The following is a 288,358-nucleotide window of genomic DNA, read 5'->3' on the forward strand; positions in this document are numbered from 1 at the left end:
TACATTGAATCTAAGCAATGATTTTACACAGGACAGGTGTATATAACTCCAACCTCGATTTTTGTTTGCGAATCCAAAAGCCAATAAGCAAGGAGGATCAATGTGATATGTCTATAACCGACTTCATGTTTTTTCATCCAGGTGCTGCTGATAGACAAGGTAGGTCAACTATACAATGTAAATGAATGTTTTACATTCAATCAATGGACATTGTATTCTTAAGCTGGCCATACTCATTCTATGTATGTTGGCTGAACTCGTCGATTTCAACGGGAGCGTCCCGACTCTCCCCCGATGGTAGATGTTGGGAGAGAGAAGGGTCGAGAATGTTGAATTTCAACATGCCCAATCCTTTTCTTAGTTAGTAGATAAGTCGTGGCCAGAGGAGTCTGCCAGCGGCATTTTACCTTCTCCCTATTGAAAATCACATGCATGAGGCAGTCTGGAGGAATAGCTATCAGCCTAACGACTGTTCGGCTGACCATATCCATATTGTATATGGCTTTAGTTCTCCTGGCTGTAGACGAAAGATCAGCATCTTATCCAGACTTGTCCTTTCTTGGTCTGAAATCTACTATTATAGACCTTATTTTATACTATACTCTGAAGACCAAAGGTGTGATTTTAGTTGCCAGGCATTTCTATTGCAGAAGCTCAGAAAGAGAGGGTTGAGATTGTAATTGTATCTGTTGTCATATACAGCCGGATCCCTGCAGTCTCATCTTACAAGAGAAGCCTTTTGGTAATTGTAGTTTCAATATCATAATAGCCTGTATGTGCAGCAACACATGCTGGTATCATAAGAAACTTCTTTCGTCCAAAAAACCACTACAAATCCAGATATGATCTTTTGAAATTGATACGATAATTACAATGCATATTGGAAATATGGTCAGTGGATGCATTTTGATGATCTTCTAATTTACTGCTGAATTGTTTTTTATCTTGTTTAATAAGAACAGGCATATGCCCAGAGAAACTGGACTATGGACCTTCCACTCACTCTTGGCCTAAGCAGTCAGATGATTTCCTAAAGGCCCTTTTACTCTGGGCGATTATCGGGCAGACAAATCGCTCGTTCTCGATAATTGCCCGGTGTAAACAGGGCAGCAATCAGCAGATGAACGAGCAAAAGCTCGATCATCTGCTGATCATATCATTTAAAAAATGTGAAATATTATCGTTGTTGGCAGCACACAGCACATCTCCCTGTGTAAACAGGGAGACGCGCTGCCAACATGATAATAACGTATGGGCACAAGTGATCAGAGTAACAACTGCTCGTCCCCATACATAGCTCCGTGTGACAGGAGCAAACGAGTGCCGATCAACGATGTCTCGTTGATTTGTGCTCGCTGCACCGGCCGAATATCGTCAGGTGTAAAAGGCCCTTCAGGCTCCAGGCCTTAATATAATTGAACCAGAAACTTGTAGCTGCTCTGCTTCTCCAGTTTTGGCAACCACGTAAGTTGATGAGTAGTAGAGTAGGCTAGCTCTGTCCTTTGAACACTATGAAAGGGTTGTAGTTAAGGGTCACTATCGCCAAGAAAGCATGCTCCCAAAACAATCTCCTTTTCAATAGATATCTTTAGAAAATACAATCTCAAACCCATTTCTCGAGCTTATATCTACTACTGTACTAATGTAGTGCTCTTGCTCAGTACTAATGGTCAACAAAGTATGGACTAAGTACCAGCTATCCTGCCTTGCTCTGTTTATATCGTCAGTGTCATGTTATGTTTAACGACAGCCCTAAGATTGTGCTGTAGTAGTGCCAGCAGTGGGCGGTATGGACCCTCCTTGTCACCAAGGTATTTGAATTGGGGCTACTCCGTGAGCGGAGGTTTAAGGGAACCCCCAGTACTTACCCTTTAACCCCTGTACAGAAATGTGGACTTTGCTACGTGGTATCCCCAGGTCGCTACCCCCGGAGTAGTCTACATTGGTGACGGCTGATGTTGGAGGAGGCAGAGTGGTAAACGGAGCTATAGGTTTGGGCAGGCGGCACAGGTTCAGCATGGTAAACGTAGGAATAAGTCAGAGCAGACAACAGACACGGATTTTCAGAAACAGGCAGAAGGCATTCGGCAAATACAAAATCAGGGGCATTAGGAAAACTAGGAACACTAGAGACCAAATTGCTCTGGCAATGACCACCAGATCAGAAGGAGCTTTTATGGCAGGTCAAGTAGTCCATGAGGCGAGATGAGTTTCTCGCCTCAGGCGACGGCCTGCTGCCTCTCTGAGGGGGCTGCGGTGCCACTGAAACCAGCCGCCACAACCCCCTCCTGCACTAGAATTGTATCTGTGTCTATAGGATGCAGATACAATTACATGCATAAGCGCCGAATGGCAGGGCACGGTACATTTTGGTAATTGAATGGCAAGGCACCCTGCCATTCAGCACTTTTTAATGACGGAAACGGCGAGATGATGTCATCGCTCTGTTTGGGTAATTAAATGGCAAGGCATCCTGCCATTCAGCAGATTTTAATGATGAAAACGGCGCGATGTTGTCATTGCGCCGCTTGCGTCGTAGTTCAGCCCCAGCAGACCTGCCCAGAAGAGAGCAGGTCTGCATTGCAAGAGGCCAGGGCTGGAGAAAGGATCAGGTAAATATGCAAAGTTTTTTTCTTCTCTTAAAAGTGTGAGTGGCATTATCTACAGGGCAGGCTCTATCCATAGGGGGGCTATATGTGGGCACAATCTACATGGGGGCTATATGTGGGGCATTATCTACAGGGGGGCTATATGTGGGGCGCTATTTACAGGGACTATATGCGGGGCACTATCTACAGGGGGCTATATATGGGCCACTAACCAAGTAACCACAGGGGGGCTATATGTAGGGCACTAACTACAGGGGCCTATATGTGGGGCACTATCTACATGGGCTATATGTAGGGCACATATCTACAGGGGAGTTATATGTGGGGCACTATCTACAGTGGGGGCCATATGTGGGGCACTATCTACATGGGCTGTATGTGGGGCAGTAACTACAGGGGGATGTGTGTTGGGCACTATCTACAGTGGGGGCTATATGTGGGGCACTATCTACAGGGGGCTGTATGTGGGGCACTATCTACAGAGGCTACCATCCACAGGGGGATCTATGGGGGCCACTATCTACAAGGGGCTGTATATGGAACACTATCTACAGGGGCTACTATCTACAGGGGATATATGGGGCTACTATCTACAGGGGAATCTATGTTGGGCACTATCTACAGGGGCTCTATGGGGCACTATCTACAGGGGCCCCTATGGGAATCTTTTTTATCTTTGTTTATAGGTGAAGAAATGTTTGAAAAGTGAGAAGCTGAAGAAATCTGAGCGGCAAACTGCAGAAATGGGCTGTGGCCAGGAGAAGTCATCATAGATGTCTGGACCGGATGGAGAAGACTAGAGAAAAAGTACAATTAGAATCTGAGAATGCGTCACCTGTGAGTCACTTAATGTGAATGTTTATCCTGCCTCTAATCATTACTGTAGTCACTGTATGATCTGCAGCGAGTTGATGGGTGGTATGATTTTACGTTTTTTTGTGAAACAGCAACTTCCAGCATATACTTACTATTGTTCGGGCTATACTGGGAGCTTTAGTTTTATGCCGTATAAACCTATACGGCAGGGGTTCCACTAAATTGAGCTGTATTTGTGCTGGGGCTGTATTTATGTACTGAGCTTTGTTCTGGTGCTGTATTTATGTGCTGAGCTTGGTTTTGGTGCTGTATATATGTATGAGCTTTGTTCTGGTGCTGTATATGTCAGAGCTTGATTCTGAAGCTATAATTATATAGGATATATTTCTAATAACAAAATTGCATGGCAGATGGAATTGTTTTCAATTTATTGTATAATTAATGGGAACCTGTCAGGTCGTTTTAACCCCTTGAACCGCCACCATGCAGTTATACATGACCTGACAATATTCTTAAACATTCCCATGTATGTTTTTTTCAGATGTAGCAAAATCTATTAAAATAAACTTTTAAAACGGTGCACACTATATGCTAATTACTCATTAACCACTTAAATGACCGGCGTCTAGTCTTTTTACGTTGGCCGTTTGGGGTAGTTTTCTGATGTGCCGCCTTTTCACTTTGGCACTTCAGAAGAAGTTTTCCTGCATTGGGTGGGGTGTTCCTGAAGCCCAGGCTATTGCTAACAGCCTCGGGCTTCAGGACATTGATTGGAGACCACTAGCAGTGATCTCTGATCATGTTTAACCCCTCAGATGCAGCGGTCAATAGCGACCACCACATCTGAGTGGTTTTTAGAGGGAGAGTGCTCCCTCTCTCACCTGACCGGTACCCCGCGGGGTGCCGATGGTTTCAATGGCTGCCTAACAAAGATTAGGTCTGCCTTTAGTAAATGCCTGTTTCACACTGAAGGGCATAATACACTGCAATACAAAAGTATTGCAGTGTATTATAAAAGTGAACAAAAGATTGCATAGTGAAGTCCCCTAGTGGGACTAAAATTAAGTTTAATAAAGTTTGTAATAAATAAATAAAAGTCCCAAGTAAAACAAAAAATTAAAAACCCACCTTTTCCCCTTACAAAATACTTTATAATGAAAATAAGTAAAAAGATACAGATCACAGAAAAAGCGATCAAAAAGTCGCATGCACTCCAAAATGGTACCAATAAAAACTACAAGTCGTCCCGCAAAAAAAGCCTTCACACAGCTATGTCAGCAGAAAAATAAAAAAGTTATGGCTCTTAAAACATGGCAACACAAAAACAAGTAATTTTGAAAAAAGTTTTTTTACTGTGTAAAAGTAGTAAAACATAAAAAAACTAGATAGATCTGGTATCGCCGCAATCGTAATGACCTGCTGAATAAAGTTATTATGTTATTTATAACACACGGTAAAGGGCGTAAACTTAAGACACAAAAAAGAGTGGCAAAATTTCAGGTTTTTTTCCTAATACCTCACCAAAAAAGTTAATAAAAGTTAATAAATAAATTATAAAGTACCCCAAAATGGTGCTATTAAAAAATACAACTTGTCCCGCAAAAAACAAGTCCCTATAAAACTCTTTGAATGCGATGATGGAAAAGCTTTTCATTAAGTTTTTAAAATACCTACGGTTTTAAGGGGTTAAAGGGTCATGAGGCGGTGCCGCTATCCTGAAGAGTCACATAGTCCAAACCCACCTTTCCATGCTTGATTGACATCCCCCTGGCTGTTATCCATCACTATCAGACAGACTCCTCCAACTTTATTAGATGCGCCATTGCCTTGAACTACTTGGGCCCGCACCGTGCAGTGAGGTGTACTCTGCCCGGCTTCATCGCTGCACCACGCAGCTGGTAGTGATGTAGAACAGCCAAGGGGATGTCAATCAAAATCTGGGGGGGCGCCATTTCAATTTTCGCCTCAGGCAGCAGAAAAGCTAGAATCAGGCCTGGGTGGTAATTTCAAAATTGGCGTGCGCTGACCCTTTCAAGGACCAGTGTCACGAAAAAAAAATATTTCACATCAGTTTCATTTTAGTGCTTTATTAAAAACTTTTATATTTATTTGTGTGTTTGTGTTTTACTTTTTTTTATTTTTTAACTTCTTCTTCCCTATGGGGGCTGCCATTTTTTTTTCCATTTCTGTATGTGTCGATTAACGACACATACAGACATGGAATACGGCAGCTACAGTCCCATAGTGAATGCGAACGGGGCCCGTTCCATCCACTATGGTGTACGCCGTCTGTGTGGGAACGGCGCATGCGCCGCTCCCACACAGTCCAAGTTGAACTGTGCGCCGTCCGGCGCCATTTTCCTGTAGACCGGAAGTCGCGGCCGGACAGTAAGATTACTACTTCCGGTCGCGGCTTCCGGACTTGTGCACTTGGAGCGGCGGCAGCAGACGGAGCGGACGGACCGGAGGGAGCGGCGGCGACTGGAGCAGGTAAGTTATTTATGTGTATGTACGTGTTTTACTGTGTGTTTACTACTGTATGTTAACCTACTACACTGTGTGTTAGCTCAAAAAATGGCGACACACAGTGTAGGAGGTTTTACCGTTCAATCCCCTCGTTTCTCCCGGCACTAGCCAGGTTAAAGGAGGGGGGGGGGGGATTCTGAGAGCTCACTAGAGCGAGTGAGTTTTCCCAAATTTTGCAGCATAAAGCAATGTGGTTGCTTTACCACATGCAATGCTGCAATTTTGGGAATTGCTCCATCTAGTGACCAGCACTGGGAAATATTATAAATTAGAATCTAATTTATAATATTTCCTGACTCGTGAAAAAAAAATAAAAAATTAGAACAATGTTTAATCACCTATACACTAATTGTTTAACTAAAAAAATAAATACATTTTTTTCTAGCAACACATTACCTTTAAGAAGAGCAGGATCAGTGATTGGACCCAGTGGAGCACGTATGTGGCTAGAGTGGCCTCCGGACACTGTACAGAGAGGGGAGAGAGGAACCTATTATAATTTGTCATACACAACACAGCAGCCAATTGCTGGCCAAAGTAAGTGGCGTCAGTATGTATATCAGTATATCACTGCTGCGGTTAGCTGTTTACTGGCACAGACACATGTTTTGTACGACTTGTCATCGCACTGATGATATACACAAGATGTGATGGGGAACATGGAAAAGGTGGTGTGGAATTTGAATGGTAATTATATTAGTTGTTATATTACTATCTGTTGTATTTACCAGTTTGGAGCCTGTTGGGAATAACTTTTGGAAATTCCATTGTTTTGTTTCAAATTAATTTTTTTAACCTTCCACCACTGAAAGTTTTTTTAATCGGCATCCAGGATGTTGAATTTGAAGAAATCAGAAAGAGTGAGATGTGATCCGACTGCCTCATTACTTTTACCTCAAGTGCTGGGTATCTTGGAACCTCCAAGCCCTGCTATTTTATCCAAAATTAGTGATGGGGATCTCTATCCATGTTGACAACTCTTATCCCTGCCATAGCACTAAATGGAAAAGCTATTTTTCTGTGAATTCTAAGACTTCGATGGGGTCTGATAACTACCTAATAAGTAAGGGGACAGGAAAACTGTGAAGTGTCGTACAGGTTGAATTTTAACATGTCCGATCGTTTGCTTCCTTTAGAGAAAAGTGTCCCCATAGGTTTCTGGTGGCCACTTATTTCCCCCCTCTTACTAAAACAACGCACACTTCAGTCTGAGAGGAATGTGAATGTTTATGGGGCAGTCAGAGAAGATAGCTGTCGAAAAAAATAATAATTTGAGCGACAGCTAACAAATGTCTATGTCCAGCTTTACATCCCCACACACTGGACACCAAAGGAGAGCAAGTAGAGTTAGGCTGGGTTCACACAACCTATTTTCAGACGCAATGGAGGCGTTTTATGCCTCGAATTACGGCTGAAAAAACGGCTCCAATACGTCGGCAAACATCTGCCCATTACTTTAAATGGGTTTGCCGATGTACTGTGCCGACGACCTGTCATTTTATTATTGTCATTATTAAAAATACAGCCTCGTCAAAAGAAGTGCAGGACACTTCTTGGGACGTTTTTGGAGACGTTTTCTCATAGACAAAAACGGCCGAAAAAACGCAGCGAAAAACGCGATTTGCTCAAAAAACGTCTGAAAATCAGATGCTGTTTTCCCTTGAAAACAGCTCCGTATTTTCAGACGTTTTTGGCTCAGCGTGTGAACATACCCTCATGGTGGCCATACACTAATGATCTTGATCGCCTAAAAAAACATTTGCATCCATCAATCGTCCATTTTTTATGCACTGAATGATTATGTTCAACACTGACCAACCCCCGAAATCTGTCTGGCGCTCATTCTGACGTATTGAATTTTTTTAGTAGATTCTCGTGAACAGTCAATACTGTACAGAAATCTTTGTTTCGAATGGCCAATGATATGTAAAGAGCATGAACCAACAAATTATGCTGTTAAGAGTTTAGATAAATTACTCACCGGAAGTGTATCTTCGCGCACTTCCTGAATATACAAATGCACTTGTTGCGCTTGTGCAGTTTATGTTCTGCCATGCAAAAACAAATTTTATTTGTACATTGCACTTTTATAAAACATGTTTTTGTTAAAAATTACTATTACTAGTGCTACTACTACTATTGAAAACGAAAACAGAAGGAACACAATTGACCTAATATTTAGCTATTTTGATTTGAGCTCTGTTAACATTACTGTCCAGCTCCCTTACAAACAGAAGCCATGACGCCAGTGTAAGCAGAACCGCATTTTGTTAACATACTATCATGGTTCTCACCGGTTTGTTTGTGGTTCCTCTATGTCGTCTGGGAGATGGTGCTTGTAACCCAGGGCAACGCTTGCCACAGCAGGTTTAGAGGCAGTCGGATGTATAGGCCAGAAGTCAGGACAGGCAGCAGAAGTCGAAACGGGTATCGATAGCAATAGGTCAAGGCAGGCGGCAGGCAAGGATAGTCAAGTTGAGGCAGAGGTCAAAACGGGAAATCCAGACAAAGGCAGAAGGCAAGGAAACAGGGAACCAGGGTACAGGGAAACTCACGGGGAACTTGGTTGAACAAGCAAGGATTCAGAGGGAGGAGGATCCTTAAAGGGAATGTGTTGCCAGCAAAACATGTATTTTTTTTTTTAGTTAAACATTTAGTGTGTAGGTGATTAAACATTGTTCAAATTTTTTTTATTTTTTTCACGAGTCAGGAAATATTATAAATTAGATTCTAATTTATAATATTTCCCAGCACTGGTCACTAGATGGAGCTATTCCCAAAATTGCAGCATTGCATGTGGTTGCTTGTGGTAAAGCAACCACATTGCTTTTTGCTGCAAAATTTGGAAAAAAGCACTCGCTCTAGTGAGCCCTGAGAATCCCCCCCTCCTTTATCCTGGCTAGTGCCGGGATAAACGAGGGGATTGAACGGTCTAACCTCCTACACTGTGTGTCGCCATTTTTTGAGCTAACACACAGTGTAGTAGGTTTACATACAGTAGTAAACACAGTAAAACACGAACATACATAGAAATCTCTTACCTGCTCCTGCCGCCGCGGCTCCCTCCGGCCTGTCCGCTCCGTCTGCTGCCGCTGGTCCAAGTGCACAAGTCCGGAAGCCGCGACCGGAAGTAGTAATCTTACTGTCCGGCCGCGACTTCCGGTCCACAGGAAAATGGCGCCGGACGGCGCGCATTTCAAATTGGACTGTGTGGGAGCGGTGCATGCGCCGTTCCCACACAGACGGCGTACACAGAAGTGGATGGGACGGGACCCGTTCGCAGTCCCTATGGGACTGGAGCTGCCGTATTCCATGTCTGTATGTGTCGTTAATCGACACATACAGAAATGGAAAAAAAAATGGCAGCCCCCATAGGGAAGAAAAAGTGTAAAAATAAGAAAAAGTAACACACAAACGCACAAATTAATCCAAACGTTTTTAATAAAGCACTAACATCTTTAACATATTAAAAAAAAATTTGTGATGACACTGTTCCTTTAAATAGGAAGTCTTGGAATTTTGGCACGCGCTGGCCCTTTAAGAAGGGAAGAGTCAGCGCGCGCGCCCTCTAGTGGCTGCAGCCGCACATTATGGATGACGACCGCGGAGGGAGGTAAGAGATGCACTTATTTGACGCCACCCAGAGCCAGCAGAGCGTCCGGATCGGGTAAGTAGAGTTCGGGACGAGCATGAGGGAATGGAGAGTGCAGGAACCGAAGCAGAGACTGTGGAAGAGGCCGGGAACGGCGCGGCAGCCGTTACACATACAATTTGTCTTCAAAAAGCACTGCATTGTAATATAAAATAAATGACAGTTTGTGCAAAGTGCATTCAGTGTACTGAAAGCAAATAAAAATGTGTATTTGCTTTTTTTCTATATAACAGGAAATAAATGATTATTAAGATTTGCTAAGTAAATGTCTGCGCTTAGTTTAGAAATAAACTAGAGATGGAATGGAGAAGGGCAATAGTAATTTGATGCCAAGGGGTGGAGATAAAAAACAGAGGAGCGTGAAAGGCCTTGATGTAGAAAGGCCTTGCAGATAATTGAACAGTTTACTGGTGAACAAGAGAAAGAGAAGGAAGATATTATGAAAGTTGACTTGTTCAGATAATTATTTGCAGTGTAAAATAATTTAATCAGCCCCTTTGTCAGCGTGACCCTTCTCAGTCAGCAGTGGTAATGCTGCTGATTTACCAGACGTCACAGATTTGACAGTGTCTGGAATACAAAGGGCTTTCTAAATTGGTAATAACTCTCTGTGTCCCAGTGGTGAGAAACAAGAGGCCGAATCAATAGTGGTTTTTTTCACATTATAGAAATGTTTTAACCTTCTTCATTATCCTAATCAAATGGTAAGCAGAAATAAGACAAAATAACCATAAAGTAATGAAAAGTTTGGAACGATCGAAATCTCAGCTGTTCTTTGTTAGGCAGTTTCATTTATCGACATTTCAGACAATTGAACTGTAGAATCAAAATCTGGACATACATGCTGCAAAATTGTTATATGATCAGTACTGATTATATATATATATATATATATATATATATATATATATATATATATATATATATATATGCTCAAAATCATTACCTGGAAATTTCAGGTGGAGAATGATGGAAAAGAATATAGCATGCATCAGGTCATCTATCTACTGTATGGGATGTGTACATTTATGGACATTTATGATCAGATTAAGGTGCCTTTACCTGCTTCAATAATGCGAAGTTTTGCCCAATTTTGATAACCGCTTACAGTTGTCTAAAACAAGTAACAAGTGGGCAACCACTTCGGATAGTCGAAATCACGATCGCAGATCTTCTGATATGCTTAAAATTCTAACTGTAAGATCCGCACGTTGCGGTTTGTAAATGCAATCGATCAATGGTATGGCAATTATATCAGGCATCAAGAATTTGGTGCCATGCCTTTGTACCATGTGCCTATGATTACAATTTCATCCAAAGTTTGGGGAATCAGCACATGTAAACACATGTCGTTCGATTTGTTTTTAAAGACCAGCAGTGAATAGTTGTGCAAATTGTCAACATTATTAAATTGTGTAAAGGCACTGTAAGGGTATGTGCACACACACTAATTACGTCCGTAATTGACGGACGTATTTCGGCCGCAAGTACCGGACCGAACAAAGTGCAGGGAGCCGGGCTCCTAGCATCATAGTTATGTACGATGCTAGGAGTCCCTGCCTCGCTGCAGGACAACTGTCCCGTACTGAAAACATGATTACAGTACGGGACAATTGTCCTGCAGCGAGGCAGGGACTCCTAGCATCGTACATAAGTATGATGCTAGGAGCCCGGCTCCCTGCACTGTGTTCGGTCCGGTACTTGCGGCCGAAATACGTCCGTCAAATACGGACGTAATTAGTGTGTGTGCACATACCCTAAGAAAGATTAAAGAAAGTGAAATGTTATAAACATAATTCGACTGGATCCGCCAATTGTCCCATTGGGCGAAGCAATAATCCAAAAGGTTGAATTCGTACTAAGAACCTCATGTCAATTTCTATATATAGATCACAGTAAGATGTCCGGACTATGGAGCGAATTTATCCACTTTTGTACGCTCTTGGCACTTTTCTAAAGGTAGGTGGAGTTTTGCGGAAGGGGCGGACCACCCTGTCCCCGACACATTTACTATAATTTATACCAGAAACTGGCATAAATTATAGCGGAGATCTGCACTACCTCCTGGCTGTCATCAATTTCACTCAGTGGCGCACAGAAAGCTGAAGATGCAACAGGTGGTGTGCGCCTCTATAATTTTGTTGCTACCTACTCCAGCTTGTTTCCTAATAATATATTTCTCTCAATGTCTATTTTTTCTTCTTCTCTTTTTAAAGAGTATCCAACTGAAATAACATGCATGTTCTGCCGAACCAGATATGCATGTTTATGCATCAATTGACGCTGAAGGCTGTCATCCATACAATGATTTGGCCAATAGCTATCATGTCTGTGGCCAGCTAACACAACCCCTGAAGTATTGCTGATCCTCGGACAGAGGCAAGGGGGAGTACCAGTAACAAATTGCCCATCTTCCAAGCACTGATCTCAATGATTGAAGGATGTTGAACCCTGCCCTATCTCCTCCTTCAGAGGGCACCATGGCAATAGCATGGCCGTCTTCTATGGAAAGTACACCACTCCCTTTATGAGCACAATGGCATAACCTACCTCTATGGAACATATATGACAATGGCATAGATCTATAGTTCATTTTCCTGCTTTGACTATAATGTATAAACTGAATTTGCTGCAGGTTGGTTCATTTGAGATATATGTAAAGCCCATACATAATTTAATGAAGTTGGGCTTTCTACTTTAGATATTCTGCACTTGCTATTGGTGAGATACTTCATGTATGGGCAAGCATATAGGAAAAGGTGCATATTATTTTAGTACTGTCATCATTAGTATATAGGTAAGGGTTCTTTCTATTTTGGTACTACAATTTCATTATTCCCTGGCTTCCTTGTATTCTGCATCTTGAGCATGCATAGATTTCTCACCATTGTTTTCTGCCAGGGCGAGAGTCGACTGAACGGGAAGAGTGTAAAGGAAGCTAGTACATCAGTACAAATAATGATTCTGCATTTCTATTTCTTTAGTAACTGTATTTCTGTAATTGACGTGAAATGAATTCAGTATGGGAGTTCGGAAATACACTTTGGAGTATGCCAGTCATTTTGAGTTGCATTTTACTTATCCTTTTTTTTTTTTTTATGAAGTTCTGATTTAAGATCTCTTTTGGTTTAAATTTTGATCACAGTTATATCCTAATGATGATACAGCGCCATAATATGGTGTTATTCTCCTGTTGAAGCAATGCCTCTGGGGGAGAATAACTCTGTAATATAGCATTCCATGGAGCATGACACAATTTTGTTTCTGTTGAATTCATACAGAATCTGACAGAAAGAGAATCTCTGTTGATTAAATTAGATTTTATTCTTATATGAGATGTCAGAGGCACACAGAAGCGGCTGTCAGCCGAGTGGTCAGACCAGCTCACTGACGGATTCTGCTGACGTCAGCATTCTGCAGCTTCTATGTACAGAGTAGACATAGAAGCGGCAGCACTGAACAGGAGCAAACATTTTTTATTCAAGTATATAACAAAAGTTAATAGTATCCCAAAATACATACATTTAATGAAAATAAAAAAAGGCACCAAGATTTCCATAGCCTTCAAAGACTATGTACACCTTTGAAATAATGTTATTTATATATATATTTATATATATATATATATATATATATATATATATATATATATATATATACAGTATATATCACACAAAAATTGGCGACAGCACACTGCGAACACTAAATATAAATAGATATGCATTACTGGTAAATCTACTTACAATAGAGAGGTTCTTAGCGCACATTTTGATCAAATTGTGTGAGTCCACCTGCCACGACAAGACGACCTCTGAGGTGGGAACCTACGCTGCACATACTGCCAGAACTAGGACTAAGTCTACATATATCTGGGGATGGTAGGAACCAACATTAAACTAATTAAAATCACCCAGGGCAGAATGGGAGGAGTGCAAGAACAAAAAATTGAAGCAGTCACTAACCCCACATATATAAATTTCACCACACTTTTTTGCATTTTAGATTTACACCATTTACTGTGTGGTATAAATAACATAATAACTTTATTCAGCGGGTCATTAAGATTGTGGTCGATACCCAAATTTTTATAGATTTTGTATGTTTTACTACTTTTACACAGTAAAAAACCCAAGTTTTAAGAACCATAATTGTGTTATTTTTACGCCGATGCAGTTGTATGAGGGCTTGTTTTTTGCGGAACGAATTCTAGTACCATTTTGGAGTACATGTGTAGTTTTGATCACTTTTTATCACGTTTTATTGAAGGCAGGATGAACAGAAAACAGCAATTCTGGCATTGTTTATTATTTTATTTTTTACAGCGTTCACCGTGAGGGTTAAATACTCTAATAGCTTTATAGGTGGGGTCGTTACGGATGCGGCGATACCAAATATGTGTAATGTTTTAATTTTTTTTTTTTTCATATTAGAGTATTTTTTAAAGGGAAAAAGTGGGTTCTTCATTTTTTTTTATTTGGGATTTTTATTTATATATTATTAACTTAACTTTATTAAACTTTTTGATAACTTTATTTTTAGTCCCACTAGGGGACTTCACTATGCGATCTTCTGATCGCTTATATAATGCACTGCAATACTTCTGTATTGCAGCGTATTATTGCATGTCAGTGTAAAACTGACAGGCACCTGCTAGGTCATGCCTCAGGCATGGCCTAGCAGGCATCCAATACAGGCAGACATGGGGGCCTTTGCTAGGCCCCCGGCTGCCATAGAAGCCATCGGCAACCTGCGATTGCAATTGCAGGGTGCCAATGAGGTGAGAGAGGGATTCCCCCTTCCTCCAAAACCACTTGGATGTGGCGCTCACTATTGAGCTCCTTAGAGCAGGTGCCCGGCTGTCTTTAGACCACTGACACCCGCTTTAGCCAGCACAAGACACCCGTGCCGGGCTTATGACACAGCGCCATGAAAAGGCGGCGCTCTGGCATAAGTACCCTTAACGGCCACCATGAAAAGGCATATTGGCGGTCGTTAAGGGGTTAAATCCATGCCAGTATTTGTTTACTTGGTTGCAGCAATAACGTGTCCTTACCCGACACATGACCATGGAAGCCAATCAAAGCTCTGTCGTTATGGATGGCCCTTGACTAATACGGTGGTCACATATCGAGTATGACATGTTATTTCTGATGCCAAATAAAGACTGTCAGGGGTGCACAAAACCGTCGTGCCGGAGCAGCGAGGGTTTAGAAAGCGGAGTATGTATCTTCTTTTTATTGTTAGCCGTATGCAGCTAATTTTGAGGGTTTTCCATAAGGTTGGAAAACCCCTTTAAATAAATATATTATTGTCATATCATTAATAAAGTCAGAAAATGCATGGAATATATGCAAAAAATAAGAACTGCTAAGAAAATCTAGAAAACATGTTATTGTCTAGTCCTAGAATTCTCAAACTTCTTCTACTGGGTCCTCTCCAGGCAGAACATGGTGATGTCTGGGCCTCGCCACCTGTGGTTGAAATCTATGCCAAATTAAAAATATTGCTCAGTTTTCCTTTCATTGGATTCCTGGACCCAGAATAACATTAAAATAAGCAGAAAATTACTCAAATATGTTGGTAAACCAGGGACTGATGCAGCCAGAAAAAGGACTGTGCAGAATATAAGCCCTTCTGTCAAAACTACCAAATCAACAACTAGGGGGCGCCTCACTGCTGAATGCTGCTAAATTTGTAGATTATGAATATAAACATTGCATACTTGGCTAACAAATTAATATAGGCGGAAAAGAAAGAAAACAATAATTTGAAAATCATCATCTGCCTAATAGAGTGAGATATAGATTAGCTATATAATATATTTATAAAATATACAAAAAGTTTGTACTCTCACGTATTGAACATACAACTTCTTGTTGTTATCACATAACCATGTGCACTTCAATACCAATAATAATAATAATGTATCATTTATAGATTGTGAGCTCTCTTGTAGGGGGCGCTCTCTTTCTCCCTAAGGAATCTACTTTACTCTTCATTTGTCTGATGCATTGTGAATTGTATACTGCAATAATAATTAGGACTTTCCTATTTCATAAATGTATTAATATTGACATTATATATAGCAAACAATAATTCTCAGTTCATTAAACCTACCTGCATGTTAGATTTGAATTACAAGAAGTTTACTAAAATCATACTTTTTAGATTGACACATTACTTTGCGACTATGTAGATTGTATGTATCTATGTATCTATCCATGTATCTATCTATCTATCTATCTATCTATCTATCTATCTATCTATCTATCTATCTATCTATCTATCTATCTATCTATCTATCTATCTATCTACACACATATATATATATATATATTACATTGAACAGATTTATTTTTTTTCGTTAGCACAGTTGAGGTATTGTGTTTTGCTCACAATTAGGTGTGACTGACAGGCTGAGGTTGTTTACTTGGCTGGTAGAGTAGTAGGACCGGCTGTTCCCTGCTAGATCTGGTTCCTACCGCCCCTCTAGTCAAATCGACAAAAGATTAGATAGAGAACAATGAGCCTAGGATGTGATGCTTTATCATTTCTGCCCTAGTAAAAGACTTTAACAAATGTACCATACTGATAGATTGGCACATCAAAAATATAGAAACTTATTTCCACTATATTTTTTTGTTCTAACATTTATTATAACTTTATATATATTTTTTTATTTCTGCAGAATGTGTCTTTTTTTTGTAAATTCATGTAATATTTCACAGTATATTGCATCATGAAGTCTGATCTACAAATACAATAATCAGTGATCTATGTAATAAAAGGTGTGCTTTAGGTATTAACCTTTGTCCTTTCAAAAGCCTTCTGAAAACATAGAGGAATTTGCTAATTTCAATGCATACAATCTAATCTAGTGAAATACAAACAGAGGAGAATTAACATCATTTCTTAACTTTTAGTTCATATAGTTGGAAATGTAAAAAAAAAAAACCCTGATAATATTTTAATAATTGTAGCAAACAAGTCAAAAGTCATTTTTACTGTTTATGTAATAATATAAAACAAACAAAAATCGAACAATCTTCAGAACATCATTTCTACATTTCATATAGGATTACATTTGGTTATATAAAACTATGGAACATTTCAATATCTACAATATGTCTCCTTGATTATAAACTAAACTATATGATAGCGGTTGGTCATTTTATCGCATTGAGAATACGATTCCTATGCTGAACCTGAGCAGTATTGCAAATATCAACAAGTTTAATCAGATATACAGTGGGGGGAAGGGAAGGGTGTAGGGACTAATGCCAGACAGGCTGGGAAGTAATGAACTCCATTCCAAAATGTATCATGCCTCTAGGGCTAGAGTGGTCAATTGTCCATAGGATTAACCAAACTGCTGACGGATCCTGTCAAGCTGCAGAATATATATATATATATATATATATATATATATATATATATACATATATACATATATATATATATATATATATATATATATATATATATATACTGCTGTGTTTATCAGAAACAGCTCCGCAATGACTGAATTGGAGAAAGAAATCCCTAAGGTCATAAATATTTCATATAGGCTGAGGAACAAACCTAGTTCACTAGGTTTATTATAAATCGTATCACTCCAAATTACATACAAATGTTATAGGTTATGTGGACTACGAGGACTGATATAACCAGTGATGTGACCTATTGTCAAACTCTGCAACCATTTCAACAGTTGAGACAACAAAGTTAATGGGCTCGATCACTTGTGACCACTTGTGTGACTTGCAGGGGGACCTGAGGCATTATTTGGTTGTAGCACGTAAAAATATTTAAATGAGCAAACAGATAAATCAGTAAAACTCTCCATAGACGTGACTATGTTGTTGACTATAATGATTCTATATTTGTTGCGTCTACAGGGACATTATATGAAACTTGAATTGTTTTAAAACCTTTTGGATATTTTTTCAAAATTTGTTGTAATAATTATTTCTGTATTTGCATTTGCCAATTTTTCATTATGTGGCGCATAAAACATACCAATTACAGAATGTATGAAAATAGGTATCAATATTTGAATAATCGAATTAATTCTAGATATTGATTCATTTACTTAATTGGTTTATGTACTTCTAAAATGCAAGTAACTAGATATGTTAGAAAAAATTATGAAATGGCTTTTATTTTCTTTTAGATATGATACTCCTGGATAATGTCTCTACAATGGAAAAAGACTTGATGCATTTGTACCAGCGCACATTACATGATCCTAAGAACAAATAAAGTGAAAACACGTGCTCGGTGGTATCTGCTGTTTGAATTAGGAGAATTATCTCTGGAATTCTGAAGTTTGAGTGAAGGGTGCTCTCTGGCTGCCGAGCTCTGTAAGTATATACCATTTTTTAGTTTTTAGTTGGCGGGCTCAGGAAAGTGTCCAGGGTCTGACTTACCCACCAGTGGACCAGAGAATCCTCTGGCAGACTAAACTCCTGGGGCAGCACAGAGGCTCAGTGGTTATAATTGTTTCCTTGCAGCACTGGGGGTTCCTTGGCTCGAACCCAACGGGAACCAAAAACATACTAAAAGGTTTATTGGCTCCTAGGAAAGATGCAGCATATGTTAGTGATATATGACCAACAGAAAATAAAACATAAAAATAGGGCAAAAATACATCAGAAAAAGGGCCTACGGGTTATACAGAAAGATTTGAGTACACTTGCTTAGCTGTTTCTGTAGTATGAAGAAAAATACATTTGAATGAACCCATTGTAATAAACAAGATATTATGTTTTACGGCTCTAACAGACTACATTAACCCCTTCCCGAATTTGTCGTAAGTATATGTCATGGAAAGCTGGTGCTTCCCGCAATTTGTCGTTTAATTACGACAAATGGATGGCAAGTGCTCAGAAGCTGAGCCCGTGCCATCAGCCGCGGGTGTCAGCTGCATGTTACAGCTGATACCCTGCTGTAATGGCAGGGACCGAAGTTAGCTCCGATCCCCCCCCAGTAACATCTTAAATGCAGCGGTCAAAAGTTTGTAGCCAATCGTCACCCCTGCGACGCGATAGCAGGGGTGCCGATGGCTAAAATGGCAATTGTAGGCCAAACACTCTCCTCCCGGTCTGCCGAGTATGGAAGCCTCCTAGGTAGGTGACAAGAAAATAGAGCAGGCTCAGAAGCTGAGTCTGCGTCATCAGCGGAGGGTGTCGCGATCGCGGGGGTGCCGATGGCTGCTATGGCTTGGTTGGGGGGCTTTTTCTAACAGGCCATAGCCTTTTTCTAACAATGGCCTCCTGGTCTGCTGATTAGGCTCTGCTTGGAGGCAGAGCCTAATTGGCTTGCTGTCAATGAACGACTAACAGTTCTAATGCATTGTACTACACACATGCAACATATTAGAACAGCAATCAAACAGCTGGAGCTTCAAGTCCCCTAGTGGGACTCCAAAAAAATGTTATTTTAAAAAAAAAAAAGAAAAAAAAAGAAAAAATTGTTTTAAAAAAAATAATTATTCTAAGTTTCAAGTAATAAAATAAAACAATCGCCTTTTCCCATATCAAGTCCTTATTATTAAAAAAAATAAATAAGCCATACATAATTGGTATTGCCGCGTCCATAACGGCCTGAACTAGAAAAATATTATGTTATTTACCATCGCGTGGTGAACGCCGTAAAAACCAAATAGATTGAAATTTATGATTCTCAGCAGATGGCGACAGAAAAAAACCCATTCTTTTTACAAAAGTAATTTTATTGTGCAAAGAGATGTAAAACGGAATCTTACTGACACACAGAATAAAGTTAAAATTTTATTTATAGCGCATGGTAAACGCTGTATAAGAAAAAACAAAAAAAACTATGCCAGAATTGCTGTATTTTGGTCACCTTGCCTCCCAAAATATAGAATAAAAAGTGATCAGAAAATCACACGTACCCCAAAATGGTACCAATAATAACTACAGCTCATCCCTCAAAAAAACAGCCCTCATACAATTATGTCTATGAAAAAATAAAATTAGTTAATGCTCCTATAAGTCAGAAAAAAAAATATATGCAGTTGTACAGGCCCGAGGAGAACATTTCTTCTGGCGATTTATCAAGGCCCTAATATTAGGGGACCAGGAAGGGGAGGGCTCAAACATATCTGCTAGAAGCGAGGGTGCCCGTAATTATACAAGGACAACACTTTCTCAAACAAATTCTACCAAACTGCAAAGGTGCGGCGTGTGTATACTTCTGAGCCCTACTCTGTGCCAAAACAGCAGTTTACTTCCACATATATGGCATCGCCATACCTGGGAGAAACCTTTTTAACAAGATCTGTGGGGTGAAAATGCTCACTACACCCCTTAATAAATGCCTTGAGGGGTGTAGTTTGCAAAATGGGGTCACTTCTCAGGGCTTTCTTGTATTATTTCACATTAGAGCCCTGCAAATTTGAACCAATACTTTGTAAATCGCCAAATTCGGCCTCAATTACGCATGGTACTCTTTCACTCCTGAGCCCTGTTGAATGTCCAGGCGAAAGATTAGGGCCACATGTAGGGTGTTTCTAAAACCAGGAAACACAGCATAATAATTAGAGAGCTGTTATCTTATGGTGGTACAAACTGGGCACAACATATTGGACACTGAAGTGGCATATCTATGGAAAAATTGGCAGTTTCACTCTGAAACTTCAAGTGCATGCTAATTTCTGCAAAACACATGCAGGGTTGACATGCACACTACACCCCTAGGTGAATACCTTGAGGGTGTAGTTTCCAAAATGAGGTCACTTCTGAGGGTTTACACTGTTTTGGTCCCACATGGGCTTTGCAAATGCGACATGGTGCCCAGAAACCAATCCAGCAAAATCTGCACTCCAAAAGCCAAATGGTGCCCATTCCCTTCTGAGCCCTACTGTGTGCCTTCCTTTTATTTGTTGAGAAAATGAAAAATTTTGAGCTAAAGCTATATCTTATTGGTAAAAATTTTAATTTTAATTTTCACTGCCCAATTTTAATAAAATCTATGAAACACCGGTGGGGTCAAAATGCTCACTACACCCCTAGATTAACTCCTCAGGGGTGTAGTTTCCTAAATGGAATCACTTTAGGGAGTTTCCACTGTACCCTTAGGAGCTTTGCAAAAGCAACATGGTGCCGACCTTTCCGAGCCCTACCATGTGTCCAAATAGCAGTTTATGACCACACATGGGGTATGTAATGGCAGGAAGGAGGTGAAGGGAACAAGTGAGCCCTAATCTACCCACCGCCCTGTCCCTGCCTACTTGCAACGACCCGCCCTAGGCGACGGGGTACAACTTGGCGGCGGTCCCTACGCTGTCTAAGTGCAAGGGAGTACAAACAGGGAACACGCAAGGGAAGGGGCAGTAGGCCACGGAACGCCGCGAGGAAACAAAGCGGTGAATGAGCCAGTCAGGATCAGGATGTAGTGGAGTATACCAACGAGAGCACGGAGCAGGAAGCAAGCCAGGGGCAAAGCGAAGCAGGATAAGCAGAACTGAAGCTAGGCAGAAGCACGGCAGAAGCAGGCTGGAGCAAGGCAGCAGTGGGGCCAGGAATCCAAGAAGAATAACAAGCACTGAGGAAGAGAACACGGCAGGTATAAATGGACAGGGGGCGGAGCTAACTCCGACTGACCAGGCCGCGATAGGCTCTCCCACTCCTGAGCCTGCCACCCTGGTTGGTGGGAGCCGGTGTCAGTCTAAGAGGTCTGGCCTCAGGTGTCGACTGATTAATCCCGGGAGTATACACAGACGTAGTACCTGGCAGATCCTTTACAGGGTATTTCCCTACTCTGGAGAACTTGCTTTACAAATGTTGGGGGGCTTTTTCTACTTTATTCCTTGTGGAAATTGTTTTTTGTTTTATTTTGTTAGCTAAAACTACATCTTATTGGGGAAAAAAAATAACATTTTTAATTTTCACATCCAAATTCTAATAAAATCTATGAAAGACCTGTGGGGTAAAAATGCTCACTACACCCCTAGATGAATTACTTGTGGTGTGTAGATTCCATAATGAGGTCTATTGTGGGGTGTTTCCTTTGTTTTGGCATGACAAGACCTTTTCAAATCTAACATGGTGCCTAAAATATAATCTAATAAAAAGGAGGCCCCAAAATCCACTAGGTGCTTCATTGATTCTGGGGCCTGTGTTTCAGTCCATTAGCACACTAGGGCCACATGTTGGATATTTCTAAAAATGGCAGAATCTGGGAAATAAATATTGAGTTGTGTTTCTCTGGTAAATCCTTAAAAAAATAATTCATTTGTAAATTTCACCTCCACATTGCTTTAATTCCTGTGAAACGCCTAAAGGGTTAAGAAACGTTCTAAATGCTGTTTTGAATACTTTGAAGGTGCAGTTTTTAAGATGGGGTGATTTATGTGGGTTTCTAATATATAGACCCCTCAAAGCCACTTCAGAACTGTACTGGTCCCTAAAAAAAATGGGCTTTTGAAATTTTCTTGAAAATGTGAGAAATTTCTGCTAAACTTATAAGCCTTGTTAAGTCCTATAAAAATAAAAAGATGTTCAAAAAACAATGCCAACATAAAGTTTACGTATGGGAAATGTTAATTAATTACTATTTTGTGTGGTATAACTATCTGTCTTACAAGCAGATACATTTAAATTTAGAAAAATGCTCATATTTGCAAATTTTCTCTACATTTTGGTGTTTTTCACAAATTTATGGACCAAATTTTACCTCTGACATAAGGTACTATATGTCACTAAAAAACAGTCTCAGAATTAGGGGGGATTCACACGAACGTGTATTGGGTCCGTGCGGGCCACGTGGTTTTCACGCGCCACGCACAGACCAATACAAGTCTATGGGGCAGTACAGACAGTCCGTGCTTTTTGCGCAGCGTTTGTCTGCTGCGCAAAAAGCGCGACATGCTCAATATCTCCGCGTATTTCGCGCATCACGCACCCATTGAAGTCAATGGGTGCGTGAAAACCACGCAGGTCGCACGGAAGCACTTCCGTGCGAACCGACTGTTTCGCGCACCAGCTGTCAAAAGGATGAATGTAAACAGAAAAGCACCACGTGCTTTTCTGTTTCCAAACATCCAAACGGAGTGTCTTTGAGATGAGCGAACCCGGACAACCGAACCGAACTTCACCGGGTTCGGCCGAACTCGTTTTGGCCGAACCCGGCAAAAAAATTTCGGGTACGCGACGTCAGGAGATAGTCACTGTCCAGGGTGCTGAAAGAGTTAAACTGTTTCAGCACCCTGGACAGTGACTTCCGATCCCAATATACATGAACGTGTAAAAAAAAATAGAAGTTCTGACTTACCGATAACTCCCGGCTTCTTCCTCCAGTCTGACCTCCCGGGATGACAATTCAGTCCAAGTGACAGCTCCAGCCAATCACAGGCCAAGCACAGGCTGCAGCGGTCACATGGACTGCCGCGTCATCCAGGGAGGTGGGGCCCGATGTCAAGAGAGGCGCGTCACCAAGGACGCGTCACCAAGGCAACGGCCGGGAGGGAAGTTCTCGGTAAGTACGAACTTTTTCTTTTTTTTTAACAGGTTTCTCGATATTGTGATCGGCATTCACTGTCGAGGGTGCTGAAAGAGTTAACTGCCGATCAGTTAACTCTTTCAGCACCCTGGACAGTGACTGACGTCGACTAGACTCATCTCTATGATGGCGGCTGCGCGAAAATCACGCAGCCGCGCATCATACACGGATGACACACGCAGCTGTCAAGTGGTTTTTGCGCGCGCAAAATGCTGCGTTTTTTTGCGCGCGCAAAAACGCAACGTTCGTCTGAATCAGCCCTTACTCGGATAGGTAAAAGCATTCCAAAGTTATTACCACATAAAGTGACACAGATTTGAAAAGTGAGGCTTTGTCAGAAAGCTGCAAAGCGGCTGCCGCGGGAAGCAGTTAAAGGCTATGTAAACCTTTGAAATAATATTTTTTTTTTAAATGTCTATCGGTATGTTTGGTGCAACTTTCTAATTTTATTGAAACGTCTTTTAACTTTTTGAGGTACAGCTGCTTTGTATTCTCTATACAGAGCGGCTGTGTATAGCGCTGAAACCTGTATGTGTCAGGTCAGCGGGACTGACGAGTTCAGTGTCAGCGAGTCCTGCGGGACTGTGACACACAGGATCGAGCTGTTACTGATCATATGTGAGTTCATAACTTAGATGTTATCGATAACAGGTGGATCCTGCTCGTCTTGCTGACACTGAACCCGTCAGTCCCGCTGACCTGACGGATTCAGGTCTCAGCGCTAGATACACCTGCTCTATATACAGGATACAAAGCAGCTGTATTTCAAAAATTAAAAATATTTTTTGATAAAAACCATTTAGAAAGTTGCACCAAACACACTAATAGACATTTTTGTTTTAAAAAAAATAAAAAATAAAAGTTAAGTTGCAAAAAGCTGATAACCAATAGGATGTTGTCGGTTACGGTATATCATTGCCCTTTGAGCTGTATTTTTTAATAAGTGTCATATTGAGGACATGTTATCAGCACTCATTTATTGGTTTATTTGTGTTACAGGTCCAGGGCCATACAGTTCATTTCTAATATTTATGATCTTTTTCAAATTTAGTATGTGTGTAGAAGCTATTCTGATGGTACACTTAAGTCGTGCAACCTTGATCATAATCTTTGTTTTATACATGCTTTCAGACCCTCATTGACAGACTAAGATAATGAGTGGTAATCACTTGTGCCTTCACCAGTCTAGATGTCCAGATCCCATTCTATCCAGGAAAATAGTTTATGTTTCACCATCATTATATTCTTGAATTGGCTGTACTGTAGACTGGCCATACAGTCTGAGATGTCTTACAACATCTATGGTCAGGGTCTTATTAGAATAAAGGCCGTTTAACACTGGCCGATAATCGGCCGGTGCAGCGAGCGCCGATCAACAACACACCGTTGATCGGCGCTCGTTTGCTCCTGTCACACGGAGCTATGAATGGGGATGAGCAGTCGTTACTCCGATCGCTCGTCCCCATACATTATTATCATGTTGGCAGCGTGTCTATCTGTTTACACAGGAAGATGTGCTGTCGACAGTGATAATATTGAACTTTTTTAAAACGATACGACCAGCAGATGAAGGAGCGTTTGCTCGTTCATCTGCTGATCGCTGCCCTGTTTACACAGGGCAATTATCGGCAACGAGCGTTATATGAACGCTCGTCTGCCCGATAATCGCCCAGTGTAAAACCCCCTTTAGGAGAACACTTTGATCACCAGAGGTACTTGATATTTATTAACAAATTATTGTATTTCAGCATCAGTAAATTTCTTGGAAGTTGAACCCCATGATCAATTAGTGATGGGAAAAAGAGCCCTTTAAGTAATTCAGCAGTTAATGCACAAAAGGGGAAATTATAAGGAATTTGGCATATACCCTAATGTAAGACTGTCACGATCTGTGGGTATGTGGGCCCAATGGGCCGTACCGCCGTAGCTGGATGGCAGCTGGCCAACAGGATACCAAGTCAATGTCTATAGTTCGAATAAGGGTACCTGTGGTAATACAGACAGTAGCGATGGTAGGCATGGATGGGACCTTGGCAGCAGGCAGACACCAGGTGTAGTGTAACACATAAGATGTAGTATACGGCACAACACGACTCCAACTCTCTATGGCACAGGAACAAGGTAGCACGGGATACAGGTAGCAGGTACGGGAACACTGGGAACTGGAAAACACTAAGGGAGCATTTGCAAAAACTAACACGGGTAAACACAACAACGCTCAGGCAATGAAGGAAGAGGCAGGGGCCCTTCTTATAGTGCAGGGCAATTATGGGCTAATTAGGCATATAATTCAGGTTCACACGCTGGCCCTTTAAGGCCGTGCACGAGCGCGCGCGCACCCTACTGGACACAGCAGAGTGAAGCGGAAGTGATCCATTGCTTTGGCCGTCAAGGGGTGAGTAATCCCGACGGTCCGCGGCCATGGGTGTCACAAAAAACATTCCTCTCCTTTGACTTCCCTTTAAGGAGTCTAGGGGCCTTGAAGTGTATAAAGATGTTATTGTATAATTAGCATTATGCAACTGTAAATATTGTTTGAGGTCATATGTCAGTAATAATTATAATAGTCAAAACTCCGGTTCCTAATCTTCAATGTAAAATGTTGCAAAACTTGCTCCAATATAAACACTTCTCATCTTCTTATCAAACCAACTGGCAAACACAGTTTCTAGTAAAACAATTTATGGAAGATTTGTGAAATTATACACATAGATCACTGAAGGAAATAACATCTGCCCCTTACTCCAAGCAGTACGTCCCTCTGGACAGTAAAGTGAGCACTAAAACCCATCTTCAACATGTCTACATGGCCACAGGACGGGGCCTCTGCAATAAGCAGGGCGAAGAGTCTATAGGTTCGTACACATATATAGAATATGTTCATCTTCAGTTATTTATGTTAAAAATGAGTGTGACAAAACGGCTTGATAGTGAATCGGGAGGCGCTGGATACCATAGAGTAAATGTTTTCATATTGTAAACAGAAAAAAAGGAAAATAGCTCAACGGTGTAGTGGTTACTGGAAAGTATGTTTTAGTGTTAGGCTGGGTTCACACGACCTATTTTCAGACGTAAACGAGGCGTTTTACGCCTCGATTTACGTCTGAAAATACGGCTCCAATACGTCGGCAAACATCTGCCCATTCATTTGAATGGGTTTGCTGACGTACTGTGCCGACGACCTGTCATTTACGCGTCGCTGTCAAACGACGACGCGTAAAAAAGATGGCTTGTCAAAAGAAGTGCAGGACACTTCTTGAGACGTAATTTGAGCCGTTTTTCATTGATTCCAATGAAGAACAGCTCCAAATTACGGCCGTAATTGACGCCTCGCAAAACGCGAGTACATTCAATTACGTCTGAAATTACGGAGCTGTTGTCTCCTGAAAACAGCTCCGTAATTTCAGACGTAAATACCGTTATCGTGTGCACATACCCTTAGGGTATGTTCACACGACCTATTTTCGGCCGTAAAACGCCCAAAATATCGGAAGCAATTTTTAGACAATTTTTCTCTTAACTTCAAACCACATAAGTGACATAGTGCCATGATATTACTGCCCTATACAGCCCATATAATGCTATCATATAGCTCTTGAATAAATGCAGTATCCAAACAATACTTTCGTAAAGGGCCCACATAATACTGCTATATAATTCCCACATAATAATACAATTCAATTCCCAAATAACACCACCATACACCTCTAACTGGGGTGTCCATCTTCAGAAAAAGGGGCACTGGGCAATTACCTAGTTTGTCACCACTTAAAATTGGCCCTATATGCATCCAGAACTGCTGACGTATAGCACAGATACAGCCTAATAAGTACAGAGCCATGTATTCCAACATACAAACAACTGTTTGTGGCTTAGTAGCCTTCATCAGTGCAGGATGTGGAAAATATAAACCTTGTCCTGAGGAAAGAAACTACGGTGTCTAACTGATGGGCCACCATTGAAAGACTGTATTACTAATTCTTACACCAGTACTCATTGTGCACAGCAACTCAGGGGTCTCAGAAGAGTAAGGATGGAGGTTCTTTGCTGACAGTCATAGAAGAGAGGAACTGGGCAAAGAAAGTGGATGCTTAATATTTGTTGTTTCAACCTAATGTTATTTAATAGAGATAGATATCTCCTTCATTTTTCCATGTACCTTGTTGGATATAATACCATGGCAATGGCATCTATTCTGTAGTTCTATATAAATATTACTAAACAGAATGAGAACACATAGAGCTCTTAATCCTTAAAGGGGTTGTCCCAAGTTGACTCAAATTTTTTTTTTTAAACATTGTAAGCAGGAAATGAATTTTAAAACATTTGCTGTTAAAAAATTTAAAAAATTCATTTCCTAAGTGCCTTTTTTTTACACTTGATAACTCAGCAAGTGCTGGTTATCTTTTCTAAAAAGGGGCGTGAGCGGCTTGATGTCAATCAAGCCGCTCCGCTCTGCTCTGCAGTGTGCGCGCTCCCGATGTTGCTAGATACTGTAGTTCTAGCAACATCGGGAGAATGTTCGTCTCAAGCGGGCATGGTAAGCCCGATTGAGACGAACTTACCGTGAATGTCATCAACCCTACAATACACTACACTACACTACATTACACTACACTACATTCACCCCGTTTCGGCAAACAACTTCTCTCTCCCCCCCTGTCACTACATGTAATTTGTGTATCCGCCGCACCGGTGCTGCATCAGCACACGGCTAACAACAAAAAATATATAAAAAAAATAAACTCACCTAAGACGTTCTAACGGCGCTCTGAACGGTCCCGTCACTTGCCTTCTTCCTTCTTCTTGGCGCCGCTCGCATTCATAGTAACAATGCGTTGTGGCGCTGATGACGTAATCATATCATCTGCGCCCACCGCTATGTTATTGTGAATGGGAGCAGTAAGAAGAAAAGTGACGGGACCGTTCAGCTCTTCGTGGGAACGTCTTAGGTGAGTTTATTTTTGTATGTATGTTGTCATGTATGTGTATATTTGCATGTATGTATGTATGTATATGTATGTTTTCTTGTATGTATGTTGTCATGTTTGTATGTATGTATGTTTGCTTGTATGTATGTTTGCTTGTATGTATGTTGTCATGTTTGTATGTGTATATGTGCATGTATGTTTGCATGTATGTATGTTTTCATGTATGTATGTTTGCATGTATGTATGTTTTCTTGTATGTATGTATGTATGTATGTATGTATGTTGTCATGTTTGTATGTGTATATGTGCATGTATGTTTGCATGTATGTATGTTTGCATGTATGTATGTTTGCATGTATGTATGTTTGCATGTATGTATGTTTGTATGTATGTATGTTTGCTTGTATGTATGTTTTCATGTATGTATGTTGTCATGTTTGTATGTGTATATGTGCATGTATGTTTGCATGTATTTATGTTTTCATGTATGTATGTTTGCTTGCATGTATGTTTGTATGTATGTTTTCTTGTATGTATGTTGTCATGTTTTCTATGTGTATATGTGCATGTGTGTATATGTGCATGTATGTTTGCATGTATGTATGTATGTTTGCTTGTATGTATGTTTGCTTTCTTGTATGTATGTATGTTTGCTTGTATGTATGTATGTATGTATGTTTGCTTGTATGTATGTTGTCATGTTTGTATGTGTATATGTGCATGTATGTTTGTATATGTATGTATGTTTTCATGTATGTATGTTTGTATGTATGCATGTATGTTTGCATTTATGTATGTTTGCATGTATGTATGTTTGCTTGTATGTATGTTTGCTTGTATGTATGTTTGCTTGTATGTATGTTTTCTTGTATGTATGTATGTTGTCATGTTTGTATGTGTATATGTGCATGTATGTTTGCATGTATGTATGTTTTCATGTATGTATGTTTGCATGTATGTATGTTTGCATGTATGTATGTTTTCATGTATGTATGTTTGCATGTATGTATGCATGTATGTTTGCATGTATGTATGTTGTCATGTTTGTATGTGTATATGTGCATGTATGTTTGCATGTATGTATGTTTGCATGTATGTATGTTTGCTTGTATGTATGTTTTCTTGTATGTATGTTTTCTTGTATGTATGTATGTTGTCATGTTTGTATGTGTATGTTTGCATGTATGTATGTTTGCATGTATGTATGTTTGCATGTATGTATGTTTTCATGTATGTATGTATGCATGTATGTTTGCATGTATGTATGTTGTCATGTTTGTATGTGTATATGTGCATGTATGTTTGCATGTATGTATGTTTGTTTGTATAAATGTCTGTATGGCCATGTATGATACTGTCTGCTGGCGCCCTGTATCTAAGCCAACTTTGCCGCAGGCTTCTATACATGGTATAACAGTCAGTATCACACATGAAAGTGAAACTAAGCCTACGACAAGTTTTATTTTATTTTTTTTCTTATATTTTTGATTTTTTACAGGTTTGGTGTTTGGACTACTTCGGTTTCGAGCACTACTTAGCTGTCGCTTTTTTTTCATCAATAAAATGGTTAATGAGCGTTGTGTTGGGGGTGCTTTATTTCAATAAAATATTTTATCTATGTCTTTGTGTTTTATTTTCAAGTTTTATTACTATCACTTTAGTAATGGCCGCTGTCTGAGTGACAAGGTCCATTACTAAGGGGAGGCTTAGTGTTAGCCGGTACAGAGGCTAACACTAAACACCATTATTACCCCGGTACCCACCACCACCAGGGGTGCCGGGAAGAGCTGGGTACGATCCAGTACCCGACCATCTGTTGTGATGGTCGGGCCCTGGGGCGGCCGCAGGCTGGTACTATGAGGCTGGAAAGGGCCAAAAACAGTGGACCTTCCCACCCTTGTAATGCTAGGCTGCTGCTGCTGTGTTGTATCTGGCTGGTTATAAAAATGGGGGGGACCCCACGTCATTTTTTTAAATTATTTATTTATTATTTTTATTAAAAAGACATGAGGTTCCACCCAATTTATCATAACCAGCCACATACAACACAGTGTTATTAGCCTGGGAATGGACAAAACCAGTGGCCCTTCCCACCCATGTAATGCCAGACTGCTGCGGCCTTGTATATGGCTGGTTATTAAAAATGTGGGGGACCCAACGCCTATTGTTAAATTTGAAAAAAAAAACGACGTGGGGGTCCCCCACATTTTTATAGCCAGCCCGATACAACACAGCAGCAGCCTAGCATTACAAGGGTGGGAAGGTCCACTGTTTTTGGCCCTTCCCAGCCTCATAATACCAGCCTACGGCCGCCCCAGTATCCGACCATCACAACAGATGGTCGGGTACTGGATCGTACCAAGCTCTTCCCAGCACCCCTGGTGGTGGTGGGTACCGGGGTAATAATGGGTGGTTAGTGCTAGCCTCTGCACCGGCTAACACTAAGTACCGCCTTTATAATGGACGCTGTCAATCAGCCAACTGCCATTATCTAGGCACTAATAAAGTTTGAAAAAAAAACACAAAGACAATTTTTTTTTATTGAAATAAGAAATCCCCAACAAAACCCTCGTTAACCATTTTATTAAAATTTTCAAATAACGTAGATCTACGCAGTAGTCCAACGAATCGAAGATGTAGTCCAATTGGTACATCAAAATCTGCAACAACATAAAAAAAAGTTATCAATGTGAACAATACCGATACTTATACTCACCTACACACACACAAACAACCACACACAAACATATACACAAACACATATAAACACACACCCATATATTACATAAACACATACACACAAACATATACACAAACACACACAAACACACACAAACACACACATATACACACAAACACATGTACACAAACACCCATATATACACAAACATACACACACATATACACAAACACACACATATACACAAACACCCATATATACACAAACACACATATATACCAAAACACACAAACATATACACATGCACAAACACACCCATATATACACAAACACACACACATAAACTCCAAAAAACACACATATACACACAAACCTATACACAAACACATGTACCCAAACACACAAATATACATATACCAAAATACACAAACATATACACACAAACATATGCACAAACACACCCATATATACACACACACATATACACACACACACATATACACACACACACATATACACACAAACATACGTACACAAACACACCCAAATATACACAAACACACACACACATACACAAACACACCCATATATACACAAACACGCCCATATATACACAAACACACCCATATATACACAAACACACACGTATACAAAAACACACACAAACATACACACAAACCTATACACATATGCACAAACACACCCATATATACACAAACACACACGTATACACACAAACATATACACACAAACATATGTACACAAACACACCCATATATACACAAACCCACACATACAAAAACACACACACACACACAAACATATACACACAAACATATACACAAACACACCCATACACACACACATATACACAAAAATATACACAAACATATACACATACACACAAATACACCCATATATACACTCACACATAAACACACACACACACAAACACACATATACACAAACACACCCATATATACACAGACACACACACACACACACACACACACACACACACACACAAACATATACACACTTACCTTTAGCGGAGCGCAGACTTCTCCTTGCGACGGGTGCCTTCCACTGCATCTTCTGCGCATGCGCCGAGAAGCGCCGAGATGCGCGTTCACGAGCAAATGACATCCTCTGCTCAGGGCGCAGAGGATGTCATTACGCATGCGCGGCCACCGCTAAAGGTAAATAGCGGTGGCCGGGAACCTAGGCAACGAGCAGGATACAAAGAGGGACCGACCGCAACTTCAATCAACGATATCAAGAAAACGACATCGCTGGACGACGGACAGGTAATTAGAATTCTTCTTATTTTTACATGGGGGAGCTTTATAGCTCCATTTATCAACTTGGGACAACCCCTTTAATGTACACATTCCTTAGTGTTGGGAACTGTTTCTGGAAAAGGGATGCGTTGTGTTTTTTTTTAGAAATCTTTTGTCTATAGAGATCTACATGTTTATCATGTCCATAGAGAAGCTGTTACTTAGGAATATTTGGGGACTTGGTGACCCCGCTTTGTAACTTTACGTGATCTGCTACTTCATGTCTGAGTTGCTGTGGTTCCTAAACGTTCTCACTTTGCAATAATATCATTCACAGGTGATGGTGGGATATTTAGGAGGGAAGAAATTTCAAGAACTGACTTGTTACGGCGGTGACATCTGATTACAAGACCGCGCTGGAAATCAGTGACATCTTTAGAACGACCCATTCTTTCACAAATGTTTGTAAAGGCGACTGCATGGCGACGTGCTGGATTTTATATACCTGTGGCAATGGTACTAATTGAAACACCTGAATTCAATGAGGTCTGTCCCAATACTTAGTCCCTATAGTGTCATTTGCTGGCAAAATGCGCTTTTTGGTGCCAGGACTCGAGACCCAGGTTTAATATATTAAAGGGGTTGTCTTTTGCGGGAAAAAAAAACTTTAACACAGGCAGAGGAATATCAGAGAGGAATCTGTGGCTGATGTGCACTTATATATATTTTTTTAATTAGGGAGAAATGCTCAATAGTGTACCATAGTAGGGGGTTAAATCCTACCCCCTTTATAAAGAGTCAGACTGACACACTGGGTGATGCTCTAGTGGGATCTGAGCTTGGATTAACAATCCATGATCATAAAAGTCCTTATTTTAAGGTTGGTAGTTCAAGACTTTCTTCACGTAAAATCATGCCTCTGGCAAAATCGTTTTGCGTATACAGCTCCTATGCAGACCTGTGTGTCTTCGTGGAAAAAGACTACAAACTAGTCTGATCTTGAAATCATTGCTTTCTTCTTGCTAACCTACAAATCATCAGAAGAGGCAGTGGAGTAACATATTACTGCTGTAGGATTACATCAGGACAGACACTTTCCATGTCTTTCCATCCTACTATAAGCATATGAGGAATATATGGAGGCTGAAGCTATCCCATGTAATAACAGCTGATCGCTGGGGGTTTTAGCTGCCATACCAGTGATGATCAGCTGATTGCCAGGGGTCTGTGGATGGCACTACAACTTTAATACATACAAAAGTATATATGTATTACAAAACACTGCCGGAGGTTAGACACCACTGGTTCTTACAATTTGGGGCTAATAATGAAAATGTCCAAGAGAGAGGGAGCGAGAGATGGAGAGAGAAGAGAGAGTAGAGAAGAGAGAGAAGAGAGAGAGAAAGAGTGAAAGAGAGAGAGAAAGAGAGAGAGAGAGAGAGAGAGAGAGAGAGAGAGAGAAAGCGAAAAAACAAATATAAAACATCAGGAACTGCATAAAAATAAGCCTCTATATAATAAATATTTAGGTTGGATTCACACATGCAGTTTTGATGCAGTTTTTGGTGCAGTTTTAATTCCAGAGTTGGATAAAAAAAAGGTATAAAAAACTGCATGTGTGAATCCAGCCTTAAAGCGACACCCCGCCCAGTGACAAAATTTAAATGTGATGAGGATTTATGGAGTAATATTACCAGGTGCCCTTTAGTTGTGCCCCTGTGTCATGAATCCACCGTTTTAGGGTCTCCTCTGTATTGTCCTAAAATTGCCACAGCGATTCTCACATTGTGCATTGACAGTCTGAGACACTTCCTACGTTTTTGGATTGGCAAGAGCTACTCACTTTGGGCCAACACAGAGGGGATCCTAAAACGGCGGGTCCACAGCAGGGGGGCGCGACTGAAAGGCACCTGGCATTTATACTCCGTATGCCGCACCACATTTACAATTTGTCCCTGAATTGAAGGGTCACTTTAACGACAAACTATTTTTTGAAACATTTTTCTTTGGACTCATTTGCTGTACTTTTTACTGGATGTCAGCAGTTGGTATTTTTCATTGGAGTAATTTATGTCCTCCTACTATGAGAAAATCAACAGCTTTGTTAATACCATGGCACATTTTCCAGTGTGGTGTCAGGCTGATGCGGAGGAATCAGCAGATCACATAGGCATGCTGTTTACAGGAGAATGTATGTAGATCGGCAGAGGGCAGGTCCGTGGGAGTGTCGTGGTGGGCGGTGAGTGATGGACGTGCTTACGTATGAGCTGATCTGTGTCATACAGGAACAGAGAGTTCTCAAGTAGCAGAAAAACACAAATACTATGTTCCAGAGCCGCTGACTGTGTACAAGGAGGATAAAAGATGGACATGCCATGGCAAGGCTTTCTTTTCCATTCACGCCACAGGACAAATCCACAAATAAGGAGAAAGAAGGAAAAACATCACACGCTGTGAAAAGCGGAACAAGGATCTTTTACGGATGGTTCCTCCGCACGCTATGCCTTGTAATAATATAATGTAACATACATAATTACATTTTACATTGATATGCGAGGCTGTTCTTCAATTATCGCGGTCAATTCAGCTCCATGTTGAATTTCATTATGGGCTTATTCAGACGAACGTGATATACGTCTGTGCAACGTGCGTGATTTTCACGCGCCTCGCATGTACCTATTTAGTCTATGGGGCAGTGCAGACTGTCAGTGATTTTTGCGCAGCGCGAGTCCGCTGCGTAAAACTCACGACATGTCCATTCTTTGTGCGTATTTCGCGCATCACGCACCCATTGAAGTCAATGGGTGCGTGAAAATCACGCGCACCACACGGAAGCACTTCCGTGGGACGCGCGTGATTCGTGCAACAGCAGTAAAGCTATGAATGAAAACAGAAAAGCACCACGTGCTTTTCTGTTTACAAACATCCAAACGGAGTGTCATAATGATGGCGGCTGCGCGAAAATCACACAGCCGCGCATCATACGGGGCTGACACACGGAGCTGTTAAGTGCCTTTTGCGCGCGCAAAACGCACATACACTCATGTGAATCCGGCCTCACAGTAATTTCTAATGGTCCTAGAATCGGGCGATGGCATGAACAACAATCGCCTAAAAAGTTCACACTATCATTTGTATTTTTTTGTACAACTGATAAAAAGATTGGACGACTGATACATTAAAAAGAACGTCGCTAGATTTTATGACATTAAACCGACGCCATGATGCTGTACTTCTTGTAAATACCTAGACATGCTGCTGTCAAAATAGTCTGTTTTAGGGTATGCTCACACGCTTACTAAAAACGTCTGAAAATACAGAAAACAGCTCCTGATTTTCAGCCGTTTTTTTAGCAACTCGCGTTTTTCGCAGCGTTTTTTACGGTCGTTTTTGGAGCCGTTTTTCATTTACTCTATAGAAAAACGGCTCCAAAAATGGGCGTAAAATACGGCTCAAGAAGGGACATGCACTTCTTTTTCGCGGCCGTTTTTTTACGCAGCAGTTTTGGAGCAGAATGCCATTTTCCCATTGAAATCAATGGGCAGATATTTGGAGGCGTTCTGCTTCCGATTTTTTAGCCGTTTTTTTGGGACGTTTACAGCCCGAAAAACAGCTGAAACCACTACATGTGCACATACCCTTCGGATTATGTATAAAAAGAAGTTCGAAATCGGCACATGCTTTATGTAAATTTCCTACCTGGAGTCATCTAGGCGGAGCTAGAGGGATGAGGAATCACAGTGTCCTGGCTGTAATCAGGCCCATTCTGCCGTGATTGACGTCCCGCCCGGCAGAGCCAGCGATGACATCACACACCCTGCAAGATGTCAATCATGGCAGAATGGGTGTGATTACAGCCAGGACACTGCGATTCCTCATCCCTCCAGCTCTGTCCAGATGACTCTGGGAATAGTGACATATATCGGGCACCAATCAGTGACTTCTTTTTATACATCAGGCTGGATTCACACGAGCACATTACGTCCGTAATGGACGGACGTATTTCGGCTGGAAGTCCCAGACCGAACACAGTGCAGGGAGCCGGGCTCCTAGCATCATAGTTATGTATGACGCTAGGAGTCCCTGCCTCGCTGCCGGACAACTATCCCGTACTGTAATCATGTTTTCAGTACGGGACAGTAGTTCCACGGAGAGGCAGGGACTCCTAGCGTCGTACATAACTATGATGCTAGGAGCCCGGCTCCCTGCAGTGTGTTCGGTCCGGGACTTCCGGCCGAAATACGTCCGTCCAGTACGGACGTAATGTGCTCGTGTGAATCCAGCCTTATCCTCAAACAGAACATTTTGACAGCAGCATCATGGCGTCAGTTTAATTCCATACAATCTAGTGACAGGTTCTCTTTAAATGCTATGAATTGGCATGAGGTTTTTAAAGCAGGTTGTGTTTACAGGACCCAAAGACGTAGCACGCTTCTTAGGAATCCCCCACCCCAAAAGGTAACAACTCAAATAAAACCTCATACAACACATCATCAAACGGTTGTCCAGGATTAGAAAAACAGTCTGATTTTTTTATTTTCTGAAACAGCGCCACACTTGTCCATTGGCTGTGTCTGGTATTGCAGCCTGTCCCCATTAATATCAATAGGGCTGTCTAATCAAACAAAGTCTTTAATTCTTTTTATAGTTTTTGAGTGGGTGAAGCTAAGGAGTGACTCCTGAATGCTGTCAAGCGCATGCATGGACCCTAGCGAAATCTGCTATAGGGCCCAGCAACGCCTCGTAACACCGCCGCCTGTATGAGGAATATAATCTAGTCTTTCAGAAATGTCTGACTGTATCTTCTAATTTAGTAGACCTTTTATGAATGAGCATTTCCACCCAAAAAAATAAATCACCAGTAAATATAGGTTCTTTATTTCTTAGTAGCATCTGTTTTTGGCAAAGCTATGTGTGACGAATATACTGTCATTGCAGCTTCTAAAAACGCTTGTCACCCAGCTTTTCAAGATTCCTGAATGGCAAAATGTCCTAAATTACAGGGGATTTTTTTTTTTCTAAATTGCAATTCCCTGATATTACATTCTTTGTGGACAGAAAATGAGCCCTGATGTACAATAACCACGTAGTGATTCTATATATCGTAGCCATCTGGCTTTCTGGTTGTAATATGACTAATACCCTGCGTATACACAGTCGCTTACTGATTAACATATGTTACTGGGAGTGATCTGTCAACTTGGTGTGATGGGCTGAATATTCAATGGTACCCCCACCCCCAAACAAGCATTAATCATAAACTAGTACACCCCCTTCTTTACATTTGGCATAGGTGAGGTTCACTCATCATAACATGTTTACAAGTAGAAATGCAGTCGCGATTTCTCACTAGTCTCATTGTAAGTGAGGAATGATGGCGATCCAGTACTTTCAGCTTTCCTGTTATTGTGACCAGAAACGTTGCACTACTAATTCCAGCATGTTAATGTCCTCAGAAACTTTCTAAAAATTGTCTAAAAAGCTCTAGTGAACTTTAAACACAAATAATTAAGGAGAATTGTTTTAAAAGCAAATGTCTAATATGACTAAGTGGTTGTCCGGGATTACAAAAAAGTCTATTTTTCCCCCATAGAAATAGCACCACTCTTGCCATGGGCTGTATCCGGTATTGCAGCTCGTCCACATTGCAGGGAATGGGGCGGAGCTGCAATGCCAGACACAGCCAAATGGCAATAGTGGCGCTGTTTATGGAAAACAGGGTGATGCTTCTTTTATGATCGTAGTCAAGCCTTTTCTATCTGTTTTCCTGCAGCACTGTACTGTCTAAGATGCAATAGTATGAATGCCATTAATAGCCTATAATTTCCCTAAAACTACACATTTATCTAGAAACCATAGAGAAGATATAATATCTTGTAGCCTGAATTTTTTTTTTATAAGAATGCTCGTGCACCGTTGCATTATGGAATTGTTATAAGTCCCTGTTTACACTGAGTTTTATGCAGGCAGAAATAATCTGTCTCAGAACTTCTTCAGGAATGTTGAGGCAGATTTTGCACTGCCTGCACGTATTTTTCCGCGTATTTTTCCAATGTTTATATACGGACCACAAGCAAAAAACGCCATGAAAAATGCTCATAAACGAGCGCCGCAGGTTTTCTCTGACTCCCATTGATTTTATTTTCTTCTACAAGCGGCCAAAAAAAAAAATGCCTCTGCCTCCCAATGAAGTCACTGGGGGGTGATTTTAGCCGTTTTTTGGCACTGATTCCTGATGCGGTTTTAGCGTCAAAATCAGCGCCAAAAAAATCAGTGTGAACTGACCCTAATTGTAAGCCTGTTCTTTATACACTTACTTTTAGTAAAGTTCAGTCTTACAAACTCTTATATCATTGCTGCTTTTTTTTTTTTTTTTCGTAACTCAGATATGAAGCTGAGGATTTGTGAACTAGAAATACATATTGATGTAGAATGAAGGACGTCTTATATTACACAAATAACATCTGTTCCTTCAGGCAGGGGTTAACCCTGTACCGTATGGTGAGCTCCGAGATCCATCACTGCCTCTTGTCTGTACAACATTCTGTATACAATAAAAAAGAGGCTTTCTTCCTGAACTCTAAAGACTTGTATGATCTCCAATTACAGTATATACTTATAATTATTTATCAGGAGTGTATGTGGAAGAGAGGGGGCCCATAGTTAAAGAAAAATAGTTACAAACCGGTTGCTTTTGATTTTTGTCCCGAAGTTATAATATGACCTCTATGGTAGGTGAACTATTGGCATTTGAAGCAGCAGCAGCATACAGCATATAGGGCCCCACAGCAAACCATCAAAATACCCCTCTTTTTGTTGCTGGCCAGGTATGAAGTTTGCCACCCTTTCTTGCAGGAAAGAAGTGCAGGATGACAGTCTGGTCTTTTTTTCTGTTGTGCCTACTAAAGGGGCACTCTTTTGGCGCAAAAAAAAAAAGGGTAAAAGGCGCTACCCCCACTGTGCCCCCGTAAAGGCAGCCACAGTTATCCCATTAGAGTTCTAGTACATAAAATAATAATTCCTACCAATTGTTATCTCACCATATATATGTCCAGCTTTCAGACATCATTATTCTACTTAAAGGGGTTGTCCAGGATTAGAAAAACATGGCTGCTTTCTTCTAGAAAAAGCGTCACACCTGTCCATGGGTTGTGTCTGGTATTGCAGTACAGCTGCATTGCCGTGAATAAGGCTAAGCTGCAATACCACTCACAACCTGTGTACAGGTGTGGCACTGTTTTAGCAGCCATGTTTTTCTAATCCTGTACAACCTCTTTAAAGACAGAGAAAAGTGCCTGATATTCCTTCGGACGTGAAATAAGTGGTTTTATTGGCATTTATGATTCTACATGCCCCACGAAATTAAATGTTGTTGTGTTACAAGTCATACAATTTAAGTATTTTCAACATGTTGTCCTATTCAGGCATCAAAAAAGTTCAGCGGGCTATATTCAGAATACCAGGAAAGTTCAGGACTCCAGGCTGCGAGCCAGTCTACTCGGCAAATGTAATGTTCCTAGAATGATGTGAACAACAACACATGCCTGGGCTCCAGGCACTTCCCTGTGTATTTGTTTTCATGCCTAATACATTAACATCTAGTGCTCAAGCATCCACCCAGAGAGTATTCTCTAAGCCAGATGTACCGTTTATGAACCTTCGCTTGTATGTTAGGGAATTGCATCAGTAATTACCTAAAAAATAGTTGTAATAGGTGGACCCAGGGATATCAGATTCCCCATAAATAGTCTTCCCAGCAGGGCCGCACCGTCCATCGTCCACCGTCGTTGAATGATAGGGCAAGACAGCCTGCCAATCAGCACCTTTCAAAGACGCAACATTGAAAGGCGCTGATTGGTCAGGGAGAATGACTTGCCCTGCCACTCAGCACCGTGTCGTTCAGCCCCAACAGACCTGCATTGCATTAGTGCCTGGATAATGGAAGTTGTCTGCAACTAACCCCCCATTATTACCCTGGTACCCACAGCCACCAAGGGTGGCGGGAAGAGCTGGGTACGATCCAGTACCCGACCATCTGTTGTGATGGTCGGGCACTGGGGCGGCTGCAGGCTGGTATTATGAGGCTGGGAAGGGACAAAAGCGCATTGTATGTATTAACAGTGCGCTTTCCCATTTATGTAAATGTAAAGTGTAATCAAGCGGTTTTTGATGCGGGTTTCGGCACGTAAAATGCGCCAAAAAAAGCGTCAAATACACGCAGCGTGAACCTGTCAACTGAAAAGTCATTCACCACAAGGTCTCCCTCTTGACTTTCATCATTCTTAGCCTTTTACCAGTTTGCCATTGTAAAAGAACTCTCAAAAATGGAGCTGGACAATGCTTAGCAATTTGAAGACACCTTTTCCTGGCTTGTATCCAAAAATATGGAGGGGGTGTGAGTCTCCCTCCCATATTTACATTAGCTGTAAGTCAGGCTGCTTTGTCTAATTCACCTTGCTGTAATTATGGGAAGTGCTCCCTCTGGTGGCCAACATAGGAAAACATGTCAAATTATTATTTAATTTGTAATACTTTCCACTTTGTGGGAAAAAAAATACCTTATTTTTTTTCCCTTACACAAATCAAGTTGTATTTTCGAATGGCACCATTTTGGGGTACATATAACTTAGGCCGGATTCACACGAGCATGTTCAGTCCGTGATATATGGTCCACAGGTCGGCCACATTTCCCGGACTGAGCACACTGCAGGGAGCCGGGCTCCTAGCATCATAGTTCTCTATGACGCAAGGAGTCGCTGCCTCGCTGCGAGAAAACTGTCCCGTACTGAAAACATGTTTTCAGTACAGGACAGTAGTTCCGAGGAGAGGCAGCGACTCCTAGTGACATAGATAACTATGATGCTAGGAGCACGGCTCCCTGCAGTGTGCTCAGTCCGGGAAATGTGGCCGACCTGCGGACCGTATATCACGGAGCAAACACGCTCGTGTGAATCTGGCCTAAGTTATATGTACCCCAAAATGGTGCCATTCAAAAATACAACTTGATTTGTGTAAGGAAAAAAAAAAAACCTGCAACAGAAAGCCAAGTGTTGCGACTTTTATGGCAGAATCGCAGCGATTTCGCGGCAAAAATCGCAACTCAGAAAAAATAAATAAATTCATACTTACCCAGAACTCCCTGCTTCTTCCTCCAGTCTGGCCTCCTGTGATGACGTGGGTTGTAGCGTCATCCGGGGAGGCCGGACTGGATGGCAAAGGAGGGACATGTCACCATGACAGTGGCCTACTTAAGTATGGGTGGTTATTTTTTTTATTTCTACGATGCTTGCTGCAGCGGAGATTCAGGCCCAAAAACCGCACCACAAGTGGTTTTACGGACGGGATGTGCTGCATGGTTTTTACCCAGCGTATCCGACCAGTGGGAACCCGGCCAAAGAATGGGGAACCTAATACATAAAAATGAACAAATTCACAACCATGCATGCTGAGATGTCAGACAATGGTAAATGGTATCAATATGTTACCTAAACATATGCTAACGCTCCTTGTGGCCAGAGGGCCTCCCCCGACATAGTGCATTTGCTGGCATTCATTTGGTCGGTATGTATAGATCTGCCGTTACGTGTTTGCATAGCACAAGTAATATACACATATGTACTTAATATACAGCCATCAAACACAGGAAGTACAAAATGTACAAGGACTATGTTATATTTATATACTGGAGGAAGGGGATCCGGCTTTGGGAGTTAAAGTGTACATTCCTAGAAAAGCGAGAGTGTAATAAGAATGTCCTAAAATAATAGCAGTATTAGCAGCTATTACACACCATGTTCAATCATTATGACCATTATTCAAGCATAAATGTATCAATACAGGGTAGCCTAAAAAAACAAAAAACAGTAACCTGTCATCAGCATATTACCTGTTGAACTCTCCTCACCCCTCAATGGCCGCAGCTGTCCAAAGTTCATCTCCGTTATCCCCTCTCCTAAAGTCCGCCTCTGTCCGTATATATCTGTCTGCAAAATCTTTGCGCCTTTTATGGTAATACATTTTTACTGTGTTATGTAGCTACTTATTCCCACCCACCACCGCCACCTGTACAGCCCTGAAATGGCAAAATCTTTTTAAAATATCGCGCATGCTTGCTTCATCTATGGTAGACTACCCTTCCCTGCTTCGTTCATTCTCGGCCGCAGCCGCCGCCATTCATTGCTCCCACTGTGGAGCTCACACATGGCCACGGCCGCCACCATTCATGGCTGTCGCCCTGGAACTCCGTCCCGGCTTCAGACATTGGTGTCCCAATGCACAAGCGTGGGATTTAATGTGCAGTGGAGGGAGAGGAGCTGTCAATCAAAAAAAAGGAGGCAGAGTTAACTCAGAAGCGTTGGAGGAATGAAAATATGACTCTTTTTGACTGAAGATTTGACTCTTTTTCTGCTCATTAGCATACAGAGCGGGAACAAAAAATTTTTTATTTCATGTTCAAACACTAGGAGGCGCTGTTGCAGAACTGCTTTGGCTCTTAAAGAGGCTCTGTCACCAGATTTTGCAACCCCTATCTCCTATTGCAGCAGATTGGCGCTGCAATGGAGATAAGAGTAACGTTTTTTTTTTTTTTAAAACGAGCATTTTTGGCCAAGTTATGACCATTTTTATATTTATGTAAATGAGGCTTTCTAAAGTACAACTGGGCGTGTTTACAGTAAAAGTACAACTGGGCGTGTATTGTGTTCGTTACATCGGGCGTTTTTACTTCTTTTACTAGCTGGGCGTTGTGTATAGAAGTATCATCCACTTCTCTTCACAACGCCCAGCTTCTGGCAGTGCAGACACACAGCGTGTTCTCGAGAGATCACGCTGTGACGTCACTCACTTCCTGCCCCAGGTCCTGCATCGTGTCGGACGAGCAAGGACAGATCGGCACCAGAGGCTACATTTGATTCTGCAGCAGCATCAGCGTTTGCAGGTAAGTAGCTACATCGACTTACCTGCTAACGCCGATGCTGCTGCAGAATCAAATGTAGCCTCTGGTGCCGATGTGTCCTCGCTGGTCCAACACGATGCAGGACCTGGGGCAGGAAGTGAGTGACGTCACAGCGTGATCTCTCGAGAACACGGCTGTGTCTGCACTGCCAGAAGCTGGGCGTTGTGGAGAGAAGTGGATGATACTTCTCGTCAGAACGCCCAGCTAGTAAAAGAAGTAAAAACGCCCCAATGTAACGAACACAATACACGCCCAGTTGTACTTTTACTGTAAATACGCCCAGTTGTACTTTAGAAAGCCTCATTTACATAAATATAAAAATGGTCATAACTTGGCCAAAACTGCTCGTTTAAAAAAAAACAAAAACGTTACTCTTATCTCCATTGCAGCGCTGATCTGCTGCAATAGGAGATAGGGGTTGCAAAATCTGGTGACAGAGCCTCTTTAAAGAATGATCTCATTGATTTCCTTGCTACTTTACTGTTTTCTCTGCTGCATTGCCCCCCTAGACAGTTAGTCCTTAAAGAGGCTCTGTCACCACATTATAAGTGGCCTATCTTCTACATAATGTGATCCGAGCTGTAATGTAGATTACAGCAGTGTTTTTATATTTAGAAAAACGATCATTTTTGACGAAGTTAGGACCTATTTTAGCTTTATGCTAATGACTTTCTTAATGCCCAACTGGGCGTGTTTTACTTTTTGACCAAGTGGGCGTTGTGGGGAAAAGTGTATGACGCTGACCAATCAGCGTCATACACTTCTCTCCATTCATTTACACAGCACATAGTGATCTTACTAGATCACTATGTGCAGCCACATACACACACATTAACGTTACTGAAGTGTCTTGACAGTGAATAGACATCACCTCCAGCCAGGACGGGATGTCTATTCAGAATCCTCACACTTCGCTAACGTTTGTGTGTGATTACAGTACAGCAAGGGTAATCTCTCTGTAAATGATAGTTTACAGCGTAATCTCGCGAGACTACGCTTCCTGTGCTGTAAATCACACACAAACGTTAGCGAAGTGTCAGGATTCTGAATAGACATCCCGTCCTGGCTGGTAGTGATCTCTATTCACTGTCAAGACACTTGAGTAACGTTAATGTGTGTGTATGTGGCTGCACATAGTGATCTAGTAAGATCACTATGTGCTGTGTAAATGAATGGAGAGAAGTGTATGATGCTGATTGGTCAGCATGATACTCTTCTCTCCACAACGCCCACTTGGTCAAAAAGTAAAACACGCCCAGTTGGGCATTAAGAAAGTCATTAGCATAAAGCTAAAACAGGTCATAACTCTGTCAAAATGATCGTTTTTCTAAATAAAAAACATTATTGTAATCTACATTACAGCTCCGATCACAATATATAGAAGATAGGGCACTTATAATGTGGTGACAGAGCCTCCTTAAGAACTAACTGTCTGGGGGGGGGGGGGGGGCAATGCAGCAGAGAAAACAGTAATGTAGCAAGGAAATCAATGAATCATTCTTTAAGAGCCAAAGCAGTTCTACAACAGCGCCTCCTAGTGTTTGAACATATGCTACTATACTCTCACATAATGTGGGGACAGAGCCTCTTTAAGCAGATGGGTGTATTATGTTAAATTCACATGCAGCAGATTGCTGCAGAAAATTCTGCAACTGAAAAATCTATTCCACACATCTAAATATGGTTGTTTCTGCAGCATGTGCATGGATTTCTGCATGTCCCATTCAGATGTATGGGACAGTCGCAGAAATTTCTGTAACAAATCTGTCATGTGTGAATTCACCTTTACGGCTCAGTATAATCTTCGAGCCATAATAAGGCACCCATAGACCTCTGCTGGACCCTACTGTACGCCTGTATGCCTCTAATTTCATATAGAGACACACACCGTTTTTTTTATGTCATTCTACACAAATCCGATTTAAAAAAAATCATGGGGTGCCCCATCGAATCCTGTATTATGGAGCTGATAACTTAGATAAACAGGTGTCCTATGGATAAATAGGGGTCACTGGACCCCCGGTATTCCAGCAGATGGGGTGCCAGATGTGGGACCTACACCTATCAGTCATTTATGTCATATCCTGTGCATATGCGATCAATATCAATTCTCTTTTCTTCTCTTCTCTTCTTCTTGTGAGTATATAAAAAAAAAATATTTCCTGATATTTCGTGTTAAGTAAACGGGTTTTCCAAAATCCACCCAGATCTAGGAAAACCCGTTTAGTTTGGTTTTTGGTTTTAACTAGAACAGTCTCAGAATAGGGTATCACTGCTCAGTCTTTGTAAGATTCCAGCATATTTTTCACTGTGCCAGAAATAAGTGCCAAACTATGGAGATTTTTTTAATAGTTTTTATTGCTTGATAGTTATTAGGGTTCTATTACCAGCTTTATTGTCTGATGTGAAATGCTAAACTAACTGTCAATTTTAAATACCTATTGTATCTCTATGTACCCCTTGCACATGTATATGTATATATATATTTTTTTTTCACGTTTGACTCATTTATATGATTTGGCTTTAATGATTTCTTCATTTTGCTCACCCTTTATATCACATATATAAATACACATCACATATGTTTCTTTGCCTATGGTTAATACAACATATCATATTAGGTTTAATTATGTTTTTTCCCCCTTCCTTTTCACTGGTTTATTTTATCATACACTAACATGATATATTTATTACTTTTCTATTTATGTGCTCTGTATATATCTATAATTACAACTACATTGTTGCCGCTAAACTGTTACCTTTTCATTGTATTCTTGTAAAAACTCTCTAATTTTTTTCCCTGCGTGACATCATTCAATCAGGCATATCTTTATGCATGCTTACTTATACATCCAGGCATGTTGAGATGTGCGCTTACGCCGAGGGGAGTGGCTCGGCTATCTTGCGGTCCACGTGTCTGTATCTCGGTGGGCGTGGTTTCGCGACGTCAGACGCCGTTGACCCTCGCCCACCTCGATGACGCGGGACCAGAAGTATGCTGTCAGCCATCTATACACCTGGCCTATGACGCCAATACAGGCAAATACATGGCCTGAATAGGACCGCCCTTACTCTGCCTGATTGGGTGAATTGAATGTAAATGGAGGCTCCCACTAGAGAGACGCCATCCTCGGACGGGTCTGACGTCTCTCTCCGTGCTGAGTGAGCCACATGGGTATGTTATCTTTTTACATGTATCCTGCTTATGTTAGTCCACTTATATATTTCGTCACACCACATTGACCACTCCAACAATCGATCAGGTGTATACTTACACTTGTGGTAACTATGCTGCCCTTATACTTAGGGATTAGTCGGATCACTGGATACATGTTTTTTGCATTTTACTTTTACCTTCTTGTTTTATATCTTTAAACCCATGGTCTCTTATATTGCTCACATATGCTCCCTGCACTGAGGGACGTCTTGTTCATGCTTTGTATGACTCATTTTTTTAATCATTTTGTATTTTGAATAAAGGTTTTATTTTTCTAACGAAACTACCGTGTGTTAAGTGCACCCCATATTCTGTAGGTTTTCTTGTATCTCTATGTAGTGTGGACTTTTCCTTATTTACACAGCAAGAAAAAATTTAAAGTAAAAAAACACACAGGTCCTTCATGTCAAAAAAATTAAAATTCTATGTATTTTTCACACAGTAAAAATATAGTCCAATATTTCTAAAATAGCAATTACTCTGTATAAGAAAATAAGGCCCTGTTTTGAAAAACAGCAGGACAGAACAGCAGGACACCGAGGAGAAAAGAAAGAAGAAGTTTATTACCTCTTTTAGACCTGTCGTACGTGACCACATGTGACCGCGGGTCTACTCTGCATGGCAGGGCTGATGGGTCTAAGAGGGCGGTATTTAACTGTTACTTGGGGGCCTTATGTATGCCCCAGTTATAGTGAAAAATTACACAGCCACTGCCAACTCGAACCATATCTATAGTCGACACTACAATCATCTAAAACTGTGAATTTGCTAAATTAAAGAAATATAAAAATTATTTTTACTTGTTGCACATTTTACCCCTAGTAAAACAAAAAAAAAAGAACAGTTTTAATTATAATAAAAAAACAAAAACTTCCATATAATAATAATAATAATAATATTTTTTTATTCAGCAATTGGGAAAGCTCCTGACGTCCCTGTCATTATATGGGCAGTGATGTCAGGAGTCGGCCAGAGTGTCAGAAACGCTCTGGCTGAAGATTCTGGCCCTGGGGAAGCTCCTGATCTCACTGTCCATATATGGCCAGTGATCTCAGGAGTGTTAGGGCACGTTCAGACGTGGCGGAACTGTTGTGGAATTCCGCTGCGGACAGTCCGCAGTGGAAATCCGCAGCAGACAGTTTGTCCATTGGTTTCCATACCTTTTTAGTTATCTTCGTGCAGACGTTGCGGAAAACTCCGCTGCGGACCATAGGCTGCGGTGCAGAATTTTCTGTCCGCAGCATACACTGTCTGTTGCGGACTTGATGCGTACTTATTGCGGAATTTCTCCATTGACTTCAATGGAGTTTCAAAATTATGCAATGAAATTCACAGATGTAATGTGTGTTGCGTTGCGGATTGCTTTCAGGAACAGGATAATTCATCATTCTGGCTGGACCTATGTGTGTCGAGGTCTATACCCAGACTGGGATGGAATGTTTGAAAGAGAGCAGGGTGTGATCTGCACCTGAATCCGCAATGACAAATCCGCAGCATTTTACTTAACATTTTAGCCAAATCCGCAACGGAATCTGCAACGCGGATTATGTGCGGCATTAATGCGGACAGTGTCTGCAGAATTCCGCCACGTCTGAACATCTGCCCATTGCTTTCAATGGAAATTACGGTGTTCTGTTCCCACGAGCCTTAATTTTACGCGTCGCTGTCAAAATACGGCGCGTAAAAACACGCGCACGAAAAAGAAGTACATGTCACTTCTTGGGACGTTTTTGGAGGCGTTTTTCATTGACCATTAAAAAACAGCTCCAAAAACGGCCGTAAAACACGCCGCGAAAAACGCGAGTTGCTTCAAAAACATCTGAAAATCAGGAGCTGTTTTCGCCTGAAAACAGCTCCGTATTTTCAGAAGTTTTTGGTCACTGCGTGTGAACATACCCTTACATTGTCGAAGTCCCCGGCCAGAGAATCGGAAGCAATCTAGCTGGGGACTCCAGACACCACCTGCACGTCAGCCCTATATCCCCCGCGACCGGAAGAACTTTAAAGCAGGGGGCTCCAGCTGGATAGGTCTTGCGGTCGCAGGGGATAGGACCGCAGTGTGGACTAACGATAACTTCCCGAGGCATAAGTTTAATGGAGGCTTCCATCATATAGGTATACAGTGGAATCATCATCCATAGACCCCCATGTAAAAAAAAAAACTATACCAAAACTTTTTTGAGGAATCAAGCTGGATGGAAAAGCGTAGTCTACTATGCTATTCTATTCTCCAATAAAAGCTATACTGACATATTCCAGCCTGACAGAGGCCAAAAGGTCCCTCTTTGGCCACCGGTGGGCTAATGGAAGCCCTATGGACACTTTTAGCACGTACTTTGGGCCAAAATGCGATCTGAAAAAGGCCTAAGGGGTTAATATACCGAAATATGTCATTAATATTGTATTTCTTTTAGTATTTTAACATTTTTCATGTTTTTTTCTATTTTGTATTGATATAACAGTTTTGATTAGCATTTTATGTTACAGAGAGATTCAAATTCTAGCATTTTCCTTAAATATCCTACTAAGGAGGGGTTAAACTCTGGGAAGGGGAACTTTTGTTGAATGAATTGAATGAAGTTCTTAACCCTGAGCTATTGGGAACAGAGTGTTCCAGAGTACTTGAGAATAAAACGAGACAGACAGGGCTTTCTAGTAATTACGACAGAACTGGCTTCTGCTTCTGCTCAAAGCCATTTACAACCACTGGACCAGAGACAAGTACAATGAGAGGTTTTGCTTGCTAACTATTGTCCGAGATAAAATAATGTTCGAACTGAAAAGAAAATAGCTATTGTATGTACTGCTCGTCCTTGCTACATTAATGCACTAATATGCAGAAATTCAAGATAGAGTACACAAGAAACATGTATATATATATCTGCATTAGTAATAGAGGATACAATGTAGAGAAAACAGTCTAACTAGACGTGCAAGTCATAATGTTGAAAATCATAGTGCTGTGTGGTCCATTCAGACATTGCGGTTGCAGTGCGATTAAAACAGCATCCAAAAACCACCTGCGTTTTTACCGGGATTTGGGTATTTTTCACTGCAGTCCCATTTTTTACCATGAACGCATGGCAGAATGCACAAAATAGCAGTGCAACGCATGTAGTTTTTCGATTCAGTTTTAACCCCACCTCAATCGCAACGTCTGAATTTAACCTAAGGCTGTTAGATATCAGCAATTCCCCCTGCACCTGATCCCTCTTTAGGAAAAAACTTGTACAGTTGAAAGCTGAGGTGAAAAGGCTGGAAAAATAGGAGTCCGTAAACGACTTTTTGATTTATTTTCTGTCTCTGAACTATGGTGCAGTGCATATTCTGTAATGAAGAGCCGACAAAAACGAGTCTATTGACTTCTATACCTTTCCATGATTTCTATGTACAGCCTGGGATATGCTGTACACCAGTTTTCTGTTGTAAATACTTAAAAAAGAAGGCATTTGGACTTTTTTCTGTCACGCACCAATGTTTTGGGAAACGTAGGTAGGGCTTTGAGTTTTCACTGTAGGGTTGCAACCTTATTCACCAAAAAATACCGGCAAGGCAAAAAGGAGTGTGGTTTTGGGGCGTGTGTTTCGACACTTAGATCTTGAAATTATTAATTGTTTATAAAGCGAATGTCTGGTCAGCTATTTACATAAAATGACAGGGATAAATAGCAATATTCATCCCTGACATCCTATCTTTAATCTCAATCCCAGTAGTAGTCATGGCGCTAGTGTAAATGCTGCAGTCGGGCAGTCCACAGCCTGCTACAGTTGGTAGGTTCACAGTCTAGTATAAACGGTGCCACTAGTCAGTCCACAGTCTAGAATAAACGCTGCCACCAGCCAGACCACGGTTTGGTGTAAACATTGCTGCTGGTCAGTCCACAGTCTGGTGTATATGTTGCCGCTGGTCAGTCCACAGTCTAGTGTAAACGCTGCCACTGGTCAGTCCACAGTCTAGTGTAAACGCTGCCACTGGTCAGTCCACAGTCTAGTGTAAACGCTGCCATGGGTCAGTCCACAATATAGTGTAAACCCTAATGCCGGTCAGTCCCCAGTCTAGTGTAAATGCTGCTGCTGGTCAGTTCACGGTCTATTATAAACGCTGACACTAGTTAGTCCACAGTCTAGTGTAAACGCTACTGCCGGTTAGTTCACAGTCTGGTATAAACGCTGCCACTAGTCAGTCCACAGTCTAGTATAAATACTGCCACCGGTCAGTCCACAGTCTAGTGCAAATGCTGCAGCCGGCCAGACCACGGTTTAGTGTAAACGTTGCTGCTGGTCAGTTCACAGTCTGGTGTAAATGCTGCCGCTGGTCAATCCATAGTCTAGTGTTCACACATAGCGGTCAAACTGCGTTTTCTTGTCACGAATCGCAGCAAAAGCGTGCTTTTTTTGTCGTGATTTTGCAAAAGTCATGACAAAATGGTGAGGTTTTGCTATAAACCGGGGCAAAAGATGCATTATGACAGTGCTGTGAAAACCCAGCCAGACCAGCCCAACTTTCTGGGTACGGAGCAGCCGAGGGTGAGAAGGAGCTAACTGCTATCTGCAGTCTGCCAGAGAGAAAGCTCAGCACTTGTCAGTATTCTCCACTTTCCCTATTGCACGCTCCTGACTGACTCCACTCTCCCGCCATTGTACAATGAAAGCAGCAATCTTAGGTCCTGCAGCCGGAGGAGGAGAGTCCAGCTCCCGCTCTCCAGTCTCCTACTGCCCTGTGCAGCGTACCGCTGCCCTGAACTTTTTCGTATGCGCCAACGTATTTTATAAAAGTTACTGTTCATGAGTATTGCCGGTAAAAATTAAATACCGGCAACGCATCCTGATAGTAATACCAGCTGAGCCAGTGGTCTACCGGCCAGTTGTGCAACCAATTTATCACGTTTCTCTGACACTTTTCTAATCAGATCTGATTCCGTTTCCGTCTGATTCATCAACAAGGTGTGAGCCCTGTTGATGAATCTGCCGCACTCTTCATTTAGGGGGCACTGCCAATATGCTGTGCCAGAATATATTAAATCTCCACAAATTTTCTGTATGAGGAGCATGTTTTTTGCTTCATGCATGCTTTCCCATAAAGCTTATTGTATGAATAATCCGCATATACAGACCTTTCTATAAACAGATCTTTCTATAGAGATCAATGTACATGGCACATGCATACAGTAAGCTATATAGGTGAATGTATATATAGCAAAACATACATTGCCCATACAGCCACGATACCTGAGAATTTTGTTGAAAGAGGATGTAACTTGCAGAGCTGTAACCATAGAACCAGGGGTGGGATCCACTTGTTAAAATTACAGTCGGTTCAGAGAACTAGGATGAAACCGGAACCTGTCCCCTGCACTCAATTATATCCGCGTGCTTAGGCCGCAGATACAGTTAATTTGCCTAACGCTGCACTGATGAGGCACTGGACACCTCGCCATTGGGCTCTTTAGCAATGATGCAGTCGGCGCGATGACGACATCGCGCCGCTGCGTCATTCCGCAGGATAAGGCCTTGCGTTGCTAAAGAACGGAGCGGAAACGGGGACAGGTAAGCATACTGTATAGTGTTTTGTCTTTTTTTATTTTACAGTGGGCAACATTGGGGCAAAAAACCTACAGGGGGTACTAAATCTACAGGGGGTACTCAATCTACAGGGGACTCTATAGGGGGCCATATCTACAAGGGGCACTATCCACAGGGGGCAGTAAATCTATAGGGGACTCTATAGGGGCCCCTATCTAAAGGGGGCACTAAATCTACAGGGGACTCTTTAGAGGGCACTATCTACTGGAGGCCCTATCTATAGGGGGCCCTAAATCTAAAGGGCTGTAAATCTACAAGGGACTCTATAGGGGGCACTATCTACATGGGCACTACATATACAGGTGACTCTATAGGGGGCCCTATCTACAGAGGGGACTACATCTACAGGGGGCCCTATCTATGAGGGGCCCTATCTACAGGTGGCCCTATCTACAAGCACTATCTAATTGGGCACTATCTAAAGGGGGAGGGGGCGGACTATCTACAGGGAACTCTACAGGGGGCACTATTTACAGCCTGTAAACTACTGGGGGCACTATTTACAGAGGGGACTCTATGGTGGGCACTATCTACAGGGAACTCTAGGGGAGCACTATCTACAGAGGGCTCTATGAGCCGCACTGTCTACAAAGGGCTCTATGAGGGGCACTGTCTACAGGGGGTCCTATGAGGGGCACGATCTACAGGGGGCACAGTGTGTGTGGTGCATTACTTTACAGTGCTTGACACAATTTTATTTATGGGCACAGTGTATGGTACTATTATATTCAGGGTCGTAGAGTGTGGCACCATAACAATTTTATCTTCGTTTACAGTTACGGAAATGTTGGAAAAGTGAGCTTCCAAAGACATCTGAGCGGCAAACTGGACCGGATGGAAAAGAAAAGAGAAAAATAACTACTCCAATCTGAAAAGACGTCACCTGTGAGTCACTAAATGTAAATGTTTATTCTCCCCGTGGCTGATCAGTACTGCAATCTTCAAGAAAAAATAGTAGGACAACAACACACGTCTCCAGGTCTTCAATGTTGTATTCATTGTCAAAACATCCACAAAAAATAGGCAACGTTTCGGCCCATAGTGGCCTATTTTATGTGAATGTTTTGATAATAAATGCAACATTTGATTGAAGACCTGTTGACGTGTGCTGTTGTCATACTATTTTTTCTTGAAGATTGCATTATGCCTGATTGGTTTTGCCTGGCTTGACAGTTTGATACCGCTCCAGATATCGGGATCTGTGCTGCTTTATTACTTTTCTTTTTGATCAGTACTGTAGTCACTGTATAATCTGCAGTGAGATGATTGGTGTATCTTTCATTTTTGTGAAACACCAACTCTCAGCATATCCTTACCATTGTTCAGGCTATACTCGGAGCTGTAGTTTTATGCCGTACAAGCTCATATGGCAGGGCTTAAACTGAATTTGCAAATCATCTCTGCACTGAGCTGTATTTGTGCTTGTGCTGTATATATGTACTGAGCTGTGTTCTGGTGCTGTATATATATATATATATATATATATATATATGTACCGAGCTTGGTTTTGGAGTTATATACACCATAACAACCAAGCTCAATACATATATAAAGCACCAAAGAGAAGCTCAGTACATATATATTATTCCAGAACTAAGATCAGCATATAAATACAGCACCAAAACAAAGCGCAGTACATAAATGCAGCACCAGAACCATGCTCATTACATATATACAGCACCAGAACCAAGCTCAGTACATAAACACAGCACCAGAACAGAACTGGTGCTGTATTTGTGTACTGAGCTTTGTTCTGGTGCTGTATATATGTGCTGAGCTTTGTTCTGGTGTTGTATATATGTACTGAGCTTGGTTCTGGTGCTGTGTTTATGTACTAAGCTTGGTTCTGGTGCTGTATATATGTACTGAGCTTGGACTGAGGCTGTATTTATGTACTGAGCTTAGTTCTGGTGCTGTATTTATGTACTGAGCTTTGTTCTGGTGCTGTATTTATGTATTGAGCTTGGTTCTGGTGCTGTAGTTATGTACTGAGGTTGGTTCTGATGTTGTACATATGTACTGAATGTCACATTGGGTACGTGGACCCACTGGACTGCACCACCTTGACGGTATGGCAGCTGGCCAACAGGACACAGGTCACAGTCTATAGTTCGTATAGTGTACCTGTGGTAGCTCAGACAGTAGCTCGGCTGGGACTAGGCAGCAGGCAGGCTCCCGGCGTGGTGTAGCAAAACAGGCATGGTATACAGAACAGCACGACTTCAGCTCAACACGGTACTTGACCAGGATAGCACGGGATACAGGTGACAGGTAGCAGGAACGGGAAACACTGGGAACTGGGTAACACTAGGAGACCATTTCCATAGACATACTAGGATAATGACAATAACGCTCAGGCATTGCAGAGAGGGGCGCAGCCCTGCTTATAGCCCAGGGTCCTCTGGGAGCAATCAGCTTAATCCCCACCTGTGTGAGCTTTGGCTCCTTAAGTCTGGACTGTGCTCGCGAGCGCATTCTGTTGGTCACTGTGGAACAGGAAGGCCGCATGTGCAGACATCTCTAGAGAGAAGGGCGTCGACTGGATGGAAGGAGTTCATGGTCAGAGACTGAGCTTTGTTCTGGTGCTGTATATATGTGCTGAGCTTTGTTCTGCTGCTGTATTTACGTACTGAGCTTTGTTCTGGTGCAGTATATATGTACTGAGCTTTGTTCTGGTGCTGTATATATGTACTGATCTTGGCTTTGGTGCTGTATATATGTACTGAGCATGCTTTTGGTGCTGTATATATATATGTTCTGGTGTTGTATTTATGTACTGAGCTTGGTTCTGGTGCTGTATTAATTTATGTACTGAGGTTGGTTCTGGTGCTGTATTTATGTACTGAGCTTTGTTCTGGTGCTGTATATATGTACTGAGCTTGGTTCTGGCACTGTATCTGTGCATTACCCGGGATAGTTGTTGCGGCTTACTGCGCACGTCGCACTGTCCTCCACCTTTCTCACAGTTCCCAGTCTAACTAAATGGGCTGAGCACGCTTAGGGTACTAAATCTGCGCATATAAGTCTATACAAAATGGGTGAGTTTAATATGTGGGGGTAGGTAGGTATGTACGCTTATGAAATTACATACACATAGTGTGGAAATCCATTTAAACATTCTGGACAGGGAATTTCAATATTTGGAGTCCACTTTAATATAGGCGGCATTTGGAATACTGCTTTGGAAAATTGTTTTGATTATTAGAATCATTTTCCATGGCGCGACCCCCCCGGCACTTATGTCTTTGTCCACAAAACAGGGAACTTGTTGTTAAACATTTGAATCCCACCCTTGCATAGAACGGGTTTGATAAATCACATATGTCGAGTTCTACATATGGTTAAAGGAAGATAGATTGCAGGTAATATAGTGCTGTATAAATAACTAGGTCATGTGTTATATTATCTATAGGATACTCTGCACAGAATGTACTCTATTTTATAACATGGAATGCTAAACAGTTACTGTCAGGGGTACATTCTTACATCTCAGCTATGTGGACAGGATCCACACATGTTCCTTATGTGCCGTATGTAAACAAACTGTGCCAGATAGTATATTAGGAAGTTAGTGTTTATCAAGTGCTCTGAGGACAATAATAATTTGGGTGAATTCACATATGGCAGATTTATGCCAGAATATTCTGAGACTGAAAATCAGTTCCATTTATCTGAAGTACACAGATTTCTGCAAGCTCTGTTCAGTGAATGAGACAGGAGCAAAAAGTTCTGCAACAAATATGCAGAGTGTGATTTCACTCTTAGAGATGATCAATCCTACAGTATTGCCATTGCAATTAATATAGGAAAAAATCTGGATCTAGTTGGATTATAAAACTGCTATAGCATCATTTTTGGGTGTATATTCATTATTTTATTCTAAATAAAGGGTGTTTAGAAATATTTAGAGAGGTAAAAAGTTTATGTTCCAGAGTGCGTACTATTTATCTGACCCTAGACATGAGATATTAACCTGACAAACCCTTTTCAAAAGAGAACCTTGGTGATCAACTGATTGCCTTGTGTCCAGCTGCTTATACTCCCACCAATTCTCACTGCAGTGGCCACCACAGGGGAAATGTAGTATTACATGGTGGATATTCAAATAGATGGGCGACCATGTAATACATAGTTGGGTAAATTGGATCTAGTCTGCCAGGGCGTGACACCTTCATTGCAGAAGCTCTCTACTATACACTATACAATGTGTCAACCTTAAGATGTTTGATGCAGTTTTTCAGGAATGAAAATACATATATGATTCAGTGAGTGTTTAGTGGGTGTTTACAGGCAGCGCTTTTTCTTAGTAGCAATTTTTTCTATAGCAATACTAAAGAAAACATCCATGATAGAAAGGAACTTAGTGCGTTACATGTAGATATACAAAATATAATAATGTAGTAAACTGAAGCAAATAGAAGCAACACAATAATGTGAAGAAAAAAAACGACACTAGTTTGCAAAAGTAACTAAATAAATAAATAGGGGAACTAGATAATCATGGGGCACGACTGTGATAATTATCTTCGTATGTGAGATAATGAAGCACCCGGATGGAATAGAATCAATATAAATGTCTATTACAAATTTAAAGCAGCATAAGGAACAGTAGAGTAAGGCTATGTTAACATGGCAAAGATTTTCTGTAGGCAAATCCGCCAATAATTTTTGGGCAGATGACACTCGGATTTCTGCCGCGGATTGACCGGCGGATCCGCGCGCAGGTTAGCCCCATTGTAATTTAGTGGAGTTAATCCGTGGCTTTTCAGCATACAATATGTGGCAATAATGGACATTTTAACATCTGCAGCGCATTCATTATTCTGTGTGGATATTTCCCTGAGCGTACAAAATTCACATGCATTGCTGGAATTCAAGCCTTAATCCTGACAGAGTCCTAAATGCGTGAACATGGCCTAAGGTAAGCACGGAACTGATATAAAAGGGAAGTATAGGAGAAAGAGAACAAGAAAAAGAAAATGGGGGTGTTAAAATTTGGGTGAAGCACATTGCACTGGCCAGGGGGGTACCCAGGGCAAGGAGCTGAACTAGGGTTTATACAGAATCAGGCTGGCCTGAAAATAGATTCTTCCTGCCCTGACGACTATTGTCCTTGGATATCAATATTTTATGACCATAATCAAATTTACTAATTTATAATAAAACATTTCCACGTATATATTTAATACAAATAAATATTGCCACTAGAGGGCACATTGCTTGTATGGTATCCAGCATTGCTGCATTAGACTCCATGAAGGCAATGGAGGTAATGTAGCTGCAGGAAAGACTTCTTCAGGCTTTGAAATCTGCTGTCACAACAACATGACATACAAAATGCTTTCCATATCACGCAGTGCACACTCTGCACATAATGTATTCTATTTTACTTATTGGATTTCAAAACAGTTACTTGCAGGGGTCGGGGGCAATGTAGAAAGTATTAGCTTACTTACAGGTCACACACATATTTCCTATGTTTTGGTTGTAAACATACAAATCCCCATCTCACCCTTAAGCCCCCACCTCCACCCTCATCTGCATGGCTAAGGGGCTGCATTTTTACAGATAGTATTTTAAGAAGTCAGTGTTCAGTTGGTGCCATGTGTTGCAAATTGTGACATTTCTGCTGTTTACGACTCTTCTATGCCAGAAAATTGTCTTAGAAAAGTTAATAAATTCCCCCTAAAGTCTAGAGAGAAAAGGCCCCTTTACACCTTGCCAATTATTGGGGTTCACAGAACGCTTGTTCCCAAGAATTGCCCTGTGTAAACCGGGCAACAATCAGCCGATGCAAACGCTCATTCATCGGCTGATTGTATTGTTTCATATGCCCTAAATATTATCGTTGTCGGCAGCACATCTCCCTGCCACCGACATGATAGAAATGTATGGGGACGAGCAATCGTAGTAACGATCGCTCGTCTCCATACTAGCTACTTGTGAAAGGGGCAAACGAGCGCCGATCAACAAGCATCGTTTACATGCTCCACGTCAGGCCGTGTAAAAAGTACCCTATCTCTATGGACAGGGACTGTCTAAGGCTGTGTTCACATCAGCGTTCCTTTCCGCTGAGGCGTTCCGTCGGATTAACCCCTCAACGGAAAGGCAAACTGAAACCTTAGCTTATTGGTTCTATCAAAAACAACGGAACCCTGTCACAACGGTGACAAACGGAAACCATTAGCTAAGTTTCTGTCACCATTGAGTTCAATGGTGTGGGAAACGGAAGCGAAGGTTTCAGTTTGCCTTTCCGTTAAGGGGTTAACGCGACGGAAACCTCCAATGGAAGCCCTCAACGGTAGGGCAAAGCTGATGTGAACAGGCCCTTAGATAATTATAACACTGTGATAATAATAGTCCCTCACAACTTGTTGTTTACTGGTTTATGGGAGGCACAAAATATATATATCTGGTTGGTCAAAGTCCAAGCACTTGGACTCCTACTGATCCCAAAAGCTGGCTGATTTTAGTCCCGGCTGCTGGTGGAGAGCAAACTGAGCCTACATGGTCTCTCTCTGGCTATGTAAACCTTCACATCCATGAGTGGAAGAACCCATAGGAAAGCTGCATGAACAGACCCAATACATACATATACAGATAGCGCCTTGGTCAGAATTCAATAAAAGCCCCAATCACTATGAAGCAGGAATGCTAAAAAAAAAAAAAAAATAGGGGTCTTCAGTAAAGGAAACAGGAAGAAGGAATCGACATCCCCAGCTTAATTTTTGACAAAATTGTCTTCTTTTCAGTTGTATACGTGCGTCTTCTATTGTATAAGTGGTGGTGGAACAGACAACAACAAGCATTACAATCTGAAAGGAATATACTACATAATGAGGGGATGTGTTTTCAGTAATGTTTGTAACAAAAGGCTACAAGTCTGTAACAGGAAATGTGGCTCCTAATCCCATTCAACAGGTGAAAGCTGAGATGACAGTCGGCAGTGTACCTCTAGGCTGGCTGGTAAAATGTTCTCAGAATATTGGTCCTGAAAGTTATTTACATAGAAGTCTCATAGAGATTAACATTTTCAAACGTCTCCAGTATATTGCAACAAAAAAGATCAGTTCCAAATTCTGAAGATAAACTTTGAACCATTTGAAAGATATGTCAGTGCAAACTGACGATCATAAGGCAATACATCAATATTAAATAAGGCATATGAAAAAATCCCTAACAAGAATACAACCAGTCATGGAGAAGATATCATTTTACATGGAGTGTATACTATAGTGTACCATAGTGTACTATACAGCCTGATGTTGGTACCATAATCATGCTATGAAACACTTGGACACAGTCGTCTTTTATAGAAATATATTTATATCATACTTTTGAGATTTTACTTTAGGGCAAAATTTGCAGACTTGTGCCCTGCCCTTTTGAATATGTCACACCCCAAATCTAATGCCCTTCAACACATAACAATGCCAATCACAGTGCCTTCTAACCATTGTCAGCCGCAGTGCCTCCATAATAGTGCCACCCTTAAAGTGCTAGCCACAGTGCTTACTTGGGATGGTCATGACGCGATTGGCGATTCAGTGGTGGTGGTGGTAGACACCACTGTTAGTCCCTGCTGCTTGCATAGTATCTGGTGTATACTTAGGCACACACGAACATTTAAACACAGGGGAGATTTATTAAAACTGTCTTAGTTAGAAAGGATAAAACTAGACCAGACAAACAAAAACCAACACTGTGACGCACGCCATATGATAATTTTGAAGCATTTTGCTAGATATGTTAGACACCTTTCTCTTCCTTATGCACCTCATGGCTGGCATACTTTACACCAATATTTTTCACCTCTGTCTAGGCTTCTGCTCACCTCTTCATAAAAAAAAAAATCAGGTTAGTTTGACAACTTCTGTCCTTAGTAAATTTTTTGTCACACAATCCTGTATATAGTCCCTCAATAGCCACTCAAACATTTTCCCCACGATGGATTTTAAGCTTACTGGTCTATAATTACCTAGGGAAGACATAAAGCCCTTTTTGAAAACAGGCACCACATTTGCCCTGCACCAGTCCCTTGGCACTATACCAGTCACTAGAGAATCTCTGAATATTATAAAGAGGGGGAGAGAAATAACTGAACTAAGTTCTTTAAGAACTCTAGGGTGTAACCCATCTGGTGCCGGGGCCTTGTGCACATTTATTTTATTTAACTTAGCTTGCACCATATCTACATTCCTCCAATTCAGTATATCAACTGATATATTAACAGCACTGGCACCGGCTACATCAGATGCTCTTTCTTCTGTTGTATATACAGAGCTAAAGAACCCATTTAGTAACTCTGCCTTCTCTTGATGCCCTGCGACCAACTCCCCATTACCATTATCTAGGGGTCCTACATGTTCAGACCTTGGCTTTTTTGCATTTATATACTTGAATAATTTTTGGGGATTTGTTTTGCTAGCCTTGGCCACCTGCCTTCCATTTTGTATTTTTGCTGATTTTATTACCTTTTTACAGATTTTATTAAGCTCTTTATAATTTAAAAAGGCTACAGATGTACCCTCTGATTTGTATTTTTCAAATGCCCTTTTTTTTTTGTCATGTATTGCCCTTTTTACAGAAGGTGTAAGCCATGACCCTAATTAATATCCCGGTAATTAAATCCTCCCATTATCACTACTGTACCCGCCTGTGCAGCCCGCTCCATCTGTTTATATAATATAAAGAAAACCCAAACGCTCCATCTGTTTATATAGCTGGAGGGTATCTCCTCAGTTATATTCGGAGGTCTATAGATTTTATCAAATTTTTTCAGTGTTTACCACCCACAACGTTTCAACCTCCTCACAATCTTCACCCACTATTGTTTCTTTCACACTCGCCTTCATATCACTTCTCACATAGACATACACCACCGCCTTCATATCACTTCTCACATACAGACCTACACCACCACCGTTCCTATTTGTCCAGTCTTTCCGAAACAGTGTAAAACCCTGTAGATTTACAGCCCAGCCATGTGAAGAGTCTAGCCATGTTTCAGCAACACCAACAATATCTATATGTTCCTCCAGTACCAAGGACCCCAGCTCCACCATTTTGCTTGCTAGACTTCTGGCATTTGTGAACATACACTTTAACTTGCATTTCAAATTGCCACGTTTGGTATCATAAGCATAACATAAGCAAATGGAAAGCCTTTCATATTAAATAAGACTCTGCTGCATCTGGAAAAGTTTATCTGGCTTATGTTAGGTTGACCAGAACCTGGTAAATGAGTATTCTTATTTCATTGAATATACAACATGCTCAAATTTTTTATGTTGTTGTAGGACATTTTGGTTGTTTTTGTATGTAACCGTTTCTAATTCTTTTTATGTTACTACTTGTTTTGTATGCAATTTTTATTATTATAAATACAATACAGTACTTATACAGTAAGGACACTGTTCCTCAAAGGCAGTATGGCTTCTGAGATGGTGTAAAAATATACATTTGCCATATGTTAAAAACAAGATAAGTTTCTAAACAAATGCAATATATATGAAGATTCTCCTTTAACTCTGGATGTCCGATACATTGTTTTAAGCTTGAACAAGTGGAATAACACAATACGTCATAAGCTCCAATTCTGGGTTTGTACTGCAAGCACCAACATCTGCTATTCTCACATAAATAAGGACGTGGGAGACAACCTGTAGCATGCAATTATACACAGCGGAGGAGGTGGGATGCCATCATCCAGTGAAATGCTACAAGACAAATGCCAATTCTTTTACAGCCATCAACACATCTGACCCTGCATAGCGTATGACAGAAGAGATTATGGCAAGTGCATCAGAAACGGAAAAATCCTACTGACTGTCATGTGTGAGATCCTAGAGATATGGACTTCGCAATCTCATGATCTAATGTGTTATCAAATATATGATGATAAAGAAATTATTCCGGAAGTCAAAACAACCACTACAGGAAAAACAATACTGTCAATTTATTTTATACATTTGACTGCTTCTTTTAGTCGCATCAAGATAGGGCATGTCGCTTCTTTTTCCCGCAAGAATTTTATTCAGCTCGCGGCAATTTTGTCCATTTTTTTGCCACGGTTTCCACGGCAAAAACTCAGTGTGAACATGGCCTTAGCCAAACGAGACACAGTTTTGCCTACAAATCACTGAACTTGCAATTATAAATCAGACAGGGCTCTTTCTCCTACCGTACGCACGATTAGCCATAACATTAAAACCACCTGCCTAATATTGTGTAGGTCAGCCTTGTGCTGCCAAAACAACTCTGACCCACCAAGGCATAGACCCATCAGGACCTCTAAAGGCGTCCTGTGGTATCTGGCCCCAAGAAGTTAGCAGCAACGTCCATAGATAGGACGATTTCCTTCAAGCACATCCTAGATGCTGCATCGGATTGAGGGGAATGCCGAGGCCAGGTTAACACCTTGAATTCGTTGTCATGTACCTCAAACCATTCCTGAAAATGTTTGCAGTGTGACAGGGTGCATTATTCTGCTGAAGCAGGTCACTGCCTTTAGACAAAAACGTTGGAATAAAGGGGGGTACTTCATCTGCAACAGTGTTTAGGTAGGTGGTATGAGTCAAAGTAACATCCACATGAATGTCAGGACCTGAGATTTTTCAGCAGGACATTGCCCAAAGCATCACATTGCCTCCGCTGGCTTTGCTTCTTCCCATAGTGCATCCTGGTACCAACTCTTCCCCAGGTAAGCGACACACATGAACCTGGTCATCCACATGTAAAAGAAACCAGGATTCATCAGACTAGATCACCTCTACCATTGTTTCATGGTCCAGTTCTGATGCTCACATGACTATTGTAGGGGCTTTAGGCAATGGACAAGGGTCAGCATAGGCACTCTGAGCAGTCTGCAGCTACACAGCCCCCAAACCAAGCAATCTGATGTACTGTGTGTTCTGACACCTTTCTATCATAGCCAGCATTAGCTTTTTCAACAATCTGTGCTACAGTAGGTCTTCTGTAAGATTGGAACAGACAGGCTAGCCTTCCCTCCCCACGTGCTCTAATGAGCCTTGGGTGCCCATGACCCTACTGTCGGGTTCATTAGTTGTCCTTCCTTGGACCACTTTTAGTAGGTACTAACCACTACATACTGGGAACACCCCACAAGACCTGCCATATTGGAGATCCTCTGACCAAGTCATCTCGTAATCGAAATTTGGCCATTGTCAAAGTCGCTCAGATCCTTACACTTGCCCATTTTTACAGCTTCCAACACATCAACTTCAATAACTGACTGTTTCTTTTGCTGCCTGACATATCCCACTCCTTGACAGGCGCCATTGTAACAAGATAATCAATGTTATTCACTTATCTGTCAGTGGTTTTAATGTCGTCTGTTCTTGTCTCTGTAATGTATTCACCGGTTTTAAATCATCTTGTACTACAGAAGAGAACAGTGTTACATAAATATGCAATAAAAATTTACAAGATCATGAATGTATCTTGAGAAATACCCCTGAGGAAGCCACATTATGGCGATACGCTTGGGGCTTTCAGTCCCCCTTTCCCCTACTTGGCTACCATGCTTCACACACTTCTTATGCTTCGGTATTTATTATTATTTATCTTCTACTAGCTACGTATGTTGCAGGATTTGGGTGTACTGTGGGGGTACTGTTTGGCCATTTATCAGGGTGGCTAACCCCCCCCCCCCCATCAGAATTTTATTTTAGCATGTGCTTTCTATTTTAAATGCTTTTAAATTTTGTACATGTGGTACATTTGTTGGAATAAAAATAATTTTTGTGTTACTCTTTATGCCTTTATATATTTCTTTGGCATATACATACCGATTTGTCAGTTTGGTTTTGCAGAATGTATCTTGCGGTGAAATAGGTGTTTGTTTATTGGGCGCTCAAGGCTAGATCAAGGCATGCCTCCCTTTTTTCCTGTGGGAGAACTATGGCAAAAAATAATACAATGTCCAAAAACGGCACCATACACTACTATATACTAAAGTGGCATAACAGTGGCATCAATAGAATAGCAGTCAATATATCTATTGAAGTCAGCATGTTCCCCTTACTTTGTATGTCCCACAGACATGGTGAGATGCCTATGCTGTTGTCCCTCTTATAATCTAGCCGTGTGTGCCCTTACAGTCATGTAAAAAAAAGTACCCCATGTAAAGTTTTTCATTTTTAACATGCTGAAATATCATTACTTCATGTTATTACCACACTCACTTCATACAGCACCGCACTCCAGCGCTAAGCCCCCAGCTGTGGGCCGCATCGAGCCTCCATGAGGACCAACCTGCTCTGATAATGTGAAGAAGCAGCAGTTTTAAAAAGACCAGATCCGCCTGGATACCTTTGCCTGTGAATTCAGGTCCATCAATCTAGGCTACACGTAGTTAACCTGTATTTTGGTACCAACTCTAACCTTGACCTTCGTCTTGCTCCTTCGAATTCGTCATCTGATACTTCTAGATCAACCTCCTAGTTTCAACTCCCAGACAGTCTTCTGGTTACGCCTTTATCGCATCCTGACCACTCTCCCAGTGACGACCCCTGTCTTAACTTCAACTTCAACTCTTATTCTGGATCACTTCTAATTTTCCAATAGTGCAGACGCCACTAATTGGTGACTACTTTGGGGACCAGTGACCTAGAAATTTTACAGGGAAAGACTATATTCCTTTGCAGGGTTTCTAGGGTGAAGAACTCCGCACCTTAGCTCAGCCAGCGTCAAACCAATGCGGTTAAAGGATCTACTTCATGGTGAGAACATTACAGATCTTAATTCAAACAGTATTTAAAGTGCTTTAATTATACAAAAAACATGGACAAATTGACTTTACAATAATTTATTAAAGCAAAGCTGTAGGGTGATTTCTGCTGCCATGTCTGAAAGCAGCACATGGTATGGGGATAGAAGCTGATCTCTGGGATATATAGGTTTATGTGATTTGGTGCATTATTTCTAAGTAAAAACCAGAATAAATCCTGACAGGACTCCTCCCGGTATGTTCCTACGCTCAAGTAAAAACAGCTGTAAGATACGGAGCTGTTTTTAAGGGAAAACAGCCTCTGATTTTCAGCCGTTTGTAAAGCGTCAAACGTTATTTTGTGTTGCGTTTCTTGGAGACATTTTTGGAGCTGTTTTTCTATTCACACAATGAAAACCGGCTCCAAAAACGGCTCAAGAAGTGACATGCACTTATTTTTCAAACAACCGCGTAAAAAAACGCCCCGTCTGAACGAAACGCAGTTTTTCCCATTGAAATCAAAGAAAAGATGTTTTGAGGCGTTCAGCTTCCGTTTTTTCAGGCGTTTACACCCCGTAAAATGGCTGAAAACACTGTGTGAACATACCCTCACAATATGTTCACACAGCTTATTTTCAGCCGTTTTACGGGAGGTAAACGGCCAAAAAAATCGGAAGCGTTAAAAAATGCCTGTGAAAAAGAAGTGTATGTCACTTCTTGAGCCGTTTTTGGAGCCGTAAAACATTGCATAGCTGAATCATTTTCCATAGAGGAGTGAGAAGAAAGTTCTCCCACTCAATGTCAGAGACTGGTATACAGTTAGAAAGTCTGTTGGAGGTTTTTTTTCTGCCAAATGGGCCATAACAGGTATTAGCGCCAGGGGTGTATTTACTTTTTTAACAGAAGGAAATTGTATATTTGTGAGGTTTTTTTTAAATAAATATTTGCAAAGTTAATTTTTTTAGTTTTTTTTCGTTCAATTACATGACCTTTATCTTTAAATACTCTTTAAAGAGGCTCTGTCACCAGATTTTCAAACCCCTATCTCGTATTGCAGCAGATCGGCACTGCAATGTAGATTACAGTAACGTGTTTTTTTTCAAAAACGAGCATTTTTGGCCAAGTTATGACCATTTTTATATTTATGCAAATGAGGCTTTCTTAAGTACAACTGGGCGTGTTTAAAGTTATGTAGCAGTGGGCGTGTATTGTGTGTGTACATCTGGGTGTTTTTACTTGTTTTACTAGCTGGGCGTTGTGAATGGAAGTGTATGATGCTGACGAATCAGCATCATCCACTTCTCTTCGTTACCACCCAGCTTCTGGCAGTGCAGACACAGCGTGTTCTCCAGAGATCACGCTGTGACGTCACTTCCTGCCCCAGGTCCTGCATCGTGTCGGACGAGCAAGGACACATCGGCACCAGAGGCTACATCGACTTACCTGCAAACGCCGATGCTGCTGCAGAATCAACTGTAGCCTCTGTCGCCTGGTGCCGATGTGTCCTCGCTCGTCCGACACGATGCAGGACCTGGGGCAGGAAGTGACGTCACAGCGTGATCTCTCGAGAACACGCTGTATGTCTGTGCACTGCCAGAAGCTGGGTGTTAACGAAGAGAAGTGGATGATGCTGATTCGTCAGCATCATACACTTCTATTCACAACGCCCAGCTAGTAAAACAAGTAAAAACACCCAGATGTACACACACAATACACGCCCAGTTGTACATAACTTTAAACACGCCCAGTTGTAATTAAGAAAGGCTCATTTGCATAAATATAAAAATGGTCATAAATTGGCCAAAAATGCTCGTTTTTGAAAAAAAAAAACCCGTTACTGTAATCTACATTGCAGCGCCGATCTGCTGCAATACGAGATAGGGGTTTGAAAATCTGGTGACAGAGCCTCTTTAAATGAATAGCAAATATTAATTTGTCTACATGTTAAAAAATAAACTTTACATACATATGTCCCCCCTTACTTTTCCTCAAAATCTGACATAAACCGAGATATATGGAGCCAGATGTTTTACATGAAAAAAAAAACATATCCGCCCCCCCCACAGGAGGCCAGCCATTGCCCGAAGACTCCGTTGTTAAAAAAAAAAAAATGTACAAGTCACAGCCATGCAATAAGAAAAGGTATGTTATTTTTTTTAATCTTTATTAATCCCAATGTGAAAAAAAAAGTATACATTTAATGTAAACATTTATTTTACTGGATGGTTGTGACTGATGCCATCTATCGACCATAGACTCCAATGTTTAAAAAAAAAAAAAAAAAAAAAAGTGGACCCATCTGTAAAATGTCCTTACTTTTCAACATGACATCAAGGTTCTTGCTTAAACTCTTTAGAAATACCCGTGCAAAATCCAGTTATATCTTCTGGTTGGTAGAAAAAATATAAAACGTGTAGTATTCAACCCTTTCTTGAAGAAAACTTTTCCAAATCATAAATGAATCATAAGGATTCATGCAGAAGTAGAGTTATTTGTGGATTTTGCTGCAGATTTCACCCTTTACATTGTTAGGCTGGATTCACACGACCATGTTACGTCCGTAAAGGACGGAACGTATTTCGGCCGCAAGTCCCGGACCGAACACACTGCAGGGAGCCGGCTCCTAGTGTCATAGTTATGTACGATGCTAGGAGTCCCTGCCTCTCCGTGGAACTACTGTCCTGTACTGAAAACATGATTACAGTACGGACAGTTGTCCTGCAGCGAGGCCGGGACTCCTAGCGTCGTACATAACTATGCTAGGAGCCCGGCTCCCTGCTGTGAACCCAGCCTAAAGAGTGAAATCTGTGGCAAAATTCCAGGACATTTAAACGGTAACTAAACATTCAAACTTCTGATGTGTCATAGTGACATGTCATAAGTTTTGATTGGTGATTGTCCGAGCACTGCAAAGCCGATGTATGGGAGTCTGAGCTCAGACTTTCTATTGAACCCGTACACCGCTACATTGATTTCCGGAAAAAGCCGAACAGAAACGAAGCGGCTCAGCGCTCACATGAGCGCTTCTGCCACTTCATTTTAGTGATTAGTGGGGGTATCGGTGCTTGGACCCCCACCAATCAAAACTTGACATGTCATTATGACACATCAGAAGTTTGTTGAACATTTAGTTACACTTTAAAGGAATGCCGCGCATTATAAAATGTCCCAAAATCTGCAGTGATTATTTTCACCAAGTGTAAGTGGGGTTTGGAAATTTTCTCTGATATTTTTTTCTATTGAGACTTCATTTTAGTTGAATGTTTTCTGTAGAGGAATAAATTAAATATGCTGTATTTTTTTTGTAGTAAGCAAATAATTAGAAATGAGTGTAGCAGATCTATGAAAAAGCCACACATCCCCTTCCTGCGCTGAACCTGCGCTTTAACCACCTCCTACAAGCAGATGCCTCTGTAACCTTTCTCTTCAGTCCTTCTGTTGTGGAATTATTTCCAAAATAAGCAAGCACGAGGCGATCATCTATTTCAGAATATGAGTGTTCCTTAATGACTAAAAATACATCTGGTTTTGTGGCAAGGAAAAAAAATAATTTTCTATATATAAATGTATATGGAAACTCATGAAGCAGCAAGTAAGTGAGAAGGAGAACATGGTGTATGGTGGGTGCACTGCAACTCATGAGACAACGCCATCCTAACTGGCAGGACTCAATGGCTTTTAACTGGTCACTATTCTAAACTTGGCAAGATGTTAAACTACTGCACCCACCCAGTATGTTCTGCCAAACAATGTGCTATATAAATGACTAAGAAGAATCTGCTGAACAACCTTCTCAAGAACATTGAGACTATCTTTTAAAAAAGTGGCCAAGAGGAAATGAACCTTCCTTACCACGGCCATTAATTTCTATCCTGCCAACCATTGCCCTTTCATTGACATTTTCTGCCCAACTAAATGAGTATGCGCACATTATGCCAAACAACCACAAGTCATCAGCTGTGAAGCCCACAATAACAGCCAATGGAAAAAATAAATCCAACTTGATGTTATTTCCATCAGCTGTCTATTGTGAACAATGGTTTGTGCTAAAATTCAGCCAAAAAGTTGACCAACAGTTGTAATTGGTTGTTACAGCCAACTTTTACTTAAGGAACCACGAACCATATTGTGGACTAAAACCAACAAGTACATGGCAGCCTACAAGGAACCGGTTTACAACCACAAAAAAAATGCAGTTATTAAAAAAAAGTAATCTGTAGCTTTTACTTATAACCTCATACTCACATTCCTTTAACCCAGAATCCAATGGTCTGAAATTGACAACCTGACTTTGGAAACTAAAAGTGCTCTATTGCCCGATCACTGATATAACAAATGTATAAGTGTCAAAGGAGAGTCAGTTGTTCAATAAAATTCAAGGCTTATTAGAGGACATAAAGAGATCCAGCAAGTGCCCCTTCTCGTTTTAGGGTAATCTATATTCACACTGCAGGAGTTGTGAGGGAAGTCAGCATAACACTGTCAGAGCCACTGGGGGCAGGCTTGCATCCACACTGCTAGAGACTCCAGGGTTCTTCGTAGTAACTGCTGGCAAGGTAGTTGTTGATGCAATCCTGGCCAAAATATATTAGACTGAAAGTTTCAATGGGTAGGTCAACGGACACCCTTCAGTTAACTTATCCAGATCCATAGGTTATATCGATATATCGGAGAGAAGTAAGGCACAAAGAGACACACTTTGTATACCTAAAATATGCTTATCTGCTTTATTGACCAAATGCAATTACAATAATATCTTTCAAAAAGGGTAGGTTTAAACTTAGCCAATCACAAGCACAATACATATACAATGGGGAGTTGCTCGTGCTGAGCCAATCACAAGCACGAAAAGGCTTTTTACATGTAAGACTACAATTTCCCATAACATGCAACGTCACCACGACGGAGGGGTCATAATGACCCCCACAGCTGCCCTAGCACCAGTCTATTCCTCATAACAAAAAATGGTAAACAAACGGTTTTCAGACGGTATGGGGCTGCAGATTCACTTCTCACAAGAGGAATCATAACATTAGCTAAGGAACATAAACATAATTGTTCAGACAATCCCAGCATGAATTTACTTCTTTTAATGAAACAGATGATTCTTCAAACACAAAAAGGATTCTTTAAGATATTAAATGGATACTCCATGCAAGATGGAGTCACATAACCATAGTTACAAAATGAAATCACAAACACATTTTCCTCACTTTCGCAGTAGTGGAGCTAATGTTTTTGATACACCAACAACAACAACCCTGTAAGCAATCCGTTAACAAATAGATTTTATTTTAGACAAAAGAAAAACAAAAATTATATTTCACAAAAAAAGTATTTATTATTATCCAAATCTGTTAAGATCTTTCTATGTTCATTCACAGCTTAGGTTCAATGGTAATCTGCTGAACGGGTCAGGATAGTCACGTACGGTGGAAGTGTTCAACGTGTATCAATTTGTAGACTTTCTATAGATCTGAAGATCAGATGGCTGAAATATAAGGGTATGTTCACACGCAGTGACCAAAAAAGTCTGAAAATACGGAGCTGTTTTTAGGCGAAACCAGCTCCTAATTTTCAGATGTTTTTTTAACACCTCGTGTTTTTTTTACTGTGGTTTTTGGAGTTGTTTTTCAATGGAGTCAATGAAAAACGCCTCCAAAAACATCCCAAGAAGTGTCCTGCATTTCTTTTGACGAGCCGTCATTTTACGCGCCGTATTTTGACAGCAATGTGTAAAATAAAGGCTCATGGGAACAGAACATCGGAATTCCCATTGAAAGAAATGGGCAGATGTTTGTAGGCGTATTAGGGGCGTTTTTTCAGGCGTAATTCAAGGCGTAAAACGCTCGAATTACGTCTGAAAACACTGCGTGTGAACATACCCTAACGCATTACTTTTTGCCAGAACAACTGGACACTTGATATACGATGTTGAGCCCTTCGAGTACCTTCTCTCGACTGCATCCAAAAAGATACAGTTTATTTCTTATGTATTGTCGAAATGTGGCGTGGTGGCAGGTTGTAGGTTACTTTCCGCTTGACGAAGGTGTGAAGCCCAAGAGCTGCTCAATTGGGGTGTATCTCCACTCATCTGCTTCCAGCTCCTCCACTAATCCAGCCAACTTCTCCATTCGGGACACTTGTTGATCTGAAAAGATTAGACCTAAACAAATGTTACTGCAATTAGAACAGAATCCTCCTCTGTCTCTCAAGGTTGCTCCATTATTTTAGGTCATCACTGGAGAGGATCATGATCAATCACAGCCTTTGACTGGAAGAGTTTTATCTGTGTATACACAGTGACATTTACGAGACGTTCTTAAGCTGGTGACAAACTGTCTGAGCAAGTAAAAAAGTTAGAAGGTTAAAATATGGAACTGGCATTGTCCAAATGCAGTGGGCACGGGTTATATAGCATTCAGGACTGAGGAGCTAGGAACTATACTATCAGAATCAAATATGGCCAACAGAAGGACACCTTAGACGTGTGAATAGATATAATGTATCTACGACGCAGATAAAATTGAATACTATGGCAGAGCAAGGGGCTTGCTCCCTGCTCTGCCATTCGGCTACAGGCCACGTTAGGTCTGCAGTCTATAAAACGCTTTGATATCACCGGATCTCATCGGCCTATGAAAAAAGGATTCCATCTCTGTGCCTTATAGGCTGCAGGACTGAGGAGCTCCGTCCTGCGCAACAGGGCTAGGGGAGTATAATTTTTTAATTATTTGTGTGGGGGGCACCCGGCACTATCTAAAAGGGGGCCATGCGTGTGTGCACCATCCACAGGGGGCCATGCGTGTGTGCACCATCCACAGGGGGCCATGCGTGTGTGCACCATCCACAGGGGGCCATGAGTGTGTGCACCATCCACAGGGGGCCATGAGTGTGTGCACCATCCACAGGGGGCCATGAGTGTGTGCACCATCCACAGGGGGCCATGAGTGTGTGCACCATCCACAGGGGGCCATGAGTGTGTGCACCATCCACAGGGGGCCATGAGTGTGTGCACCATCCACAGGGGGCCATGAGTGTGTGCACCATCCACAGGGGGCCATGAGTGTGTGCACCATCCACAGGGGGCCATGAGTGTGTGCACCATCCACAGGGGGCCATGAGTGTGTGCACCATCCACAGGGGGCCATGAGTGTGTGCACCATCCACAGGGGGCCATGAGTGTGTGCACCATCCACAGGGGGCCATGAGTGTGTGCACCATCCACAGGGGGCCATGAGTGTGTGCACCATCCACAGGGGGCCATGAGTGTGTGCACCATCCACAGGGGGCCATGAGTGTGTGCACCATCCACAGGGGGCCATGAGTGTGTGCACCATCCACAGGGGGCCATGAGTGTGTGCACCATCCACAGGGGGCCATGAGTGTGTGCACCATCCACAGGGGGCCATGAGTGTGTGCACCATCCACAGGGGGCCATGAGTGTGTGCACCATCCACAGGGGGCCATGAGTGTGTGCACCATCCACAGGGGGCCATGAGTGTGTGCACCATCCACAGGGGGCCATGAGTGTGTGCACCATCCACAGGGGGCAATGAGTGTGTGCACCATCCACAGGGGGCAATGAGTGTGTGCACCATCCACAGGGGGCAATGAGTGTGTGCACCATCCACAGGGGGCAATGAGTGTGTGCACCATCCACAGGGGGCAATGAGTGTGTGCACCATCCACAGGGGGCAATGAGTGTGTGCACCATCCACAGGGGGCAATGAGTGTGTGCACCATCCACAGGGGGCAATGTGTGTGCACCATCCACAGGGGGCAATGAGTGTGTGCACCATCCACAGGGGGCAATGAGTGTGTGCACCATCCACAGGGGGCAATGAGTGTGTGCACCATCCACAGGGGGCAATGAGTGTGTGCACCATCCACAGGGGGCAATGAGTGTGTGCACCATCCACAGGGGGCAATGAGTGTGTGCACCATCCACAGGGGGCAATGAGTGTGGTACTATCTACGTTGGTTTTTACAGTACCAGTAGTGATAAGATCATATTGCTTAGCCTTTTTATTAGAACTTGTAATAAAAAGGGCTCGGCTGGTGGATAAGTGCAGACCAGTACTCGTAGCGTAAAAGCCAGAGGGTAGCAGGACGAAAAGTATGCGTTTGGAAACCCCATTTAAAAATCCTGAGTTTGCCCCTGACCGTATACTTACCGACCTTGCTCCTGAGTTGGGTACGTTCACAGCACAGGTCCTGATGCCTTTCAGCGTCACAACGATAAGCGTGCCACGGGTTACGTCATGACGCTGAACGGAATCAGGACCCGCACTGCACCCAGAGCTGACGAGGATCTGGCTCAGGAGCGAGGAGGGCAAGTATAAGAATATTGTTCGCTGAGGCCCTGCATCTAAGCTTACAATGTGGTTGGCTTAGATACAGGACCCAGCAGAGTGTCACACATGTCTGCTGGCAATAAAGAGAAGTTGGGGGGGCCCCCCAAAAAGGCCTTTAACTACACTCCGGTCAATGCCCATACACACAAGTGGAACTATTCAAATCAGTTATGATGTAGATATTAAACGTGGACAGTGGTTTGTGTCCAGAATTATGGCCTGGTTTTTTTTGGCGCAAATATAATTCTTAAAAAGGGATGTGGCTTAGCTGGAAGGGTGTGACTTAAAACGTGCCGACTGGCACCAAAATCTTGCCAAATGTTGGCCAAAATAACTGGCATAAATGAAGCAAACTAAAAAGGTTATCAAGAGGAGAAAAGTGTCTAACATATCTAGCAAGATGCACCAAATTTATCATACAGCGTGCACCTCTTCAGTGCATCTTCTCACTTCTTGATCGAAGTTAACACTGCCCAAATCTTAGACAGCATTAGTAAATCTGCCCCAATGTCCCTGTGACATGGTTGAACTTTACGGAAATCAGAGCAGGAAATGTTATCAGAATCTCTCAATAGTGCAGACTTTGGGCCTGTTTGGCTATGGCTACTTTGGTGGCAAGAAGTCCAGTGTGTTTTGATTCCTTGCGACTGTGGTGTAACACGAAAACTTGTGGTTGCAAAGCGACCACATTCACCCGAGATGCAGGCAGCGCGACACAGCGATCTTTGGCTCTGCAACCTGAGCCGCGGCCAAACTCGGCTTGTAGCTCTAGCCTAACTTCAAGCAGTCATAACTCAGGATATAACCCCCCCTCCCAAGGTGTGGCATAAGCACACGGGTATTTTAAATAAAAAATAGCAAAGCACATTACAAGGGACATTTTTACTAGAAAGACAAAATCAGGATTTGAAGGATAAAACAGTAAATTCACTATGTAAATGTGAATAAAAGAATCGTATAATCACTGATGAAAATTAACTGTATGTAGAGAAAACATGTGGACATGGCGATTTTTGAATTCTTTGTCCTAAAGTACGATGTTACTGGTTCCATTGAATACACAAACAAAATATTTCAGGGTGTACAATAGTTGTAATGGAGAAAACATCTTCTGGTCGTAACAATCTTGGGAGTCGGCTACGCTAATCACTGCTTTAAGAAGATTGTTCCCTGTAATGTCTCTACTTTTCTTAGTCAGGTGGAGACAACTTACATCCTTTTGCCCCAGGTATCAAAGAACAAAGCTTTACAAATGTCTGTTGGGAGACCAGATCTGATCTCCTCCCTTTTAATTGTACCCATCAGGGATAGGTGTTAAAAAAGGCTGCCCTCAAGGAAAGTAAAAGAAATGAAAGGAGCAAAGAACATGCAGCAGTTGATTCCTGGGTCTCCTTTTGTAGTGAATCATATTACTAAAGTGTAACCTCATGGGATCTAGAAGACAGATGATTTACGTGCCCGCCACAAAAAGCATCTATGAATACTGGAATGAGTATTCCAGCCACAAAGCGTGCTAGTGATCGGTGGGGGTCCCTGCGGTTAGTCCAGTGAATAGTTGAGAAATGTTTGGGTCAGGAATACCCCTCTAAAAAGAAAATATTTAGGTTGTGTCATGACACATCATTAAAAGGGTAGTCTAAGTAAAACAACCTATCTAAAAACAAACGCGGTGGTGATCAGTTGATCACCGCGGATACAACATCTGGAACCCCCATCAATCAGCCGCTATCGCCGGGAGAATTTTTCCCCTGCCGCACATTTCCAGCTGAATTGCTGAGCATGTAATACATGTACAGGAAAGAAAGAAAGAAAGAAAGAAAGAAAGAAAGAAAGAAAGAAAGAAAGAAAGAAAGAAAGAAAGAAAGAAAGAAAGAAAGAAAGAAAGAAAGAAAGAAAGAAAGAAAGAAAGAAAGAAAGAAAGAAAGAAAGAAAGAAAGAAAGAAAGAAAGAAAGAAAGAAAGAAAGAAAGAAAGAAAGAAAGAAAGAAAGAAAGAAAGAAAGAAAGAAAGAAAGAAAGAAAGAAAGAAAGAAAGAAAGAAAGAAAGAAAGAAAGAAAGAAAGAAAGAAAGAAAGAAAGAAAGAAAGAAAGAAAGAAAGAAAGAAAGAAAGAAAGAAAGAAAGAAAGAAAGAAAGAAAGAAAGAAAGAAAGAAAGAAAGAATCAGTTTCCTCTTGCTTTTATATAAAGAGATGGAGGGCACAGTGTCCGACCCCTTAGCTATAAGAATAAGCTCCTACTAATAGTTACAAGTTGGCTTGTCTCACTACTGGTTGATTAGCATTGAGGGCACTCTTGGCTTTCTTCCATATACCTCAGGTAGCCTGCTTGTTGTAAAGGATTCCCTACACATTCGATCGGGTAATTATCACATTTTATTGTGTTATTTACCTCTAAGTCTGGATGCGGTTCAGTTCGCGTCTCAGTACGTACTTCCGGCTCTAGTGATATCTGGGTTGCTAGGCAACCGGGGACGCTACTCCAGCGGCTTTAAAATCTAGCGATTTTAGTGCATTTTTTATCAATAACCCATGCTCAATTTAGATAAGTAACAACTATTTACCGTTGTGGTTATGATTGGGACCACTCAGGTAATGTTTCACTAATGTTTCGCCTCATACAAAGTCGGCTAGGTGAGCCGTATTGGGTTTTTCGGCCAATGTTTTTATTGTTCTAGCTTTTATTTATTAACATATGTTTCATGTCTGATGTGGTGTTATCACACCATATTTTTAGCTATCATTATTGTCCTTTTTGTCATGTGCTAATTTTGTATTGTATCTGACCTTTGACCTGCTGTGTTTTTGGCGGTCCTTGTCTGCTTCCCAGTATGTATATAAATGTATGATGTTTCTGCACAGTCTGTACTGGCCTGATGAAGACACCAGTTCGGTGTCGAAACGCGTAGCCCTTCCATTAAATATTACCTTGATGGTCATCTAAGTCATCCAATTTTCTGTCTCATCGTGCAGCGCCGTTGGTCCTATTTTTATATTTTTTTACAAATACTTCCTCTATTAACGCAGAATTCCTTAATATGGTATTTGGAAATAAGATATCTGAACAAGCAACACCTTTAATAGGAAAAAATAACAGATTCTCTTTTCTTGAGACACGGCTACTGAAACGTATACAATGCTCATGAGAGGCTAACCAATCTCTTGGTGATGCGGACTGGAGAAGATTGATTGAGTGACAAGGATTCCCCGTCCTGCCAAGATGTAGTGCTCAATTTAACAGGATGGTGCAGAAGTATCAGGGGGGTGGGTTTGTTGTATGGCAGATGCTATGGGCATCTGCTAGCTTAACCCTTTATATGGATCTTCTTGATGCTCCATTTCATGACATTCTTATTCTATGTTTTATTGTGAGTCAAAGAATTCCTACCTTCCCTCCATCATATAACACTTCATGCGGACTATGGAGCAAAGTAGTTTATTCCAGGTGTCTATACATCACAAGATTTGTTATGGCCTTAAATTGCTGTCAAGCTAAAACCCATAAAAACAGTCATATTTGTGGAACGCAGCCATTGCCTTCTGACACACAGTTAACTAGTATGTGGTTTTTGATATAGCAGAAATGTGTAGGATGAGATACGATTTGCTGGGGCAGGACTTGAACATGATTTGCATTTATTACTTACCGTGTTTGACCTGCTTTAGCGTTGAAGCTACTTGATAACTGAACACAGATTCACAAAGGAATCTCTCCGAGCCATCTACAAACAAGAGGAAAAAAAAAAAAAAGACTAAATAACAATAATCTTTACATGGTGGCAACATATTCCGCAGCACTTTACAATTGGGAAAGTAACGAAAAAGTAAAACGACAACTAACTAAATGAACAACGAATGAGACAAAAAAGGAGAGAGGTCCCTGCCCAGAAGATATTCCATCCTTGTTATTGATCAGTGGGGATCCGACCTCTGGGACCCCCACCGATCCTGAGAATGAAGGGGCCACAGCGATGTATAAGGGACCTGTAGATTTACACAGCCCTTAAATAAAATCACAAACAGAAAGCTTTCTTTACTTATTCAATAGTAATCTTAAATTATTTATTTTTAAAGAGGACCTGTCACCTGTCCTGACATGTCAGTTTTAAAAAAAATAATTGTTTCCCATGAAATAATGATGCTAGATCGTCTTTTCTTATAACACTACCTTGTACCGTTCCTCTGTTAATCCTCCCAGAAACTAATGATTAAACTGACGGCTGGGTGTTACCAGTTGGGGGTGTGTCCCTACACAGACTGACACTGTCCAATCAGTGCTCACAGAGTGAGACTGTAGGGACACACCCCTTTGACAAGGGGAATGGTTACACCCTGCCCTTTATTTATAAACTTCTGAGGAATGACGGAGGAACGGAACAACGTAGAGTTCTAAGAAAAGATGCTCCAGCATCGTTATTTCATGGAGACTACAATTATTTACTAAACAGATATTTTAGGAGAGGTGGCCGCTCTTCTTTATCACTGCTTGAGGATCCGCATACTTATGCCCAATCAGACTGCTACAACAGGAAAATGTAAGAAAGGCATTTCTACGTTTATGCTACCATATGCAAAGACGTTATTCCTGTGCGTCTAATTCTTTTTTTTAAAATTAATGTCAACATGATGGTTTAGAATGGTTGTACTGGTCAAAATGATCTGTGTCAGACAGCCTAGTGTGCAAATTTACATTATAATAAACACAAAACTGTACGTGATGATGGGTGAGGAGACGTATGTAGCCGGCTCAAACGCTTCACCCGGCTGTTTAATACTTTAGATACCACGCTGCGGTCAATAGAGATCGCGGCATCTAAGACGATAGTTGTCATGGCAGCCTGGGGGCCTAATGAAGGCTCTCCGGACTGACATGTCTCTCCTCCTAATTAATAAAAGACCCTTAAAAATATAATACCATTCACAGCAACACAAATATTTAACAATTGCATGATCAAGCCCCTTGGGGGGTGGGGAATAAGAAAAAAATTCAAATAAAATTAATAAAGTCCTTAATACTTCAAAAAATGAAAAACAAAAAAATAAAAATAAAAACAATGGCTATTGCTTAGAGGCAGCTCCTCAAACACAAATGCGTGAGGCAAGTCGTCTGCATATTCTCCACTGTCCGCCGAGTAGGTTTCTAAACCAATGAAGCCATCAAAAGGATTTTGGAAAGATCTGGAAGAAGTAGTTAACGTCCCCCTACATGACCTGATGTGTTATAATAAGGCTATGTTCACACGGGGTATTTTGCCGAGTTTTTTGACGCGGAAACCGCGTCGCAAAACTCGGCAGAAACGGCCCGAGAACGCCTCCCATTGATTTCAATGGGAGGCGTCGGCGTCTTTTTCCCGCGAGCAGTAAAACTGCCTCGCGGGAAAAAGAAGCGACATGCCCTATCTTCGGGCGCTTCCGCCTCCGACCTCCCATTGACTTCAATGGGAGGCAGGAGAAAGCGTGTTTTCTGCCCGCGGCGCTCAATGGCCGCGGGCGAAAAACGGCGCGATCATTGCTATTCACACGGAGTATTTTGGGGGAGGAATATCTGCCTCAAAATTCCGTTTGGAGCTTTGAGGCAGATATTCCTCCCCCAAAATACTCCGTGTGAACATAGCCTAAGAGTGCAAGAAAACCTTCCTCAGACTAAGCTTATGCAGTATGATTATATACCAGTCAGAAGACAAATTCAGCTCTGCTACATCTTGCCAAAATGCCTCTTTTATGAGTTGCACTACTTCTAGAAAAATCTTCATTTAATACTGGATACAAAAAGTCCCAGGTAAATGACTCCACGGCAAAATAATACCAATTCAATAAAAAACATGACAATATGTATTTGTCTAAAATAAGCCATATTCAGCACAGCAGAGCCAGAACTCTGAACAATAAACTGCATATAGTACAAAGAATTCTGTTCTCAGCAACTTGCAAAAATGTCCTGACTTTGAAAAATGTATGCAAAATAAATGAACGGAGGCAGGATTTCTAGCGCTTTGTTCAGAAATTAAGCTGCTCTCTAAAGGGCCTTTTACACCGGCCGATAATCGACCGCTGCAGCGAACGCCGTTCAAAGAGACATTGTTGATTGGCGCTCGTTTGCTCCTGTCACACAGAGCTATGGATGTGGACGAGCGGTCGTTACTCCGATCGCTCGTCCCCATACAGTATCATGTCGGCAGCGTGTCCATCTGTTTACACAGGGAGATGTGCTGCCGACAACGATAATATTTTACTTTTTTATAACGACACAACAAGCAGACGAGCAGTGTTTGCTCGTTCATCTGCTGATCGCTGCCCTGTTTACACAGGGTAATTACCGGCAATGAGCGTTATACGAACGCTTGTCTGCCCGATAATCGCCCTTACATGACGGCGCCTTTTTAACCAATGAAGGGGGAAACTTATCTCAGCAAAACACAATTTAACATTTAGAAAAAGCACAAATTTGCTGAACTACTGATATTCATTACTTATCTTCCAAGTGAGCTGATGATGGTTCCTATGAAGACCTGTAGTGCCACCTAGTGGTAAACTACAGTTTCACGTCCTCTAATGCTGGTTGGGCTATAGTCGCACAACAGATAAAAACGCCCGCGTGACGGTCGTTTCTTTTAACCGACCATTTCTTTTAACGAGCCGTCGCAAGGCCATTTTCAAAATAATCAGATTTTATGAGTGTTTCCACACAGCAGTCTTTTTAACGGCTGGTGCATACGGTTCTATTTTCTGCCGTTTCCACGGCTCGTCGGCCCCCGTAAAATTCAATAAATCAGTTTCACAGCCGTTTTTCACAAAATCATTTGTGTGACGGCCGGCAAAAACTGATCCTAGTGTTTACAGGGGGGACTCAATTGTATCAGTGTCCTTAGGCTGCGGATACAATTAACAGTGCTGGCGAAACAAAGAAACCATTGGTTCCTTTGCCCGGAATTTTGTGCTCTCTTGTGATGCAGGTGGCGCAATAACATGACAATGGCATTATCTATTTGGGCACTTTCTACATGGGCACAGTGTATGGCGCCATCTACATGGGCACAGTGTATGGCGCCATCTACATGGGCACAGTGTATGGCGCCATCTACATGGGCACTGGTGTTTTCAGGTGGTTTTCGGTCGTCTGAATATAGCCTTAAGGTCCTCTTATACAGCCCGACATGGGCCATGTAGACAAGTGCTGATAATGAATGATAATTTTTGGGCTCTATAATTTGAGATTGTATCTTTGTGAAACACTAGCAGGTCTGGATTACCACATGGAAAAAAGGAATGATATGCATGCCCAATAAGCCACCATTAGGCCTTGTTCACACGGTGCAGATTTGCTGTAGCTTTTGCATGTATTTTTAAGCCAAAACCAGGAACAGAACCTAAACAGAAGACACATATATAATGTCCTCTAAAGCCATACGTCTGCCGAGGTGGGAAACAAGGATTAAATATGTTAGATTTCAAGATGCTGAATTTTGTTCTAGGAGATCAGCACCACCAGAGGTGTCTGGCAGCTCCTTACCCCTCTCTCTCTTTGCAATAAACATGCATGCTTGCTCAGACTTCCTTGATGGGGTTGCCATGCTTTACCAAGCGCCTCCGCCCCATTCATTCTAGTCACTGGTAGGGGTTAAAACAATTGGACTCCCAACCAGTCAGACTTTGGTATATGATATCAGTAAACCATTGATGAATGTTGTGGGGAAAACAAACCAAAGATATGAAGAACCAGACACTGATAAAGCAAATTAGGAAAAGTCTTAACCCCCCCCCCCCCCAAAAAAAAGGAACCAGTAATCGTTATTTTGCTAGTGCAGTTTACCTTCTAGCATCTCCCCAGCTGCTTTCGTACAAGTAAAAAGTGCTTTTCTTGGTGGAGCCAACTGTAAAACACTAAAGCGAGATCCTGTAACGGAGCTCCCGCTCACACCACCAGCTGAAGAAGACGACGAGGCAGCCATGGCAAAGTGTCTGAGAGAAAAGCAAACAGTGAGAGTTAAAAATAGTGGCATGCATAAAGTAAAACCTGGCCAATCATAGTTCTATCCTTGAGGGTTTTCCGGTGGGGGTCCAACTGCCGGGACGCCCACCGATCACGAGAACAGATTTACCTTGCCGTTCCTGGGAGCCTCATAGGAATGGAGCAGTATTGCACATGCTCAGCTGCCGCTCCATGAATTCCTATAGGGCCGCCAAAGATAGCGCTCCAAGCTTTAGTAGGAGTACTAGAAGACTCTGTTCACATTGCAATTATGCCTCATATTTGGTGCATATGCCGAGAAGTCCCCCAACGTATGAGCCGAGCATAAAACTCCCAATGTATGCAGCTCTATGCCATACCGCAAGGTATATGTTGTTTCGTGGTGGCCAACTGTATAGGAAAGCTCAGTAAGGTTTGTTTCCCCGTACAGTGAAAAAAGGTATACCAATGTAGATCTGTCCGGCAGATGCCGAAAGGACAGTTTTGGCATCCGTCAGGCTCATAGGGGTCTAAGGACAGGTTTGGCACATGCATCTGAAGCGGTGTGAACATAGCCTAAGATTGTTTAAAGGGGTTCTCCGAGTTTATATAAATAAGGTAGCTAGAAGAAACGAACGTGTGAATACTTCACAATGTATGTCCTGCATTAAAGGGAACCTGTCGCTAGATTTTAGGCCACCATACCACATGGTCATTATGCTGCTGGGAAATAGCGACCTATCAAAACTGTCCGTTTTTAGCATTTTGTCAGAAAAGAACACAACATGCGCTGTATGTAAATGACCAGAGAAGAGTCCAGGTGTACCGGCCTCGGCTTCATCTGAGCACCGGGCATGTGCGGGAGCCGCTGGACTCAGATCAGGACTCCTCTCCGCTAATTTACATTCACCGCACGACGTTTTAGAACTTCTTTTTAGATGCTTAAAAACGGACAGTTTTGATAGGACGCTAAATCCCAGCAGTATAACGATAGGCTTGTGGTGTGATGGTGCTTTGACCCCTTCCCGCTGAAAACATTTTTCAGTTTTTCATTTTTGTCTTTTACTCCCTGCCTTCCAAAAGCCATAACTTTTTTATTTTTCCATTGTCATTGGCTTGTTTTTTGAGGGTCTAGTTGGACTTTTTAATGGCATCATTTTATATATTATATGATGTGCTGGGAAACTGAAAAAAAAAAAAATTTGCAAGGTGGAATAGAAAAAAAAACCAGCGATTTAGATTGTAATGGCACATCATTGAAAAAAAAAAAAACTATTTATTGAATGGGCCATATTCTGAGAGCCGGAACTTTTTTATTTTCCCGTGGAGCAGCGTGAGGGCTTGCTTGTGGCAGAGCGAGCTGTAGTTTTAGTAATAGAACTAATTTTGGGTACATAAAACTTTTTATTCAATTTGTTTGGGGACATAACGGGACTAAAAAAAAAACCAGAAATTCTATCGTTTTTTTTTATGGCATTCAACTTTCAGATTAAATGACATTATACCGTATTAGAATAGTTTTGACTTTTACAGACGCTGCGATACCAATTACATTTATTTTTTTTACATTACATTAGGGCAAAAATGGGGAGGGAATTTTTGAACTTTGAATATTTTTTTTCTGTATATTACAAAAAACTTGAACTCTTTTATTTTCTTGCCTATTTTTGGTCCCCCAGGGGACGTGAACAAGCGATTGAGTCCTGTATAATACAGTGCAATACGTATAAGCATTACAGTCTATTGGATTTTTCACCAGCTCATACATGTTATTTTATAGGGACTACAAGTATTTTCTAAAACATAAAAGTAGAGCTAAAGCGCTGTCTGGGGCCACAATAAACACAGGACAAATATCACTGCATACCCAAGTACGTACGTACATACATACGAAAGCGCCCCCTGATAAATTACCCTCCTTCACCATGAATCATATGACAGAACTTAAGAGGCGAAATACAGCTTTAAATAGTGCTTGCTTTTGTTGCCTAACAGTGCAGCCTGGGACTTGTAGTGCCACAGTTGTTAGTCCCCTCATACACCATTGCCAGGCGCCTACTAATAACCTAAGCGTTCGTTCCGTTTAATAAAGTCCCCGGATCCTCACCTCACAGCCGCGCAGAATGCAGCAGTTGCAGCCCTTGCTTTTTATTTTGACAGTGTGCGCGGCGCTCAATGACGTCATTGCGTTTAGACTCTCACGGCGCCATATTCGATATGGGCAAATGTTGCAAGATTTCATTTGAATTCCATTGCACAGTGCACAGAATAAATACCGGAGTACAAATATATAATGAGAAACAAAATTTGGAAACCAAGTCCCGAAAATTCCTTTTGTCTTTCTTTTAGATTTCTTTCCCGCAAAAGATACGGCTGCGTGGTATTCGTAGCCTTGTTTGACGTCCCTTGTTTCCTTCCGGCCCACGGAGATGACGTACGACTACGTCATTAGTTGGTAAGCTTATGTGGGCAATTTATGCTGCGTTAGTGGGGAGACGTAAATGAAGACTTTGAATGAGAGTGATAGCCAAAGCTGATGTGCGAGCTTATGTATGAGCGAGGCTGCAAATAAAATATTCTGTTTACTGCGTTTGTTGCCATGCATCAGTCATTTCTAAGTGTCTTCCTCCATGTTGCTGTTCAATTCAATACTGTCTATTGTTCCCTGTTATCAGCCATTTTAGGCTAGGAGGAAATGGCTGTAGTAATCCTCAATGAGATCACTGATGGAAAGGTCAAGATAACGTCTGCCCCGTGATCGCTACTTTGTCATGTATTTCCAGATAATAATATTACAGATAATACAAGTATAGATGGCGCAGCGCTGATTTTGATTGGTCTGTACATTTTACCCAATTCAGTCTTTTCACTTCTGCAATGTAACATTAAAACATTATTAAAATGTAGCTATAGTAAGGAGTGCTGGCACTTGTGGGGTCGCTGTGGCTAGTATTTGCGAAAACAGCGGCTGAAACCAGTGGTGGCACAGACTGGCACTTATGGGTATTCTTTGACTGGCATTTATAGGGTGTTGTGGCTGGCCAAATGAGACACTTGCTTTCAGTCATGGCCCCATTGTTACCTCCACACTACATAATATCAGGTTCTCTGTCGGGATACATACAGTAGGATGAAGCGACTGCTCACACTTCCTCACATCCGGATGAATGTCCACCATTAATTTTTCAATGTTTCAAACCCAAGAACAATCTGATGCAGGTAAAGAGAGCGCCGAGGTCTCTCCCGTCAGCGCATTGGGGCTGTTACTGGGCACTTTGTCTGGCACAATTAGGGCACTTAAACGCTATGTACACCTTGGAAAGCGATTTTTATTTTATAAGAAAAATGTGTATCAGTGTGTTTGGTGCAACTTTCTAATTCGTTTTTATTAAACATGATTTTAACTTTTTGAGATACAGCTGCTTTGTATTCTGTATCCGTCAGGTCCGTGGGACTGACGGGTTCAGTGACAGCGGGTCCCACGTGTCTCTGACATGCAGGATCGAGCTGTTATTGATCACATCTAAGTTCATAACTAAGGGTACGGCCACACGGAGCGGCCCTGACACGGTCGCAACGAGGCCATCAACCGCGCTGGCACTATGTAGGTGTGGCTGTCAAATACTTTGTTAAGGGGTATTCTGGTTACACGCGCATACGCACTGCCGGTCCATTCATTCTCTATGGGAGCGCCGGATATAGCTGAGTGCTTTGTATTTGTTTTTTTCCGGCGTTGCCATCGAAAATGAATAGGGGGTAATTTGTTGTAACCAGCAAAATCGTGCGGCCATAAACAGTGTATTCATGGCCGCATGATTTTGCAGTTAGAGGGGCGGTTTACCAGCATTAACGTGCGGCCACTTACTGGCTGACAGCCGCACCGAACATGGTACCGGCTCAGTTGTTAGCCGCGTTGCGACCTCGTCAGGGCCTTAGATGTGATCGATTACGGGTGGATCTCGCATGTCAGAGATGGGCGGGACCCGCTGACACTGAAACCGTCAGTCCCACAGACCTGACGGATTCAGGTCTTAGCGCAAGATACAGCTGCTCTGTATACAGAATACAAAACAGCTACAATACAAAACATATCGTTTAAAAGGGGTGTGGAAACTTCCGCAGCATGTATGTCTGTGTGTTGTAGTGGGCAGGTTGTGCCTACTGTTGATTTTAGATGTTGGAGTGTATGATAATGTTATTTGCAGCTCTTACTATAGGGTTAGTGGTCCTTTATTGTGGTTACAGATGTAAAGGTAATTCCTTAAGTTGGGGATATTTATATCTGACGTGACAGTTCATTGGTTAATTATTTGACTTGCTTAGGAATTTCCATGGACACTATTTGTTATCTCCACAGTCACAATATATCGTACAAATTTTTCTACACAGCTATTTTTAGGACACGTTACAATATTTAAAGGGCACCTTCAATGGTATTGGGGGTACCCTATAATTGTATCTGGTCCTTTCCTCCCTGACAAGTGACAACTACCAATATATGTTATTACAGCTCCTAATCTACCTAGCTTTCTAGATCCTGAACTGCAAATCTTCCTGACTACATAACATTTTGATGTGATTTGGAGAAGTCAGAAGCAGCAATGTTTGGGCCGCAGATGTCTTAGAAATCTGGGTGACAACCTGTAATAGAAGCCATATTGGTTGTCGTATATAGATAATAATAGGCGGAAGGGGATAGCTCATTGAGCAATACTTGTAATTGTTTTCAAGGTGCTCTTTAAAGTGATTGTCTGGAATATAGACACATTGCTCTATGGAAGGTGATATGCTAGAAATATAAAATAATGGACTTTTGGTCTTTGTAAGAAATTCTGGCCACTTCCACCACGGAGCATTCTTTACATTTTGTATTAAAACCATCAGACTACAACGCATCGTCCTATTTACACGGGGTCCTATTTACACGGGATCCTTCTACCCAAATACGATTACTCTCAGCTGACATTCACTACCGCATGGGATGAGGAATTGGGGACTCGACACTCTGCTTAGGAGTGGGGCACATCTTTCTTCCTGGCGCATAAGCTACCGACCTCGTGCTTCGCCCAGGAAAAAAATTATAAGATTCTCACCAGATGGTACCGCTGTCCTTCTTTGCTGCATAGGATATTCCCTAATGTATCTGATGAGTGCTGGAGGTGTGGGGAGGCTCCTGGAACCATGCTGCACATTTGGTGGGATTGTCCCAAGCTTCGTCCCTTTTGGGAAAAACTTTTTGAAAAACTTTTTCATACTGAGGTTCAGACTTCGGCCTCCATTGGCTTACTTTCCATGGTTCCTGGATCACTCCCACACCTCAAAAAGAGTGTCTTTCGGCATTTTTTGACCGCAGCAAGAAAAGTGATTCCTCGTCATTGGAAGTCCAGCATTGTACCTTCATTGAAGGAATGGGTGACGGAGGTGAACGGAATTATGAGGATGGAGGAGTTGATGTCTGCTGATCAGGGTAAAGCTGAGCTCTTTGTCCGCACTTGGGCAGTGTGGTCTGGATTCCGGGGTGGTAATGATCTACCTCTCTGGCTGGATGGCCTCTTTTGAACACCTATATAAGCCTACCTTTTGCGTGCTAGGTCTGTTTGTGTTTCCCCTTGTTGTCTTGTGTCTGTGTTAGTCTGACGTATAATGTGCACTTATATGCGATTAATTTTTATCCAACTGTGGGGACTGGCTTCCCTAAATAATGCACTATCTTTGCTGCACTTATGGTATTGTTATTCTCGTTGCATTCTTATTTCGTTTTTGCTTACTGATTAGGAGGTTACCTCCTACTGTTGTTTCTATGTCTTTGTGTATTTTATGCGATATTGAAGTGGTTATATTGCACTGCTTGTGAATTTTGCAAATTTATGAAACCATGTGTATGCTGTTATGTTTTGTATATTCTCAAAATAAAAATCTTTGATAAAGACTACAACGCATCATCGCTGGACATGATGTCACCTGGTCACCATGGTGATATTGTTTACATTTGCAGTGGACAGGGGCAACATTTTTAGTCAAAAATATTTTGGACAAATTAATAATTTTATATTTACAGCATGATGACATCATACTTTAATATATCAATACTCCCAGCCCTTCCCTCCAATAGCCAGACCCATGCCTGTCATCTTGGCACCTTGATACCATGTTTTAATGGTGCAGAGGAGATTTCATTGAAGCACACACCATTTTTTCACCTTTCTGTCTACTTTTAGAGACGGCACTCATGGAGGTTTTACGCCCCACCCTGGTCAACATTGGAGGTCGAATATACAGGAAGAACACAGTACGGGAGGCGACTTATCAGGCTGAGGAAGCGGAGGATGATTTTTACAAGGGTAATGTATCAGTGATTCAGTCGGTGACATATGGAAACCACCAATATTCCTTTGTTTCTCCTCGTATAGTTCTCATTTATATTTCCCTGCAGAGTCCATCCAATGTTTAGATGAGCCATGTGATGACTTCATGATTGAAGAGACCGAGAAGGGCTTCCGGAGCTCCATAGATCTTCCTAGCCAACTTTTTAAGTGAGTGTCTATTTCTCTTTTTCAGTGACTATTTTATTATTCCAAGTTTACAGTGCAGGTCACGTATCAATAGCGTCATTTGTGAAGTCCAAATTCATAGGACATGTCTTAACGCAGCCAGTTTTGGCCCTATGGACATAGCCCCGTTTTACAAATCTGACGTGTCATTTTACGTGATTTTAACTTTGTAGTGCTTTTACTTAGCCAAGTGATTCTAAGATTGTTTTCTCGTGACACATTGTACTTTATGTTTGTGGTAAAATTTGGTCAATACATTCAGTATTTGTGAAAAACACCAACATTTTGAGAACATTTTGAAAAATTTACTTTTGATTGTATCCTCTTGTAAGACAGATAGTTATACCACACAAAATAGTCACTAGTTAACATTTATCATTTGTCTACTTTATGTTGGCATAATTTTTTAAACGTGCTTTTATTTTTCTAGTACGGTATAAGGCTTATGACTTTCGCAGCAATTTCTCACATTTCAAGAAAATGTCCAATACATCTTTTTTTAGGGACCAAGTCAGTTCTGAAGTGACTTTGAGGGGTCTATATGTCAGAAACCTCATATGAAGCACCGCTTTTTAAAAACTGTACCCCTTAAAGTATTCAAAAAATGAGAACGTTTCTATGCCATAAATATGTGATGGGTGTAGAGATCTCTGGGACCCTTGCCTATTGAGAGAACGGGTGTCCCGTCATTCCCGCTTGCCAATTGTTTTACGCCCATTGAATTCAGTATAGTGGCGACCATGCTTGCGAACAGGCCTTTCGATGACAGCCTATGCGAGTTACAGATAGAGCAGAGGGCTCAATGGGGAAAGCAGCGACACAGAATCAGCAAATGGGGATCTCCGTTTTCCTGAAAGGTGAGAGTCCCAGAGGTCGGAACCCGTACCGATCATGTGTTTATGGCAAATCCTGTGGATAGGGATACTCTTGTAAGAGTGGGATAAAACAGATACAACCATATAGTTCACTACAGCTTGGCTACATCCTACATTGGCTACAGAATCTATAATTGTGTGCTCACACTTTTTTTTGTAATGCTTGTCATAGACTTGTTATTATTGTTTAATTTCCCCTGGATGTGTCAAAAATATCTAATGTCTAGGGTTATCTTAATATACTGAATATATTTAACCACCTGCTTTTCAAACTCCATAATCATTCACTTATGGACTGACCAGTATAAACGTTTACTCTAGTATTACCTGTCTTATTTTATTGCTGCGTGTGTTATAGGTACATAATAGGAAAAAAAGGGGAGACCAAGAGAAATCTGGAGTCAGAGACTCGCACCTCAGTTAGTATTCCAAGACAGGGGATGGAAGGAGAAATAGGTAAGATTCAGTTTTGTTATTGAAAATTAGAGTTATAGAAATAGCTGAGCACACTGGATTGGAGGAATACCCCTTTAAAGAGACTCTGTCACCACATTATAAGTGCCCTATCTCCTACATAAGGAGATCGGCTCTGTAATGTAGGTGACAGTAATGCTTTTTATTAAAAAAAACGATCTTTTTTCACAATGTTAGGAGCGATTTTGGTTTATGCTAATGAGCTTTATTAATGCCCAAGTGGGCGTACTTTTACTTTCGACCAAGTGGGCGTTGTACAGAGGAGTGCATGACACTGACCAATCGGCATCATGCACTCCTCTCCATTCATTTACACTGCACTAGCGATCTAGATATATCACTATGTGCAGCCTCATACACAAGCCCTAACATTACTACAGTGTCCTGATAATGAATACACATGACCATCCAGCCTGGACGTCATGTGTATTCAGAATCCTGACACTTCTGACTCTTTTTTTGTGAGATTCCGGCAAGTGAAACCAAATCTCGTTTAGCTCCGTAATCTCGCGAGATTTGGTTTCACTTGCCGGAATCTCACAGAAAAGAGTCAGAAGTGTCAGGATTCTGAGTACACATGACGTCCAGGCTGGATGGTCATGTGTATTCATTATCAGGACACTGTAGTAATGTTAGGGTTTGTGTATGTAGCTGCACATAGTGATATAACTATATCGCTAGTGCAGTGTAAATGAATGGAGAGGAGTGCATGATGCTGATTGGTCAGCGTCATGCACTCCTCTGTACAACGCGCACTTGGTCGAAAGTAAAAGTACGCCCACTTGGGCATTAAGAAAGCTCATTAGCATAAACCAAAATCGCTCCTAACGTTGTGAAAAAAGATCTTTTTTTTTTTAAATAAAAAGCATTACTGTCACCTACATTACAGCACCCATCTCCTTATATAGGAGATAGGGCACTTATAATGTGGTGACAGAGCCTCTTTAAGTAAGTTCAAACCACAGTGTCCAGATGTTCATAAATTTGATTGAGATATTTGCATACCATGCAGTTTTTGGGGCTTGCTGCAGTCTGTTTCTTGTTAAATGGCAGCATACCCTATCTGTCATGTTTTATGATGATTTTTCCCCTTTTACTTTTGATTGGCCATACTTTTTTTTCCTGCGTCTGTAAAATGAAATGCTAAACATTGACCATTACAACCATATGACATGAATTTTACTCTTTAAATTACAAACAAATCACAAAGAAAAGAACAATATTAATTTAAAATCACTGAAAAAGGCCATACAAGGGCAGATACACACACCACTTCACAGCAGGATACAGACAAACCACAATGTTACATAGAGGGAGGTTGATCAGGTGCAAAACACTAATGCACATCCACTATCACGCCTACTATTCATGAGGGGGTGGCTGCTTAGTATTATCATTGCACACAGATATGTCTTCTATAAGTGTGCCAGTCACACGGTTACATGTAGTTCACCATGCTGACATACAGCCTATTAGTTGCGCCCATACTATTAGATCAGGCGGGCTGCCCAGCACCTTCTAAGTGTACCACACAAAGTACTGACACACTATTCCCCCCAACATTACAGCATCGTGGTTTGTCTGCATCCTGTTGGGAACTTTTGTACCTGCCCTTGTATGAGTAAGTATGGCCCTTTTCAGTGATTTTGTGTTTTTCACTTTAACCAGCAGGTGGCGCACTGGTATAATAATTGACCTTCTTTTATGGCAATCGTACCACACTGCTTTTTCAGCTTGCTGTTTATTGCTGGTGTTATCCTTGATTTGTATATATGTTTTGAATTTTCAGTTTATTTTGATAAACTTACAGAACATAATTTATTATAATATGAAATCGTTAGTAATATTTATAAGAACCACACTTCTAGCTTGTAAAATTGTAGTGTTATTTTTATTTATTTTTTGCTATTTCATCTCTCGTCAAAATTCTATAGAGCATGCATGTGGAGTTGTCTATACGTGCACACAGAAGATAAAGCCTTTATTTTTGGATGTTCGCCATTGTATGTGACCACCTCTTTTTAAAGACTATGTCCATCTTTGCAATGTTTTTATTTATTTATATTATTGCATCTAAACGGAAAAATTAGGCAACTTTGTAAATAGACTTGATTAAAATTTATTTCCAATTGTTTTGTATCTACAGCTTTTACCTGTTTCCATAGTGACAGACTACAAACTCTGTTTACTCTGATTCTGCAGTTATTCACACCTATCTGTCCTCTGCTCCTTACAGCAAACATTGAGTAGGTTAGCGAGAACTAGAGGAAAAATGGAACAGAGTATGACTGCAGGGTTAGACTACAGAATTTGTTAGTAGTCTGTTACCATGGAGACACATGAGTCTGCATAGAAGCTGTAGAAACCAAACAATAGGATATATTTAATCAAGACCTATTGCAAAGTTTCTTCAGTTTTAATTGTAGATGTTTTAAATAAATTAAAAAAAATAATGAAGACACATATTAATGTGTGCAAATTGGAATTAGCAATCACTTGTGGAGGCTTGGTGTTAACACTGGCAAGCTGATATACCCATTATCCTGTTTGTGCTAAATCTGTATGTGGTTGTAGATGATTCAAATTGCATTATTTTACATAAAAAGCAATTAAAATAACTTTCAATGTATGACTAGTAATATTTTATGTGATTGGTTGCATCTCTTGAGCTAGAAGAAATTGTTTAAATTTAGATTAAGCTATAAAATTGTAGGATGCAAGCAAAAAATGTAGCATATTTAATCACAGGGAAAAAAATGATTCAATTAGGAAACAATCTCCCTTTCACCATTGTTTGTAATAAATGATTCAGGGGATTTTATTGTTTCAGCGATTGCCGTTCAGCATGAAACTTTAGACTAGAAATTTTCCACCGACTTGTTTTTAATCCTATTTTATAATAAACAGCATAGCATTGTCCACTTATAATGAACATTCCTTTAAAAACATCAATTCTTTATTTTACAAAGAAATAAAAATCGTCAGCACTAAAATTCTAATTATGTTCCCTGGGCTGCTGTCATACCTCCTCTGCCTAATTAGACATTCATTTGATTTCAATGTATGATTTGCATAATAATTTAAATGAACATATAAATAATAGATAGTTTTTGAAGTTTTGTTTTTTGATTAACCCTTCTGGCGGCCTTGCTTGTAGTGTTGTTATGTAGCGTGTTAGTAGGTTGTCTCTAGTAATGTTCAATGCTGTGTTGTGGAAATGGTAAGTATAGTCATAACCTGAATAGGGACACTACAGGGGAAAAAAAATCAATACACAAAAATACTGGCAAAAAATACCATAATCCCATAATCTCCTCCTCTTACTTGATTTACTATGTGTCTCAGAAGGCTTTATATCATCTCCTCCTCCGTATCCATGCGCCAAAGCTAGTGTATGTGAAGTAATAAAAGTTTAATAAACAAGAGGTGCTTAAGCTTCTTTTCTCTGTCTGAGAGTTAGCTTTCTGCAGCAAAAAGCTTTTCCCTGTGCTCCACAGTGGAGACCAGGTTAGCTAAGAACCTGTTTCTTTAGTTAAAGAGACTCTGTCATCACATTATAAGTGCCGTATCTTCTACATAAGGAGATAAAAAAAACCGATCTATTTTCACCACTTTATTAGCGATTTTAGATTTATGCTAATGAGTGTCTTAATTCTCAAGTGGGCGTGTTTTTACTTTCGACCAAGTGGGCGTTGTACAGAGGAGTGTATGACGCTGACCAATCAGCGTCATGCAGTCCTCTCCATTCATTTAAAGAGGCTCTGTCACCAGATTTTACAACCCCTATCTCCTATTGCAGCAGATCGGCGCTGCAATGTAGATAAGAGTAACGTTTTGTTTTTTAAAAAAACGAGCATTTTTGGCCAAGTTATAACCATTTTTATATTTATGCAAATGAGGCTTTCTAAAGTACAACTGGGCGTGTTTAAAGTTAAAGTACAACTGGGCGTGTATTGTGTATGTACATCTGGGCGTTTTTACTTCTTTTACTAGCTGGGCGTTGTGAATAGAAGTGTATGATGCTGACGAATCAGCATCATCCACTTCTCTTCGTTACCACCCAGCTTCTGGCAGTGCACAGACACACAGCGTGTTCTCGAGAGATCACTCACTTCCTGCCCCAGGTCCTGCATAGTGTCGGACGAGCGAGGACACATCGGCACCAGAGGCTACATTTGATTCTGCAGCACCATCGGCGTTTGCAGGTAAGTCGATGTAGCTACTTACCTGAAAACGCTGATGCTGCTGCAGAATCAACTGTAGCCTCTGGTGCCGATGTGTCCTCGCTCGTCCGACACTATGCAGGACCTGGGGCAGGAAGTGAGTGATCTCTCGAGAACACGCTGTGTGTCTGTGCACTGCCAGAAGCTGGGTGTTAACGAAGAGAAGTGGATGATGCTGATTCGTCAGCATCATACACTTCTATTCACAACGCCCAGCTAGTAAAAGAAGTAAAACGCCCAGATGTACATACACAATACACGCCCAGTTGTTCTTTAACTTTAAACACGCCCATTTGTACTTTAGAAAGCCTCATTTGCATAAATATAAAAATGGTCATAACTTGGCCAAAAATGCTCGTTTTAAAAAAAAACAAAAAACGTTACTCTTATCTACATTGCAGCGCCGATCTGCTGCAATAGGAGATAGGGGTTGCAAAATCTGGTGACAGAGCCTGTTTAAGCAGCGCAAAGGGATCATTTTAGATCGCTATGTGCTGTCTTATACTAATACATTAACGATACTGCAGTGTTTAGACAGTGAATAGATATTCCACGGGATGTCTATTTACAATCCCGGCACTTCGTTACTCTATCTGTGGTAGTTACAGCAGAGGGAGCGTAATCTTGCGAGATCTCGCTGTAAATGACAGGTTACAACGAGATCACGCTTCCTCTGCTGTAACTAACACAGACACATTAACGAAGTGCAGGGATTGTGAATAGACATCCCGTGGAATGTCTAGTCACTGTCTAAACACTTCAGTATCGTTAATGTGTTAGTATAAGACAGCACATAAGGATCTAAAAGGATCCCTATGTGCTGCCTAAATGAATGGAGAGGAGTGCATGTCGCTGATTGGTCAGCGTCATACACTCCTCTGTACAACGCCCAATTGGTCGAAAGTAAAAACACGCCCACTTGGGCATTAAGACACTCATTAGCATAAATCTAAAATCGCTAATAAAGTGGTGAAAATAGATAGTTTTTTTAAAATAAAAAGCACTGCTGTCACCTAAATTATAACGCGCATCTCCTTATGTAGGGCAGTTATAATGTGGTGACAGAGACTCTTTAAGTGACATCCCCTTACCCTTAGCCGGTCTAAAGGTAACGGTGGAGGGGACAAGGGAGGGATGGTCCTGTTTTTTCTGAAATATTGTGACACTCTGCTTCTGTAGCTAGGCAGAAGGGTAGGAGCAGGGTAAAGTCTGGGATCTGTCTGTCACTCAGCTGTCCTGGCTCGTGATCAGCTGAGAACCTATCTATTAGTTCTGTCTACTATTTATTCCTGCTTTTCCCTGGCATCCTTGCCAGTTATTGATTTATCTTCCTGGTTCCTTCTGCTAGTGTGCTCTGTGTTTTGGTTTGTATCCTCAGGTTGGTTTTTGTTTTTTCCTCGACTACCTTTTTTGCATTCTCCCCCTGTGTATGACCTTGGACTGTTGGGTATTCTCCGCTCTGCTGTTTTGACGCTTTTGTTTTTTTGACGCAGCTTTACTCTGTTTATAATGTTGGTTATTGTTTAGTCTCTGACACTACCGCTCGGTTACTGACATTTGCTTGTTTGACATTTGCTAGTTTTACCTGTTCACTCTTTGTGCCAGCAACTGTCTGGTGAAAGCAACATATTCCTTACCTCCAACCGGGATACTCAGGGTCTGCTAGCTAGGTTCCTGATAGTGGATTCGCCCTTATGGCGGTTTATCTGCTTGAAGGAAGGGCCCTAGTACTTTGAGGGTGGTCGCAGGTCTATATAGCCACCTCTTGCTGAGTCGGGCAGCTAGCGCCATGTCTGGCAATGGGTGCGCATTTGGTACTTTCCTCAGTTACGTTACACATAATCATACAAGATTGGAGCTTGTAGAATGTCTTGCAAACGGAAAGATAAACGCTATATATACACTACCGTTCAAAATTTTGGGGTCACCCAGACAATTTTGTGTTTTCCATGAAAACTCACACTTATATTTATCAAATGAGTTGCAAAATGACTAGAAAATATAGTCAAGACATTGACAAGGTTAGAAATAATAATTTTCTCCTTCAAACTTTGCTTTCGTCTTGGAATGCTCCATTTGCAGCAATTACAGCATTGCAGACCTTTGGCATTCTAGCTGTTAATTTGCTCAGGTAATTGGGAGAAATTTCACCCCATGGTTCCAGAAGCCCCTCCCACAAGTTGGATTGGCTTGATGGGCACTTCTTGCGTACCATACGGTCAAGCTGCTCCCACAACAGCTCTATGGGGTTGAGATCTGGTGACTGCGCTGGCCACTCCATTACAGATAGAATACCAGCTGCCTGCTTCTTCCCTAAATAGTTCTTGCAGAATTTGGAGGTGTGCTTTGGGTCATTGTCCTGTTGTAGGATGAAATTGGCTCCAATCAAGCGCTGTCCACAGGGTATGGCATGGCGTTGCAAAATGGAGTGATAGCCTTCCTTATTCAAAATCCCTTTTACCTTGTACAAATCTCCCACTTTACCAGCACCATAGCAACCCCAGACCATCACATTACCTCCACCATGCTTGACAGATGGCATCAGGCACTCTTCCAGCATCTTTTCAGTTGTTCTGCGTCTCACAAATGTTCTTCTGTGTGATCCAAACACCTCAAACTTCGATTCGTCTGTCCATAACACTTTTTTCCAATCTTCCTCTGTCCAATGTCTGTGTGTTTTTGCCCATATTAATCTTTTCCTTTTATTAGCCAGTCTCAGATATGGCTTTTTCTTTGCCACTCTGCCCTGAAGGCCAGCATCCCGGAGTCGCCTCTTCACTGTAGATGTTGACACTAGCGTTTTGCGGGTACTATTTAATGAAGCTGCCAGTTGAGGACCTGTGAGGCGTCTATTTCTCAAACTAGAGACTCTAATGTACTTGTCTTGTTGCTCAGTTGTGCAACGGGGCCTCCCACTTCTCTTTCTACTCTGGTTAGAGGCTGTTTGTGCTGTCCTCTGAATGGAGTAGTACACACCGTTGTAGGAAATCTTCAGTTTCTTGGCAAATTCTCGCATGGAATAGCCTTCATTTCTAAGAACAAGAATAGACTGTCGAGTTTCACATGAAAGCTCTCTTTTTCTAGCCATTTTGAGAGTTTAATCGAACCCACAAATGTAATGCTCCAGATTCTCAACTAGCTCAAAGGAAGATCAGTTTTATAGCTCCTCTAAACGGCAAAACTGTTTACAGCGGTGCTAACATATTTGCACAAGGGTTTTCAAGTGTTTTCTAATCATCCATTAGCCTTCTAACACAGTTAGCAAACACAATGTACCATTAGAACACTGGAGTGATGGTTGCTGGAAATGGGCCTCTATACACCTATGTAGATATTGCATTAAAAACCAGACGTTTGCAGCTAGAATAGTCATTTAGCACATTAACAATGTATAGAGTGTATTTCTGATTAATTTAATGTTATCTTAATATATACATTATGTATATTTATTTTTACATTTTTTATTTTAGTTGTATTGTTCCTTTAATTGGAGGATGGCTTCTACTGAGATACATTATGTGCATCTACTCACACTCCTAAGTATTTGTAAAGCTATCTATGACATCTAGATCTATTTCTATATGTAGACGTATTACTCTTTACTACAACCGTAGTCAGTACATAAAGGGATTGTATTATTTGGATAAACCCTGTCCATGTGCCCTTTTTTGAAATATGAGTCTAATGGAAGCAGGTTCTCCATTTCCCCCATGTGGTATGAGCGCTATATATTGAGATTTTTTGTTCTGGAAATTAGTGGCAGTCCAACATAAAATACTTCACCCTTATGGTCCTCATAATGACTGGATTACCTTTTTAAAGTATTTTACTTAAAGCACTGGAGGGACCATAGATGCAATAGGCTGCATCGGTGACCCTTCTGACTTTCACCATATATTTGTATACTTTTGTCAAGTGCATTACATAAAGCCATTAGATTCTGGAGGAGTAAGAGCTGGCGTGGTCTGTGACAATGTAGTTCAGGGGATTTAGAAGTAAAAAGCCTGGTGTGAGATCATGGGTTTAAATTCTGCCAGCAAAAAAATCTATATGGATTATTGTATGTTCTCCACATGTCCTCTTGGCTTTCCAGCTTTTCTCTAGTCTAGTTTCCACCCACGCTCCAAACTCATGCTTGGGATAATAATTGACTTTTCTATGAAAATGGCACAAGACTGCATGTACCGGTGAATACTTGAGATAGGTGCTACATAAATAACAGGTAGTAAGTAATACATAAAACTGTCACACATTCGATCTGACATTTGTCAATTTCCAGATATGGAATCCTTGTATTTTTCTGTAAAATTCATACGTGAAAATCCACATGCCTCCGCTAATCCGTGTCCTCGACTAATGTACACACACCTGTATAGGTTATATAAAAAGCTTTACTCACGTCTACCTAACAATCTGCTCCTTCCCTTTATTCTCTTACTATCTTCTCCTTTCAAAATGTATCTCCTCACAACTTTAGTTCTCCCATTAAAAATGACTCTTGTTTGCCCTGTACGGGGTGATGGTCCGTGTGTGATTTGGCCATTTGGCATAAATTAAGCAAACTACCGTGTCTTACCCACACAGAGGTGGGACCATCCTGATTGATGATTTGGTATGTGCCAAACAATGGCTTACCGGCACATCTTTGAAATGAACATCATTGTTGTCCTTTGTCTTGTGGTTTCCGAGGGAATAAAGCTAAACGTGTGTTATAGAATAAACTGTAAATACATTTGTACCGGCCTGAAATAATTTTTTAAACCTATATTTTATTTCAGTGATTACAGGACAGAATCGGAATGGAGTTATCTCTGCAAGGACTCGCATTGAATTGTTAGCAGAGACATTTAGGAAGAAGCAGCCATTCACCCACTTCTTGTCCTTTGCTCTCAATCAACCAGAGATCCAGGAGAGGTTCTTGCAGTTTAAAGAAGAGGTCCTGTCAAAATGTTCCAAGGTAGGAGGTCACATAACCTTTACTATTGATTCAAAGCTTAAAGTGAATCTCCACCTTTTAAATTTATGTTGTTTTTAGGTCCGAAATTCTGTTTTTCGCTTTTTGTGACACCGATCTTAAAATCCCCTTCATAGACATAGTTTTAAAAGACAACATGTGCCAGATTAGGACTTTTGGAAGCAACACGGTGTCCTTACGTTTCAGGTTTTATTTCTTGAAACAATATTTTGTTCTTTTGAACAGATGCAAACTTGTGATGATCTCCCATGTACATTGTTCTATCGATATCTTCAGTTACGTCATGTAGTAACCAGGCAGTTTCCCCACCCAAGACAGAGAGTATCTACATACTACATACATATACATCTCAGGGTCCTACTAGTTTAATTTCAGCTCTTTATATGCATCTGTTAAATGCTTCTCGAAACAACTTCATGTTAAAGATGGATGGCAAAGCCTTATTGCTTCTTTAACAGAGGAGTTTTGGAATGATGCCTTAGAATCCCACATGTTCGTGTTAATAGCAGCCAATAATAAAGTTAATCCAACTGTATATCCTTCATCAAACCTATCTGACTCTAGTCTCACTTTATAGAATGGGTAGAATTTGGCATTTGATCTGAGACCGTCCCTATATTCAACAATTTTGAACTCGACTAACCTTACTGACCTTATATCGGAGGTTCTTATTATCTAATCCCGCAAGGCTTGCTTATTGGGAGTAATAGATTAAGAGAGTTAGGCGTTTTTTATGACAGAATTTTCTTGCAGAATATCTTTTTTCCTGGGAAGGAAAGCTATTGCGATGAGATGGATCGGGTAAAGACAACCTTCTGTAACACAATGGAAAATGTTAGTCAACAATGTGATTTCTTATGACCACATTGTTTATAGGAATAGGGGTTGGCCACATAAATTCCGGAAAGACTGGGGAAAATGGTGTAACGTGCCCCTTAGTCAATGATCTAGCTCTGCCCTACCTAATGCGCTATCCAATTACATCAATGTGAGCGTTTAATCTGTTTTTTTCTTTTTATATTCTAAAATTTGTATCTATTTATTGCCGACCCCAATGTTATTGGAAATGTCATAAGTGCTGTGTTTTGATCTCGTCACCTCTATGTACACTCGATTCCTCTGTAATTTTCATATTTGAGTAGTCTTTGTAAAGTACAATTTATCTGGTTGTTTTCTTCAATAAAATGAGTTTACGAGATAACAAGCTGGATGTCTGAACGGGAATAACCTTCAGGACTTACTGCAAACAGTGATATTATTGCGTATAACAGTATGCAGTAAGATCCTGAGCTCCCTCTAGTGGTGGCTGCAGGCAGTGAGCATATTATCTTTTATCCACAGGATAGGTTAGAATTGTATAATCTCTGGGACAAGCCACCAATCACTATAACAAGGCTCCCCAGATCAGTGTTGCCTCTGAGCTGTGCGCTCTGGAAAGGAAAGAGTTAAAACAATATTCACTGGGCCCAATTCTGTAGGGTTTGAAATGTTTATATCTATAATTTCCAGATTATACAGCTTAGAGAGAACAGTGCCCGGGCCCCCTGTTCCTTCTCACCCGCATAATCGCAGTGTGGAGGAGCTTGAATGGAGCAGTGCGTGAACCTGCCCAATTCACACTCTATGGGGATGACGGAAGCAGCCAGTGCACAGGCAATTTGTACAGGTCCCTAATTTTCCTGACCATCGATTAACGATCCCCATCTACCAAAATGTATGCAATTGAAAACTGTTACATACTGCCATCAGTGAGAATATTATATATGAGCACACTGAAAATGTTAAGTGAATTTCTTGGCAGTATATGAAACTGCTGTGTTATTGTATCATTACTGACCTACCATCACATAACATGTTGTGTCATATTTCCAGCACCAGAAATGACTGAATCAGGCCAAAGAGGTTGGAGCACTCCAGAGCCCTTTTGGTCTGGAAATCAGTGGTGATCTGAGATCAAAAACATCACAATTTCCCCTTTAAAGTGTCACATCCCATTTTCATCTTCTTCCGTTACTTACAGTAACCTGATGTCAATGTCATTTATTCATTTTTGCTTTAAAGCGGCATTCTCATGAGAGACTATATATTGTTTATTACCCATATACCCCCTGCTTAATCTAATGTGAAGTGGTATTACATGTCCTTAAGATCTATTGATTCTTAATACAGCTAATATATCCGTCAAGTCTCTGTGACCTTTTCAAAGTGAGATTTATAAATCATTCCAAAAGTTTAAATGCTTTAAAGAAGTTGACTTTTAGCTTTTGTTATAATTCATCATTAGCATTCTGTTCCTTGTGCTTGTAATGTAAAAGTAGATTCTGCCTTCATTTTAGTTCAGCATAACATCTCTGACATTCCAGTACTAATCCGGGCATCAGATACCCCGCCATCAGCGAGCAGCGTCACACTAATGGAATACATGCATTATTACATTATATGTTCTCGGAGCTGGAAGGAAATGTGTTGTACTTGATGCAAAATAATACACTAAGAAGAAACCGATTCAAATGATCTGTATGCAGGATGCCATATGTCTCTGATCCTGATTTGAGGGGGGGGGGGGGGAGGATGGCAGATGGATACATGGGAGAGGGAGCGCGACAGAATCAATTTTGTAAAAAGCATACAGCAGAAAATAAAATCATCTGCATTCATTTACATCAACAGCATATGTCCATAGCTTGTTTATCTTCTTCCGAACATGCGGCCAAAGATCTTTTCGGACCTGGTATATCTATTTGGTTCGCAGGAAAAAGCCAAGTGGATAAATAGTAAATGTGCCTTTGGATACCTGTCATAGCTGTGTTCTGTGTACAACTTGTCAATTCGTTCAGCTCTTCATTGGTTTATACTGTTGGGCTGATTCATGCTGGTACCCATTCGCTATCTCAGTTGGATACATTGACTTTTAGAGGAGCTGGAAAGATTTTATCTCTGCTATAAAAAATTCAGGAGATCTCGAGGACTGTGCTCACTGCTTGATAACTCGACTGCTCAGTCATTGGATTAATTATGCGCTACTCACTATGTATTTGTCTATTGTGCAAATATCTCCTGATTTATAAAGGGGCGCACAACTTAAAGGGGTTGTCTAGTTTAGAAAATCCATTTTCATATATGAGGGAATTCTAAGGGGTCCCCTATTTAAGGATCTTCATCTTTTGGCCAGTGGAGAGCAGCTATAAAAAAGTTACTCTCTCTGGGGAACTTGTCCTGTCCTGCATTACACAGATCACGCATTGATTTGTATAGGCACTGTGTAATGTGTAATGCCAAATTTATCCTTTGATGGCCCTGCAGGGATATTGAACACTAACTGCCAGGTTTCCCCAGGGATTACAGCTGATCGCTGGGGGTCCCAGCAAGGGAACTTTGTGATCGGCTTGTTGTCAAGAGACTCTTCTAACAAGTAGGACTGTCCAAAGTAAAAAAAAACTTTAACAAGGTTTTAAATGGGTCGCTGCACTTTAAACTGAAATGTTCACTTGGTGCCTATGAAGGTTAAATGCATTATTCATTATTATCCTGACATTCAACCATTATTATATTTTTTGGACTATAACTTGCACTGAGAAAACTGCTTGCTTCAAAGCAATGTTTACACAAAGCTAGGTTTTAAACCGCTGACTAATGATCGGTGATTAAAAATTAGTTACGAGTATTTCATGGATATTTCTATCAGGACAATGATGGTACATATGCTGCAAATTTATCATGCAGGTTCAATCGAATGCATTGTAAATTTCGATGAGCGGCATTTACCGATGCCACTAACAATAGATGTGCATTTAGACTGAGCAATAATCGTTATAATCAGTGGGTAATTAATGTATCGTAACAATTATTGTTACATGTAAACCGGCCATTATCCTGTACCATTCCTTGTTTTTGTTGCCACTCTGTCACTTCTACACTCCCAGCTTAGCAATGTTTTTCCTGATTCTTTTATTAAATGAATTGTGTAACAGAATCTTTTGGCTATGGAGAGTATAAAAAAACTTAAAGCAGTTGTTTTAAAGTTTGAAAAACAAAAAAAGAAGTAGCAGCAAAGAGAACCAGTGCTCACCTCTTCAATCCCCTTCCGATTCAGGGGTCCCCCGCCGGTCTTTGTTTAGCAGCCCTTTTAAATAGAAGATATTTTCTATAAAAGTAGCGTGTTTGAAGATGTTGATCTCCTGGTTCTTGAAAATGTTTATATTGTTCCAGTGAAACATTTATAGGTGCAAACAGATAGAGCTATCATATTGAATGATCATGCTCCCAATGGAAAGTTCACCTGATTTGGGTTACTTAGTCTGGGTATGAACAATTTTAATGAAGTGTTTTATATAAATTCATAAAATTATTGTGAATGATTTTGGGTGTACGTCTCCATTAGTTCTTGTAGGACCAATAACGCTTTCATTTTAATGTGATCTCATCTACAGATATGTACATACTATTGTTCCTCTACATTTCGAGTGCTCTGAACTCAATAGAAAATACTATTAAAAATAATGTGTACTTACCCATTTTTAAAACTTTTGCAGTTGCCAATCAGACCATTTCTTTGAGGTCCTTATTTCCTCCCTACTAGCCACTGGCCAGGAGGTGGCATGATGGAAGTGCAAGATTTCCCTATTCACATAACAATGCTAGAAATACTGGTGGTAGTGAAGTAGTATTTTTAAGAGCCGTCTTATTTAAATACATGTTGTCGAACCATTAAAGTGCAGCTAATCGGTCGACAAACTTCTGACATGTCATAGTGACATGTCAGAAGTTTGTATTGGTCCGGGTCCGAGCACGGAGACCCCCACCAATCGCTAGAACGAAGCAGTTCAAGCACTCGTGTGAGTGCTCAGCTGCTTCGTGCCTCTTCGGCTTTTTCCGGCAATAAATGTATCGTGTACGGATTCAATACAAAGTCTATGAGCCCGTACTCCGATACATCGGCTTTCCGGAAAAAGCTGAACAGACACGAAGCAGCTTAGCGCTCACACGAGTGCTTCAGCTGCTTCGTTCTAGTGATTGGTGGGGATCTCAGTGTTCGGACCCCCACCAATCCAAACGTCAGACATGTCACTATGACATGTCACTATGACATGTCAGAACTTTGTCGAACGTTTAGCTAAACTTTAAGGATTGTTTTGACTGTGTTGCTTATTACTTATATCTTTTCGCACTCTCCACCTGACTTCATGACGTTTGTAGTTTTTTTTGCTCAAAGGACAAAGTGAAATATATAACCTTTGCCTCCCATAGATAATGAGACAACTCCCTTCCAGTCATTATGTGTAATGGATACTGCCATTACATTAGAGGTCTGAGAAGTGCATTTTTTTAAAATTTAATTTATTATTAGGAACATAACAAAAAAAGATAAAAAATATATATTTTGTGCACGTAAAACTTTTTGACCAGATGTTGAGGGGACCATATACCTACAATTTGTAGGATTTGACCAATAATGAGTTGTTAGAGAGATAGTTAGTGGTGAGAAAACATCTTGTCTTGCTTAAAAAAGACGTCCAGCGGGAGCACAACGTTTCATCATAGCACTATTGTCCGTCAAATTCTACACTGCTTTTATGCATTTTATACTCACTTCTATGCAATCTGGCCTCGCGGCTGCTTCTGACCAGGATTTTAGATGTCACCCTGCTTTCCTTTTTTACTGTGCTATGGTGATAGCAGATTGATATTCCCATGAAACCTCAACATAGGAGCAACTAGAGCCAGTACCACCTCAGTGTGAATATCCTTCCCTCAATATTCTCCTATATAAACTAATAGATTATAAATATAGAGTCAGGGAGGCTAAACTATGATACTTTTCATTATAATTGTTGCTATGAGCAACTCTCCATACTGGCTCATAGAGGAGGATTCCCATATGGCAGACTCCCTCCTCTGTGTTGTCTGTATACCCTAATAGGGCATATGGATAGGGGGTGTCTTCAGTGGTTGTCCGTTAAGGTAACCCAATGGAAACATTAGTTTTGGTTGTGGATTCTCATTAAAAAAATGTCCTTAATTACTCCTTGTTATTGCTACATTTGTAGCATGCAAACAAAGTCAGGCTTGAATTTCCCATTTAGCAGTTATATTTTTACGTTTGTGTCCACATTTATGAATTCATAATGTGTCCATAGGTATATTTAAAAATAAAGATTTTTGTTAATTATTTGGTACTGCAACATTTTGGTTCTATGAGCCTTTCTTAAAGGGGTCTTCCGATTCCCAAAAAAACACAAACTCGTTTACTATGCCAAAACCATTTATTTAATGCAGTTTTGATAACCTTTTTTGTTCAGAGACAGCGTCGTCATACACTACTTTTTGATGCTGGGGGTGGCAGTAGTTTCAGCATGACCCTGAAAACGTAATTTCCCATCATGTCACATTAAAGATCCAGTCTGCTTTACATACTCAACCCCCAATCTACTTCTCCTTCATGGTCCCCTCGTCATTCCTGCAGCAGTAAACCTGTCACCTTCTCTGCCCCAAATAATGGTAATATTAAACTTCACCATAAATTACAGCGCATTCAGTTTATTTGATGAACATTACCCCCCCCCCCCCCCCCCAATAAATGAAAGTAAGTTCATTAAATCCTCCTCCCAACATCTAGCCAAGTCAAAATAACTCTAGGAGGATGGAGGCATATTATTGTCAAAGTCTACAATCAAGAGATGCCTTCATGAGTTTAAATACATATGGTTTATCTCAAGATGTAAACCACTGGTAAGACTTAAGAACAGAAAGGCCAGATTAGACTTTGTTAGAAAACATCTAAAAGAGCCGCTAAGTCATGGAACACTTTTTTTTAGACAGATGAAGCCAAGATGAAATTGCAGCAGAATCATGGGAAGACAACAGTATGGAGAAGGAAAGAAATGGTTCATGATTCAAGCCTTACCACCTCATCTGTCACACATGGTGGATGCAGGTTTATGGCATTGGCAGATAAGACTGCCAATGGAACTTGTTCACTTGTGTTTATTGATGATGTGATGATCGATGTATCAGAATTAATTCTAAAGTGTATAGCGCTAGACTTTCTTCTCAGATTCAATGAAATGCTACAAAACTGTACAGATAAATAATGACCCAAAACATACCGCGTAAGCAACCTAAGAGCTTCTTAAGGCAAATAAATAAACTATTTTTCAATGGCCAAGTCAGTCACCTGACCTCAAACCGATTGAGCATGCAATATGTTTTGTTCTTTTTATTTTTGTCTTAGCTATTTATTTGTATTTTTAAAAACTTCCTTATTGACGACCATATTGGAGATACATACTACTTTCTTGCATTGTCTGTATAGATAGCACATCAGTATCTGTGTGCTTTTTAGCATGAATGTGAGTTCATTTCAAGGAAATGTCATAGACTATTACAGTCTCCAGGGAATGGAGTAAAGCCCCCCTAGAGACGAGGGGGTGACATGGTAGAGCCTTACCTTTTATGTATAGCATTGCTATCTTGTCTTTTCTAGACCTCTAGCAGTAAGATATATCTCATTAACTCAACCAAGCTCTAATGATAATGAAATGACTCTACGATTAATGTCTAAGTCTATACAGCAAAGCTGATAAGTGAGCTGGAGAAAACAGGAAGTGTCATCCTGTTGTGTCTGCTGTAAAGGCCACTGTGAAAAGTGGAATATTTCAGAAATTCTTTTTATGTGGATAGTCACATAAAAACCTCCACCAAATTGTTAATTTTTTTTTCAAATTCTAATTTCAATAATATATCCTTTTTTGATTATTCATTCCCTTTAAGGGATAAATCCTGTCTGTTGAGCTCTCCTCCCTTCAAGTTCTTATTTTATTGTTAGATAATTCAGATTTGGTATTTTGAGAGCTCATCTAAAGTGCAACCTTTTGTTTTATATTCAGCCTAATTTGAAAAATTCAGATGCTGCTGTGCCTAAACCCAAGACACAGGGTCATCAATGATCCTATAGAGAAGTTATTTTGATTACAGTTTGTTATGGACAACGTAAATGCCCTTGCGTTCCAGTAGCATACCCGTTCATATAATCCTTAAAAACCTGAACACCTGAAACAAGAAGGCAATGATCCTGATTCTCTGTAGAAATACCTTCAGTTGAACTGAGCCTTTTTTGCTATACACAACCAATTCCAATTCCACAAAGGTAATGCTGTGCACATACCATGTCCTTTCCAAATCTAATCATTGTTCTGTGTCCAATTCCATTACAGCTTTCATGAAAAGATTATGTTCCATCCTCATCTTGACACAATAAAAGGCAATGTATTATTTAGGCCCCTAGACTTTGACCAGCCATTACAGCCCTTTAATTCCTGCATTACAATACCTAGTAATAAAACCCATGTGCTGAGAGGCTTTCACTTGTTTGTTCTGTACAGTAGTCCCCTGGCAGCTGTTGTAGGTTTAATATTCTGCAGGCTAATCATTCTCAGCGTTAGGAATGACTATTTGGGATCATGCTGGAAGGTAAGTATAAGCTTGCCATTGTAAAAACGAGGTAATCAGTGATCAGCATCTCCCCACTGATAGATTAGAGAGCAAGCTTGCTGCAATAATGCATTGTTTGCTGTTAACCATACAACGACAGAATGAAGAGCTAAACCCTCATATCAGCATCATTCTAGAATCATTTATTTGGGACACATTAAGGCGACACCTAGCACTTATCGGTGTTTCACAGTGTTACATACAACACAATGACATACAAAGGGCATTTCTTCCCCAGAGACCCTCTTGTCAGATTTTAGCTCCCTGGGGTCATTGCTATTAGAGAGATTTACTAAAGAAGAAATTAGATTTTCTTGTAGAGATAAACATCTGAGAACATAGGATGATCATTTTCATTCATGCTTGTCTGCTGAAATTAGTTTTGACCAAACTGTTTGTTTGAAATCACTTGAAGCCGGGAATCTGGTTGACTTTAGTCATTCAGAAAATTCTTTGTTTCAAACAAATTGTTTACTACTTTATAAAATGTTGTAAAATGTAACTGTTGACCATTGTAAAGTTTGTCACATCTCCAATAATACTATAAAATTGCATGTAGACATGCAGTATATGATTTTAAAGTTTATTGCTGTGTTTTATTAATTTAGAAGCTTTGTAACATTTTTATATTAGCTTGCATTCTCCAGGGAATGGAGTACAGCCCCCCTAAAAACGAAGGGGTGACAGGGTAGAGCCTTTACCTTTTATGTATAGCATTGCTATTCTGTCTTTTCTAGACCTCTAGCAGTAAGATATATCTCAGTAACTCACCCAATCTCTAATGATAATGAAATGACTCTACGATTAATGTCTAAGTATATACAGCAAAGCTGATAAGTCAGCTGGAGAAAACAGGAAGTGTCACCCTGTTATGTCTGCTCCAGAGGCCATTGTGAAAAGTGGGATATTTAAAAAATTCTATTTATGTGGATAAGCACATAAAAACGGCTTCATTGCTAAAAGTGGAATGCATAGTAACATGGTCCAAAAAAGGACATACGTCCATCCAGTTCAGCCTATTATTCTGCAATGTTGATCCAGAGAAAAGCAAAAACACCACTACGCAAAAGCACATTTTTCCTCATTTTAAGTAAAAATTCTTTCCCGACTGCAATATGGCAATCAGAATAAATCCCTGGATCATTGACCCATCTCCAGTAATTTAGTAACTTTAACTTTACAGTTAAGAAAGGCAAGAAAGGCATCCTAGCCCCTTTGAAACTCTTTCAGTAAATTCACCATAACAATCTCCTTTGGCAGAAAGTTCCATAGTCTTTAGTTTTCAAGAGGAGGAGCCCATTGTTGATAGATAAACTTCCTTCATGTGCTATATCACCAATAAACTACTGAAAATACCCAGCATTCTTTGGGGCACTTGTTTTTTTTAGGCAGTGCAGAATCTCTTGTGATCGCTGGATAGCATCTGTGGCAGTGTTCTTTTGACAGTTCTGTAGAGACTTCAGGAGAAAATAGAGGGAAGTACTTTGAGCACCAAGAAATGAAAACTTTTTATAGGTGAAGAACACCATATGTTGTAATGTATCACCTGTCATAGCGACAATATGAAAGCAGAACAAAGGTTCAATGACACAAGACTCCGATATTGCCAAGTACCCATCAGTACTTGGCATAGTACGTTTTCTTTGGGGGAAGTGGGTGCGGGGTTAGTGATATCCTTTAAGTGAGTTTTGCATTCTTGTAACTATACATTTATTGTGAGTCTCATGAATGCTTTGTTTTCTTTTGGGTCTTGTCAGTTAATATCATCCAACTGGCCATTGTCTTCCATTTTTACCTTAAACTCTTTTGAGCATAATAGTCTTCTCATTGAGCCAGTTTGTGCTTGTGTAGAACATCTTATTCCAAACAATAAGGCCTCATGCACACGACCGTGCTCGTAATTACGACTCGTAATTACGAGCACGGCCGGGCACGGGCAGCCGGCCGCTTTTCCGAGCCATGCTGCCATTATAAAGTATAGAAGCATGGCCCGTAAAATAGAAAAATAGAACATGTTCTATTTTTTTAACGGCACGGGCACCTTCCCATGAGAAAACGGGAAGGTACCCGTGGCTAACAGAAGTCTATGAGCCCGTTATTGCGGGTCGTAATTACGACCCGCAATAACGGGTGTTTTTACGGTCGTGTGCATGAGGCCTAAGACTGTAAGTTTCCCATTTCCTGCTATATTGGCCTCCACTTTTCTGGGAAGGCTGTACAATAGATTTGCACTTCGCCACTAAAGCATTTTTGAGGTGAGGCACTTATGTAAGATCATAAGTCCTGGCTCACAGCCTTCATATTTGATCCTAAACAGGGTCATCGAAAATGAAGGATCTATATAAATAACATACTGTATATGAAAAGACCAGTGAAGTTTTTTCACACCAAATTTGGCAAGTTATCATTCTTATGGACCTCGCTCTGCGTATGGGAATATTTTTACATGGGAACAGGAAACCGCCTTCCTCAAACTATTGACATAATACCTGAAGCACAATACTCTTTATAATCAAATTGTAATTTGTAGCATGAATATTCCCTTCACTAAAAGGAGTCTGTTCCAAACTACAAAGTGCCCCAAATCATTATCCCGTCTCTACTAAGCTTTACAGTTGGCTCTGCTCATTTAGAGAGGATGCTTACAAACTTCATTCACATACCGTGGTCTTAACTTTTTCCAATCGAACTCCTACGGTTGACTCCAACTTTGGCTTCAAAATGAAAATATTAATATTTTATTAATTTATTAAATACAGAGTATGTTGCATATTTACACACAGGAATTTTAAAGTTTTTTTCATAAATTGCATTCTATTAAATATATTGCATGTTCTGTCTAAGTCGCCTGATTATTTACATGATGGTGATGAAATTCCTGATGTTACCATTTTACTACAGTAAATTTGTTATTACTAATTATTATACATAAGCCATTTATGAAGTAGTTGAAGCTGGAGTTGGACTGTGGAAAAATAGAGGAGTTGGAAGTTTGGCTAACTGACTCCTCAGCTCTGCTCATAACCCTGAGTGGAATTTGCTTAGACCTGATATGAGGTCTCAATAAATAAAACTATTGGAGCAGAGATTGTGGCATTAGTGGTTTATTATAGTATGAATCCAGTGATTTTCTATTTCTTGAAGAGCAGCTGTCCGTTTCTAAATGTTTGCGAAAGTAATTTTTTATTTGAAACAATAAAGTACATTTAGCATTTAAATTTTTTTTTAAAACCTATTTATGTGTCCTGTTCCGTCACATCTTCCCTTTTTGTTCCTCAGCATTCATGAGAGTTTTTGGAGGCACTTCAGAAGTTTAAAAGGAAAGATGAATCTTTGCTTCATCGGATTGTAGCATAGGGAGATGAATGAGATGGTAATTTCAAAAGTAAAAAGCCTTTTTCTTTAGTACTAAACTGACTAGAAAAATAAAATACAGTGAATGGTATTTTGTTGGAATTTTAATTTTCTTTATGTATGTTTGGTAGGTTACCTACTGTCCTTCCCTTTTTAACAAATAATTTTTAAAGATTTGACTAGATAGAATTAAAATAGGTTAGTAAAAATGGATTTCTCAACACTAGATCTTTGGGAACAGGCTACGCTATAGCTGTCACTTCATTTTTATAATAACGTGACCGGCTTTACAGTTCCCACACAGGTTGTGATTGTTACGACCAACGGGTTGTGTAACCACTTGGCTGCTCCACAGATGAGAGTAGCGGCTGGCAGCGCATAACAGGACACAGGCTGTAACAGGTAGCTGGTTACAGGCTGATAACAGAGAGCTGGATACAAGCTGGAAACGTATAGCTGGATAACAGCTGATAACAGAGCTGGATGCAGGCTGGTACTGGATAGCTGGATACAGGCTGATAACAGAGAACTGGATACAGGCTGGTACTGGATATCTGGATACAGACTGATAACAGATAGCAATGGCAGACTGGAATCAGTATGCAAACAGGACCCTTTGCAGGACACAACTAGGTTGTTCCAATGTTGCTCAGGCAGGGTGTGTCAAGTAAAGCGGACTAATATACCTGGTGATTCACAGGAATTGACTGGGGAAGGAATTGGGTGCGAATGCCTATAAGATGCACAAAGTGAGCTCAACGCCCATCCTATGGGCCGACCCAGAAACACCAGCAGCAAAGGGGAGACATTTCCTCAACCTGTTGCAGGAAAATTTTATGGGCCAGTTTGTGGAAGGCCCGACTAGAGGTGAAGCTCTGCTGGATCTGGTCATTTCTAATAATGCAGATCTTGTTGGGAATGTCAATGTTCGTGAAAACCTTGGTAACAGTGACATTTTACCTATACTGTAAAAAACAAACACAGGCTGGGAGGGCAAAAACATTTAGTTTTAAGAAAGCCAATTTCCCCAGGGTGAGGGCTGCAATTCAGGATATAGACTGGGAAGAACTAATGTCAAATAATGGGACAAATGATAAAGGGGAGATTTTCAAATCTACTATGGGTAATTATAGTGCAAAATTTATTCCTATAGGTAACAAGTATAAACGACTAAAATTAAATCCCACATGGCTTACACCTTCTGTGAAAGGGGCAATACACGACAAAAAAAGGGCATTTAAAAAATACAAATCTGAGGGTACAGCTGTAGCCTTTGTAAAATATAAAGAGCTTAATAAAACCTGTAAAAATATAATAAAATTAGCAAAAATTCAAAATGAAAGGCAGGTGGCCAAGGATAGTAAAACAAATCCCCAAAAATTCTTCAAGTATATAAATGCAAAAAAGCCAAGGTCTGAACATGTAGGACTCCTAAATAGTGGTAATGGGGAGTTGGTCACAGGGGATCAAGAGAAGGCAGAGTTACTAAATGGGTTCTTTAGCCGGTGCCAGTGCTGTTAATATATCAGTTGATATACTGAATTGGATGAATGTAGATATAGTCCAAGTTAAATAAAATAAATGTGCACAAGGCCCCGGGCTTAGTTCAGTTATTTCTGTCCCCCTTTTCATAATATTCAGAGATTCTCTAGTGACTGGTATAATGCCAAGGGACTGGTGCAGGGCAAATGTGGTGCCTATTTTCAAAAAGGGCTCTAGGTCTTCCCCGGGTAATTATAGACCAGTAAGCTTAAAGGCATGGTGTTGCCCGAAAAACATGTTTTTTTTTTTTTAATTAAACATTTAGTGTGTGGGTGATTAAACATTGTTCAAATTTTTTTTATTTTTTTCACGAGTCAGGAAATATTATAAATTATTTCTAATTTATAATACTACCCATTTTTGGTCACTAGATGGAGCTATTTCCCAAAATTGCAGCATTGCAACATTGGGTTAAAAGCTCTCGCTCTAGTGAGCTCTCAGCATCCCCCCCTCCTTTATCCTGGCTAGTGCCGGGATAAACGAGGGGTTTGAACGGTGTAACCTCCTACACTGTGTGTCGCCATTTTTTGAGCTAACACACAGCGTAGTAGGTTTACATACAGTAGTAAACACACACAAACACGAACATACATTGAAATCTCTTACCTGCTCCTGCCGCCGCGGCTCCCTCCGGCCCGTCCGCTCCGTTTGCTGCCGCTGTTCCATGTGCACAAGTCCGGAAGCCGCGACCGGAAGTAGTAATATTACTGTCCGGCCGCGACTTCCGGTCCACAGGAAAATGGCGCCGGACGGCGCCAATTTCGAATAGGACTGTGTGGGAGCGGCGCATGCGCAGTTCCCACACAGACGCCGTACACGGCAGTCAATGGGACGGGAGCCGTTCGCAGTCCCTATGGGACTGTGGCTGCCGTATTCCATGTCTGTGTGTGTCGTTAATCGACACACACAGAAATGGAACAAAAAATGGCAGCCCCCATAGGGAAGAAAAAGTGTAAAAATAAGAAAAAGTAAAACACAAACACACAAATGAATAAAAACGTTTTTATTAAAGCACTAACATCTTTAACATATAAAAAAATTATTTGCCATGACACTGTTCCTTTAACATCCATTATGGGGAAAATGTTTGAGGGGCTATTGAGGGACTATATACATGATCATGTGACAAAAAATAGTATTATAAGTGACAGCCAGCACGGTTTTACTAAGGACAGAAGCTGTCAAACTAACCTGATCTGTTTTTATGAAGAGGTGAGCAGAAGCCTAGACAGAGGGGCCGCTGTGGATATAGTGTTTTTGGACTTTGCAAAGGCATTTGACACTGTCCCTCATAGACGTCTAATGGGTAAATTAAGGACTATAGGTTTAGAAAATATAGTTTGTAATTGGATTGAGAATTGGCTCAAGGTCCGTATCCAGAGAGTTGTGGTAAATAATTCCTACTCTGAATGGTTCCCGGTTATAAGTGGTGTACCCCAGGGTTCAGTGCTGGGACCACTATTATTGAACTTATTTATTAATGATGTAGAGCATGGGATTAATAGCACGATTTCTATTTTTGCAGATGAAACCAAGCTATGTAATATAGTTCAGTCTATGGAAGATGTTCGTGAATTGCAAGCGGATTTAAACAAACTAAGTGTTTGGTTATCCACTTGGCAAATGCAGTTTAATGTAAATAAATGTAAAGTTATGGATCTGGGTACCAACAACCTGCATGCATCATATGTCCTAGGGGGAGCTACACTGGGGGAGTCACTTGTTGAGAAAGATCTGGGTGTACTTGTAAATCATAAACTAAATAACAGCATGCAGTGTCAATCAGCTGCTTCAAAGGCAAGCAAGATATTGTCGTGTATTAAAAGGGGCATGGACTCGTGGGACAGGGATGTAATATTGCCACTTTACAAAGCATTAGTGAGGCCTCATCTAGAATATGCAGTTCAGTTCTGGGCTCCAGTTCATAGAAAGGATGCCCTGGAGTTGGAAAAAATACAAAGAAGAGCAATGAAGCTAATAAGGGGCATGGAGAATCTAAGTTATGAGGAAAGATTAAAATAATTAAACCTATTTAGCCTTGAAAAAAGACGACTAAGAAGGGACATGATCAATTTATCTAAATATATTAATGGCACATACAAAAAATATGGTGAAATCCTGTTCCATGTAAAACCCCCTCAAAAAACAAGGGGGCACTCCCTCCGTCTGGAGAAAAAAAGGTTCAACCTGCAGAGGCGACACGTCTTCTTTACTGTGAGAACGGTGAATTTATGGAATAGTCACCGCAGGAGCTGGTCACAGCAGGGACAGTGGATGGCTTTAAAAAAGGGTTAGATAATTTCCTAGAACAAAAAGGTATTAGCTCCTATGTGTAGAAATTGTTCCCTTCCCTTTCCCGTCCCTTGGTTGAACTTGATGGACATGTGTCTTTTTTCAGCCGTACTAACTATGTAACAGAAGGAAGTGCATGGCAGTGTGGAGATCCAGGAACCGTATAGGAAGTACCAAAAGTAACCTTGCAGCTGTGCCTGCTGGGAGAGGTAGTACGGTGACGAGCGCAGAGTTCTGGCATTGCAGTGATCCAGCCTTTCTAGACACTTCAATGTCTAATTTAGTGTCATAGACTATCTTTATAGCATAAGGGATGGGATTTCAGCTATTAAGTGTATTGCGTGACTCATAATGTAAATAATATATGCAATAGGTGATTAAGCTTAACTTGTGGCAGTAAAAGCGTACCTAACTTTTCAGGTGACTCTTCATAATAAGCTGTCATATGTGTGTACATGAGGAATAACAGTTTTTCTGGCCATTATTTGACTTGTATGTGACATTATTTACCACTCTATCTCTAATTCTCAGTTGTCTCAAGCTAGTGGGCAGAGCCTAACTGTTATCATGTCTTCTATACTCTGCACACGTAGAAGAGGAGAATCCTATCTCCCTTATCTCTATCATATATATAGATACTGCAGCAACATGGAGGACGTTATACAGCAGTAATGAGCAGTGTAGCTGAGAACCCAGCACTGGGGTGAAATTTATATCTTACCATCACGTCTGTGTGTTTCTCTCTGCTCCTATTTCCTCTCCCTTCTCACCATCCATAGACTTAAATGCAGTGTGTGTTGCTGACTCACACTCTCTCTCTCTCTCTCTCTCTGCTCCCTCCTTCCCTCTCCATAGACTTGTATGGGCAGGCAGTGATGAGACACCTCCCCCCCACCTTCTGCAGCCTGTCAATTCTGCTCTGTTACCAGGGTCTGCCAATGCTTGACAACAGGGGGTGGACAGCAGATTTCAGGAAGGGAGACATCAAGTGTCAGTAACCTTCCACAGAATTTGTATGGATAAAACAACAGAATTTTAACAGTAAGTAAATTACAAAGTAGTTTTATATCAGGTATACTATTAGATCAGTATAAGTTGTTTTGAAAAGTAAAGGCCCTTTTACACGGGCCTATTATCGGGCAAACGAGCGTTCACAAGCTCGTTCCCGTTCATTGACCAAACACGGCAATGATCAGCCAATGGACAAGCAAATGCAGAAGAAAATATTGTTGTCGGCTGCACATCTCCCTGTGTAAACAGGAAGATGTGCTGCCGACATGATGGTAATGTATAGAGAAAAGCGTCCTTAGTAACAATAGCTCATCCCCATTCATTACTGCTCACAGCTCCATGTGAAAGGAGAAAACAAGCACTGATCAACGAGCTGCCTCATTGTTACGGCTAAAATTGGCGTAAAAGGACCATTAGTCTCCATTTAAAGATTTTTCTTGTAAACTCAGCATGATATAGGTCATAAGTTGGTCTGGCAAACGGCTCCATGTTTGTCACCTTAAAAAGACATAACTGTATTACTTATTATTATTATTATTGGTCCACATACGTCTATACCATTGTTATACCAGCATACATGTTTAAATATTTTGCTGTGAGCCATATCTGGAAGGGCTTAATCAGAGGACCAAGTGTGGCTGGTCGCCACCAGAGGTATACAGACTCGACCACAGCGGGTGTTGGCGATTGTTTGTGTGTGCTGAAGCCTACGGTATTCATCACGTCAAAACGACAGAACCCTTGCACAACGGAGACAAACTGAAACCATTGGCACCGGATCCATCACCATTGAAATCAATGGTGATGGAAACGGAAACCTTTGGTTTCAGTTTGTGTTATTCAGGGCTCCGTTCCGACGGAAAGCTCAGATGGAACGTCGGAACGGAGCCATGACGCAGATGTGAACGAGGCCTTAGTTCAACATTGAGGCACCGATGAAGACAATTTTTAATTCAAAGAGTGTTTAACTAATGGGATCATTGTTACCATAGTCTGCCATTACTATGCTCACACCTATTTTTAGCAAATCATTTATTTTGTTGATATGCACCCTCAGCCCCTATTGTTGTGCTGAGCTGATATGTAATCATCTAGCACTTCATACATTTGTGCCAGTTTGGCCACATAAAAGGTACAGTGACATGCTCTATTTTGAAGAAAGCCTGGTTGCATATCGCTATTGAGGTTTGTTGCAGTATGCTGAAATTGTCATCAGAGTCTTCCACGGCATTGTACATAATGATCAATGCAAACATTATGTAAGCACAAAGTATTCTGTAAGAAAGACTTTGGCTCTTAGGTATCATTCTGTCTATAGCCCAAAAATAGTATATGTAGTTTGGAAAATAAGGAGATGAAAACATGTTACATTTTCACAATGTTTCCCCTTCTGTGGAAGTTAAAGCAAAGCAATATGTTCAAATTTACTATGTCCGTTATGTATTTGATAACAAAAACAAAAAATATCCTTTTCTATCGACATCCTCCCATCACTGATAGTTGTGATAAATTGCAATTTATTAAGATCTCCTGAGATTTATGAGTATTCCTACAGGTGGGGGAAATTTACATAGTTTGGAATCATTGTTTTTTGTACCATAGACGAAAGGATTAATATTAGTAGTCATAAAACCTATTTGTCAATAACCGTAATCATTACGTCTATGGCCATCTCCCGTCACTGATAGTTGCGATAAATTGCAAATGATTTCGATTTTATGAGATTGCCTCTCCCACTGAATCTCCCTATCGAAAACTGTTTTATTGTAAGAAATATAATTTGCATTGATCCACCCACATGCACTTTTTTTGTAAGCTAGTTTAGATCGTATTGTTTACTACTAACATCTGTAAAAGCTTTGAACTGTAAACGATAAGTATTCCGACTGATCCAGCAGATTTACATAATTTGGAATGATCGTGTTTAGTGCCATAGACTAAAGGATTAATATTAGTGGTCGTAAAAACCTTGGTGTCAATAACTGCAATCATTGCGACTATGGCCAGCTTAATTTGGATCATGTTAAAAAAGGGTAACACAATTCGAAATATGTGTCTTTTTTGACTCTGCTCTCTTTAACATTCATGTAGTTGTACTTCATGTTAAATTGTTGACTAAATAATATGACATATTTAATATTCAGTGTTAACTTTAGCAAATACTCTAGAAAAGAACAATTTAGCCCCTTTCCGCATTATGACGTACATATACGTTATCGGTGGGAGGTAAATTCTGCACAAAAAAGCAGCAGGAGCGTGGCTGTGAGTGATTACCACACTCCCACATTAAGTACCAGGATCGGAGAAAATGCATATTCTGACCATTTAACCCCTAAAGCACTCTTATCTGTTCTGATCACGGTGTAAGTAAAGGTGTGTTCTCCTACTCTGGCTCGTAACTCCCATTAACCTCCATGTGAGTTACGGAAACAGCGTAGCTCAGTGAGCTCGGCTGTTTCCAGAATACATTCCTGCTCTGCACTATTTCTCTGGCTGGGTATAGTAACCAGCAGCTGCCCCACCAAGTGGGATGGGGTCAGGGGACCCCTATTCAAAAAAATAGGTGCGGGTCCCAGAGTAGCCATCTATCAGATATTTATGGAATATCCTGGGGTTTTGCCATAAATGTCTGTCATGAGACACCACCTTAAAAGCCAAAGGCTTTGCCCTTTAAAGGGTTAAAAACAAAGTTAATTACTCGTAATAAACAAATAAGTGCTCTGCTATTTTCATTCAAAGTAATCTTACAAAGTTGAAAGTGATTTTGGTCTTCCAGGTTGATACCATTTTCCCTGAGCATTTAAGTGTGAAATGCTATGCATTCAACGGGTAAATTACCAGCTGCAAAAAATGCAAATAAACAAAGCTTCATGATCTGTGCGAATGTGCTTGTCTGTCAAGGAGATCACCTAGTCCCATGTCCTTGTACATACCGGTGGACAAATGATCTCAGCATAGTTTGCAGATGTTTACAGCCTACAGTGAAATGGAAGGTTCTTACTTTTTAAAACTATTAGGCAGGGGGTTAATGACACTGACAAGTCTGTTGCACTCCGTTATGGGGAAGCAGAAAAGGAAGAGCTTAGTTTGCTGGCGCATGGGGAGGGTACAGTGATTTCTGGGGAGAGCTGCTGGCCATCTCAAGTTCTAGACTCGAATGTCTAGACTGCAAAGTTTCCCTCTCCTATTATGTACCGAACACTGTATTACATCTGACAACGACTGATCTTTCTACTTATGTACCGAACCCTGCTTTACGTCTGACATTAATTGAGAACTGTGTAGTTTTCCCCTCCTATTGGATTCCAGATCTGAGAACCAGCATTGTTACCTAATAATCAGGCCCAAACATGGAGTTCAGCGGGGTAAAATCTGCATTGCCACATCCCGCTTTACAGAGCTCTGAATTGCATAACATTGTTTTCAACCCCAGTGGACAATTTACTGAAGTAAAGAGCCAAGTCACAAAATTGCAAGTACATGTATTGGAGTTGAGGTAATTCTACTGTTGTTTTTGCTGCTCTTCAGATATATTGGATTCCTCTACCTGAAACGTTTGGGGCAGAAAGATGATTGTACTGTAAGTTTCATAACCACTGCCAGATTATTTTCTTTTTATTCATGCCTCTTAGTTCCCTCCGGATAGGTCCAAGGTGGTGTCCATCATTGCCCTGCTAGTTGATGATGCGCAAGCCTGGAAATCCCCCAACCTGGAACAAGATCATGCCTTTCCGGACATGCAATGAATCCAATGTTTGATGACACTAACCACTGTACTACTGCTGAGGGGTCTTACGCAATCTGCACCATGGAAGGCGCTCAGTTGCTTACTTCACGGCAGAATTTTGATGCTGGGCCTCTGATATTTCATAAAAATCTTCCGCACTGAAATGCCATTTTCATGCAGACCTTTCTGAACAGTTTAAAGATGAGCTTGCTAAACCTTGAGGAATATATTCTGTGATGTCAATTCAAATTGACTGACGACTCTGGGAGAAGCAGCAAGAAAAGAAGAGTTACTATAATTCACGTACCCTCTCCAATTCACCAGTCAATCCCCTCAAAATGATCCTGTTCCGGAACGAATGCATGTAGATGTTATCCAGGGACCACTTTCTGCTACAGAGAAGCATCGACACCTTACAGACAACGTCTTTATTGTGAAAATCCTGGACATTTTGTCCTAATAATCCTCAAAGGTCAATGCAGTGACAGAAAGGCAGAACTCTGCACCATGTGTCCCCCCCCCCTCCGTGATTCAGTGATTCATGGAGTTTGGTGACAGACTGTGTAGGATTCAGGGAATCAGAATGAAGATCAAGTGACCCAGTGGTGGCACGGACCGGAGCAGCTGCCCATGACATAAAATATCAAGTAAGCCGATACACAACATTACACTGCACGATGCCACATATTAAAAGAGGGGGGAAGGCCGAAATAAAATACACCGGAGTTCTTTTTTAAGCTCTGGTACAGTTACTCATGAAACTGGAGTTGATAATTGATCCTGATATTCGCAAGACGATGTTTTGGCTTAATCTCCCCAAAAAAATCCAATAATTTGAGGCATTCTATGATTTAGCAGCCCTAATACCTCAGTAGATTGGAAGTTAAGAGCTCTAACTTCAGAATACTGTCAACTAAATTGTCAGCTGTTGAATCCAATTCTCTATCGGATGAGAATTTCTGGAGATTTAATTACTAACGCAAAAAAAACTTCCTGAACGATTAAAATCATTGAAAGATGACCAATTTCCTCCTTACCTTCCTTATGACTAAACTATTAATCTTTTGACTGTTGCTGCCATACCTTTTAGACGCATCTATTAACTTTCTGAGTTGGAATTAAAGGCTCTTGATGAATATGTTAAGGAGAATTTTGCCGAGATTCATGCTTCAGTCGATTTCTCCTGCAAACCAAAGAAAAATGGCAGTTTACGTCCTTACATTGACTAGAAAACTTCATCTAATGATGCCTTTCAAAATATTCTGGATCGATTTGTGGTGGACTATTTTAACAACATATTAATATTCTCTGAGAACCCTGAAGAACATTATAAGCAAATTTGCATCGTTTTGAGCCGTATGAGACAAAATCAACTCTACATTAAACTGGAAAAGTGGGAATTTGTGAAGACCGAGAATCAATTTCTGGGTAGATAGTTTTTCTTGAAGAGTTGTGCATTGACTCCAGTAAGATCCAAGCTTTATAAGACTGTCCTGCTCCCAAGAATGTGAAGGAGGTTCAAAGATTTGTAGGTTTTGCAAACTTCTACCACAAGTTTATTATGAGTTTCATAAGAATTATTTGTGGTCTTTGAGTGCTAAAGCTGCATTTACCCAAGTAAAGACTCTTTTTACATCTGCTCCAATCTAAGTTCATCCTAATTCAGATTTACCATGTGTTGTTGGAGCAGTAATGTCCCAAAAAGTTGGTGATAAGCAGATGCTTCGCCCATGTGTATTTTTCTAATGCCAGATGTCACCCGCCAAAATAAATTATGACATTGGAAATTATTACCAAAAAAGAGCTACAGGAACTTCTCAGTCTGTACAAGTTCTCACTGACCATCAAAATCTTAGTTTATTGGATCAGCTAAGAGATTCTCTGGCAGGCAGGCAGGCATGATGATCTTTATTTTTGCAAGATTCAATTTGATTGTTTTCTTCAGACCTGGATGCTGTAACGGAAAAGCAAATGTCCTGTTCAGGATGTTCTGGGAGACCTCGCAGCATTACAATACTGAGACCACCATTCTACCTGCAAAGAATTTTGCGGGGCAACCTTTTCCAGTGGATTACAGCGCCTCAAAGAAGGTAATGATAGAGATCCGTTCCTTGCCAATCTACCCCGTGACATACATTTAGTTCTCAAATATAGGGTCTGGAATTTTGGTCATTATTTCTATGTTCCTAAGAATGCTCGACTGGAGCTTTTACGTCTAGTCAATGACTAGATCTGCAGGTCGCATGGGAATATATGAGCCGAAGGAACTTTTGTCTTGTTTAATTTTTTAGTAGCCAAGATGCCAGGTTGATGTTCAGAAAATGCTTCTTCTTGTCAAAGTTGTGCTAGATATAATACACCTCGTACCTCACCCCTAGGATTTTTGGAGCTATTTTTCAATGGAGTCAATGAAAAACGCCTCCGAAAACGTCCCAAGAAGTGTCCTGCACTTTTTTTGACGAGCCGTCATTTTACGTGCCGTATTTTGACAGCGACGCGTAAAATAGAGGCTCGTGGGAACAGAACATCGTAACTCCCATTGAAAGCAATGGGCAGATGTTTGTAGGCGTATTAGGGGTGTTTTTTCAGGCGTAATTCTAGTGCGTTTGGGGCGCCAAATAAAAGAGGAAAAGGTCCTCCTGAAAAAACATTTGGGAAGTTAAATAGGTAGGGTTTGGAAAAGTTACATTAATTTTGGCATGATACGTTTAATTACGTTTTTGCGCCCAAAACAAGAAGCAAATGGGATTTTCCATTTGTCGACAGGTTTTGTTATTTATTGTAGAAGGGGGTGTGTAATTCAGTTTAAAAAGTGAGATGAGATTAACTGGAAAATATGGATAACTAAATATCCTATATGGTTTTAGGACGAGTCAAATAGGGAGTTCCGGGCTAGAGTTGCTCTTTCCGCATAAGAAAGTGATATGTTGAGTACTTGTGACTTAGCTTCATTAATTGTAAAATTCAACTTTAGACCAAAATAGTCAAATTGCGATTTTATGTAAGGAAGCGTCTGAGAGGTGTTAGTAATTATCATTAGGATGTTTTCAGCAAATGTCACTATTTTGTGACCTAAACCTCTGCATGAAATGCCTTCAATTTGGGGGGAGTGGCAGATTTTTTTTTGGGGTAGTCTCTATAGTAAGCTCAAAGAGTAAGGGGGATAAGTGACAAGCCTGGTGAGTATTGTTCGTGATAGTGAACATTCAGAAGTATCTGCCATCAATCGCTATTCTAGTAGGGGGTTGTTGGTGCATACTGAGGATGGCATTCACAAATTGTGAGAGTACTTGGAATTTGAGAAGTGCTGCTTTCATATAAAGCCAGGAGTTTCTATCGAAAGCCTTCTGAGCATCCGTACCGAGAAGAACGGCTTTCATCTTGAGTTTCTGGACATATTGGATAAGATTAATTGCTTTCTATGTATTGTCGTTTCCATCCCTATATGGGACAAAACCCACCTGGTCAGGATTGATTAGGGACGTCAGGAAGGGTTGCAGTCTCATGGCCAACAACTTGGCAAAAAGTTTTAAATAGGAAGTTAACAATGAGATTGGCTTGTAGTTGCTGCAAAATGTTGTATCCTTTCCCTCTTTGTGAATAATGGAAATGTTCACCACTAAAGTTTTGGGGGGAAAAGTGGGTATCTTTTAAGAGCAGCATTCAGTAAATAAGAGAGATAAGGGGGGAGTATGGCCTGGGAAGTCTAGTTATAGTGGGGAAGCCTGGGCATTTGGTTTTTGGCATGCTTCTGAGGTCTGTGATTTCTTTATATGTAAAGGGAATACAAAGCTGTCTTGCCTGTTGGTCAAAAAGAGAGAGCAGGGAGATTGAGCTGAAAATCTCATCTGTGAGTTTCTTTTTGAGGTGTGATGCTCTAATATCGTCTGTAAAATTAAGATTGTACAGGTTGTGAAAAAACCTGCAGAATTTCTCTGTGATAGACTCTGTGTCATGTAGAACAGAACCATTGGGATTAGGGATGCACAATGCATCGAAACTTCAATACTGTTTCGATACCGTGCACCCCCAAACAGTTCAATACCGTTATTTCATGTATTTCGATACTAAGCTGTACGGCCGCACAGCTAAGTATGGTAACACATGAATGTATGAGAGCGGGGCTGCAGCTGTGTGATAAATGTGTAATACAGCCATTGCCCCGCTCCGGAGTCCTGACAAGTGCGTGCCGTCAGGATGATGCGATGCGGCCAGCTCTGCACAAATGAGTGGCGGCACTGAAGACCGAACATGGCGGTAATAGCCAGTTGCTTGATAATAGAAAGAAGAGATTCTGGGGATATTTCCTCCGGGATGCCCCAGGAACTAATATTATTTTGGCGACCCCTATTGTCTTGATCCTTCAAATAATTGAAGATGGAATTGAGGTGCTTCGAAAAACTTTGGACATTTTCTGCTCTAGCAATAGTATGTTTACTAATAGAGGCTTGGGTAGTCTACAAAGCCTCTATTTGGGATCCAATTTGTCTGACATCTTGTTTAATGTCCTTAAGGTCCCGGGCTATGGAATCCAGAGCTTTTGTTAAAGCCTGTTGTAAGAAGGAGTGAAGTGAAGGAGTGTAGAATAACGATTTCCTTGATGTTGCTTTAAGAAAGTCAGGTAGCCGATGTTATTTGCTATGACGCTATCTCCATAGAATTTCATGAGCAGCATGTGTTGGGGATGTGGGGACACTGCAGACTTGCAACCACTAACCTGGTATGATGAAAGCTGGGTGACTGTTTGTGTGTCCAGCGTCTTGAAGCTCAGGAGTCAGGTATGGCCTTGATCCCTTCAGGAGTATAAAGCGTCCATGTGCCAGTTGCTGCTTTGTTGCAGAGAGACATCAGCATCATGCGGCCAGGCCACCACCACAATCTCCGGGTGCTGATTGGTACTGTGGGACGAGGCCTTTAGGCTTCAGGTGGGCTGAAATACTTATTTGGCTGGTTTCAGCCTAATATACCATCTGATTTTACTGAAGGTCCCACCCGACTTAGCGTTCCCTCCGACAGTGCTGACCAGGCGAATGAAGGAAGATTCTGGTGGTGCTCCAGCCAATGGCTGCAGATTGAAGCTGCAGCTTCTGGCTACGGAGCAGGATGCGCCTCAAATGATGATGGGAGTTCCCTGCAACTGATAAACTCATTTGTAGTAGCCCTGGTTCTATAAAAACTCAGGATGGGTGCAGCTTTTCGTTGGTAGTTGCAGAGCTCCCAACAAAAGTGTCCTGTTGCCTCAGCGTTCAGGCCACACTCCGTAGTTGGCGGCTCTTCTAAATGTTTATAGCATGTCAGATGATTTTTTTCATCCAGGACAATCCTGGGATTTAGGGACTGAAATTCATGCCTTGCACAGCTTACATTTTATTTATTTATTGCCATGGGGTTTGACTCATCGAAGGCATTACAGGCTATGCTCCTCTCAGATTTAGAGCCGTAGTTTTCTAGAAGGAGAAGATTCTGTTAATTGCCCCTGACCTGTTGTTACCGATAGTAATCATAGCTAAGGAGAGGATACAGATGAGATGGAAAAAAGTATTCCCATCAAGCAGTGCTGAGAAAAATACAATAGAGTGGAGTAGAATGCCTATCTGCTTTGTTTTTCTTCTAAATTTACTGCAATATCGGTTCCGGATTAGATGTGCGCAGGAAATCAACAGGCTGGAAGCCGCTTTCACTTGCAGAGCGGGTCCTTCTGTTGGCTTCTTTTTGGAAACTCATTTCTCTGTCATTTATTGTTATGGAATCAGTAGACTTCTTCAATTTCCATATTAATAGAAGATAAAAGATATCCCAGACCACAGCACAGCTTTCATCTGCTTTGAATATTGTTGATGGTAAAGCCAATCAAAGTAGAAACAAAAAGGAAAGACAGAAGGCTGCTGTACAGTATAACAGTAAATGATTTAATACACTTTGAAGACCGATTTCCTTCCAAATAATGTCTTGAAATGCAGTGTCGGCTTCAGAGATACAGCATCTATTGTAATTGGGGTCACGCATCAGAGACTCCTTATGAGAACATTGCAGCTCACCGCTATTCCAATACCATGGACAGAATTATTTATAATACATGCAGGGTGCTTACCCAGGGATAAATTATTTTCGATTTATATTGATACATTTTCTGGTAATGATTAAGTCACAAACAAGAATAAGAATGGAATATGCCTTATGTTAGATAATTTGTCACATGCCACTGTATGTTGTCTGGTAGGTTTTGCACCTCAAGCTCCACCTAATAGTCATTTGTGATTCTAAATATTAATGCATAGCTCTCAAGTTTCCCTCTTTTAAATGCAAATGCCCTGCTTTTGACCCAAATTAGTCTGTCCTTTTTTGCCACTTTTTGAACTGATAAATAGATTTGCACTAACACATCGGCATGGCAGATAGAATTGCCTTAATAAAAATAATTTTACTTCTGCAAATTTTATGTCTTGTCCAATCTGGCTAAATATTATATATTTTTTTTTAAAGCAATAGATACAATGTTCCCGACACTTCGGTAACGTTTGTGTGGGACTTACAGCACAGCAAGCGTAATCTCGCGAGATCACCCTGTAAATGACAGTACAGCGTGATCTCGATGTGCTGTGCTGTAAGTCCCAAACAAACGTTACCGAAGTGTCGGGATTGTGAATAGACGTCGCGTCGTTTGTTGCTAGAAAACGAATTGCCATATTTTGGATGAGTAAGAAAGTCCCAACTATGAAATGATGGAAATCAGAAACCTCTAAGCTGATATCATATGAGTACTATACCTATAAATATAGAGGGTGTTTGCAGAATTTTCTCGCTATTTGGGAAAAATGGATTGATACAGTTAAACCTTCTGAGATGTATTTTTTGTTTTCTTTAAAACTATAACATAATATTCTTGAATATTTAACATTTTTTGGTTTTTTTCTCTCTGCGGTATGGAGGGAAGAGGGAGGGGGGTATAATATGGAATCTGTGATTTATATGTATTATAATACTTTTCTAAAAAAAAAACAAACACCTGCAATATTGCTGCCAAAAGTGTCTATTTGTTTCCCCACTGTATATTATACCCCACTTTGTATGCTTAATGCATTGATGCAATTTAGATCTTATGAAATTATGTATTCAGAGAATTTTTGGGGTTATGTGTAAATTAAAAGCGATTCAATAGTATAGACATGCATGAAAAGTGGACCTTTCACACAGGGAACCATAAGTGTCCTTCTTTCACCATCCAAAAAGTTGGGCGGTATGTATAATAGATCAATTATTATTGTTACTGAAACGCTAATGTCTGTTTGTATATTGGATCTTTTCTTTTCTGTTAATGATCATAGTTTTCTTTGACCATCGCTTTGTCCTTGGAGACAAGCACAGGCCATTGTACTGCCATTGCTAGTCTTCTTTAGAGCTTATAGAGAATGTCACAGTCTTTCAATTTCAGAAATTGGTGGTTTTCCCCTTTAACAAGTTGAAACTGGAAAAGTATGTTTGGAAATGCCACTTTTTCATTGTGTATCAAGCAACTACTCCAGATGATTCTTGCAAATTCAAACACGTAAATTGCCTATAGAGGCTATTTCTAAATCCCCTTTCATGCTGTATGTATTAAAGAAGTCTCATTACATATTTTTCTAAGTACATTTTAAAGAACTTTCTTCCTGACACTTATATATCGGATCCTGTCTTGTGAGATCAGGAGAGATACACTAAACCTATTGTTGTATCTCCATTTACTGTGTAGTTGCATTAATGCTGTTATTCCCCGACATTAGTCATTTTAAGCAAGCAAAGGTTTAGACTTTGTTTATACCAGCATCGCGGCTTCTGTTCATAATGGCGCTGTGACAGCTATGACGTATCCTTTATCGAAGGATCCCAATGAATCCTTGACTTATATTAGAGTCTGTAAAATTGTTGTCGGGTTGTAGTGTTATTGACTTCAAAAATATCACTGCAGGCTACGCTATTCTTGCTGTCAAAGGTGCTGGAACCCTTAATGGGAAACGAATGATGCACATGAGTGTGAATAAATTTAGCAGTTTGTTTTAGAAGAAACACTTTTAGAAAGCTTTATTCACACTAGTGTCATGGTGTCCCTCTTTAACAGATATGCGCTTAGTGGAATTAAACGTAAAGCATAGATTAAAAATGGGGTTGTATGAGATTAGAAAAACATGGCTGCTTTCTTCCAGAAAAAATGCCACCGCTGCCCATGAGCCATATTTTGTATTGCAGCTCAGCCCCATTCTAGTTGAGGGTGAGTTGCAACACCAGATACAGCTGATGGACAAGAGTAATGCTGTTTCTGTCCACAATCCCAATGTTTTCCGAATGCCAATGGATTTAAAGTTGAGTGACCCTTTACATGTTACTTAGTTTTTAAGCAAAACAGAGGATCAGAGTGACAAATTACACCCAATGACTTTATCATTTTGAGCTCATAAGATCCATAATCTTCATTCATGGATATAGAATACAGGCTAATTTTGTACAGCCACTCTGTAATGGCCATGGTCGCTGACTGAAGACTTGCCAGCATCTCCTCCCTCAGAGATGCCGGCACACACTGCACCACTCTTCTGCTGATGCACCAGGATTTCTTGGTGCGCGCTCTGGCGCTTTAAGAGTGGGGGCAGGCACACGCACCAGGAAATCCTTCCTTAAACTATCCCAGCAGACCGGCAGTCTTATAAGGAACTCTGCCACTCCTTCCTTGCCTGAGCAATTTTGTGTCTTCCCTACATTTGTCTTGCAAATGGTTCCTTAGCTGTATCCCGTATTCTGAATCCTTTTTCCCATATCCAGTATCTGTGTCTAGTTCTAGTGCCTAAGTCGAGTGTCCGAGACGACTACACCATCTGTGTCCCGTGCCAAGAAGAGTGACCGAGACGACTTCATGATCTGTGTCCGTGCCCGTGCCAAACCAAGTGTCCGAGATGACTTCACCATCTGAGTGCGTGTCCTAGCCAAGTCCAGTGTCCGAGACGACTGCACTACTCCAGTCCAGTGTCCTAGCCAAGTCCAGTATCCAAGACGACTGCACTTCTTCAGTTCGGGGTCCTAGCCAAGTCCAGTGTCTGAGACCACTGCATTACTCCAGTCCGGTGTCCTAGCCAAGTCCAGTGTTCAAGTCGACTGCACTACTCCAGTCTGGTGTCCTAGCCAAACTTCATTATACTGCACAGGCCTACTTCCCCCCGACTGTCTGGCATATACCCACTTCTGACCTTCCAGGGTACTTTATCATTACTGACTCTCACAGACACTGTTGATCAGCAGCTGCTCTGTTACGGTGGAGTGGCCTTGGGGTCCACATGCCTGCCAGTTGTTACAGTTTGCTCAGGCCATGGATCCCGCTGGTCAACCCAAGAAAGCGGTCCAGTTGATTCAAGCGGACATGTGTGACCTCCATGAACGACAGGATCCGCTCCTACAGGCCATTAACTCAATTATTACTTGTTTGGATCTTCCTTCAGTGGCTGCTCCCACTACTTTACCCCCTGCTATCCCTCCTGCCAGTTCTGGGCCCACAAATTTCATTGCCCCTACCACCTCGTTACGATGGAGATGCAAAATCCTGTAGAGGCTTCATCAACCAGTTCAAGATACACTTTAAGTTACACGCTCATCTTTTTCCTTCTGATTTGACCAAGGTCGCTTTTATTGTCTCCCTCCTCTCTGGCAAAGTCCTGGCATGGGCGAACCCTATCTGGGAACGTGAGGGGCCGGAATCTTTGGACCTACAATTGTGTCTGAAGACTTTTCGTATGGTATTTGAAGAACCGGGCCGAACGTCTTCTGCAGCTGCCTCTATTCTGACAAGGGGAATTGACGGTTGGTAGAAGACGCCATCCAGTTCCGTACGCTGGCAGCGGAGCTTGCCTGGAATAACGAAGCCTTGGTAGCAACTTTTTGGCTAGGACCTTCTCTTCAAATAAAGGATGAGCTGCTCCGTTACGGTGGAGTGGCCCAGTGGATCCACATACCTGCCAGTTGTTACACACTGTTTTCTTTCAAGTAGGGTTAAGGTAAGATGAATGTGTACAACTAGAGTCTTTGTTTCTGTGGCTTAATAAATTGGTACATACCCTTTTATTAAATCATTGCTCCATTTTAAAACTGCTTTTAACTGGGATATTTTCCCTTAGGCTGGTTTTACATGAGTATTTTTGTGTCATATATTGGATCGCGTCTTGTGAGATCAGAAATGCCACCTAGTTATCCAGCAAATAGAGCCCATTGTGCTGGTTGTCCCGCAAAGTCTTCCACCCATGCATTATCCTGTCAGATTATATTAGGAACAAAATATGAACATGGGGAAGAAATAGTCACCTGTAATACAACTGAATTGGTGGGATTTAAAAGTTTAACAATGTATATATTCAGATAAAGTGGTCATTTGGTTTGTAGTATTGCAGCTTACTTTTTTGTATTTTTAGGTTGACCTTGTTTCGCAGCAGCTTTCAATTGTTCTTCTGTATTTGTGAAAAGTAGTTTTTGGTTTCTATTCTCTGCTACTTTTGTATTTAACTATTATTCAAGCCTTTATTATCTACCACTCTTGTGTTTAAGAAAACATTTGGAAGATGAAGGTTATATACCCAGCATTAGGTAAGCCAGCAGCAGAGCTATCAGGGGCTGTAGCAGCCATTCTTTTGTAAAGATTTATTGTATGCTGTGCATTAATAAATACGCTTTTAGGCTTTTATGTTTGCCACTTATGCCATGTAGCTGAATGTTAACTCCTTTCCATAAATCAGGCTTATTTTGTGAATAATACATCTGTCTTCTCTCCTGAACCATTTGATAATCATACACTGTCATAGCATACTGCCATAGGAAACAGCTATGGTACCCGGCTACAGTACATATGAGTCTTAATTTTCTTACTTAACGCCTTCACGACTACCATACGGCTATATACGTTCCAACGGACGATGCCCCGTGCAGTTTCCATGTGTTTAAATGTTGACAGCCTTGAACGGGTTTAATGAGTGCAGTGGTGATTCAGTGTGAGCAGCGCTGCACTCCCATGTCTGCCGGGGCACTTAAGTGCCCCGGACTACAACCCCCACTTTAGATAGCGCCACACACAACCACCTGTAGATAGCGCAAAACCCCCTGCAAATAGTGCTACCTAAGCTCCCTCTAGGAGCGGAATCCCCGGTGTCAGATCGCTCTGCCAGAGAGCTGACCGGGGATTCCCCTCCTAGAGGGAGCCCCCGACGTCTCTCCATCCCTGCTGTAAATAGTGCCCCCCTGTAGATAGCAACCCCCCACTGTAGATAGCGCCACCTACACTATCACTTGGAGCGGAATTCCCAATGTCAGATCGCTCTGTGCCTGGGATTCCACTTCTAGAGATTGCCCCTGACCTCACTGTTCATTTGGACAGTGACGTCAAATGCTCTCTCTAGGAGCAAAATCCCCGGCATCAGATCGCTCTGTGCTGGGGATTTCTCTACTGGAGTAGGCCCTGGCATCACTATCCATATATGGACAGTGACGTCAGGGGCTACTCCTAGAGTGGAATCCCCGGCCACAATGCTGCTGAAGCTGAGGCAGGGGATTCCGCTTTTAGAATTAGCCCCTAACGTCACTGTCCATATATGGACAGAGACATCAGGGGCTCCCTCTAGGAGCGGAATCCCCGGTCAGATGGATTCCGCTCCTACAGGGAGCTACAGTGGTGCTATTCACAGGAAGGGGGTGCCAATTATAGGGGGCAGTGGCGCGGAAGTGGCGCTATCTGCAGAGGGTGGTGCTATCTACAGAGGGGATGTCAATGGGGTCCGTTGGGCACCAGTGGAGTCAATTAAGTAATGGACCCAGTATTTTATATCCATCTCCGGTGCTGTGACAACCACATTTCTTGTCTCTTAAGTGACGGATCCGTCACATCGTTGAATTCCGTTTTTCTGCTCTTAAGACATAATTTATGGATTGCTGTAATGATCAAGCTTGCAAGTCAGAGTAAATATGCTGTAATATGATGTGTTGTCCGCACATGGGGACAACCACAGTGCATTGTGACTACCACTCCTGCCAAAGACATTGCAGGCTGCATGTAGTCCGAGGCCACAGGTTGTGTATTTGGGATCCAGAGACTTTCCATGAATACTGTATCAGAGGGTTCGTAGGAGCAAATCCTTTCCATTCTGATGGATATTTCCCAGTCTGAGGGAAGTTTTGCTTCTCTGTGCAAATTGATATCAATAAGTAGATGCTTTAAAAATGTCGAAGTTTAGAAAGGCTGTCTTATAGTTTAGTGTCTGTTTATGGGATATTGTATTTCTGCCACTTGTAACTCTGTGATGCTCTTCCCATACGTCCATGTGCAAACACAATGAAGGTCATCCATTATTGGATTCCTATCAGTGAATTGCAGAGGGATTATCATACATGCCTGGCAGCTGGGAAGCCTGGCAGTATTAGTATGTTTGGAGATCATGCTAACGCCATATAGATGATTAGTTCCTGTTCGTCTTTTTTTAATAATTAAAGAATGTAAACAGGTTGAGCCATGAAGTGACATTTCATCTGACTGGACGGCGTAGGTCCATTGTAAATGCTTAGAGAGTAGTTGAATTACTTGAACTTCAGTGATTGTGCCAGTGATATGGATATAAAGAACAGTTGTGTTATATAGTAGAAATATATAGAGTTTGGAAACATTGGGTTTATAAAAGTAAAAAACTATTTGATTCCCCTAGTAACATATACAGATCACGTGTAATGTTGTAAGTATCTGTCATTCTCTGTCAATTTGAAGGTAAAGTGGCATTGTCAGCATTGCCATCTACAAAACAGCGTTTCTTGCTGTGCCTAATGAAGAATACAAATGCTCTACACTGTGTAGTATACAGATATTATACTGAGAACTGCTTGTGCATGAAGCAGGGTTATTGAAAGGAATGGCGCTAAGAATAAATCTAATCCTGCTTTCTGTATGTTATTATGTTTCTTATTTTTATTTTTGTATAGGACCATGGAATTGAAAGCACCATTTTCCAGAACCCCGCAAAGCTCCATCTAACAATTGGGACCTTGGTTTTGCTTAATGAGAATGAAGTGACTCAGGCTTTTCGACTTCTACACAGCTGCAAAGAAGAATTTCTGGAGTAAGTAAATCATTACTAAAGGGGCTGTCTCAGACCCCCGACTAGAGAAAGTAAGCTGAAATGTATTACCTGGCGGGTATTCAGAGGACATGGACTTGGCCGAGCCTGCCAGTTAGAGCTGGTGCTTGTTAGCGGCTCTCTCTTCTGGCTCATAGAGGGTGGTCCCGAGCAGATAACCCCCTTAATACATCAGTAATACAGTGATATGCATCATTATATCTATTAGATCACATTGAAGAATAAAAATACTTCATCATACGGTTTACCATACTTAGATTATTGGTAACTAGGATAAAGTTTGTGACCTGAGAACTATGAATTAGAGTTAAAGAGGCTCTGTCACCAGATTTTGCAGACCCTATATGCTATTGCAGCAGATCGGCGCTGCAATGTAGATTACAGTAACGTTTTTTTATTTTTAAAAAACGAGCATTTTTGGCCAAGTTATGACCATTTTTGTATTTATGCAAATGAGGCTTGCAAAAGTCCAAGTGGGTGTGTTTAAAAGTAAAAGTCCAAGTGGGCGTGTATTATGTGCGTACATCGGGGCGTTTTTACTACTTTTACTAGCTGGGCGTTCTGACGAGAAGTATCATCCACTTCTCTTCAGAACGCCCAGCTTCTGCCAGATCACGCTGTGACGTCACTCACAGGTCCTGCATCGTGTCGGACGAGCGAGGACACATCGGCACCAGAGGCTACAGTTGATTCTGCAGCAGCATCGGCATTTGCAGGTAAGTCGATGTAGCTACTTACCTGCAAACGCTGATGCTGCTGCAGAATCAACTGTAGCCTCTGGTGCCGATGTGTCCTCGCTCGTCTGACACGATGCAGGACCTGTGAGTGACGACACAGCGTGATCTCTCGAGAACACGGCTGTGTCTGCACTGTCAGAAGCTGGGCGTTCTGAAGAGAAGTGGATGATACTTCTCGTCAGAACGCCCAGCTAGTAAAAGTAGTAAAAACGCCCCGATGTACGCACATAATACACGCCCACTTGGACTTTTACTTTTAAACACACCCACTTGGACTTTTGCAAGCCTCATTTGCATAACTACAAAAATGGTCATAACTTGGCCAAAAATGCTCGTTTTTTAAAAATAAAAACGTTACTGTAATCTACATTGCAGCGCCGATCTGCTGCAATAGCAGATAGGGGTTGCAAAATCTGGTGACAGAGCCTCTTTAATGCTAGAAATGTTATATCCAATCATAGAAGTCTAGAATTCTGTAAACACTGCAGTTATGTTACCTCTGGCACAAGCGCTAGCACTACTTGTGATGCTTTATAAATTTAAAATGTATAAAATAGTTTCCCCTAGAAATAAGCATGATTGAGCAACGAGTCCTACTAACATATGTTCGGCTAGGTTCAAGCCACATTTGGGGGTCAAAATTTATCATATATGCTGAGAGATACAATTGCTTACATCTGGGGCAAACTTTTGGCAAGACCTCCTGTCAGATGGAAAGCAGCACCTCGGTTTTACGTTTCAGTGGGGGGGGGGGGGGGGCACAACTTGGTGTCATAATTTTTCGCAGTGACCTGCTAGAGGTGCTGGTCTGTTAAATGTGGCTGTGGCCTTGCGCCATTTTGGCTCACAGCGGCTGTGCCCAGCTTTACCTAGGACACACTAGGTTAATCCATTAGAGTCAAATGGAATTTCATTAAAAAAAAAATGAACATTACACAAATGTTTTTATTGATATTGTAGCTATTTCTATTTAGTGCATGAAAATAGCTATTGAATTGGCTAAACAGTCACTGATGTTTTCTATTTTTAACTATTTCCTTTAAAGCAAAATTGCTGCTGGGAAACCTATGGAAGTGGAAGTATCTGGAATAGAATATATGAATGATGATCCAGCAATGGTAGATGTCCTGTATGCCAAAGTCCAGATGAAGGATAGATCAGAAAGGTTAGTTATGCTGCAGCTATTTGTCCGCCTACTGCACTTCTCCAACTACCCAATGCCTTTACACGTTCTGCACTGACTGAGGATCTTCTCTAATGTCTGTTAGTCTGAGGTCACTACCTGTGAGGGGGGTCTGTGCGTGTGTGTCCTGCAAGATGTGCGTGTGTACGCGTGAGATAGCAGGATCCGGCCTGTAATACAGAACATCAGTACATGTTTAGCAATGCATTGTACATTAAAAAGTTACTCAACCTTTTTTTGATTCCATCAAGTTTTTTTTATTAAGTACAACATACTGTATGATATTTGCGGAACTTCTTCCAAAGATGTTACTGTGAGTTTATGCATTCAGAGCTATAGCAATCTCTTAAAAATTAATACTTGAAATTGTTCCTACTTTCTTGGAGTTCACAAAATAATAGTTTGATTTTATTGTAGACATAACTTTTGAATGTGGGATGGACCTTCACTCCCAAGCTAAGTGACCCAAACTGCATAGAATTTTGGGTAATAAATGGTTACATTCGCCTATCAGATGAAGTGCTGGGCAAGTCCATTGGCATTTACGGATGCCGCAAAATCTTCCTGCTGTCTGACATAGTACAATAATCCAAACATCAATGAAAGGGCAATACACTTTGGCCTGCCACCCCGAAGAGCCACTTTAAGGGCATCATTGCACCCGCTGAAGATCATCACAAACATTATATCTGTTACAGTTTATAAAATAAGACCCATCTGCATTTATATTTATTTTAATAGACATGGACTGTCTTTTATTTATAGACGCAATGAGTATCAATGTATAACTTTAAACTAGAAGTCTAAGCAATATCTAAGAAAAAGGCACCTTTAACATTCGGGAGAGGAAAATCCCCTGTGGAAAAAAGTCATAGGCTTGTAACTCATCATACCTTGTCACTAGGTCCTAGAATCTAATTTACAAATCTTAACTTTAGCCCACTTCCTCCCTGTTTTCATTCTGTTTTTCTTTTCTTGCTTCTCCCACCCCGTTCCCGAGCTATTTTCCCCCGTTCTTTTGGCACATGATATGTAAATTCACTGCAGTCTGCCAACGGGGTGTGAAGTACAGTGAATTTTCTGGGGTGGAGCCATTTTCACAGCCTTTGATGCTATCCAATCAGGGGGGGGGGGGGGGGGGCAGCTAATGACAAATTTGCTTGATGAGAAGTTTTTTCCTAACGTGGTCTGGCGAGATCACGCTAGGCAAGGCTTGTCATAAGTTGCACCACGCTGATTGGACAAGGTACTACGACACTAATGCTTTGTTATAAACACTTAATAAAAATCTAAAATAAATAAATGAAAAGAAAATTGATTGTTCATAACAACTAGATTTCAGCTGTCATTTCTAAGACGTTGAACATATTTATTCATGCCTAATTATGTGTATTTTGCACATTTATTTCTTTTGTACCCTGAGGTAATTTGTGCAAATTTGTCCAGCATGCCAGCTAAATGCAGTATTTCCAACAGATTGTGTGACAGACTAGGTATAGAGGAGCCCTGTCGGCAGGCTAATGTCTGTAGAAAGCCATAAATGTGTGGATGTATTGGTGCTCGGATGAATTAGGCTGCTAATATAATCAGTATTGGATAAAGGAGCATCTATATCTGAGTCTCAGACAGCAGACATTTAATCCGCCCACCTTTCACTCTTCTGTCATTCTTCTAAGAAGTTGGCATGTATCTGGTCCAGACAATCATAGAATTGAGGCTCCGTATGAACTTCCGATAAGGTTATCATGTTCTTGGAAAATGCTTAGTCTTTTCATGGAGAAGGGAAGGTGCTCCCTGGTTTTAAATGTGAAATTCCAATCCTTCTATGTCTAGAATCATTATTCTTAAGTCAATAGACATTGATCATTCTTCACAGTATTAGTTATTCGAAATACTCTTCCAGAGAGCCAGGTTTGCCGGCCTTGATTTTTAAAACTCTTCCCATTTTCACGTTTTTGTTAAAATATAAGGTTGCGTTTATAAGTCACAACAAAAAGGTTAACTGTTCATACACTAATATTAGCCACACAGAGTATATTATAGCTGGTTTTACGCATTTAGCTTAATAACCATGTGTATTTCCAAACTAATAGGCAGCACAACACGTTCCAATTCAGTGAAAAAAGTTTTATTCACCCATACGTCAGTGCAACGTTTCAGCCCACATGGACCTTTCTCAAGCATAATAACCATGTGTATATTTTTTAAAATAATCCACAATTAATCCTAAATTAATCAGTTTATCATCTGACATGCACCTGTTCGTCTCAGTGATGCTGTCGTTCAACCTACTTGGGCATTGTAGTGTTTTTAGGGGTTGGAACAAAAAACCCTGACATGAAATTCATCAGTTTTTTTTAATGGCCATGAAAAACGGATGGCAAACGGATGACAAACTGGCATTAAAAACGGTCATCAAAATTTGAAGATCTGCTGATGCAAAATGGCCATAAAAAACTGACAGTTGATCCGTTTTTATATTCGTGTGAATATAGCCTTGTAGCGGAATAGGGATCGTTCTAAGTTTATGTTTTTATGAGACAATCTGGTCCCGAACAGGGCAACACTCAGCCGATATTTGAGCAAACACTCATTCATCAGCTGATCATATTGTTTCTGCAGCCTAAAATATTATCGTTATCGGCAGCACATCTCCCTGTGATAGAAATGTATGGGCATAAGCGATCGGAGTAATGAGTGCTCGTCCCCACACATTGCTCCTTGTGAAAGAAGTAAACGAGCACCGATCGAGCTGTCTTGTTGATCGGCGCAGGTTAACACAGCAAATTTATCACAACGTTGCATGATAATTCTGGCGCATCTTGCATGACCTGTTAGAAAATTTTCTCTTCCTTAGACCACTTTTGATTTGGTGCCAGAATTCTGTGCTCTTTTTTTGGTGCACAGTGGCACATTTAAGCCACGCCCTTTTCCACAAGCCACATCCCTTTCCTGCTAAGTCACACCCCGTTTTTGGAGCACTTTTAAAATGTATCTAGTGAGGTGTAAACATTAAAATTGGGCCAAACTGTAAAGGATCTGCCAGGCACAGCTTCGGGGTTAACGCCCATAGATAATCAGTCTGCACATGCTTCTATGTCTGTGAGACTGACTCCATCTTCCACCACTCAGGGTGGCAGGCTTAGGAGTGGGAGAACCTATCACAGCCTGGCCAGACGGAGCTAGCTCCCGCCCTCTGTCTGTTTATACCTGCCTTTCCTGTTCCTCCTTTGCTTGTGATTCTTCTCGTTTGGTTTCCTGGCCCTGCTGCAGCTTCTTGTACTATTGTCCTTGCTTCATATTGACCCCGGCTTGCTGACTACTCTCCTGCTCTGCGTTTGGTACCTCGTACATTCCTGGTTTGACTTGGCTTGTTCACTACTCTCCTGCTTTGCGTTTGGCACCTCGTACTCTCCTGGTTTGACTCGGCTTGTTCACTTCTCTTGTTGCTCACGGTGTTGCCGTGGGCAACTGCCCCTTTCTCCCCCTAGCTCTATGTACCCTTGTCTGTTTGTCTGTCGTGCACTTATTGAGCGTAGGGACCGTCGCCCAGTTGTACCCCGTCACCTAGGGCGGGTCGTTGCAAGTAGGCAGGGACTGAGTGGCGGGTAGATTAGGGCTCACTTGTCTGTCTCCCCACCCCCGTCATTACATAATCACAAGCCCATACCTAGTCTACCCTGGTCCCTGACACCACTATGGACCCCCTTGAGACCCTGGCTCAGCAAATGCAGGGTCTCTCCCTACAGGTCCAGGCCCTGGCTCAGAGGGTCAACCAGCCTGATGCTACCATGGTAGTCCCCCTCACCTCACCTCTTGAACCCCACCTCAAGTTGCCCGACCGGTTCTCAGGGGACCGGAAGACTTTTCTCTCCTTTCGGGAGAGTTGTAGGCTCTATTTTCGTTTAAAGCCCCACTCCTCAGGTTCTGAGAGCCAGCGGGTGGGTATAATTATGTCCCGGCTCCAGGAAGGGCCCCAAGAATGGGCCTTCTCCTTGGCTCCTGACGCCCCTGAACTTTCCTCCGTTGATCTTTTCTTTTCTGCTCTCGGACTCATCTATGACGAGACTGACAAGACTGCTTTTGCCGAGAGTCAGCTGGTGACCTTACGTCAGGGTAAGAGACCTGTTGAGGAGTATTGCTCTGACTTTAGGAAGTGGTGCGTAGCTTCTCGGTGGAATGACCTTGCCTTAAGGTGCCAGTTTAGGTTGGGTCTGTCGAACGCCCTGAAAGATCTGCTAGTTAGTTATCTCTCTTCTGACTCCCTAGACCAGGTTATGGCTTTAGCGGTACGACTTGACCGACGTCTCAGGGAACGACGACTTGAACGTCTTGATGTTTTCTCCTCTGACTCCCCCATGATGCCTCCTGAGGTTCCGTTGCTTCGTTCCTCCACGGAAGACTCGGAGGTACCTATGCAACTCGGGGCCTCCGTGTCCCCCCAACAACGTAGAAATTTCCGCAGGAAGAATGGTCTCTGCTTCTACTGTGGGGATGACAAGCATCAAGTGAACAACTGTCCTAAGCGTAAGAATGCAGCCGGAGAACTTCCGCTCCTAAGTGATCATCGGGGAGGTCAATTGGGCGCACAGGTATTTCCCGTAAATATGAAACGTAATAAAATCTTGCTTCCCTTTCAGGTCTCTTTTGGTGGTAGGTCTGCTACCGGCAGTGCCTTCGTGGATTCAGGGTCTTCTGCTAATATCATGTCTGTGGAATTTGCTATGTCTCTAGCTATGCCTTTGATTGATTTGCCTAAACCTGTCCCAGAAGTGGGTATCGACTCCACTCCTCTTGCTAATGGTTATTTTACACAGCATACCCCTGTTTTTGAACTCCTTGTTGGCTCCATGCATTTGGAGCAGTGCTCTGTACTGTTAATGCAGGGATTATCGTCCGATTTGGTTTTAGGCCTTCCCTGGTTGCAGTTGCATAATCCCACGTTTGACTGGAATTCTGGGGACCTTACCAAGTGGGGTAATGAATGCTTGACGTCATGTTTTTCTGTTAATTCTATTTCTCCCCCTGAGGAGGTGAACACGCTACCTGAGTTTGTTCAGGACTTCGCCGATGTTTTCTCTAAGGAGGCCTCCGAAGTGTTACCTCCTCTTAGAGAATATGATTGCGCAATCAATTTGGTACCAGGAGCTAAGCTCCCTAAGGGTAGGATATTTAATCTCTCTTGTCCCGAATGTGAAGCCATGAGAGAGTATATCCAGGAATGCCTGGCCAGGGGTTACATTCGCCCCTTTACTTCTCCGGTAGGTGCTGGCTTCTTCTTCGTAGGGAAGAAGGATGGTGGTCTTAGGCCATGCATTGACTACCGAAGCTTGAATAAGGTCACTGTAAGGAACCAGTATCCCCTTCCTCTGATTCCTGATCTCTTTAATCAGGTTCAGGGGGCCCAATGGTTCTCTAAGTTTGATCTACGGGGGGCGTATAACCTTATCCGCATCAAAGAGGGGGATGAGTGGAAGACTGCGTTTAACACGCCTGAAGGTCATTTCGAATACCTCATCATGCCCTTTGGGTTGTGTAATGCTCCCGCGGTATTCCAGAATTTCATAAATGAGATTTTAAGAGACTACCTGGGGGTATTTCATGTAGTGTACCTTGATGACATACTTGTGTTTTCCAAGGACTGGTCCTCCCACATTGAGCATGTCAGGAAGGTGCTCCAGGTCCTTCGAGAAAACAAACTGTTTGCGAAGACCGAAAAATGTGTGTTTGGGGTGCAGGAGATACAATTTTTGGGCCAAATCCTCACTCCTCATGAATTCCGCATGGACCCTGCCAAGGTCCAGGCTGTGGCAGAATGGGTCCAACCTGCCTCCCTGAAAGCGTTACAGTGCTTCCTGGGGTTTGCTAATTATTACAGGAGGTTTATTGCTAACTTGTCGGTCATCGCTAAGCCTCTTACGGATCTCACTCGCAAGGGTGCTGATCTCCTCCACTGGCCTCCTGAGGCTGTCCAGGCTTTTGAGGTCCTTAAGAAGTGCTTTATCTCGGCCCCGGTGCTGGTTCAGCCCAACCAAATGGAGCCAATTATCGTGGAGGTTGACGCGTCCGAGGTGGGAGTGGGGGCTGTCTTGTCCCAGGGTACCAGGTCCCTCACCCATCTCCGTCCCTGTGCCTACTTCTCCAGGAAGTTTTCACCCACTGAGAGTAACTATGATATTGGCAACCGCGAACTCTTAGCCATTAAATGGGCATTTGAAGAGTGGCGCCACTTCCTGGAGGGGGCTAGGCACCAGGTAACTGTCCTTACCCACCACAAGAATCTGGTTTTCCTAGAATCTGCCCGGAGGCTAAACCCGAGACAAGCTCGTTGGGCGTTATTTTTTACCAGATTCAACTTTGTTTTTACCTATAGGGCTGGGTCTAAAAATTTTAAGGCTGATGCACTGTCACGTAGTTTCATGGCCAGCCCTCCTTCGGAGGAAGATCCTGCTTGTATTTTGCCTCCAGGTATAATCATTTCCGCTATTGATTCTGATTTAGTCTCTGAAATTGCGACTGATCAAGGTTCAGCTCCCGGGAGCCTTCCTGAGAACAAGCTGTTTGTTCCCCTGCAATTCCGGCTAAGGGTACTTAGGGAAAATCATGACTCCGCACTATCTGGCCATCCAGGCATCCTGGGTACCAAGCACCTCATTGCCAGAAACTATTGGTGGCCTGGGTTGCCTAAAGACATCAAGGCCTACGTCGCCGCTTGTGAAGTTTGTGCTAGGTCCTAGACTCCCAGGTCCCGACCAGCGGGCTTACTTTGTTCTTTACCCATTCCCCAGAGACCTTGGACCCATATCTCCATGGATTTTATCACCGATTTGCCTCCATCTCAAGGCAAGTCGGTGGTGTGTGTTGTAGTAGACCGCTTCAGTAAGATGTGCCATTTTGTGCCCCTCAAGAAACTACCCAATGCTAAGATGTTAGCTACCTTGTTTGTCAAACACATCCTGCGTCTCCATGGGGTCCCTGTCAATATTGTTTCTGATAGAGGGGTACAATTTGTTTCATTGTTTTGGAGAGCCTTCTGTAAAAAGTTGGAGGTTGATCTGTCCTTCTCCTCTGCCTTCCATCCTGAAACTAATGGCCAAACTGAGAGGACTAATCAGTCTCTAGAACAATATTTAAGGTGTTTTATCTCTGACTGTCAATATGATTGGGTCTCATTCATTCCCCTCGCCGAATTTTCCCTTAATAACCGGGTCCGTAACTCGTCAGGGGTCTCCCCCTTTTTCTGTAATTTTGGGTTTAATCCACGGTTCTCTTCCGTTTCACCTGGTAGTTCCAACAATCCCGAGGTAGGGGTCGTTCATTGAGAACTGTGCACAGTCTGGGCTCAGGTTCAGAAGAACCTAGAGGCGTCCCAGAGCATACAAAAAACTCAGGCAGATAGAAAACATTCTGCTAACCCCTTGTTTATTGTCGGGGATCTGGTGTGGCTATCGTCTAAAAATTTGCGCCTTAAGGTCCCGTCCAAGAAGTTTGCTCCCCGGTTTATAGGGCCGTACAAGGTCATTGAAGTCCTCAATCCTGTCTCCTTCCGACTGGAGTTGCCCCCATCTTTTCGATTACACAACGTGTTCCATGCCTCCCTCGTTAAACGCTGCTCCCCGTCCTTGGCTCCCTCGAGGAAACCTCCGGTCCCTGTTCTCACCCCTGAGGGGGCAGAATTCGAGATGGCCAAGATTGTGGACGGCAGGATGGTCCAAGGCTCCCTCCAGTACCTGGTGCATTGGAGAGGATACGGGCCTGAGGAGAGGACTTGGGTACCCGCTCGGGATGTTCACGCTGGGATATTCATCAGGAGGTTTCACCTTCGTTTCCCCAGTAAACCAGGTCCACTTAGAAAGGGTCCGGTGGCCCCTCATAAAAGGGGGGGTACTGTAAAGGATCTGCCAGGCACAGCTTCGGGGTTAACGCCCATAGATAATCAGTCTGCACCTGCTTCTATGTCTGTGAGACTGACTCCATCTTCCACCACTCAGGGTGGCAGGCTTAGGAGTGGGAGAACCTATCACAGCATGGCCAGACGGAGCTAGCTCCCGCCCTCTGTCTATTTATACCTGCCTTTCCTGTTCCTCCTTTGCTTGTGATTCTTCTCGTTTGGTTTCCTGGCCCTGCTTCAGCTTCTTGTACTATTGTCCTTGCTTCATATTGACCCCGGCTTGCTGACTACTCTCCTGCTCTGCGTTTGGTACCTCGTACACTCCAGGTTTGACTTGGCTTGTTTACTACTCTCCTGCTCTGCGTTTGGCACCTCGTACTCTCCTGGTTTGACTCGGCTTGTTCACTTCTCTTGTTGCTCACGGTGTTGCCGTGGTCAACTCCCTCTTTCTCCCCCTAGCTCTGTGTACCCTTGTCTGTTTGTCTGTCGTGCACTTATTGAGCGTAGGGACCGTCGCCCAGTTGTACCCCATCGCCTAGGGTCGGGTCGTTGCAAGTAGGCAGGGACTGAGTGGCGGGTAGATTAGGGCTCACTTGTCTGTCTCCCCACCCCCGTCATTACACAAACTGCACTAATTTGCACTTACATTTGACAGATTTTTCGTCACTTTCTCGACCCAGACGCAGTAGTAAATCTGCTATTGTGATTTCTAGCTTCCTATTACATTGTCCTTTTATTGTGTGTGTGTGTGTGTGTGTGTGTGTGTGTGCAATGGGACAACTAGCCCCTCTGGTGACAAGGACTGATGTGAGTGATGACAGTCGATGTGTAGCCCTGAAGAATATACAGTATTAATGCTATATAAAAAATGCATTATTCCAGAACAAGCGATATAATAAAACTGCACATTGTTGAAGATTTTCAACTGTGATAATATAAAAAAATTTTAAATGAAGAACTCTGATTCAAGTACACACTATTTTGCTAACAATGCATTGCTCTATTAAACATGTGAGGAACGGGCAGTTGACTATCTGAAGGGTTTTCATTATGTCCAATTTGGACCATGTTTTTCTGACATTTGTAGCAACAAGTCTGGATTAATTCCATTCTTGCCAGGGCGCCATGACCCAAGCGCAAGCACTTGGACCGTGTAAGCTTCCTTGGAGTTCTGGAGGATTTGTTCATTAACAATTCTCCTTTGGCAGGTACAATATTGACTGGTCTTGTTTACTAGTGATGTTCAGTGATTTAATCCTACAATTTGCTGCTTGGCTGCACAGTCTTTGGTCTTGAGTATGTTTTAGTCTTATAGTAGTATACACGTGATTCTAAACCTATGAAACATTGTAAACCTGTCACTGTGCGCCAAACATAGAGTGACAGATACAGTGTTTTAGTCCTAATTATAAAAAACGGTGGAAATTCCTCGAATGAGCAGTTTTTTTACAGCAAGTTCAAGATTACACAAAAGAAAATCACCAGTATAGAAAATATTGTCATATGTTGTCGTTATTCAAACAGTCAATCTGGCTTCATATAAATGTCCACTATCCTGATTTACCATCTACTGATGAAAAATTTCAGTCAACCAATGTCTTTAGTTAGTATTCATATTATGTCTATATTTTCTACCTTTGGTCTATACTTTTAATTCCTTTGCGGGTTGTCCCAGGAGGATAGCCCCTTTCTATATGCCCTAATAGGGCACATGGTTGTCATGGAGGGAGGTTTCTCACTGAAGACTCCCCCTCCATTAGCTTTGGGAGCCGCTGCAAAGAGTGGCTTCTGCTCTGAAGAACTCCGCTCCACTATGTACTGTATTACATTGTTGCCCATTTATTTAAAGGGACTCAAACTAATACTACAATTCCTCTGCAGTGCCCAATGCAGAGAAATTGTGTACGCTTGCTGATTTTCCCTGCAATATCATAGGATCGCCAGGGGCTACAGAAGCTGGACCCACAGTGATCAGCGACCCCTTTAACAATATAAATGGTTAATTAAGCAAAAGAATATGATTATTGACAAACCAACAATACAAACTGCAAATATATTGAACCATTAGTTTCAATGAGACTCACATTGAAAGATGAAAATGTTTCTCTTTTATTACAGTTCAGATTTTAATTACAACTTTATCCTATTTAATTGGTATAGATGTAATCATTTGCATTCACAATCCAGGACAATAAATATATATAACGGCTCCCATTCCAATTACCAGGCATTTATTTTCGCATTCTTGCTCACGGTTTTCTTGAATGATATTTTCTAGTTTCACGGCATAGTAAAAAAAAAACATTTATATATTGCGGCTAGTATATCTTATTGTCTCCTATTAAAATTTATAAGTTAATAAAATGCCATATTCACTTAATGCATTAGTTCTAATGTGGGATGGCAATTATTTCATCTGTCTTCCCCCTTTCATGACTGGTCATTTTTAAAACCACTGATGTAAACCAGAAGGATTATGAAAAACATACGATAATGCTGCTGCAAATAGCTCTGTTCGTAAAGAGCGCATGTGCTGAGCAAGCTCTACGCCATCTCATACAATTGTGGTTGGAAAATAATTAACCACTACATCATCATTATGGAAGTCTGCCTGAATTCTTCATGCAATAACTCAACCTCCAACCTCTGCAATTTATTGTTGCTAAGCAACGTGTTAAAGGGGTTCTAAAGATTTTATATATAAGTATAGCGGAATAAAAGAGAACATGGAGTAGTCTCTAACTTGTCATATAGTCTTCATTAAAATGTGGCTGCTGGGGATGGAGTAGATTGTCGGTAGGATACTAGATTTCTCACGAAAGTATATTTTTGGTTTTCTTTTTTTTTTTAGTAAAAGTTTTTGGGAGTTGCATGAGATGCATAAAGCCATGCGATAAATATTGAATCCCTTTCTGCCAGCTCCACATAAGTTAACGTCACATTGAGCAGTTCTTATACCATTAGTCGATTAATTCATGTGTTCTGTGTGTTGGCAGTACATGGTCCCGCACAAGGTGCGACGCCTAGATCGGGCTGTCACTCTGACATCCTGACTATTTACTGTGACTGGGAACTCAATCTTGTTGGTAAAACACATTTTTTAGGGCTGCGTTTCTGAGTGCAGAGGCAATTGGCTCTGTATTTGGGCAGTTGCCATGCAAATATGTGACCTTATTAATAATGTCACGGGATTCCTTGTTTCAGAGGGGGTTAGAGGGCAGGCAGAGACGACACGTTCTGTGTTTTCTCAGATATATATGATCTACAAGAAGATGCAATCACTGTTATCAGCGATCTGTTAACAGGGATGGCAGGAAACACCCAGATCGCTAGTTTGAGCTCTAACTGTGAAAACTAGACTAAAATGGGATATATATATATATAGAAAAAAATATTGCATACTGCTCCATATGGATAAATACTAGAATAAGGCGTCCTGTGCAACACAAACACATTTTGCATGTTCTCCCGCCTATGGGAAAATTGAAGCTGCATCTGTACTCTTTTGAGCACCACCACAGCCCATTCCCTCGTCCATTGGGCTGTATCTAGTACTGCAGCTTAGCCAAAGCCCAGTCCATTCACTCAAATGGGGCTGTGCTGCATACCAAATACATCACCAAACTCATGGACAGTTCTGCTGATTAGTACTCAGGGTCAGACCCCCGTTGATGGCTTATCATATAGACAGACCATTTTGCTAAAACCTTTAAAACCCTTTTAATTCTAATTATACTAAGGAATATTGTCCCTAGTTATTTTAGTTTATCTCAGTTTGCAACTGAGGTGGACAAGCACATCATGCATTGTGGAATCACTGTCATTTTGCCACAATCTACGATGAATCTATAATTTTGCTATTATCACACTAGGCAAATGGACTGTTGCATCTTTTTTCTGCTTGAGAAACTGTGCTGCTACAACCACCTTGTTCTCTGGAATGGACCCAATTATAAGTTTGTGATCTCCGTCAACATACATCGGTATGCGTTCAAAAACCAGCAGAGCTGTCATGGTTCTATTGTAAACAGAAGCCATGACAATAGTGTGAACAGAGCCTAAAAGATGGCAGTTTATGTTTTCTTAATTTTTACAACTAATATTGTCTAAAACGTTGAAACTGTTAAAAAAAAAAAGAGTACTGAATAAAACACTTTCTCAGTTATGACATTATGTTACCTACTGCCAACTGGAAAGAAATAAAGTACAGGATGTAATTTTGTAATGGTCCAAGCCTTTCTGTTTTAGTATTGAGTCATTTGAATGAAATAGCTACAGTGCTTCTGGCAAGGTAAATAGTTCGATAGGCAGCCAACATCTGTCTCTATAATATTTTTGATAAACTGCCGCCTAGTTTGGAATCGGGTAACAAAAAATGCTCAGTTCTATGTACTGTGGGCTATAATATGATAAAGAAGTATGGAAAAATGTATCTAATAAGTACAAAATAAGGAGTTGTATAGCCAAGGAGCTCATTCTAGTCGATTTTTTTTTTTGTTGTTGCGTCATGTGAACTGTTCCACATTTGTCCACGCAAAATCAGTAAAGTCGCAGAACCCCATTGACTAGCTCAATAAACTAGAAATTTGGCATCCTGTAGCCAGTCAAGATGTTACTCATTCCTAAACGAATATTCTTAGTAGTCTGTTTATTATAAGCACCATAATTTATTGGCCACCTTTTGTTCATACCCATATGCAGTAACGTATAGTGTACCGTACATTGAGAGGCTGTCTGACTTGGTCTCTGATTCAGAATATCTGATATTTTATTTGACTTTTTGGTCTAACAACCATCCGTTTACAACCCCAGACATCACGTTTAGTCCTTGTTTTTTGCCTTATTGTCCACTCTCTGAAAACATTAAAAGGGTTGTCTCAACTAGACAACCGCCTTTCAGAAAGCATCGGGCCTGATCATTAGCTGATCACTGTAGGCTTGGCTGCAGATATCACATGGGGTAGATGCTTGAGGTCCCACATTTTCCCTGCGTGGGTGACTATGTAATACATGGCTGTGTCTTGCCTTCCAGAGCAAGAGAGCCGCTCTTTATGGTGGCTCACCGCTACAGCTAATAGACCCAGGTGACCAGGGTCTGCTTCTGTTAGGTCCATAGGCATTAATAGGGCATATGGACAAGGGTTGTCCTAGTTTTGCTTTTGCTTACACTTGCACTTTGTTTCACCCACAATAATTCCATATTCAAAGTTTGTGATATCACATTGTTTACCTATTATGTCTTGTGGTCTCCGCCTACATAACAGTGTGAAAACAAGTTTAAGAATTCATAAACCGCACTAGAAATAATATTTAAAAAATGGTAAAATAAATCGATATGGAAATGACCTGCTTTTTTCTTAGCTACTGTCTTCTATTACGCTGAGTAATTGGAAATAGTTATCTCACAATTACTGTAGTGCGGTGTGAATCACACAAACAGATTGCTTTCCAGCCACCTCTTGACCTCATCAAATGTGCTTTCAAACCGTATAGTTAATGATGCCCTAATTTAATTTCTAATTAGTGTAGCACACTTGCGGAATTTGCTTCAAGAATTATTTGATTTTCTGGATAAAAGGTAAACAATATTTAGAATCTTTAGAATGTTGTTTTCTCAAGAAATTACTTACTTTTTGTCTACTCTAATATTCATAAAGCGTTCCCTTTTGCTGTTACTACTTACCCTAAGGAACAGGCTGTCTGGGACCCGCACCTATCTCTAGAATTGGGCCTGCCAAAACCTGTTCTGGCTTTTTGTGCTCACGCTTCCTCCCGGCCACTTACTGATTACATGGTCGGGAACTACGGAAACAGCATAAGTCGCTGAGCTATGCTGTTTCTGTAACTCCCATAGAACTGAATAGTAGTTAGGGAAACAGCCTAGCTCATATGCCACGCTGCTTCTGTAACTACCATTCACTACTATGGGAGTTACGGAAACAGCGTAGCTCAGAGAGCTACGCTGTTTCCGTAATTCATGGTCAGAAATCACACGCTTCAACCACAACACAGAGCAGTAGAACAGGGTTTGGGGGGCCCTGTTCTAGGGATAGATGCGGGTCCCAGAGGTGGGATCCACATCTATCTGACACTTATAACATATCCTGTTTATATGTTATAAATGTTCCTCATGGGAAAACCCCTTTAATACACATTACAAATGATAATGTTCATGGTGTAGTCGGGAGAGATAGCTGTCATCTGAACAAGTGTTTGGCTGACAACTGTCTAATGTGTATGGTCAGTCTAAAGTACTGTTCACATCTGCAGATTTTGTAAAAAAATCCCAGACAAAATCATGGAATCCATGACCAGAACCAATTAAAATCAATGTGTTCTGTCAGGCGCTGTTGGTGTCTGTCATGTGACGGATCCAGTGCTTCCATTTTTCTTGTTTTTTTGTTTATATGACGGAACAAAAAAACGGAAAAACAAATGCAGATTTTAACATAACCTTAGGCTGTGTTCTCATCAGCGTTGTCTTTCCGTTGAGGCTTTCCGTCGGGTGAACCCCTCAACGGAAGGCAAACGGAAACCTTAGCTTCTGTTTGCATCACCATTGATCTCAATGGTGACGGAAACTTTGCTAATGGTTTCCGTTTGTCACCATTATGGCAGAATTCCGCTGTTTTGACAATCAATAGCGCAGTCAGCTGTCAAAAACAACTCAACCCTGTCACAAGGGTGACAAACAAACCATTAGCAAAGTTTCCGTCACCATTGAGGTCAATGGTGATGCAAACGAAACCCCTCCACGGAAAGACAACGCTCGTGTGAAGAGGCCCTTAGAAAGTACAAATTAAAACCGCTGCATTGCTTATAATGACCAATCTGTTGTTTTTTTTTTTCTCAAATTGAATAAAGTTATTAGAGACTTGAATGGTTGCTGTAGTCAATTGTTTCACTGTTTTCACTGTTGATTAATTTTAATATTAACACCATAAAATGACACAACTGACTTGGATACTTTATTACAGCTATTTTTAATTAATGGGGTATTCCCATGATGGTAAGTGATGGTATATCACTAGGATATGCCATCACTTCCTGATCGTGGAGATCCAAGTCCATTGACCTCCACGATACTCAGAATTAAGAAGCTGTATTTCCCTGCACATCGGCGCCCCCGGCCACCTGATGTGCAAAAGACTACAGCACAGCATTCACTTAAATGGGTCTATGTGGCAGTTCCCTGAACAGCGGGTGACCGAGAGCACCGCTGTGCAGGGAATAAGCCATAGGGACCGTGTTTTTTTTCTTCTTCTAATGATTGGCTGGTGTCCCAAAGGTTGTTGCATATTCCAGTGATATGCCATTACATTATAAGATGGGAATAGTCCTTTAAAAAGGAGTTCTGACTCAAAGGAGTTTAAATTGGGTGTACAATGTCACGTCCCATGGTTTAATAGGGTTTATGGACAGGGGTTATCCCATTGGAACACCTCCTTAAAAACTGCTGCTTAATATTGTCTCGCCTCATAGTTTTGAATTGGCCTATACCACACTTTGTAAATTTACAGCTGTGACAGATGTGGACAATCTACACTTCCTTACACAGCCTTGAAACTCAAGTAGAAGAAAGTCTTATGTCTTCTGCTGTATAACACATGGTTAAGAGAGTCCTATGTCATGGTTTGGGCTAGGCTTTCGTCAAAGACCAGCATTTACTTTTATACTATTAATAAATGGCGGCATGATTTCAAGTTAACATATAGAAAACATCTTCTCAGTTATGTTTAATGCACTTTAAACAAGTTTTCTAAATGCACTGGCCGACATTCGTACAGTCTCACAAGGGATCTGTTTCTCCTCTTCTGACTTCAGGGATTTCATTGCATAGCTGCGTAGTTTTCCTCTCCGTTATCTCTGTATTATGCAAGTGAATTGAAGAAGATATCTATAAAATATGTCCCTCTCTCACGCAGGTTGCAGCTCATAGCGGATCGCCTCATGCAGAGATTTGTGGGCTCAGGGTTGATGCTAAAAGACTGGGACAGAGTAAAACTTCACGCTACAGTTATGAACACGCTGTTTCGTCGAGACCCCTTAGGCAAGTGTTCTGTCTTACTGATCACGAAATGAAGTCAGGAATATGTGTATTGCTCATTTGATTAATCTCGTCTGCTTCACTTTCATATTTTGTTGTCTTCACATTTGTAATTCACAGAAAGGGAACGAAAAGTAACAGACAAGTGCTTCCAATATACAATGATATTTCTTGACAATAAAATTATATTCAGTGCCAGAGTGGCAGAAGAAGAGGACAGCAAGTTTAGGTGTGATAGATAACAGGCTTTTATACTGCTTCAGATGTTCTGAATTCTGAAAGTATCAAAACTTTTATACGTGTTTTTCTATAAGTCATCAACACTATAGATTTAGTAGCCCCAGAATAAGCATCATAGAAGCTTTGATGTTGCTGTTCTGCAGCGTCTGGTACTTAAGCATCTCTTGAATAGTTTGACATAGGTGTGGCTCTGTAAAATAATTCAATATATTAAAAGAATACTAGAATAAATCTGGGTTTACTTGCAGATGTGCTGCGGACATAATGTAAATGCATGGGGACGAACGATCGTGGTAACATACATTACCGACGATTGCTCCTTGTAAATAGAGTGAACGAGCGCCGATCGACTTGCTGTATCAGGCCGTCTAAAAGGAGCTTTAGTTCAAGAAAAAAAAACATTTAGCTTGGCACACACTGGTTTAAAAAATGCACCTACTAGCTATATTATTAGCGTACCCACAGGATACAGTGATAATTGAATGTGTTGCTAATATTCAGATTCAGTTGTGCCATACCAGGGCATAATGAAGTAGGCAGCATGGTTTTGAAAGTGTGTATGCCCGGGTGGTCATAGTGTGGCTCCTGACTCCTCAACGCAAGGCCAAACAAGGGTCCAGGATTCCGTAAATAATTCCCGATTCCCTGGCATATTTTCCCAGGATTCAATACAGATTTCCTAATAAAAGACATCAATCATAGATCGCTTCTGCCCAATGGAATCTTTTATTGCTGATCTCTGGCAGTGAAGCATTATCATGGCAAGTGGCTGCTTAAATGTTCCTTTTAGGGCCTGTTCACATCAGCATTAGGTTTCGTTGATGGGTTCTGTCAGATGGGAACCCATGGACGTAAAGGCAAATGGAAACCATAGCTTTCCGTTAGCATTATCATTGGTTTCAATGGTAATGCTTCTGTTGCTAATGGTTTGTCTCCGTTCCGTAGGGCTTCCATTTTCTTGGGCTGAAACAATAGTGCAGTCGACTACGCTATTGATTCCGTCAAAAAAGCAGAAACCTTACGGAACTGAGAAAGTCCATTGATGGGTTCCCCTCTTGGAAAGGTCTGACGGAAACCATCAACGGAAACTAACGCTGTCAGCTCACCCTTAGTATGATACAGTGCAATGGAGGATACACATGTGTTGTATTACAGCAGCATTATCTCCGATGCATTTGAGTGGGCACTGCTTTAGCAATGATATAGACAATTCCATGTAGATGTCATTACTATTCTAGCTATTGTACTATGTTACTGGGAGATCTTTAACATTAAATCTGTCGGGCCACTTAGAGGTCAGAAAATCATAACTATATACTAGTCCTTCTCAATGAATTAGAATATCATCAAAAAGTTAATTTATTTTAGTAATTCAATTCAAAAAGTGAAACTCCTATATTATACAGATTCATTACACACAGAGTGATCTATTTCCAGCAGTTTTTTCTTTTAATCTTGATAATTATGGTAACAGTTAATGAAAATCCAAAATTTTGTGTCTCCGAAAATTTGAATATTATATAAGCCCAATTTCAAAAATGATTTTTAATAAATGTTGGCCTACTGAAAAGTATGTACAGTATCTGCCCTCAATACTTGGTCGTGTCACCTTTTGCATGAATTACTGCATCAATGCCGCGTGGCATGGAGGTGATCAGCCTGTGGCACTGCTGAGGTGTTATCAGTGCGGCGTGGTATGGAGGTGATCAGCCTGTGGCACTTCTGAGGTGTTATCAATGTGGCGTGGCATGGAGGCGATCAGCCTGTAGCACTGCAGATGTGTTATGGAAGCCCAGGTTGCTTTGATAGTGGCCTTCAGCTCGTCTGCATTGTTGGGTCTGGGGTCTCTCATCTTCCTCTTGACAATACCCCATAGATTCTCGATGGGGTTTTGGTCAGGTGAGTTTGCTTGGCAATCAAGCACAGTGATACTGTGGTTAATACACCAGTTATTGGTATTTTTGGCAGTGTGGGCAGGTGCCAAATCCTGCTGGAAAATGAAATCAGCATCTCCATAAAGCTTGTCAGCAGAGGGAAGCATGAAGTGCTCGAAAATTTCCTGCTAGACGCTGCGCTGACTCTGGACTTGATATAACACAGTGGACCAACAACAGCAGATGACATGGCTCCCCAAACCATCACTGACTGTGGAAACTTCACACTGGACTGCAAGCAACTTGGATTGATGCCTCTCCACTCTTCCTCCAGACTCTGGGACCAAGATTTCCAAATGAAATGCAAAAATTAACTTTCATCTGAAAACAACAGGACTTTGGACCACTGAGCAACATCAAGTCAAGAGGAAGATGAGAGACACCAGACCCAACAATGCAGACGAGCTGAAGGCCACTATCAAAGCAACCTGGGCTTCCATAACACCTGAGCAGTGCCACAGGCTGATCGCCTCCATGCCACGCCACATTGATAACACCTCATCAGGGCCACAGGCTGATCGCCTCCATGCCACGCTGCATTGATAACACCTCAGCAGTGCCACAGGCTGATCACCTCCAGGCCACGCCGCATTGATAACACCTCATCAGGGCCACAGGCTGATCGCCTCCATGCCACGCCGCATTGATAACACCTCAGCAGTGCCACAGGCTGATCGCCTCAATGCCACGCCGCATTGATAACACCTCAGCAGTGCCACAGGCTGATCGCCTCCATGCCACGCCGCATTGATAACACCTCAGCAGTGCCACAGGCTGATCGCCTCCATGCCACGCTGCATTGATGCAGTAATTTATGCAAAAGGAGCCCGACCAAGTATTGAGGGCAGATACTGGACATACTTTTCACTAGGACAACATTTCGGTATTAAAAATCGTTATAGAAATTGGGCTTACATAATATTCAAACTTTTTGAGATACTAAATTTTGGGTTCTCACTAACTTTTAGCCATAATCACCAACATTAAGAGAAAAAAATTCTGAAATGCTGGAAACAGATCACTCTGTGTGTAATGAATCTACAGTATAGAACATATGAGTTTCACTTTTTGAATTGAATTACTGAAATAAATTAACTTTTTGATGATATTCTAATTCATTGAGAAGGACCAGTGTGTGTGCGTGTGCGTGTATATATATATATATATATATATATATATATATATATATATATATATATATATATATAATTTTGTATTTTAATAAAGCTCTCAAGTCCAGCTTTAAAATGTGGGAACTGTAACACATCTATGTATTCTATGCAGTATTAGATTGTGCTTTTCTTGTAAGAAGCTCTATAGTGTTTGTCTGCCTTTTCAGGTCATTATAGAAAAAAAAGCGGCTAATAAGAGCGCAGTCTTCAAGCATTTCCAGTGCTGCGTGATACACATGAAAATCAGAGCTGCTGCTAGTAAAAGAAGTGCTTTGTTGCAGCAGAAACAAGGAAGGCTTTCTGAACGCAATGCTGCACTGTATTCCTAACAACCTGCGTAGTCATTAGAATAACACGGCTCTATTATATTGTGTCTGTAATGTGTTTATGATGTATGAGGCTGAGATTAATTCAACTTAGATGTAAAGGTTCAGCTCGGGTAATTAACTAGTCTTTTTACTTTATTATTATGTGTGGTGGTAATTCCTTCTCTTTATTAAAAAAACCGAAACTTGAACCTCTTTCCCCCCATTATATAGATCTTTATCTTATCACCTGTATGAGAGGATTGTTCCTTTTATTACTATCATTTAGGGCTACATAAACGTTCTTTTTTTATTTTACAGCTGAAGATAGAACCACCATATCCCCTGGAAAGCCTGGCCAAAGAGAACGGGAGTCATTTGATGCCAGGAATGTGCTGAAGGTCAGTGGGAAATTGTTATAGTTAAAAAGATAATAGTTTAGAGACAATTCGATTTTCCTACACTGGGTATATTGAACAGGGTTTTTCTGGACTTATGTAAATACAGCTTATTCACTGTGTAGTGCAACATTTTTACACTTTCTAATATAGTTTATGTGTCCGTTTTTTTTTTTACCATTTTCAATATCCCGGAGTTCTGTCAGTGAATGGAAACAAAACAAAAAAAACAACAACATTGTTTATATCCAGAGGCTGAAAACCTGTCCAACTGATACAGGTGCAGGGTTTGGTGTATAAGAGCTGGACACCCGTGTCAGTATTGAATGATCACAAGATTTTTTTTAGCCTCTAGGTGTAAACAAGTATGTTTCCATTTACAGGCAGCAAACAGAGATCTTGAAAAGGGTGACAATTGAAACAAAAAATGGAGGAATTTATTAAAAGGTTCAAGCCACTTTACTGTCGTTAAAAAATGACGCACATTATGGCGCACGCGATATTTGCGCAATAATTTGTAATGTTTTACTGTATTCCGACGCTCTTGCCACTTATATAAAAATGTGTCTGGGCTTAGCGCAAGGAGGAGGGGCCACACGCGGCCCGCTACATTTTTTAGTCAGAATTTGTTGTAAATTATAGCGGAAATCTATGCCATCTCCTGGCTGATATTGATTTCCCAATGGGCCGCACAAACAGCCCAGAATGCCAGTCTTTGTAAATCTGCCTCAAAGTATATTTGAAAGCTGCAGGAAAGCCTCAATCATCTCATCAGGTTACAGTGATGACACCCTTGTTGGATTCCAGTAGAATGGAATGGAAATTGTTTAGGTTAAATTATTGACATTGTCATTTCCAAGATCCCCAAACTGGGAGGGGCTTAGTTGTCACATGATTATATGTACCTGTCAAGTGACACCTGCGTAGAGAAAGAAACACTATAAAGTTGTAGCGTGCCCTATTTGTTGATGTGGAACTATATATATGTCATGAAGTTGATGCTTTAATGTATGAATCATACTGTAACAGTCAATATACGGGGCACTCATACTTGACTATGTGCAAGTAAGGAATTTATGAAAACATTATGTGACTTAAAGTGGCGCTGTCAGGTTGCCCTATCTGAGGGCAGTATGGGATAGAGGGGGTACAGAAGTGTACTCATCAACCCATTCACTTCCATAGACCACCATTAACTCCTTCACTACTATTCACCACCAAAGATAGTAAAACATGCAGCGAACATTTTCTGCTGAGGAAAATACCCAAAAATTGACCGCTATATCCAAATGTTCTCCCTGCGGGGTTTGCCATGGAGTTTCCCCCAGAACGCTAAGAGGAAAATCTGAGGCCGGAACATATGTACTATACGTTATGTAAAATCCTATTCACTTGCGTGGAATGAGTTTCTGACAACAGGAGTCTGCAACATGAGAAAATTGGGGAACGCCATTTAAGTATTCGCCTGGCAGCATAAAGACTAAGTACACCCGTGCCGAGTAACTTAGATGTGATAGATGTGATAGTTTACAGGTGGATTCCTCATGTCACAGACACACAGGACCCACTGTTACTGAAGACGTCAGGTCCGCGGGACTGATGGATTCAGTGAATAGCGCTAGATACGGCTGCTCTGAAACTCACTGCACATCCCATATTGGTGCATTTTCACGCACCTATGTGCCCATTGAAGTCAATGGGTGCTGTGTGATTTGCGCATCAAAATGCCATTGGAAAAAAAAAAGAAGTGCTTTGCGAGTGCGTGAAAAACGCATGCCACTCGCAAAGCACACTGATGCAATAACGCAAAGCACACGGACAGATTTACGTGTGTTTTTTATGCACGTAAATCCGTCACGCTTGTGTGAATGCAGCTTTAGGGACATTTTTGTTTATAATTAGTCCATCATCTCGTTCAGGTCTGTAAGACTAAGGCTACAATCAGACGAACGTAGCCAACCTCGGACGTGAAAATTTGCAGTTTTTCATGTCTGAGGTGCACCCGTGTGGGACGCGTTCTCACGCATCACCCATAGACTAGAGTCTATGTAGGGATGCGTGAAGTGCAAAAAAATAGGGCATGTCCTATTTTTTTGCCGACCCATCACACACTCCGTTGAAACATCGGTCGTGTGACGGCCGTTGTTTTAACACTTGTCTGAATAAGCCCTTATTTGTATTTTTAGACTTGTGCCGGTATTTGTTTTTGAGATACAAGGTGATTTCGTACTTTTTTCCTCAATATTGAGTGATTCCAGAATTTTTCCTCTACTAGAACTGGAAAAAATATGCCATTAATTACAATAATTTTTTTTTAATCTATTTGAGGTATGTTTTTACAGAGTCCGAATATTCAGCTACTAAAGAAACATTGTTTCATGTCATATCTGTAGTTTGTGTATTTGTGACAAAGTGAACAAACTGAATTTCCTCTAATTGGGGTGATTCCAGGGGTTGTATGCGGACAGGATTGTGGGCATCCGTTTCATTAAATAGGGAGCAATAAATAATTTCTTGTCATTTACTACGGGCCTATCTGCTTACCGTATAACACCATATTTAAGTGCCCAAGGAGTAGATTCCATAGTGCTGTGTTTTACAACATTTTTAAGCCTTGTACCCCTAGTCAGAAAGTCAATAATGCTTTTTAACAGAATTGCTGCGCTGTCCAAAGTCTCTGAGTGGTAGAATGTCATTTTTCAATTCTGGAACAATTGGGGGGGAGGGGGTGCTTCCTTACTTCACAAGGCTAGCCACATATAGGGGTGTTGAGACATTGAGGTGGGTGAGTTTTGTTCTCCATCTTTTAGGAATGGAAAGAAAGTACATAAATTGGTGGCGCGCTATGCAGATCTTAAGTCAGATTTCACTGCCTGCGCAAAAGAGCCAACCAGCTGCCTACATAAAAGAACTAGCTACTTTTCCCCCATAACAGAGCTAATCATATTACCAAGCCAGCCTCATTCCCTCTATAACAAAGCCAGCCTGTAACAGCACCCCTTATAACAAAGCCAACTTGCAACTGTTTGCTAAAATATGAGAGCCGACTTTCAGAAGTACCCAGGTAACGTATCCCACCTACAATAGCGCCCTATAACAGAGAGCGTGCCTGCAACTGTACCCTGATAATATAGCCCTTAACAGTACCTCCACAGTAGAGCCTCCTTGCAAATATAAAAAATATTTTAGATTAAATAAGAATGAAAAATAAATTTATAGGGCCAAAGTACGAAGAGCTTTTCATATTTAGAATCCTTGCTATTGCTCTAGATTCCCAATAAAAGAACACGGTATGTTTTTTTCCTTCTCCTTTGTGTATTATATTTACTCGTTTCTACAGCTGGAGCCTCACAAAAGAGTCTTGTCGTTATTCACAGTCTACAGGGATTATTCTCAAGAGCATTGATTCAAATATCACCATTTTACTACCTTTGATACATTTGTGTTCCGCTAGTACCTACTATTTTCTGACACTTCCAGTTACATCATTTTCTTTGGAAATGTGTCTTTAGGGATTGTGTGCAGTAACTTATTGCCATATTGTGGATCTTCTAGAACTTAGCGGTGTTCTTGACATGTGTGGTAAAATTAAAGCATTTTTAGTCGTAAACCAGCACGATTAATTTAGTAGTCAATGAGCCCACAGTGCTTTTAATTTGTTTTTAGAATTTATATACAGCAGATTAATTTTTTCCAGACAGATTTCAGGTTTTTTAGCATTTTTTTAAACATTTTTTTTTCAAATGTGAATTCGGGGACTGGAAGTTGTTGAAGTAGTATCCCCCCCCCCCCCCCGCAAAGTCTGATCATTATCTCTAGCTAAGGTGTTTTATTTCATGCCACCATATTTTTCATGTGCGCAAATGCAACAAGATGAAAATGATTTTCCATGGTGGCCATAGGGGGAGATGATAAGTTCATTTTGAAACTTTTTACTATTTCTGAAGAAGTGTTTTACAGAAAAAAAAAAGAACAGTAGGGAAGTGAATTTTGTACACACTTGAAAATCTAGTAAAGAGTAAGGACCAAATTCTGATATCATGATCAACAGTCAACAAAGATGTTCTGGGTACCAGATCATAGAGAGGATGCCCTCGAGTTTCAAAAAGTACCAGCAAAACTGATAAGGTGCATGGAGATTCTCAGTTGTGAGGAATGATTACAAGAATTACATTTATTCAGTCTTGAGAAGATACAGACATGAAAAATTTGTATACATATATAAATGGCCGGTACAAAAAATATTATATTGTGAATAGCTCTTCCATCAAAAGATAAGTGGGCTCTCCCTCTGACAGGAGAAACAAAGGTTCAAGCTCCAGAGGCGACAAATCTTATTTACAGTACTTACTTATCCTCGCCCTATCCCTTCAACGGTTGAACTTGATGGACATATGTAATTTTTTCAACCATACTAATATGGGTGTAACTATAGCCGTAGCAGCAATAGCAGTTGATATGTGGCTCAGAGGTAGAGTGGGCCCATTCAGGTGCAAGAAAATTGGGGCAAATTTTATTATTGATTCTACGCCAGAAAATTTGCACAAACGATGCAATTTGCCCTCACAGCACTTTTCTAAAAAGTGGGCGGAGTTTAGCGAGAGGGGCTGGGGCCGGTAAATGTACTATAATTTACAGCAGAAACTGGCCTAAATTATAGCGAAAATCTAGATTTGACAGAGATACGCCTAAGTTATTATGAGGTGTGCCAATGAAGCGCCAGTCTTAATAAATTCCCTCTCTTGTTCCTTTTTGTGGGAAATGAGTTAGTGGCTGGTTTTCTGATAAATGGCGCTATTATCCATACCTTTTATTATTGCTACTTATGCTACTGTTTCCATTTTCTGTCACTTGGCGGTGGGGGCCCATCTCATTTTGCTATGGGGTCCTATGAATTCTAGGAATGTCCCTGCGTACTATGTTACTTCTAACAGGTTGATTTTCACAGATTTTCAAATGATTGTATGATCTGATCATTTGGTATCAATGATTTATTATTGCAGAGGCTCATTATTGGCAACTTATATCCTTCTTCTCCCTTATTGGATGTATTCTGATTATTTACAAATCCTAGGACCCAGCTCTGGATCCGGCACCAGACAGACCCCATTGACTTATAATAGGGCCCATTGGGTTCCGTCATAGTGTCCATCGGTCTCACGGGAAATATAGCTCTGCATGCATTGTTATTGTTCCTGTCAAATATGACACAATCACTGATGTGAACAAAGCCTTGCATTTACTCTGTACCTGAGAGCTTACACATAAAGTTAATAATAAAAAATAATGTCAAAAATTATAAATTAAATTCACAGAAACATTGAATCGTGACGGCAGGGAAATGTATTTGTTTTTTTTTTAATTTGTCTTTTGAATAATCGTTTTTTGGTTTTTATTGGATTTATGTTTATCCCAGGCTTTTGTAAAATCTCTTAGATCAGCAGGGACTGGTGGGAAATTAGGCATTTACTTGTGCTATAAGCATAAACGTTTACTTCACTAAAACTTTCAGGAAGGTACCGGGCATGGGAAAATTACATTAGACCCATGCAGGATTGACGTTGCAGAATGTCTATCTCCCAGCAGCCTATAGTACTTAGGCTCGGCTCACACAGGCTTTAGTGTCACAAATGTAGCAAATTGCATTAAAACATGCCGATTCTGCTGAGCATTGTTTTGAGTGCCTGCTGCATTTTTTGTTTGATCACAGCATGTCCTTTCCCTAGTGTTATTGTTCCACCGTGGACCTGAAACTGACATTGTGTTTATAACCTGTACTAGTTCAGCAATAACCACATGCCATTTAACCAGAGCCTTTCATCCATTTAGTTCCTATGTTTATTTGTAGCGTAAATGTATCTTTTGTATATAATTCACATTTTTCAATCTAAAAAAAAAACAAAATTTCATAATTTTCATTCTATTATACAATAATAGCATGTTTACACTCACTGCTGTATGTTACATACCCCCCGCTAGATTATTTGTTATGTTCAATTGGCTTTTACTCCATTTATAGTAGTAACTATTGTACGAGACTTGGTATAATATTGATTACTAGACATGTCCTCTAGAAGTTTTTGACATGGCGGTGGAGCATGCGCCGTTCCTCCCAGCTTTCTTCCTTTGTAGAGCGCCGGCTCACACTGTGCAGCTAGGGCGAGCCTGCGCAGAGAAGAATGATGTGTCTCTCTGTTTGCTTGCGTCTCCTGTATTCTGCTATGCTCAGGAAAATATTCACATGACCCGCCAATAAAAAAAATTTAAGAAATAACCCATAAACCATACTAACTTTGTGGTGCACTGATCCTGTTGCTACAGGGTACCAAAAAAATTATAAGAGGCAAAGTGGGCAGTGCAAAGAAGAAAACAGGGAGGTGCATGAAGGCGGGAGAAATGCAAGGAGAAGACAGGGAACTGTAGTACCTGGAGGCAAACCGCAGTTAGGTGTTATGACAAATAGGACCACCCATTCGGCTCTATGTAGAAAACAGCAAGAACAGGAGATGGCAGTAAATGGAAGTGAAGCACCGAGTAAGTTGATTTGGGCATGGAGAGTCTCTCTTTAGATTCTATTACTGTACTGGACAATTGAAGAAAATGATTGATTGTGGGATAACCCCTTTAATGCAGATATCCTTCAGGTATGCAGATATGTTTCATGGTGTAAATGCATTAATTTGTGTTGGAAAAAGTGGGCAGACATTCAGAATCACTTTCCATATGACATCTTTGCTAAGTTTTCTTGTCATGTCTTATGAAACATGGCATTGGTTAGAAGTGTGTGCCATATTCCTCACATGTTGATGGATATGACGCACACTGCACTACTTCCACAGACTGGTGCGAATGGTGTCCCGGTATTTGTACATTTTATCTGCTTTTATTATGTAGGAGTTATTTATTACTTTACACCTGCTCATTAAAAGCCATAGAAAGACCACTTTCTTATCATATGGGCCCTCAGTTGAATCCCTGCACAGCAAAAGTGAAGGCAGATGATCCGCCTGTATTCCATAGCTCTGATATTTTTCTGGGATGTCCAAATGAGTGACCCACCAAACTTGTCCTATATTTCAGGCCTTATTATGAGTTGCCATCTATATACAAACCTGGGCTCCATAGTAACATAGCAATAACTATGCAACTTACATCACAACTTGACATTGCATCTAAGAAAATCTTAATGGGACATGTATAGTTGCCACATAATGAAAATACATGTAATATAAGAACAATTACACATTTACAGGCCCAAAATAACAATTCATAGGTTTTAATGAAATTGCAACAGAAAACAATTGTAGAAGTCTAGAATTGTGGGATATCATTCATTGTTATTTTTATAAATTAAATGCCACTTCTAAAAATGGCTTGTGAATTGCACCTATTATTTTACATATCACTGGGTAGCAGCTAGTGATATCTAACATAATAATCACTGTAAAACAAACCCCTAAAATATACCTTTTATTCATTACTTGAAAGTGTATCATTATTTCTCATGGTCCATAATGAAGAAAAACACCATTCATCACCAGTAACAGAAATATATATCAGGACACTGTTTTCACGGGCACCCATCGGCTTTCTCCATTGACAATACTCAAATAAGGGATTCCAGTTGGTACTGGACTACAACACACCATTGCTGTTAACCCGATTATCATGCTACTACTTATCTCTGGTACTCCCGGGCTAAAGAGAAGAGGGCGTCAACGTAATATTGCCTTCGAGCTCATTTATAAGGGCACGGCCAGACGTGGCTCAATTGCTGTGGAATTCCGCTGCGGACAGTCCGCAGTGGAATTCTCCAGCGGACATTTTTTACATTTGTTTCAATACATTTTTAGGCAAGTTAGTTCAGACGTGGCGGGAAAACTCCACTGCGGACCATAGGCTGTAGTGCGGAATTTTCCCTCTGCAGCATGCACTGTCTGTTGCGGAGAAGAAGCGGAACTTCACTGCGTATTTCAGCCTTTGCAATGCAAAAACTGAAATCTGTGGAAAGTCCGCTGTGTTTTCTGCAACGTCTGAATTACCTGTCAAATATGCAAATGTTGCTGCAGATTCGTTGCGTAATTGCCCCAAATCTGCACCAACATTTGCAACGGAAAAACTCAGCCAGGTCCGGCCGTGCCCTAAGTGACACTGTGATGTTATCGTCTTTTATCTTGTACGTGTTTTTTAGCACTTATTTCTTAGTAGTTTTTTTTAGGTTGCAGTAAGTATTGTTTTTGAGCTGTAGACATGTTTTTTCATTTATTGATCAACCCCTTAGATTTGCAAGGCAACTGCATAGCTATATCTTTACAACTTGTTATGAGTGTTCGGAATTGTTCTGTGTCGAGAAGATATCAGTATGATGACATTTACAGAATATTGCGGCTGTGCCATAATTTACTTACTGGTGGTTATGGTTGCAAGTCAAATGCTCAATTAACATATTACATAGTGCTATTGTTTCTAAACCCTATAAAAAAAGAAATAAAGTCTTGCTATAAATCATCTGTCTTCTCCTAAATACCACTGCAATAAAAGTATGCGATATTTCTATATTAAGAGATGGATCAACGTGTCAGGATCAACACATTTTAATTTTGGGATAGTCCAGGAGACTTACTGCCTGAGGGCTGCGTAATAATTCACTGTCAGTGGCTGCATATCACTGCAAACACAAAGACACAATCTCTTGTGATCCATAGCTTGAGGCATGAAAATATGCTTTTGCCAATAGACAAAAGCGGTGATGTTCCCTGAAGACACATTTCCTTGGGAAAGGAACTAATTGGGAGCAGTCTTCACTCCTTCTACAAGTGTTCTCCTCTGGAAAGTATATTTGTGAATTCAATATTCTTGCCATGTATTTTTAATGCTTATCATTTTTTTCACACTCAATTAGTCTGTTTAATTAAAGAGAACAGACAATAAGCTGCAATTTATAAGCCAGAAGCAAAGCAAAACTCCGATTGCTCCACAAGTTCTCATTTAAGATTAAATTAACTAATGAAAATAAACCAATAAAGAGGGTCCCAAAGCAGTTTCCACAATCTTAAAGAATGAAGACCAGGTTACTGTTGCCCAATTGAAGCTGATTACAGACTTAATAACTACGGAAGTTCAGAATAAGAGAAATATAAGGAATGTAATGCTCTGGAATTTATATTTTCGGTTATGTTTTTATTATTGTCGAAGTTGCGTCAAATTAATTTGGTTTCTCTACTGTGGTATGAACTCTGCACAGAATAAAATACAAAGTTTCTAAAATAGGAAAGTCTAATTGATTTTAGTTTTGCTGTTTGCATAATAATTTGGGGAAGAAGTCTGGCTGTAAAAAATTATTTTAAATAGAATATTATGATTCTGTTCATATGTAAAGACCAGAATATAAAGGTTTTTTTTTTCTTTGAATTTTGTTTAATATTTAGTTTTATAGAGACTGGAAATTTAATTACAAGGCGGGATGGAGGTCAGGGGACCCCCCGGTTGGGAAGATAGGTGCGCGTCCCAGAGATGGGAAACATATCAGATATTTATGGCATATCCGGATATTGATCATGCATGCAAATCAAATGTCTAAGCCTATAAATTCTCAATGTGTCTAGTTCCAATGTCTATTGTCACGTTGGGTACGCGGACCCGCTGTCCGTACCGCCTTGACGGTATGGCAGCTGGCCAACAGGACACAGGTCACAGTCTATAGTTCGTATAGTGTACCTGTGGAAGCTCAGACAGTAGCAAGACAGGCTCGGCTGGGACTAAGCAGCAGGCAGGCAGCAGGCAGGCGCCATACGTGGAGTAGCAGGACCGGCGTGGTACTCAGCACAACACGACTTCAGCTCAGCACGGCACTTGATCAGGATAGCACGGGATACAGGTTACAGGCAGAAGGAACGGGAAACACTGGGAACTGGAAAACACTAGGAGACCATTTGCTTAGACAAACTTAAGGTAGGACAACAACGCTCAGGCAAGGCAGGAAGGGGCTGGGCCCCTCTTATAGTCCTGGGTGCTCATGGGCTAATTTTGCCAAACTCAGGTGCGCGCGCTGGCCCTTTAAGAGCGGGCACGAGCGTGCGCGTGCACCCTACTGGACCCGGACGAGGTAAGCGGAAATGAGCGCTGACGTCTCCTGAGGAGGAGGCTGGGGCCAGCGCTCGCAGATCCATGGCTGCGGCCGTCAGGAGATGAGTGAGCTTGACGGCCCGCGGCCATGGGCATGACAGCTATGGCTTTCTACGCTTTTTTTTTCTTAGCCACTTCAGCATCTTAGAAATGACTAGTGCTTTGACCTGCTAAAAATTTCCATCAATCTTGTCCAATAAATATGGTCTTGCAGTATGCATGTGTTTCTTTCTATTAAAAAGTATATACCATTTACTTTCTTATAACTAATTTTTTCTAGCACTACTCATCTATTATTAATACCCCCACCAAAAAAAGGTTGTACATTATAAAAGAACAGTCAATCAGAGTTTGGTTGTGTCATAAGGAAATGCCCCCCCCCCCCCCAGATTTTACTTAATATATAATTGTTCTAATGCTTCTGCTGATTAAAGAAAATATACATAACTTGTGGACCGATAGTTTTTGACAAGAAAATGCTGCTCATGATTGGCATGTTCGTTTTAAATTATAGAGCCCTAAAACTTGAAGGCATATTTCAGTAAAAACAAAGAAAAACTAAAATAAGCAGCGCCCCCAAAAGCATACTTAACCATTCTCTCCTTATTGTTGAGGGTTGCACCAGGTAGGAAGTGGCTGTTTGCAAGGACCAAGTCACATAAAGTAAAATGAGTCAGCATGAGCTAACAGGAATATCAAAATTTTCAACAGTAAAGCATAGAGAACAACTTTTAGTACAGGTCTGAACCATACATAATCATTAGGCATTGCTACACTATAGTTGTGGTGTAGTTAAAAAAGTTCTGTTGACTTAGGTTAACGCTGACCCATTATAAGGCAAGTCCCAATAAGATACCACATTATACAGAATCCTAAAGATAAGGAGGCTCAGAACAAGCTATATACACTGCAGCAATGGAGTGTCAAGGACCATGCTGTCGTGAGGAGGTAGGCCCCATGAGGGCAACATGTGTTGTGACTCCATTCTACCAGACAAATCCAGGTGAATCTTATTCAGATAGTTAGTTTCTGCAGACAAGGAGTCCACCTTAGGAACATCAGGAGGTTAATTAGTCTAGGAGACACCTGATGTATGAAGGGAGAGATAGAAGCCAGTGAAAGTCAGGCCACATGCCAAAGAGGGGGAAAACCAGCATACTGTCAGCAAGGTGTATCAGCAACGAGGTACACAACTTCCGCGTGAATGGTTGTTGTTTGACACAATATCCACAGTGCCTTAACCTAGTTTTCATAAGAAAATGTGAAGGAATGTTTCCCCTCTCCCTTGTGCCGAGAGCCGATACCCCTTTTGATCAAGAAAGATGTATGGGATTGTGTTGAGTGTTATGCCAGGGGCCTATAAGGGAAGAGATCCTATTTATGGTTTTGTTCCAGCTTGTACAGGGTTAGAAACAGGCAAGCAACAAGCTGACCCTCCCACAGACTGCGAAAAGCAGCTTCCAGCATGAAAGCATGTCAAAAGCCTTAGAAAAGTCCTTAAATATTTAATAAATGTTATCATTGATACATTTTGTTTATCACATGCCAACCTGAGTGTACCAAGGACTACTTAACTGGTTGCCGACACAGGACGAGAATTCTCGTCCTGAGCGGCGAGTACTTGGCGTATTAGGACGAGCATTCTCGTCCTGTGTGACAGCCGTCTGTGCACGCGATCGAGAGCGGGGCAACGGCTGTAATACACAGCCACGGCCCCGCTCTGACAGCGGAGAGAAGAGAAACATCTTCTCTCCGCCGTTAACCCTTTGAACGCAGCGATGAAAGCTGATCGCGACGTTCAAAGAGGGGGGACTGCACATTGATCGCGTCACAGAAAATAACTCAAAGCCCACAACTCGTATGGGCAGACAGCCCAGGGTCTATTGAAGGACCCCAGGGCTGTCTGAACATATTTCCTGTTGTTAGGGCATACTGAGATATGCCCTAACAACTGCCTGTGTACGATCAGTAACAGGCTAATGTACTGGCATATAGATCTATGCCAGTACATTACAGTTACAAAATAAAAACAAAAATTATAAATCCCTTTATGGGATTAAAAAAAAAAGTTGAATGAATGTAAAAAAAAATTAATGATAAATAAATAAAAAGTAAAAAAAATACACAGAAATACACATTTTTTATAATAAATAAACTTTTTAAAATATAAGTCCCAAAACATGAAATAATATAGACATATTTGGTATCGCCACGACCGTAACAACCTGTACAACAAATGTATAACATTATTTATGATGATCGGTGTATGGTGTAAAAAAATAAATATTAAAACTGCAGCGGAACTGCTTTTTTTTCTTCATTTTCGGCAAAATAAAAATGTATAGAAATTAAACGATAATGTATTTGTACCAAAAAATGGTACCTACATAAAGTACAACTCGTCCCGCAAAAAACAAAGTCTCATACAACTACGTCGTACAAAAAATAAAAGAGTTATGAGCGTCGGGATGCAAAGAGGGAAATGTAAAAAAATTGCTCTGTCCTCAAGGCCAAAATTGGCCGTGTCCTTAAGGGGTTAATCACTGTGTCTGGAATTATTCTTTAATTTATTCAAAATGGCTACTGCTAGGATTAATGTAGGAGTAAAAGGTTTTAAAAATATAGTTTTTCAATACAGGATACTGACCTAACTAAATTTAGTACACACAGCTCATGTGCTAAAAATATTTTTTATTTTTTTTCATGTTTTGATTACTTGAGAATCTGCTTTATATAAACTTTCAGATTGCAAGGGAAAACAGCAATTCAATCTCTTTCTTTTAGGATTCAGTTAGGAACACTGTCACTTTTTTTGCTAGAACAACTTTTATTCATGAGTCACATAGTGTTTTAATAGTTCACGTCAATGCACATCTCTACAGGAAACATTGAACAAATAACTGAAAAGAAGGTTTATTGATTGCTGTGCAAATTATAAAAATTGTAATCAAATTCAAATGAAAGGGAAATTACATTACAGCTGTTAAAATTCATATATATATATATATATATACATATATATATATATATATATATATATAAGTACCATATTAGGAATAGCATTCAGTTGAGCAAATTCATCAACTAAATGTTTCACTAATGTAAGTAACGCTTCAATAAATTCTTCACGAAAAAAAATATACATTTTAAGGTTATAGGGAAAGTTTGCCATGCCAACACAAAAAATGCCAGAGGCACCTGGGTAAAAAATTTGGTAGGGGCCCCATAACACCTCTGACCCCCTATCGCAACCACATATAGGAGAGATAACCGTGCATGCACGTGACTCCCTCCACTGAAGCCTATGGTTATGTTACAAAGACAGGTGAACCAGTGGTACCCGAAGACTTTCAATAAAGATAGCCGTATGCATGTTTGGTCACCTCTTTTTGGCTCAATAGGATCACCCAACAGCCATCAAGGATCCGCAGCAAACAAATGAGGATCAGTTAAACCAGGTCAGGTACGTCAATGTTGGGAAGGCCCTCTCTCACTTTGGATACTGAATAACAACCTGTTGGCAAGAGGTCAGCATAGTATCGGACACTGAGTTGTACCCAATGAACAAGGTGAAAAGCCATGTGGGAGAAGATGCGATCTGTGTAGCTGGTACGTTGTAGCTTTGGTCTATTGCTGTGAGGAGTTTAGTGCTATTGTGGAGCAGTTCAAGGCAGGATCCTGGCAGTCGATGTATGGTCGCATAGTTGGGATGTTAGTATGGTAGGATTTCTGTATATGACTCGTCCAGCTTTTTAACCCCTTCGCACTGCAGCCACTTTTGACCTTCCTGACAGCCTTATTTTTCAAATCTGACATGTCACACTTTATGTGGTAATAACTTTGGAATGCTTTTACCTATCCAAGTGATTCTTGTTTTCTCGTGACACATTGGACTTTATGGTTACTGGTAAAATGTGGTCGATATATTTAGTATTTGATTGTGAAAAACATCAAAATTTAGCAAAAAATTGTAAAAATGTGCATTTTTCTAAATTTAATTGTATCAGCTTGTAAGACAGATAGTTATACCACACAAAATAGTTGCTAATTAACATTTCCCATATGTCTACTTTAGATTGGCATCGTTTTTTGAACATTCTTTTATTTTTCTAGCATGTAGAGCTTTAGCAGAAATTTCCCACATTTTCAAGCAAATTTCAAAAGGCTATTTTTACAGGGACTAGTTCAGTTGTGAAGTGGATTTGAGGGGCCCATACAAAACAAACCCAACAGGTGTTTCATAGATTTTATTATAATTGGGTAGTGAAAATAAAAATTTCCCTTTTTCCAATTAGACGTAGATTTAGCTGAAAAGTTTTAATTTTCTCAACAAATAAAAAGAGAAAAATCACCCCAACATTTGTAAAGCAATTTCTCCCGAGTACGACAATACCCCATATGTGGTCATACACTGCTTATTGGGCACACGGCAGGGATCAGAACAGAAGGAGCGCCATTTTGCTTTTGGAGTGCAGATTTTGCTGGATTGGTTTTTGGGCGCTATGTCGCATTGCCATATATGTGGAAGTAAACTGCTGTTTGGGCACAATGTAGGGATCAGTAGGGAGGGAGCACCATTTAGCTTTTGGAGCTTAGATTTTGGTTGGCAGTGTAACACAAATCTATGTATTTTTTTATTTTTTTTTTTACCTGATTATTATTCCACCTGATTATGACCTGATGTACTCTGCACAGCTTACATATACCCCACATTATGAACTCATTTACAAGTAATACTCTAAAGTGAGTTTATGAGTAAATGAGTTTATAATGTGGGGGCATATGTAATTATGACTTAATGTGCTTTTTTCACTTTTGATCGCTGCATCTAAGGGGTTAATGGAAGGGATTGGAGCTAGCTCCAGTCTCTGCCGTTACAGCAGTGTGTCAACTGTAGCATTCAGCTGGCACCGCTGATGACACGGGCTCGGTCTCTGAGCCCGCACCATCTTCCCGTTGGTACCGGAAGCCATTTAGGCCCAGCAGACTATTAGGCAGACTGAGAGGCCAGTGTTAGGGCTTAGGTTGCAATTGCAGCTATCGGCACCCAGGCGATCTCGGCGCTGGGGTCTCGATTGGCTACAAGCACCTTAAATGCAGCTGTCGCTTTTGACCGCTGCATTTAAGGGATTAATGGCTGGGATCGGAGCTAACTTCAGTCCCCGCCGTTATAGCAGGGTGTCAGCTGTAACATACATCTGACACCCGCATCTGATGGCACGGACTCAGTGTCTGATCCCATGCCATCCATTTGTTGTATGGATACAGCATTTTGCAGGAAGCACTGACTTTCCATGACGTATTCATACGACAAATGTCGGGAAGGGGTTGAAAGGATTGTAAGCCAGCAAATACCCCTCTGAGACCTCTTAAACCTGCAGAATGACAGTAAAAATGGTGCATATTAGTTGCAGAGTCGTGTAGACTAACAACCATGATGATGAGTGGTTGGCTCTGGATTATGGAAAGGCTTAGTTTTTGGTAAAGAAAAGTGCTCTGACTCTCCTGGAAGATCTTCTACAGAGTTTTCTCTGGAAACCCATATTGGGAAAAGCAGATTAACAGTCTTTTTATAGGGTACAGGAGCAGAGCTTCAAGTAAGCACATTTTGTGTCTCCGGCAACGCCCTTCTTGAGAAATTACTTTTAACGAGAGAGTATTTTTCAAAATGAGATAATAGTTTGTTATGTGCGCTATAGCTATATATTCCCAGAGAACCCGTTGTAAAGATTAATCCTAGAAGAAACGAAAGAATTATTACGTTTCCCAAAGGTTTTGAAAGTGAAAACACCATTTCTCAAGGTTACAGTTGCCATAAAAGAAAATTTATACGTCAGTAATTCAGATGGCAGACAGCACAAACAGAATCATCAACATATCAGTTGCTGCCTCATTTGCATTAGTTTGTAAAGTGAAATATGCCTCAGCAGTGTCTGAGCGGCTCCATTGTTCCACTCCCTATTCTACAAATAGGTTCTTACGTGCTTCTTATTTGAGAAATCTATGCTCACATAAGAGTCATCCAGCCAGCCTATGAATAAAGGAAAACTTGTCACTGATGGTGGGAAGTCTCTGCATATTTTGCTTTCTGTTACTTTTAGCTGGTTTTCTGTTTTGAGATCTCTGTGATTAGAGAACACATACTTTGGCTTAGGCTATGTTCACATCTGTGTCAAAGTCCCCATTAGGAACTTCTGTTGCAGATTCTGTTGCTTGTACAGGAAAAATAGAGCTTTATCATAAGTCAATGGGTCCTTCGGACGCCCTTAGTGTCCATGGTGTGACGGATCCGTCACAGCGCTGTGGCTTCCATTATAAATGGAAGCTACAATGCAGATGTGGACAGAGGCTTATTATTTAGGAATATGATTTAAAAAAAACATCCGCATTGCACACAGTTGTAGTTTACACTTTTTTTCTGTCAATTAATTTCATTATAATAATGTGAGGAACTTGTCCTCTTGTACTCACCATAGAAAAGTAATATTTTTTTATGCATGCTTTTTTCATAACAGTAATAACAGTAAAAGGGATTGTACAGGATTAGAAAAGCATGATTGCTTTTGTCCAAAAACAGTGCAACGCCTGTTCACATGTTGTGTGTGGTATTGCAGCTCAGCCCTATGTAATTGAATCACTAGTTGAGCAATTCCCCAGAGTGCAAGTTATGGAATTGCTCTGTAAGCGATTGCCCAAAGGCAGCTGGAGACTGTCTGCATAAAGCGTGCAGGTAATTTGCTACCTCAAGTCCGTCACTACTCTGATCAGTCTAAGGCTACTCTATGGTCCTCACCAGAGCCCACCGCAAGGCAGGTTGGATTTGGCTGCATAGAACCCAGGTTGCATTAACAGAATACAGTGTTGGGCAGGAGGTGCAATGCAGGTAACACCAGAACGGAACCCAGACAGACAGAGGGTAAACAGAAAACTGAGGTCAAAACCAGCCGAGAGCCGAATGTCCAAATCAGTCCACAAAAGGGTTAATCTAAAGACAAAGCCGAGGTCCAGTTCCAATAATCCAAATAGTCAAGTGATACAGGGTGTAGCCAGGATCTTGATTAGAAAGTTGCATACACAAAGAAGTTCACAAGCAACAAGAACTGACCAGACTTAAATACTCCACCCTAGAATCTGATAGGAAGAAGACAGAGAAATTAGATTGGCTCTTCAACTCAAACCAGAACCACCCAGAAGCTAGGCTAGTAGTCATGACAATCTTAAAGAGACGGCCATTTCCTAACACCCTATTTACTTTTACATTTTAAGAAATTGTTTTTATTTTGTAAAGGCAGTAAAACATAAAAAATACTATATAAATTTGGTATCGCCGTAATCATAATGATTTTTTTTTTATTAGACGAACATGCAGATGGACATAGGATGTAGGTGGACATGGGATTTGACATTTTGATGTCAGAAAATAATATATGTACAGCATATAATTATATTTATTATTTTAGAATTATGAGAAAAAAACAAGTCCCCTTATGGCTATGTCGATAGAAAAAAATATATTTCTACGTGAAGGCAAGGAGGAAAAACGAAACTAAAAAAAAATGAACTAGCCTAGTATTTAAGGGGTTAAAGATCAGAAAACCCCTAGAGGAAGTAAAACAAATTTACAATATAGGAGACTGTTACTGTTATAGATCTTTAATTTTATTTCTCCCACTCCTTTCTGCCTCCTTGCCTCATTTTCTTAATTTTATTTTATTTTTTCTCTACACATTGTTGGATTGAACTTTGGTGTTAATTCTTTTTTTTGCATAGATTTTTTTTTTTTTTTTTTATGGTCTACTAAAGTGAGCACAGGTGGTCTTTGGATTGTTATTTTACAGCGTAGAACAGGAACAACGCATTGTGATTCAGGTTTGTTCTGGCTCATGCCCACAATCATCATTAGTGCGTAGGTCTGCACAAACTAGTGTGATAACAATATCCTGCAGCACTCCATGCATAATGAAATACTACCTAAGGCCTCATGCACACGGCCGTACCCGTAATCACGGTCCGTGACTACGGGCACGACCAGGTGGTCGCAGACAGCCACCGCATTTTCTGCCCGTGCTCTCATATTACGGTCCTCAATTATCTATGGTTATGTGCATGGGGCCTAAGTGATTTTTTTTCCTATGCATGGAGCAAGCCTAAGTAACTCACATAATACTTCACAAAGTTAGTAAAAAACATTCCAATAAAACATAGATTAAATAAATTGGGTGGTGAACTACATTTACTTATTTGTAGGCAATGGTGACTGGAAAGCTGTATAAGGATAGACTTTCACAAAACTCAGCTTAGTCAGCGGCCGACTGCCAGTAACGAAACAGAGTATCTCTGCACCTAGAGACACATTTGTTTCTTTTGCAGTCAGCTGAACTCTTTCCATTTCACTAAACTTTCTGTAAAACCAAAAGTAATACATATATTTTTAACCAAGGAAGCGGATCAAAAGTGTGGTTAATAAGTTTGGAAAGAAAATGACTTACCGGTGACCTAATCATGAAGTAGAAATATATCAAAGGTCAATACAAAAATTTGTCATATGATCTTTTTATACCCAGGACTGTAATGCTGCATTCACACAAGAAATCTGCAGCTGAATAAAGTCCCAGCCATACGGATGAGATGTATACATATCTCATCCACATGCTGCTAGACAATTTCCAGACGGAAATTAGAGCATTCTATAGATTCTAAAATCTTCAGCATGCTCATTCTGTTTTGGATGTCTACTGCGGATTTCACCTTTTTTAATGTAGAAGGGGTGAAATCTGTAGAAACGCTGCGGAAACACTGCGGCTATGCTGTGGAAAATCTGCAGTATTTCCGTCCCGTGTGAATCCAGCCTTACCTGGACAACAGGGCATCCACTATGTGAGAGAAAAGCATCAGCAGGGCTTTTTTAGCTGTAAGGCTACGGTCACACGTAGCGTAATTGCGGATTCGTGTCTGTTCGGCTTTTTCCGGAAATGCTTAGTTTTAGCGATTGGTGGGGGTCTCAGTGCTCGGACCCCACCAATCCAAACTTCTGACATGTCACTATGGCATATTAGAAGTTTGTTATACGTTTAGTTACCCTTTAAATTGTATCTAACTCTATAGAGTAGCATAGAAGAATTCTCTACATTTGACTTTCAATGAAAACTGGCTGTGGCATTCAGGGCTGTACCTTGAAATTTTTGAGCACCTTAAAGGGGCTCTGTTATTCTCAAATTTACTCAGGAAATTTAGTCACACACAGAGCTGTTGTAAATGGTTTGATAATCAGTTGTTAATCAGGTTGCAGAGAGATGAAGGTCCTAAAAAACTATCAATTATTTTCATCATTTGTTCCTGGCATTCATTTACATATATTATACTGTAGCAGTATTCTAGGAACCAACTTTTATTCAGTGTGAAGATTCACTGGTCAGAACTTTATATAGCTGGAACCACTCACTGAATGCTGTTTTCCAAGCATTTATTGATTTCAATAGTCATTCATAGTTCTCCAAAGAAAGAGTAAGTTTGCAGTGTTTCTCTGTTTAAGCTAATAGAGGGAAGTCCTATTTAGGTATTCAGTCTATTAAAGGGGTCGTCCGGGTATGGGGCGGTTTTTCATACTGATGACCTATCCACAGGATAGGTCATCAGTATATGATCAGTGGGGGTCTGACACCCAGACACCGCATCGATCAGCTGTTCTGGCTGCCTCCTGGCACCGGAAGTTTTGGAGTAGTCGGTGTCGGAAGCAGAAGGCTCTGTGCACTGTAGAGTGGCCGTGCTGCAGTATTGCAGCTTTGCTCCTATTCACAGTATGAAAAACCGCTCCATGCCTGGACAACCCCTTTAACTCAGAATGTCCCAAAAGGGCAAGGGGTACTCAACTGGTTTTAGCAGGGATCCACTTACCTGGGTCTGTGGAAGGTCCAAGCTGAGCACCAACAATAATGTTTGTTAACGTTTCACAAATGTGGTAAAACTACTTACATCAAGTTTTATTATAATTTTTTAGTGGGAAAACTAGACGACCTAAATTAATTCAGACCAGACCCCTAACTTAATACAGACTCCAGGACCTTAAACTCAATCAGACACCAGATTAGACCCCTAAACTCATTCAGATCCAAGACCAGCCCCCGGAAATAAATCAGATCCCAGACCAAACCACCAAAATCAATTCAGACTGCAGATCAGATCCCCTAACACTATTGTGACCCCAGACCAGACCCTATTGGACCCCTAAAATGATTCAGACAACAGACCCCTAAAATTAATCAGACACGAGACCAGCCTGTAAAATTAATTCAGACCCCAGACCAGACAAAAAAAAAAGAAAAATATAGGCTTTCTGTTCTCGGGTCCTCTTCAATTTCAGGTGCCGCCACACACTATGTCTTGACACTGGCCAGCGCCAGGACCTTGCATGCTGAGACCTGGCAGTAGTTCCATTCCTGAAGCCAGATTGCTGTCATAGATTCATTGGGGAAACCATCTTCCAATGCATCTACTGTGTGACGGCAGGTCTGTGGGGTCCAGACATCTAGAGACCACAGTTTGCCAGTTGAAGACCACTGCGATAGGGCATAATAAGAGAACTTGTAGGTAGTAGGTAAGTCTGGTCTTTTACATGGAAAAAAAACTATTAATCAACAGTAATATCATGTTTTTGTAGCATAAAATGTATTGTTTTGTAGGGTACTGTTATTTGAGCACTGTAATGTGATTTTTTTTGGGGGGACACTATATGGCATTATTTGGGAGTGCTGGTGGTTTTCTTTATGCACCATATGATGTTATTGATTTGTTTTATTGGGAAGTGGCTGAAAAGTAGTATTTATTAATTGTTATTTTAGAATGTAATGGTTATCAGATGATTTCAGTATTTTAGAAAGCCTTCTATTATCAATCATGTGGAGCCTTTCTCAGAATTCATGAATGTATTATGAACTTTATTAATAATAATATTACCTATTAATCTTAATCTATGTTTAGTATTTACATTTAGAATGATCACATCAATTTAAATAGAAATATACAACAAACAAAAAACTGCTCTTTGGCTTTTCCAATCGGCAGTCCAGGTTGCAAAGAGAACGGATGAACACTCGCAGTTCATTTAACTTGATTGCATTTCCTATTTACTTTATTCAGCAAGTTAGTATCATGAAGGAATTTGCCATCTGGCACTACGAGTATTATAAAAATGAAATGCGATAAACAGCTCAGGCAAACACACAATTGGGCTTAATAATGATTTTGTACTAAATTGCCGTTGAAGGATTTTGACCTAGTACTTTCTGATTTGTTTTCAACTGTGTGAACATTTAATACATAGACTAAGCTGAAGTAAAGGCTACATTCCAAGGTATGTATTTATTTTATTATGCAGCCCTTGATTTTATCATTTCTCAGTGGGGTTGTCTGATAAAGTGCAGATTTATTCACACTTATTGTAAACTGGAGAGTGCTCAACGCATTTATCATAGACCATACTGAAAGGTTAATACAAGAATTATATATGATAGGATAAGGTCAATTCAGGTCTGATACATTTGTGCTATAAAATCAGAGATTAGATCAAGGAATTCAATAGAAGGAAAGCATTGCTTGAACCCTACAGAACTTATATACGGGCTTCATGATTTGAACATGCACAAACAAAGTTGCAGAACGGATTCAAAGATTGCGCAAATTAGTAGGTCCACGCATAATAGCAAGGTGAAGAGAGATAGTTTACTTAAAGAGACTCTGTCACCAGATTCTCAAATCCCTATCTCCTATAGCATGTGATCGGCGCTGCAATGTAGATAACAGTAACGTTTTTTTTTTTAGAAAAACTTTCATTTTTGGCCAAGTTATGAGCTATTTTATATATATGCAAATGAGGTTCGAAATGGACAACTGGGCGTTTTTTTTTCGTTATGTCCAACTGGGCGTGTATTGTGTTTTTAACTGGGCGTGTTTACGTGTATGACACTGACCAATCAGTGACCAGTCAGCATCATACACTCCTCTACATTGATTTACACAGCAGCGATGTGCAGCCACATACACAGAGATTAACGTTACTGCAGTGTCCTGATAATGAATACACATGAAATCCAGCCTGGACGTCATGTGTATTCAGAATCCTGACACTTCTGAATCTTTTCTTTGAGATTTGCAGCAAGGGAAACGAAATCTCGTTTATCTCCGAAATCTCGCGAGATTTCGTTTCCGTGCTAGAAATCTCAAAGAAAAGTTTCAGAAGTGTCAGGATTCTGAAGACACATGACGTCCAGGCTGGATGATCATGTGTATTCATTATCAGGACACTGCAGTAACGTTAATCTCTGTTTATGTGGCTGCACATCGCTGCTGTGTAAATGAATGGAGATGAGTGTATGATGCTGAGCCTCTAAGTGCAAAAAATATTTAAAGGGTAACTAAACTTTCAAAAAACTTCTGACATGTCATAGTGACTTGTTAGACGTTTTGATTGGTGGGGGTCTGAGCACTAAGACCCCCACCGATTGCTAAAACGAAGCGGCAGAAGCCCTCGGGTGAGCGCTGAGACGCTTTGTTTCTGATCGGCTTTTCTCAGAAAGCCGAGCAGTTGGTGTACCGGCCCATAGACTTTCCAATGAACCTGTACACCAATTGCTCAGCTTTCCGGGAAAAGAAGATCAGAAAACAGGCGGTTCAGCAATCACCCGAGCGCTTCTACTGCTTAGTTTTAGCAATCGGTGGGGGTCTCAGCGCTCCAACCACAACCGATCAAAACTTCTGACATGTCACTGACATGTCAGAAGTTTTTTGAAAGTTTAGTTACCCCTTATGAGATACAAAAAAGTAAGTAAACAGACAAAGCATATAAAATCAGCTGAGTATTTACCTGGCTTATCTGGGGAGAGCCCGCTGTTGTATAACACCCAGAAGTTCCAATGAGAATAAGGCATGGTTCCTGGACATTTTAGTTTCTGGTGAGCTCTGCTTTCTTTGTCTATCAAACGTCTCTTAATAGCGTGACGGTTTCTAGTTTTACCATACACAACCCATGGCAAATCCCTAGAATATTCTAGAAGTTGAATACTAGCCAACTTGCGCATGCGTGCGCTGAGCTCCTGGAGTATGTTCACACAGGGAGGATACGCTTCATAAAAGCACACAGCGTATCCGTCCTGGTCTCCGCAGGGATTTCAGGCTGAAAAACTGCACCAAATTGTGGGGCAGTTTTTCATCCGGAATGTCCGGTGCGGAAAACTGCACATAAAAAAAAAGTTTCTTACTTAGCCATAGACATGGCAACACGTTCCTCTGCCGTCCTGAAGCCTGGCCTCCTGGGATGATGTTTCATTCCGGGTAAGTGTAGGATTTTTTTATTTTCTGAGGCGATTTTTGCGACGGAATCACAGCTTTTCCGCCGCAAAAATCGCAACATCTGAAATTTGTTGCAGCTTTTTTTTCCCCATTGAATTTAATGGGGAAAACCCACAACATAAAAACAGCGATTATGCAAATACAATTGACATGCACCGCAGGTCAATTTCTGAGCGAGATGTGTTCAAATCTTATCCACTCTGCTATTACTGTATTATGCTGCGGATTTTCCGCAGCTAAATCTGTTGTGGAAGATCCACAGTATTTACACTGCGTGTGAGCCTGGCCCTACCCTTAGGAACTTATAATGTCCTTGTGCTTTGGTACCCCCCCCCGGTATATCTTTGCAACAATAGTAGCCCAAAAAGGTAGAATCTACAAAAATTAACTCCTTGCTTACAATACGGTTTGACAATGTTGATATCATGAAGTTATCCGGGCCATTCTGCTACCAGGGCATGGGACCGTCATTTACTCCACAGAAAATAAATTGCTCCATCTTCATGTATGAATAAATAATTACTTATTCTGCAAGAAAATTATGGGGTCCGCCACAGGAAGTTCCTTAAAAGAATACAGAAGGTCCATGACACCATTCTGTGATGCCATGCTCTGAAGGCAGGCATATAAAAAAAAACCCTCACATTCTTGGACAATAGTCCTAACTCAGGATAAAAAAAAATTAAATTAACTTTAAAGAAACTTTAATTAGCTTCAGTATTGAAAGTACACGTTAAAATAAATAAAAGCCCCCTATTCCAGACTACCACCTCAACCAAGGGGTAGCACTAAATGGCAAATTGTGATTTCAAGCACGCTGCATCCGTTGAACTGGTTTGGTTTTGACTACAGCTTGAAATGTTGAGTTTTTATATTTGAGAGACACAGACATTTTGTTGGATAGTTATTTTAACCGGCTTGTGTTACGTTGACACCTACCTTAAGATCTCTCTCTCTCTCTGTCTTTTTATTATTGAACAAAAAACTATCTACTTTTCTTATGTTCTTTGCTTAAAAATATGCAGAACTCAGTATGCATGTTTAATCACAGCAGGCGGCCATGAAAGGTCCTGTTAAGGTCCCGTCCGTTCCTTCCCATTCTCCCCTTTTCTTACGACATCTAAGCTATAAAGTGAATGTACTCTTGTCGGTTGGATGGAAGGGGAGTGATACGTTGCTGCCTAATCAGATATTTTTTATGTAATGAATTCATTATATCAGACTATTCTGTACAGAGGAGGAGGATTTGTTGGATGGGACTATAGTAGAAAGCAGTATAACTTACAATATCTAAAGGCAGAATGTAAAAAAGGAAATATTTGCATACTCTTTTTTTTTTTTACACGCAAGATACACATAGATGTTTAGTTAATTAGTGTCTCTTTATTGTTCTTCTGAGTGAAGCTTGGTGTCTGGGTGTCTTTTCTGCGGAAAATTATTTTCTTTTATTATTCAAAATATCACAATTGTGGCTTTTTATACTATATACTAAAAAAGCTTTCTATCCCTCTATGTCACCAATGGTGCTATGTACTACAGTATCTAGCATCCCTATCTCACTCAGACTTGTGAGAATTTGCAGCACATGGAAAGCATAGAGATCAGTCAATGATTGCTCCCTTTCTCCTTTTTACCCTTTGAGATACAGCTGTTCTGTATCCTGTATACAGAGCAGCTGTATCTTTCGCTATGACCTGAATCCGTCAGTCCCGTGGACCTGATGGGTTCAGTGTCAGCGGGTCCTGCGTGTCTCAGTCGCAGTATTCAGCTTCATGCATTTGGCACTGGGTGGAAAAATGCGACCAACAAATGCATGAAGGGCAGGGAGCAAAACACAGTTGCTAGCGCTATTTCTCGTCACCATCGTGACTTGGTGACAGGGTTTTGTCCAGCCTTCGTATACGTATATATTTTAATTTTGAATATGTTATTTCATTGCTTTGGAACCACATACAACTTATTTCTCATAGCTACTTAGGGGTTTTTGGTATATATACAGCATAACTGATATTTAGCAGATAATATAAAATACCTCAAAGGAAAAGATAGTAGGGACATCTACTTAGTCTGTTAAAATATATAATGTTCTATTGTGCTGCAGCCCCCAAATATTTAATAAATGCTCAATATGTAAAATATTTAAAACCGTATTATCTTGATGGCTGATTGACCTTTGAAACGTTATTAATAAATGGAGTAGTTACTCATGACAATTTCCCTGTGGACGGGCCGCGTTATTGGAAAACTTCCTAGGATAATCATAAATTACAACTTGTCTGCTTGGAAAGGGATTGCATTAATGACGTGCAAAATATGACTTGGTGACTTGGATGGGAATTGAAACTGAGGAGGAGTGTTAGAGGTTTTGCCTTGATGAAGGCAGGTAATTTGTAAATGAAGACTAAATGAATAGTTATGTATTTAATGCCTTCATAATGACTATGTGGAATACAAATTGAAAGTCTTGCTGCTTGTCCCATCCAATTAAGATCAGAACTCATGAATATTAGTGTATAATAAGCTGAGCAGAGCTTCACTTGGGCACAGCTGTGTAACACCAAACAGCCAAAAAATGGATCCAAAATGACCAAATATTTACGTGAAATGCCAGATATTTAATTCAACGACGTGCCTTGTTGATGAGTTTTTTTTTATTTTTACTTTTTATATTTTAATATTGCTTTTTTACTGTTTGGTGGAATGCACAGCACAGTCTGTATCAGGCTTCTTTCACACTACCGTTAGTATACGTTTACCTCTCTTCCGTCAGAGGAAGAGAGGATCGATAGATTAAACGGAAAGCAACGGTTCCGTTAGAATTACCAATGATTTCAATGGTAATTATTTTGTTACAGTTGCTTTCCGTTCGCTAGGTTTCCTAGCGGACAGAGACAATCAGAAATCAACTGAAACAAAAGAATTGCTATTGAAATCAATGGTAATTCTAACGGAACCGTTGCTTTCCGTTTAATCTTTCGATCCTCTCTTTCTCTGACGGAAGAAAGGTAAATGTATACTAACGCTAGTGGGAACTTAACTTACAATGAATTGAGATGATGAAATAGATTCGCCAACGTCATGATTCTCCGTTCTTTAGTAAAGTTACAAATCTTTCGCAATTTCTTCAAGTTCAAAGTTGATTAACTGTGTATTAAAATTTGCAAAAAGATTCACCTATCACTAATAATGGCTAAAGTTTAATTAAACTATTCACAATTTGCAAACTTATTTTAACTTATAGCTATACACTATACATTATAATATCTAGCATTGCCAGTAATGACATGCTTGTAATATTTTGGCTCAGTAATCCACATGTTCTACCAAATAAAGTCCACCACATCATAACCTAGAAATATAACATTTTGTGGCACACCTCTAAATAAATTCTTAATGAATTTGTTGAATCTTGGACTGTCCTAAAGACATAAAATTAAATCTACGCCCGCTATGAGCAGGCATAGATTTGCGCTAAAATTTGTCCCATTTTCTGTCCTTAGTAATAATGGGGGTAAGTTCACATCAAGGCTTTTGTCAGGCAAAAAAAAATCTTCCTCAAAATTCCTTCAGGCTTCCTTCAGTGTTTTTTTTCGCCGTTTAATGCAAAAAACGTGGCAAAAAAACGCTTCAAACAAGCGGCGGGTTTTTCTGCTTTCCATTGATTTCAATGGAGGGAGATTTGAGGCATTCTTTGGCACTGATTCCGATGCGGTTTCTGCGTCAAAATCAGCGCCAAAAAGCTCTGTGTGAACTGGGCCTAAATCTGTTGGAAAGTTGTTGATGATGCTCGGTTAACCCTGCCCTATTTTTTTATCCACTTTTGAAAACGGGCAAGTGGCCAGTTAACCACAATTTACTGTTGCCATGTAGTCCTATCCTTATTGGTATCTTGGCACATGAGAATTTCACAGAGAAAGTAGCAACAAACCCTCAGCTATGTGAGCAGGACAATATAATCAAGAATCTTTTAATTCACTGACAGCAAGCATATATTTTGAAAATGGTACGGTATTAAAAAATTAACTAAATCTGAGTGGTGCAAACATTTTCAAGCTTCATTTACCTATATACGACTTGCAGAATAGCTGCTCTTGCTTATTTGCTAAAACATGTTACATTTACAATGATTGTATGTATGGCGGCTTTTCCCCTATGGTGAATATTTATTTCTAGACCTGATGATGTCCAACTTGCTTGTGTTTGCACTCAAGGGGAAATCTTTACTTCACATATTTCCTTTCATAGATTATCATATAAACAGCAGTCATTGTTTTTGTTGTTGGGGCTTAATGAAAAATGTTGCGCGTGAAAAGTCATTTTCTACTGATGTGACATTTCTGCGCTGACGGTGACCTTTTAAAACATCCAGGAGAGATGAGAAATTGCAACATCACACTAACTACAGATTCCGAAAGCTGATGATTTCCATCGACTTAGCCGCGTGTATGTCACTTCTAGCTGAAGACCAATCATTCTCTACATTTTCTAGTGTTTTTTAGACATTCGATACTTATTTTTTAATGAGTGTGCAGTTAAATATAAGATGCATAGCTGAGCTGCTTCATAGCATCCTGTATATTTGTAGTATAAATCCTTCTAAAGTAATATTTTATTTATCCTACAGTACCTTCGGTTTTACATTTTTATTCTTACTTACCAATACAATCACAGATTTATCTCTTTATAGTAATGAAAGCAAGAAAACGCAGGAGACATACAGTAGAAATCGTATAAAGGAGCGCCTTATTTAAACTGAAGTCACTCCTGTACTTCCTTTTGATATTACCAAGGGGAAGTTGCGGCTGGCCATACATTTCTCCAGTGGAAAGTTAGTATTCCATGCTGGCCATTCAAATGGATAAAAGAGCATGTAATACATGGACGAGCCAGGTCCATCAGAAGGAAATATGCTTTTTGTTTCAGGTTTTAGTCTAGCAAGTTGCTAGGTAGAGAGTAGCAACTGGAGGGGACCCGCTCTAATCTAAAAACCCCTTTAGCATTACTTACATTTTGAATGTTGCAGCATGATGCGAGCACTGAGAGGAAGGAGTTCGGCGTATTCAAGAGCTGCCGCTCCCTCCACCCAGCAACCGATAGCGAGAAAGCTGTCAATCAAGGAGGGCAGCATAAAGTCAGTGACAGGTTCCCTTTAATTCATACTGATAGTCTAGAATTCCTTTGTATCTGGCAAAAATATTCATTGTACTAGATTAGCAGAATATTGCCTGATAATCTAACGTTTCCAGGACTGGAACCTGGGAGTAGAAACGGTGGGAACAGAAGGTCAATGCAAGAATCTGGAAAGTGCCACCTGTAGCTGAGAGATCAGTTATATATAGTATATTTCAGCATTCGTTTTATAAACACATCTTAATATACTGCACAAAAGCAAATAAAGACCTAAATTACCTTCTTTCTTCGAATCTCAAAGTTCTCCTACTTGCTCGATCTTTCCTACATATTAGACCAGGTTAGGGCACTGTGTATTCCGTTACAGTAAGTCCATTTACAAACTACAGATGAAAATACAGTACCAAGCTAGAGCTACACCCCCACGATAGAATCATTTTTGTTATAGTGGTAGTATGAATAAAGATCTGCTAAGTGGAATTACATAAAGAAATGACCAGCATGTAGACTGTATAACCATATTTACCACATTTCTAATCAGCACCTTTGGAACTTACCCTTTTATTTTTAGCAAACTTCTTACTAGGAGAGAAAGTTGCTGTAATACATTTTTATAAACAAGTCCATGAACGTAAATGTATTTCAGGCTCTCTATCCATCCTGGCGACACAAATAGTTAATAAACTGCTGGATATACCAAAGAACATCAGCCTATTTCAAATGGATAGGATCTGTAAGTGAGGATTATACTTTTAGGTTGGCTACAGTATTATAAGAATTTACTTACATTGCAATCCGTAATTCTTATCCAAATCTTGGGAGGGGGGGGGGGTTTGGGGACCACTGGGGTTTTTCAAGATTGAAAAAACTACATTTGTCTATGTTACCAACTGGTCTGTGATCCATTTCTTCAACTACTTTTTGCTATTATTGTTATAAAAATGGCTTTGCATGTCTGCTTTAATTGCTGCACATACTTTTCCATTATTGAATGTGAGAAAATGGGTCACAAACACTGCAGACTACAGGCTCCTTCCTGCCTATTTTATGTAGTGTTCATAGCAGGTGCTGGTCATGAAGAGGGTATTTATTAATGATTGCCCCTTCTTCCTCCTCCCTCCAGAAATCAGCATTGCCATTTAAGGGTACAGTCACACGTAGCGGCAGCCAAAGCCTGGCTCCCTTACAGTGGTCAATGGCCACACGAATTCACCAGATATCACTGGCACAATCATGCGGCCATTGGCCATCACATATGGTTGTGCTTTTGGTTGCATGTGGCTGCCCTACGTGGGACTGAACCCTTATAGATGCACCTGTCAGCGAGCAAGTATTTTAAGTTTTGTTGAACGTTTTACTCCACCATGACCTAGGAAAACATTGCACATCTAAGCAGGAATAACAGAGGAGATATAATTGCGTTACACGTGCCCAGCAGTTCATATTTATTTAAGGAACAGAAAGAACATGCCCTTGTTCTGAAACATGTTACAAGCTATTGAAGTAGTCGTGCCTTTGTTGGTGTCTGTGAGGGCTCATGCACATGGCAGAACCCAATGTAACGAGCCTATATGGCAGTCTACGAAGGCCTACAGAGCCGCATGGTTTTCGTGTACTGATGCACGGCCTCCGTCAGAATCCGTATTTTCAAAAACATTCCCTCCAAGAAGCAATGCATACCGAGTCCAATGAAGCATATGAAATCATATGGAGGTAGAGTAGTTGCCGACTATGGCAGCCGTATTACAGCTCCGTTTTTTTACACCCATTTGTAAGGCCCATTTGTATGGGCCCTTAATGTTGAGCCCAACAGAGGCGGTTTCAATCGGATCTGACTCTGAGGCCTATTTAGGGTTTACACTCACATGCTGTTTGTGCATTCAATTTTAGGGTATAGCACGTTACTTAAAGAGGCTCTGTCACCACATTATAAGTGCCCTATCTCCTACATAAGGAGATCAGCGCTATAATGTAGGTGACAGTAATGCTTTTTATTTAGAAAAACTATCTATTTTAAACCACTTTATGAGCGATTTTTAGCTTTATGCTAATGAGTTTCTTAATGCCCAACTGAGCGTGTTTTTACTTTCGACCAAGTGGGCGTTATACAGAGGAGTGTATGACGCTGACCAATCAGTGACCAGTCAGCGTCATACACCCCTCTCCATTCATTTATACAGCAGCATCGCGTTCTTACTAGAACACGATGTGGCAGCCGCATACACAGATTCAAGCAAGCCACGCGTAATCTCGCAAGATTACGATGTAAAAGAGATTTCGTTTCCCTTGCTGGAAATCTCACAGAAAAGATTCAGAAGTGTCAGGATTCTGAATACACATGACGTCCAGGCTGGAGGTCATGTATATTCATTATCAGGACACTTGATTAACGTTAATGTCTGTGTATGTGGCTGCACATCATGTTCTAGTAAGAACGCGGTGCTGCTGTGTAAATGAATGGAGAGGAGTGTATGATGCTGACTGGTCACTGATTGGTCAGCGTCATACACTCCTCTGTACAACGCCCACTTGGTCGAAAGTAAAAACACGCCCACTTGGGCATTAAGAAACTCATTAGCATAAAGCTAAAAATCGCTAATAAAGTGGTTTAAAATAGATAGTTTTTCTAAATAAAAAGCACTGCTGTCACCTACATTACAGCGCCGATCTCCTTATGTAGGAGATAGGGCACTTATAATGTGGTGACAGAGACTCTTTAACTAACGTTTGTTTGGAACTTTTTTAATTCTTTATAAGTAACCATATATGAAAACATGCAGCTTCAATCTATAAAGCAAAGTGGTACATGTTTATACTCCTGAATTGTTGTTGTCATGTTATTTGGTAAGATGGTGCATTTATTTGCACTACTTGAAGATAAATCTGACCACTTGTCTACATCTCTTCCGTCTCTCCTTAGTTCGGCTTTCAGTCTCTGACATGCAATTAAGTCTGCTGTAACAAGAGCCGGCCGCACTTTTAAGAGAACGTTTCAGTTTTTTGCTTTGTATTTAAATAAGTCTCATGTTTATTAGCAAAAGCCATTTATCAGACAGCGCAAAGATGAGAAAATTGCCCCTGATGTATACTTTTTGCCGTCTTTGTTTTCGTTATTCAGACATGAAAAAGGAAAGGGAAGAATAAAATACAACGTGTCTGTCATTTAGATGTTGTTATGTCTGACTGCTGAGTAACAGTTATTGTCTTGAGAGCTTTGAATGTTTCTTATAATTGTAATAAACAACTGACTGGTTCAAATTGATTTTTAATATAGATTTATAGAAATGTAGTCAGATACAGCTGCCTATATGGACAACAACTGCAGCCATTGTGGTGAAGTCTGGTCCCTAAATAGGGAGCTAAATCAGATCCATTATATATCTTATTACTTTTTATTATTTATGCAGATCAAGGTGACTTCCACCGGTGAGACCCCTCCCACAATAATTCCTTTTGAAGGGGTCCTACAATTCAAGAACCCCTTTCAAGGAGTTTTCTCATAAAATGTATAGCAAGAAATGTTTTTCCCTGAAAATAACCACTGATCGCCGAGGTTAGAGAAGCTAGACCCACAGTGATCAGCTGATCGCCTCTGCTGTTTCTATTTAAAAAGGGTTTGTTGTCGTGAGACAACCCCTTTAATGTGATAAATTGGCATCATTTTTTAAAGGAAAGGCATCCAAATTTCTGCACAACTGAGACAATTGACCAAGAACGCTTCTGTTGGCAGAGCGTGCCATAGTGTCACTGCCTTTTTTTAGGTTAGGGCTACACTTAAATTTTTTATCGCTACTTATGAAAAATTGCTCAAAAATACTGATGCATTGACTTAGAAATCTCTTCAGTCAAGGGACACACTAGCAATTTATTTTTGAAATCGCTACGACATGAGATTTCAGATCAATTTTAAAAAGTATTCACCATTTATTTTCTCTATAGATTTTGATTACTTAATGAAAAAAAATCTTACTACAAAAGTCTGTATGGAACGCTCACTTTAGAGTTCAGTCTACTATCCCTATTCAGTTAGGGGTTTCCATCCTTTAAAATTAGCGTCATGCCATCTTGTATTTATTTATGAAATGTTAAATACTTTTGTGTCAAAAAAGACAAAAGTATAATAGGTATGATACCTTTATTGGCTAACCATAAAAGTTCTATATGCAGCTTTCAGAGCACAGAGGCTCCTTCTTCAGGCAGTTTACAAATGAATGACTTAGAAAAAAGCACAACATTTAGATGTTACACAAAGACAATTAGTACATGAAGTGATACATCATTAAGATAAGCCGGGACAATAAAACTGAGGTTATAGGGGTGATAACTTAGGAGTTGAGGCATCTGGAGTCAGTCTGATGGGGGACGTGACAGTCTGTCCATGTAGTGGCTCATAAATCCTGGTGTTAGATTGAGGCCTTGTGTCAACGACTGGAATTTTATCATCATATTGAATTCCCAAATTTTCCTTTCTCTGTTGTTTTTAAAATGACCCTTCAGAATGAGTACCTTTAAATCTGCCAAACTGTGATCAGGTCCAGAGAAATGTTTTCCCACGGGTGTATCCACCTCCTGTTTTATTGTATGTGTGTGAAGATTCATCCTGGTTTGTAGTTTTTGTATGGTTTCTCCAATGTAGATTCCTTTATCTATGCGCCTTGTACACAGGATCATGTACACTACATTGGAGGATGTACAGGAGAACGTGCCAGTGATTTTATAGTCCTGCTGCGTGTTTGGTATCTGGAGGTGGATACACCCGTGGGAAAACATTTCTCTGGACCTGATCACAGTTTGGCAGATTTAAAGGTACTCATTCTGAAGGGTCATTTTAAAAACAACAGAGAAAGAAAAATTTGGGAATTCAAGATGATGATAAAATTCCAGTCATTGACACAAGGCCTCAATCTAACACCAGGATTTATGAGCCACTACATGGACACACGTCACGTCCCCCATCAGACTGACTCCAGATGCCTTAACTCCTAAGTGATCACCCCTATAACCTCAGTTTTATTGCCCCGGCTTATCTTAATGATATATCACTTCATGTACTAATTGTTTTTGTGTAACATCTAAGGCTATGTTCACACGGGGTATTTTGCAGGAGGAATATCTGCCTCAAAATTCAGTTTGGAAGTTTGAGGCAGATATTCCTCTCCCTGCACGCCGATTTTCACAGCGATTTTCGCGCCGTTTTTCACCCGCGGCCATTGAGCGCCGCGGGCATAAAACAGCACGAAATACGCTTTCTCTGCCTCCCATTGAAGTCAATGGGAGGTCAGAGGCGGAAGCGCCCGAAGATAGGGCATGTCGCTTCTTTTTCCCGCGAGGCAGTTTTTCTGCTCGCGGGAAAAAGACGCCGACACCTCCCATTGAAATCAATGGGAGGCGTTTTCGGGCCGTTTTTGCCGAGTTTTGCGACGCGGTTTCCGCGTCAAAAAACTCGGCAAAATACTCCGTGTGAACATAGCCTAAATGTTGTGCTTTTTTCTAAGTCATTCATTTGTAAACTGCCTGAAGAAGGAGCCTCTGCGCTCTGAAAGCCGCATATAGAACTTTTATGGTTAGCCAATAAAGGTATCATACCTATTATACTTTTGTCTTTTTTGACACAAAAGTATTTAACATTTCATATTGTCTCTGGCTAACACGGTACTACACTAGTATTTATTTATAAAACTTCTGTTGTTTTTCTCACGTTTGATCATCATTTTGCTCCACAGCCAAAGAACACATTCCCTAATATCTGAAAATCTATTTCTTCCTATTTAAAGTTCCTGCAATTTGTCACCTGAGACAAGTGTGTAATTGTCAATTATCTGTAAAGTAATTGCTACTGAACTGTAAATGTTCTTTGATCTGTAATAATTCTATCTGTAAGATACAGCTTTATGTCACTATACTAAATACCTTCTTTTTTTTTTACCATGGACTACAGTACATCAAGACAAAGGCAATCCCCAAATAGTTCCTCCATGCGATGTGTTGCAATACAGTCTCACCGTAAAATGATATGTGATAACTACATTGCTATGTTATGCTATTTCGCATTGCAAAAAATCACGTGCTATTTTATATGCATCGTTCTACAATTTCAAATAATAGCGCATTCATTTTTAATGTAAAATCATTTATTAGATTGCTGGAGCACCTTTTGGGGAACAAATTTTACAGATAGCAGTAGTTTAGCTATGGAGCACCTGTTGGTACCCGGATGTGATCAACGCTCCATCCACAGTCCATTGCATCTGTCATGCAATGGACTGTTTTATCTCATCTGTCACACAATGGACTGTTTTATCACATCTGTCACGCAATGGACTTTCTTTTAAAAATGTTCAGGCTTGCACCTTGCTTTTGGAAATTAATGGGTGCCCAAGCTCCTGAACCCCTAGCCAATGTAATGCTGGGGGTAGGGAAACAGACAAGTGAGCCCTAATCTACCCGCCACTCAGTCCCTGCCTACGTGCAACGACCCGCCCTAGGCGACGGGGTACAACTGGGCGACGGTCCCTACGCTCAATAAGTGCACGACAGACAAACAGACAAGGGTACACAGAAGCAAGGGAAAAGGGGCAGTTGCCCACGGCAACACCGTGAGCAGCAAGAGTGGTGAACGAGTCAAACCAGGAGTGTACGAGGTACCAAACGCAGAGCAGGAGAGTAGTGAACAAGCCGAGTCAAACCAGGAGTGTACGAGGTACCAAACGCAGAGCAGGAGAGTAGTCAGTAAGCCAGGGTCAATATGAAGCAAGGTCAAATAGTTCAAGAAGCTGCAGCAGGGCCAGGAAACCAAACGAGAAGAATCACAAGCAAGGAGGAACAGGAAAGGCAGGTATAAATAGACAGGGCGGGAGCTAGCTCCGTCTGGCCAGGCTGTGATAGGCTCTCCCACTCCTAAGCCTGCCATCCTGAGTGGTGGAAGATGGAGTCAGTCTCACAGACATAGAAGCAGGTGCAGACTGATTACCTATGGGTGTTGACACAGAAGCTGTGCCTGGCAGATCCTTTACAGCCAAGTTATTTTCTGACTTGTTTATATGCAATGTTAGAAGATAATTTTGATACCAGAGCCTTTCAGTAGAATTATTAGACCCAAAAACATCAGTTAATTTAGATCCTGGTTATGATGGAGTAATAAGCAGAGAGCACACAAGGAAGGATGACTGTCTAGTAAACTTTATTTTGTCACTTGGAAACAAAAAAACATTCCCAAGCACCAACACGAATCCGACTAGTAGGGCAACCAAACATCTTATAAAATATCCCTTTACAGAGATTAAGAGTCCAAATACAAACTCCCAGGGTTATACCACAACAAGAGTCTGCGGGGCACATCTAGTAATCCAACACCGGGAAAACAGCACACAATAGTCCTGGGTACTCCAATACTTGAAGAGCAGCTCCCCAAATCCAGCAGATAGAAAGCAAGGGTCACCACTGCCCAATAGTTCTCAGTCCTTTCCTAATGCCCTGAAAATCTGAAGGCACCATGATGTGCTGCAGATATCCCGAGTCTTTACTCTTCCTCGCCCTGGTACCAGGATCTTGCCACAGCAGCAATTCATGGCTCCCTCCAAACTACAAATATAAAACAAACCAACATGTGCCCCTGATCAAGAGGTAAAGGAAGGCCCATAAAGTACTCCCTCCTCTCCAGCACATTCCAGTGTGTGCCAGAACCAGCTAGTCTGACATCCCTTCTCTGCTCCAGGACACCTCAAGGAGTTCCATCTCTGGCCAGTCTGTCAGGAACAGAGAGCCCTCCATGTCCCCTTTTATGAGGGATGTGCCCTAAACAGGCACAACAATGTGACACTGGTATTCCAGAATATTTTTTTAATATGGCATACAAAAATCTATTGGAAGATTATCTTAAAATTGCTGATAGTGTAACATTATGAGGTTCTGCACGGTGGAAGTATAAAGCATTGGAAATTCAAATCATTGGTGAGGACTTTTACTCCAGTAAAAATCTGGCCTCTGATTTGGTCCCTTGTATGCCGATTGTTTTTACGGCAAAGCACTGATTTTATCATAAAATGTGCCTATGGTTGTACAAACTAGGCACTTTTATGGTGGTAATACTATAATTTAATAAACATTTGTATATAAAGCTCTGTTTATCTGGACTCTAAAATACAATATATTTACTGGTTTTGTATTTGTCAGTGAAAATGTCCATATTTTCATATCACATTTCCCTGGATCATTAATTTCTCCTCTCCATATGCTTGTTCTCTGAACAGTCTGGCAGTTAGACAGGACCGATCTGGGAAAGTGTTTGAGAAAGTGATTGTAATTGTGCTGTTTCTGCAGGGTTGATAGGCCACGGGCTAATGACATGATAATTTATCTGTCCTACTTCAGTGTGCTAGTCACTTGGGCATGTTTTGTACATGTTAATCTCTGTGGCCTGTTCCTTGCAGCTATTTTCTCTTTGTTGGTTTACGGATTTGGAGTCAAATCACCTTTTAAGTAACTTTCTTCACCAAGGATAATAAATATAAGGTAAACACCCAGAACATTTAAGGCTGGGTCCACACAGAGTTTTTTGACGCGGAAACCGTGCCGCAAAACTCGCCAAAAACCAGCCGAAAATGCCTCCCATTGATTTCAATGGGAGGCAGGGGCGGTTTTCTCCCGCGAGCGGTAAAATTGGCTCGCGGGTGAAAGAAGGGACATGCCCTATCTTCGCGCGGTTATGCCTCTAACCTCCCATTGACATCAATGGGAGGCAGAGAAAGCGTATTTCTCTGCGTTTTATGTCCACGGCGCTCAATGGCCGCGGGCGAAAAATGCTGCGAAAATCGCCGCGCAGGCAGAGGAAAATCTGCCTCAAACTTCCAAGTGGAATTTTGAGGCAGATTTTCCGCCTGCAAAAAACTCTGTGTGAACCCAGCCAAACACTTCTCTATTTTGGATACATTTTTTTCCCTGGTAGATTTTACATTGCTAGAAGCATAAATTGCTATCTTATTTAGTATTTTATCTTATTTCCCTGATAATTTTGATTATAAAATCAGTGCTTGTGTCAATAATATATCAATGCAAAAAGTCAGAGTCATTTAAATTGCATATACTAGTATTTGGCAACAAACAATTTGATTTATTACATTTTTTTTAATGTGCACTTTTTTTTTAATTTTTTAATAAACTTTCTTTAACTGTATTTAATAAATTTTTAGTCCCACTAGGGGACTTCACAATGCGATCTTTTGATCGCTTATATAATGTTTTGATATACTCAGTATACCAAAGCATTGCTACCTGACCGTGTAAAACTGACAGGCAGTCTATTAGGCCATGCCGCTGACACGGCCTAATAGGCATACAGTCATGGCAGGCCTGGGTGCCTTTGTTAGGCCCCAGGCTGCCATGGTAACCCATCGACAGCCAGCAGTGGATGGCAGGGAGAGCCCCCTCCCGTTGTAAAACCACTAAAATGCCGTTGTCACTATTGACCAAGACATGGATCCCCCATAGACATGCATGCTCGACATGTATTCCGATTAGGGGGAGGGGAATAAGCTGCTGCCATACACATTAGATGGTCGGTTGATCCTGCTGAAATCTGCAGGTTCGGCGGACATTAATTCAATGTGTATGGCCACTTTTACATTTGTTTTTACAATTACTATATTAGTATCACAGGTAGTTAACATGATGTATGAAGCACAAACAGTAGAGCAATAATGTTCCTTCTTTGTTTCCAGTTTCTGTTGCGCTTTGTAATCGGTCACCACGCTACTAAAAGGATTTAGCAGGGCGAGGTGAAGACTCTTCATCTTGTACTTTCTCTATAATCAGTTGGTGGGCAGATGGTGACTTTAGATGCCACAATTTAGGATTTTATAAATGTTCTTGCCTAGTTTAGAATTAATTATTAACCTGTTCTAATACAAACCACAGATTTTTACTGTGCAGGTACAATTTTCTATCCCTTAACTTTTCATGGGACATTATTGTTTTCAGACCATGCAGAAAAACCAGCCAACCCGTTGTGGTATCTAGTTAACCACATACTGTATGTGCATGGACCTTTGTCTTCTTCGGCTTATTTACATGTCTGGATAGTCTAGATTTGATCAGTGCTGATTTAGTTTCTATCCACATGTACGTTTAGGGATAATCAAAAATTATTTTAATAAGTAAAAAAATAAAATAAAAAAAAGTCTGTCTGAGAGCTCTAAGTATAGGGCTGGGTTATGCCAAGAACATAATAATCAGGATAGAAGAAGTCTGTGATTAATTAATGAGTGCAGGGAGAGAAAATTGCTGCCTGTTACAGTTAACACCCGGAATTTTTCTACATCAGAGATTGTCAGTAGTTTTCATGTTCTAATCAAGTTTCATTGTGGATTGATTGGTGTGATTTACAAATGTGCTACAGCTCCAGTTCCATTATTACCGGGCTGTTTGTCCAGGAACGGGCCCAGGATTTACCTTTGGAATTATGTCCGCAGTTTTGTAAGCGATGAAAATCTGCATATACAAAGAAAAATATATTTTTACTTAGGGTTTTAAGGCCTCGTTCACACAGAGTTTTTTGCAGGAGGGCAATTCTGCCTCAAAATTCCATTTGGGATTTTGAGGCAGATTTTGACCTTCCTGCACGGCGTTTGCCGCGATTTTCGCCGCGTTTTTAGCTCGTGCCCATTGAGTGCTACGGGCAAAAAACTCTGCGAAATATGCTTCTCTGCCTCCCATTGATGTCACTGGGAGGTCAGAGGCGTAACCATGTGAAGATAGGGCATGTCGTTTCTTTCTCCCGCGAGGTGGTTTTACCGTTCGCGGGAGAAAACCCTCCCCCGCCTCCCATTGAAATCAATGGGAGGCATTTTCGGCCGGTTCTTGACGAGTTTTGCGGACCGTTTTCTGCTCTAAAAAGCTCGTCAAAATACTCTGTGTGAACAGGGCCTAATAAATATTCTAACTGTATTTTTTATATATATTTTTGTATTTTTAACTGTATATTTACAGTTGATGCGACAAACACTACATTGGTAGACATCATAAACATTACATTATTTGCAAAAATAATGCGTACTTCAATATTCTAATCTACCTATTGAATGTCCAGTTACTACTGGAATTAAAGCAGGGATTTAATGATCAAATTACTTGACACTATTTTGTAAATCATCCAGTATTCCAGGTTTATATGGATGTCTTAGGAATGATAACCTTTCTTATTTTACTCTTGTTTGTCTGACTTTTAACCCCTTACCGCCGCAGCCATTTTTCAGATTTTTATTTTCGTTTTTTCCTCCCTGCTTTTCAAAAGCCATAACTTTTTTATTTTTTCGTCGATATAGTCCTATGAGGGCTTGATTTTTGCGTGGCGAGTTGTAGATTTTCGTAGCACCATTTATTGTGCCATATAATGTAGTAGGAAACAGGAAAAAAATTATTTGTGGGGTATAAAATGAAAAAAAAACAGCCATTCCTCCATGGTTTTTGTGCTTCGTTTTTACGGAATTCACTGTGCAATTAAAACAACATGTTAACTTTATTCTGTGGGTCAATACGATTACGGCGATACCAAATATATATAGTTTTTTCTATATTTTACTACTTTTACAAGTAAGTACCTAAGTGTAAAAAATAAAATGTATTTTGTGTCACCAATTTCCGAGAGCCATACATTTTTATTTTTCTGTCGATTAAGTGGTATGAGGACTTATTTTTTGTGAAATAAGCTGTCGTTTTTAATGATACCATTTTGGGGTACATGCAACGTTTTGATCACTTTTTATTTCATTTTTTGTGGTAGATGAGGTGACCAAAAAATAGCGATTCCGTTTACAATTATTATTACTAATGTATTGCAGTATATCGTGATTTTGACAGGCTTCTATTAAGCCCTGCCGGAGGCAGGGCTTAATAGGAACACAAAGATGGGTTACCTGGGGGCCTTCATTTGGCCCCCAGGCAGCCATAGCATCCATCGCCACCCCACGATTGCATTGCGGGGGGGGGGGGGGGCGCGATGAGCTGTTTGAGGGGATCGCCCCCCTATTTCTAACAATTTAAATGCTGCGGTCGCTATTGACCGCAGCATTTAATGACACCGGAATCGTATGGAGCGGGGTTCGCTGTGTGAGCCTGTTCTATACTTCCCCTACCCAATTTTTGCGTATGGATATGTCAAATGTCGGGAAGGGGTTAAATGACGATTCCGTAAACAAGCTCCGTTCCTTAACGGACAGATGATCTCGGGAATCCAGTCGCTGGAACCCATGGTGATCAGTTGGTGAGTTCAGAATTTCCCTGCAAAAAATTAAGTGATGCCCATTGAAGTAAATGGGAGACCAATAAACGCATTGTCCCATCGAGTTCTCAAGAGCGAGAGCCACTCTGTGTAGCGGTTCTCCAGTCTTGATAATAGAGGGGTCTCCCGAGTTCCCACAGTGTTGTCCATATGTCCTAACCCTGTGTGGACAACCCCTTGAACAATTTTATAACTGAAGTCTAATGGTTCTTCCTTGTAACATGTCATCTATACATATAGCCACTATGATAGTGCCTTAGAATAGGTCTTATAACAAGACCGCTAATGATAATAGATTTGTACAAGTGTGATATTGCTCTGTCCTAATAGATCACAGGCTTCCAGAAGTCAGTGGCTGATAGAATGAGAATATAGAGAATATATATACACATATATATGTCACATAGATTCAATATCTAGTCATATTTCTGATCCCATGGAAAGGTATTCACTACCAATGTTAGAAATCTCTGCCTAGCAAGTAAATATAGAAGGCGCATACAAAGTATAGGTTGGCTTACAAAGACTTAACCCTGTCCAAATCCAAGGATCAAGTAACAGAATAAATATTAAGCCTGTCCGTCTTATTGTATGGCTAATTCAAACCTGTCTCTTATTGTGGACTAACTCCTGTATGCTCCAGTGAGTCAAATGATAGGTATTTTACTTATACAGTGTAGAAGGATCTGAAAGAAGGCAGCTTCCAACTTCAAGCCATGCTGTCCAATGCGGTTGGTCCTGATTATAAAAGAGTATAATTATTTGGCAAGGTTTTGGTCCCATATACAGTACTGTGCAAAAGTTTTAGGCAGTTGTGAAAAAATGCTGCAAAGTAAGAATGCTTTTAAAAATAAAAGTGTTGATAGTCTTTTTTTTTTATCAATTAACAAAATGCAAAGTGAATGAAGAGAAGATAAATCTAAATCAAGTTAATATTTGGTGTGACTACCCTTTGCCTTCAAAACAGCATCAATTATTCTAGGTACACTTGCAAACAGTTTTTGAAGGAACACTCCAGGGAGGTTGTTCCATGCACTTTGGAGAACTAACCACAGATCTTCGGTGGATGTAGGCTTCCTCAAATCCTTCTGTCTCTTTATGTAATCCCAGACAGACTCGATGTTGTTGAAATCAGAGCTCTGTAGTGGCCATATCATCACTTCCAGGGCTTCCTTGTTCTTTACGCTAAAGATAGTTCATAATGACATTGACTGTATGTTTGGGGTCGTTGTCCTGCTGCAGAATAGATTTGAAGTCAATCAGACACCTCACTGATGGTATTGCATGATGAATAAGTATGCATCAAGTAAGCATTGTACAGCTCTCTATCCCTTTGACGAAAAAACTGCCTTCTGCTACAGCCAAATATTTCAAATTTTGACTCATCAGTCCAGAGCACCTGCTGTCATTTTTCTGCATAGTTGAGTCACTTGGTCTTATTTCAACATCGAAGGTATAGCTTTTTGGCCACAATTCTTCCATGAAGATCACTTCTGGCCCGAATTCTTCGAACAGTAGATGGGTGTACCTGGCTCTCACTGGTTTCTGCCAGTTCTGAACTGATGGCACTGCTGGACATTTTCCGATTTCGAACAGAAGTAAGCATGATGTGTCTTTGATCTGATGCACTAAGTATCTTAGCCGACAATTGCGTCTACGGTCCTCAACATTGCCCGTTTCTTTGTGTTGCCTGTTTCTTTGTGCTTCTTCAAAAGAGCTTGAGCAGCACTTCTTGAAACCCCTGTCTGCTTTAAAATCTTTGCCTGGGATAGACCTTGCTGATGCAGTATACAATGCATTCGGAATGTCTTCAGACCCTTTACATTTTTTTACATTTTGTTATGTTAAGGCCTTGTGATAAAATGAAAAAAAAATTATATCCCCATAATTCTGCACTCAATATCCCATAATGACAACGTGAAAACAGAATGTTAGTAATTTTTCCTAATTTATTGAAAAGGAAAAACTAAAATATTGCATTGACATAAGTATTCAGACCCTTTACTCAGTACTTAGTTGAAGCAACTTTGGCAGCAATAACAGCCCCCAGTCTTCATGGGTATGATGCCAAGAGGTTTGCACACCTGGATTTGAGGATTTTCTGCCATTCTTTTCTGCAGATCCTCTAAAGCTCTGTCAGGTTGGATGGGGACCATCGGTGAACAGCCACTTTCAGGTCTCTCCAGAGATGTTCGATTGGGTTCAAGTCAGGGCTCCGGCTGGGCCTCTCAAGGACATTCATAGAGTTGTTCCTAAGCCACTACTGTTTTGTCTTGGCTAAGTGCTTAAGGTCATTGTCTTGTTGGAAGGTGAGTAAATGTTTTAATTAAGAATATCTCTGTACTTTGCTCCATTCATCTTTCCCTCAACCCTGACCAGTCTCCCTGTCCCAGCCACTGAAAAACACCCCCACAGCATGATGCTGCCACCACCATACTTCTCTGTAGGGATGGTTTTTGGCAGGTGATGAGCAGTGCCTGATTTCCTCCAGACATGACACTTAGAATTGAGGCAAAAAAGTTTAATCTTGGTTACATCAGACCACAGAATATTGTTTCTCACAGTCCGAGAGTCCTTTAGGTGCTTTTTCGCAAACTCCAGGCGGGCTTTCATGTGTCTTTTACTGAGGAGAGGCTTCTTTCTGGCCACTCAGTCATAAAGCCCAGATTGGTGGAGTGCTTCAGTGATGGTTGACCTTCTGGAAATTTCTCCCATCTGCTCACATGATCTTTGGAGCTCAGCCAGAGTGACCATTGGGTTCTTGATCACCTCCCTTAGCTCTAGAAAGAGTCCAGGTTGCTCTACACTTCTTCCAATTAGGAATTATGGAGGCCATTGTGCTCTTGGGAACTTTCAGTGCAGCAGAATTTTTTTTGTACCCTTCTCCATATCTGTGCCTCCACACGATCCTGTCTCTGAGCTCCACATGCAGTTCTTTCCACCTCATGGCTTAGTTTTTGCTCTGATATACATTGTCACCTGTGAGACATTATATAATCAGGGGTGTGTCTTTCCAAATCATGGCCCATCTAATGAATTTACCACAGACAGCCTCCAATCAAGGTGTAGGAACATTTCAAAGATGATTTAGAGAAGTGGGAGGATGGGGACCATCGGTGAACAGCCACTTTCAGGTCTCTCCAGAGATGTTCGATTGGGTTCAAGTCAGGGCTCCGGCTGGGCCTCTCAAGGACATTCATAGAGTTGTTCCTAAGCCACTACTGTTTTGTCTTGGCTAAGTGCTTAAGGTCATTGTCTTGTTGGAAGGTGAGTAAATGTTTTAATTAAGAATATCTCTGTACTTTGCTCCATTCATCTTTCCCTCAACCCTGACCAGTCTCCCTGTCCCAGCCACTGAAAAACACCCCCACAGCATGATGCTGCCACCACCATACTTCTCTGTAGGGATGGTTTTTGGCAGGTGATGAGCAGTGCCTGATTTCCTCCAGACATGACACTTAGAATTGAGGCAAAAAAGTTTAATCTTGGTTACATCAGACCACAGAATATTGTTTCTCACAGTCCGAGAGTCCTTTAGGTGCTTTTTCGCAAACTCCAGGCGGGCTTTCATGTGTCTTTTACTGAGGAGAGGCTTCTTTCTGGCCACTCAGTCATAAAGCCCAGATTGGTGGAGTGCTTCAGTGATGGTTGACCTTCTGGAAATTTCTCCCATCTGCTCACATGATCTTTGGAGCTCAGCCAGAGTGACCATTGGGTTCTTGATCACCTCCCTTAGCTCTAGAAAGAGTCCAGGTTGCTCTACACTTCTTCCAATTAGGAATTATGGAGGCCATTGTGCTCTTGGGAACTTTCAGTGCAGCAGAATTTTTTTTGTACCCTTCTCCATATCTGTGCCTCCACACGATCCTGTCTCTGAGCTCCACATGCAGTTCTTTCCACCTCATGGCTTAGTTTTTGCTCTGATATACATTGTCACCTGTGAGACATTATATAATCAGGGGTGTGTCTTTCCAAATCATGGCCCATCTAATGAATTTACCACAGACAGCCTCCAATCAAGGTGTAGGAACATTTCAAAGATGATTTAGAGAAGTGGGAGGCCCACAGAGCTAAATTTCAAGTGTCACTTTTAATAGCAAAGGGTCTGAATACTTATGTCCATGCAAAATTTGAGTTTTTCACTAATAAATTTGCAAAAATTTCTAAAATTGTTTTCACTTTGTCATTATGGGGTATTTAGTACAGAATGATGGGAACATCTTTTTTATTTTAGCACAAGGCCTCAACATAAAAAAAAAAAGTGAAAGGGTCTGAAGACTTTCCAAATACACTGTTATTACCTTGTGTCTTTTTGCTGTGCTCAGTCTTCTATTGTGGACCTGTGACATGAAACTTTTCCACAAACTCACCTTTGAAGCAGAGATTGGCTGTTCCTCACCCAGTTTTAGGCCTCCTACATAGCTGTTTGTGTTACAGTTAATGACAGTGTTGCAACCTACATAAGAAAATCATGATCATTATCACCTGTTTGCTATAATTGGGTAGTCATACACCTAACTATAATCCCACAAAATCCATGACTTTATGCAAGTGTACCTAGAAGAATTGATGCTGTTTTGAAGACAAAGGCTGGTCACGCCACATTTTGATTTGATTTAAATTTATCTTCTGTTCATTCACTTTGTATTTTGTCAATTGCTAAAAAAAACCATGACACTTCTGTTTTTAAAGCATTCTTACTTTGCAGCATTTTTCCACAACTGCCTAAAACTTTTCCATATACCCAGTTTAATCTGTAATGTTACAGTATTTATAGCCAAATTGACCCATTTGTAGCATGCATAATATTGTATAACTTTATTAATATATTCATGAATTTTGTAATTTTGCATGTGGTTAGCACATTATTCTTTTTCGTTTGCATGTAGACGTAGAAGGGTTTCAGGGCTCTACAAGTACTGTTAGGGATGCTCTGCACAGTTGAAGAGAGACATGTTTACGTCTTTGAGAAAACGTAAAATGTCTTGGATCTGCAATCAATCCCATTAAGAATTAATATGTGTATCAGTTAACAGACCTGCTCCTGGACATTGAAAAGCTCAATAAAATCATGTATTCTTCGGTGATATGGTTATTTTGTGTTACACATCTATACACAGAGCTGGCAGGAAGACAGACATCACTGGGAAAACAAAGCTCGCTTATTCCCTGTACACAGTCCTGTAGCACAGCCTGATTCCACGTGACCATGTACTGCTCTCCCCAGCTGTTACTGCGTTTAGTGTTTTGGCTTTTCTAGAAGTAATTTCCACAAGAAAAGTAAAGCATATATCAGCTTCTGAGGGCATTTCTTCGTGTTATTACTATAAACATGTTAACTTCAACATTTTCTTTTTGGTATGTCATGAGATTTGCACGTTTGTACCTTTCATTTACAATAGCAAACTGCTATATTAGACCCCATTCACACGACCGTGGGAACGGAACACAGTTTTTCCCATTGAAAGATGTTTGGAGGCGTTCAGCTCCCGCATTTTTAGCCATTTTTCAGGGTGTTTACGGCCCAAAAAACGGCTGAAAATAGCCCGTGTGAACATACCCTTAGGGGAATAACAATTTACCCTGGGGGTCTCCATACATTGGAATGGGATCCCATTCCATCATGACCAGTTCAGGGCATGAAATTCTTATAATTCTGCCCACATAATCCCATCTCAACTCATACAGGAATTTCTTCTTATTGCCATATCTAGAGTCAGGAAGGACTTCTTCCTTACAAGTTGGAACAAACCTAACTCATAAATTTTGTTCCTCTGGATTAACCAGGATTAAGGTATGTTCACACGAGGTCATTACGTCCGTAATTGACGGACGTATTTCGGCCGCAAGTACCGGACCGAACACAGTGCAGGGAGCCGGGCTCCTAGCATCATAGTTATGTACGACGCTAGGAGTCCCTGCCTCGCTGTCGGACAACTGTCCCGTACTGAAAACATGATTCCAAATCTTGCTAGCTATATAAACAATTGTTTAGTAATCGGGGTAAATGACCCACTGACATTCATGCTTATTATTTCACAATGATATCATCACACGAGGTATCTTGCTATACACTTTAAACTGTCCCTATAATTGTGTTCTCCGCCTGTTTTTACATCACCTGGAGAGAAGCAGGGACCATGTTAAGTGGTACAACGACATATCCTAAGTAATATGACCCATGCACGAGACACTTTGTGCATCTTACGTTTTTCCTAGGCAACTATACTGCCAAATATGGTCCCTGCATCTCTACATGCCCCATGTAGGATCGGGCTGGACAATTATAAGGACACTTTAGCTAAACTAGGAGTCTTGTCAAGTGCGTTCATTTATGTAGCATGTGCTTATTGCTTGCTATGTGTTCTAATTTAACCCATTAATGACCACCAATAAGCCTTTTCACAGCGCTCTGACCTTAGCCCGGCACGGGTGTCCTGTGAGTTTCCGCCTAGTGTGTCCTTACCCATAAGTTTTAAAACCAGGAAACATTTTACAGACACAGGCAAACATGCCAATGTTTCGCTGTGACCTGGTTTTACTGATTTACATGTAGTTTATTGGCCAGTATGTTGATTTGGTTTTCTTCATGGTTCTTATCTGCCAGTTTAATCCACTAAAAACGTTCAGCAGCAGACTCCCGGAGCCTCGTAATCCAGCACTGTCACTTTAGGACTGATAGGTGATGCTTTATGAAGTGTGTGCTTATTGCTTGCTATGACGGTCTAATACTGATCTGTTTGATCGCTTTCCTTGAAGCAGCAGATTTCCCTTTATTATCTGATGGATGGTTTACTATGCCTCAAACCACTGAGCACAAATGTGTATGTAGTTGTTTCTGTTGTCACATATCCCTACATATTTATTTCCTGGTAAATGTGGAGTATGTGGTAGAAATGCATTGCAAATGGTGAGATCCTCAGCAGTCCACGGCAAATCCGTATTTAAATCCGCAACAAGATACGCATGTAAAACATACAGATTTTGCGGTTGATTCACTGCAGCCAAATCCATGGCGTAAAATTATAACACGAGGGAAATGCATTTGTTTCGTCATTTTGACTGCAACATGTGAATCCGGCCTCAGTGTTGTTCAGCAAAATATGTGAGGTCACATGATTGACCAATTAACTGCAACAAAATCCTGTATTCTAAGGCCAGGGCTAGACTGAGACTTTTTGTAGTACGACTGATTGCTTTTAAATATTGAGTGACAGCTGCAGTCCACAAGATTACATGCAACTCAATGCATTCATGTGGACTGCAGCTGTAGCTCAAAATTTAAAATCAATCAGCAGCGCTACAAAAAGTCTCAGTGTAGCCCTGGCCTTAAGCCGGCTTTTTCAAATTTCGCAATACGCAACATATTTGGCCATGGCGTGAAAACTCAGCCTAAGGCCAGGATCACACACACAGTTTTGATGCAGTTTTTGGCTCAGTTTTTTTAGCCAACCACAGTAGTGGACACAAAAGAAAGGAAACACCACAGTCTTTTCTCTATACTTTTCCTTCCTTTTGGATCCATTTCTGTCTTTGGCCCAAAAAAATGAACCAAAAAATGCATCAAAACTGTGTGTGTGATTTTGGCCTTAGAGGGCTGTAAGTCTCTGTCACATAGTGTAGAATATATTCGTATCATATGATTTTATATTAATTGCCCCAAATGGAGAGTAAAATGTTGTTGATGGATGTAAAGAAAACTCCTCTATATCCACAAACCCACTCCATTGGTGTAAACAAAAAAAAGTTCAGATGTCACAGAAAAAAATCCGCCACAGATTTTGATGAAAATCCGCCACGTCTGGACATGGCCTGACAAAATCCACACAACTGTATCAGGACTGCGAATAAGCTACCACGAGAAGAATGGAGGCTACTTGAAGTTATGACACCTGTCAGAATCCTGGATATCACCTGTAATTACTCTTGTGTTATCTGTAGTGTATTAGCTCAGTCGCCTTTCCAGTCCGTGCAGTGTCATTGCGCGGTACGGTGACCGTTGTCCTTGTCATGGATCGTGCCTCTGTGGATTCTTTCTTTTAACCTGTACCATTGTTGAACTGTTTTATTCTAGGTCGCTGTCTTGGTAAGAAGATCGCTGTAAGGACATTATGACATTTCCTATAAGCTCAGCAGGCCATGCATACAATACACTGACAATTGAGCGCTGCCATATAATACTGTATAGGGAATTGAAAATAATGTGCTTACAATAGTTTTTACTCCTGCTCCTTCACTTCTAGAATGAAAGCACTTTCCTTCCGTCCTAACCTGCATGTATATGTGATTTATGGCTGACATTTAGAAAAACCATCAATGAAAAGTGAGCTTTGTTATAGGCCACTATGCAGGGTATACAACGGTTCAGCCAGTAACCACTTAACTATTAAGTAGCATTTCACCCTAAAAATGAAAAAAAATATTATTGCCCATAGTTGACTTTTTGGTTTTTCGGGCTGGCTGTTAAAATCTTTGCGCCATCATGACACTGCAAGCAACATTCTGTTACACTGCTTTTATTATTGATATCAAACAAGACACTCAGGCAGTTTTAGTAAGACAGGCGACAAATTTACGAAGACTTATGCCAATCTCAGCTTTCTGCTCCGTTGGAGTAAGACGTGACAAATTTATTAAGAGGCACATGCATATGCATCTTAATAAATCTGTTGCATCTTTCCGCTGACCTGGTGTCATAATTGTGCAGAATGCGCCACCCCCACCCCCCCCCCCATCGGACATAAAATACAGAAATTGAATGCTCACCTCACCACTCCTCTTCACGTCTCCCCTCGGGGTCTCATCAGCATGCTGCGGCTCATACAAAGTCCTGACGTTAAGCAGATTCAGGGCTTCATATGCAACACAGCAGTCAACGTCATCAGTGCTGCGTCATATACAATGTCCTGCTGCTGCCCGGCGCCGCATGAGGCGCCGCACGCTAAGGGAGCCTGAGGGGAGAAGAAGAGCGATGAGGTGAGTATACCTATTTTTTTTATTTTATCATCTGATGGGAGATTAATCAGATCTGGTGGGGTAAAGTACGAGGCCCGGCAAGGACATCTACCTCGCTAAGCCCTACATGGTGAAATCTATGCCAGCTAGGAGCTGGCGTAGGTTTCCGCTATAATTTCCGCCAGTTTTCTGATGTACATTATAATAAATATGTTGGGCCGATTTTTGTAAGCTACACCCCTTTTTTCAGAATGTGGCAAGGGCGGCATAAATGACCCAAAAGTCGAAATGTCAATGCACATTATCACTTTTGGGCCTTTTTCTGACTTTTCTATGCCAGAAGTGTTGAAAGACTGATTAATTTCCCCAAAGAGTGCAACAGATAAGATTCTGCCTGGTGCATGAATTACGTAAATTGTGGTGTTAGTCCGTGCATCTCCATTTGTAATACATGAATGCATTGCATCAGCAGAATACATTGGGGGGATCTATCAGTCCAACTTCTCTGTGTATGAATAGGTTTTCCACCCAAGCCTACAGTAGGGCGACCACATTGAGGGAAGGTTAGTGACAACCTGTTTGTGCTGACTTTTATTATGGAGTGGCAGTTGCTATTTTACAACCCCCTGGGTGCAGGTAACAGACAGTAGTGCAGGTCGCATTCACACTGCGCTGTATGAACCACCACATGGCACAGATCATGTAGTAGGAATTTTTAAGTTAGGTGAGGAAACTTGTAATGTCATTTAATGGGCAGTCTGTGTTTATAATCAACAAATTGTGAGTGAGTTTACTCTAGTCTTTAGTGGTGATTCTTGCATGTATGGCACAAGACTGCGGAGACCAGCGATTGGCTGCAGCGGTGACGTGGATGTATGTTACATCATTGCTGACAGCAAAGTAAACAAAGACTGGCAGGGACCAAGCATCAGCACTGGAGCCACAGGGATTTTAATAGGCTAAGGCCATAGTTATATGGTGGATTTTCACACAAAATCCGGAAATTGCACGCAATAAAATACGTATGCAAACCGCTTAAGTGTCCTAAAACTTTACATAGGAAACTGCCCCCTTGTTCATACGGAGTGGAATTTTTTACGCGCAGAATTGTAAACTGCGTTGCAGAAAAAAAAAAAGTAACTTCTAAACGCCATTTCCGTGCAAGATCCTTGTCGGGTAGCCACCAGCAGATTAGCCCTGTTGAATGGGGCTAATCTGCGTGCGAATTAGTGGCAGTTATAACTGCAAAACCATGGCAGAAAGGGCCTCTGATTTCTGCTGCGGCTTTTCAGATGAAAAATGCATTGACTGGACATAGCCTCAGATCCACATGTAGCGGATTTGTTGCAGATTTTTCCCGCAGCAGATCTGCAGCACATCCCACGTCTTATGTTCATCGGTTTCACAGTGAATTATTTCTCGTCTACATTAAAAAAGTGAACATTTACAACAGAATAATCAGCCTGCGTATTTGAAAATGCGCAGCATGGCCTATTCCATGCGGAAAATGTTCTGCAGCATGTTGATGAGATTTAAATCTCATCAAAATGGCTGGAACTGTAATCCGCTGTGGAATTTACAAGCAGAAAATTTGCAGCTTTGTTCCTGTCACACGGTGCTATGGTTGGGGATGAGCGGTTGAACTCCGATCCGTCATCCCCATACATTATTATTATGTCGGAAGCGCGTCTCCCTGTTTACACAGGGAGATGTGCTGCTGACAACGATATTTCTGTTTTTTAAAACGATACGATCAGCAGATGAACGAGCGTTTGCTCGTTTATCTGCTGATCGCTGCTCTGTTGACACAGGGCAATTATCGTCAATGATCGTTCTATGAATGCTTGTCTGCCTGATAATCGCCCAGTGTAAAAGCCCCTTTACTTTGCATTACAGGGTCCTGGGTTCAGATCTAGCCAAAAACAACAACAGCATGTCGTTTGTATGTTCTCTTTACGTTTGCATGGTTTCCTCCAAGAACTACGGTTTCCTACTACACTTCAATAATTAATTGACTTCAAAAGACATTTCCTAAGTGTTTGTGTCTGATGTATGAAAATAAGAGACCCATTGGGTACAGGGACTGATATGAATGATGACAATCTAGCAGAATACGTTGGCTCTGTATAAGTAATGGAAAATAAATAAGTTATGTCAACAGAGAATCAGGTAATCGGAAGTGACTAAGAATCTATTATTCTTGTCCAAATGTTTTTGCTTTGACTGAATGCAATGTATTAATGTGCCTTAATAGCAGAAGACGTTGTTAACAGTGTCTCCTGTTGCGCGGCACTCAATTTGAACAACTACGGTGTGTACTTGTAGCAACAACGTCTGAACGTTTAACCACTGAGATGAGAAGTGGATTTTTATATGCCATACGGTGCTACTTAGCACTTGAGGTTGTTAATGCGGTCAGAACCAACACTGGGATTATGAGATCCTGCTTCTTTCTTAGACCCCTGACGCACGTGCAGTAATTGCTGCGGATTTACGGTCTGGTTTGGCAGATGGAAAATCTGTAGCGTATTGCAGTAGCAGCAAACTTAATGAGAATTAAAAGCGCTGCGGAATATTTCCATGCAGGAATTGACCTGCGGTGTGGATTTTTAAAATGTTGCGGAAAGGTTGCATATTTGTTGCAGATTATTCCCATTGAGTTCAATGGGGAAGTGAAATTCTGCAACAAATAGCAAGTCTTATGACATTACACTTTTAAAAATATATAAAAGTCAATACTCGCTGCTCCTAGCGTTCCCACAGTGACACCTCACTACTCCCCACATCTGGTCTCAGTGCTGTTGGCCTCCTTTGATGACATTTCATCCCATGTGACTTCTGCAGCGAATCACAGGCTGAACTGGCAAGAAATCATCCCACCACAGACGCAAACCCTGGGTGGATTGATATATTGCTATGGGAGACCAGGAGGAGGTGTGTATGATCTTTTTTCCTCCCCTCATCTTGTGTCCGCAGTGGAAATACCTGCCGAAAGTCCTTGCGGTAACTGGGTTGAATTTGCGGCTGAGTTTTCCTCCGCAAATCTGACTCATGTGCGGAGACGTATGGTAAATGGACAGTTATGAGCACTAAGAACAGAAGATGTTCATTGCCTATGGGTGTTTTCTTCCATCATATGGCAAACTTTAGAGGGCATGGTGACAAATTCTTCTTTATGACTTTGTTAGTGTTTGTGAAAAAGTTTACATTTGGAGACTAGTATAATAAGGCTGAATAATTGTAATGACGGGGTAAGGAGACAGACAGGTGAGCCCTAATCTACCCACCACTCAGTCCCTGCCTACTTGCACGACCCGTCCTAGGCGACGGCGTACAACTGGGCGACGGTCCCTACTCTCACTATGTGCACGACAGACAAACAGACAAGGGTACACAGAAGCTAAGGGAAATGGGGCAGTTGCCCACGGCAACACCATGAGCAACAAGAGTAGTGAACGAGCCGAGTCAAACCAGGAGTGTACGAGGTACGAAACGCAGAGCAGGAGCGTAGTCCGTAAAGCCAGGATCAAAATGAAGCTGAGGTCAATAGTAATAGCTGGAACAGCAGAGCCAGCAAACAAGAGAGAATCACAGGCAAAGACAAGAAGCAAACGAAGGTATACATAGACCGAGGGCGGGAGCTAGAACCGTCTGGCCAGGCTGTGATAGGTTCTCCCACTCCTCAGCCTACCAGCCTGAGTGGTAGCAGATCGAGTCACTCTAACAGACCTAGGAGCAGATGCAGACTGATTAACCACTGGCGTAGACACAGAAGCGGTGTCTGGTAGATCCTTTACAATAATCCAGTTAATAAATGTAGAATTCACACTCTCTTCTTAAGAAATATAATAATACACCTCACCCTGTTTTAGTTAGCCGAAGGAAACCACTTCTTGAAGGATCATGATTAAGATGTCAAATTTTAGACACTTAATTCCAAGAGCTGTGAGAACTGCAGGTGAAGAAAATGGTATTTTCATAAGAACACTGATTCCTATTTTGCTCTGTACTGCAGTCTGAGAGTTTCGCCGCCATCGATCAATAAAACTGACTGGAAATCCTCATTGTTTCCTAGTAACCTCAAACTTCCATCTCCTCCTGGGCAACTGGGCATTGTTGTAGAATACAATTGTAAAACTGATAGTGTTTGAAAGACCTGCCCAAAAGATTTGCATGGCTGTATTTTAAGCCTGTGAGTATTCTTGTCCCGTGGGACCTGCACGTTTCCATGTAGAAAAAAAAAGAGAGATACTGGCAGTGGAAATGAGCTTTAGAGCTTTTAAAGTGCATCAGCTACATTACCACAAAAATCAATAGTGCTCAGCATAATTCTCCGTAGCATAAATAAATAACGTTCTATTTGCTGGACGTGTTCTGCAATCACTTTTATTATGAGCCAAGGTTTTGCACATTATTTTCACTGAATACCATGAATTGTTAAAAAGGTAATGCATTTAGAATCCATCTGAAGAATAGATATCATATGAATATACAATAGGTTATTCGTTAACATATGTACAGTAAACCTCCTTAAAAGTTTTGTGAACCTTTGCAACCTATTGTTTTATTGCTCCAGTGCACTGGAATAAAAAAAATAGCTATTTGCAAATAATCCCTATTAAAAACAGCCTATTGATTTGTGTAAAAAATATACAAGAAAAATTGGTCCGCTCACCACTCATTCGAAGTAAAGACACCACATTCCATGATTATTCGGTGCACGGGCAAGAGAGTTACGTTGGGAGTATGTAGAAATGCAAGGAAAAAAGTTAGAGGTCCAGCACACGATATGATGTCAAAAAAAACGAAACTGTTTATTTAAGTCAAAATTAAAACAAGAAATTAAAAAATCCCGGGAGAGAACACCTACGCGTTTCGAACTTTTCAGTTCTTAATCATAGCTGATTTGAATATTGATTTGTGGATACAGCTCCCATGCAGACTCGTGTGTCTCAATAGTTACAGAATTTAAACAAACCCTGTGTGTATTCAGATCCTGCAGTAATGTGTTACTCCCCTTCATCGGTTCCTTCTACTATTTTCTCTAAGTAACTGCAAAAAGAGGGGGCAGAGGTAGTGATGTAAAACATGACTGCATAATATGACAATACAAAGGATTTGTTTGTAGTCCGTAATACACTATAAGTCAGTGGAGGAAATAGCGCCTCGTAATGCAGTGCGTTCGGGTGATGCCAAAGGGTTAAACACAATACATAAGCTGCTAACCTTCTTGGGTTGTGCAATGTACACAACACCCGTGCCAGCCAAGATGAAGATGCATGGTCTGTTCTGCCCGACAGAACTCGGAGGAAGTATAATCAATATGACAGGGTTGTGGGACTTTTCTAAGATTCAGATTATAATTTGTTTTAAGGAATTGAACAGCTTTAAACCTCATGACTGCAGTGTTCATAGTTTATTGTTTTAATGTAGTTTTTCCTTGGATGAATAGCAGCATTTTATTATACTTATTGGGATTGCTCCTTTTGTAAGTGGGAATGGTCTGGCAATAAGTTTGTATGGCAGCGGGGAATTCATCTGCTCTAAGAATTTATCAGTACAGGTGGCTGTATTCCGCCTATTACAGGGAAGCAACAGAGATTTGAAAGTAATCAACATAAGTCTCACAGGACACGTTATTGGCCAGGTGATTCCTACGTACGGTTAAGCACCTCCAAATTATGAGAATAAAGTAACAAAATAGAAACTCCAGCGCATCATAAGTTAAAACTGAGAAACAGGAGTCAGACACTATTTATAATAGAAAATTGGAAAAATATCAATTTTATTACCAAAATGTAAACAATGAGGGGGATATAAAATATACAGAGGATCCAAAATCAAGTTTGGACTGTATAAGGGCCACATAAGTATATGGATTAATACCACAGCAATAGCACAGTAATTAATGCATACATGCAGAGTAAAAAGGGCATGGTATTAATAATAAAGGGCAGGTAGTGCCAAGTCTGAATTAACAGAGGAATCAATGCTGTTACATAGAGCTTAACGAACCATGCTAAATCAGAAAAAGTCATTAGTGAGTACAGACAAGAGGGTGGTACCATCTAAGAAATAAAGGAGAAGTCAGCAGCACAACCAAATAAATATCCAGAGGGGAAGGCAAAATATCCCAGCGAGGGATGGTCCACGCAGCACAAATGTCCCAGGTCCATCGGGACAACTTGCATAAAGTAGAAAGACTGCAGCACTCAGAAATCCAAAAGGTATTGGTCTTTATTCACCAAACAATTAAAACTGCAACGTTTCAACCCCTGTCGGGTCTTTATCAAGCATAGTGATAATAAATCAGTGTACCCTTTTTATAACACATGTCAAGTGACATCACTTCCTGAACACATTTAGTATCAACAATAAATATATACCCATAAAAATGCATAACATGAATCAATATCCCCCATATTATCCGAGTGTAGTATAATCACCAGATATATATAGATCACCAAGAAAGTATCTGTATATCAGTCGGTACCAGCGTCTGCAGTTCTCCATTGCGCATGACAGGAACTTCCTTGTCATCGATATCCGGCGTCTGCCGTCTCCATGGTTGCGCATCACAGTCTCAGTACGGATCGCGCGTGTGCTTTAAGTTAAACATACGTGATAGTACCTGCTAATGGACATCACGTTAGTCAATAGAGAACCGGTTGCCAAGGCAACAACGACGACGCTAATACATCACAAATGGAGCACAAAAGTGCAATTCAGGCTAGGGAAGATGGAGCAACGGTGTGGGTAATATTTTCTTGGCACACCCTGAGTCCTCTGATGTCCGTGGACGGACGTTTAAACAGTAAGGCTTACCTAAGCATTGTGGCTGACCAAGTTCATCCCGTCATGGCAGCTGTTTATCCTTTGGTAGAAAGCAACTACGAGAAGCTATCTTTTCCATGTGGGCCAGAATGATTTAACCCCTTCCCCCTGCTGGCATTCTGGGCCCTAATGTCCAAGCCATTTTTTAGATTTTTCCATTGTCACATTCGAAGAGCTGTAACTTTTTTATTTTTGCGTCGGCATAGCTGTATAAGGTCTTGTTTTTTGCGGGACGACTTGCAGTTTTTATTGGTACCATTTGAGAGTAGATGCGACTTTTTGATCACTTTCTATCACATTTTTTTTAAGTCAGGATTAACAGAAAACAGCAATTTTTCCATTGTTTTTTATTTTATTTTTTATGGCGTTCACCGTGCGGGTTAAATAACGTAACAGCTTTATAGTCGGGGTCGTTACGGACGCGGCGATACCAAATATGTGTAACTTTTTTGCTTTATTGTAGTTTTTTTAATAGTAAAGCATTTTGTAAGGGGAAAAGCTGGGTTTTTAATTTTTTTTTTTTTCACTTTTTTTTTTAATTAACTTTATTAAACTTTTTTTACTTTTTTACTAGTCCCACTAGGGGACTTCACTATCCTCCGATCGCTATTATAATACACTGCAATACTTTTGTATTGCAGTGTATTACTGCCTGTCCGTTTAAAACGGACAGGCATCTGCTAGGTCATGCCTGCGGCATGATCTAGCAGGCATTCGCTGCAGGCAGACCTGGGGGTCTTTATTAGACCCCCGGCTGCCATAGAAGACACAGACACTCGGCGATTTTATCGCCGGGTGTCAGTGAGATGAGAGGGAGCTCCCTCCCTCTCTCCAAAACCATTCAGATGCGGTGCTCGCTATTGTGCACCGCATCTGAAGGGTTAAACAGGTGAGATCGATACTAATATCGATCTCACCCGGCAGAGCAGGGACGCCCCCAGCCCTCAGCTGCTTCTGGCAGCTGAGAGCAGGGAGATTTCACGGCTCCCTGCTCTGTTTACTTTATTCTACAGCAGCGACGTAGTTTGGCGGCGCTCTAGAATAAAGCCCACTAATGACCGCCGTAAAAAGACGTATCGGCGGTCATTAAGGGGTTAAACACCTACAGTAATAGAATGTTTACCAAGAAGAATTCTGTGGTTCTGAATGCCAAAGGAGGTTTAACGCGCTACTGTATGGGTTTCTGTAATAAAGTGGAATTCAGTGTATGTCGGGAGTATTTCCTGACATATAACTTCGATGGAAGGCTTTGACGTATGCCACTGTATAGGTCTATAGCTTAGCATAGTGATATTACCAACTCAGCATTTACTGTGACCTCTAAAACCATGATACTGTAATTACAATCACAATAACCTGCACAAGCGCCTCCAACTTCAAAAAATTACAGATACATCTTTTTTTTTTTTTTACAGACATTAGAAAATTTTTTTTTTACGAACTGTCCTAGAATTTATGGATATTTGGCAACCCTGGTTAACACCATCAGTAGCGGTTTTCTCTCTGATAATCTGTTCTGTTGTTTGTCTTTGTATCAATTAGACTCCGTTCCGTCAGGTTTCCTTTTTTTAGAAAAGCATAGTCTGGTACCTGGTGGGAAAAAAAACGGACAACCTGATCTATCAGTGTATTTAGCACAAAGGTTGATGGAGCGATGGAAGGCATTCATTGTTTTACATTATAATCCTTGGGGAGATTTATAAAAATTAGTGCAAGGAAAAGCTGGAGTAGTTGTTTATATCAACCAATCAAATTAATCTTTTCTTGTTTATAATTTTTTAAAGGCCCTTTGGAGAATGAAAATTGCAACCTGATGGGATTTACGTGCAACTGCTCCACTTTTCCCTTGCACCACTTTTAGTTTATATTCACCCCAATTTTGCTTTCTGCTTACATCCATTCAAATCTGAAGCTTGGCGCTAGTGTAAATACAGCCGGAATTAGCTAAGAAAATAAAAATCTCTGAAAAATTGTTCTGTAAACAAGAAAATAAGAGCTCATTAGTTGGAATATTCAAAAAATCTCTTTGTCTATGTCTTTAAATACTCTTTTGTCTATGTTTGCAGTAGAATTTGATTTGCCTCCATGTACATCCTCATTAGAAGAAAAAATACCATGTAAATGAGTATGCCGGTTTGAAGTTTTATACCAGTTTTCCCCAACCACTAATTCAGAAACCGCATGTGGCTCTCAGGCTCCATGCACGTGGCTCCCCCACTGTTGGCAGATGTAGATAGTGCAATGTTACTAAGGATCTAAGATGACTCCAGGCTAGAACCATATTAGTTGGTGTCCGGGATCATATTACGGGCACTGCAGAACTAGACTTTGCATCAGCACAGCATAGTATCACTGTGTCAATAGCACACTTGATTTTCTGATTGGTTGTTTAATTAGTTTAAATTAATAATTTAATTAAAAAATCATGAATATGTGTAACATTTAGTTTTATTTCGGCCTTTTGTTTTTTCTTCATACTTAATGCGGCTCTAAACCACCACATAGCTGATCATGGATCTCAAGTTAAAGAGGCTCTGTCACCAGATTTTGCAGCCCCTATCTGCTATTGCAGCAGATCGGCGCTGCAATGTAGATTACAGTAACGTTTTTATTTTTAAAAAACGAGCATTTTTGGCCAAGTTATGACCATTTTTGTAGTTATGCAAATGAGGCTTGCAAAAGTCCAAGTGGGTGTGTTTAAAAGTACAAGTCCAAGTGGGTGTGTATTATGTGCGTACATCGGGGCGTTTTTAATACTTGTACTAGCTGGGCGCTGTGAAGAGAAGTAACATCCTCTTCTCTTCAGAACGCCCAGCTTCTGACAGTGCAGACCTGTGACGTCACTCACAGGTCCTGCATCGTGACGGCCACATCGGCACCAGAGGCTACAGCTGATTCTGCAGCAGCATCAGCGTTTGCAGGTAAGATCGACTTACCTGCAAACGCTGATGCTGCTGCAGAATCAGCTGTAGCCTCTGGTGCCGATGTGGCCGTCACGATGCAGGACCTGTGAGTGACGTCACAGATCTGCACTGTCACAAGCTGGGCGTTCTGAAGAGAAGAGGATGTTACTTCTCATCAGAGCGCCCAGCTAGTGAAAGTATTAAAAACGCCCCGATGTACGCACATAATACACACCCACTTGGACTTGTACTTTTAAACACACCCACTTGGACTTTTGCAAGCCTCATTTGCATAACTACAAAAATGGTCATAACTTGGCCAAAAATGCTCGTTTTTTTAAAATAAAAACGTTACTGTAATCTACATTGCAGCGCCTATCTGCTGCAATAGCAGATAGGGGTTGCAAAATCTGGTGACAGAGCCTCTTTAAGAAAAAAAAAAGGTTGAGGACCCCTGATCTATAGCATTTTGTTATTTTTACTTTGAGAGACTCATGTTGACAATAAAAATGAAATAAACCATTAAAAACAATACAGAGATTTTCTGGTAACCCAGGTCTATATGCCCTTGTCTTCTTCATGTTGCCTTGGATTAGTAATTTATCTCTGTGTCTCTGTACAAAAAAAATAGGTTTTACATTTCTACAGCTAGCGAGGATATGCTTACATCATTCTTTGTTGTAAAATTGTATTGTTCAGAAGTAAAATAGAGAGAACAAACATGCACGAGGGGCTGCTGTGCAACAAGAATCCTTCAAATTGGGCCATCAATATGACTTATTTAGCTTTCGTGGGTAGATTGTTCTAATTCACACTATGGCTTCCAATACTTTGCAATACTGTACGATGTATAATATAACTTATTCCACTTTTCAGAGCTCCAAATCTCTTGCACACACTTAAATTAAAAAGATAACATTCCGGCTGCCGGCATCTACTACTAGAGGGAGCTTCAGAGCTTATTGCAATCTGTTTATATATTAATAACACAGTATGCAGTGACATCCTAAATTCCCTCTAGTGACTTCTGCAGGCAACCAGCATGTTATCTTTTAAATCCATATTAATATGGATTTTGGAACTCTGTTTCAGAAAAAACTTGAAACTTAAAGGGAATCTATCATCAGGTTTATGCTGCCCTATCTGCGGGCCGTGTAAAGTAGTGACTGAGACCAGGATTCAATTGCTGTATCACTCACTTTTGAGCGTTCGGTTAAAATAATTTTTTCTTCAGCAGCTCGCATTCATGAACTCTGGCTAGCCCCTCCCACCAGCCGCTAATTAACAGCTTTCTCTCTATACTGTGCATGGGGAGAAAGCGGCTAATCAACAGCGGGTGGGCGGAGCTAGCTGCAACTCATGAATAACGAGGACTCCTGAGCGTGAGCCTCTGATAGGTCAGAATAAACAAGAGATTTCCTTTAAACCCTTAGTGACTAGCCTATTTTAGCAAAAAAGAATGGTGAAATTGCTATTTTTCTCCATTGCCCCCCAAAAAAGTCATAATAGTTAATCAATAAGTCCCATGTACCCCATAACAGTACCAATCAAAACTACGTCTCGTCCCTCAAAAAACAAGCCCACATATCACTACATTCATGAGTTTTTTGGGGGGCAATGAAAAAAAATAGCAATTTCGCCATTGTTTTTTGAGATTTTTTTACGGTGCTCACCTTGCGGTTTGAATTACATATTCACTTTATTTTTTGGGTCATTATGGTCGCAGCGATACCATATATGTGTAGTTTTATTTATTTTTTACACTTTTACTAAATAAAACCACTTTTTATGGATTTTTTTTACTGTCATTTTTATTAATAATTTTTATTTCACATTACTTACTTATTTTTTTTTAGTCCCACTAGAGGACTTTACTATGTGATCTTTAGATCGCTGCTATAATGCTTTGGTATACTTAGTATACCAAATAATTATTGCCTGTCAGTGTAAAACTGACAGGCAATCTATTAGGACGTGCCTCAAAGGTTTCGCTAACTTATACAAAAAGTTCTTTCCTGTTACTTTTGATGGCCAATCATGTGTCTTCATGTGTGGTGTTGTGACCGTTTCACAAAGCTGGCCCATTTTATTCCAATAAAGGGAATACTTACTGCGGAACAAACTGCTGAACTAAGGATTCAGGAAGCATGTAGTCTCTGATGAAGGGGTACAATTCTCTTCCAAATTCTAGAAATGCTTTTTCTCTGCTCTTGGTATAAGAGTAAATTTGTCTGCTGTCTTTCACCCCAATCAAATGGACAAACAGAAAGAACTAATCAAACTCTTATACAGTACCCTCGATGCTACATTATTTGTCTACAGGATGACTGGTTGGATTACTTACTCAAAGCTGAATTTGTATATAATTACTCATAGCATAGTTTAACATCACAAAGTCCTTTCTATTCTAGTACAGGCCTTCACCCTGTCTTCACTCCTGATTTACCAATTTCTACCTCTCTTGCAACAGTGACTAAACGCTTGACAACACTACAAAAGGTTCCAAAAAGATAGTTGAGAGTTTGCACTTTGCTAAAAAACTATTTAAACAGGTTGCTGATAGACACCGAAATGCAACTCCTGCTTTCATGTAGGGAATAAAGTGTAGATTTCCACAAAATAAAATATTTGCAAATACCCACTCCAAAATTGGGCAAAAAAATATATTGGACGATTTCAAATTATTTAAAGAAGTCACTTTTCGGTTAAAACTTCATGAGACTAGGAAGGGGCATCTTGTTTTTAATTGCTCTCTCTTTAAGCCATTTCAGGAAAATCCTTTTCCGGGCCGCAATTTGCCTTCTCCACAATTAGTGAATGTGCAGATTAATATATTGTTTACAAGATCTTGGACTCCAGAATCTATTGCAAAAAGCTACAGTACTTGATCCAGTAGAAGGGGTATATCTCTGAGAAGAATTCTTTGGAACAAGAAGAAAATATTCCTGCACCTAGACCTAAAAAATTATTTATTCAGAGCTATCCTAACAAGCGAGCCCCTAGGACGTCCAAACGACATAATGGAGGAACTGTCAGGATTCAAACCCAGAAATTACTCTGTCCCAGACAACAGCTCCTACTAAGCTGACCGCTCCACTTCTGAATGTCCAAGTTCTCTTGATTTAATCCTCTATCGATTTCTTGCCTTGATTGCCTTATTAGTTTCACCCTTTGCCTTACTGTATAAACCCGGCACTTGCACTTACTCCTTGCCAGACTATTGAGCATCCTACCTCTGGTGTTGTTCCTTGATGCCTCACTTTACAAACTGTTGCTGCTAATTTGCACACCAATTCTAGATTGTTTCCTGACAACGTCTCTGACTTACTCTAGAACCTGTGGCCGATTATCTATATACCGAACTTGGATTGTTTCCTTTCCTTGTCTCTGCTTCATGCTACAACCTGTTACCGCTTATCTGTGTACCCATCCTGGACTGTTACTTGATTACTATTTCTGTCATCACCCTCCTGCCATATTGTTTCAGCCTCTGGCCTCCAAAATCTGCTACAGATGTTGACATGTGGTCTTTTCACCGAGCATTGTACATCAAACTCATGTAGGATGTGTCTCTTTTATCTTTTTGAAGATAGGTTTTTATATAGAATTTACATATCAACTGTAAAATGGTGCTTAATGGTCTACTATAATCATATATATATAAAAAAATACTATTGCACAAGATTTAGATTCAATTTAGTTTCACTTGCACCATTTTGTTCCGCTGACATTTTCGTACATGAGACCCAAGGAAAGTAGTAACAGGTCTTATTTATGGTTTTTGTACCACTAGGAATAGCACACATAAAACACTAAAACTGTGTAATCTACAGCATTTACTATTTTATTCCAAGTAATCTCCAATTGCAAATCTTACACAGATGAAAGCCATGAGTAGGTTTATAGGTGCACAACATAAAAATTAATAGATGTGTGAAGTCACTCATTTTCGAACTCTTCAAAAATAAAAAATAAATCCACTTTATGATGCTATAATGGAATTCAGAAACATTGAATCCGGAGTTAGAAAAGGCCAAACAAATACATAACATTAATTAGGGGTTGCGTCTAGTGTGCTATTAAAAGCGAGAACTGCAGAATCAGCAATTAGAAGTAATTAGGATTAGTGGCCAAACAATCATTAAAAGTAGCAAAAAGTTTACTTGATTGTTCCGTCTTGAAGCTAAATAAATGTTTGTAATGAATTTCTTTATATCAAACAAATATAGTACTTTTTGAGTTTGCTTTTTTACATTAAGTTTAATTCCTTATACATTAAGGTTAAACATATCCCATTGAACAGTGGCATAGTTGTCAGGGCTTGAAGAGATTGCAGTTGCAACCACCATGCTACTGGGGGGGGGGCAAAAAAGTCACACTAGGTACAGAAATGTTTGGGCAGTGCACTGGGTATAATGAATTCACACCTTATTTCTAAATCATGTGATGGTTACATTTACAGCATATGTACATTCTTTAAATTCGTATGTCATCACGTTTTTCAGCTAGTGGTGTAATTGTGGATCAGGTGGGATCTGTTGGATATTGTTTTTTAATTTTACTACATTGCGCTGTGGAATGCAAGTTGAGGTTGGAGTTGTGACCTGAATCTTCATCAGGAAACTTTCTGATAGTATTCTTTCAGAAAAAAGCACCCTTGATATGTATGCAGACTCAATTATAATTTATTGATCTTGGTTTTACCACTCTTTTGCTATTGAGGGAAGTGACAGGGCATTCATGGTTTGTCAGAATTTATTTGTGAGTAATGGTCCATTCACTTTCACTTTCTTGTTTCTCTAAATAGTAAAGTGTGATCACAAAATTGATTTAATAGATTCCTATGGGCTAAGGTTTGTGCGTACGGTGGCATCCAGGTCTGTGCAGTCGGTAAGCAAAACCTCCCATATATTTTTACACTGTCCAGCTCCGACTCCTTCATAAATGGCTTATGTATATAAAGCTCGGTTGTCTGCTCTCTGTTCACTCCTAAAATATTTTCAGGAATTAGAGATGGCAATACATTGAAAATCCAAAGAGATTAGGTCTGAATAGAACTGATGAGGACTTAATTCACATCCTACAATTGAGTTAGGCTTCGTTCACATCTGCGTCAGGGTGCCGTTCTGGCGTTCTGTCGGTGCTTCCCGTCAGAAAGGAACCCTGACTGAGACAAACGGAAACCATTGATTTCAATGGTGATGGATATGGTGCAAAAGGTTTCCGTTCGTCTCAGTTGTGCAAGGGTTCCGTAGTTTTGGCGGAGTGAATACCGTAGTGCACTACGATATTAGATTTCTATCCCGTCGTCAAATTTGCTGAAAAGTAATAATTAAGACAACAAAAGAATACAATATCATCAAAACTTTGGCTGTCAATCGTCTGATTTACTAATACATAGCTTTTTTTAAGTTTTATGTGAATATATTTTTTGAGAAATTGGTAAAAGATTTCCTGCATATATAGTGTAGATTCCTGCTCTGTTCAATCTTTCTCCATCTACAATTTCATGAGCCAGATATAAGGTCGTAGGTTAAGATCTATGACTGCAATGTACTTGTCAGCCAACACTTTGGACACAACTTTTTTTTTAAGCAATAAATTTGGCTTTGTCTACTTTTTTTCATAGCTTGAAGTGCAATTTTTCTGTTTGCAAACTCTGTTATGGTGGATCCAGAGAAATATTAAATGAACTGTCCAGGGACAATATGAAGTGAATTGTAAGGAACAGAACTTGAGAAATGCAAGATAAAATAATAATAGTTTAGGACATGTTAAAACGTATCACATGGACACATGGTCTAAAATAGTTAATTTTATATACATTTTACATTCCTTGCAAGAAACAATTTTATTTATAAAGCAACATTTTCTTCAGCGCTGTATTATAGCAAACATTTAGGGTATGTTCACACGCAGTGACCAAAAACGTCTGAAAATACGGAGCTGTATTCAGGCGCAAACAGCTTCTGATTTTCAGTCGTTTCTGTAGCAACTCGCGTTTTTCGCGGCGTATTTTACGGCCGTTTTTGGAGCTGTTTTTCAATGGAGTCAATGAAAAACGCCTCCAAAAACATCCCAAGAAGGGACATGCACTTCTTTTTCAAGGGCGTCTTTTTATGCTCCGTATTTTGACAGCGACGTGTAAAATTAACCCTCATGGGAACAGAGCACCGTAAATCCCATTGCAAGCAATGGGCAGATGTTTGTAGACGTATATTGGGGGCGTTTTTTCAGGCGTAATACAACGCGTAAAATGCCTGAATTATGCCTGAAAACACTGGGTGTGAACATACCCTTACAATCAAATACAATGTTACAATTTAAATATGGGGAGAAGGTCTTGCACGCAATCCTATTATCTGAATTTGTATTAAAAAAAAAAAATACAAATCAGGAGAGCGCTGAATGTAGCGGTTAAAGTTGGTCAACCAGTATATTCAGGGTGGAACTCACCTCTCGGGGGAGTCGCTAAACTCCAATCCAGAATTCCTTTTAATCGTGTCAGACACAATACTCTTCTCCCTGAATCAGGATGTAGTCAAGGTTCTGTATGTTCCCCAATAAGTAAAGGTCATATTTTCATATTAAGAAATTTTATTAACTTACCCTAAAAACTCTACACGTTTCGAGAGTTAATTCTCCATTCTTAAAAAGTATATGGCATAGTTCTCAGTGTAAGTTCATATAATGCCTTTAATATGTCTTTGGCTTGGTGATGGGCATGATTTCGGGCAATAGGATTGAGCTTCTGACCATTTAGATGGTTTTATCAATAGGAAAGACTAGATATTGAGTCGAGGGACGTACTTAACCCTTTCCACTCCTAGGTGAGCACACAGGGTTCTCTCCTTTATATAAAAATAATAGATTAATTGTCAATGATTTTCTCTTTTGTTTTCTACCTTTGGAATCTACATTTATGACATCATGTCACAAATTAGTAAAATTTTTCTAAACTGTTATGACTCGACCTTTCACTGGTCATGCTGAGTGTTCTCGTACTATGTGTCCAGTTATGACATCACATATTATAATATCAGCTAAGATCTATTTATGTTCATAGCTGTAGCATAACTAGAAATCTATGGGTTGCAATGCACTTTGTGGACCTGCTCTCTTTTCTGCGGTGCCACCCCATCTGTGAATGCACTCTGAACCCAAACATCACTACAAATTGTCTGCTCAAGTTGCATCTCTAGTTTCAACCTTGTTTTCAGGATGCATTTAGGATTTGCTACTGGTCAATGGACCCAGATACTGAATTTAGCACTGTTCAACAGCTGGAACCAACATGGTCGCATTCGTGCCCCAATAAAGTCTTAAAGCATCCAGATTTAGCACTTGTAATCGTCAGTTGGGAGTGTGTGTTCAGAGATCCAATGTAATAGATCAAACTATTACAATAGTAAACATAAAGTAGTGCACTATTATTTTTATTTTTCATGTTCAACTTAATCTTCAGAATTCAGAGCCACCACATGATACTAATAACTACTAATAACTTCAAGATGTGGAACGTGTGGATGTGACCACTCTTACTTACCTTTGCTTGAATTTGGTGCAGGACTCCAATATTTCATAAACACAATTCAATACAATATTGTGATATGCTAGCAAAACTTTTGACAGGCTACAATTAACATCACAACCACTAGGTGGCCACACATTTGCTTTTATAAAGCTGGTCGTTTCGTGTGTGTGTGTGTGTGTGTGTGTGTGTGTGTGTGTGTGTGTGTTTGTGTGTGTATTGCTGGTAACTAAAACAACATCACAAGTGAGGGGTGTAAAGGAAATAGATCCTATTGTAATAAGTTCAGAATAACACAGTTTTCTTATAGAGTTATTTCCATGTTATACAATTATGGCATACTCACAAGCACCTATGTAGAGGATGGGGGTCCCAAATTTCCCAACCCATCTGGTAAGGCAGAGAATTAATGGAGAATTGGCTATGCAAGTATGTGGCTCTCTCTATTTACTTCTATGGGAGTGCTCGGCTATTTCCATAGCTCCAATACAAGTGTATGGAGAGATCTGCGCTCATGCATGGCCATCTCTCCATTCCACCTCTCCATTTCATCTTCACCTGCACCTATGTTGTTCTCAACATAGGAGCAGGTCCCAGAGATGGAACCCACATCTTTCAGAGATTTATGGCATATTCCGTAGATATGCCATAAATGTTTTATTATAGGAATAACCCTTTAAAGGTAATGTACACCTTTGAGGGCTTTTTAAAAAAAAAAAAAATTAATGTAATTAGTAGATCAGTTAGTGTCATTAGTGTAACTTTTTTAATTTGGTTTTATTAAAAAATTGTTTTACTTTTGTAAATACAGCTGTTCTGTATTCTCTATACAGAACAGCTGTATCGTTCGCTATTCACTGAATCCGTTAGTACCGCGGACCTGACGGGTTCAGTGCCGGTGGGTACGCAGGATCCACCTGCAATCTATCACATCTAAGTTCACAGGACTGACGAATTCAGTGAAAAGCAAACGATACAGCTGCTCTGTATAGAGAATGCAGAACAGCTGTATCTCCAAAAGTAAAACAAATTTTTTATAAAAACTAATTAAAGAAGTTACACAAAACACACTTACCTATTTATTTTACAAAAAAAAAGCCCTCAAAGGTCTGCATAGCCTTTAGGGCTAGTCTCCATATTTTTCCAGTGACATATATTAAGAGACAATTAAGTTGTAGACACATACAATAATAGCTACAAGATTTGACCCAATAAAAAGCAATTTACACCTTGGTTAAAACGTCCTCGGTGATGCGCGTCCGATGTCTCACAATGGCAGTATAACTTGTATATAAATAGAAATAAGCACGTTGCAACTTTTGTTTCTTTGCAAAAAATTATTGTTTCTTTATCAAAAGATTAATTTCATATCAGACTAATGCAAAACAATTTAGATATAACCCAAAGTGCCAAAGTCCATAAGCTATCCGGATGGATTCTTTCCGGTGGGTTTAAGGTGCTTTTTCGGAGACTCCACAAGGAGTGATATTAATCTTTTGATAAAGAAACAAGAATTTTTTGCAAAGAAACAAAGTTGCAACGTGCTTGCACACACAATACACATTACACAATACACACAAAGTATTAGAACTTTAAATGGATTTGGTCCACTGGAAATGCATTTTAAGAACAGTGCTGGAAGTTTGAATTTCTTAGAGAAAATCTGGATCCATCACATGGCGAGTAGACGTAAGTTGTTCTAATATCTGTATATTATGGACTTGACCTAAATTGAGCTTTATCTGTGAAGGTCTCTGTTTGGGCTCACCCTATTTTTCTGGTACCAGAGATTTATACAGGTAAGTAAAATTCTGTTCCAGTCAGTTATAAACAGAGCATCTGGGTCTGGTGTACAGTATTTGGGCCCTGGTGATCAGTGGCATTTATAATACTCAGCCACAGGAACATATGCAGTGATCAGATTCTGTTGTCAACAGTTTCTAGTGGTTTTTGGTACCCTGAGAACAATGTTGGTTGAGAAATATATACTTTACATTGTCCCCACAATAAAGCAGTGTAGAGTACAGGTGTGCCCTTCCTTACTTTTCCTCATATCTCCACATATCCTGGGTTGTGAGACGCAGGATGACCAGCTTTGAAAAAAAACATGATTTTGCTATACTGTACTCTGTCATGCTATGTGGGGCCACCCTGCAATGTAAATTGCCGTCTGTCAAGGGTTTTGCTAGCATGTCGCGATATTGTATTGAATTTGTTTAATGAGAAATTGGAACCAAATTTAAGCAAAGTTAAGACTGGATGCATCTGTAGTACCCAGATGTCTAGTTTTCCAATTGATGCATGATCTCTGATAATCCAAAGGATTGGCATCACTGTGTTCCTGTGATGTCACTTCCTGTGAGTTGCTTAGTTTATCTTTGCCATTGCCGGCAGTTAATTGTAAATAATCCACTTCCCACTGTCAAACATATGTATATATATATGGTTGTTATCGGGTTCTTCCATCTTGTAATCTGTGTGTCTGCCGTATACAGGATATTTGAGCATGGGGGCTGTTATATAGCTGATTTGTTTTGCTTCATCTGTAAATGAGGGAATTGCAGACAGCATGGCCTTTTTATACCGCTAGAAAAAATAATTGGAGCTAGCTAGAGAACAATTAATTGGTCTGTGAGGAATTCCCTGTGTCTGGTTGCCTGATCGTGTGAGGTAATTTACTATTTTTGAAGTCTTTAATAAGGATATTATTGCGATGAAGGAACGACTTTTTATTACTAGAGCAGTGGTTCACCAACGAGAATGACAATTACGGTGTTTATTTTAGTCTTGCTATACATTGCCTGCAAAGTATTTAGAAGCTCAAACACTCAGCCAAAGGGAGGAATTGTGCCGTATTTGACAATACCCAAAACCCTTTGTTGTCAGACAGGCAAGGCAGTCTAAATGGCATGAGCAATGACTTATGAATTATGCATCTTGCACGATTTTATTGCTAGGCATCACAATTTCTCACTTGAGTGAATTGTCAGCTACACAAGAAGGAAGCCATGCGGCAGCTGACACTTCATGGCTGGAAAAAAAAACACACTTCAGGCTAAGAATAATCCAGGCCTGATCTCAAGCGAGATGATAATCTGCTCCCTTAAGAGCTCGCAACCCACTAAATATTACAAAAATGGTCATTTTTATTACGCTCAATGTTTAGTCTGTGTTTTCAATTTACAGAAAGAACAAGAGATTCTGCCAAACCAAAAGTTACAATATCTGCAGTATTTCAGTTTGATTACTGGGGCAGCTTCCATATACATAATTCAGCCATGCTTCTCCAAATGAATGGATGGAAACAGAAGCTACTAATCAGGGTGCACACATTTTATTCCAGTTTCTGCCATGCATCAGCGGGCACATGTTATCCGTATCACAATCTTTTAATGACAGATTCATGTTTCTAGGCAACATCTTGTGTAAGATTATTGTTGGAAGCACATTATTCCTCGCCGTTAGCTGGTGTATGCTGCCATGTTCTGGAACACTACATAGTATTGTTTTTCCCTCGTGTGATTGTCTAGCTCAACCTTCTACAATACTGTTAACAACATGTAAAATTTCTACATGTCTGTAAAGCTTGCAGAGTTCAGAATGGTATGATTGTATGTATGTATGTATGTATATATATATATATATATATATATGTATACAGGGTGGTTCAAGAAGGATGGTGCAAAATTATAGCCTCTGTATTCATACATAACACAAATTTATTAACATAAAAAGGCACACTATCTTAGTTTTATCTATACACTACAAGCGTACAAAGTGATTTCCATTGGTGACACGGCAGACGTCTAGGCGGTAGTCCAGTTCAGTCCAGACTTGTGCCAGCATAACCTCGGATATGGACTCCACTATTTCAGTGATGCGTTGTCTCAGGTCGTTCAGATCCTATGGTTGGGGGGCAGATACACTGAGTCCTTGATGTAGCCCCACAGAAATAAGTCACAGGGTGTTAGATGTGGCGATCCTGGAGGCCAGCGCAACATTGGTGAATCGTTGTTTTCGGCGCGGCAAATCCAACGTTCCAGTAGAGTTTCATTCAGGTATCGGCGAACATCCAAATAGAAATGTGGAGGTGCACCATCCTGCTGATAGACTATGTTTTGCAGATCTTCCTTTATCTGTGGCATAAGCCAGTCCTTTAACCCTTTAACATGTCCAGGTAGGACTGGCCAGTGACAGTATCCTATGCAAAAAAGTGCCAGTGCCATTTGAGATTTTGAGTAGTTGAGAGTGAGTTTGATGGTAGGATGAAACTTGTTGAAGTTTTTATGGAAAGAAAGCAGTTCATGTTCAGAGCCTGTCCAGATTATCAGCAGGTCATCAATGTACCGGAGATCTGCTAGAGGTTTAGTTGCGCAGGTTGATAAAAACTCCTCCTCTAGTTTGACCATGAACAGGTTAGCATATTGTGGTGACATTTTGCTACCCATAGCGCTTCCCATACATTTGCAGAAAATAATTGTGATGGAGTAAGAACCTGATGAGTTGTAGGGCTGGCTCTGCCGCTGATTGATTTTTTGAAGAAAGTGTTGGCATGCGGCTATGCCATCCTCATGGGGGATGTTAGAATACAGAGACTCCACATCCATAGTTGCCAATATTGTTCCCTCTGGTAGTGGACCTAGGGCTGAGAGTTTGCAGAGGACGTCTGTGGTGTCCTGGACATAACTGGGTGTGCACCTCACCAAGGGCTTTAGAAGATTTTCCACCCAGCCAGAAATATGCTCAGTTAAAGTCCCAACACCTGAAATGATTGGTCTCCCTGGATTGCCTTCTTTATGTATTTTAGGTAACATGTAGAATGTGGAATGTACATAGACAGTGAAGTCAGGGGATCCTCCTGGACTGGAATGTGATGTCAGGCGCAACCCCTGCCCGGAGCCCTGAGCATAGCGCTAGTAGCGCTCTTCCTGGGACTCCAGCTCTGCTCCTGACATCACTGTCCATATGGGATCTTAATCCCATTGAACATCTTTTGGATGAGTTGGAACTCCGATTTTGAATCAGACCTTCTCGTCCAACTTCAGTGATCTCACAAATGCTCTTTTGGCTGAATGAGCACAAATTCCAACAGACAGATAGACACTAAAATCTTGTGGAAAGCCTTCCCCAAAGAGTGGAGACTGTTATAGCAGTAAAAGGGGGCCCAACTCCATATATACACCCATGGTTTAGAATAGGGTATCCAAAACGCTCATATATTTTTGATGGTCTGCTGTCCACATACCGTATATATCGGCGTACAAGACGACTTTTTACACCCTTAAAAAAATGTCAAAAGTGTGGGGTCGTCTTATATGCCGGATATTGTCTACATTAGGGATGCACGTTGCAGCCGCACAGCTCAGTATAGTAACACATGAATGTATGGGAGCGCGGCTGCGGCTTTGTAATTCAGCCACAGCCCCGCTCCTGAGTCATGCTAAGTTCGCGGGGTCAGGATGATGCAATGCGGCCAGCGCTGCACTAATGAGCGGCGGCACTGGAGACAGAACATGGCGGGCGCGCTACAAAACACCCCCATGTTCTGTCTTCAGTGCCTGAACTGCCGCTCATTAGTGCAGCGCCGGCCGCATCACCTCATGCTGACCGCGCGCGCACTTCCTGTCAGGAGCGGGGCAATGGCTGTATTACACAGCCGCAGCCCCGCTCTATAACGGCGGAGATCAGAGAAACCGCTCATCTCCGCCGTTATTCCCCTGAATGCTGCGATCACAGCTGACTGCAGCATTCAGGGGAAAGTGAGAAGGGGGGATGCCCCTGGATCGCGTCACAGGGAATTCCTGTGACGCGATCGAGGGCCATACCATATATGGGCAGACAGCCCAGGGTCTATTGACGGACCCCAGGGCTGTCTTACCATATTTCATGTTGTTAGGACATACCCAAGTATGTCCTAACAACTGCCTGTGTATTATCCGTCCACAGGTTAATGTACTGGCACATATCTGATATATGTCAGTACATTAAAGTTTAAAAATAAAGTAAAAACAAAGTATTGTTAAATTTAAAAAAAAATACACCTTCACCTTTTTTACAATAAACATTCAAATAAGTCTCAATACATAAAATACACACATTCAGTAATGGCGCGGACAACAATGTTTTTGCATCATTTATGATGTGTACGCTGTAAAAAAATGAAATAAACACGGCTTTCATTCACTTATTAATGTGAGGCGCGAGGTGCGATGAATTTACCCTCCATGTTCCTCACATTAATAGTAATTAACCCCATCATGTACCTCGCACATTAACCCAATATGACTGAGAAACATGATGGGATTAATTACTATTAATGTGAGGCGTGTTCAAAATTCATCACACGTCGCGCCTCACATCAGAAAACTGAATAATTTTTTTTTTATTACTGTTGGCAAAAGTATCGAAATTGGTATCGAAATCGCAATACTAAACGAAGTATCGGTATCGAAGTCCAAATTCTGGTATCGTGACATCCCTAGTCTACATATTGTCTACACACAGGTTGTGTGTTACCTTGTGAGCCTGCAGTCCAGTACACAGGCTCCCGGGATGCACAGAATCCGCCACGGATCTGAGGGAAGCCGGTATTAGCCGCCAGGGAACATCTCTGTAAGATCCTCTGGCCCGCCCTTTCCTCTCATTCCCTGCCTCTCAGATCTCGCGCGATGAAGCAGCCTATCTGCGCATGCGCGAGTTCAAAGAGACAGAGAGTCCTGGGTCCTGCCGCCGATGGCCATAGTGAAGCGCTCCTGCACGAAATGGTGATTATATCTTAAATTCTATATTTTAAGGGTAAAAGTTGGGGGTCGTCTTATACGCCCAGTCGTCTTATACGCCGACATATACGGTACTTTTGAACATATGGTACATGTTAATACAACAGAGCCGTAAGCTTTAAGAATATTTCTCCATCAGAAATAAAGCATCTGCAGCCATGGGACTGTTTTCCAGGCAGTGGGTATTTGAAACTGGAAGTGATTTGAGTGGGCACAAGCTTATTTTGTTGAGAAAAAAACAATATATAATTCTCCATTACGCTTTGGTTGAATTATAAAATATGGAACCAAACCTCTCACAGCTTAAAGCGTATCTTAATCATACTCAGCGGGAAATGCTTTATATTTTCTTCATGTCATGATTTTACGTTTTGTCAAAAGCAACAGCAGGATGGATCTAAAAACACAATAGTCAAAACATATCATTTGTATTCAAGCTGCCACATATGTAGAACAGAAAAATATCCTAAAATGCTTAAAGAATTTAATAGCCAGCAATAGGAACTATTTCAAATGGAGCTGTAGGGGGACAACATTGATAATAATACATTTTGTAATAAAATAATAGCTGTAGACTATAGCTAAAATATAGTTAGAACATTTTGTATCAATAGTAAATACTTATGTACGAGTTCGTATAGTTAAGCGGAAATTATTAAATTTAAAATTCAATTTGTGTGGGAGAAAATTTTCCCTATATTCTTTTGTTATATGAAAGACAATTTTGAGAACTGCAATTAATTTTCTTCTAATCTTTTATAACTGTGGAAGCTTCAAAAGTATAATACTGTTGGAATGATTTTATTATCTATGTTTGCGCAGAAAATCTTCAAACAACAGAAGGCTCTTCTCACATAGCCTTTTTTGCTTTCCGTCAGTGGCTCTGGAATTTCTGACGGGAAGAATAGCATTGTCTGCAGCGTTAATCTAGACATACTCCATTATAAGTCATTGTGGTCCGTCAGGATTCATTAAGATCTATCCGAAAACAGGACCTAAATGATACACTGCTTATTATTTTTATATTAAAATACTGTATGTACAAACTTTTTTAATATATTAAGATGTTAAATTATAGTTTCGTGCCTTTAACACCTTGGCACTGTGATTCCAGTATGTGGGCAGCTGTGATTGCCAACTGCCACTCCACAGCAATGGCTGGGATGGGAGAAAACTCAGATATGGCCATTAAACCTTGGATAGATGCCTCGATCAATAGCTATGGCGGCATCACAAGGGAGGGGTTGCTCCCTTTGCCCCCTAATCGTCAGCTCCGGCTATAGCAATTGACAGGGCAGGTGGCTTAAGGGGACAACTCTTGGCCTAAGAAAGTCCCCCTTATGGGATAGGAAAATTAATAAAGTTTCAAATATAATTCGCTAAAAAAAAAACTTTAAAATAAAAAAAAAAACTGGATTATTTTTAATAAATAATGTTTTTATTGAATGAAACTCCTAAAACATAAAAAAACTACATATATTATATATCGCCTTAATTTTCACAACCCATAAAATAAATGTAAAACATAATTTACTGTAATTGGAAAACTTCGGGAAAGAAATGAAATGCTAAATTGTTTTGAAAAATAATTACAAAAAAATACACGTAAAAACACAAAGAAATGCGCAAACAGCAATGTCCTAAAAAAAAATAAGGTTATCGCCCTCAGAATGCAGTGAAGGAAAAAATAGAAAAAATATGCCACTTATTTTAAGAGTACCTATCATAGGGATATGCACCTGAATAAAAGAAAAAGGTGCCTGCACTTTATGTAAATGACCCGACTAACCGTAGGTGATAACTAGCGAGATCTCGAGTCTTTACACTGAATGCTGCCTGGGGGGTTATGGGAGCACTGCTGGACATGATACTTTCAGTGCAGATTTTGTCTGCCGCATGTGGATGGGGTTTTCAAAACCCCCTCTACTTGTATTATACTGTGAATCCGCCACGTCTGGACGCGCCCTTAGACTCCAGGGCTTGGTGGCGACCCAGGTTGTATCATTATGTCTTCTTTTGCCATAGTTACGTATATAAAAAGCCTTTAGTTAATGGGAAATTGAAGTTAGACCATTGTCATAATTATATGCTTTCTTTCTTATTAAACTTGATCTCTATAACTTTTGATTTTACAGTAAATGCAAGACATTTGTGAGTGAAATAAAAAAGCAATTACGGCAGGGGTAGGGAACCTTGTTTCTGCCAAGTGCCATTTGGATATTTATAACATCATTCGCGGGCCATACAAAATTATCAACTTCAAAATGAGCCTTCTATATTTGGTCAAACATTTAATTATCTCCCCCCCCTAATGTGTTGGCTGGAACTGCTTCTCTTTGGTGAGGCGTGTGATGTTAGCCGGTATTGATGATGTTGCTACTGCGACGGTCATTCTGGAGATCAGTCAACTCTTTGCAATGATAAGTTTTGAAAAGAACTTCTCGCAGCAGTAAGTTGTTATGACTTACTTACTTAAAGGGTTATTCCCATCTTGCCACATATTTTTTTTTTTTGGCCAGCACACATGTATGATCAAAAATAAGCCAGTTTATTGGATGATCTAGTTGCTTGTATTTGGTGAACTGAACGCGGACTACTAGTAAATCTCTTCTTTTGATATCTTGTGGGTATACATTTGTTTCATTTACAATTTTTCTTTGCACGTTCTTATATTTTTTTTCTCCAATCTACTTTTGGTATCATACTTTGTTCTCACATTTGTTCATAAAAACCATCAACCAGTCCAGTGAGGAGACAGAAAGCAAATATTTAGTTTAGTAATTAGCTCTGTATGTGTAATTGGACTAGTGATCAGGAACATGGGACTCTCCAGCTGATGTAAAAAAGCAATGTCCCCTAGGCTAGATGGGCAATCTTGGACTTGTAGGTCCATATCAGCATGAGATCATAAAGTTTATCTACGCAAACATTAATAATCCGTATCATATCTTAATTTATCCATCTCAGAGTGTAAGCTGGAAGCCACACAGCGATTAACATGCAAATAGCCAATTAGTATTTTTTAAGAAAATAAATGTTCCCATAGGAATATTATTCCCAAAGTTCTCGGCATGCATAGAACTACATGCTGTGCTGGAAAAAACCAGACATCTTCGCTAAACCTACCCTAGGACGCCCACTCCTCTGGCAGAGATATTCTGATGTGTTTCACATGTTTAGTTCCTGATGCAAGGGAATTTTGAATGAGCGCAGACATAAAATAATCCTTCTGCGGTGTCTTCATGCTGGGTATCTACAACAGCACTATTGGATGGAAAGCAGACTTGACGGAAGAGCATACTTAAAAAAAATAATGAAATAAATTGAACTGTTGAGCTTATTTCTCTAATATATCTGCAATGATCTTTTATTTGAACCATTCTGTATTTGCAGCTCTTTGACAAGTTCTATTTTGGCAAAATCAACCTGGACACGGTTCATCTTTCCCAGAGGTTCTCTGCAGATATCTCCGGTTACTACACATCAGCTGGACAAGCCCAAATCTCCTGAGGGACCTGCCCGTCAATAACACCCAGAAATCTCTGCTGCAGCATTCCAGGGGATTCGGTGGTATATAGTAGTTCATGGTTTACAAGATTTGATCTAAATGAATTGTAATAGTTAAAATCGTGTTACCTTCTTTAGTCAGCCATTGCCTATATGAATTTCAATTAAAGAAAACTATGAATACTTACTGTATGATTTTTTTTAATGATTGGCTGTTTGTGGTATATATTGAGAGTATTCTATTAAATGGGGGTTATCTCATCAAAAGTATTCCTAAACAATGAAAAATTACAAATTTTTTCAAATTAACATTCTTTTATTAATATGTTTGTGGACAAAAATTGGTGTCAGTGGTAGCGCCTCCTATCATTTACTTAGTCCACTTTTTCTTTGTCCACCTTCACCTCTTGCCTGCGGTGGACACGCATGTGCAGTTGGTTCCTGCCTTTCTCCCAGATCCGCTGAGCCATGCACTGACCCACCTGTGTATTGGCCAGTGTCTTCTCCTATTGTGCTCCTGCACTTGTCAGCGCAGGACCAGGAGCATGCGCAGTGCAGCTCCATTCTAAAAGACTGACACGTGCAGAAGAGCTTTCAGCAGCGCCAGGATGATCGATTGCAGTGGCGCTTTGTTTGCTTGTTAGCGGAGGCTCTAACATTTATTAAAAGCACAAGTACAGATAATAATCTGGACTAGGGACTACTTTTCTGTTAAGTGTGTGGAGGCAGACAACAGTGCTATGCAATAGGAAATGGAGGAGCTATAGTGAGCCGGACGTAATGCACACCTGGGAGTTTAAGCAGAGAATGCTCTTAACACAGAAGTAGATTGGTGAGTGATTGCACTAGAATGACTACAAAAAAAATATTTAAACAACGATTTTTATGGCGAAAGACTTGCTTTACATAATACTAAAGGTTGGTTGAGTTTTTTTTTTTTTTGTGGTTTCGTGGGATAACCCCTTTAAGTGATGTCTTACTTTTTAGTGTCCCATTGGGCAATTCTCAGGAAATGTAAATTCGGTCTGAACTAATCTAAAGGCTGAAGTTTGTAAGTTTTTTTGGTAGCTGCCTTTGGCCAATCAGGTTCACTGTTGTTCAAGCTGTACCATTCTGGCAGGCCACTAAACTGTCAGAATGTAGAGAAAAGTGCCAAATTATGTATTCTAAGAGGCCTGGATAGTGCAATTGGGAGTTGAGTAGAAAACAGTCGCCAGGTTTCCCATCTGTGCATAAATATCCAAAAGGTCTGTAAAAATACGACTTTTTCCAGTGTCTGTAATAAAAAAAAATATTGATGCCCCATGATTTTCTTGGAGCTTAAGGAGTTTGTGCAGGTTATTGTGACTGTAATTATTATCATGTTACAGTTCACTTAAAATACTGCTAATGTGTTCATTAGTATTCTCAGCAATTGAAATATATTACTTAATGGTACATCTTTAAGATCCATTTTGTATTTTCAATTTCTCTGACTCAAATTTTTGGTTAAATTGTCCAGAAGAAAAAAGGAGGTTGGCAGCCATCTGCAATTTTGGTTTTACTTAAAGAGGCTCTGTCACCAGATTTTGCAACCCCTATCTGCTATTGCAGTAAATCGGCGCTGCAATGTAGATTACAGTAACGTTTTTATTTTTAAAAAACGAGCATTTTTGGCCAAGTTATGACCATTTTCGTATTTATGCAAATGAGGCTTGCAAAAGTACAACTGGGCGTGTTGAAAAGTAAAAGTCCAAGTGGGCGTGTATTATGTGCGTACATCGGGGCGTGTTTACTTCTTTTACTAGCTGGGCATTGTGATGAGAAGTATCATCCACTTCTCTTCAGAACGCCCAGCTTCTGGCAGTGCAGTCACAGCGTGTTCTCGAGAGATCACGCTGTGTCGTCACTCACAGGTCCTGCATCGTGTCGGCACCAGAGGCTACAGTTGATTCTGCAGCAGCATCAGCATTTGCAGGTAAGTAGCTACATCGACTTACCTGAAAACGCCGATGCTGCTGCAGAATCATCTGTAGCCTCTGGTCCCGATGTGTCCTCGCTCGTCTGACACGATGCAGGACCTGTGAGTGACGACACAGCGTGATCTCTGGAGAACACGGCTGTGTCTGCACTGCCAGAAGCTGGGCGTTCTGAAGAGAAGTGGATGATACTTCTATACACAACGCCCAGCTAGTAAAAGTAGTAAACACGCCCCGATGTACGCACATAATACACGCCCAGTTGTACTTTTACTTTTCAACACGCCCAGTTGTACTTTTGCAAGCCTCATTTGCATAAATACGAAAATGGTCATAACTTGGCCAAAAATGCTCGTTTTTTAAAAATAAAAACGTTACTGTAATCTACATTGCAGCGCCTATCTGCTGCAATAGCAGATAGGGGTTGCAAAATCTGGTGACAGAGCCTCTTTAACAAGGCTGCCCAATTTGGACTATCTGTTTCCTTTTAGAAGCGTTCCACCGAGGAAAAGCTGACCACAGGGTGTTTCACTGCTGTGTCCCTCAGCGATCTGCTGCAATCTGTGGAGGAACTCGCAGAAAGTGTTCAGTTTCCTTGCAGAACCACAGGGGAAATGAAGAATTACAAAGTTCGTATTTAAACCAATGGGTTGTCTGTGTAATGTAGGGACATGTCAGGTCCTCCAGAGGGAGAGACACTCTTTGTAGCCACTCTGTCTAATAGAGGAGTGTTCCAAATGCGGAAATTTCTCTATTAAACTATGGCGGTAGTTTCTATTGATAAATCTTCCTAATGAAAATGAGGATTACTGAGTAGACACTCAAATGATACCCAATCCAAAAATACAAGGCCCTCCTAGTTCTGAACGTTACATATGGATCCAAGGTCATGAACTGAGCAGAAAGAAAGTTTTGACAAGGCCAAGACGTTACATCTTGAAACCTACAGGACCATTGCCTTTGCTGACTCTTTTCATATTGATGGCTACAGTGGGGACACTTGGTGGCAGAGGGGGACTAGCACAAAACTGTTCTTCCTTCCTATGGATGATTCTTACTGCAGGGAGGATAGTGACAACATTCAATGAATGCCTGAATCTCCAACTTGTTGTAAAGCTAAAATATTGTCAGAAACAATGTCCCTTGAAATATTTATCAGAGGTGTACTCAAGAGCAATATATATGTTCCGGATTTCACTATACTCCAATATATATTTGTATCAGTGCTAAGTTCCACCTCAGTTATTTACAATTTTTAAATATAAATGTCATCATTCTTAGAGAGAAACATATTAAGGATGTTTTCCTGTCACAGAAAGTAATAACATATTACTACGATATTCATCACTTTGTGATCGACTACCAAAACCTCCACAATCCTGGGAATAAAGGGGGCCACAGAACTGGTTTAGCGGCAGTCGTACCCCCACCTAGTGATACACCATCGCTTTCTGTAATGGCAGAACCCCTTGAAAGAAAATGTGATTATTAATATTAGATGTAATTTTGGATAAGTTATACCATTTGATAATAGATCTCATTAAAAGGTTGTTTCCAGCTCAGACATTTATGGCACATCCACAGGATACGCCAAAAATGTCTGATAGATGCGTGTCCCACCTATGGGACCAGCACCTATCTCCAGAACGGGGTCCCCGACACTAGCCCATTCCAGTTGAGACTGCTGCCAAAATACTGGAATAGAATGGTCGGAGAGGTTATCGTGCACGGCTCACTCCATTAATCTCTAAGCAAACATTTAATATATTTATTATTTTAAATTGCATTACTTCTATGTTTGCTATACATATAAATGTGAGTGCTCCTCACTCCTGTCCAGGGCATTTTTTAATTATAGCTGAAAAAAGCTGGTTCCTACCAGCGGCTTCTACGGGGCCCGCAGCATGAGGGGGCCCGTGCCCCCCATGGCCGTAGGCTCATTAGCAGCCGCTATGGCTGCTACACCGCGACGCCACTGAAGGGGTTGTTCCTACAAAAGAAATGCGTCCCCTATCCACAGGATAGGGCATACATGTGGGATCGCTGGGACGCCCAGCGATAAGGAGAACGGGGGACCGTAAGTCCCCTGAAGTTCTCCATGACAAACCTCGGACTTCGGGGGTCTATCGGCAGCTCCATAGAAATGAATTGTGCACCGGTCACGCTTGTGCGCATGCGTGACCAGCACTCCTTTCATTTTTATTGAACTGCGCAGACCCCAGAAGAAAGAGGTTTCTCATGGAGAACTTCGTGGGATTTTCGGTCCTCCGTTCTCCTTATCGCTGCCAGAGATCACACATGTATCCCATATCCTGTGGATAGGGGATACATCTCTTTTGTAGGACAAACTATAGGCCATTTTTGTTGTTGTTGAGGGGGTTGGGGGCTGTATGGCGTTACCTAGAGGGGGGGTTTAGGGCTGTATGGTGTTATCTACAGGGGGGTTTGGGCTGTATGGCGTTATCTACAGGGGGGTTGTATGGTGTTATCTACAGGGGGGCTGTATGCCGTTATCTACAGGGGGAGGGCTGAATGGAGTTATCTACAGGGGGGGCTGTATGGCATTATCTACAAGGGGAGGGCTGTATGGTGTTATCTACAGGGGGGCTGTATGGCGATTTCTACAGGGGGGGCTGTATGGCGTTATCTACAGGGGGAGGGCTGTAAGGCGTTATCTACAGGGGACTGTATGATGTTATCTACATGGGGGCTGTATGGCGTTCTCTACAGGGGGAGGGCTGTATGGCGTTATCTACAGGGAGGGCTGTAAGGTGTTATCTACAAGGGGCTGTGTATGGCGCTATCTACAGGGGGGCTGTATGGGGCTATCTATAGGGGGCACTGTGTGGCGGAATCTATAGGGAGGCACTATCTACAAGGGGGGGTTGTGTGATACCCAGGGGAGGGGGCCCCTGTCAAAAGTTTGCTATGGTGCCCAGTCTTTCCTAGTTACGCCCCTGATTCCTACCTATCCTGAATACATTTTGTAGGCCTAGGCCCAAGAGAGAGGTACTGTAAGTCTCCTGTTGTACAGGTTTATTTTTTAGTGTAGGGACCCATCTGAATGAGGTTACCTATTGTGGTAGGTGGGCCCACACAATTAGATCAAAATGTGTGCTAAGAACCTCACATTTATAAATATAGTAAACATAACAGTAAAGCAATTTAAAATAATAAAAATAATAAATGCTTCAATATATGGTGTTGCTGCATCTTTGTGTTTATTTTCCTTACAATGCAGTCAAGGCAGATTAGAACATGCCCATTTATTTCACTTTGTTATGGGGTGCTGACTAACTTTGTATTTTCCATTCATTTCTATTGTAGTTACGGAAACAGCTAAGCAAAGAGTGGAAACAGCCGATAGCCACCTTTCCAAATGGGATTTGGGTCGGGGAACCCCGTTCCGGAGAATTGTGGGTCCCAGAGGGGACCTGTATCTATCAGACATTTATAGCATATTCTGTGGAGTTGGGTATACCCCTTTAGTGACTTATAATTTACACTGATGGATATATTTAATCATACATAGGCATGATTTCTGTTAGGGTATACAGTGTTAAAAATCTTACAGGTTTCTGCAGAATTTTTTAGCACATCACAGTGTTCATCTTAATATCAAGTAATAACAGGGAGATGAAAGAGGACATGCACCGCCAGCATATCATAGGTGTGATCACAGCTCAGTACAGTAATTGCTTTTAGGAGCACAAAGCGTAGAAAATGTAACATTTCATATAGTTTCCAAAAACTATTTTAATTTTGGAGTAGTCCCTCAAAATATCAATAAGCATTTTAAAATATCATTATCTTTATAGTGGTTATTACTTCACGTATTATTCTGGTATTGCATGCATCCTAACTATGGAAGTTACATACAGGAAACTACATTATATAAATAATAAAAAGTAATGCACCATGTATTGATTTTATTTAATGAAATGTGTTTAAATATGTAAAAAAAAGAATGTGTTTATTATTTTTTTTTAAATGTTATAGCTATTTATTTTTTATTTTAACATCATTCCTGCACATTTCCTTCCTGCCTTGGGTGTATTGTCTGTGTGGTTTATGGTAACTGCAATAACTGGGAGGTAATGGACAGAAAAGTGTCAGTACATTAATGCCAAGATCAGGAAGTAGCAGGGGAGCTGCATACAGAGCCTTATGAGTGTGTATCGTGTTGCTATTCTGCCTTAGCACAATGAAGAACTTATTTGTCATATATATATATCTATATTTATACGAGCAAAAGGTAAAGAAGCAGCACAGTTCTTCCAAATCCGTGAAGTCAGGGTGCAATATTCTCGTTGGGGCACGTGACCATTGTCCCTAGAAATTAATCAAATCCTCCAAAACACGAGACAGCACTCCTTGGTCAGTGAAAAATAGGGGTTTATTCACCACATGCGACGTTTCAGCCCTACTCCATGGGGCCTTTCTCATATACAGGGTGGGCCATTTATATGGATACACCTAAATAAAATGGGAATGGTTGGTGATATTAACTTCCTGTTTGTGGCACATTAGTATATGGAAGGGGGGAAACGTTTCAAGATGGGTGTTGACCATGGCGGCCATTTTGAAGTTGGCCATTTTGTATCCAACTTTAGTTTTTTCAATGGGAAGAGGGTCATGTGACACATCAAACTTATCGAGAATTTCACAAGAAAAACAATGGTGTGCTTGGTTTTAACGTTACTTTATTCTTTCATGAGTTATTTACAAGCTTCTCTTTGTTTACAGCCATTGACATGTCGCAGAGGTTAACAAGTGAGGCGCGGATAGAAATTGTGTTGATGTCTGATGAACGCAGTACCCGGGTCATTGCAGCAGATTTCAATGCAAGACACCCTACGAGACCACCCATTTCCCATGCTACAGTTTGCAAACTGCTTGCCAAGTTTCGTGAAAGTGGTTCAGTGTTGGATTTGCCCAAATGTGGATGCATGAAAACTGTCACTAATGAAGAAACATCAGTGGCTGTCCTAGCTTCATTCAGCAAGAGCCCACAGCGTAGCACTCGCCGCATGTCACTGGAGAGTGGCATCAGTCGAATATCCCTTCGGCGGATATTAGCTACTCACAAATGGTACCCTTACAAACTCCAGCTGCTGCAGCATCTCAACGAGGATGACCCACATCGGCGCACTGAATTTGCAGAATGGGCAAAACAAAAATTGGAACAGGACCCTCAGTTTACACAGAACATTTTGTTCAGTGATGAGGCAAACTTTTATGTGAATGGTGAAGTTAACAAACAAAACCACCGCTATTGGTCTGACACTAACCCACATTGGATAGATCCCTCCAAGACTGTTGGAACACAAAAATTGATGGTATGGTGTGGTATATGGGGTACAAAGATAGTGGGGCCATTCTTCATCAATGGAAACCTCAAGGCCACGGGATATCTGAAATTGCTACATGATGATGTGTTTCCCACTTTATGCACTGAAGCTGGCACGTTCCCTGAGTTTTTCCAGCAAGATGGTGCACCACCACATTATGGGTGTCAGGTCCGAGCATTCCTAGATGAACAGTTTCCTGGAAAGTGGATTGGTCGTCGTGGGCCAGTTGAATGGCCCCCTAGGTCTCCCGTTCTGACCCCCTTAGACTTTTATCTTTGGGGTCATCTGAAGGCAATTGTCTATGCTGTGAAGATACGAGATGTGCAGCAACTGAAACTACGGATACTGGAAGCCTGTGCTAGCATTTCTTCTGCGGTGTTGCTATCAGTGTGTGAAGAGTGGGAGAAGAGGGTTGCATTGACAATCCAACACAATGGGCAGCACTTTGAACACATTTTATAAGTGGTCAGAAACTTGTAAATAACTCATGAAAGAATAAAGTAACGTTAAAACCAAGCACACCATTGTTTTTCTTGTGAAATTCTCGATAAGTTTGATGTGTCACATGACCGTCTTCCCATTGAAAAACCTAAAGTTGGATACAAAATGGCCGACTTCAAAATGGCCGCCATGGTCAACACCCATTTTATTTAGGTGTATCCATATAAATGGTCCACCCTGTATATGTACAGTGCATTTGGAAAGTCTTCAGAACCTTTCAATTTTGTAACATTTTGTTATGTTGAGGTCTTGTGCTAAAATAAAAAATGTTCTTCCCTATCATTCTGCACTCAATACCCCATGATGACATAGTGAAAACAGAATGTTAGTAATCTTTGCAATTTATTAAAAAGGAAAAACTAAAATATTGCATTGACATAAGTATTTAGACCCTTTGGGGATTTTCTGCCATTCCTCTCTGCAGATCCTCTCAAGCTCTGTCAGGTTGGATGGGGACCGTCGGTGGACAGCCACTTTCAGGTCTCTCCAGAGATGTTCGATTGGGCTCAAGTCAGGGCTCTGGCTGGGCCACTCAAGGACATTCACAGAGTTGTCTCTAAGCCACTCCTGTGTTGTCTTGGCTTTGTGCTTAGCGTCATTGTCTTGTTGGAAGGTGAACCTTTGGCCCAGTCTGAGGTCCACAGCACTCTGGATCAGGTTTTCATTAAAAAACTTTCCCTCAACCCTGACCAGTCTTCCTCTCCCATCCGCTGAAAAACACTCCCACAGCATGATGGTGCCACCACCATGCTTCACTGTAGGGATGGTATTGGGCAGGTGATGAGCAGTTTCCTGGTTTACTCCAGACATGACACTTAGGGTATGTTCACACACACTGATTACGGACGTAATTCGGGCGTTTTTGCCCCGAATTACATCCGAAAAATACGCCTCAATAGCGTTGACAAACATCTGCCCATTGAAAGCAATGGGCTGAGGTTTGTCTGTTCACACGAGGCGTCAAAGAAGTGACCTGGCAATATATATCTGCAGGCAATATATATCTCCTTTCTGATCACCTCCCAAAAAAACTACATGTTAATGTAATTATTATTAGGTGGGTAATCACTACTATATTATTTTGGGTATATTATTCAGTCATTGTATGGTGGTATTATTCACTGTATTTATTTATATTTTGGGGTAGGGATAATCTATGTATACAGATTCTGGTAGAGCATAGTGTGCAGTGTATTCTTTAATAGAGCACATTCTTCTTGGGGAACACTGCCCACACTACTAAACGCCAGGGCTCACCTGGCGCTATTCATTGCTGCTTTTCTAAGATGCACATAAATTACACTGCTCCATTCAACTTCGGGTTCCATGTTTTACTGATTGTGTGGGCCCCCGTGGTGGGGCCCCCAATCGATAAATGTGCTTGAAGGAAAAACTCCCTTAAATGTGGGCTTATTCAGTCATGAGCTGTAAAAACGACCCTGCAAATATTGGAAAATAGTACTTTGTAATGGGTTTGTCAGTCATATAAGTTACTATCGACACAGACATGAGAATTAATTGGCCAATGGAATGTGCAAGTGTATGGAACGATAATCAGTGTGTGAAAACAATACACTCCTGTCAATGAAAATAATGTTAATGCTTTTATCAACAAATTAAGATTGTTTGCTAATTATTAGAAATGTACGGTAACATGCGGCAGTTAACATGGAGTTTGCTTGACCCAGTGGAACGTAAAAGGGTTCTTTCTAATTTACTTTGCATATACTTTCATCGTTTATTTTTTAAGATCTCTGCTTGTTCTCAGTGAATGGGAAGATTCTTGTTTACATCTTGAGGCTGAAAAGAGTTTGCTTTAATAGTATGCAGTCTAGGCTATCCTCTTCGTGCTCAACAGCTTGGGTTCCAGCAGGACACTATTCAGGTCGGACTGACTCTAACAAAGTCATAATCAGAAGAATAGAAGCAACAGAGCTGCTGGTGAGAGATGAATGGACCTAGAGATAGATGGCTTATATTTAGGAGAAGAGCGCTAAGGTAGATTACTCTGTCTGCATTTACTATCCACATGGAAAATTATTATCCACCGCGGGGAAGAAAAACAGTGCTTTTGTCAGATGTGTTTGTCAACAGGACGTCAGCCGGTCCATGGAATTTAGTATGTTTGTGCAGTGAGCTTGGACATTTACACTTGTCTACGTCTGATTCAGCCGAGCTGATCTATTCTGACAGACATTAGCTGGGAGAAGATATTGTTCTCTCCTGTCCCTGCTGTAAGTGAAATGCTGTCTACGGTTGCTGTTCTTTAATTTGTATCTAAAGCATACTGCCTGTAAAATGTTTGTCCTTACAGCTAACCACGCCAGGTCTAATCTACTATATTTTGCTTTTAAACACCATACATATATTCCATCAGGATGTTAAATTGGCCAGACGGCAGGTCATGTGTTGTTTTATCAATCAACCTAATTTATGGGTCAGAATTAACGTATAAGCATTATATGGGCTGTGACATGCAGATTAAACGTATCAATATTGTGTTTACTGAGCTAAAGGCATAGAAGAGTTACCGAATATAAAAAATAACTAATCAAAATATCAATATTATCATTGATAAACATTATGTATAAAACCAGGTCATAAATTATATGTTTTGAAAATGTATGAAAAAATGTATAATAAAAAACAACTTTTTAAAAGAACTCTAAGGCTGCATGCACACTTCCGTCGGCCGTTGTACGGCCGCTAATGACGGTTCCGTGAAACACGGACAACACACGGATTGCTTCCGTGTGCAGTCCGTTGTTTCACGGACCAAATTAATGAAAAGGCCGAGACGGTTCCATCAAAAACGGGCAAGAGTAGGACCTGTCCTATTTTTGACGGAACGGCCGCACGGTTCCGTTAAAACAACGGAAGTGTGCACGGCCCCATTGAAATGAATGTGTCAGGGGGCTATCAGTTAAAACAACGGATAGCACCATGACGAAGAAAACTGAAGTGGGCATGAGGCCTTAGTTGCTCCTCCTTGGGAACTGAAATAGACCTGCAGTAAGCTGGTTGTCTTGTGAAGACAACCCCTACTCTTAGGACACACGCAGGGCCATCTATGTTGTCCATGTTCCCTAATAGGGCATATGGAAAGGGATTGTCTAAATGAGACAGTCAATTTAATAGATTTACAGTTTTTCTCTAAAGTGTCTTTCTTATTCCAAACTGAATATTCTTCCCTGTATATAATTATAATTTACATGAAAAAAGGGGATTGTTTGGACCAGAATACTGAACGTCGCCTTACTTTTTATGCTTCCCCTTATATTAGAAATATTTGCACCTCTATCTGGACGGTTTATTGAATGAGGTTAGTAGCAATACCAGGCACAGACCATGGACAAAAGTGGCGCTCTTTTTAGAAAGAAAGCATAAATTGTTTTCTAATCTCAACATTAGACCTACATTTTGTTTTTAATATATTTTTTGAATGTGATAATTATCCTGTTTTATTTTAGTCTCTTAAAGTTTGATCAGTTAAATCCCCAAATGAATAAACAACAAGATAAAACGCACAAGTATCACTTTTATGGGCCCAGTTTGAAGAATTAATGTGAGGTTTTGGAGGCCTAGACAACCTCATTAACAGGTTACCTGAGGTAACATAAAGTGGATGTAGGCTCGGGAGAGCTGAGATTGATAGTGTGTTCCTTGCGCTGCTTTGTATAGCACAGCATGTGTTGAGTACCACAACAGACTGTAAGATCCGTCCAGGCTTCTAAAGCAGGGTTTGAAGTTAATGTTGTTTGCAGCCTACAGTGCTATGCAAATCATGTGTCCTAAATTTCTGTGTTATTCCTTTATATATTTTAATGTTTGCCCCTGAAAGGAGTAACTTTGTGACACTTAAAGGGTGGAAAAATCCACCATAAACTTTTAAGGTGACTTGTATGAAAACAAACATATTATATGCTGTTGTACCAGGATTAAAAAGAAAAATAAATGAATATGTTCTCTTTCTCTCTAACAAAGACAAATAACTTATTGATGTATAATATAAATGACGTACAAGGCTCTTCTGCAGAGCGAGAAGAGGATACATGTGCCCAGTATAGTTTTGTTTAAAAGATATGATGAGCGGGTGTTTCCCTAAAATAGGCAACGGAGAGTTCATGCCAGTATAAAATTCAGAACATTCTTGGAATTTGGTTATCAGCTCTCCAAATATGCGAAATGATAACCATGCTTTGGCCAATACCATTGTAAAGTACTAGAAGCAGATTCGGAGTCTAATGGCTGAAACAATCTGAAAGGTGAGTGATAATAGCAAGAGCAGACAAGTAACAGTCCAACTTTTTACACACATAAGCAGCAACTGTTTGTAGTGTAAGGTAGAGACGTGGTCAGGAAACAATCCAATTTTGTTACAGAGATAATCAGTAATAGTTTGTAGAGTAAGAGAATAACTAGAGGGAGCTCAATAGTCTAGCAAGGAGGATAACTACAGCCAGTTTAATAAACATTGACCTACATTAAATAAATAAAAAAATTTAGCGACATTGAAGGGCTCAACAAACATTTATGAAAATGGACATACATTCTGCACATTGCAAAATGACAGTGAATTGTATTTATATTCTATCTTGACTCTGAAGAGACCACAAATACCAATATTTTAAGGTGTGCTCCAAGGATTAAATGTCTGGTTAAAGTTAGGTAGCAACCGAGGCAAAGTATAACTCACTGGAGCAATGTCTGATACATAGTTGTCTAGCCTTGTTGTTAAAGGGGTTGTCTTCTACTTGTTAGAAGGATCCCAGGATGATAAGCTGATGAATGAATGTAAGCCTTGTGGGCTAGGTTAAGAAACATCTGGACATATCTTGCTGTGGGGAGAAATTTGTAACCATGTAGAGATTACAGTGGATTGGTTCTGGCTGTATACGGAAATTGTGTAAAAGGTAGATACAGCATTGTAGAAAGGGAAATCAGAGAGGTAAAGTGTTGGTCAACAAAATTGTCTGTTAAGAATGAGGTGGAGTGGATCCAGTCTCCAACAATTCTGAGAAGCAAGGCTGAATTGTATAAACCTACAGTTAATGCCGCTATTGAGTTTAGTTGGCATGATGTATGAAGCGGGATCTGAGGTAACTTGTCATCTCAAATAAATGGGGTAGAGCAAGTACATGCATTTTGTCATCTTTTGGCCTCAAGTTGAAAAGCAGGAAAATGGGGGAATTCCACCATTTTAAGGAAGTTTGCTCACTTTAAGTAGGAGGGAGGTGTTCAAGGTGGTATCCACGGCTTGTAGATAAGGATCGATATTAGCAGAGTATAGGTGAGCAGGGGTTTGGGGATCACAACTCCTAGATATGTCATGGAATGTGGTTTCGATGTAACTGGGAACTTAGTCGACCATAACTGCCAGCGTGGGCCTTTACGAAACAAAGCTTGTCCAGATTTAGAGTGTATTCTGACATTGCTCTTATGGTCTGAAGATCATAGAGCAGATTTGGCAGGGAATGCTGAGGATTCGAAAAAAGCAACATAATATTGTCGTCAAATTCTGTGACTCTGATTTCTTTGCCTGCCATAATTCAGGCTCTAGAAGCTTGAGTTACACTACCGTTCAATAGTTTGGGGTCACCCAGACAATTTTGTGTTTTCCATGAAAACTCACACTGATATTTATCAAATGAGTTGCAAAATGACTAGAAAATATAGTCAAGACATTGACGAGGTTAGAAATAATGATTTTTATTTCAAATAATAATTTTCTCCTTCAAACTTTGCTTTCGTCAAAGAATGCTCCATTTGCAGCAATTACAGCATTGCAGACCTTTGGCATTCTAGCTGTTAATTTGCTGAGGTAATCGGGAGAAATTTCACCCCATGCTTCCAGAAGCCCCTCCCACAAGTTGGATTGGCTTGATGGGCACTTCTTGCGTACCATACGGTAAAGCTGCTCCCACAACAGCTCTATGGGGTTGAGATCTGGTGACTGCGCTGGCCACTCCATTACAGATAGAATACCAGCTGCCTGCTTCTTCCCTAAATATTTACTTCATAATTTGGAGGTGTGCTTTGGGTCATTGTCCTGTTGTAGGATGAAATTGGCTCCAATCAAGCACTGTCCACAGGGTATGGCATGGCGTTGCAAAATGGAGTGATAGCCTTCCTTATTCAAAATCCCTTTTACCTTGTACAAATCTCCCACTTTACCAGCACCAAAGCAACCCCAGACCATCACATTACCTCCACCATGCTTGACAGATGGCGTCAGGCACTCATCCAGCATCTTTTCAGTTGTTCTGCGTCTCACAAATGTTCTTCTGTGTGATCCAAAAACAACTAAAAATTGAATTCGTCTGTCCATAACACTTTTTTCCAATCTTCCTCTGTCCAATGTCTGTGTGCTTTTGCCCATATTAATCTTTTCCTTTTATTAGCCAGTCTCAGATATGGATTTTTCTTTGCCACTCTGCCCTGAAGGCCAGCATCCTGGAGTCGCCTCTTCACTGTAAACGTTGACACTGAGGTTTTGCGGGTACTATTTAATGAAGCTGCCAGTTGAGGACCTGTGAGGCGTCTATTTCTCAAACTAGAGACTCTAATGTACTTGTCTTGTTGCTAAGTTGTGCAGCGGGGCCTTCCACTTCTCTTTCTACTCTGGTTTGAACCTGTTTGTGCTGTCCTCTGAAGGGAGTAGTACACACCGTTGTAGGAAATCTTAGTTTCTTGGCAATTTCTCGCATGGAATAGACTTCATTTCTAAGAACAAGAATAGACTGTCGAGTTTCACATGAAAGCTCTCTTTTTCTAGCCATTTTGAGAGTTTAATCGAACCCACAAATGTAATGCTCCAGATTCTCAACTAGCTCAAAGGAAGGTCAGTTTTATAGCTCCTCTAAACAGCAAAACTGTTTACAGCGGTGCTAACATAATTGCACAAAGGTTTTCAAGTGTTTTCTAATCATTCATTAGCCTTCTAACACAGTTAGCAAACACAATGTACCATTAGAACACTGGAGTGATGGTTGCTGGAAATGGGCCTCTATACAACCTATGTAGATATTGCATTAAAAACCAGACGTTTGCAGCTAGAGTAGTCATTTAGCACATTAACAATGTATAGAGTGTATTTCTGATTAATTTAATGTTATCTTCATTGAAAAAAACTGTGCTTTTCTTTCAAAAATAAGGAAATTTCTAAGTGACCCTAAACTTTTGAATGGTAGTGTATGTATCGGAAAATATCAAAATATACCATCAATCTTGTTCTGGCGTCCTGTTGTGTGTAAGAATTTTTTCGGAAAGTGGTGCCAAAGAAGCGTTGCATGACGGTAGCATGGCAAAAGGGCCAAGATACCTTATCAAACGCTTTTTCATTGTAAAGGCCAAGGATCATGGAGATAGGAGGGGATTTATCTTGAGCGTAGGCTGTAGCTGCTATATCAGTTCTAATGTTTTTTATTGCATATTTTTGTTTAGTGAAGCCTTTCTAGGCTGGGTTTAGGACCCGCAAAAGGAAATCTTGGAGGCAGGTTGCTGGGATCTTTATAAGGAACGTATAATCCTGATTCTAAGGGATACTGGACGTGTCTTTGTTTTGTTAATGAAGGCATACTGGATAAAGATAATAAAGCTAAATAAAAAAATATTTTAAAATTCAAAAATAAAAGGATTGTAAAAGTGACAGATTTCTTTTAAGGATTTTGTTTTATTCAACCTGTAAGAATTGTTCTCCTCACAGTCTAAATTGAGATTATGCAGAAAATATTTTCCATGTCGCAAAGGTGCCAGGATGACTGTTGTGTAATCTTTCTCTTATGTTTAATTTATTACCCTCTAAATTCAATCATGCATATGTAATTGACAATATGAGTATAGCATTAGAATGGCTGGTAATGACTTACACAGTAAACACCATGAGGTCTGTGTAATTGAAAACAAATCCATTCCAAACTAGCTCTGTGCAATATGGGAGAATAAACTAAATTGCTTGTCCGCGCAGTTATGACATGTTCTGCGGGGTCACTATAAAATTGGCATGTTAGCACAACAAATGTTTAATATTCCGTTTTATGAAACCCTGGTGGTATATTGTAATCTATGTGCTGTAGAGATGAATTATATCTATTTATAAACCATTACACACCGGAGCTCAAGGGGAACGAGAGAATAAGTCTTTGTATTTTTTTTCTAATTACAGTTACTGGGGCAATCACCCACAGGACCAGAGCGCGCAAATGGCATTTTTTTCCAATTTTAGAGGTTTAAATGATTGAAATCTATTTAATTTATTAAGCAAAGTATCTCTTATAACCTATTTTAAAGAGATACGAGAATTGGGAGGTTAATTTTGTATTGGATGTTCTAGCTGTGCTGGGAAAAAATAATGAATTTCTTTCCATTTTCTTCTTAATGTTGCCTTAATTAAGAGTGGGACTGGGGGAATTATTATACCACATATTGGCCACTGGCTTGTGTTATGTGATTGAGGGAAAACTTTACTTAAATTTACTATAACTTTGTTAGTTTAATTTTTCATTTCCCCTGGTTGAACTAGATGGATATACATCTTTTTAACCATAGTATCTATGTAATCAGATTGTAGGTCTGCACAGATTGTTTTCCCACATAGTAATCTGTAAAATTACATATGATCCTTGTGTTACTGCACCCAGTCCCCCAGCTCACAATTCTATGACTGAACTAGCAGTAGGTTCTGATCGGTGTCCCGGGTGAGTTCCTTATGTTCTACCAGCCTCAACACTGTGATCAATCATCTACGCTATGAGACACGAGAAGTGGCAACCTGTCTACAGATCCCTGTCTCACAGACAAAGCAGCGGGAGCCTTTAGCACATTGCAACATATCAGAATTTACACTGAAATGACTGAGCAGTGCTGATCTCCATCAAGCTTTGGTGTGAGACAGTATAATTCTCACCACTAGGTAATGAAAATATTCTTTCATCTTGTACCCGTCTCTTTTCACTTAATCTTTACTGGTGAACCTCTACATGTCTTCTATCTGTAGATTCAGAATGACTAAAATGGGCCATCCTGATCCTTCTGTAGACAATGGCAAGCCGTATCTATCTTATTCTCAGAATACCTTCTAGAATCCTAGCATAGTCCATAATCATTCATCTCTGTCTCTGATATTTGTTCTAAGCATTTATTACATGGATTACAAAGCTGCCGTGTCAGCAAAGTCTACAGGAAACTGATGAAAGTCGGTGGTATTTATTTGTAAATGCTTTAAAATAGCCCCTATGTTTTTCCTGGATTACTAGTAACCCATTTACTTTAAGAACTCAAACAACAAATAATTTTTCTTAATTATAAAGTCATTGTGTAATCTGAAGTCATAGAACATAACTTTTTAATTCACTGGAAACCATTGCTTGAAATTATAAAAACATCATATATACAAATTAGAACCATATTTACAGAATTTTTTTTCCACTAGATTATGTCTTAGTCCTGTACACAATGTGAATGGCAAAGCTGCCAACATTTTATTATTATTATTATTATTGTTATTTTTTTTTTTTTTATATTTCAATCTTTATTAAGAATTTTATAAATACATATAAAACGTGTTAAACAGTGAGGCCAACATAGCCGAGCAAAGATTACACGGTATACGATGCAGCACACTGTTGGCATACAACTGTAAGACAACTATAACATAGCAATAAACAGTATTCCAAGAATGGTATCTAGTATGTAAGCAATTCTAAGTATTAGAGACAACAGACAGATATGTTAATATAGGGAATAATCCCCACCATGCAAATTAGAAACAGTATTGATATATGAACACAATAAACGTTTTCGAGAGACACCGCAAACAAAGTAGCAGAGCAAGAGGAGGAAGACCCGGATGTCAAATAAGCACACCAAAGACACCACTTGACTGAAAATTTTGGAACTAGACGCACTGCTGCCTGTTTTTCCATGGCATAATCAAACTTTACCAAATTAACCAGTTCCACCACCGTTAAAGGGACAGGAGATTTCCATGACCTTGCAATCATCAATCTGGCAGCCAGAATAATATGTCCCACTGCATGTCGGATTGCTGCGGGGATATCTGATAATCCAATAAAACACAGAGCTAAAGCAGGGGAGGGAGAAACCTTGGTAGATCTTATAGAGCTAATAAGGGTAAACACAGCCTTCCAAAAATTAAACACCAATGGGCAATTCCACCACACATGCATATAATTACCAGGAAGACCACATTCGCGCCAACAAAGAGGAGAATATGACAAATTCATTTTAGCAATCTGGGAAGGTGTTCTATACCATCTTAATAGAATTTTATGTGCAGTTTCCCAGTGACTAGCACCTTTGTAAATCTTCCTAACCCAATGGATAGCCGTGTACCAATCCCGAAATGGAAGAACTTGATCCAAATCTAATTCCCATTTCAGGAAATAACTAGGTTTCGACAGTAACATCGTACAACTAAAACCTCAGTAGAAAAAAGAGATTCCCCTGAGGCTTTGATTCTCAGTGTTAAAAAACCGATATGCATTGGATGGAAAACATGGTGTGTCTAAGGGTAAAGAGTGTAAGATATGACGAATTTGTAAATATTTATAAAAATCCCTTTCATGAATACCGTATTTGAGAACCAAAGATTGGAATGAGGATAAAATTGTGTTGTCAAAAAGGGAACCAATTGTGCGCAATCCAGCTAATACCCAAGGCTGAATATTAAGGTCAGGCAAAACCGTGGAAATGTAACCTAGCGGTAATAATTTCAGGGCCTTACACTCAGATAAGGGCGTGGAAGCCGTGTGGATCTACCAATTGACAACAGAGAAATCAAGGGTCTGGCTACAGCAGCCTTCTCAGTCTCCACCCATCTAAGATCAGTATGATCACTCCACCAGTGCTTAAGGTGAGAAAGAATAGTGGAATGGTAATATTTCTTGACATCTGGGACTCCCATACCCCCACAAGACCAGTGTCTTGTCAGTGGAAAAACTAATTCTGGGTTTTCTCCCCGACCAAATAAAATTAATGAGAATCTTTTGTAAGTTGAGAAGATAAGTATTGGGCACAGGAATTACAACAGTACAAAATAAATACAGCACAATTGGTAAAATCATCATCTTCACCACAGCCACTCTGCCCGCTCATGAGATCATAGGCTTAGAAAACCCCTCCAACATTTTAGAAACTTTAGCTAACAATGGTGTATAATTTTTAGAGTAGAGTGCAGAGCTGGGACTAGTTATATGCACCCCCAAATATGTAATGTGGTCCTCTTGCCATTTGTATGGAAACAGATGTCAACAAAGCCCTAGTCTGAGCGTCAACCCCCAAGTTCAATATCTTGGATTTGGAGGCATTAACTTAGTAATAAGAAACCTTCCCAAACGCAACAAAGGAGTCCTGTAATGCCGGTAAGGATACAATTGGGTCAGTAATAGAAATAAGAACATCATCCGCATAAAGGCCAATTTTATGGACCGAGGAGGCCACCGAAATACCTTTAATCTTAGAGTTGTTCCTAATGGCCTCCGCCAAGGGCTCCATCACCAAAGCAAAAATAAGTGGAGACAGTGGACACCCCTGACGAGTGCCATTACTAATAGTAAAAGAATCTGAAAGGAAGCCAGAGGTCAAGACCCTAGCCGAGGGATTTGAATATAATGCTGAAATGGCAGATCCAATAAGGCCTCTCAAACCAAAGCGCGACAAAATATGAGTAAGACGAAAATTCGCCGGGTTAGTGGGCTCCTTCCCAGGCTTTGGGAGAGTAACATTTGTGGCAGACAACATTTCTGTGGGAAATGAGCCTTCAGATGCCGGTTTATTAAAGACCTCGAGTAAATATGGAGCTAATATAGAGGCGTAACATTGGTAATAGTTATTTGTGAATCCATCAGGTCCAGGAGCCTTAAAGGGTTTTAAAGCAGAGATAGCCTTGAAGATCTCAGCCAGGGTAAAGGTGTCAGATAGGGCTTGCAGCTGAGACTGAGATACCTGCGGTAGCGAAACCGAGTCCAAAGAATCATTTATATCAGGGGCAGAGGGCCGAAAGTTCGAGGGATACCCTTTTATATTATAAAGAGAGCTATAGTATTGCCTAAACTGTTCAGCAATCCGTCTGGGATCAACTATCTTTTCACCCTTAGCAACCAATAAAAAGGCTATACGGGATAGTAGGGCTGTCTGTTTCAATTTCTTCGTCAATAGCGCTCCAGCTCTATTATTATGTACATCTGTTTGTACTTGCATACGTTTAAGAAAAATATGTTGCAAAGCCAGTAATGTCTGTAATTTTAAGCGCAAGGACCTCAACTCAGAAGCCAAAATGGGAAATGGAGCAGATTTATTCCTAGCATCTAATTCAGCAATTTTATGCGTAGATTCAACTATCTCAGCCTCCCGTTTTTTCTTAAGCCCCATACACACGAACGTGCTTTTGCGGCCGCAATTCCCCCGAAAATCCACGGGAGAATTTGCGGCTCCATTAATCTCTATGGGGCCATGCACACGACCATAGTTTTTACAGTCTGTGATTGGCCCGGGAGCCCGCACCGCAGAAAAAACGGACATGTCTTATTACGGCCGTCTTCTGCGGTCCGGGCTCATTGAAAATAATGGCCGTGGCCATGTGCATTGCCCACGATTTGTGGGCGGCTGACAGTCTGCTGCCGGCCGACCCGAAAATCACGGGCGTGCACATGGCTACGGTTGTGTGCATGAGGCCTTAACCCGAGAACAAGTCTTAATAAGTAAACCTCTCATGAAGGCCTTAAGAGTATTCCAGAGAACATGAGGATAGGAGACAGAGTCAAGGTTAAGAGAAAAATAATGAGACAATTCTGTCCTCAAAGACTCTGCATACTCAGGGTGATGAAGAATATAGTCATTCAATTTCCATTGAGAGGGGGAGGGCGAGGAAAATTTTTCTGCCAGAGAAAGAGACACAGGGGCATGATCAGACCATGTAATTTGTCCTATACTAGAAGATTGGGATTGAACAAGCACTCTACTATCCACCAAAAAGGTGGATTCAATTCTGGAATAAGAAAGGTGAGATTGCGAAAAGTATGTATAGTCCCGCTCTACCCCATGCTGGCACCTCCACTCATCATACAGGCCCTCCTCCAAAAGGACTGGGGACAATGGCACAATGAGTCTAGTTTTGTTCGTAGTATTCATATTGGGATCACCGATGGAATTAAAATCACCACCCAAAACTAGAAGACCTTGGGCAAATGTTAATCTTATTTAACAGGGAGCGAAAATAAACATTAACAAGTGTATAGAGCACATTATTAAATTCACACACCAGACCCAAATATCTGCCCTGAGGGTCCTGAATGAGAGACTTCAAACTGAAGGCAACTGATTACTTAATGGAAATCATAACCCCTGTACGCTTAGCTGAGCATGAAGAGGTAAAAATATGAGGAAAATGCTTATTAGAAAATTTGGGGGTCTTCTCCGAATGGAAGTGTGTTTCTTGCACCAAGAATACATCACATTTAAGGGGCCTAGCTTCTCTCTATAAGAGACTTCGTTTGAAAGGACTATTTAGTCCTCTACCATTAATAGAGGATATATGCAGTACCATAGTTAGAGAGGGTAATTAGGTGCTGTGGAGATGTGTGGAGCCGCCCAACAAAAGCATCTTGCACAGTAAAAACAAAAATCAGCAATAGCAGATATTCGTAATCGCTGATCTAATATAAAGTACATGATATACCTGGAATACAACCATCTAAACAATAAAAGGCAAAAATTACAAATAAAAACAAGTAAACTTAAGAACATAATGCTCTTTGAGCACCGAATTTCCTGGGGGGAGAAAGCACATCATACAATGCTCAATATGATAAATTAGAACACAATAATAGCATAGAGCTAACTTTGCATAATATATCAAATACTTAGGTCCCCGAGTCAGGAGAATGCAGGAGAAGAAATAGTTCAAGTAGGATGATTACTAGATCTCACGGTATCCCACTCAGACGCAATGTGTGAAGGAGATCTGCATTTGTCAGCCGAGAAGGGGGTCTAGTCTGGGGACTGTAATAGTTTAGGAGGTCTTGGGTCTATATTTATTTCGAAGTCTATATTTATTCTATGGTCTGGTCTGTGGTCTGAATTTAGTTGTCTGGTCTGAATTTAGGGGTTTGGTCTGGGGTTTGAATTAAGGAAGGGGTCTGAGTTCTAATTATTTTAGGCGTCTTCTCTGGGTTTTGAATATATTTGTGTTACTATAGAGCCTGTAAATGGCTGCAGAAGCGAGGGCCAAAGAGTTCTCGACAGGAAACTCTGCAGTGGTCAGAAGTTGTTATAGCGGTCTGGGTCAGATGAAGAATAAAAGGAAAGGGAACGTCTACAATCGGAAATGTCACCTGTGAGTCACTGGATTTATAGAAGAGCTGTAATCTCTCATGACATGTCTGTTATAGGAAATACTTGAATTCCACAAAAAGTATCCGTGTATCCCAAGTATAATTAACAACTGGGTGTAATACTTCCACTTGTCAAGAGAATGTGTCCTTACAATACTGTCAGTAATGATAAGACACTATCAGTGTGTAGGGACACTGCCCTTTGACTAGAAAGGCACTGCCTTCAAGGCAGGGTGGAGGTGGAGAAGGGCCCAGGGTCTATGGTCTACTTGATTTACCCCTGTTGCCAGTGCAGAAACTCTATATGGTGGGAAAAGCCCTGGGCCATACTCTTGGAGTTGCTTCATTCAGTGTGTCTCTCACCCATTTTAGCTGATTCTTGTTAAGGCTTCTATCCAACGTAGCTTTACTGGAAGTGAGTAATGGGTGTTGAGCTTGAGATGTAATTTTCTGTATCAGAGGTATTCTACCAGTGATAAAAAGAATGCATCATGTGTCATCAGACCACAATTTCCTCTTTGTCCTCTGTTGCATGATACAAGTATGGTATTAGTACCTAATTTCTGAAGCGATGTGTGCTTGCACTCAGGAAAGATTGGTCCCTCATATTTTTATGTTTGTAATGGCATCTTCTTACCGGAGCTGTACATTGTTCATTTACAATAAACATGCATAAAAACAAAAAGATGGTCCTGACCACCATAATTTAGAAAGAATAAGAGACATGTGATAGGTTAATGAGTAAACCAATATTGTCTTGTCAAGCAGAGGCAATAATGGTGCAGCATTTGAGGGGGACCTTAGAGATATTTAGGATATATTTGGGGAGCTGCAGAGTGGTAGATGGCGTGGAACAAGAAATTCTAAGGAAACTTTGTTGTGAAGTGGGTGTATCTAACCCTATCTTGTGTGATATTTCTAATGTGACTACCCTATTCTTAACAAAACCCACTGCAGTAAGGAGTGAAATATTGTGTTCTCATACATTCCATTTTGAATATTATAAACCTGGTCTTGGATGCCTTTTTTAGCCTCAGATATATTGAATAAGGAGAACTTTTGTGTTCAGAGCATTATAATACCGTCTAATTTCTGAAGATAGGTTTTATTGTATCATTTCTGTACAGCAACGTTCCCCTTTAAATAGTTGCCAATCTAAATGTATGTATATTATTGCAGCAATCAATCTCTTCGGTATTTCCTTTCAAAGCTGGTGTGCTTAGCCCTCTACACCGCCTACTAATAGCTTTATAAATTGTTGAATACATAACTTAAGCATATTAAGCGAAAAAACACAATAAACAATGCAGAATATGTCATGTCCTTCCTACAGGTGCAGTGTTTTCTAGAAGGTAAAATAAATATATGTAAAGTTAAACTGTTTCTCATGTATAACAGTGCGAAAATGATACATTAACACCCAAACTGTATGAAAATAGCAAAGTCTTCAGCTGTTTATACTGCAAAAATGCAATTCTACTGAGGTTTATTAGATGATATTAAAGAGGCTCTGTCACCAGATTTTGCAACCCCTATCTGCTATTGCAGCAGATAGGCGCTGCAATGTAGATTACAGTAACGTTTTTATTTTAAAAAAACGAGCATTTTTGGCCAAGTTATGACCATTTTTGTAGTTATGCAAATGAGGCTTGCAAAAGTCCAAGTGGGTGTGTTTAAAAGTACAAGTCCAAGTGGGCGTGTATTATGTGCGTACATCGGGGCGATTTTAATACTTTCACTAGCTGGGCGCTCTGATGAGAAGTAACATCCTCTTCTCTTCAGAACGCCCAGCTTGTGACAGTGCAGATCTGTGACGTCACTCACAGGTCCTGCATCGTGACGGCCACATCGGCACCAGAGGCTACAGTTGATTCTGCAGCAGCATCAGCGTTTGCAGGTAAGTCGATCTTACCTGCAAACGCTGATGCTGCTGCAGAATCAACTGTAGCCTCTGGTGCCGATGTGGCCGTCACGATGCAGGACCTGTGAGTGACGTCACAGATCTGCACTGTCACAAGCTGGGCGTTCTGAAGAGAAGAGGATGTTACTTCTCATCAGAGCGCCCAGCTAGTGAAAGTATTAAAAACGCCCCGATGTACGCACATAATACACACCCACTTGGACTTGTACTTTTAAACACACCCACTTGGACTTTTGCAAGCCTCATTTGCATAATTACAAAAATGGTCATAACTTGGCCAAAAATGCTCGTTTTTTAAAAATAAAAACGTTACTGTAATCTACATTGCAGCGCCTATCTGCTGCAATAGCAGATAGGGGTTGCAAAATCTGGTGACAGAGCCTCTTTAAGACAGCAGAGAAAGACAAGTAATACCGTGAAGACTATTATCCCAGTTATGATGCTTATACACAAAGGAATTGATGTACAATCTCACATTATCACTATAAAAATATTTTTTATTATTTATTTTCTTTGAAGGCAAAGCAGCATGTGTCATGACTCTCTATAGCAAATTAATATATGGCTGGGCGTTTCCATCTGATTACAGCACATATGTGACATAAAGAAACGCTTGATAGCACATGTCAGATAAACATCCCAAGGTCATTACCTTAATTACATGGTTCTCAAGGTCAATACCATAGGTACAGGCACAGTAATACTTTTGACACTTCTGAAATGGGTGAGATCCGGGAATGCAATTATGGCAAATGTATACTAAGGAAAACTTACTTATAAAGGATTGTGGAAGATTTGTTCATCTGCCCCTTTATGTAATACACACAGGTCTCCATAGTAATATACACAACACAATAAGCTGAACCCTGCACTTGTAAGGGAATTGGGAAAGCTAGGTTCAGCAATCTGAAAGATGCATTAATAACAATATATAACTATGTAATATCATGGACAAGGGGAAAGTTATGCTGGTCCGTATTAAATTAAAAATGCATCAAAGAAAAAAAGGACATATATTATTAACACAAAAACATTAATAATGTGAAGTCATTTTTTTAGCATGAGTTACACTAGTATTCAAAAGTTTGGAATTACTGTGAAAATGACGCATATGTTTATTCATGACAAAAGTTGTAAAATTTAAAGAAAATAAAATGAAGATAATAATAAGGCTAGTAATGATTTCTGCTTAAAAAATACAACAGTGCTTCAAGTTTTGCTTTCATCTCAGAATTCCTCATTTCCAGCAATCCCTCTTTTGCTACTTTGGCATCCTAGCTTTCAATTTGTTGAGGTACTCTACAGAAATTTGAAGCACTTCCCATAAATTGGATTGGCTTGTTGGTCATGTTTGTTTGGTATCATACGGTCAAGCTGCTCCCACAACAGCTCAATAGGGTTGAGATCTGTTGTTTGCGCTGGTCAATCCATTACCGGCAGAATACCAGCTGACTGCTTCCTTTCTAGTTTTTGCATAATTTAGAGCAGTGCTGTAGGTTTTTGTCCTGTTGTAGAATGAAGTTGGCTCCAATCACATTTTATCCAGAGGGTATGACATGTTAATGGAAAACGGAGTGACAGCCTTTCATGCTTCTAATTCATTTTACACTGTACAAATGTCCCACTTTATTAGGATCAAAGCACCATCAGACCACCACATTTCCACCACTATGCTTGCCAGATGTCATCAAGTAGTCCTCCAGTCGTTTTGTTTGTTCCTCGTCTCACAATTTTCTTTTCTGTGATCCAAACACGTCATATTTAGATTTGTCTGTTCATAACATTTTCTCCAACAATCCTGCGTCCAATGTCTATGTTCTCTGGTTCATTTTAAAATCTTGCTGTTTTCGACCAATTCCTGATATGTTTTTTATTATTTTAATACTATAGAAAAAACCTTTGTCTGGAACATTTATGTTTATTGATATTCAATTTATACCTGAATATAGGGTGCAGAGCATGGCCGCACGCATTGTGTAATGACCACTCTGTGAATGAGCTAAAGGCATTCCCAGACATGCCCGGATTCCAGGTGGTGTCAAGCTGTCCCGGGCGGCCAGTGGTATGTCCTGGTGTCAACTGAATCTGTGTCTTCAGGATGCAGATACAGTTGAATCCAGTGCTGAAGCAGTGAACATCATCTGCCTGCTCCAGAATTTACTGTGTAAAGCGGCCGTGAGCCACTCGGCACAGACAGGCGTGACGTCATCGCGCCTGTCTGCGCCGAGCCACTATTAGTACAGAGCGGAGGAGCAGAGGGATCTCCCCTACTCCTGGCAGCTAAGGGGGCATTATACAGTATGGGGGCAGCTATGGAGGCATTATACTGTATGGGAGCAACTATGCGGCATTATACTTTATGGTGGCAGCTAAGGGGGCATTATACTGTATGGGGTAGCTATAAGAGCATTATACTGTACAGGGCAGCTGTGGGGGCATTACACTGTATGGCGGCATTATACTGTGTGGGGGCAGCTATGGGGAATTATACTGTATGAGGGCAGCTATGGGGAAATTATAGTGTATGGGGCAGTTATGGGGTCATTATGCTGTATGGGGGCAGCTATTGGGCATTATACTGTATGGGGAATCTATCGGGGCATTGTACTGTATGGGGCATCTATGTGGGCATTATACTGTATGGGGCAGCTATGGGGCAATATACTGTATGGGGACATCTGTTTGAGCATTATGCTGTATGGGGCAGCTATGGGGCATTATACTGTATGGGGGCATCTGTGTGGACATTATGATGTATGGGTGCATCTATGGGGCTTTATACTGTGTGGCGGCGCTGTGGGGTATTATACTGTGTGGGGGCAGCTATAGGGGCAATATAATGTGTGGGGGCTTTTATGGGGGCATTATACTGTGGGGAGGCACTATGGGAGCATGATACTGTGTGGGCTGAACTAGGTATGTATGTTCAGGAATTGGGCGGGCTTAGAAGTGTGGCTTGGCAGGGAAAAAATACAATGCAGGTTGTCCCTCTTTGCGTTACTTGAAAGTTGGGAGGTATGGCTAAAGGCACCTTAATACACCAAATTGTTACTGCTGCCGACGCCTACCGTCCGAGAAGATGGGACAAAAGAAGGGACAAGCCACAGGTCCATGAAGGCTGATGGATTACTTTCCGTCATCCCAGCAGGGCCCTGTCCAAGATGGCAGTGGCACCCCCAACTGCTTGTTGACACTGTTTCCTGGTATTATTATGGGATTACACTCACACTTTTCAATAAATAGACAATGAAAACCGCAAATTAGGTAATGAATAATGCTATATGAAGCTGGACTAGGTTCCACTCAAGATGCCAGAAATATTTTGTTCTATGTTTATTAGTGCACATCTCTCCAAGAATCCTAGATCCAGATTTTTTCTGTACAGTGCATGAGGACAGTGTTGTCACATAGTGTTGTCATGATTACTATCAATACTTTATAACACAATGGTGTGCAAACCAAGAAGTCGCCTCCATCAGTTTTCTTTACGTGTGGTCCGGCTGAGTTCAGCAGGAGCTTTCATTGAATTGTTTAGGAGCCCTTGAGGTCACCTGAGGTTTGAGGGTCCTGGGTAGTTTACCCTCTAAAGAATATGTCATTGACTTGCAAATGATAGGAAATCTCATCTTATGAAAAAGGGTGGTCCAGCTGGTTTTGGTTATATTGAAAATGGATGTTCAGTATATAAGAGGGCGCGTTTTATCCTATTGCTTCTGTTATCATGAATGTTTTATGTCAGCATGCAGCAGTAACAGAAGAGTGGCACACAGAATATAATAACACACACATCAATGGAAGAAATGTGAAGAAGTTGGCACTGTAGCATGCTCCTTATTATATTCTGTTTATTCTCCGAGGCATGCGTGCTTCATACAAAGCTGGGATTTATACTGCTTGTTTCTTGGCGCTGCAATTATTCCTGTTTCCTTTCAGAGCTCAGGAATTGAAATATAGTAACTTCAAAGGCCACACAGCATTCCTGACAGATATTGTGACCGCTTACTCTGGGAATGATGCAGCAATGAATCTCAGAAATTGGAAACTGTATATATAACAGCAAAGAGGCTGTAGATTTCATATTGCATACTCCTTTCTTAGAGGTAAAACACAAAGTCACATTTCATATGCAGAAATAATTAGATGCCATTTGCTGAGTTGGGGTTGTTTGTCTCTTTATATAAAGCGGCATAAAATTCATGACTTCATTACATTTGTTATCAACACTTGTGGGTCTTGATTTGTTCAAGGATTACAGTGCGATTGGTGCAACTTTCTAAATACTTTTTATTGAAAATTATTTTTACCTTTTGAGATACAGCTGCTTTGTATTCTGTATACAGAGCAGCTGTATCATTCGCTAAGACTTGAATCCATCAGGTCAGTGGGACTGACGGGTTCAGCGACAGCGGGTCCTGCGTATTGCAGATTATTGTGTCAGAGCCTAGGCTCACCAGAGGATCCTCTGGTACTCTGTGGGGCAATCCGTACCTGGTTTGCCCAGAAAAAGCTGCCATTTTGACATTGAAGCTTTCTGAATATTTACCATCAATGTTGGTGATTGCATTAATTCTGTTCTGCATATTTTACAGATTAATACATATTTGTAATTGTAAATAAATTACCGGTCCATACACCTGTGATGTTCCGGAATGCTAACCAATCTTTTCTGGCCCGCTACTGTTACTGGTTATATGGTTTATACCCTGTACGCTGCTGATATCATGTTTGTTCCCACTCATCGTTTACTTTTTGATTGACCCAAATTGTTTGACTATACTTTTAGTTTTTTACCCCTTTTACCTCATGTGGATTCCTGACCTTCTCCATTTTTTGACCTCAGCTAGTATGACTTTAGTTTGTACTGCATTTTTGTTACCATACTTCTCCAGTCAACCAATAACCGACACACACAAGTTCTGGGGCCTGCAGAGTATGAGGACCCAAACTAAGTCAAAGGGAAAGGGGGTCTTATAGATGAAACGTGCAATGTGGTTATATTCTTACTGTATTTAACACAACCAGGCTGCATACAATAACATGAATACAATTATACATATAACAAAACCAGGGTTCTTAGGCCTATATTCTCAACCCCAAATTCTCTTGGGCCTGGGTGCAAATCACTCTTTAACCCTTTTATGACTGTCCGTGTTATGGGCCCTCATGCTCAAAGCAAAATAACATATTTTTGGATTGTTGCATTCTAAGGGTGAATTTCATTTTTTTTCCTTAGTCTACCCCAAAATATTTTGCTTCTTTTTGACGGGACACATGGGGTTTTATATACAATTGGAGTGAATTTTAATTCATTTTATTGTAGATCGTTTGTAGGAATAAATGGTCAGACACAGGAAAAAATACAGTTTTTCCTATTTTTTTTATTCTGTTTTATGATAGTTTTTTCAATGAATAATAATTAACTCGGAATGTATCCTGTAATTATCCCGTGCATAACAATATATGTACATTGTGCAATGTATGATAACGTTATAGCGCAGAGAACAAAAACCCTATTTTAGCATTAAATATATTTCCCTCCCTCAGCGCAAGACGCAGCATCTGTAACATTGATGATACTTTTAGTAAAGGTGCAAAAGATAGGGCCGGAGTAGAACAGACTAAAATTGGTGGCTTGGGATTATTATTTTATGTTTGGTTTAACGTACATTCTGCATGACAGGAACGTATTAATTATTGTCTTTTTGTTTTTACTATAGGGCCACAAGTTAACAGGGAACACATTATCTATGTGTTCCCTTCTGCCCTTATATACAGATCACTGATAACAGTCATCTAATGTTTCCAGGAGAATGTAGTGCCATCAAACTCAGCACATAAATTAGCCCTTTTCCGTGGTGTAGGGAAAGGGTTTCCCTTCTTTGGACAATCCTTACTTGTTATGGGGGTCCCTTTTTAATAAACAGATCACAAAGTGTCCCCCTTTTGGGACACTTAGCGATCAGCTGTGGGAAATCTTCCAATAAGTCTTTAAAAACTATGTACACCTTTGAAAGGGATTTTTTTTTTAAATAAAAAGGTCAATCAGTGTGTTTGGTGTAACTTTATAATTAGTTTTTATTAAAAATTATTTTAACTTTTTGAGATACAGCTTCTTTGTATTCTCTAAACAGAGCAGCGGTACCTTACGCTGAATCCTATACTAGTCAAGACTGCGGGTTTAGTGACAGCGGGTCCTGTGTGTCTCTGACACGCAGGATCCACCTGTTTTCCATCACATCAAAGTTCACCAAACACACCGATTTACCTTTTTATAAAAAAAAAATATATAAAAAAATATCCCTTTCAAAGGTTTACATAGACTTTAATTTCCCTGCAGTTCCATAACATGAGAAATTAAGCATTACACAGTGCTCATTCAAACCAATGGACTATCTGCATAATGCAGGACAGGGCAAGTCCTCCAAAGCGAGAGACACTATTTGCTCTAGCTAAGAGAGGAGGATCCTTAACCAAGGACCCCCCCCCCTCTATAAACTCAGTATTTCTTTATCAGGTATATAAAAATCGTTTTCTCAACTGGACAACCCCTTTAAGTTGTTGGCTTGGAAATGTAACTAGTTTGGTAACTGAATCAATACTACGCTACCAATCCATGGATTACAGTTTTTTGGCCAGGTATGACTATAGAGAGGGATTTTTCATCAAAAGAAATTCATGTTGCGATTGAATGTTAACTTTTTAATAAAAGAATACAAAGTTGTAACTACTGGAGATTTCGTTTTCGATGTGATATATTGACTTGCATGATCATATTAACTGGCTATGAATTTACTACAGGAGTGAAGGAGTGATGTCTTTCTCCGAAATCCATTGGATATTGCATTCCACCGGATGACCTGGTACCTACCAGCCACCGGTGTCCACTGCAGAGGCCTGCATACTGTTCCTTCACAAAGTCTTTTGACCCCCCCCACGCTTAAGAATCGAGTTGTGCCGACCATCCAGCACAACTGCAGAAGATCAGCACAACAACCACAATCTCTTTTTTTCACACTACTATTTTTTTGATTCACGAAACATCCGTACGTTATTACCTCAGAGGAGCGCCTGTGTCTTTTTCTTTCTTCCCCTTCCAACTTCCTACTCCCCCTTTTTCACAAGGAATCGAAGTTGTTATTAAAAAAAGACAAAGTTGTAACTACTGGAGACTTCATTTTAGAAGTAATATATTGCCTTGTATGATCATATGTACTTACGAGGATTCTCATATAGATTTATATGAACTACATTGTAAGTGCTTTGCAATGCTGTATAGATTACAAGTTTAGCTAAATCATTTAAAAAAATGGCTAACTAGAATAGTTTGATCTGGTGGCAACTCTGCCAAGTATGGTAAAGAGAGCTTACCTCCCCCATATTATGGACAATCAAACCAGATTTGCGTGGCAGTTAGAGACAGATAAGTCTTTGATGAAAAGAAGAATACAAATAGACTTTTTGGGGGAAAACAGAGTACCCGGAAGAAAACCAGCGCTGCAGCGCAACTGTGCTAACCAATGGGCCACCGTTCTGCCTTTTGCAAAATAATCAGTTTCAAAATGTTGCCATGCTGCTCCTTGATCTGGGTTTATCCAATCCAAATTGTCCCTTGGTAGCTCTGACAGATAGATTCGGCATCTACAATAAAATATAAACTTCATTAGAAAATGCAGATAAATAAATTTTACATATTTTCCAAGTTGCCGGCGTAGCAAAGGTGCCAGTATCCTAGAACATTCTCTATATTTGCAATGTCCGGCTGAACATATTTAGTATTGCAACCCAGATGTTGAACTTAGAACCCGATGTAACCCTAAATAGTGCTTAGTATTCTACTATTTAGTCCTTTGTCTTATATTATGTCTCATATTTTCCTAATATTTGATGCCTGAACAATCTGAGTTGCATTTGTGCATGTCTGGCTGGGGAATGGCCATTATTTGTCTTGATCTATTTTTGTGCTTCTCATTCCCATCTTGAGACAAGACAGGGAATCCTAACTTACTCGTTTTTTTTCATTATTATGTTGAGGTTTTTTTATATATACTTTGGTGTATAGAAATAATATTTGTGCTTGTATGATGGGATTAGACTGCAAGGCTATACGGAGTCAATCTATGTTGCACATCTGAAACCTCAGATATTTCTATTTAAAAGTGTTTCAAGCAAGATAAAGCCTTTGGAAAACTGAAGGCATTAAAATACATGAGTTATACACAGAAATACTCAAATTGTCAGTTTAAAAAAAAAAAAAAAATGACCATAGACATGACCACACATTCAGCATGTTGTGTACATTTGAAAACATATCAGCATAGAAGGGAATTAGCACATATTAGAACAGTTCATGCTGGTAAATTAATGGCGGGATTAAATTAATTGTCCATGATTAATTAGATGCATCAAATCGCTTGTAGGATCAACAAAGAAATAAATCTCATTGTTCTAATCCTGAGAGCCGGAGAGGTATACCATGCCCCTCGCAGCCAAAAAGAGTGAGGTTTAATTCCAGGAGATATATAAGATGTAGAGATATTTATTTAAATATGACAAAAATGCATTATTTTTTTTTATTCACGGCTTTTTGATTTTTTTTACCTTATAGCAATGAAAGTCTTAAAGAAATCCTAGGCTGCAAAACTGGTCAGAGCCGATTAATGAGTTGTTTTGTTTAGAAAACCCATTTGGTATTTGGGCATCCTTAGTGATTTAGGGGACCAAGCATGTTCATACATGGACAGCCATTGATTTAAACTAGAACTGCGCAATGCTTCATTTTCCCTGTAGAGGCACTGCAGGGGAATTGAACACTTCCTGCTGGGTTCAGCTTATTTTCAGGGGGACCTTCTAAAAAATAAAAGCATTTTTCAAAATAGTCAATGCCTTTAGGGTGCAGTCACATGTGGCATATGTGACTTATATTTCCAAAGCGTAATAATATGACTTGGAAAACTTTACATTGTAATCCAATGGGAAAAATATTCCACAATTCAGACAGATTTCTCGTGTTGCGGAATAGTTTTTCCAGAGGATCACATTGTAACGTTTTTAAATACACAGCAAATACGTCACGTGTGACTGCACCCTAAAAGGGGTTGTGCTACTTTGCACAGCTCATTTTTACATTGCTTGACTACCTGCCACAGCCGATCCCCTCTTGTCTATTCACATACACTACCGTTCAAAAGTTTAGGGTCACTTAGAAATGTCCTTATTTTTGAAAGAAAAGCACAGTTTTTTTCAATGAAGATAACATTAAATTAATCAGAAATACACTCTATACATTGTTAATGTGGTAAATGACAATTCCAGCTGCAAATGTCTGGTTTTTAATGCAATATCTACATAGATGTATAGAGGCCCATTTCCAGCAACCATCACTCCAGTGTTCTAATGGTACATTGTGTTTGCTAACTGTGTTAGACGGCTAATGGATGATTAGAAAACACTTGAAAACCCTTGTGCAATTATGTTAGCACCGCTGTAAACAGTTTTGCTGTTTAGAGGAGCTATAAAACTGAACTTCCTTTGAGCTAGTTGAGAATCTGGAGCATTACATTTGTGGGTTCGATTAAACTCTCCAAATGGCTAGAAAAAGAGAGCTTTCATGTGAAACTCGACAGTCTATTCTTGTTCTTAGAAATTAAGGCTATTCCATGCGAGAAATTGCCAAGAAACTGAAGATTTCCTACAACGGTGTGTACTACTCCCTTCAGAGGACAGCACAAACAGGCTCTAACCAGAGTAGAAAGAGAAGTGGGAGGCCCCGCTGCACAACTGAGCAACAAGACAAGTACATTAGAGTCTCTAGTTTGAGAAATAGACGCCTCACAGGTCCTCAACTGGCAGCTTCATTAAATAGTACCCGCAAAACGCCAGTGTCAACGTCTACAGTGAAGAGGCGACTCCGGGATGCTGGCCTTCAGGGCAGAGTGGCAAAGAAAAAGCCATATCTGAGACTGGCTAATAAAAGGAAAAGATTAATATGGGCAAAAGCACACAGACATTGGACAGAGGAAGATTGTAAAAAAGTGTTGTGGACAGACGAATCGAAGTTTGAGGTGTTTGGATCACACAGAAGAACATTTGTGAGACGCAGAACAACTGAAAAGATGCTGGAAGAGTGCCTGACGCCATCTGTCAAGCATGGTGGAGGTAATGTGATGGTCTGGGGTTGCTTTGGTGCTGGTAAAGTGGGAGATTTGTACAAGGTAAAAGGGATTTTGAATAAGGAAGGCTATCACTCCATTTTGCAACGCCATGCCATACCCTGTGGACAGCGCTTGATTGGAGCCAATTTCATCCTACAACAGGACAATGACCCAAAGCCACCTCCAAATGATGCAAGAACTATTTAGGGAAGAAGCCGGCAGCTGGTATTCTATCTGTAATGGAGTGGCCAGCGCAGTCACCAGATCTCAACCCCATAGAGCTGTTGTGGGAGCAGCTTGACCGTATGGTATGCAAGAAGTGCCCATCAAGCCAATCCAACTTGTGGGAGGGGCTTCTGGAAGCATGGGGTGAAATTTCTCCCGACTACCTCAGCAAATTAACAGCTAGAATGCCAAAGGTCTGCAATGCTGGAATTGCTGCAAATGGAGCATTCCAAGACCAAAGCAAAGTCTGAAGGAGAAAATTATTATTTCAAATAAAAATCATTATTTCTAACCTTGTCAATGTCTTGACTATATTTTCTAGTTATTTTGCAACTCATTTGATAAATATAAGTGTGAGTTTTCATGGAAAACACAAAATTGTCTGGGTGACCCCAAACTTTTGAACGGTAGTGTATCTTGACAAATGATTTTAAGAGCAATCCGATTGCTCACTATGGCAATGCATCCATTTTCCTTTGCACTTCTTTTGATACATCTAATGTTCATATACTGGATGATGTTGGTGGATTGCATATTTGTGTTAGTATTCATCTCATATAGGATGTGGTTTTGGGATGTCGCTGTTACATTTGCATATAATGAAGCTGACACTGAGAAAATTCAGCAGCTGGTATTCTTCTTATATTCACAAGATCTGGATATGCCTTTTCTCTGTGCATCATTTATTATATTGTATGTCACCGGAATCCTTGACTGGATATGGTGTAGGCAACATCACACTCAGCAAGCGTAGGTATATCTAGTGAAGTATAGTGACCATTGATTATATACGTGCTCATGTTTCATTGGCAAAGAAAGCTACAACTCCACAATGCAGCTGACCGAGACAGGACAGTTTTCCTCTTCACAGTCCTGATGGTCCGTCATGATGGTCACCATTACAAAGAATTGCTGTAAAGTGGATTTTATTTGCAAAACAGCAAAAATTACAGGCAATTGCACCTCAAGGACTAGGCACTTTAGTAAGGCTTCAAGCTTTAATAAACAATCACAGTAGAAAATGGACCATCTCGTTTTGTAGGAGACAAGCGTTATTAATATCTTCTTCACACCCACCATAGCAGTTGTCTGCAACCTTTGGATCTTTAGCTGTTGTGAACATGCAGGGTATGTACATGTAGGAACGGCACATGTTCCCTCTAAATCTATGTGTAAGCAGGGCGGTTAGGGACCAGGCCACTGGCCGATCTGAAACATCACCAGAATATTGCTTTATAGTTTTATACAGTGTCCAGATAAATATTGCATACAACGCCCAGGTAAATCAGAATTTCAGGGACCTGAATTATTATTTTTTGTTTCCCTGGTGGTCTATAGTGGAGATGGTAATAACAATGGTGTCCAAAGATAGTTGAGGTTAGTCATCACAACCCAGATGGTCTAAGGTACTAAAAGGGGTAAAAACCAACATCTGTAGTGATCTAGGGTATTGTGGGGGTTATTGCCAACTTCCCTGGCTGACTAGGCTAGTGAAAGGGGTTAATGCCCGCTTCCCTGGTGTTTTAGGATAGTCAAGGGGTCATTGACATCGCTGGTAGTCTAGGGTAGTGAAGGGGTTCATTTTAGCATCCCTTGGGGTCCAGAGATGTGAGGGGGGTAATGTCAGCATTCTGGGGGTCTACAGCAGTGAAGAGGTAGTAATGTCAAAATCCTGGTGGTCTAGAGCATTAAAGTGGTTAATGCTTCATACCAGGCTCCAGCTTTGTAGCTGTGACAAAAAGATGATTGCATTTAGCTCCGCTCTTTCTGCCCTGCCCTGCTCTGATCACACGGTTCATGTGTTGAGCGAATAGACTGTCAAACATATAAGAAAGATCACATTTAGTTTTTTAGTACATTGGCTTTGAATGGTGTTCTGCCTCTTGTTACAGCCGCTGTTGCTCAGTATATAATTTGATTTATATTTCTTATAGGAATTATTTTTCCCCAAGCATGTACCCGACACTTGCGTTTGGACACCCTTTGAGGGCAGAGCCATGAACATAGCAGTTTCGGAAGTACGGAGGTCAGTGTTTAGCACTATTGCCTTGCAGCACTGGGGCTTTAGGAATCTGTCCAGGACAAAATCCATGTGAGTACATATCATAGAGGCATCCTATACAGCTGCTATGGGGTCATTGGAGAGAGTGGAACTTTTCCTGCTTGGTTTCCTCCACCTTTTAATGGGTGAACTGCACAGAGATGTTGTCTTCATAGGCGCTAAAATGTTAGCAAATAAGACCTCCTCCCGTGATTAGGAGTATGGTGGTGTCAAGCAGCACCTGAAAGGGGCCTTAATTTTATCTTTGTTCTTAGACCACCATCTTCTATGTTCTCCACTGGCAAAAACTATGAAATATGCATATTCCCCATTTCACATTCCTCCTACAGGAACTAATATAAATGCATTCTACACAGTGTGTGCTATGCTGTGAAATATATTTGTGCTACATAAATTATAAAAGATGAAATAGATAATGTCATTATTACATTGTAACTTGGCTGCATCTTTGAAACACACACAACATCAGCCATCTCTCTCTAGATCTGTCATTATTCTTCTGCTCCTACCAAACGACTGCCTTTTTTTTTTTTTTGGTGGGGGGCACTTTTTAAGCGGCAGAAGTTGTTTAATATTTTAAGACTGTGCAGGTATGTTATATTAACCATTCCTGTAACTAATGATTGTCACTCGCTGGAGTATTAAGAATAACAGGCTGTGCTCTATGTCCATTACTCTATGTAAACTTGGCATAGAATATAAAGACACATATGACTAAGTGATGGTTACAATAACACTTACCTACATGCTTCCTATGCACTAAAAATCCAATTTAGTAGATTTAATATGACAGTGCCCCATTATTTTTTTTTCCCAAAACATTGAAACACTTTAAAATACATTTGGAGAGAGCAGACAGATAGATAGTACACAATAGATCATCTTTCATGCTGTGCTTGTGAGCCAAGTCATTTAATGGATTTATAATTAGTGAAGTGAATAGGCATAAAGAGAAGCGAGCGGAATGATATTCTCATTAGTATGACCCATCATGCACAGTCCTTGGGCTTCATCGCATCTACAGCACTGCTGCATTTAATAAGAACCTCTACATTTTTCTACTCCATGCATTCTTTACCACTGATGCAAAGGAAATATTACACATGTCACTGGAATGATTTGGGAACGTTTTTCTAATATGGGGTAACTAGGCTCTTATATAGTAAGCATCCTTCCATAAAATACTGTTCATATGAATTACATTAATAATACAGACATAGCACAAGGTATGCAGTGGCTGGCAACGTGCTTGGATATCCGAGGTCATCGCTACGTCTATCTGCAATGCAAATCACAGAGTGGGAGCCAGGAGGTTTATCATATCTAAAGTCACTGCCAGCAGAAGCAATACATACCGCAGTCTTTTTATATGATGTAAAAACAAAAAGGACTTAACTTGTTTATGTTTAGTTAGGTAGCATTAGAATTACTACAGGACAGTTAAACATAATTAAAAATATTTATTAATGATTATATACACTCCTGCAAACATTTTTCATTGTTTTGATGCATTTAAAAAGAAAAATGTATCAACTCTGAAAATAGTCTTGATAAAAAATCTCCTACCATTTTGTGTATACAGCTCCTATGCAAAAATATGTGTGTTCATGTTTACAGAATACAAAAAAACCCCTGTGTAGTCGATTCTGCTGTAATTTATTATTCTCCTTCTTCTACCCTTGAAGGAGGTAACATCCAACTGCAGGATCTAACTACACACAGCATGTGCTTATAGTCTGTAAACATGGACACACATATTTCTCTATAGGAGATGTAGACACAAAACGGGTAGGGCATTTTTAATCGAGACTATTTGCAAAGTTGATTTATTTTTCTTTTCAATGCATTGAGGCAATACAGATGATTGCAAAGGTGGACACAGCCTTAAAATCCCCAAATCCCAAAATGTGCCTCTAAGGTCCCAGGCACACAACCGTAGATTTTGTCTGTAATTACGGACCGCTTCATTTTTATGGCCGACGGACAACTTCCCGATATATTTACGGGAAGGTGCCTGTGCCGTAGAAACCTTCCGTAAAAAATGGGACATATCCTATTTTTTTATTTGTAAGGACTGTGCTCCCATACTTTATAATGGGTGCACTGCCCGCAAATGTGGGTGACTGTCCGCGGCCGGCCGTGCCCGTAATCACGGACCGTGATTACGAGCAGGGTGGTGTGCATGGGGCCTAATATTGTCACAGCCAGTTCTGCGTAAATTTACCACAATTCTGTTCTCTCCCTTTGGAGAAAATAGCTCTCACTGTAGCCCAATGGAAATCCTTCGGGCAGAAAATTGCTTTATAACCCTACAGCCTTTTTTGTTATTGAATTTCCTTTTTGTCGTGGTTTAGTATTCTTGTAGATACTTTGTGGTTGTTTAGATACAACACCAGTGATGTAAAACACTGATATCAGATTAAGAGAGTTTGGATGCAATTCTTAAATTGGTGTAGTTATTAAAGCATAGGTTCAGCTTTGTTCTCTCCATATATCTGCCAGTTGTACCTCAGTTGCTCCTTGCAACAAACTTCCACGTATTTGATAATACTGATAATACTTTGATTTCAATGGTGACGGATCCGGTGCCAATGGTTTCAGTTTGTCTCCGTTGTGCAAGGGTTCCGTCATTTTGACGGGATGAATAGCGTAGTCGACTACGCTATTCATTCTGTTAAAATGACGGAACCCTTGCACAACGGAGACAAACTGAAACCATTGGCACCGGATCCGTCACCATTGAAATCAATGGTGATGGAAACAGAAACCTTTGGTTTCAGTTCATGTCAATCAGGGCTCCGTTCCGACGGAAAGCTCAGACGGAACGTTGAAAAGGAACGCTAACGCAAATGTAAACGAAGCCTTAATCTCATTTTTTTTTTACTCTGCTCATACACATGTTGGATTACTTTGTCCCTAAAATAATAAAGGAAATATTGTCTAATATCACATTTTGTTTTAAAATGAGAATCCATAAGGTGTAACAAAAATGGAATACTAAGAGATATCTAGAAGGGAGTAAATATTTTTTTTCACATCCCTATTTACAATGCAGAAATGTAAAATGTATGGACAACCAAAGAAAACTATCACAGTTTAAGAAAAGTATTTGTAAGAGATGAAAAGGTAACTTGCAATGATTCTTCAGTAGAGTGTCCAGTAAAAGAATGGGGAAGGAGGGGGAAAACAAAAGGAAACATGGGGGAAAAGAAAAGGTGGGGGGCATAAAGAACAAAAGCAACAATCTTAGTTTCTTATGTCTGTTTAATAGGTGATACCACTGGTATTTTAGATGGTAAAATCATTGATGGTATGTATGTGTCTCCCAGATCCCTAGAGTATGCTGAGGAAAGCCATTTGGGAAGCGTTAAATCTTAGAGTTGTAGCCTGAGTCTTGTTAAAGGGGTTGTCCACTACTGGACAACAGATGACCTATTCACCAGAATTCCGCTAAAGAAATTGGCTCTGTTTCATTACATCATAAACGCAGCAGCCAGGTTGATCTCTATGTCTAGTGGTTAAACTAAAGTTTCTTCTATGTTGCATTACACTGGTTACCTTTTTCTTGCTAGCCTACAAAACACTCCACAATGCTGCACCGTCATGCATCTCCACCCTCCTCTCCATTTACCAAGCAAGTTGTGCTCTTTGCTTAGCTAAGGACCTAAGACCCTCATCTTGCCTTATTACATCATCTCACTCCCATCTGCAGGATTTCATCAGTGCTGCATCCATTCCGTGGAACTCGCTGCCCCCAACCATTAGACTTGGTCCCAACATTCCTAGTTTTAATGGGGTTCTTCCCAAAATCCTAAATTATCACCTATCTATAGGATAGTTGATAATTTTCTGATTGCTGGGGGCATAACTGCTGGGTCCCCCACTGATCAAGAGAATGGGGGTCCTGAACCCTCAGTTCCTCTTCACTGCTTGACCACACTAAGGAGCAAATTGAGTCGAGCATGCGTTCTGCCGCTGCATTCAAAGTCTATGGGAAAGACGGAAACAGCCGAGTGCAGTGTTCGGCTGTTTCCGTCATTCTCATAGACCGTGAATGGAGGGCGGACACATGCTCGACCACCGCTTAGTTCCAACTCCTCCTCCCAGCAGTCAAGCAGTGAGAAGAATCCGGGGAATCGGAACTCTCGTTCTCACGATTGGTGGGGCCCCTTTAAGTGTGCCTTTAAAACTTACTTCTCCTAGGAGTCCTTTGTCACATGACCATAGTCCATAGCCTGTTTGCCCGAAGCCTGTATGTCCTAGTCACAAATATCTCCACTCCATCCTTTCCTCAACAAACTCTGCACTTTATACTCTAAGGGTATGTGCACACGTAGTGACCAAAAACTTCTGAAAATACGGAGCTGTTTTCAAGGGAAAACAGCCCCTGATTTTCAGACGTTTTTTGAGCAACTCGTGTTTTTCGCTGCGTTTTTGGAGTTGTCCTGCACTTCTTTGACGAGGCAGTCATTTTACGCGTCGTCGTTTGACAGAAGTCAAACGACGACGCGTAAATTACAGGTCGTTGGCACAGTACGTCGGCAAACCCATTCAAATGAATGGGCAGATCTTTGCCGACGTATTGGAGCCGTATTTTCAGGCGTAAATTGAGGCATAATACGTCTCGTTTACGCCTGAAAATAGGTCGTTTGAAGCCAGCCTAAGGATCTCTTTGGCTCAAATACCAGCTGAGTGACTTATTCATGCCCCTATATTTATATTTCTCATGCCAACACAAGGAACTGGTCATGTGCCGTTTCAAAAGCGGGACTTCCTTTTGAGAAGTTATTGACTAATAATATGCAAAAACATCCTTCCTCTTCAGCAATCACATTAAACAGAATATGGATTCCACTATTTTGACTGCAACACGTGGTTCATATATTGTTTTAATTTTACAATGTTTGTTTCTTTTTATGATATAGAACCAGATGGAAAAGTCTGAATAAAGCACTTTCTATAGTCTTTTTGTCTGTGTTCACAATATATTCTTTAGAGAGATGATGAGTCCATTATAACAACTGATCTTTACATGCGTCATATTTACCTGGGGATAGATTGTCTCTTTTTCTTTCTTCTCCCAGTATTAATATAACTGCAAAACATCAACTATTTGTTTCCCAATGTACAGAAAATTCCTCCCGAGCAGCATTTTGAAAAATTGGCAGCTTTCTAAAGCTACATGCTGGCTGCACTACATAAAAATAAGAAAGAATAGAAATAACAACAAGAAGTAAAGATTGATTGTGTCAAGGTGAAAATAAACTCGTTTCTGCAGAGCCAGAGTGATGCTGACAATGTCTTACTAATTTCAATTGCCTTTGCCATCCTTATCATTTTCTCTAGAGTGTCAGTCCTGGTTGTATTCAACTTTGCCAGGACCAGCAATTTTCTAATTGATTTAATATATATATGTAGTGTTGTAGTGATGATGTCGTTGGCAATATCCCATGAATCTCTTGTGACTAATGTAGACTACCAATTTAGAGTTGAAGACCCTTTGGCTGGGTTCACACGACCTATTTTCAGACGTAAACGAGGCGTATTATGTCTCGTTTTACGTCTGAAAATAGGGCTACAATACGTCGGCAAACATCTGCCCATTCATTTGAATGGGTTTGCCGACGTATTGTGCAGACGACCTGTAATTTACGCGTCGTTGTTTGACAGCTGTCAAACGACGACGCGTAAATTGACTGCCTCGGCAAAGAAGTGCAGGACACTTCTTTGCAATGTAATTTGAGCCGTTCTTCATTAAACTCAATGAAGAGCAGCTCAAGATTTACGAGCGTCTCAGACGCCTCGCATAATACGAGGAGGAGCTTTTACGGCTGAAACGAGGCAGCTGTTTTCTCCTGAAAACAGTCTGTCATTTCAGCCGTAAAAGCCTGCTAGCGTGTGAACATACCCTTTCAGTGTTGTTAAATCTATATGGATGCTACTCCAAGGATCTCTTTGGGATGTTAAACCATCTTGGTTACCATAATATACCCCATTTCCCTTAGCTTCTGTGTACCCTCGTCTGTTTTTCTGTCGTGCACTTATTGAGTGTAGGGACCGTCGCCCAGTTGTACGCCGTCGCCTAGGAGGCAGGGACTGAGTGGCGGGTAGATTAGGGCTCACCTGTCTGTCTCCCTACCCCGACATTACACACCTAGTGCACTTTGAGGCCTCTTTTTTTATTAGAATATATTAGAATATATTTTAGGCAGCATGCCAGGTTTGAAGAGGTGTTGAGGTGCCAAAACAGTAGGAATCCCCCAAAAGTGACCCCATTTCGGAAACTACACCCCTCAAGAAATAAATTTATGGTTGTTGTTACCATTTTGACCCCACAGTTTTTACACGGCACGTATTTGAATTGGGCAGTGAAATGTAAAAAATTAAATTTTTTCCAATAAAATGTCATTTTTCATTAAAATTTCTTACACAGGGAACAAAATACCCCATTTTGTTGCCCAATTTCACCAATTTGTTGCCCAGGTGCCATTTGTGGCGATAAACTGACGTTTGGGCCCATGGGAGGCCTCAGAAGGGAAGGAGCGCTGTGTGTTCTTTGGAGTGCAGATTTTGCTGGATTGGTTTTTGGGTGCCATGTCGCATTTGCAGAGCCCCAGAGGTATTAAAGCAATGGAAACCCACCAGAAGTGACCCCATTTTGGAAACTACACCCCTCAAGGAATTCATTTATGGGTAATGTGAACATTTAGACCCCATAGTTTCTTCACAGAACTTATTTGAAATGGGCTGGGAATTTAAAAAAAAAACAACATTTTTTCCAATAATATGTCATTTTAGCTCAAAATTTCTTATTTTCACAAGAAATAAATACTCCATTTTGTTGCCCAATTTGTCCTGAGTGCAGCAATACCCCATTTGTTGTGATACACTGCCGTTTGGGCCAATGGGAGGGCTCGGAAGGAAAGGAGCACTATTTGTTCTTTGGAGTCCAGATTTTGCTGGATTGGTTTTCGGGTGCCATGTCACATTTGCAGAGCCCCAGAGGTATCAAAGTAATGGAAACCCACTAGAAGTGACCCCATTTTGGAAACTACACCCCTCAAGGAATTGATTTATGGTTGTTGTTACCATTTTGACTGCACAGTTTTTTCACAGCACGTATTTGAATTGGGCTGTGAAATTAAAAAAAAAATCATTTTTTCCAATAAGATGTAATTTCTGATCAAAATGTCTTATTTTCCCAGGGAACAAAATACCCCATTTTGTTGCCCAATTTGTCCTGAGTGCAGAAATACCCCATTTGTGGTGATAGACTGCCGTTTGGGCCCATGGGAGGGCTTAGAAGGAAAGGAGCGCTATTTGTTCTTTGGAGTCCAGATTTTGCTGGATTGGTTTTCGGGTGCCATGTCGCATTTGCAGAGCCCCAGAGGTATCAAAGCAATGGAAACCCACCAGAAGTGACCCCATTTTGGAAACTACACCCCTCAAGGAATTCATTTATGGGGGTTGTGACCATTTTGACCCCATAGTTTTTTCACAGAACTAATTTGAATTGTGCTGGGAATTAAAACAAAATTATTTTTTTCCAATAATATGTAGTTTTAGCTCAAAATTTCTTATTTTCACAAGCAATAAAATGCTCCATTTTGTTGCCCAATTTGTTCTGAGTGCCGCAATACCCCATTTGTGGTGATAAACTGCCGTTTGGGCCCATGGGAGGGCTCAGAAGGAAAGGACCACCATTTGGGCTACTGGGGATTTTCTGGTGCGAAGTCATGTATGCAGAAGCCCCTGAGGTACCAGTACAGTTGAAACCCCCGAGAAGTTACCCCATTTTAAAACTACACCCCTTAAGGCATTCATCTAGAGGTGTAGTGAGCATTTTGACCGGAGACATACACCTCATAAACTGTAATGTGGGTTCTCACGGGTATGGCAATACCCTACATGTGGCTGTTGTCAGCTGCCTGGGCACACTGCAGGGCTCAGAAGGGACAGAAGAGGGGTATAAGCTGTGCGGAGTGCATCAGGGTAAGTAAAACTGGGGTAGATTAAAAATCAAGGGATGTATGATACATTTTAAAACACTGTTTCATACAGAGCCTTAGTTTTTCAGGAAACGTATCACATTGATATATTGTGTCCTGCCTTACTCCCCTCTTATAGCAGACTTTTTCCCTTCTTGCCAGTTTGGGGAACTTCTCCTGGAAAGTGTTTACCTGGTGCGATGCGTGTGGCCTCGCTTCCAGAAGTACTGGGAGCCCCCCCCTTCCTGGTCCCTAAAAATTAGTTTCTTGATAACCACCTCTTGAAATTCCAGGAAAGTTCCCGTCTGGCTTGCACATCGACGTAGCACGTACGCATTGTATAATGCCATCTGTATGATGTGCACGACCAGCTTCTTATACCACATCGCATGGTGCTGTAAGGCTTCAGGGCTTGATCTGACAAGTCCATCCCTCCCATGTACCTATTGTAGTCCAGAATGCAGTCTGGTTTTGGGGTCTCTATACTAGTACCTTGCACAGGTACATGGGTACTGGTGTTGCCATGTATTGTTGTCAATACAAGGATATCTCTCTTGCCTTGTACTTGACACGCAATATATTGCTGCTGGATTGTGCCCTGCTCTCACCCCTTCTGGGTGTTTGCCCAAGCAGAGTCTTAGGGAGGCCTCTCAGATTTCTTCTAGCAGTGCCGCCTGCCGCAGTACTTCTGGAAGCGAGGCACTTGAAGAGTGGGAAGCTGGTATAAAAATTATCCAGGTAGAGGTGGTAACCCTGGTCCAGCAGTGGGTGCACCAAATCCCAAACAATTTTTGCATTAACTCCCAGTAAGGAGGGGGGGGGGCATTCTGGGGGCTGAATACTGGTGTCTTTTCCTTCATATATCCTAAATTTGTAGCTATACCCTGATGCACTCTCGCACAGCTTATACATCTTCACGCCATACCTTGCCCTCTTACCCGGCAGGTACTGGCGGAATTGAAGCCTCCCTTTAAAATGTACAAAGGACTCAAGTAATATACATGTATATTCCTAGAATAGGTCATATATATCTAACAACTTTGTATAGGTCCCATAATGTTATTTAAGATTAGAAAAAGTGTCAGCTTTTTTACAAAAAGAGCGCCACTCTTGTCCATGGAATTCCATGTCTGGTATTGCAGCTTACCCATATTCAAGTGAATGGGAATGAACTGCAAGACCAGACAGGGCCTATGAACAAGAGTGGTGCTATTTCTGGGGAAAAATAAACAGACCTTTTTTTCTAGCCTCATAAAACCTCTTCTAAGACCCTCTACAAGACATGTGTACAGACTAAGAACTATACTTACAGCTTCCCATTAATTGAATGACCAAGAAGTGCAAGTTCCAAGAGATTTGCGTGTGTCATATGAAGATTGGAAGAAATGAATTTTGCTGGTTCAGACTAGTACTTGTTATTGTCATTATTGGGCAATTATATTTGACCTACATATGTAATTTTCCACCTAATCTGTTGTTTTATAGGAAATTATTTTAGATAATGATTCTAGATTAATGCAGAGGCAAGCAATAGTTATCGATGCTTACATTTTTGGTGGCATTTCTACAGATATGTGATGGTTTGTTCACTGCTACCAGTGGAATTGGCAATGACATAATACATTACAGGATGGACATTAAAAGTATTCCAATAGCTAAAATGGAAAACTCAGCTGATCTTCCAATACTGTGAAGAATTGCAAGCAAGACAAATATTTTCAGTCAAATAAACCATTTCCTATTAAATGTGTCGATTTTTTAGCCAATTTTTAATTATCGCTTCAATGCATCAAAAACAAAGAAATAAAACGGAATTGTAAATGGTGTACTATTTTGTGTATACAGCTTCTATGCAAACCTATGTATCTCCACAGTTACATACTTCAAACAAACCCTGTGTAGATCCTGCAGTCTAGAGTTACACTCTTGCATTTGCTCCCTCATGTCCGTAGGTTGTCATGAAGATGAGGTAGTAGAGTAACACATTACTGCTGGATCCGACTACACATAGGGTATCTGTAGTCTGTAACCATGGAGACACATAGGTCTGTATATACAAAACAGTAGAAGATTGGCAAGCGGTTTAATTTTTTTAAAAAAATTTTTATTCGTTGGAGCAATGAAACATTTGTTGCAAAAGTGTACGGAACCTTGAACAGAAATAATAGGCCTCAGACAATTGCAATTTATGTGTCAACTTGTGTCAATAAATTGCACTGCACCATGCCCTTACCTAGGAGGGACCCACAACTCAAGTTAATTCTGACCTTCCTGGTTCATGAATATAATGGCAGAACTTCAGAAGTGCTGGAGCAACTGACATTTACCAAGTCATGGCAGTAGGAGGGATGGAGAAGTCGGAGGTGGAATATAATAGATGCAGGTTTATATGCCATTCAGGCTCTGTGGGAATCATATATAATGCTGTTTATGAGTGATAATGGCTGATAATAGTTTTTCTAATCCTGAAAATAAAATAATTTCCCCCACGTTTTAGTACATTTATTTCAGAATAGCTCTTTGAAAATTTTGATTTGATGTGACTTTTAATTATATCTTGTTTCTTGTAATGATAATAAGAGTGCCCACGTCTGCTGCTATGGGTTCGAGTTTTTTTTTACATTATACAGTACGTCTCTGATACCTTTATTGCCATTTATTTTGCAAGATTGTTTTACTCAGTACTGGGGCCCCAAACATAATTTAACCCAATTACACTGTAGTAGAGGAAGTGTGACCATCTGCTGATTGGGAATGGCTGAATTTGTATACTTATGTAAGTAATGTAATAGTGTAAATTAATTCCAATATCCAGACAGTAACAAATTGATCTGTAGTCTCGAATAAATGTATCTGTATACCGTCCATCATCCCATACAAATAATCAACTTCAATAGGTAATCAGGTACTTTCTATAAATTATGATTTGTCAATACTGCTGTATAGGCAACCAAATGATTTCACCTCTTCTCATTCGTACATACTCCATACACCAGTTATTGCCGTGCTCTCACACTACCCGTTTCAATGAAACTTACAGCCTACATACACGATTCATGTTATAGAAAAAATGTTTTATATGATTTCATTGCATTTTTTTAATTAACAGCATCGCCTAATTTTATCACATCAATAAAATAGAAGAATAAAATACAATAACAAATAAGACAATATTTATCTATTTCTGTGGCCTAGTTATCAGCGTCGAAGTAGCGACTGGGCCCCTAGGCACACACGGTGGCTTGCTGTACCTTTTTACTTTTATGCTCTCCTTCCCGTGCTGGAGCTTCCTTCTTCCTCCTCTTCTCCGGTACTCTGAGGCACTAAAGGGGCGGAGGACCCAGGATGCACACAGACTTCTACACAGTACGTTGCGCAGGAGGGAAAGCATAAAGATGGTCTATTTTTATATACGCAGAAGAAAAGTCCTTTATGAAGGAGAAATGCATTCGGATCACCTGGAGTGAGCCATTAATTCTTCTTCAATAGATATATAACACGATGGGCCGGTAGCAGCCCTATATATGCCTGTGGAGCTCTAAGTGTTCATTATACTCTGATGATTCATACATTTATTATGAGTTGTTTACAGATCCTTGGGATAACATGTGATAATACAGAAATCACTGCAGAACTCTTGCCTTACATGCAGCAATAGACATAAAGCTCCGGTATAACATGAAAAAAGAAAGCAAAAGGGCAATTTGGTATAGAACTATATGAGCCATGTTACATGAAAGAAGTAAGGGTACATTTAGGAAATAACGGTGGCCTGCTGCAGACCCTACAGTCTGTCACTGCCGGATGCAGGGGGAATTATGACCTTCGGGGGCATTATTTTTGTGGGGGCACAGACGGGAATTATTACTATTTGGGGCACAAAGGGGGGCAGCTATTACCCTTGTGGGGGGTTATTACTATGGGGCAAAAAGGGGCACAATTACTGTGGGGCACAAAGTGGGCATTACTACTTTGTGGGAGCACAAAGGAGGAATTTTTACTGTGTAAGGGCATAAAGGGGGTAGTTATTACTTTGGGTGGTATTATTGTTTGGGACACAAAGGTAGAAAATATTATTTTGGAGTAAGGACAATGGGGGAATTATGTGTGGTCTACTATGCTATTCCATACTTCATTTTGGTATACTGTCCAGACTGAGGCCAAAAGGGCACTCTTTTGGCCTCTATCTGACTAATGAACCCCTACAGAGACATAGTAAAGTTTTTCCGATGTACACACTAAATGTAGGAGGAAAGCACATTGTGAACCCAGCCATACCGTACCTACATCCTTTCCATTTGCCGCCAGAAGTGTAGCTAAAGGCTCATGGGCTCTGATACAAAAGTACAGCTTGGGCCAAAGTCTCTTTTTCAACCTGCCTTTAACGCTGACAAAAATGACAAAAGTTTGTGTTTGGGATTACACTGCTGTTTAGAGTTGTCATATACAGTAAAAGATCATTTACATTTGCATCATTTTCGTAGTGTATTGCTTACTAATATCCCAGCATTCTTGTTGGTTAAATGTGTGAAAATTCTCACCATTTTGCGCATTTTCACCATTTGGTTATCACAAAAAATTTGCCGTATATAATGGAAATATTACATTTTGTTTATTTGTTATGTTTCCATTGTTTCTAAATCATTCACTTTCCTTCTGAAGTTTTGTTGCTTTCCACAGTTACCATAACATTCAGCGGGAGGCTCCTAATATCTGCCTCTCCATTTCTTCCTCAGCAGGACCTCAGAGGATGTGATTGCTCCAAAGTAGAAGACTGATTGATGAAAATGCCAAAAGTTTCAAGAACCCATCTCATGGGCATGAGTAAGTGACCTGTCATTGTAATCTCAAAGTTATTGCACTTTTAAAATTCTTAACCTCCTTACATTATCTAGAGCTATTTTGTCAAGAAACATGAACTCTCTTCCACAATGAGCTGTGGGTCAAATGTGATTTCTCTTTCTTTCATGATTACTTCAACATTTTTTGTGTTGGGCATACTGTGATGAAAGTATTTGGTCCCTTCTAAGTTTTTTATTATTCCAAAGTGTTTTTTGGGGTGTGGGTATTAATAAATAATTTATTTTAGGGACTAAATTATTTAACAACCTTCGCCCATATGAGTTTCCCCTTAGTTGATCAACCAATTGTTCAAAATGAAATAGTAATTAAACTGAGAGAAACATAACCAGGCTTGATGGCAGCCAGCCCTAGGTAAACTAGTAAAGTGTGCGCTAGAATAACTTAAAAACAATGTTTTTCAGTCCTTGTAAAAAAAAATGTAAAGGTAAAACCAGATACTAAATTTTTTTTTTCTAATCTGTTTTTATTTTCTGACTTCTATATTTTTATTTTGTACATGATTACGGGTCAACCATTTTGCCTCAACTGCTGCTCTCATCAGTGAAAAGCAGTTCAGAAATTAGATTTTACAGCAGCCACATGGACATAAGGAACCTCATTCAGAAAATTACTTATTGACTTCTATAGGAGAGTGTGGTGGGCATGCTCGGTGACATGGATAGTGCAGATTGTGGCGGGAGCGGGAGGAGTTGAGCTGCGTCCACCAGCTATTGATCTCAACAATACAGGAAGTGGCAGCTTATTGTCAGTCTCAGTAAATCGTGTGAATTTTTTCAATATAAATAGTGATATAGAAAATGAATAAATAAAAAAATACTGCTAATAATGTTTGTTTAAAATAAGAAGTTTATTTACACAATTGATATATGTCCACAATTAAATGTTCTTGATTTGCATTAAGTTTTGTTATTTGTCATTATGTCAATTCAATACAATCTCGTGCCATTAAAAAAAAGTATAGGTTAAAGTATGTTTGTTTTTTAACATGGGAGACTATGTCCCAAGAATGACCGATAGATGGCCAATGTATTGCATCTGTCACAGCCATCCAGTAAAAAAAAAGAAGTATATGTTAAATCTATAAATTTCTTTTTTTTAACATGTGAGTCTATATTCGACTTGAGGCTGACTGATGGCTTGTTTAACATCTCCACCACACATGTTGGTATATGTCGTGTTTAGAGATAAGTTAAAGGAGGACACATCTGTAGGGGTCATTTTCTGACAATACATTCTAGTTAAATAAACTGTACATGTGTGTTAAAATAGCAAAAAAAATATTTACAAGCCTTTCATATTCCACCATACATCCTTGGTAAACTGCTGCAGTGATGATATGTCACCCCAACACGTGACCGCTCCAGCCAATCACTGGTCACACCGGTGACATCAGAAGGTTGTCAGTAAGGTAACTCTGGACAACACTAGGAGGTTTATCAAATCACAGGATCAGCTTCAAGAAATACATATATAGTTCAGTAAGGCCCAAGAAGTATATACAACTTGGATACTCTACATTTTTAAGAATTTCTCTCTATTATTCATCCATGAGATTGCACAATCAATTTTTCTACTGGCATCTGACACGACATTCGAAGCAAAGTTTCATTCAAGTCCATGACTGTCCGTTTAAAATGATGTGTCACATATCTAGCAACAGAAGTCTTAAGGTAGAGCCAAAGGCATAATTGCTCTATTAATTATTTAGAGTCTATTCTGAAATTCTGTTTGGCTCGGATCATCTGACTTCTCACAATGGTCCTCTTCAATGTCCTTTTCAGTTGGATGGCAGGCACAGTAAACAGTTCTCCTAACAGGGTACTGTTGTGATAATGGGAGATTTTAATTACCGGGACATTAATTGGTGTCATGGTTCGGCTTCAACTGCAAAGGGGAGACATTTCCTCAACCTGTTGCAGGAAAATTTTATGGGCCAGTTTGTGGAAGACCCGACTAGAGGTGAAGCTCTGTTGGATCTGGTCATTTCTAATAATGCAGAGCTTGTTGGGAATGTCAATGTTCGTGAAAACCTCGGTAACAGTGATCATAATATAGTTAAATTTTACCTATACTGTAAAAAACAAACGCAGGCTGGGAGGGCAAAAACATTTAATTTTAAGAAAGCCAATTTCCCCAGGATGAGGGCGGCAATTCAGGATATAGACTGGGAAGAACTGATGTCAAATAATGGGACAAATGATAAATGGGAGATTTTCAAATCTACTTTGGGTAATTATAGTGCAAAATGTATTCCTACAGGTAACAAGTATAAACGACTAAAATTAAACCCCACATGGCTTACACCTTCTGTGAAAGGGGCAATACATGACAAAAAAAGGGCATTTAAAAAATACAAACCTGAGGGTACAGCTGTACCCTTTGTAAAATATAAAGAGCTTAATAAAATCTGTAAAAATTTAATAAAATCAGCAAAAATACAAAATGAAAGGCAGGTGGCCAAGGATAGTAAAACAAATCCTAAAAAATTCTTCAAGCATATAAATGCAAAAAAGCCCAGGTCTGAACATGTAGGACCCCTAGATAATGGTAATGGGGAGTTGGTCACAGGGGATGAAGAGAAGGCAGAGTTACTAAATGGGTTCTTCCGCTCTGTATATACAACAGAAGAAGGAGCAGCTGATGTAGCCGGTGCCAGTGCTGTTAATATATCAGTTGATATACTGAATTGGATGAATGTAGATATGGTCCAAGCTAAATTAAATAAAATAAATGTACACAAGCCCCCGGGACCAGATGGGTTACACCCTAGAGTTCTTAAAGAGCTTAGTTCAGTTATTTCTGTCCCCCTCTTCATAATATTTAGAGAGTCTCTCATGAGTGGTATAGTGCCAAGGGACTGGCGCAGGGCAAATGTGGTGCCTATTTTCAAAAAGGGGCTCTAGGCCTTCGCCGGGTAATTATAGACCAGTAAGCTTAACATCAATTGTGGGGAAAATGTTTGAGGGGCTATTGAGGGACTATATACAGAATTATGTGACAATAAATAGTATTATAAGTGACAGCCAGCATGGTTTTACAAAGGACAGAAGTTGTCAAACCAAACCTGATTTGTTTTTATGAAGAGGTAAGCAGAAGCCTAGACAGAGGGGCCGCTGTGGATATAGTGTTTTTGGACTTTGCAAAGGCATTTGACACTGTCCCTCATAGACATCTAATGGGTAAATTAAGGACTATAGGTTTAGAAAGTATAGTTTGTAATTGGATTGAGAATTGGCTCAAGGACCGTATCCAGAGAGTTGTGGTCAATGATTCCTACTCTGAATGGTCCCCAGTTATAAGTGGTGTACCCCAGGGTTCAGTGCTGGGACCACTATTATTCAACTTATTTATTAATGATATAGAGGATGGGATTAATAGCACTATTTCTATTTTTGCAGATGACACCAAGCTATGCAATATAGTTCAGACTATGGAAGATGTTTGTGAATTGCAGGCAGATTTAAACAAACTAAGTGTTTGGGCGTCCACTTGGCAAATGAAGTTTAATGTAGATAAATGTAAAGTTATGCATCTGGGTACGAAAAACCTGCATGCATCATATGTCCTAGGGGGAGCTACACTGGGGGAGTCAATTGTTGAGAAGGATCTGGGTGTACTTGTAAATCATAAACTAAATTTCAGCATGCAATGTCAATCAGCTGCTTCAAAGGCCAGCAAAATATTGTCGTGTATCAAAAGAGGCATGGACTCGCGGGACAGGGATGTAATATTACCACTTTACAAAGCATTAGTGAGGCCTCATCTAGAATATGCAGTCCAGTTCTGGGCTCCAGTTCATAGAAAGGATGCCCTGGAGTTGGAAAAAATACAAAGAAGAGCAACGAAGCTAATAAGGGGCATGGAGAATCTAAGTTATGAGGAAAGATTAAAAGAACTAAACCTATTTAGCCTTGAGAAAAGACGACTAAGGGGGACATGATTAACTTATATAAATATATGAATGGCGCATACAAAAAATATGGTGAAATCCTGTTCCATGTAAAACCCCCTCAAAAAACAAGGGGGCACTCCCTCCGTCTGGAGAAAAAAAGGTTCAACCTGCAGAGGCGACAAGCCTTCTTTACTGTGAGAACTGTGAATCTATGGAATAGCCTACCGCAGGAGCTGGTCGCAGCAGGGACAGTAGATGGCTTTAAAAAAGGCTTAGATAATTTCCTAGAATAAAAAAATATTAGCTCCTATGTGTAGAAATTTTTTACTTCCCCTTTCCCATCCCTTGGTTGAACTTGATGGACATGTGTCTTTTTTCAACCGTACAAACTATGTAACTATGTAACTATGTAAACCCTGGATTTAGGAGGTATATAGTGGAAGTACTTCGCACACACAAGTTTAACCTATTAAGGAGGTCCTTTTTTAAAGTGCCTCTGTCTCATGACTTGGTCACGACTTGGTCCACATGAGTAAAGTTAAAGTACCTGGTCTTCATTAGATAAGTCCAGCAGGGCCACCATTAGGGCAGTACTGCTGGTACTCCTGTCATGGGCCCAGACACAAAAAAAAAAAGTGTCCGCCACCGCTGCCCACTGTTGCACATATATAATTATCCGGAGTGGTAGTTAGTTTGAAGAAAGGAACGGCCCCATTATATTGCAGGGCCCGTTCCATTCTCAAAAGTAACTACCGTTGGGGCCCTGCTTCACAAGGTCCTGACACTGGCTAGTGTCAGAACCTTGTGATGCAGGGCCCCAGCATCAGGATTGGGAGGCATCTCAAGGAGAAGAGGCTCCTGGCCGAAAGTGGGGACAAGAGAACCCAGAAGAAATAAGTACATAGAGGTCTGGTGTATTTATTTTTTGGTCTGGCGTGTAAATGTAATTTAGGGTTTGATCTGGGATGTAAATTAATTTAGGGGTCTGAATAAATTTAGGGTATTAATTTAGGGGTCTGGCCAGAAGTCTGAATTAATTTAGAGGTCTGGTCTGAGGTCCTTATTCATTTAAAGGTCTGGTCAGCGGTCTGAAATTGGGGTCTGAATAATTTGGGGGTCGGATTAGGGTGTGTATTCATTTAGGGGTCTGGTCAGGTATGTTAATTAAATATGGAAATCCGGCCTTGTGTCTAGGCAAATTAAATGGGTACTGTGTGGGAGGAGGAGGCGGAGACTTCATCCAGGATTGCCGCGAGGTTGAAAGTTCTAAGAGCCTGCAAGAGCGAGAAGCTGCCAGCACTAGTTCCCCCCCTTCCCTGCTGTCTCACCTCCCCCCCTGACAGAGGTGTCTCACTCCTGGCCTCATTCCCTCCCCTGCCACTTTACTCTCTCTTAGCCCCACCCCTTAGAGCACTGCCGCCTAGTCTCTCCCCTTGTCTCCTGACAGAGCACCTTACCACCTAGTGTCTCTGCCTTGCTCCTCCACAGAGCCACTGCCAGATTGCATCTCATCCCTGCCCCCTTCCTGGCACTTTTCATTACCCCATTCCCTGGTAATGGCAAGGCCCCGATACCTTGACTGTATGGGGCCCAGAAATTTCTCATAGCAGCCCTGAAGTCCATACATAAAATGTCTGCATGGGGGATATAGAAATGCCATTTCTTTTATAAATTTCTCATAGCAGCCCTGAAGTCCATACAGAAAATGACTGCATTGGAAATCAATCATTTCTGAAGGTGGACTCCGATGCTTTAGTCCATGCATGTATCTCACTCAGCATGATGACAGTTGAAAAACGACCACATCTCGTTACATTTGGATTATATCCTTGAAAAAGGTTTTCACTGAAGCAGGAAAACCATCAGATTAGCGTGTGTGTCCCTGTGCTCAGAGGGAGGACCAGTTTGGTCGTAATCTTCTGCCCAAGGTAAAATGTCAATAATTTTTTGATTAAAAGTTTTCTAGTGACAAAATTGCTACTCAAAGCTTGATTTTCTTTTGATGTCTACTTTTTCACAGGCTTGGGCTACACGACATGGCAAAAATGTATATAATTGCAGGCATACAGAGGATCATGCAAGCTAGGAGAGCCATATTATGGATCCACACAATATAGATTTGTAATAAAGCTATGTACATAAGGCCTGAGTGGTTGTTTATGAAGATGCAGTTAAAAATCTTAAATTGCGGATATTATTTTCTGCATTGCACGTTCCTAATGTATGAATCTAGAAACTCCCTTTGTTAAAATGTTCTGTGAGGGATAGTGATAAACCACCGGTTATTGGTTTGGAGAAACTGTTGTCTATGATGTCTATGATCACTGCTTAGATACACTCCTGTGCACTGACCCGAAAATTTCTTCTCGGCAAGCTGACATTTTTATGTAAGGTGGAATGGATTTACAAAGATACTTCTTCAATAAACGGCCGCAGTTCAGTGCAATACAGTTGTGATATTAAAAGGGTTGTCTCATAATTATGTTATATAATGGGATCAGACCTAAAATCAAAGCTAAAACAGAATTCACCTGGAATCATATCTGTACAGTAAAATGTAAGATTAATAATGTTTCTTATGTATCTATAATACTAGTACTGTATTGAATCCATATTCAGGGTGCACAACCCGCGGCCCACGACATGCTGCACAAAAACACACACCTTATTGGCTGCTTGTGCGATCAGCTATATTTCTGTATGACAATTCCAGGGGCCGGCCTCTGCGGGGCTGCAATAATCGCTATCCTCTGCAATGAAGGAAAGTGCTCAATGGTTAATACAGAATTCTATTACACAGAAACAGGCTGTGTCTATGAAATGGATGCAATTAAGTAAGCAATGAGTACTTCCCTTTACTATAGGCTTAATAGTGAGAAAAGTTGGAGTAAACTGCGACAAATTTATTAAGAGGCGAAAGCACATTGCCAATCGCTGATTGGACAGTGTCACAGCGATGTTACACGCCCCCTTGCCTATTACACGACCGATTGACAGTTCAGGGGGTTATTTAAATATCGGGCGTAAAATATAACGGCGCCGATATCTAAATAACGGAGGAAGATAGGAAAAAAATGTAATGTTCCCCAGGGTTTGTGCAGCCTTCCCCATTACATGCTACACTCAGCTGCACATGTATGGGCAGGTGAAAGCTTCTCTTTAAGGAATCTATCTAGGGGTATAGTGAGCATTTAGACCACACAGGTCTTTTGCAGAATGTATTGTAATTAGGCGGTAAAAATTAACATCAAAATTTTTTCCACTAAAAAGTTAAACGTTTTCATTTTCACAAGGGATAAAGGAGAAAAAGCCGCCCAACTGTTGTAAACCCATTTCTTCCGAGTACAGCAATACCCCACATGTGGTCATAAACTGCTATTTGGACACACAGCAAGGCTCTAAAGGGAAGGAGCACAATTTGGTTTTTGGAGTGGAGAATTTACAAAATTAGTTTTCTGACACCATTTTGCAGTGAGCTAAGGTACATTGGAAAGGTCCAAAAAATTACCCCATTTTGGAAACTACATCCCTGAAGAAATTCATTTAGAGGTATTGTGAGCATTTTGACCCCGCAAGTGTTTTGCAGAAATTAGTGCACAGTGGATGTTGTAGATTGAAAATTGCAATTTTTCCACTGATCTGCCATTTCAGTGACCAATATGTTGTGCCCAGCTTGTGCCACTGGAGACACACACCCCATAAATTGTTAAGCGGGTTCTCCAGAGTACAGTAATATCCCATATGTGGTCATAAACTGCTGTTTGGGCGCACTGTCAGGTTCAGAAGGACAGCCATTTGGCTTTTTCTTGGTAGTAGTTTTGTTTGGGGTTTTACTGGTATTTCAGTTTATAATGTGGGGGCATATGTAAGCTATGCGGAGTACATCAGGGTATATGTTAGCTGTGCGGAGTACATCAGGGTATATGTAAGCTGTGAGGAGTACATCAGGGCATATGTAAGCTGTGCGGAGTACATCAGGGTATATGTTAGCTGTGCGGAGTACATCAGGGTATATGTAAGCTGTGAGGAGTACATCAGGGCATATGTAAGCTGTGCGGAGTACATCAGGGTATATGTTAGCTGTGCGGAGTACATCAGGGTATATGTAAGCTGGGCGGAGTACATCAGGTTATATGTAATTGTGCGGAGTACATCAGGGTATATGTAATCTGTGTGGAGTACATCAGGGTATATGTAATCTGTGTGGAGTACATCAGTGTATATGTAATCTGTGTGGAGTACATCAGGGTATATGTAATCTGTGTGAAGTACATCAGGGTATATGTAATCTGTGTGAAGTACATCAGGATATATGTAAGCTGGGCGGAGTACATCAGGGTATATGTAAGCTGTGAGGATTA

The 288,358-nt window shown here is 40.7% G+C and overlaps 2 protein-coding genes across 7 annotated transcripts; one reads left to right on the top strand and one right to left on the bottom strand.

Annotated features, from left to right (window-relative positions):
* Positions 1 to 11,547: 11,547 nt before the first annotated feature.
* Positions 11,548 to 230,904, top strand: ASCC1 (activating signal cointegrator 1 complex subunit 1). 2 transcript variants are annotated; one of them, XM_075841554.1, is made up of 12 exons: positions 11,548 to 11,562; positions 17,777 to 17,966; positions 83,151 to 83,256; positions 87,020 to 87,142; positions 87,235 to 87,334; positions 88,586 to 88,683; positions 97,703 to 97,881; positions 131,291 to 131,427; positions 133,228 to 133,347; positions 149,182 to 149,306; positions 153,276 to 153,355; positions 230,621 to 230,904. In XM_075841554.1, exons 4-12 carry the CDS (start codon positions 87,031 to 87,033, stop codon positions 230,735 to 230,737), a joined length of 1,068 nt encoding a protein of 355 aa, XP_075697669.1. In that variant the 5' UTR covers positions 11,548 to 11,562; positions 17,777 to 17,966; positions 83,151 to 83,256; positions 87,020 to 87,030; the 3' UTR covers positions 230,738 to 230,904. The 2 variants fall into 2 exon arrangements, with proteins under 2 accessions (XP_075697669.1, XP_075697670.1); XM_075841555.1 differs by lacking the exon at positions 83,151 to 83,256.
* Positions 69,200 to 83,209, bottom strand: ANAPC16 (anaphase promoting complex subunit 16). 5 transcript variants are annotated; one of them, XM_075841560.1, is made up of 4 exons: positions 82,909 to 83,209; positions 80,664 to 80,812; positions 76,501 to 76,575; positions 69,200 to 70,667 (listed from the first exon to the last, which is right to left on the bottom strand). In XM_075841560.1, exons 2-4 carry the CDS (start codon positions 80,800 to 80,802, stop codon positions 70,531 to 70,533), a joined length of 351 nt encoding a protein of 116 aa, XP_075697675.1. In that variant the 5' UTR covers positions 80,803 to 80,812; positions 82,909 to 83,209; the 3' UTR covers positions 69,200 to 70,530. The 5 variants fall into 5 exon arrangements, with proteins under 5 accessions (XP_075697675.1, XP_075697671.1, XP_075697674.1 ...); XM_075841556.1 differs by lacking the exon at positions 82,909 to 83,209 and adding an exon at positions 82,685 to 82,870; XM_075841559.1 differs by lacking the exon at positions 82,909 to 83,209 and adding an exon at positions 82,716 to 82,869.
* Positions 230,905 to 288,358: the final 57,454 nt, after the last annotated feature.

Source organism: Rhinoderma darwinii, chromosome 11 (assembly GCF_050947455.1).
Source record: "Rhinoderma darwinii isolate aRhiDar2 chromosome 11, aRhiDar2.hap1, whole genome shotgun sequence".
Lineage (NCBI taxonomy): Eukaryota > Metazoa > Chordata > Amphibia > Anura > Rhinodermatidae > Rhinoderma > Rhinoderma darwinii.

Coding starts and splice junctions, on each gene's coding strand:
- ASCC1 (XM_075841554.1), top strand. CDS start 87,031: ATGGAGGTTTTACGCCCCACCCTGGTCAACATTGGAGGTCGAATATAC. Junction 87,335..88,585: donor CTTCCTAGCCAACTTTTTAA/GTGAGTGTCTAT, acceptor CGTGTGTTATAG/GTACATAATAGGAAAAAAAG. Junction 131,428..133,227: donor TGCAAAGAAGAATTTCTGGA/GTAAGTAAATCA, acceptor TTTCCTTTAAAG/CAAAATTGCTGCTGGGAAAC.
- ANAPC16 (XM_075841556.1), bottom strand. CDS start 82,728: ATGGTGAAGGAGGGTAATTTATCAGGGGGCGCTTTCGTATGTAT. Junction 80,813..82,684: donor GGGGGCGCTTTCGTATGTAT/GTACGTACGTAC, acceptor CTTTTCTCTCAG/ACACTTTGCCATGGCTGCCT. Junction 70,668..76,500: donor GCTAAAGCAGGTCAAACACG/GTAAGTAATAAA, acceptor ACATTTGTTTAG/GTCTAATCTTTTCAGATCAA.